Genomic DNA, 217061 nt, shown 5'->3' on the forward strand with positions numbered 1-217061 from the left:
GCGGAATCATTTTTGTTTGCCGCTTATCAACGTATGGTGGAATGTCACCCGCCTTGTTATCGGCGCGTCTTGTGCTGCACGCCGGTCCGGCGATAAACTGTTCTAGCTCCATGGGGGCAGGAACATGTCCTGCCCTTTGCGCATCTTTGCGACTGATTTGGTGCGCTGTTGAATACCCGAAACTCTGAAGCCTCAACTTCGGGACTTTTTTTGGGCAGTTACATTTGCAATATCGAGCGATTTCTTGGTGGATATGACTAAGTTCGCTGCGGGCTCTCAAATTCTGTAAAAAAAACGTTAGGTTGACTTGGGAAATTTTGGAGTTCAATTAAAGAAATTCAATTTATTTTAATTAAAATCAAATTAAAATATCTTTGCAAGATGGCAAATTCAGTTGCCACACAAGTACCCTTTACCCCGTATTTTTCCGTCGCCCCGTCTTTTTATAAAGTCCGAATGACACGTTTTTTGAAACACCCTGTATGTTCGCGTACATGCCCGACCATGGGCGGCGTTGTCGAACCCGTACCCGACGCGGGCCGGTGGCTGAGACCCCAGCCTGGCCCAGGCCCGCATAAAAACGCAAAGCCTTGGCTTTCGGGTAAGCCCGTGCCCCTGCAGTGCTCTAGTCTGGACACTTCTTAGATGCTCCTAATTAGAGTGGTGATCTGGAGGATGCTGATTACTGTGGGGGTTCCTAATTAGCTGTAATTGCTAATTTAATCGTGTCCAAACCCCCTGTGTGTTTCTGGATAATCGCGGTTATTTCCTACTACTGGCGGGTAGAGTTCAACTTTTCACCGATGCATCTACAATCGCAGCTGGCTCGTCATGTGCGTTTGTCATTCCTGAGATGGGTGTCGAAAGATCAGCGCGGCTGTCATACACCACCTTGGCTTCAGCTGAGCTCCACGGGATCCATCTTGCACTAAGCTTCACCACTTCGTAACAAACGTGTTCTCAATGGTCTGTGTACAGTGACTCAAGATGTGGCCTACACTCTTAAAAATGAACTTCACCGTATAGCACGCTCTTAGCCAACCATCATCTCGAATGATATCGTTATCTGCCCTGATTTGATGGAAACGGGAGGCGTACGCCTTTTTTGTGAAACTTATGCTGGTCATAATTGTCACAGAAAAGGCGTATGCCTCCCGTTTTCAACAAATCAGGTCAGATAACGATATCATTCGAGATTATGGTTGGCTAGGAGCGTGCTATGAGGTGAAGTTCATTTTTAAGAGTGTAGAAAAATTGGCCTCTATGCTTATCACAGGGTCTCGGACCCTAATTGATCATGATGTGCTACACCAATATGATGCCGCAGTATCGCAGGGACATGATATCATATTACAGTGGATTCCTGGTTACTGCGGCGTAGCTGGTAACGACAATGCGGCTGCTGCTGCGCGCCGAGCACTTCAACACGGTCACGTACAAACAAAGGCCATTTATTTCACCATAGGGGACGCAAGGGGAATGATACATGAACTGACACATCAAATGTGCAACTCTTCTTGGCTGCAGGATCTGCTCGATCATCGCTGTTGTACAGGGTCGACCCCGAGCTACGCTTCCAGGAACCTCCGTCGTTTCCTCGGCAAGAAGCGTGTCTCCTGCACAGGCTCCGGCTGAACGTCCCGTACAGAGGTCGGTTGCTCTACAAACTGGCCAAGTCTCCATCTCTCCATCTCCAAGTCTCCAAACCGCAGTGAGTGCGATGTTGTCGAGGACACAGAGCACATCCTCCAAGTATGCTGACAGTCGCAGGACACTAGAAATAAGTCTCGCTCGCCTGGACGCCCGGCCATTTGAACTTGTAAAGCTTCTGGTTCCTTAGCCATTCAATCACCAAGCGGCTGCATTGATAGAGCTCCCACGTTTCCTCGAAGAAACTCATCTGATTGACGTTTCGTTAGACTTTCTGGTCCCTCGTTTGTGTCAAGTGTTCCCACTAGTTCGGGATGTGTGCCACCCGCCCCCAACTACTGGTTTTCCTCGTTTTTATTTAATTCGACTAACTGCGGCTAAGTGGTTTGGGATAGCCAATCTGACCTTGTCGTGGATTAAATCCCCCCCTTTTTTTTCTTCTTCTTCTTCTATCACATCACCCTAGAGATGCTAGGTTTTACATAGCTCTTGACTCTGACCCCACTCCACTATTTTGTCTCACAATTACCCAAAAGATCAGAGCGCTAATATCTAACGATTCTATTCGACGCAACATCGCTAATTCACTACATCAAAAAATGCTACTCCACGTTGATTTTACCTATTGATTAAGGTACACAGGAAAAATAACGCCGGCAGGCCTATCATATCAAGAATAAACACACCCACTGAAAACATTTCTCTCCTTTTAGATCATTGTATTAAACAGGTTCCTCCGCTCCTCCGCTCTTATATAAAAAACACAAATGACTTGCTTCTCAAAGTCAATTCGATTAATAAGCAGAACAGTGAACAGTGATGATGAACGCTCCTAGCCAACCATCATTTGGAGTGATATCGTCATCTGCCCAGATTTGTTGAAAACGGGAGGCGTACTCCTTTTTTGTGACACTTATGCTGTTCATAATTGTCAAAAAAAAGGCGTACGCCTCCCGTTTTCAACAAATCAGGGCAGATAACGATATCATTCGAAATGTGACACGATCGGGGCCCAATCGCGAACATCAAACGACGGCTCCGGCGCGGAAAAGGAATGCGATACTATGTACCCCTATTTAGTGACTCTAGCGCCTCTGATACCCCTGCTTTTGTATTTATGCTCTTTTGATTTTTACCTGTATTTGCATCCTTTCGATCAGCCTGTTACCCCCTCATGCCAAAACTCCCCCGTCAGCTGTGTGCCTGTACCACGTTCATGTTTTTGTAACCTGAAGAAGTGCAATCTCGTGCACAAAAGTCTTGTTTACCATCTGTAGTGGCTCCTACCGTTTAATATGACTCCTTGATTAGCTCCAGTCTACACTAAAGAGTTGGTGTACACGACACTTGTCAGGCCTGAACTGGAATATGCTGCACCTATCTAGGACCCAGACAAAGCTTATCTCACGAATTCCCTCGAAAGCATTCAAAACCATGCCGCTCTACTTATCCCATTGTAGCATTAACGTAAATCAAGCACCAGCTGGGTTTACCCTGAGTGGCTCTACGCAGGAAATTATTACGCTTGAACCTCTTTCGTAAGATTTTAGTTTTGTTTTCATAATAACTTGTTACGTTCATCTATGCTCCGGCCCCCTATACTACTTATCCTAGCACATGGATCACGCTTCTAAAGTCAAGTCACTCAACCGTGCGGCTCATTACTTTTTCCGAATCCTTCATCCTGTGTACTTCAAGTCATTGAATGACCTTCGTACGTCAAGACATTGCGCTTATCATTGGCCACGTGCAGTTTGACGGAGCCGTTTCTGTAATCGATGTGATATCGTTTATGTGTGTGTGTATTCTTTATTCTTTTTTTAATCTGTAACTCTCTCGAATTTTCCCCTGCCTTGCCGTTTCTGTGTGTAGTAGATTACTCGGATCCATTTTTCGCTGTCTCATTTAGTTGTGTGCTAGTAGTATATAACCATATATAGTGTATTTGATATTACATTGTGTGCGTATTTAATTTGTTAATTGCTCGAGTATTGTTTTTGTATGGCTACACTGATGTTGACCCTCCGTTATGTAACACCCACTCAGTAGGACGTATGGACAATAAATAATTAAGTACATTGCAATGACACCATATTCGAATACCAGTTCACAGTGGAGAGCTTCGACGTTCCTTCTTCTACTGCATTCGATGGTGATCTACGCGTGAGATGGTATGGAAACGCAAGACACATATAACTACAGAGCGCAAAAATAATGCCTGAAAATATTTTATGCAAATTCAATTTTATTCAATATTTTACAAGCACACATAACTCTGGGTGCGATGTCCTTGTGCACAATGTTAGAGTGCTTTGGTGCGTTGTGGCTTCGACGAGCGACGCCTACTACTTGAAATCTGAGTACGTGCTCATCCCAGTGAACTGCAAGGCAACAGCAGCTATTCAGTAAATTCCATCACATCCACTGTACAGTATAGAAGATGAATGTATTACGTGAAATACCATTGATCACGACACACATCGTAATCGGCACAGATTTGGTCGACAACTCTAACATGGACTAACCGAACAGAAACCTCGACTGAAAGCCCGTGCAGCCGCAAGAATCTTAGATCTTACCAAATTCAATGTCCAACGACTACGATACTATCATGATCACATTGGAGGGGGACCCTCTATTGCAGTAGTTCATTTGTATACTCGCAACTACGAATGGGTAAAAAAAACAAACGAGAGGTGTGTGCTTATTACAGTTACATCTTAACAGCACCGACAAAAAATGAAATTCAAAGCGCCCCCCCCCCCCCCCACCATGTGGAGGATGCACAGGGAAGAAAGGAAAGTGCAGGGATGTCCGAAAAATTCACTGCTCTATTGCATCGTTGTAATAATTGGACGCGCTTTTGTATTGCCATCGGAAGTTGGCCTAACTCAGGTGCCTGTAGTACTCATCCAGCCATTGTATTGCCTATCCAAGTGGCATAAACCAGGTGGGCCTATGTCGACACTGTTCTTATTTCGCGCGCTAAACGCTGCAGGCAGACGTGACGTGTCCCATTGTTGTCAGCATAAAAAATACCGCAGCCAAATCTGGGCCGAAGACCTTTTTTGGATGCATTGCGCTCAGAAACAGGACTCCGGCCTACGGACCATTGCTTGCAGAAACCCGACCAGTAATTCCATTTATACGAAAGTGCCCAAATTTTGCTTCCAGTTAACCAGAACACTTTTGCATTCTACGAGTACAAGTCCTGACAATTCTGTGGCTATTGTTTCCTTTCAAGCAGCAATTTCGTTTCGGCACCTTCCACTTTGCGATTCCACTCTATTCGTTTAAGTTAAGTGCTCTTATTTGCTTTTTCTGTTTGTAACAGGCAATGAAATATTAGTTCCTATCTTCACTTAATACATATTAGCAAATCCTCTCTGATGTTTATTCAATGCACTGTCGAGATGGCGTAGATGCGGGCCAGCTGGTGAATTAATTCTCCATAATGTAAAAGCCTGACTCTGGACTCACGGAGGGACGACAAGAACGCACGACTCAAGTTATGTCAGGTAAAGCACGTGTCACACTGCGACGACGCGACACCGATTTTTGTCTAACATTGTCGGCGAAGTTGTTTTGGTGGCGTCGGTCGCGTACTCACACTACAGCGACACCAACAAGAGAATGACCCACACGAGGAATGATCGACCGATTCTGTTCTCCAGGACGCCGACAGTTCATCGACTCTGGCTCCTGTCACAGGGCACAGATAGACGACTCGTGAGCACGTGATTGCGAGGCGCGGCCATCCACCTGAAGCTCCCATAGACGCAATGCAACGGTCGAGGGAAAATGGCGGGCGTCAATACCACGTGATCCCCAGGAGCCACTCACAACGGCCCAGATCAGCAGCGCGGGAAAAATGCTGGGGTCAAGTGCTCATGCGCAGACGGACCTCTTTTCTCCACCTCCTTTCCCTTCTCTCCTCAGGTTTTTCGTCTGCCTCTTTTCGTCCTCCCTCCCCCAGTCTCAGCTTCGGCTCTTTCTCTTCCGCTCTTGCTGAGAGTAGCGTATGTGTTCATGCCATGTCCGTCTTTCCGCTGTTGTGATGATCAGCTGGATTTGCCATTCAGTTTTCACACTAACTGTTCGCTACAATCGAAATCCAAAGCACTCACGATGGAGTTCCATCGAAACTACCCGCTAGCGTTTGCAAATCCAAGAGAACACGCGTGACCAGACAGACATGATGTCTCCTCCGTCGTTTTTCTTTCTCCTCCATTCGACCGACCGCTCGGATCCTCGCGCTTCATTCAAATGACTCTCGCCCGATCAGCGCGAAGAAAAACTGACGTCAATTCTCGGAGACCAATGAGCATCCAAATAATTACTCATATATCACACTTTAGAGTCGGCGGCTGGCGTGGCCAACTACAGTCGCGCCTGCATAGTTTATCCTGTGTACGCGGAGTTTGTTTGGCGAGATGGCTGCCGCGGGAAACCGTAGACCAACACGAACTCTTCATGGATAGGATCTGCAGCGAGATGGGCATGATACTGAGTGAGACCACTTCAGCCCTTCCATATTAAATATATGTTTTATCTATTTTTGTGTCCCGTGTACTTCCTCTGAACGTGAACCCACGTGTCGGTGCGAGCCTTCACATGAGCATGGCATTTTCAAGGAGAAACTCTCGCCTCGCATCTTCTCCCACATCATCTCCCACAGACTCACCATAGTTCTGGCGTCTTTGGCTTTTGCCGCCTTTGTGCCATTAAACGCATAATCTCTCTCTCTCTCCAGTTGTTTTGTACGACATTTTTGTTACGCTGCAACTTGACGGAGTTGCGCTAGGATCCGTACATTGGGAGTTTCAGAGCTCGCTTTCTTGTTTTCATTAATAAAACTTTGAAAAACTCTAGAAATCTCGCAGCGGATCTTCATGTCGGCGAAGAAAATCGACCGGCCCTCAAACCTGCCACAACAGTCGGCCGACTCCTGCTTTCCCAGATTTTCTTGGCAGATTTATCGGTGTTGAGAATCAGGCTAGGCCGACATTTTGAGTTGTTTGTGTCAGCTATCCTTGTCGTCCTAGTGTGACTTTGGAATCGACCAACTTCGTGTCGGCCGACGGTCGTTGTGACGGCCGACACCCGTAACAAGAAGTATACTAATAAATAATTCCAGTGTTGTCAGTAGTCACATTGGCGCGTCTTAGTAACTGGGGAACATTTCTGTACATGGCATATCACATTTGTTAAAGTGACTATTGATATGCAAACGCACAGGGTGCTGGAACACAGGTGTCTCCTGAAATTGCTAAAATTATAGAACGACAACAACAATTCAATTATGAATGATGAATTCAATTATGAATGATGATGTCAACGTTCCACTTTCTCCTCAGGAATTTCAACATATATCGTAATATGTCCTACCTAAAGACAATATTGCTTGCCACCGCCAGTTTTTACGGAATTACGAGACACATTTTCCTAGTGGAGCATGGGGGCGAGTACACTGTAAACGTTTTCACACTTTTAGAGGTGTGCCGGCCATGCACATGCCTAACATTGTAGCTCCGGGATGATATTTTTCAAAATCCAGAAAGCATTACAAAACATCAGGTGTCAGTGCAAATATTGCTTTTATTACGTCTTGGATATCTTGGATATCGTAGATACGTGCTAATGCATATATCCATTCCTACCGATAATCGAGCACGTGCAAGTGTCTACAGTACTGTTCAACAATATTGAGACTTTGAAAAAACAGCGGATAATTTTTGGAGGACAGACAACCAGCGAGCAAAGAAAATTAGTTATAAATCGTAGTTCATTATGATGTTACCAAAATTACACCGAAAAGGGCGTTATTACACGTTTACGGGTGTGAAAACGGTTACAGTGTATCATTCCTCAGTTGGGTGTACAATGCCTCATTATAGGAATTATGGTGGGCTAGAAATACGTGTTTTTTAGGTACCCAAAAATGACGGATGCTCCAGGGACGCTGAGGTCCGCGATAGGGCCGCGCTCTGGCGGATTTTCCAAGTCACGTGATGTTCCACTAGAGTTTGCCCAAGAGCGCTGGTGTGCGAATACGGACAAACAAGGACACGAGTCACTCGTTATCAGTTGTTTTGTTGCGGGTATCACCGCGGCTGGTCTTCACTGCTTTTTTATTTGTTTGCTTTTGAACTGATAAGGTGACGAACGAACATCCACAGCATGGCATGTGTTGTCACATCGAGACGTTCAGGTGTGTGCCATTAGGCACACCCGTCTGCCGTTGTCACGCGACGACTTCGACGTACTGTCCCCTAATTGACAACCATAAATGCAAGCAGAAGGAACAGTTGCCGCTGAAGAAAGCTTCGACATCAAAAATGTTTTATTGCTTACACGGAGACACAGGCGGAGACTTAATTTTCTTTTGTAGTTCGTGGCGAATCCGCATGGTTCGCTGTGAGCGACGACTCGATCTATCCTTCATTTGAGTGACCCCCACTTCTTCATGCATTTTATAGGCCGATTGGCACACCCGTATTTCTAGCCCACCATATAGGAATGGACTCTTTTCTGCAGCAAGAAGCGAGCAGGGATAAAAAGAAGGGACCATTCCAGATAATAAAACAAAGCAACAAAAAAAAAAAAACAAAGGAAAACAGTAGACATTGAAAATACGGCAGACAATAAACAATTAAACGACTAAAATTGCAGTAAAACGGCTCTGAGCGCCGTCTGGTGGGAAATGATCCCCAACTTGTCATGCAGTAGTGATCTATGGCCACGACTCACTTGCTGCACATGATGACTAGGTAGCCGACATCTTTTGCATCAAACACAATGTTTTTAGCTCGCAATGTAGTCTAGCCGCCATAAGTGACTAGCAATGCACTGTTGATTAGGCCTTCAACACATTTTGCCCGTTATTTTCGTTTGCATTCTCTAAAAAACACTGTGTGAGCGCCGAGGGCTCGGGCTATCGAATTGGTAAATTTTCTGAGGTCGTAGCTCTACCGATTGCCGGCCGGTACCTTTAACATTTTGTTGAACAAATAGTACTCGCTGTCAGTCTATCCTCAGACATGGCTCTCTCGTACCCACCTGTCGGATGAGCTTGACCTCGAAGTTCTGGACCACGGAGATCGCGGTCGTGGTGTTCATGTCATAGTCTTCCAGTTTCCATTCTGCCTTGTTTCCCACCTGACAGATTAATCTAGTGGTCCTCCTTTCAAACACAATCGTCAGGTCGTCTTGCGATGGCTTCTTGATTGCGCAAATCTTGGCGGTTTCCTTCCATGTCTGCACTTTGAACTGGATGCTGCAATACGACATCAATAAAAAAAAAAAAAAACTGGTGTGACGTGTTTTGAAACATGCACCATTACATCGAGGATCAGAGCTGTATATAGTCACTTGGAAGAGGTAATAATTTGCAGTTGCAGCTACTTGATCTAGAAAGTAATTTCTTTTGACAGAAGCCGCCAGCACCGAAACGTAATTGAGTTACCGCTCAGCTCGTCCGAAGTGATAAGATGCTACACGTTCTCGCACAACATGTATATGCTTCTTCTCAAACGTTCACACACAACGAAGTATATAATAAAGTTTAAAGCCCTAAAAGTAGACAAAGAGGCGACGCACACAAATGGGATACTAACAACAACTTAATTACTCGCAGAGGACACGGTTAAAAACTTTGAGGGGAGGGTCGCCGTTGTTGGCCACATCGCCCGGAGTATAGCAAAAAAGACGAATGGAGTATGAAAGGTGGAGATGCTCAGAGGATGCGTGAGTCCGTGATGGAATGCAACGAGCTCCCCACTCTCTACCTTATGAAAATCTCGCCTTTATTTCGGAATTACAAAACCACACAACCACAGCGTGGCACGAGCTCAATCAGGGTTCCACACCTTGCCAGCCCAGTATACCGATCTTCCCGTAATTTTGCATTCACACAACGACCGGTCTGTCCCAGATAAACACAATCTCAAGGCCATAGATTTTCATAGACGGAATCAACACAATATTCTACGAGCTTATGCTCAAAGGAGCATGGAAATGATCGGAATAAAATATGACGGGAGTAGTAGAAATTTAGATTCTGAGCCCTGTGAATACGTATTCGCACAAAAAGTTGGAGGGTAACGCGCAATCCTGGGGCGCGACGGAGCTTTGAATCTCGCGGCAGAAATGCTCCCTCTCTCGGCTGCCTGCCGCTGACGTCATGTCGCAGCGCCGTCATTTCCTTTCTTTTTTTGCGATTTGTCCGGCGTCGCGGCGCCGGCAAGCCGACCGATCAGGAAGCGACGTTGTTCATCGGACGTCGTGGAAAGGCCAGGTGGTGGACTGAACGCTGTACACAGTCTGCTCTTCTTGGCAAAACATTTTATGGAGTTGGAGCCCAAGCTGCGCCAGCTTTGATTTCGAAACACGACCCGGAGACTCGTAAGTAGAGATGGGACGAATCCAGAATTTTGCGAACCCGAATCCGAGTCCGAATCGGTTCTGCGAATCCGCGAATCTTACGAATCTCGAATCTATAGGATCCTCTCTTTAAAGAGAGGTTTAAAAGCCAAGAAAAAAAAAACTTGTACTGAAAATTGTTTCGAAGCAGAATATGATACATTTGTTTGATGAAAAAATAAAAAAACAATAGTTCAGTTTCGGGAGAAAATATACCCATATTTATTTAATTTATTTAACATTTACGTAATTTATTGAACATATTGTTCATCAACTACAAGAAATACATAAATTCTCGAGTCTGAATTATTTCCACAAAGCTAAAGCAAGAATCGAAAGCAAAATCATATTACTTTTAAACGTGTAATGTAACAGTTCCTGCCTGAACTCTATTAGTCCAGAGCAATGTAAACAAACAAGAAAACACCCGTCGATCAATGAGGCTTTCGGCGGACTCCGGAGGCGCCAATTTGAAAAAGAAACGAATAAAAGTGGTTGGTGGATTCGAAAGATTCGATTCGTCGTCTTGAGCACTGAATCTCGAATCCCTGCCTAGGATTCCTGGATTCGAGGATTCGCGGATTCGGTTGCAACATCCCTACTCGTAAGTGATGCTGCTAAGTGTGAACAAACATTCGGATTGAAATACAGTGCTTCTTCTTGATTAGAAATGCATAGTCACGAAGACGCGGCGCAGTGACCAGTGTTTTCATTTGAAGAGGTCGTCGACCATCATGAATTCTCCCTGTTGTGGTCAACCCTATGGGCTCTGAACCGCATGGACACTGGCATCTCCGAGGCGAAAGAGCAGACCGATGAATGTATAGCTGTGTAACATTGTGCTTACCATATCTTACTGATACCAGGAGGGCCACAAGCACAACAACATTGATACCAAAGTAAAGTAGAAGAGTTCATCTGCTCGCGATCTGTGGGAAACCCCAAAACACATTGCCATATAAGCGTTTTCTTTTTTAATGGTCATATGCAGCATACAGCAGTGGCACATGGAATAAATCTCCAACTGACAGGAATGTATTTAGTCGTACCATATACAGGGTGTCCCTGAAAACGTGTCATTGAATTATAATAAAAAAACTACGCCACCTAGAATCATGCGGTCAACGGCATTTGTTCTTATTAGGCTTTTGCCACCTTGTAAAGTTAATGTCATGTACCCCAAGTTTAATTATGCAAATATTTGCGAACTGAACTCAGAAATTTGCCAAGGGAAGGTCACTTTTTTACCCCACCAATATGAAGAGCGTGCCGAATTCACTCAAATTCATGATAATTGGCACTGATATTCACATGCTATCCCATCGGAAAAAATAGCCGAATATCATGCTTTTCGGAGCACCGGACCATAACGCGCGATGTCTTTCTGAGCGCAATCGCTCGCAGTCCGACGAAAGGAGGTTCCGAAGCCAGCCCACAGAGTGATAGTAGAAAAAGTAACAGTTCCTAAAATTGGGAGAGGGAAAGCATTATCCCAGCGAAAGTCGGACGTGATAAGCCATGCCTGCGTTATCTCGTTCTGCGATGCCGGGGTGGGCTGGGTTTCCAACCTCCTTTCGTCGGACTGACAGATTGCGCTGAAAAATTCATCGTGCGCTATTCTGTGCGACCTCCGTAGAGATTGATGATGACTATTTTTTCCGATGGGATAGCTCCTGATTATCCCTGTCAATTATCATTAATTTGAGTAAATTAGACACGCTCTTCACATTGGTGGGGTAAAAAAGTGACCTTTACTAGGCAAATTTCCGACTTAAGCTCGCAAAAATTTACATAATTAAACTTACGTTACACGACATTCACATGAGGAGGTGGCAAAAACCCAGTAAGAACAAATACCGTTGACCGCATGACTCTAGGTGGTGTAGTTTTTTTATTATAATTCAATGACACGTTTTCTGGGACACCCTGTATATGCTACACACACAGCCAGAATTCTGTTCACTAATTAACGACATGTCAGCACAATCTCAGCGGAAACCGCAACCCGAGCAGTCACGGCAACACAGAGGCCTAGCCGTACCTTTTACACTGCCTGCAGTCTTGTTTTATGCAAAACGTACCAGACAAATCATGCAAGAACGCAAGTGAATGTCAAACGCAAATAAATAGCAACAGCGTCTCAGTCGGTACGTCACGATTCTCGAGCCAGTAGACGATTCTGGCGGGGAGCGGACGCTTCCGGCAGCCAATCATGTGCTCGGCCACATGACGACACCACACGCCAGACTCGACTTGGAGGAGACTGTTGCCGCGGAGTGCATTCTTGAAACTAATTTTCTCAGGAAATTCGCGCTTTTCGAAGGAAATATTTTGCACGACAGCTTACGAAGGTAGTATGTTCATATCAAGCGGTGAAAAATATATGTTCCAAATGATTTCCATGCTCCTTTAAGGCCTGTTCCGACCTACGCAGATTGTATAGCCCTAGAAAACACCGCAATATTTTTCCTCTCGCAGTGCTCCAAGCCCCTTCAAATTCGCATGTAAACTATGTTCCAGCAAAAGCTCTAAAAATGCTTCATTTTGTTTTTCCCAACATAAGGCAAGCTAATTTCGAGGCGAAAAGCGATTCTTATATTACAATGATCGGGCAGATTTGATAATATGCCTGTACAATATGTGACCCCCAGGAAGTTACATTGATTCAAAAACTTGAAAGGGTCCGAAACATTGCTGCAAGAATGGTATCTAACTGTATGGGTGCCCGAAATAGTGTGCCTGAATTAAAGGAAAACTTGGGATATCTTATCGTTGAGAAGGCAAGTTTTTGGACGATATCGCAAGTGATAGGACGGGTATTTCAAAGGATCTGTATCTGAGCCCTCCCACGTTTATCTCACCAAAATTAGACCACCACAGGAAGTTGAGGACCTACCTTTGCAGAACAGACGCTTTTAGGCATTCATTTTTTCCCAAGAGTACAGGGTTAGTCTAGCAAACGTTACGCATTTCGATCGCATTGTAAAAATAGAAGACGGGGTTTAGCCTATCCCAAACTTTGAAGTTTGATAGCCATTTTTCTTAAAGGGGCCGTAAACAGGCCACCAAACATTTCTGAAATAATGATACCCCATGAAAGAACGCAGCTCATAATACCTAAATATACATTTCGTTCGGCTCGTGCCAACTCATTGACCCATATAACTGCTTTCAAAGATGAGTAACCAGCGAGCCTCTCTCCATCACGCATACGTCACGTGGCTACGTAGCGTTTTGCCGTCCAATCGGGGGGCCGAGCTGCGCACATGACGTTTCAAATTACCAGCCAATAAACGTACTTCGTTATCAGCTGTGAGTCGGAGCGCTCAGTTTGTTTGTGTGAAACGACGTTTTGCGCTCCGTGGTTCCGAAATTCAACGTCATGACATCTTCAACATCTCCGGCTGGCGCAAACGTCAACAGTTGGGCTGCTATCACATGACGCGATTCGAACCCGGGTTCCTCCCAGTCACGACGTGATATGGCCAGCACGCTATCCACTGTGCCACGCGACCTGGTGACGCGATGCCGCGTGGCTAAAACCAGAGTACGGCAGCCCAGTTGTCGGAACCATTCGAAGATGACGAAGATGTTCCATCGCGCACCTACCAAAGATTCCGAAACTGTAGTCCCGGATATTCATTCGCGCTCGTGGTGTGCTGCGTGCTACTGCCCAGAAAACGTAGTGCGCGTATGATACCTAAATTAAACGCATTTCTTTTTCAGTTAGAGGCTGTTAACTGTTTAGATTTTGAATATAAGAGGATTCACATTCATCTAGCCCAATTCCTCATTTGAAATAAAATCATACGTGGAACACTCGATCGCAATTGGTGAGGAAAGTGCTACGTCAAAATGACGTAAAGTGGCGGAGCTTAAATGCGAAAGAGTGCAGTGAATATTTCATAAATATGCAAGCGCCTTTTGTTTTTCAGTGTTAGTAATTGCAAGGAGTTTTCACTGCATAAGTTTCAATAATATAACACAAAGAAATGTGCACCTTTTGTACCTGTTTACGACCCCTTTAAGTTTTATTGCAATTTTTTGTAAGCTCTATGGTCATGTAGAAAGAAAATTAAAAATCAAGTAAAAGCTCGCCCCATGCATTTTCAAAGGCCTATCTCACGCAAACAGCGCCATCTTTTCTTGTGTCTGCTTCACATTCACATCACCTCACACAGGCGGCACTGCCTTCAACGATGTGGCATGCCCATTCTGACTATTATTCTGAAGTTATGCAGTAATTCTCTTCTTCTGTGTGGTGGTGCCACCTGTGTGCGGTGAAATGAAAATGAGGCGCACACAAGAGAAAGTGGCGGCTCTTTAGTGAGATAGCCCATCGAAAACTGCAGAGAATGATATTTTGTTTGATTTTTAATTCTTCTTCTACAGGACCGTAACACTCACAAAAAAAATCCCACAAAACGTGTGACAAATGGCTACCAGTCTGCGAAGTTTGGGGTTGGCTAATCCACGTCTTCTATTTTTACGATCCAGTCCAAATGTGTAACGTTTGCTAGACTAACCTGTATATGCTACTGCGTGCAGTAAAGTTCATGGACTTAACCTCTCTCCTCCTTCATACTCTTGCAAGAAAGAGATTTTAGTTTCAATGATGTAACGGGTACTGATCGGGTTCGTGGAAACTGTATCGGCAGTGAAATTAATCGATTTTGTTTAGGTTTTCCAGCTTTGACGCGTATGATATACCTTCTCTCCTGTAACTAATTATAGTCTTTTATGGACAGTGATTGTTTCCATGATGGTTTAATGCAGTGATTGTCGTAATGCTACGTACACATTAATTCTTTGTTTTGTACCCCCCGCTACTGTATGCCGCAAGGCGATGTAGCGTAACAAGCATAAATAAATTGAAAAGAAACATTACTGCGTGCCCCAGTCGATGTCGTGTCAGCTGTTTGAGCACTAATATTATCGCTACATTCGTCTTGTTCAATGGGGAGACCATTGAGCGGTGACGTCACGGAAGTCGCGGAGCTGTTTTCCTACCGGGTTTCACTGCACGTCGACCTCATCGGAACCTGCGACTCTGTCGTCCAAAATGTTCGAAAATCGTTGGTTCACTCCGTTGAACGAATTTGTTCGTTCGCGTGTTGTCCAACTCCTTAGGCGCCATAATGGGAGAGACCGGAAACGACCGTCGATCTTCCGCTATAGATTAAAGCACTATAGCGCAGTCTTGCAAGTGTGAACCGTTCGACAATAGTGACCGCGCTGTTTCTACGCGTTGTTTTGTAGCGCTATCTTAGTGCGCCGCTATATGTCGGAACAGGGCTTTAATTACGTTTTATAGTACAGGTATGAGGCGGGGTTAACGACGGCAGGAAGGGCAGATAGCTTCCCACCCGCCATTAAAGACTATCCAATCCCCTTCCTTTCCGGCAATCTTTTTCATTAATAACTAAATTAATAACTAAAAAAATGAAAACTTGCCGGAAAGGAAGTTGATTAAGGTAGGCTGCGCCAGCCAGAAGGCATTTTAGAGCACAGAAAAATGATGTCCCATTTAATCTCATAAAAGGTTGACACGTAATATCACCCTGACTGGTGCTTACTAACTGCACATTCGAGGGTAGCTGCTACAATACTGCCAAGTGTCACCCAATGTTGCATTAGAAAAGAGGGATATAAATATTAGGAAAGGTGAAAAATAAATGCTTGCCATGAAAGGCAGTATGTGAGCGCGACACAGCCGAAGTAAGGATTTAGCAATGCGCCAAGGAAGGTGTGTCGCACACAGTCAGTGCCATGCCAGGATGGTGCACGATATTCCACACTATAAGGTCACTTTCTGCTTACTCGTCACTCTGGGAAGTAGTCCTCTTGTAGTTTCCAACGACAACCAGGCGTCCTCCTACTCTGATGTTTCCAGTATTGGTGACGTTGATGGGTTCTCCCTGTTACAAGTCGAGAAAAGGGAAGTATTTACTACATATACCAGAGATATCTATTCGAACGTTGCCCGAAGGTAACACTTATTATATCTTTCTTATTGTAGGGTAAAGTGGGGCAACTTGAAGACGGGAGGAAAGTTGAGTACAGTTTGGGTTTTTCGCCTGGCATTTTCTTAGCAATAATGTTTTCTCGTCTGTGACACCAGGGTGAGCACAGTTTAAAGTAACGTGTTGACATTCTGCGCGTGGCTTTTTAGAAAGACGTGAGACGCTGTTTTGCAAACGTGACCGTGGTAAGAGGAGCCTTTTCTTTCTCTCTTTTTTGTCCCAGCTGTAATCTTAGCGAGTATTGACTTCCAAGTTGCTCATTTCTGTTCCTCAGCTATTAAAATATGACCTCACCGTTATGACGCTGTGTCACTGCGCTGTGTTTCCATGTGCACTACTCGTGGCTGAGCGTTTCGACTGGCCCAAACAAAAGACAAAATTTAATTTCGGCATTAATTTTTTATGTCCTCAACTTCCCTATAAGGTGGGGTAAGTTGATGAAATTATGTAGCCCGTCATTTTCGGTTCGTAAGAATTAAATATCTCGTTTGGCACCACGGTAATTTGTGCATCATTTTTCAAAGTTTTGAGGATTAATTTACCGAATTATGGTACAACTTAGGCGATTATTCTGACTGCTATTAACAAAATAGTTCAACTGTCGTCAACATAGACCACCTTATCCCAGATTCCAAAGAAAAGATCCCACCAGATCCCAAAGAAAAAAATGGCGTTCCTTCACGAATTTTTTGCGGACGATCTACCGAACGGATTTTTGTTCTGAAGACGGTTTTGGCATCTGGTGACCGAAGAGATCAGATGTTCTCATTGGAGCAACTTGGTAGCTTTTATAATTAAAAAATTAATTATTGAAAGTTAATTTGAGACATTGCCTTAGGTCTGCTAATGCCCCCCTAGGGAGTGCCCCATCAGCATATGCTCTATTGCAATTGATTTCATCTCGGAAAAAGTGATTGATATATTTTTACAAAATCTGTTCACACTTAGCGAGGACACCCTGTATTCCTTGTGTGAACTTTTCCGGTCTTACTTTTATTATGGGATCCATCGCATCTAACGTGGTTCCTACATGAAGACCGACTCACTGTAGTCGAGTTCGAAGCGCGTGATGATAAGGGAGGAAGTTATTCCAGGACGGAACGCTCTGATTTGCACATGGTGGCACCAAAAGGAAGGCATGTCTCCAAAAGAAATACCCCAAAAATGTTCCCTGTTCCTGTCAGAATGTCGCCTGAGGAACATAGACTACGCATGAGACTTGCTGCGAAATCCAGTTGCGAAACGTCTTCAAGTCCTCGGACTCCTCGGAATAAATAACCTGAGTCACGACTTAAGGGGACGGCCTCGTACCCCCTTTCATAAAGTGTACCGTTCGTTTGCCCTTTGTTGAAAATCGAATACTGCTAATTTACCCGACAAAACACGCCACAGTTATTAAATAACCGAATTAAATTGATAAAGATTGTAGAGCATGCCGCGATCTGTGTTGGCAACAATAAGAGCGGCCACGTCGCCCTGCGGGTAAGTCCGTAATAGGATACAGAAATCGTCTGCTTTTGCGCGCGCTAGTGCATCGGCGTGAGCAGACGACTTTGAGAAGTTACTGCGAAACCGCGGCAACTCTCGTTCATTTTCTTTCAGTTCTCAGGTGAAAAACGCACATTCTAAGAAGTGGCAAGCATGGTGGTTTAAAACTACTATGTTAACCCTCAGAGACAAGTTAAAAGTCGCAGGACAACCCCATCCACAATCACAAATCTGAAGTCGCTGGCCATCGGCGCGCGCGGTCGCATTACAGCTGCGACCAAAAATATATTACGCGCGCTTCCATTACACTCCCCGTTGTACACTGATCATGCTTCGAAATGAAGTGTCGCTGACGACGTACATGAAGAAGGAGTGGGTGTTTATTTAAAAACCGCATTCAATACTCGCGGAAAGAAAACACGTGACCTAGCTTCCACGTATCCGATTATGCGCCACATTATCGGAGACCCCACAGTCAATGCTCGGACTACATTCTCCGCTCGCAGAGTCCCCATCAGTAGTGCCACATCTACAGATTTGTATGGAAATCTACAGATTTTCGGCAACATCTACAGATCTACAGATTATTTCCAAGATCTACAGATTTTCTGACTCCATGAAGAAACATGCCTGGGCATATAGGCTACACAAACTCCACGAACATACACAACGATCCTTGTGTATGTTCGTGTATGTCCCCGTGCTCGGGCTTGTTTCATTATGGATTTGATATTCCAGCAAGTCTGCATCAGTTACGCTATTTTGTCACAACTTGGACAGTGGTTAAAAAGTTGTGACGAGAAGTCCGACTCACGATGCGCCACTCTCGGGTGTAACATAACCAATTTTTAATTTCACAATTGCTTCGTGGTGCGCGTGTTAAAAAAGACTATCACTATAATCTTTGATATTTTGGGCACGGAAGTTGTTCAGACTTAATCACACGATGTAAATATATTTTGCTCACTATAGATTCCTCTATTTACTAATCACTGTGGTTAGATAGCGCTTATACATTGATTTGATTGATGATGGTGCTTGATTTTTCATTTATTCTTGCTGCATCCAGTGGAAGAAAATAGACCACGCGCAGTCGCCGGCGCACTGGCAGCAATGTACACGTGGCATTGGTGAGCTATTTCCGAGCGCTCTGCGTGGCTGGGCACGATACTTCAAAAAAGTACCTTCGATACCGATACTCGATACCCTCAAAAATTGTATTTCCGATACCGATACAAGATACGGAACAGAAATTGATTTTCGATACAGATACTCGATACTGTATCGTCGATAGTTCGATACATAACTGAAATTCTGAGTATAATACAGCTGGTAATATGATTAGGGAAGTAAAATAATTTCTCTGTTATTTCTGGAATCTTTAGTGTATTTTTATAGCGCACTCTTTCTGAAAGGGCTCCGACGGCACGGATTTAATGAAGCCGCATTGTCTGAGCAGCTAGCCTTGTTAGAACTTTAGATTGGACTGAACCCATAGGTACCTTGAAACGATCGCTTCCATAAGCAGCCTAGCAAAAACAATTCTTTCAGATAATGTTTTTCATGCGTGCCGGTTTGTGAGCAATTGACTATGCAGATGGCACACCAGAGTTCGTCAGCCATAGCTGATTTTCGTAGTCTGCCGTTGCGAATTGTGAGCTGTAGAACGGGTTATAGTGCTCAAGCTAAGGCGGCGGCTATCCTTCCGGCATGACAGACGTGGAATCCACACTTCAAGTTAAGTGGGCGTGCTCTTGCGCACTGAACAGGGGGACATCGGGCAGTGTAGTTCCCGAAGCCGTGAGGTTGGTGCTCTGTAAGTCCGCTATGGATCACCCCGAGAGTTTTCGGCGCACCCGCCGTAGAAAGAGACGGAAGAGATTTTTCTGGAACCAACTGGAACCCGCGCGCGCCCGCGTCCCAGAGCACGGCCCAGGGCCTGCTCTCCCGGCGATGGAGCGCTCGCGATTGCGGACGTAAGCTTCGAGCGAATGCCTACGTCGCTGCGGCCTGGCGTGCACTACTGCCTGAGCAAGCGCTGCCGATCCAAAGACTCACAACAGCCTCAATATTTGCGTCTTTTTTTTTTTAGTATCGGGTATCGTTAAAATACACAATACACTAAAAATGTATTTTCGATACCGATACTCCGATACTCCCATTTTTTTGCACGTGATACCTAATACCGATACACATAATGTATCGAGAGATAGTATCCAAGATACATGTATCCTCGATACTGTCCATGACTGCCGTGCCGGCATATAGACCTCTCTCTGTTTGTAAACAAATGACATCATAGTGTTCGACAGCGCCACCAGTTTGGCAGGGTTGAAATATACTCGAAACTAGGGGCGAACAAGTTCGCGCCCGAAAGCCACGGTCTTGAGGGGATTACGATGGTCTCTGAAAAGGACGCGACCTTCAGTAGGAGGCTGCGAACAAGTGCCCATTTGTGGAACCCAGCCCTCCCCTTCAGATTTGTGTCGGTTCAGTCTGTCTACCAAAGTCATGATGACGTTTCTCGGGTAGAGGTCTATTGCCCGCGGTGACCGTGAGCCCTGGACGAACTTCATAGGGAACTGTCGGCGCCCTGATTCGGCCGCCTCCCAGGATCGTCGTGAAACTCGCACGCGTCTATAGTCGGTGTAGTGCATAGTCTACGCCACCCAAATACACTGATCCCACAGGTGGTGGTGATGACGAACTGATTGCCGTAGTTGGCCATGCTTACGACGGCAAAGTCACGACTATCGCAGGTCGTGGGCCGACTTAACAAGAAGCTGTCCCGACGTTTGTCTGACATCCAGGGAAAACACCCAAACAAAACAGCCGGTGCCTGGATTCGGACCCAGGAAAGTCAAGCCAAGCCATCACATATCTGCGTTGTTTCGGAGCAAGAAGCGAAATACAAAGTGTCAAACGATGAAACGCATAAAATCCTGGCTTAAAACGATGTTCATTCGGCAAATTATATATTTTACGCCTATCTACAGATTTTTACAGAAATCTCCATACTTTTTAATAAGTGATCTCCATACTTCTCCTCTGACTGGTGTGGCAACACTGGTCCCCATTTCGAGAGCAAAGGGGATGACTCAACCCAAGGTGCTTCTGCAAGTTACAATTACCATGACAACGACGACATACCCGCAGGCCGACGTCATACGTGACGTATGCATGAGAGAAGCGCGGCTTTCGTCGTCTGCTATTACGGCACGTTTTGACAAATTCCTCGAAAACGACTTGGTTATTCGGAATGAAACTTTGACGGTTGTATGTGTACAGTACTCGTGAAGCTAGTTTTGGCTAAGTTTCAGAATCGCCACGGTTGTGTATTGGCATCGGAGCGGAAGACCAGCCACACAGACTGGCTCCCTCTAACGTTTCACACGGCTCTAGCGTCATTACGTTCTGGGATCTGTTCCCATTTAGATAGCCTATCCCACGGCAGTGGGTCCGGGTTGGGCACTTGGCTCCCTGCTGTCAAACATGAATGACTCTGACTCGGAAAGTAGACCAAGTCACATGTCCTTTATAGGGTTTATTCACATGACGTCATCCGCGGGAGACTGCCACTGTCGCTAGGCGCGCATATGTGCTGTATGCGGCCGCCATGTTGTAGATCCCATACAAGCCGTTACACATATCGTACTCACCGTATATTTGCTGTTTCAAAGTTATTGTGTTGTGTGATTTGTAGCATATCCAAGTAATTTCCATATTTCCGACGTTAATAGTCATCCAAAAAGCATATGGCAGCGAACGAAGACGGGAACATAACTTCGAGGGACCTACAGTATGGCGGCGAGGTGACGTCAGTGAATAAACCCTATTGTCCCTGGACGTCTGTCGAGCAGTTCCGCACTGTCTGCCGTCCGAAACACCGTCGTGAGCACCTTTCTTCCCGTCACAGCTCGCAGTGACCTTCCCCTCCCCGGGCCTTCGATGATGAGGGAACAATATCGGAGGAATGTGCCCGGGGACAAGGTCACGCCGAAATCTGCCGTCTGAGATCCCCACAACGTCCCGTTCACCATGTGATCCTCTCTAAAGTTTCGGTTTTGCGAGGCTTTGTTTCCCGCGCTGCGTCCCTGTGTGATTCTGCTTTTCGAAAGTCCTTCATTGTGAAAATGTGAGCACTATCGTAGAAACGACGTATGGTAATGTGCTCTCTTCCCGGCTGCGTGGCTCTCGTTGAACTCGAAAGCAGCTGTGCCACAGGAACATGTTTCATTCGTAAGTACAAGATCCGTTGTTCTAGTCGCCTGCGTGCGTCCGACTCATATCTTGAATCATTCGTTTTGGACCTGGCACTGGGCCACGGATTCATTTCATATCCTCTGTTGTTGTGGAAATCTGAATTAATGGTGTTCTGGGTAATGCATTCTTTTCCACTTAATCAAGAAACGTTCATACGTTGGAAGTCACCGTTGCCACAAATGATGTTTCCGGTCCCGCGTACTCCTTTTGCGTTCTGCACACTGTGATTGGTCTTCTACTGGAAGAATAAACATCGGAACATGCAGAAATAAAAGTGCGTTCAACAAAATACCGCCATCTCAACTGTGACATAACTACAGCTCGCGTCGTGTCCTTTGATGGCGCCGTGTTGTCTAGACGTTCACGTGAGCGGTCACGTGGTAGACAGATTGCAATGTGAAGGTGTCTACGCTCGGCCGCTGGAAACTGGCCGCGTTTTCTTCCTCTGCGATAAAAAGCGCTAAAATCTGGGCAAGAACGAAATACGGACGATGCACGCTACTCCAACACAATCATTAGCTAACCCCACCTTAACCCTATACCGAGTGTTTCGCGAAGATCTCTCGTTGAATAATTCGTAAACAGGTAGCACTGTCGAAAAATTTTCTTTTCCTCCCTCCCCCATCAGTTACGACGCGCGTGTGAGATATCTAAATTTGAGTGTTACATGTGTGTGTGTATGCCTCATCTTTTTCATCGTCATCCCACTCATATACTAACTCACATGCACAAGGTATGGCACCGCAATTGTTGTGGTGAATCACCTCATCCCACAATCATTCATGCAGTTCTTGTTGTTACCAGCTCCCGTGGTTATAAGATGATCGCTTTCCAGACTGGGAGGTGACACGGGTTCGAATCCTGTCGCCGGCTGTGCTGTCTCAGGTTTTCCCTGGGTTTTCCCCAAGACTTTCCAGACGGTTCCCCCTGAAGTCGGCCCAGGACGCGTACTAACCCCCCCACTCCTTCCTGCTGTCCTCTCTCCATCTGTACGCCACTCATAGCCACAGTTGCTTCGCGGCGCGGAATTAAAATAAAAAAAGTTGTCGTTGTTCCTTTTCCCTGAGATATCGTTCGAGAACTGAGCAGTGAGTGGCTCATTTGGATATTATCATTAATTGAATAAAAAATTTAATGTTTGCTTCAGACGTTTCATTACATATGTTTTACGAAGCGGAACCTTGAGCGGAAACGTTGAAAAAAACGCTGCAGAGGTTTTAGGGTAGTTGAGTTCTTGTTGCTCAGAGTTGCTCTTGTTAGGGTACTTATTGTGTTCGATATACGTGTACTAGGCAGTGCCACAAAACGTGTCGTTGAAATGTTATAAAAAACGACGTTATCTAGAATCACGTGGTCAACGCCATTTGTGGGTATATGCCACCTCCTCACGTGAAAGTCGTCCAACTTGAGTTTTATTATGCCAATTTTTGCGAACCCAACTGGAAAATTTGTCAAGTAAAGGTCGCTGTTTTACCCCACCAGCGTTCCGAATGTATTCATCTTCGTGATAATTGACTAATAAGGAGCTATCTCATCGGAAAAATATTGCCATATTGCCAGGATTTTCCAGATTTTGGCTCAAACTTGGCAACATGGGGCCCATATTGTCAAGTTTGAGCCAACATGGGAAAAATCCTAGCAAAGCATGTCCCATATTGTACTTGTATCGCCAATGGCCAGCCAATATGGGTACAATATTGTATGTTGCTTGGGCGTGCTTATTACACAGAAAAGATCGCCACACCAGCACTGGACAGCTCTTTCTGCCTTATTGGGTCATCGTCAGCAATGAGTAGGTGAGCGACGTTTCAGAGAGTGGTGTAGGAATGTCACTGGAACGCGATTTCCTCCCGTCAGGGTGAGAGTATTTCAAGTATTTATTATGAGAACAAAAGTAGCCTAAGCTCTTTTTCTGCACGCAGAACATGTATTTATAAGTCCCAAACTTGGCCACACCAGCACTGGACAGCCAAACGAAAACGACACGAAAAACGCTAAACATATCAGAGAATCCTTACGTTTCCGACAACGCATACTTGTCTAAGTTTCACAAGCCAAGACAAGTAAGAAGCCAGTCTGAACCACGCTTGGCAACAATATAGAGCAAACACTCTAGAGAGCGTACTTGGCGAACCGTCAATGGTACTCTCCTATCCCGAGCGTGACCGTCCGGCCATTCATTGGTCATGGACGGTGATAGCTGACAAATTTTCCCTTAACTTCTCCGGAGCGTTTTTTAACAAACCCTGCGCAGTCACGTGGGATAACAAACGGGGAAAACTGGTCCGACGGAGGCTTACGAATATGATGGAGAGAACGGCGTCCAGCCCGTCCAGCGAAAGAAGCGATGCAAGCCGCGCAGAGTTGTACGTAACGCGTTACTAGTAATCAATTACTTTTTTCAGTAATTTTTTAACGTAATCAATTAATTTTGTGAGCAAGTAATTTTCCAAGTAATCTGATTACAATTTTCGGTAATCAATTACTGAGTAATCGATTACTTTTTTAACCTTCTGTCAACAATGGCAACTCTTTTCGGCAAGCCAATCTGTTCTTCTGTTCCACCACGAGTAAGACTTTAGCAATGACGCACTGTGACGCCCGTCTCTAGTCCACGCGTGTTCCGTGCACGCCACGGTAATATATGATAATCCCTTATACCGCGACCTACTGGAACAACAGTAAAATAGGTGACTGGATTGATAAATTGTGCCGGCTGAACATAACAATAGTAACAAAACGAAGGGGATGTTTCGATGGTGCTTTAAATGTGTATATAAATCTGTAATAAACCCGTGTATGCGTTTTGTATTTTGCTTTCAAATGTATTTGTGAATTTCGCTTATCAAGTATGTTGGTGTCTCATATTAGAATTTGCAACAAGATCTGCATGGTTACATTCACTGCAGGCTTGTCGGCTTTGCTATGGTCCACAATTTAAAAGTAACGGGAAATGTAACGCGTTACATTTTTAATCGGTAACGTATTACATTTTCGATCAAGTAATTTGTAACGGCAAAGAATTACTTTTCGCGCAGTAGTAACAGTAATTGTAATCAATTACTTTTTTCGAGTAACGTGTACAACTCTGAAGCCGCGTAATTGGGTTGAGTACGTACGAACCTTTTTGGATGCGTGCAGAACTGAGTAGACCTATCGGTATCACAAGACAAACGTTGTGAAACTAACGTGAATCATACATTACTGACGAGGTGACCAGCTACAACCTTTCCACCGACACAGATTAACGTGTGCTGAAGTGCCGTTTGAATGCTTTGTGAGCGAAATCAGTATCTCGTAACCAATGTGGGCATGTATTTCCGAAGGCAGCAGTAATGTAAAGATGATTATACACAGTTACACTTAACCGTCATCTTCATGCTGTGCTGCGATCTGACGGGAACAGGAAATGGAAAAACCGAAACCATCGACCACTCGCCGCTCCACGCTTTGTCGAGTTTCGTGATAATAAAGCGACGATCGACGAACGAACGACAGCACTCGAGGAAGTACAGTGAGGTACTGGTAAAATGTTCACCACTTATTTGTTTAACAAATATGAGATACGTACGTAGTACGCCGAATTTAGATTGAAAGTGACTAACTTATGCAACTAACTAAAGTGACTAACTTAAGTGTAGTTGCGTGAAGCAGCCAACGGAAGGCGACGTCCCCCATGACCGACGGACGCAGCTTCCCTCCAGTTGGCCATGACAGCTTCGGGATCCCCAAACTTATTGCTTCCGGATGTTTTGTCAGACGCGTTGGAGGGACAGTACAAGTGTGCGTCCTCCGGGTAGACCCCTATGGCGGGACCAGGCATGGCATTTTCGGGCCGTTCGGACCGTTTATGGTAACCCGATGCCACGTGTTTTCGCCCAGAATTTTTTGGCCCCGAGACCTGTGAATTGTCTTTGCACCCTGACATTTGGAAATAAGTAAATTATTGTTGTTGTTTTTTTTACGTAAAGCGGCCACAGTAGGGTTTTGTGACAGTGGCGTCGACTCTGTCCTGCCCAAGTAAAAAGGGATGTTCCGTGGAGTGACTTGTGGGAGCCCCGTTTAACGATGTTTTATAAGGGATTGTTGGATGAGCTTGAGAGACTCGTCCCGTGGTTGTTCTGGAAGACGGAATAATGCAAACGCGAGGGGGATAGCAGCGGTTTTCCCGCCGGGAAAATTTGGGAATACTGGCGGCGGCAATAGTAGCGGTATGGCTCGACGATCGGTCTGAAGTGTCAAGTGCAGGTTGCTGCACAGTGCAGTTAGATTATTTTTGTGACGTGTGCAAGTGTTGTGTGCCACGGTGTGACGTCGAGGAAAATGTCAGAAGACACCCCGCCGACAACAAGACGTCTCAGCCCTCTTCGAATAATCTTCGGACTTCCCCACCCCTACAGCCAAGTGAAGTTGACGAGACTGACGTAAAAATTGTTTAGTTAGGTAGCCTGTGTGGCAGGTTTGAGTTTAAGGATATGTGAAACTTTTTGGGTAGCCTAGCGATTGTGATTTTAAGAAGCAGATATCACTTTTGTGCAATTTCTCGGGTAGCCTGTGTGGCGATTTTGATTGTGAGGAGCACTTTTGTGCATCTTGTCGAGAAGCCTGCGTGGCGAGGTGGATTTTAGGTTTCTTGAGCTTAGAGTGTCTTTAGGTAATTTGTCACACAGCCTGTATGGAATTTTAGTGATCGGTGAAGATTTGTCTAGCGTAAACGGAAGCCGTGTATTCATCGCGAGGCATCGCGAGGCCACTGCCCGTAACCCGCTTCACCCGCTGAGTCCGAATGTTGATTAGCACAGAGCTACAGACTTTACTCAGTATGGTCCCCACCGAGCCCGTGACAGGCACCTGTAGGCTCTTGCTGAGCCCCAGACCGCGCCAGGAAAGCCTGGTTTAACCGCAGAAGGCAAAAGGATTGAGGATCTGACGATATTAGCTTCCAGTCCCGGAGAATATAGTTCCAGATTTTCGTTGGAATTGGCGTCCTACAGTCGTACTGTGAGACTATTGGTAAGAGAATCTTTGTTCAGTGCCGCGGCTCCCATGTAGACATGCATTTCATGTTCCTTCTGTTGTGTCTTCCATTGTTGGGCCTGCCGCATCGGCAACAAGCTTACCAGACACAAATACCCTTGCCTGGAAAAGTGAAAACTGGAAACGTTTATCTTTCCTTGTTTGTAAATTATGTTTGTAATGACATTAACATTATCTTCTCACTGACATATTCATACACATTACTTCTGCAGTGTTAGTTTAGGTCTGCTGTACAAGTATGCACATGTCGTAATTTGCCTGGAGCACGTTTTCAAGTTGTGTACCACCCCTGTATTGCTTGCATGAGCCCTAAAAAAATAATTATGATGAGCACGATTATGTTTATGGTAGCATTTTTTTTTTTTCGCTCCCCCAGTGGAAAAATAGTTCCGACGCCACTGGCGACGAACGGACGACAGCACTCGAGGAAGTACAATGATGTACTGGTAAAATGTTCACCACTTATTTGTTTAACAAATACATATGAGATACGTACGTAGTACGCCGAATTTAGATAGAAAGTGACTAACTTAGGCAACGAGCGCGTCAAGTGTAGTTGCATGAAGCAGCCAACGGAAGGCGACGTCCCCCATGACCGACGGACGCAGCTTCCCTGGGCTAGTCCGACCACCCTGCTTAGCAGCGTGGTGACTGGGAACGAAGGTACTTTTCCGAAAAGCAATATTAACCTTTCCTTCGGTCAAAATTTATTAAACTCGCAATAAAATACTAGAACAGAACTGTTGGTCAATCTTTGATTTCTTCGAGCGGTTTATCGACGTTGTTTTTCGCTACATGATCTCTACTGCGACGCAGGGTGCTCTGTTGGTTCGAAACGGAAAAGCGAATGAGTCCTCCCAACTCGTTCGCGTGGATTCCATTTGCTTTCACCGTGTGACACCGAACAAATGTCATTCAGTTTGTGACATGGGTTACAAGACGCATTCTAACATGCTCCATGCCTACGTGGGCCATATAGTGTCTACTCCAAACGGCATAGGTTTTTACTAAGCACTGCCGCTCTCACGGACTTCGTATCCCACTGAGCCTAATTGTGTCAGAAAAGAACAGTGTTTTGTTGCTTTTCGAGTCATGAGGAACCACGTAGCCGAAAAGTTCATAGAAAATTTTAAGGGGCTCTAGCGGCACCTCTGGATCATGCCCAGTTATGACAATTGACACAAGGTTGGCCTTAGTTGGCTACCCTCAGACGGGTGTCGCAGGGTGGGGAAGGCGTCGTGCATCATGGACTAACTGTCTTGAAGCGTGCAGTGAAGATAAGGGGAAAGCACCCCGATGAGCGCAGCCGGATTCCATCCGGTGATAATTGAATCAAGAAGACACACTCCCCGCACTATCCACAGAGCAAGAGAAAGAATGGCATCCTGTGGGATTTGTTTTGTGCTGTCGTCGACAGGTGTCACGATAGACAGATGGCGCGTGTCGCTTGCGCGCAGCTTAGGGGGCGGATACCCGAGGAGCTTATCATTTTAGCTGTGTTCGCGGACCTGAGAAGGTCGCTCGCTCTTCTTGGGGGGAAAGCCTTGGCTTGTGCCGTTGGAAGGTATGAAATAAACCCTTTGTTAATTGTTCGAATTTGTGTCTGCGTTCCTTGCGCGGGTCGGATGAACGGGCGTGGTCCCGGTGGTGGGTTAACCGGAAGGTTTCCCACAGCTGGTGCCCAACGTTTTGGTTACGGACCGTTCGACCTGTGGCGTGGAACATGAGACCGGTATGCGTTATTGTAGTTTTTTTTTATTGCTATTTTAGGGACGTGAGAAACAGCCACGCGCTGTTGTCCCGGTGACGGGGCGGCCGACATGCTTGTCGTCAGGACAGCATAGCCGGAATCCCCCGGTATTTTTTGTATACGCAATGGCCTCATGGTTCCTCCCATGCTTGTAAGGACGTACAGTACCCCTAGTACTGGAGCCCGTCCGTGTGCCCGGCAGCGCGGGACACGCAGTAAATTAGCGCCTTGTCATCACGTTCTTGTTCCGAGTTTCGCAGTAGCCGTCGTAGGCTTTCTAGTCAGCAAACGCACAGGCCTAGGTAGGTATTTGCCCCCAAGGAAGATTGCCTCTCCAACCGCTTGCTTCGGTCGGATGGAGGCCTGACACTCGGTAACCCGTGTAGTCAGATTGATGGGGTTATGGTGTCTGCAGTGCCTTCCCCGCAGGACGTCTTAGCTGCGGTGCCTCCAGGGCCGTAGCCCGATGCTTCCTCAACGGCAGAGTTGTTAGCAACGTGCAACCAAGCTGTGCACGCTAATGACTGTGCGCTTTGATGCTAGGTTGGTTTCGCCGCCGTAGCATAGCTGCACGCCCCGTTGCGACATGCATTTCGGTGCCTTCCTTTCAGGAGGACGCGGACTGTAAGCCATTATCAGACTTCGTAACCAGACGGCCTATCAGACCAACATGGGAAATAACATTGATGCCATCCTGTAGGTTGCAGTGATATCTGATGTGTTGCACGAGCTATACCCGCCAGTGCCACACCCCTTACGCTTGTATTTCCGAGCATATCGCTTTGATATAGCTCCGATAGCGTGGGAAGATCGTACTTTCACGATATCTTCCTAGTAAATTTTGCTTCTATGCTTTTGAGGTGTTGTTCCTCCAAGCACCCAGACGGCCTATCAGACTGACATGCAAATCACGGATGATTTCATCATCACGTTGCTTTCTTAGCATATCTCAACTAAAGCCCCGCTTTGCCAAACTGGCGTTAGAACCGCATTACACGGATCAGCGGAAACAGACTCTGAGTACTGGCTTTCAGCTGGCGTGGACGAGCAAAACCGTATTTCTAATGTGTTGTCGTTCCCAGAGTATTTGATCCCTTTGTATTCCAACAGAAGGCGATCGCAGCAGTTAGGGACCCAGAAGGGCCCTTACAGCCTCAACTATGCCAGGATCCGACCGGACCTGCTTCTAGTTGCTACAGTATGCGTCTCCGCACGCAGCGCACGTAGCAGTCACTATTTCGGTCACCAGAACCTGGTGCTCGCGTTGTAGAGTTTTTGGTGTGATTTCCGTTACGCGGTCTTCCACTTGTGATGTGGGGAGTACCTTTCCAGGCGCTCGCAGTGTGGAGTTACCCTCTTACTGCTTTACCTTCTTACTGTTTTAATTCCAGCATGCAAAGACAGAGACAGCGCTCCAGTGTGCGTCGCACTTCCCGCCGAGGATATGTGCCCCCTCCTACATTTGATCAAGCACGATCTCGGTCCCCTGGTCCGAGAAAGAAGTCCGTGGCGACGTGGACCGTGGTCCACCTTGGGTACCCCGTATCATGGGCTTCTCATAATAAGTGGTCATCCCAGCCCCGCCCCCTCAGGAATGCCGACCCCGCTACCACTCCGTTGCCGTTCCGCGGCTTGACCCTGCGAGAGAGACACCCCGCCGACCCTCTTCAACCCCTCTCTGCAGACGAACAACGACTCCTGTGTCCGGTCTGCCAGGTGCCGGAACTGCACAGAGCCACCCATCGTCGAGGCGAGCTCCATCGTTCCCGTACCGAACAAGCACGCCCCGAGGTCGTGGATGTCGTTGCCGCCCTTGGCCACCTTACGTCGGCATCGCCCAGAGTTACTACGGGAAACTGAGAGAGAGCTGGCGGCACCCAACCCAGCAGAGGACGATATTCTCACCGGGCTGGACCACAATGAAGACCTGTAACTGCTTCCGCGTACTGTACAGTTTTGGGAGAGGGGAAGTGTGGGATTTGTTTTGTGCTGTCGTCGACAGGTGTCACGATAGACAGATGGCGCGTGTCGCTTGCGCGCAGCTTAGGGGGCGGATGCCCGAGGAGCTTATCATTTTAGCTGTGTTCGCGGACCTGAGAAGGTCGCTCGCTCTTCTTGTGGGGAAAGCCTTGGCTTGTGCCGTTGGAAGGTATGAAATAAACCCTTTGTTAATTGTTCGAATTTGTGTCTGCGTTCCTTGCGCGGGTCGGATGAACGGGCGTGGTCCCGGTGGTGGGTTAACCGGAAGGTTTCCCACAATCCTTAAACCTTGAGCGTTTTATGTGGCGAAGCTCTGTTGTAAGGGCGTCGCATCCCCCTGGGGCTCGGCAATTTTTTCTCTACGCGAATAAAAAAAAGTATACTCACCAAATGGAAGAAAGTCGAGGACGCTGAAGAGGGGTATGTCGCATGCACCTCTAAGATCGTTGCGTTGTTGAGCGTTGGAAAATGCCATGCGATGTAGCTATTGAGCTCGTCAAGCTGCAGTGTGTTGTGGAATAGGAGGGGGGTACCATTGTAACGGAACTGGAAACGAATCAATCCATTTATTTTACAGGTGCAGGCAAACATAAGAGGAAAATGCATCATATGTCACGGCCCACAAGCAGGAAAGGAACTCAGTCTAACAGTGAAAGAAGTGTCCGTCATACAATGCACTCTCACAAACATACTGTGAAGACGCTTCGGGAGAGCAGAGGGGAGTAGGTTTATTCCGGAGATGGCCGCTGAAAGCGTTCAATTCTTCTTCTTCTTCTTCCACCACTATAGGAACAGTGGCCACACAGGGGCCAGGGTTTCGTACAGAGTAATCTCTAAAGACTCATGAGACCCACGGCTTCACACGCGGGACAAGGAGGATGGTAGGATCGCATGATAGTAGAAGGAAGGAAGGAGGCGGAAGGTGCAAGATGTTTCAGAAGCGGCCGCAGATGGTAAGAAAGGCGGCGGCTCTCGACGCTATTTCAAACCGCCGTTTCTCGGTGTGGGAGGCTCCAAATGACGCCCAGGGAGAAGGGACCCCCTTGTCTAGCTAGCGGCTGGGCAAGGTAGCTTGAATGAACTTCCCGCGCGAGGCCGGCGATAACGGTGAGTCTTCCCCACAATACACTTAAAAAAAACACAATTTCACCGCATAGCACACTCGCAGTGGACCATCATCCCAGATGACATAAATTTTTGCGCGCCCTGATTTGTTAGAAACGAGTGGCGTACTCCTTTTTGTGGCACCTATAGTAGTTGTCACACAAAGCCCCACTCGCTCCACAAGTCAGGACTGATAATGGTATTATTCTGTGCAATGGTTGGTCTTCACCCTACCATGTGGTCAGGCTCTGTTTTAGGGGTGACCTACGAAGACACCAGAAAGATAAGAAAAGATTAATTCGCTAAGTCTGAGCTGTGAAGCACCGTATCTAGTAAAAATTCTTGGAACTGTGTAGTATTCCTATTTCCCAGGTTGTGGTTCCTTTCTGATTGTTTGTGGTCATCTGATTCGGAAAATGGAGGTATTACGACTGCTTCAGAATGCAGACAAACGTCATTACTAACGGGAATCACAGTGGAGATTTTAACGGAGCCCTACATAATGCGTTTAATACTTGAAATAAACTTGGATTATTTGATTTGATTCGAGCGAGCGTAGCTGCGTTGAGTTTAGGCAGCACAACGAAAGGTATACACCTTGGAGGTATGCAACGAATGGAGACAGAAGCGTGAAAGAGAGGGCGATTGTAGTACCGGAGAGGAAGAGTCCATCTTATTCTAGGAACCGAGTAGTCGCGAAGGACTACCAACCACTGAAAACACTAGCATCCCTCAAAAGCCTTCGTTGGGATGCTTTAAGTACCACGGTAATAGAAATCTACCCTGGAAATGTCATCGTGACGTTTGGAGACAGACTGAAACCGAAACAAATCGGAAGGGGAGGGCTGGGTTCCACGAATGGGCACTTGTTCGCTGCCTCCTATTGAAAGAAAAGTAGGACTGTAGATTGCGTCCCATTCAGGGACCATAGTAACCCCTTCAAGACTGTGGCTTTCCGAAGCGACCTTGTTCGCCTCTAGCTTCGAGCGTATATAGTTGAACTCTACGAAATTCGTGGTGCTGTTGAACCATATGACGTCATTTGTTTACAAACAGGTCAATTGCCTCGATGATTGGTGAAGTTATCCAACCAATGCGTGGTAGAGGTGGAGTACGAGGACCCTCGCTGTGCCAGCATACGAGATTATACATGAATCTCCTAAAGCCAAGATCAAAAGATTCCTTCTGGACAAACTCTTCAGTTACTCTGCATCACCTCACGTAGAAAACTTGAAGGTACACAACATGGCCGTTATTGTCACTGGAGAGTTCACAACGCCCAAAAACCGACAAACGCCCAAAAACCCAAAGCCCCAGAACAACTGGTTCGCGAAACGTCATGAAGGAACTCCTGGATTTGCATCCAGCCAGTGACGATGAAATCCCCACAGCATCCCTTACTAAAATTGTTGTTGCCTTTCTGTTTATAGTCAACAGACAAAAGTCAACACAATCTACCGACTTTCTACAGACTAGCTGTTGATCTTGTGTTGATACTACTAGTTTAGTTCCTGTTGACATATGGCCCATTACTTTCTGTAGACATTTGTCTGCAGAAAGTCTGTGTTTTTTCTGTTGACTTTCCACACAACTGTTGTGTCGCCATCATTTACTTCCTGTTGACTGCCCGTTACTTTCTGCAGACAAAAGAACGTACTTCTCTGTTGCCTTCTTGAATACTTTCCGTATACTTCTCGTTTACGGGAAGCGTTACAGACGGTGTCTTCGTCAGAGAGGCTAGGATTAGGTTAGTGGTTATGAAGCACTTCACATGTTCAGTCTTCACAGGCCTCTATACTGCCCATCGTCGGAGAATGCGAGTGATGACCTCATAAATGCTATCACATTTCAATCATAATCTGCACAGCGACTGGGGCTGACGTTTTCTCACCTGACTTTCAATATCCTTTGCGATACATTAGTGATATAGCATATACGGCCTGCGACCATTTTTTTCTTTCTATTTCTATTCTAACGGCTACTGATGCTACGTGAGGCCTACTCAGTCCATGGTCGATGTCCCTATGATCTTTACCGAAAAAAAATTTCTTCGATAGCGCCAGCTGTTCACGAATTATTCAGCCGAGGGAACACCCTGTATATGTGACGAAGGAACGGAGCGATCAGTGAATCGGAGAACGAACATATGTTTATTGCGCGCGCAGCACCTCCTCACACTCCCCCCTCCAGGCGAAAAACTAGCATGGGAACGGTAGAGACGTAATTTCCTAACGTGGACGATGCCGGTTTGCCGCCCAAGAGGCAAGACGAAGCGGCAATTTCATAATTAACGGGCGAAATCTTGCGAAGTATTGTGTAGGGTCTGTGGAAGACGACTGATCAGACCAGGGCGATAGGCAGAACTGACTGTTTATTCCAGAGCGCGAGGGGAGACCGCGCTTGGTGTCGCGCGGATATGGCCGCTACAGGGCTCCCCCCCAGAAACGACAAGGTCGCTCCAGGATACCCGTTTGCGGGGTTTGGGAGGTAGGTCTAGTTGACAGGTGGGGGTGGAGCCTGAAGCGGTAAGGAAGGGAGGCTGAGTGTCGGATTCGGTGAAGGCGGGTTTGAGCCGATCGATGGACACCGTTTCCCGACGACCACCGTGGTCGATGATGAAGTATTTGGGATGGTGTTCGATCACGTGGTGTGGACCAGAGTAGGGGGGCTGTAGAGACCGTCGGAGGGCGTCAGTCCGGAGGAAAACTTGAGATGCTGATCGGAGGTGGGGTGAAACGAAGGTCCGATGGGTACTAGGGACTCGAGGGGCAGTTGGTCGAACTCGGGAGAAGTGGTCGCGAAGGCGTCCGACATAGTCCGTTGCTGTCAACTGTAGGTTGTCAAGCGGCTGGGGGTCGAAGAACTGGCCTGGAAGGCGAAGGGAGGCCCCATAGACGAGGTCCGCTGGTGTACATTTCAGATCTTCTTTCCAGGCACTGCGAATGCCCAGCAGTATCAGGGGAAGATATTCGCTCCATTTTGGGCTGTCGTCGTAGGACATTATGGCGGCTTTGAGGTGACGATGAAAACGTTCAACAATGCCGTTAGCGCACGGGTGATAGGCTGTGGTGCGACATCGGGTGGTACCAAGAAGCCGAGTGAGGGCGGAAAAGAGTCGTGATTCAAACTGACTTCCCCTGTCAGTGATTAACTGAGATGGGACTCCGAAACGGGAGATGAATGCTTGCGCGACGGTCTCGGCTGTAGAATCGTGCATCGGGTGAAACGGTCGATGCACGTCAGGAGGTATCTGTAGTTATGAGACGGGGGACCGACGATGTCTATGTGGACGTGGGCGAACCTTGCGTCAGGCAAGGAGAAGGTCGAGAGGGGAGACGCGGTGTGCCTGTGAACCTTTGCCCGTTGACAGGCAAGGCAGGACCGCGTCCAGGTGCGAATGTCGGTGTTCATCGATGGCCAAACGTAATGGGTGGCTACCAAACGTTGCGTGGCTTTGACTCCAGGATGAGAAAGGCCATGAAGCGATGAGAAGATGGACCGCCTGAACGGTTTTGGTACAAATGGTCGGGGCGAACCGGTTGCCGTGTCACAAAAGATAGGCTGCTGGATACCCGTAAAGGGGATAGGCTGTAGGCGGAGGGACGAATTGCCGGATCGGATATGCCTAAGTTCTGGGTCCAGCTCTTGCTGCCTGGCAAGATCGCCGAGATTGATGGGGGTGTCATGGAGGGAAGAGATCCTACTGAGAGCATCGGCGGGGACGTTGTCGGTTCCTTTAACGTGCTGGAATTCAGCGTTGAACTCAGCTAGGAAGGCGAGGTGTCTGATTTCGCGTGGGGAATAGCGAGAGCTTCCAGATTGATACGCGTAGACCAGCGGCTTATGGTCTGTGAAGATGACGAATGACTTGTCTTCGAGGTAGTAGCGGAAATGTTTAACCGCTGTGAAAGCGGCGAGAAGTTCGCGACCAAAGGTGCTATATTTCTCTTCCGCAGCAGATAGTTTCTTCGAGAAAAAGGCCAGCGGCTTCCAGTGGCCGCCAATACGCTGCTGTAGCACCGCCCCCGTGGCTTGGTTGGATGCGTCCACCATGAGGGATGTAGGGGCGCCACTTACTGGGTGACTTAAGGAGGCTGCTGAAGCGAGGGCTTCCTTTGCTTGGCGGAAGGACTGCAGGGCTTGTGGAGGCCACGCGAGTCCAGCGGAGTTGGGCGTATGTGCCTTTAGGAGTTCTTCTAGCGGTCGCAGAATAGCGGCACAGTGGGGGACGAAACGACGATAGAAGTTAACCATGCCAAGGAAGCGGCGGAGCTGGCGGATGGTTGTGGGCAAGGGAAAATCCTGGACTTGCTTGACCTTGCTTTCCAGGGGAGAAATTCCGTGCGCGTTGACCTTATGGCCCAGAAACTCCAGCTCAGGCACGCCGAACTCGCATTTATCGACGTTGATGAGCAATCCATGGTCAGATAGACGTCGGAATAAGATGCGGAGGTGCTCCGTATGTTGGTCGGGAGAAGCACTAGCAACCAGCAAATCGTCGAGGTAGGCAAATACGAAAGGAAGGCCGCGCGTGATGTTGTCGATGAACCGTTGAAAGGACTGTGCTGCATTTCGTAGGCCGAAGGGCATACGGAGGAATTCAAAAAGCCCGAAGGGTGTTACAATCGCAGTTTTCGCGATGTCTTCCTCGGCCATGGGTATTTGATGGTATGCCTTGGTTAAATCGATTTTTGAAAACGTTGTTGCTCCTGAAAGGCCGGCGGTGAAGTCGGAGATGTTGGGAAGAGGGTAACGGTCGGGAAGTGTTGCCACGTTTAAGGCGCGATAGTCTCCGCATGGCCTCCAGTCGCCAGTTTTTTTGGGGACCATGTGAAGAGGTGACGACCAAGTGCTGGAAGACGGTCTGACGATACCAAGCGCGAGCATATGGTCGAATTCCTGTCGTGCAATGGCCAGCTTCTCGGGGCTCAGACGACGTGCTTTGGCGAAGACCGGCTGACCCCGCGTGACGATGCGGTGCACGACAGGGTGCTTGACGGGTTTCGTCCAGTCGCAGGGGGCAGTCAAGGATGGAAACTCGCGCAGGAGCTCCGCAGAGGCGGTGTCCTGGGGGCGGTGTTTAGTAAGACCTGCCGGTGGTGTGCACGTTGAAACGCCGTTCACAGAGAGGCCTGTAAGGTTGTCAAGCAACACACGCCTAGCGACATCGACCATAAGGTTATTGTGCGCTAGGACAACTTTCTCACCGGACACCCTGTATATATGCTGTTTCCTTTTATCCGCAACAAATTTTCAAAAAAAGGGGAGTTGCCTTAGGGCGGTTTTACTTTCGTCATTGGATCACTCGAGGAGAGGTGGCGACATATTTATTAGACGAAAAGGAAAAAACGGGGGAAAGGTTAGCCAAACGGGACGCCGGCTTGCTATTCCGGAAAGAAAGAAATATGAAATAAATAAGGAAAGAAAATTAAGACATAAGAAATAAATAAAAAGAAAAGGAATTAGGAAATAAAGGATAAACTAACGAAGGATGAAAGAAGGATGAGGTAGATTAAAGACAAAGATGACAACAAAAAAAAGATGCCTAACAAACGGTGAAAGAATGATGAGATGGATCACAGATGACTTTAAAAGGAAAGCATGAGGTTAATGCGTTGAGGGTAAGAAGATTGCCATTGCACGACTGGAGTTCACAGGTTGTTCATAAGACCTGAATTCCCCCGCTACTCTATGCCGCAACGCCATGTAGCGTAACAAGCATAAAGAAGTAAAGAAATAAAACAATGAACAATGGTCAATATGCTTTCTAATGTTTTTAGTAGAGACCAAACACTTATATTACATACCTCAGTCCCGTTAGTCCCGGAGAAGGAAAACTCAGCCCAAGCGTATTGACGTGGCCCAGGGAGCCCGAGAGATGATTTTGTCTGCTGAGTTTCAGTGGGTATTCGGGTCTTGCAAACGATGTTGTTCCGGATATCGACACCCTCGTCCTCGAAGATGCCCATTTCCACGAACTTGGCCTGTTGGACGTCTTTGCACACAGCCACTCGGAACCTATTCAAAGAATAAGGCAGGTTTTGTCTTATTTTGAACGTTTCGTAGACAAGTGAAATAAATATTCTATTCGGAAGAATGAGGCCATCAAGTCAGCTTGAAGTGTCTGACCATTACTGGCTGCAAGTGTGCTTGAGGGCAAATTTGCTCTCGCGCACCAAATATCAGGTGTTTTGATTTCTCTGCACATTCGATATGCGAACTTTATTGATATGTTGAACTTGATATAACTGAACCAGTTATTTGCTATTATACTTCTATGTTTGTGTCGTTTTACTCGAGTGTGCTCGAAAATGGATATTTCTAGCATGCAGGGCAGGGAACAAACGCTATCGATTCCGGTTTAGCAGTTAAAGTTGTCTTGAAGTCGGTGTATTTCTGAAACACACAATCTAAAGCTCGCCTCATTAGCTAATACAGAGACCAGTAGTACATGTCCCTGATGAATAATCGTGATGACGAAGGGAGAACAACATATATTGATCACCAGGCAGCGGACACACAGTAGGTTTTTTCGGCACAAGCGGTCGGTATGATATCCACATCATGTGTTACAATATTTTGCAATTCGAATTAAATACGGCAGTTTGAGTCATCGTGGTCGTATCTAACATGTAGCGTATAGAATCGGACAAGAAGCTGTGACTGTAAAGCATCTTCGAATCCGCTCTGTTTCAACTGTAGATAGCAGAAAAGGTGCAATAACATGTATTGGGATCGATAACGAGAGGATAGAGAGATAGCAAGCGAGCTGGTGGTATAGATCCATAACTTAAAAACCCGAGACTAGGGGACAAAAAAGGACTAGGGGACTAGAACTAGGGGACCTTGTCTGTGCTTGTCGTTTTTTTGTCCCCTAGTCTCGAGTTTTTAAGTTATGGATGTATAGGGATGTTCGTCATATGCAGACAGAAAAACATCGAAATGGCTTTACGCGTCACAACTTCATGGGTGTCAGAAATGATCGAGACATGCTGGACTTACAGGACGGGATCTCTTTCAAAGTAAGCCAGGTATGACACAGTGACGCCATCAAACATAGATGCCGGAAACAGTCCCTGGCAAAATCTGACTGGAGTCTGAAACGGAAGAATCCACTTTTCATTGCGAATGCTACAGAACACTGACGTTGAAAGGCATACTTTGCGTTCCAGCACTCTCGCTTCCCGGCACACGATTATTGCGCCTTGCTCAGGGTGGCGTATAAAACTGTCAGCGGAGGAACGACAACCAGTAATCCTTCAGGAAGGTTATTACATAGTACTAAATACCACTTTCCCCCTTTTTACCGTGAGAGTACTCGTGTGCGTGCACCCATGTTTGCATTTCTGTTTACGTGGAATAGTAGGGTAATTGAATTCTAAAAATAACAGCACTTGAACGCATTTATAACACGCTGAGCGCCAATAATTGTTACGAACGATGGGCCGATACCTGCATTTCTGCACCGCTTCCAGTTGGTTGCCAAAACCGCTCAGCGCCAACCACTATATGCCGATTGATGCAGTTATCGCTACCGATTTGAGGAGAGAGTGGGCCGCCTTTTTATGCCAATTGAAATTGCCACAAAGAGGTGTACTCAGTGCCAGATTTACAGTGGTGGGGGCCGCGGGGGACTGTGCTGTGGGGGCTCCCTCGTGTATTCCATGGCTATCCAATGTGGGGTTGATATGCGTTCACGAAGGAGAGATTTCTACCAAGTTTCCGTTTCAGATATATAAAACACATTTCCCTTGGACAAGACCTTTTCTGGTGCCCCCTAAATCCGGCACTCGGTGTACTCCTCCCATTTTCAACAAATTAGGAAAGTGAAAGATATCATTCTGCATGATGGCTGGTTCTTTAGTCGCGGAAGGAACGGAAGTCACCGGAAGCTGTGACAGGGGGCTTGTTTATGTTTACCTGAGAATTGCATGTATACGCCGGGGTTACAAACCCCACAGAAACTGTGTGTTCACACGAGCGACATCCTCATGGAAGATTCTAGTGGAAGAAAAAGCAAAAAAACTGCTCACAGAGACCAAGTTCCGTCCCGTGTTATGTTGAGCATTCACACGGTGCGGAATATCGGGAGTGACGTACGTATGACTTGTACGTATTTCGAGTATTGTATTTACAATACTGCATTTTAAATACAATTCGCGGTATTTTCGTACTCTACTCAATACTTTTTGTTGCGTGTACTAATACACTTTATGGTATTTTCTACTCAATACTCTAATTACATATTTTGGATCACCCTCTCAAACTTTCTGTGTCTCGTCTTTCAATTATCTTGCGTGTTCAGTGGAAATTTCCTGAGTCTCTCGGACTTGACCCGGATAGCGACTCTAGACCCGGACATTGGAAGTCCACTTATGCCCGGTTTCACCAACGCCGATTAACATTTGAACCGAGATCAACGATCCCTTAACTTGAATTTAACGCTTAACTGTGCTTCACTAAATGGAGTTAGCACATTCATCACGTCTCCAGCTAACGTTTGTAAAAAAGAATTGAGTTTTAGCAATGCTTGATCTCGGTTCGAAGTTAACCAGCGTTGGTGGGCCTTAGAGATCTTACCCCGTGTGTACTAACTACTAATCCTTGGCCAGTGAGGGTTCTATTACGTGTGCCCTGACGCGGTGACGCCGAATTCTGACCTCGCCGAGGAGGGACCTGCTCCAAGTTTGCTTTTTTCTGGGTCACATATACTTAGTGGAGTCATGTGGTATCCCTTTTTCATGTTTTTGGGACTTGCGTTTAGATGACTCCTATCACACAGCGGCGGCTAGCGTAGTCCACGGGGTTTAGGTGATTCATGTGACATAGCGGCGACTTGCCGCATTGACCAGTGACCGGTAACTTTTTGCGTTCAAGGATAAATAGTATCTTAATTGTATTTCAAATACTTTTTCAAGTATTTTGTATTCAATCTTAATTACTTTTCATGTATTTATACTCTATCTTAATTGCATTCTAACGTTAGTATTTATTATCTTATCTTAAATACATTTTTAAGTATCTCGTACATGCCTGCGTACTGCACACTTTCCAGACAACACTACGCAGACGACGCCGTCAGCGTCTTTCCTGTCGTCTGCTATACACTGTTAAAACAGAACTTCACCACATAGCACGCTCCTAGCCAACCATCATTCCGAATGATATCATTCTGTGCATTGATTTGTTGAAAATGGGAGGAGGCGCCTATCTGGGACAGATTATCTTGTCCCAGATAGGGGCCTCCCCCCTGTTTTGAACAAATCATGACACAGAATGATATCATTTGGTATGATGGTTGGTTAGGAGCGTGCTATGTGGTGAAGTTCTGTTTTAACAGTGTACGGAATATCTTGTGACCGTGTTGCAGGGTAATCCCCACTGTTGTAGCAGTGTAGGTGAACACTGGACATCGAGCGCTCGTGCTCAGAAGGCTATGACGTTTTTCGCGTCTTCCGCTTCTGCGGGTAATGTCGCTCGTGCACTCTTAAAAATGATGGTTGTGGTGGTGGTGATGGTGAAATGAACTTAATGAACTTCACCGCATAGCACGCTCATAGCCAACCACCATCTCGGATGATATCGTTATCTGCCCTGATTTGTTGAAAACGGGAGGCGTACGCCTCCCGTTCCCGCCTCCCGTTCTCAATGATAACGAAATCATTCGAGATAGTGGTTGGCTAGGAGCGTGCTATGCGGTGAAGTTCTTTTTTAAGTTAGAACCTGGGAGGTACCCGGGTTCGAATCCCGGTGCCGGCTGTGCTGTCTGTGGTTTTTCCTGGGTTTTCCTCAGACGCTTTCAGACATATGTCGGCACAGTTCCCCTAGAAGTCGGCCCAGGACGCACATTTCCCCAGGGCGTCAGTCGTGACGTTGCCCACATACGTGAGGCCGACAACGGCAAGTCCTTTCACCACCGCCACCACCACCACCATCATTTTTAAGAGTGTGTGAATACACGGAAACGGGCCGAGTTGACATTATCGCACCTCCTCACATCTACCCTCCCTACACTCTTAAAAATGAACTTCACCGCATAGCACGCTCCTGGCCAACCATCATCTCGAATGATATTGTTACCTGCCCTGGTTTGTTGAAAACGGGAGGCGTACGCCTTTTTTTGTGACAATTATGAACAGCATAAGTGTCACAAAAAGGCGTACGCCTCCCGTTTTCAACAAATCAGGGCAGATAACGATATCATTCGAGATTATGGTTGGCTAGAAGCGTGCTATGCGGTGAAGTTCATTTTTAAGAGTGTACACTGTTAAAACAAGCTTCACCACCTAGCACGCTCCTAGCCAACCGTCATTCCGAATGATATCGTTCTGCGTCCTCATTTGCCGAAAATGGCGGTGCCAATCTGAGACACATTATGCTTGTCCCAGATAGGCTCCTCCCCCTGTTTTGAACAAATCATGACCCAGAATGATATCATTCGGAATGATGGTTGGCTAAGAGCGTGCTACGTGGTGAAGTTCTGTTTCAACAGTGTAGAAGATTCCATGACACGGCCTGATGGGGGAGGATATGCTACGATAAACCAACTCGACCGGTTTCTAACCCTGTGTACATGAACTGGACGGGACCGGTTCGAGTTGGTTTGTTGCAGCAAATCCCCTACCACGGGGTCGTGTCAACCAATCTTCTACGGAGAATTGATGTGAGGAGGTGCGGCAACGACATGAGCAGTGAGTGGCTCATTCGAGTACGCTGATTCATTAAATAAAAAGCATAATTTCCAATTTTACTTCGGAGGATTTCAGAACCTCTATTTCATGTATCGTGACCTTCAGCTTAACATACTCTAAGAAAGAATAAAACCGCTTCGACACTTGGTGATTTCTTCGAGAATTGATTACGTTCGGTTGACATATTTCGGGGAAGAGTAATCATGCCCTCTTTCCCTCAACTATCCGGCACTAGATTATGCGTTGTTCGTCCGGTGGGTACGCAAGCAGGGGTGCAAGCACTTGTAACCGTCCGACATTGTAGACTATACGCACAAAAACAAGGACAAAGAAAGAGCACAACACCAGGGCACTGGTGTTGTCCGCTGAAAAGTGCGCAACTAAACCAGAATTTTCGGACGACTTTGCTGGACGTAATCGGCAGTAGTACTATGTAACGTGTTTTGGGGTCAGTTTGGCTAATTCCTCCGCGGTCTATCTGGTTTTGTGAGGAAAAAGCTATAATGACTAGGAAATCCGAGTTCAGTTTTTAAAAAAATCAATCTATTTCAATTAAAAGTCGCTGAAAGTAATTTTAGTAGGTGGCAAATTGAATGGCCGGAAGGTAGTCAATTATTCTATGTTTTTCTGTTGAGCTTTCTTTTTCTTTTTTTTTTTTTACAGCGGCCAACCGCCAGGTTACATGACGAACCCTGTATATTGGCTTCACTTCAGTAATCCTTTAAGGTGATATTTTTCTGATGACACCACGAAAAGTAATGAATTCAGTTCCTCCAAGAGCATATGACGTCACCATAGGCTCATCACTACCAGTCGGTCACAGCGAAGAAACCTCCCGGTCTGTATTTCGGTGTTCCACAACGAGAGATGGCGGGACGACACACTTTGCACGAACATCGTTGCTGGATGACGGGTAGATTATACCCTTCTTTCCATCACTATTATCAAAATGTAAATTTATTTTTATTCCGCTTCTTATTGTACACCAGATACCCAGACACAATGTTTTGCGAGACTGCCAGATATGTAGAGAGCGTCTGCTTTGCGAACGTCACAATTACAAATAAACTGCTTGCAGCGGCAAAATGCTTCGTCGAGACGGTTCCGGTTAATTGATAGGCCGCCGTTTCATCGAATCGTTGCTTACTTTACCGGAAGCATTTAGTTGGCGACAAATGAGTCAAGGGACAGTTGAAGCATATCATTTGCTGACATTCTCCCAAACTATATACACTGTTAAAACAGAACTTCACCACATAGCACGCTACTAGCCAACCATCATACCGAATGATATCATTTTGCGTCATGATTTGTTCAAAACAGGGGGGAGGCGCCTATCTGGGACAAGATAATCTGTCCCAGATAAGCGCCTCCCCCCTGTTTTGAACAAATCATGACACAAAATGATATCATTCGGTATGACAGTTGGCTAGTAGCGTGCTATGTGGTGAAGTTCTGTTTTAACAGTGTATGGTTGCAAGAGTTGGTCCAACGTTCGCTTTCCGGATGTCACGGCGACTCAGTACATGCCATTCTCAGGAAAAACAAGTACCCGTCACAACTTCCGGTGTCACGAAGACATCCGGTCCTTCCGCGACCAAGGACGCTCGGAAGCAGCCACCATGCAGAATGATATATTTCACTTTCCTGATTTGTTGAAAATGGGAGGCGTACGCTTCTCTATGGCAATTTGAATTGCTATAAAAAGGCGTATACGGGCCTCTCTCTCCTCCACTCAGAAGCGATAACTGTATGAATCGGCATAGTGACTGGTGTAGAGCGTGTTTTCTACGAAACCGGATGTCGTTTTGCCAACAAACCGGAAGCGGTGGAGAAAGGCATGTATAGGGAGTCGCTATCGCCTTTGCGAACGTAACGTATAGTGTAGTGGCCCCGCGCAAATGCGCGAAGCTCTCTATGTTTTCAGCGTGCGCAGAAGCACCAACTCTCTTCAATGTGACTTTCACGTCTCACTGGCGTTACCGCTTACAACATATTCACTGTCCAAGGTGGTGCCACGGCGATGAAATGGATGCTCTGGAGAAGTACTGCAGGCAGAAAAAATATTTCGCGAAAGGTCCCATGGGAACTTTACGTGGGGGAGGATTTCACCGTCGCACTACGCTATTCCAAATGCACTACGAAATGTATATAATGTCTCGGGGGTTCCAACCCCCCTCAAGCCCCCTCAAAACTCTTAAAAATGAACTTCACCGCATAGCACTCTCCTAGCCAAAGGAGCATTAAAGTGGTATCTAACATGGCCTAAAACTGCTGTCATCTTGTAAAGCAGTATGTGAAAAACATTCCCACAAAATATTTCTGTCCAAAGTTGTATCACCACGGTGCATTTAATTTGGAAAATCGCTGCCGCGGTGACAGGCCGGAGCGCTCCAACTGCAGACCACACCCACTCTAGTGTGACGTTCGTGGTAGAGAGCCCCTCATTCGTTCGTAGGAAAAACCGTCTGCTACGAACATTGCTAGCTGCTTCTTGTTGACTTCTATTATTTATATGATTTATATCACGTTTTCTTTAAAACAAGAAGCATATACGCAGCCTGAGAAAATAAGATTACGATCACAAGAGTAATATATCCGTGGCTTCTGTGCAATCTCAGAATTCACAGCAGCAGAAAGCTATTGCGAAGCGGTATTGTGGAAGCGGTATTGTGGCGCCACCTGTTAACCACTGAACCAACTGCGCGGTGAAAACTGTCGGACAGGCTGCACACTGTCGAGAAGCACGGGGTTTTTGCTGTACAAACGCAGTTAATTTCGGGCTGCACCACTCGTTCTTCCCGTGGTGCCTGCGGTCCCAAAAAATCGTGGTTGTGTCGTTGACAGCCTTCAAACCCTCCGTTTCGGACATCACGAAGCCGGAGAACGCATGGCGTCTCCCAAGCGGTAGCAGACGCTCCGGCCTTGGCGATGTTGCTCACCTCGATCATGTGATCCCAAGTCCAATGAGGAGCGTCCTCATCACTTGCGTCACATAGTGACGTGTGTGGTGGCGCTCATCACGTGCCTATCGTGAAGGCGAAGGAGGGTGTTTAGCGCGGGAGGTTCGGAGAGCTATTGCAGGCGTCCCAATTTAGCTACGGTTGCACTAATTGTGGGAAAACTGTTTTCGGCCGCCTAACATTCCATACTGACCAAAAACAGAAACAAAGTTGTGGGCCTCTAGACTGCTCCTAGCCAACCATCATCCCGAATAACAACGTTCTCGCCCCTGATTTGTTGAAAACGGGAGGTAGCATATTCTTTGCCATGCATAATAGACACAAAATAGGCTCCGCCTCCCATTTTCGACAAATCAGGGGCGAGAACGTTGTTATTCGGGATGATGGTTGGCTAGGAGCGTGCTATGTGGTGAAGTTCAGTTCTGAGAGTGTAAGGTTATCGCTTCTGGCTCGAGGAGAGGGCGAAGCGTACGCCTTATTGTGTATATTCGGAGACACGATAATTGACACAAAAAGCCGTACACGGCCCTCTCTCCTCGAATGGGAAGCGATAACCCTATCATTCCTGACAATGGTTGGCGCAGAGCGTGTTATGCGGTCAAGTTCAGCTTTTTAGAATGCACGCAGCCGCCATTTTACATCCTCTTCTGTTGCATGCACCTCACTTGCGGAGACTATTCACAAGAATTTAGGCTTCCCTTCTCTTAGGGTTCGGAAATTTCTATTGAAGTTAGATTTGTTGCATTATTATATGGCATTAAACGCTTCTGAATTTACTTGTGTTGAATAGCTCAATTTTAAGGCAACAAGCCATAGTGCGGGCATAGCCAATGCCTCCTGTATGTCTAGGTCTCTAATCTCTATGCCTGTCAAGTCAGCGAGCAACCCCGGCATCCCCCTTCTTCGCGTATGTCCTTGTTAGTTTGGGGGGCTGCCGTCAGGTGGGCTAAAGGCCTAGGTTACGAACCACGTGGTACGCACGCAGCAGCTATAGCTGCAGCAGCCGCTCGCAAGCAGAATTGGCATGGCGTTGGCTGGCGTTGCACTTCAATTCGGCAAATTTAGAAAACATTCGAAACTGTTCGAGAAATGACGGACCGATTGCAGACGACAGTTCTCGCGACCCCCGGGAACTAGCGCCACCAAGCGATACCGAGCGATATACCAATAATAAATGTCGTCGCCTATACCTGTATTCGCACAGGACCGTTGGTTTTCTTATTCTGCGCACCTGCTCGAGATGATACGGAATGAATTACAAACGTCTCGAGTTGCTCTCACACAGCACCCTAGACAGACCGCGGACAGACCGCGATTACTGATTAATTAGTGTTTCAATGGTGTTGAGCAATGGATCATAGAACTGCCCATCCCTTGATGAGGTATTTTGAATGCAGTTCCTCAATGTAGCGTGTTCATATCACGCGGCAAACACACACAAAAAAAAGGGTGTCAGCATGGCGTGGTGGATGCCCTTCAATAAATTTTCCCAGCGTTTCGAACATGCCTGATGCTTCAAGTGGCACTCAAGTAACGCAAACAAACAGTTCTTTGAATTGTCGGAATAACAGAATATAGAACAGATGATGACAAAATACTTAAATACGTACGTCATATATAACGTGTATGCCAGGTAGGTTTTCAATGTTTCGTCGTTTGGCGAAAATAGCGGCAGGCATAACGGGCAATCTCGAAGCCTGGGCCATGACTGTGCAGCAGGGATGCCTCTCACGGAGCGTTTGAGCAGATCCTTCCAGACCCAACCTATTTGACGGCACCCGCGCAAGTGTTTTGCAAAGGATGATTTAACGGCAGTGCAGGTGATCACGTAGTCGTCGACAGGACAGTGGAGCGGTTCTGGAACCTTCCTGATCGTCTGCGAATGATTTTGCTGCTCTGTTAAGCATCTGAAGCTTTCCAATCGTCGTGGGACGCTTCTACGACTACCAGAAAGAAGAACATAATGGAAAGAAGGTTAAGCAACAATCTGAAACGGATGTGCATCTGCCAGTTCTTGTTCTTAACCAACGCACATGGACGTAGGAACAAACGGGTTTCCGTATTGAATATTCACAATTCCGATCCGGGCGACTGGTCCAAGAACCTGGAATGCTTCTAGTTGAACGTAGATGGTCCCGGAATGTCTCGAGATAAATGTCCATGGTCTCAGCTCGATTCGCAAGCGGGGTGGTTGGTTCCACTTTCTTGAAATCAGTGGCACCATCTGGCTTCAGATGGCTCCTGAAGTTCCAGCCGGACCCTAATAGGTACCATCTTGTTACCGGAATGATCGTTTGAGATCCCAAGCTAGGACTTTTCAAGCTGGGATGATTTTTCAGTTTTAGTTTTGTGTTCTTCCTTTTCCTTTCCTTTTCTTCGTTGTCTTCTACTTTTCTTCTCTTCTTTTCATTCTCTTTTCTTGTCTTCTTTGTACTTTCCATGCTTTCTCTTTTGTATTTTTCCGTTATAATTTGTTCTCCTTTTCTTTTCTTCCTCATTTTTCCTATTTTTGGAATACCAAGCCTGGCTGACTTTTCGTATTTTTTTTCTTAGTATAAACGTCCTCCCCCCCCCCCCCCCTTCCAAGCTGGTCAGCTTCCCTGCTTCGAGACATCATGGCGGAAGAGTACACGCTTGGCATATGCTCTTCCGGTTTAGTTTGGTTTATTACTTCGACCTACTTTAGCGCATGCGTGATTTCTTGCACTCATCATTAGAAACGCTAAAATCTCATCAAAAACGACATGGCAACAACGCACAGAGAGCGCTACTGTCAACAATGTATTTACCAAACCAAGTGCGTTTAAACGGGCAGATATCTAATCTCCCTTTCAGCCAATGAAATATAACCTGTGCTCAGGCAGTGGTCCCCATCTTGCCCGATTAGCAAGGTTTTCTAAATTTCACTCTCTCTCTTTGCTGAGTTTATCTAGCCTTAATCACGATTTTGTCGAACTCACACTGGTGTTCGCAGGGCCGCACGTGTAAAATCGGTAACCGCATACGACGAATTCTCGACGGAAAATTGGCCACCGTCACCGTTTTTGCGGTGAGCCGACGCGAGCAATGGAAACTTCACCGATTTCTCGACGACAGCGCTGGGCAGTAAAATCCGGCGAAGAGCGGAAGCGGCCGCTGTACGGCAGCCAATAGGACTGCTCCACACGCTATCGTTCCACGAGCAGATGTAGCGGGCATTTCGGATGCCCGCATGACCAACCTGGGAACTGCAGGGGAGCATCCTGTCGCCTGCCCGCTGCTGCCTGAGGGCAATTTTGTAGCGCTTGCTTCGTGAATATGCTTTGACCGCAAGAACTTCTTCTGTCTGCCACTATAACCTTTCTCTGTGGAGCGAAAAATTGATCAGTTAGGTTAACACAGACTAACAAAACGCCCGCGAGGGCGCCACCGTCCGCCGCAATGGAAATCTGCATGTAGGTCATCCCGTCGTTTTTCCGTCGATTTGTCGTGCCTGTAGGAAAGTTGGCCCTTTTTCCGTGGCGATGCGGTTACCGCTTAAAGCTAAATTTTCGGATTTTTCCCCCCCAGCGAATACCTATGCCCCGTGGCACGCCTATCCACACAACGTTCTATGTGACCAAAATAGGTCTTTGCGTAAGAAAGCGCAATATTGCACATCACTCCCCGTTGCACACTTTACAGCAGCATCTTCATGTCGAACGTTGCATCCACGTTTCCCCGACTTTCCGCTTCCGTTTATCTTCAATCGTAGATTTTTTTTTTTTTTAATTTCGTGTTAGCGCCGCGAAGCAACTGTGGCTATGAACGGCGTACAGACGTGGGCAGATGGAGAGAGAACAGCAGGAAGGAGTGGGGGACAGGGGGGTTAGTGTGCGTCCTGGGCCGACTTCAGGGGGAACTGTGCCGACATTCGTCTGGAAAGTCTTCGGAAAACCCGGGGAAAACCTCAGACAGCACAGCCGGTGACAGGATTCGAACCCGTGTCACCTCCCGGTCTCGGCGTGGAAAGCGATCATCCTAACCACTGTGCCACGGGAGCTGGTTTCAATCGTAGAGAGCTTAAAATTTGTGTTGCCATCACATCCCAAGCCGCACACCATATTGGACCAGGGATTTCCCTACACTCCCTCCAAGGGGGTGTACACCCTCCCTGCATTTTTGCAATACCCCCCCGTGAAATTTCTCAGGTGACCCCACCCAGCTCGGCCACCACCATATTTCTGGTAGTGGGTCCGGCGCAGCGAATTACATCCTGTACTGTCAAACTTGGGCTGTTGGACCACAGTCATGCAGATGATCGTACCATGCATTTGTCCAAAATGATTTGAGAGTGGCTGCTGTTCGGTGCATATATTGCGCGCATATAAGAGCAAAAATGCGTGCATGCACGCAAACTCAATTACGATCATCGAGAGCCATTTGCGCCCAACTCAATCAGGCGAGGTATTCTGCTTTTTTTCGTCTAAGGTTTTCACCGTTGGTTGCTGGGTATTCATTGGGCTTCGTGAGACAATGTGGTAGACTTTTTGCTTGACAGTCGTGTGATTATGCACCTTAATCTTCAAATGCCGTTCATAATGAATCTGTACTCTAATGTACTGTGTTCTAACGTGATAACATGTACAAATAAGACGGGAAAGCTGTGCAGATATGTCACCATTGTGCCACGATTCTTTCCGTGTCTAAGAAAAATTCCGTAAGTGAAACCTTCACCAAGCATAAGCTCGGCTAAGCAAAAATCACTGTATTGGACTCATATGGGCTGTTCATTGGCGATACGTGTTCAATATAGAACCCGTTTTGCCAGGATTTCACGCACATTCGTTCAAACTCTGCAATATCGGCCCCATATTGCAAAGTTTGGGCCAATATGGGGAAATCCCTGGCAATATAAGTCCCATATTGCCCGTGTACACGCCATGTTGACTGAAAATACAGGAACTGGTACGTACATACCCGCGTTCTACAAATGCCCAAGCAGCACGGCAAGTTTGGACATTGAAGCGTGTGAAATGCCCAATTCAGTACGTCGTTACATCCAACAACTTCCCGCAGATGATACACATTGTTCGAAACAGTCAACATACGTGGCAATCCCATTGTCAGTGATGGCCACTAACTACTTCTACAGTAGTTTAACTATAACTACTAACTACTTTGTGATTGAATAGTTTAACTAGTAGTTCAACTACTTTTCAGGGAAGTAGTTAAAACTACTTTTTTAACTACTGCAATGTAGTTTAACTACATCTATAACTACTTAACGATGTCCACCAACACCAATCCCTTGTAGTGTTCTTGGACACCTAAATATGAATCAAAAGCAATAATAAACTTTGGCTCAAGCCATTGCTACGATCGTCAAATACAAAGCTTGCGGCGGGATTCTTTCTGTACCTACGTGATAAACTAAGTTGCAGAATTATTTCGCAGCAAATGAGGCTTCACTAGACAAGCATTAAAAGTGAAGATTTAGTACATATGCACGACACAATTGCTCTGCACCTCCGTTCTCATCAAACAAGTAGCTCAAGGTAAAAGTCGGAAGCACAATCGTGCCGTAAAGCTTACGGCACAATCGGAAGTAGTTTGCGCCTTCAGTAACCTAACTACTGTAGTTAACTACTTAAAATAGTAGTTTAACTAGTAGTTGCCACTAGATTTCTGCAAGTAGTTGATAACTACTTTTTAACTACAATCAGGTAGTTTAACTAGTAGTTTAACTACATGTAGTTAACTACTGGCCATCACTGCCCATTGTAACATTCACTGGAACTCGACAACTCAACTTAACCCGTTAATTTCTCTGGCAACTGTTAATTTGCTTGTCTGGCTTGCAACTGTGTTCTTCTCTCCCTTTTTTTGCCGTTTTCGAGAAATACGCTGTGAAGGAAACATGTGCTTTCTGATCCCTACTCCTATACTCCCAACAAACTCCCCATCACTAACTTGCAAGCTAAAGTCCAAAAACTGAATTGCACTTTGACGGGCCTCTTCAATTGTGAGTTGGATATCCTCGCCGTGGGTCTCAAACAATTCCTATACCGTGACCCGTCTGCCATTTCGTGGTGCAAAAACCAGGGAATGACCTACATGCCTCCATAGTCCTCTAACTCATGATAGGCTTGCTTATCATGGAATTTATCCACCAGCTTGCCTGCATTTACGCCATTCCTCTAACTCCTACGTTTCTGTTTTCTAAATACATTTTAACTCTACTCTCTACGTTGGCCATCAGAAGCGCGCTTGGAATCGCTGCGATCCACGACCCTATATACAAACACCGCTCTTCTGAATGAAAAATTTTCCCTTTATTTCCAACATGGTTGATTCCAAGTTGCTGTGAAGAACAACACGACAAATTCTGAAACCTCAGCACAACAAACTGATAGATGCTTTCTTCTACAATTTGCATTAGTACAATCACCAATCCTTGCGGAATATTATTAACAGTCATTAACGTCCAATGAAAAACGCTTCATTTCCCACCTACACATGACGCCGATACACCCCAGCTTTCACGGGCAACTTATGCTGAGGCTATACGAAGGCCTTGGAAATGCGCTACGCCGAAGCCAGTGGTTTCCCGACGATCGAAGCACGCACACACCGCAGTATCGAGTGACAGTACCACAATTTCTGTCCTCCTCCCTCTAGTTCTGGCCGCACTCAAAGCGATTGTGTCCTCTTTCCCTGCTGCTGCGTCCTTACCCGAAGTTCAGCACCTTCTTGCTGCGGAAGGAGTGCTAACATCCCTGCATGGACAGTCTTTATAGGAGAGCCACAGTGCTGCAGTGGAACGCGAGGGGCATTCGCAATAAGCTCCCCGACCTCAAGTTGTTTCTTCTAAAATATCCCATTCCCGTACTTGCCATAAGCGAAGCGTACATTAAGGACGACTTTAGACTCAGCGGGTACAACGTATTTACATCTGGCAGCCAAGGCGCATCAAGGACTGTGCTTTGTGTTCGGAAGGACCTAACGGCTGCCCAATTACAGGAGCCGCATATTTCTTCCGCTGACCAAGTGAGATGCAAGGTTCGACTGGGCAACATTGTACTTACTGTTGTAAGTTTGTACCTCCCGCCCTCTATTACCTTGTCGCAGCAGAGCATACGGGACATATTTCTTGGGCTACCACCGCCGTTCCTGGTAGTGGGGGACATCAATGCCCACCATCCACGGTGGGGAAGTGCACGTACAGACAGGAGGGGAATAAGATGGGTTGACGTCATCGACGAAATGGACCTGTGTCTGCTCAGTGATGGTTCACCAACGTTCCTGCGTAGAGATTTCTCAACTGACGTCCTGGACGTGTCCATCTGGTCAAAAGATGTTTCCAGGAGTCTCTCGTGGTCGACTGATGTCGATGGGAAAGGAAGTGACCATTTGCCCATCTACATTTCATGCGACAGGTATACTGGCCAACCCAGGACCAAATTTGTTAGGTTAATTAACTGGAAGGACTTTCGAACGTCTTGTTCAGAATTGGCGCAGCCGAACATGTCAGCAGAGCAGCTAACCGAAACGCTGACTACTTCTCTTCGATGCTGTTCGCGAACCGTAAAGGTCGCGACAGGACATATGGGAACAAATCCTCGCGTGGAACATCTACGAGCCCAAAGGCGGAGAGCTGAACGAAAGGCTAGACGATCGGGGCTGTTTCAAGACATCATAGAAGCCCGGCATGCTGCCAGGGTAGTACAGAAGGAACTAAAGAATGTTGACAGAGAGCGCTGGCGTCAATTCTGCGCAACGCTGTCGCCTTTTACTCGCGCTGCCAGAGTGTGGAGCGTGGCCCGGAGTCTGAGAGAGACCCTCCCGCCCAAAAATCCTTTGGGAGTGCTAGCGCTGTCTCTCATGCGGTCCGAGAACTCTGTTGCGCTGGACTTCTGCAAGATTATATCCGCAAATTCGCAAGCTTCAAACACTGACGTATTCCGCGCTTCTACTTCCGAGATACAGGAGGCGATCTCACGAAGAGAACCAGTGGTGAACGAAAAGATGGATATGGACTTCACATTGGGTGAATTCAGAGCCGCGGTGTGCCCCAGGCGAAAAAATGAACTGGGAAGTCAACTGGTACCAGTTCGTTCCCAGTTGCCTCCAACTGGTCATGAACTGGAACCAAGTGGGATCAAACTGGCGGCAAATGGAAACTAAAGTGGTACCAGTTCAAGCTGGGCTGGTGGCAACTGGAAAGTGAAGTGGTACCAGTTCAAGCTGGGCTGGTGGCAACTGGACATGAACTGGTACCAGTTCAAACTGGGCTGGTGGCAAGTGGACATGAGCTGGTACCAGTTCAAGCTGGGCAGGTGGCAACTGGAAAGTGAAGTGGTACCAGTTCAAACTGGGCTGGTGGCAACTGGACATGAACTGGTACCAGTTCAAACTGGGCTGGAGGCAACTGGACATGACCTGGTACCAGTTGAAGGTGGGGGTGGCAACTGGAAAGTGAAGTGGTGCGCCAGTTCAAACTGGGCTGGTGGCAACTGGACATGAACTGGTACCAGTTCAAACTGGGCTGGAGGCAACTGGACATGACCTGGTACCAGTTGAAGGTGGGGGTCGCAACTGGAAAGTGAAGTGGTGCGCCAGTTCAAACTGGGCTGGTGGCAACTGGACATAAACTGGTACCAGTTCAAACTGGGCTGGAGGCAACTGGACATGACCTGGTACCAGTTCAAGCTGGGCAGGTTGCAACTGGAAAGTGAAGTGGTGCCAGTTCAAGCTCGACCAGCTGACATGTTTGGGAGAAGTTTCGGTTTGGGGGTTCCGGGATAGGTTTGTAATAACATATATGAAGATTACGAAAGAAAGGTTGGGGGGACGATCGGAAAGCAACTTTATAGTAAAAAAATCATATTTCTATTTTTTTTTTTTTTGAAGGTGCGCTAATGTTAACAAAAGCTAATTTGGAATTATTATGTTTGCATATTTTGCGCGTTCCTGCTCCCCTGATGAATGACGCGTTTGAACAAGATGTAACGGTCGCTTGCTGCTTCAAGATGCAGCGTTCGCGCTTGTCTGCCGTGTTTTGACTTTTCGCGTTCGTCTCAGCATGTCCCAAGTGACATTTTTGCTCTTAATGTTATTAGCGTGACATGCGACAATATAAATTACAGTGAGCGTCATCGGCTTCAGTACGACCAGACAGGTGTCATGCGATTGCGGCTCTGTGGCAGCTGCGAAGACTGCTTCATCGTGAGTACTATGCTCAAGTGTTTTTTGATTCCTACGAATAAAGCAGAAATATAAATAATGGTACCGTCCTGCTGCACGTAAAGTTTGTCTCCCCAGTGTGTTGCAGGAGAACATATTGACGCGTTTCTTTCACGACCAACGCTCGGTTTATGTAAATGCAATGTTAACGTTAACAAAGCAACTTTTTGCACACCACACGCTGTGAAAAGTGTCTCTTGGTTTCTCGTTCTTTTATTCATCATGTGCCGTTAGTCTGCGTGTTCCCGCTTTTAATGCATGTCATTCTCGTGTTCAGATCCTTCACACGGAAAACACGGGTTGCTCTAGAATCCGCATAGCTCACCAGAGTACTCGTGGCGTGGATCGGAAAAGCATGTGAGTCTGTCTGAGTAGTTGTGCCTTTCAATTCATGTTTTGGTGATAATATTGTGCTTCACAGGACGACTGCGAAGCAATATGTCGGACTCCACAAGCGCCTTCTAAGGACACAAGGGGGATACACAGGAAAGTTGAGTGTCTGCGACATATGTGTGCATAGTGAACTAAATGAATTAGTAATGATAGCTCTTCTGCAGCTCTATACGTAGAAAACCAACTGATGACATGACTTCCACGGCTGCCCGGAATGCTTCCTGTTTTCCTCAACCGTTTCTGTAAAGTCAGTGAGAAACTGCATCGTGAAATACAAAATGTCTGTTTCAGAAGTGCACAATAAAATAATTCATGTTTATTTCAGTATCATGCATCTGTGGGTTTCATCATGGAGATCCAAATGAGCTCCCGAGTGGCTCAGTTCCGCTTGGAGGAGAAACGTTGCTACTTCGGCTGCGACCAGTTGCAAACTGGTATTTTGAACTGGGACCAGTTCAAGCTGGGACCAGCTGCCAACTGGTTTTGAACTGGTCCCAGTTCAAACTGGGACCAGCTCAAGCTGTGTTATTGAACTGGGACCAGTTCAAGCTGGGACCAGCTGCAAACTGGTTTTGAACTGGTCCCAGTTCAAGCTGGGACCAGCTCAAACTGTGTTATTGAACTGGGACCAGTTCAAGCTGGGACCAGCTGCAAACTGGTTTTGAACTGGTCCCAGTTCAAACTGGGACCAGCTCAAACTGTGTTATTGAACTGGGACCAGTTCAAGCTGGGACCAGCTGCAAACTGGTTTTGAACTGGCCCCAGTTTGAACTGGTCCCAGTTCAATAACACAGTTTGAACTGGTCCCAGTTGGAAAATTTTTCATCTGGGGCCTGTCACGAGTACAATCGACGCCAGGTGGAGACGGAATCTCCTATCTAGCCATCCGAAACCTTAGCGACGGCTGTGTTTCCTGTGTGATCCATGTCTTCAATACATCATGGAGAAGCGGTGAAGTGCCGCAGTCTTGGAAAGATGCCGTAGTAGTCCCGCTGTTAAAGCCTGGAAAGCACCCATCTGACCTGTCATCCTTTCGTCCAGTTAGCCTGACGAGTTGTCTTGGTAAAGTCTTGGAGCGAATGGTCTTGCATAGACTGGAGTGGTGGCTTGAGGGTCATCGTACCTTCCCCGAAGAGATGGCAGGCTTCCGTCGGAATCGTAGCTCCAGAGACTCTGTTCTCGATCTCGTCACCACCGTCGAGCAAGCGAGGAGCCAGAAGAAAATAGTCATGGCAGTGTTCCTGGACGTCAAGAGAGCCTACGACACCGTCAGTCATGCCAACGTTCTGCATCTTTTGTTGCAAGCAGGCGTTCCCGACAGAATGTTCTTGTGGCTTGCTGATTTTTTGCGCCACAGAACACTCTCTGTTCGCACAAAAGAAGGAGTCACTTCGAAAGTTGTCTTGACTCAGGGCGTACCACAAGGCAGCGTTTTAAGTCCTATCATTTTCAACCTTGTAATGGCAGGCCTAAAGTCCTGTATCGCCCCTAAAGTCAATATATCTATCTATGCTGATGACGTCTGCATTTGGACTGTTGGGAAATCGAGGCCTGCAATCCTACGCCGTCTTCAGCATTCCCTGGATAACATCTTGCGGTACCTAACGGAGGCAGGCATGGATATATCAACTGAGAAAACAGCAGTCATGGCTTTTACTCGGAAGCATATGCATCGGTATCAGCTCTTCCTTGGCAATACGCCTCTTAGGCTGCTAGCACACCATAGATTCCTGGGTGTCATCCTAGACTCCAACTTGTCCTGGAAGAAACACATCGATCACCTGGACACAAAGGCACACCGGTGGATTTCCGTCATTCGCCACTTTGCTGGGCCGAAGTGGGGAATGAATGAGAAGTCTCTTCTGGCCATCCACAAAGCCCTAGTCCGAGGGACTCTGCTATATAGCCTACCAGTCTTGCACGGAATTTCACAAACGCAAGAACAACGACTGCGGTGTATTCTAGCACGGAGCTTAAGGGTATGTCTTGGCGTCCCGAGAGCCGCGGAAACGCGGATGGTGATAGCAGAAGCCCGCGAAATACCCATTGAAGTCTTACGGCAGAGGGAGACCATTCGCCATTACTTGCGCCTCCGAGCACACCACCGCCGCCATCCACTAATAGCAAAAGTTTGTCGCCGGAAGCAATGTAACGCATACAACTGTTTCATGGAAGTGAAACCTAAGGTTCCCCCGTTTTCTGCAAGATCAGTGGTGCCCACGACGCCTCCGTGGTCGCTTACAGTACCATCGATCGCATTGTCAATTCCTGGTCTTAATGTCAAACGAAACCAAGTGCCTACATCAGTTCTGAAACAGCTTGCAGCGGATATGATGCACAATCGATATTCTGACCACACTGCAGTTTTCACTGACGGATCCTCCAGTCATGAATGTTCATCGTCTGCATTTGTTATTCCAACTGACGGTGTGTCACATGGATACCGTCTCTCACACCGCACATCATCAACGTCGCCTGAGTTATATGCTATCCTGTTGTTTCTACGTAAGACGCCCTGTGACGATCCGCGGGCCTGGGTCATCTACTCAGATTCAAAGGGGGGGGGGGGATATGTTTAATAGTGAAAAGGAAAACGGAAATGTCAGCCAGGCTATTGCCAGCTTGCTATTCCGAGAGAGAAAAGAAAAGAAAAGAAAAGAAAAAGGAACTGTGAAACAAAAGAAATAAAAGAAAGGAAAAGATGACAGAAAAACTGGCACGCAGTGCAGTGCAGCACAGGCACGAAGGAAAGTTCGAAGAACGTCCAGTCAGAGGGCAGACGCAAGGCCAGAGTCATTTAAGAAGCGGAGCAGGGCTGTGGTGATGGCCCACTGAGTAGGCCGAGGGACGGGACCGAGGAGGGTGGCCATGGACAGTGTGTTGTAGCCCAGCTGTATTAGACGGCGATGGAGGGCTTGCCGTTGCGGGATGTGCTGCTGGCAGTGCAGAAGACAATGAGCAATGTCGCCCACCTCGCCACAGCTGGAACACAAGGGGGAGCTGGATTGGCCCATTTTGTACAGGAGCAATGGGGTGCGGGCAACGTTGAGACGGAGGCGGTGCAGCAATGATTCGTCCTGACGACTGCAGCGACGAGATTCAAAGGCTGCTCTTCAATGTATAGCCAACATGGGAATACGTGGATCGCTCGCCCCAGTTGTCACTGATATCCTCCATCAGGTTCAGCGTCTAAGCGATCACGGTCATCATATATCCCTGCAGTGGGTCCCGGGTCACTGTGGTTTGAGCGGAAACGAAGAAGCCGACAGAGCGGCAACGGCTGCCCAACAGTCTCGGACTGTTGTACCAACGGTGTTATCAAGAGGAGACAGGCGATCACTTCTGAATGAGCTCATTCAGCCACTAGCTCGCCAGCAGTGGAGTCGGGACATCACTGACAGGTCTCTCATGTATTCGGTGGATCCCACTATGTCCTTCTCAGTTCCTGACCGTTTACCACGTTATTTTACGTCCCTCCTGTACAGGCTTTGTCTCAACGTTGCCTTCACTCCCCAATTCAAGTGCCGAATCGAATACTGTGACAGCTGCCTATGCTCCAAATGTGGCGTTGTAGCGAGCATTGAGCACGTCCTAATAGAATGTAAGCTCTACGAAACGGTGAGGCGGCAACTCTGTGCTCAGCTGAGTGGTGCTAGCCGACAGACGTTCAACCTGGCTGCAATTCTTGGCCCATGTCAGAGCCATGTCCAACACCGTCGAGGACTTCTGATGTTCTTGGAGTTCCTCTTGGCTACCGGCTTGCTCCAGACGCTGTAGGGTCCTCCCCTGCATCTGAAGGACCATTGGCGCTCCTTTCATGTGCTTCTTCCTTTTGTGCGACGTATAGCGTTGCGCAACCAGAGGACAGGAGTTCGAGTTGTACTTGCACATAACTTCATTTTCATATTTCACATCGCATGCTTCTCGTGTAATGGGGTAGGGTACTGCTCTCAAGCGGTGAATCACCCCAGGCCATAGTCATGATTTAGTTGTTGTTGTTGTTGTTCATTTCCCCTTCTTTAAAATCCTAAATTGCGCAATAACCCCTTCCGAATTTTTAATTTCGAACGGAACACCTACATTCAACAGTGCTATAGCTTCCCCTGTCGGTTCTCAGTCAGCGCTCTGTGTGTCTCGTTTTTTTTTTTTCGTTTTTTTTTTCTTCTTGTTTCATACCTTGTCCCTTGCACTGGGTTTTCTTTGCCGTTTTTAGAATGGATCACCAACCCAGTCGGATTTTAACTTTATTTCAATGAAAGAAGTAACGCCTCGATGTATTTGCGCTTCCCAGAAATGTTGGTTCAGGTGATCCTTCTAGACAGACTGTAGACAGACCAAGAGTGTGATTCCTGTAGTTATTGCCAGGTGCAGATGACTCAGTGTTTCAAAGCGTATTGAAAGCGACGACCCGTAAAATTATGCTGGCTTTCTGTTTAGTGTGGCTTTGTGAGTGCGTGGGAGAGGATTATATACTGCACATCTGCATGGCGGCTGTACGAGATATTGCTGAGAGACAGCCTCCAATTCGAGACGTCATAAGAAACGGAATTCAATAGAAATATTCGCTTCTTTCAACACATAGATTGCTGGAACGATACATAAGGATGTGAAGTATGGTTTCGTTGGATTTCCGCGCGTGAAGACTGAATCGGATTGAGACAGGTAGGTGTGAAATCATCCGAAGCATTCAGTATATAGAGCCACCACAATGTGATTGATGCGGCCGGTCACACAAACCCCACTGCTATTTCGAGCCTGCAACGACTTCTCGGCGCCAGCTTCGTCAGCTTCGAAGGGAATAATTCATTTAATGCAACGAGTTCCTTTTAGATAAAGGCGTTCCAGCTACGCTCCAAACGCGCGCGTTGCGTTGCGTTGAAATTCAAGTCACCGTTTTCATCGGAATAAATAAGAGAGAGTGTTTTTGCTGGTGCAGAGGAACAGCTTCAATGGCTTATAGGTTCACGTTCTGTCTAACTTGCACCAAATGAATGACGCATTATAGGCACAATGAATTCCAGCGATAGCACGTACGAGAGTATATTTAACGCAGACTAAGGGAGAATTGGCGTGGAACTTTATATTTGGGGAGGAATACTCAAATTTTTCGAATATCGAGGCAAACACATAAAATTTCGATTCCCAATCTGAACCGAATACGAATTTCGGTATTCGAATTGTCAACCGAATGCCTCTTTTTTATTTTTAGTTTTTCTAAATTCTGTCGTAATGCCGTCGCCATATTGATGCTTGTCGTTGTTTACTATGCAAGGAGTACATCGCCATTCGAAAACCCTTCGTCCTTGAATTCTTTCACTTCGGCAAGCAGATTCTGCATGGATTCACACTTTGTGGGCGTTGGAACGAGGACTTTGACATTATGATAGGCTCCACCCATGAGACGGCGAAAGATCAGAGACTGTCCAAACTCTCACTATAAATGGCCTTGGAGGACAGGCACGCCCTAGAACAATGTCTCACTCTCACTTGCCGTCACATATTAGAGCGTCGGCGTTGACCGCGTAGACATCGTCCGCATTAGCTTGTCCGGACAAAACTCTTACCGCATGTGCGCTCATCCGTAGCAGTGAGCAGGATCACCCCGCCAGCTTACAACCGATATCGTTGGAAAGTGAGATAACTTACTAATCACTTCAACTTCTACCACGGAAAGGCGAATATCGACAAAACTTTGCTGGACGAATTTCATCGACTGCAAAAGCACCGCACAATCACTACGCAGTCCGTGGAACAACCAGACAAACCCCACTCGTTGTCGATGCCTTGTGGTTGCGTAACCGTGCCTGTGATGTCACTTTTAGTTTTGCGTTCTTCCTTTTCTTTTCTTCTTTTCCTTTCCTTTTCTTCCCCGTTTCTCCTTTTTCATCAACCTCTCATTTCTTTCCTTTTCTCTCTTTTTCTTTTTTTCGGAATAGCAAGGCGACCTCCGTCTAGCTGACCTTTCCTTACTTTTTTCTTAATAAACATTTCTCCCCCTCAGCCGTTGACACTCGCAGCTACAAATGGACGCTCCGTACGGTTCCGCGCACAAGACATTACACACGACTAGGTGTCCTCCCCAAGACATCACTCCTATGTCTTTCCAGGACGTCCATCAAGAGGGAGAGACCGATACAAGTCTTCGGCTTCAGGTGCCGCTGTGGGGCGCGTCGCAGTGGCAAGGGCAACCAAGCGGCCGTAATTGCCATTTATTTGCGTGCCTGAGTACTGGCTACACCACGTGAACACACCCTTCTTCCTTGTGACGTCGTCGGAGAAATTTGTGCCGTGCATCTTCCCACAGCGCTCGTGGTGGGAGTGTGCTACCTTCTCGCCTCGCGCGGCGCAGGAACGCGTCCGCGACTTTATCGTGTGCGTACTCGCGCCTTACCACACGCACCAGCTTCTCGTAGTCGGAGACTTCAACGTGCACGTTTCACTGGCCAAGAACACCACCTTCCCAAGTTCGTATGTCCAAACAGCTGGACCTTCCGTTGTGCACCGACACTAGACGTGGCTGATGGATAGACTTGGTGTTCCAGAACAGCCCCCTCGTTCAGGACACCATTCACCTCGCTCCCCATTTCGACGACCCCGCAAATCAATATTGTCTACAAGCTTCCATCCGACCTAATTTCACCACACGTGCAGCTGAAGCTTGAATTTCGCGCTACGCGAGCCATAACCATCCTGTCATTTTATTTTATTTTAGTTTTTTATTCTGTGAATGAATGACGCTACGGATATTCGTGATACAGGTGTTCGAATGTTCCAGACAGATACTCTTTCCTGGGCTGCCTGGGAGCCGGGTTTCTTTTTCTTTTTTGTGTCTTTTTCATTTATTTATTTATTTATTTCTCTTTTTGTTTTATTTCCTTTTCTTTGAAAAGAGTAAGATATGCACTCATTTTGGAAGAGTAGTATTTATTGATATTGCGCAAAATCTATGGAATCAGACCGCGGTCCCGCTGACATCGCTCCATTATATATTTCGAGAAAATTTTGACTTTATTTCTCTCAGAAAATATGTTGTGCCGAAACAGGTACGACACCATCTTGAAGTGACGTGGTCGGTGACCCGTAACTGCTCATCTACGAGGAACACTGCAGGCGTTTTGAAAGCTGCAAAATATGGACCGCACCCAAGTGCTGCGGTGTACCAGGACCGATTGCGTTGGCGCACCGCTGCCTCCACCCTCATTTATAGTCACCTTAGTTTAGAGCTGCTGGCTGTAGAGTGTACCCCTCCTTGTACCCATCCCTTTGTTTTTGATTTCTGCCAAATCCATGGATGGCCTGAAAAGCCATCTTAGAATGAATATATATAAGATCACAGTGTCAGTATCACAGACGGTATACTTGGCTTTGTATTTCTGGCATATCTAGCGGGATGCCACGTAATTATTGCTTCCATGGGAACTTCATGGAGATCTTATTATTTTAGTCTTGATCTTGTGGGGGCAGTTCTTCCCACCGCTTGATGTGGTTTATCGGCTCCTCTGCTCGACAATGCCTGGTTGTTGGACAGTGCCTACCTTCTCCACGGTACAGAAGAAGATCATACGGAAGCACGTTCTCGCACAGCTAGCAGTGCACCAAACTGCTTCCTTCTCTGTTGTGGTCTCATTTACGTCACGTTAACAACGAGATTATATTGAAGATGAGGTTTGGGGAGTTTAATCGACAGGGGGCGATACCCTAACCCCACCGGTGGTGGTGGTGGTGAGGGCGGAAGCGTTGGTGGGCTGGACTTGGCCAGAGACCAAGCAAGTGTGATATAGAGAAGGGGCCAGAGTCCAGTTGACTTAACTCAACTCCAGCCATTTCTGTGACACTTATGCTGTTCATAATTGTCACAGAAAGGCGTACGCCCCGTGTTTTCAACAAGTCAGGGCAGATAACGATATCATTCGAGATAATGGTTGGCTAGGAGCGTGCTATGCGGTGAAGTTCATTTTTAAGAGTGTAGGTGTGTTAGGTTAGCTCAACTAGTAGAGCCCTGGACCGGTAATCCAGAAGATGTGGGTTCAAGTCCTATGGCTGGCCAACCTTTTCAGTGACTTCCATCTTTCATCATTACTTGATCTGTTTGATGGGAAAACAGTTTGGTATGGTTGCTTTGCCTGTGTGGTACACCGAAAGACCTCGGCGTTACCAAGTGAAACATCCACAAGGTACCCAAGAGGCCGTGTGACCTTCCTGCACAAATGTGATGTATTTCAAACACTGTTTTCAATCTTAGCGCATGTCCTCTGTGTTGGGTGCTCGTGAACCATCCAGCATATCTTGTGTGTGGGTGAATAACCACCTTAATGTGCAACGATGCTTAGGGCACCTAGCATTCTGCTTACTTACCGCCTACGCTTACTTGCGCTTATGTTAACCACTTACAAACTTTTCTACAAAGCAGGACATAGGCTCACTCTCCAATGGGTTGCCACCCATTGCGGTGTCGAAGGCAATGAACTGGCGGACAGCGCCGCCGAAGCAGCTCTCTCGTCTCGGACACGAACGCGTATTCCACTGCTGAGAGGCCATCGGCGGTCCATACTTGGAAGCCTTGTGACTCCTCTGGCTACCCGCCAACGGACCGCGGACATACTACCCCCCGCCATGCTGAGCAGAGTTGACCCAGCGCTCGCTTTCCGCATGCCAGCACATATCTCTCGTCAAGACGCTGCATGAGTTCATCGAATACGCCTAAACGTGGCCTTCACAGCACAGTGGCGCTACCGCTTGAGACAAGTTGAGACAACTCTCCCCACTGCAGTCACTGCGGTGCTGTTGAAGATCTCGAGCACATTCTTCTCCATTGCCCACACTACCACCCTTCCCGCTCCGTACTCTCCGCCTCCCTCAACGAGCTAGTCTCCAGTCCCCTCTCCCTCACAAAACTGCTTGGACTCTGGCCGCATCCAGCACACCAACGCTCTCCCTCAAGGCTCTCTTCGCCTTTTTGGACGCCACAGGACTTCGATCCTCATTGTAACAGGACCCATTTCTTCTTTCCCTGCTTCACCCCCGGCAATGTAACTCCCCACCCATCATCTTGAAATAAAGTTGTTGTTGTTGTTTTGCAGCGCAAAAAATCCACATTTCCGCAAAATGGGATTTACAAATTTGTGAAATTCTGAAAGAAAGGGTTGGCTACCGGAAACGAGAAATGGTAATTACAGAAATTCTGCAGGAAACAGAAATGGAAACGAAAACGAAACTGTTTTAGCTCGCACTGCCAGAAACCGAAACTGAAACGAAATTCAAGAGTGGTAACGTTAACAGAAACCAAATTCAGAGGATGTTTCCGTCAGTGTTTTCGCGTTAATATTAAAATTATACATATCCGCACTATTCTTCCAGTCATAATTCATTTATTCATTAATTCGTTCATTTATTTTCGGGACCTTCTTTCGTGTTGAGTCCACTGCGCAGCAAGATGAACGCCAAAGTTTTGAATGACGCGTTATTTTCGAGCACGGGCAGAGACTTTTGAAACTTAAAGGCATGTATTTCCAAAACCTAGAGTGGCATCTACTTGCGGTGTATAAGATTCGTGATGAACTTGTAGTGTTTGGTGTAGCTGTCCTTTTGTATCCCCTATATAGCTAGGATATCTGACATGAACAAGCCAAAACAAGACAGTAAGAGTTCCAGATGAGAAGCTGAAACCAGTACTGAAATTACCTTGGAAACGGAAACAAAATTCTTAAAAGGAAACGGAAACAGAAACCTCTACCAAAAATCGTCCAGAAACAGAAAAGGAAACGCAGCGCAGAGTTTTTCAGTTACCGGAAACGGAACCAGAAACAACAATATTTTCAGTAACCAACCCTGAAGACAACAAGCACAAAAAATGCAGCATTCTCCCAATATAGCATGACGGCTGGTCCCATTCACATTTCCAGTCTTTTCTAACTTTTCTGTGAACAAAGAAAACGAGACTCAACTGTGTCGATCTCCGTCCGGGCTGTCGTTTAATCTCCTTTCGTTGTGGTGCATTCAGCAGTGTAACTACTTCGAGCAGCGGTGGTCGTTACCAGTGGCGTCAGGCATTGTGGTCTCGACTGATTGGGCTTAACCCACAAAAATTTTGCTTGAAATCCGCACACAAGTCAGTAGAATTTTGCATGTTCCGCAAAAAGCGGACGATTCCGAGACAAATAGCAGTTTCTGTTACACGTGGCCATTTCTGCACAATTTCGCAGAATTACGGAAAGCTAGGGGCCCTAACGGAGCTTCAGTTTCCGTTGAGCAAACAACTCCTGCAGAATGTGACGACAAATCGAGAAAACGTTCGGCACAATTTCTTATTTCTTTGGCAGTAATAAAAATATATTCTTTACTATCTCTTACGTAACAAACCAAACGCCTAACATACAGTCAAGTCGCTGCATGGGCCTCAAACTCCTTGATCAATGTTCATTCGAGACCTTTCTGCAGCAGCAATGTCCCACTCTGCATTCGAGCAAAGGGGCGAGTGAACGTTCACCTGTGCGTGTCAACAAAGAAAATGAGAGGGAGTTTGCTGGGGAGTCACACTGGGGAGCCACGGCCACTCCTGGGCGTCTCCATGATGTCCGCACCACAATAAAGGCGCCTCAGCAAGACGGTATGACGGGCCAACGTCCCCTCACAACCCAACAGTGCACACCGTGAAGATCGCTGATGGTTTCTATGAGTCATATATCGGGAGTAGATGAGCTTCAGTGTTGTAGATAAACTTGTCGGGGGAATAGGCCTCCGTGGCCTCGTCGCTGAACAACAGGTACAGATATTTCAGCGTCTCCGCGAGGAAGAAGCTCTCCATCATGTCCCTCGGGCGTGGAAAGAGGGCGCTGCGCACGTTATTGATGGACGTGTAGCCACCGCTTTCCACCTGCAAAATGGCACGCAAAAGTAATTTACAATTTTCGTACGCAATGAGCACGTAACTTCCGTAGTGGTGACTGCTCACACGTACGGCACTAATCCAGATTAAGTCGTTCACCACTATTTTTTGCTTTCGAGTCCTTCACGGTTTGTACGGATACTTTGAGAAATGTTTAGAGGTTTTTCGTAAACCCGGGTGGACCTGTTAGGTAATGTCTCTAGGCTTGGAACTTGTTGTGTACACACTACTGCTGCAGGAAGCAAAATATCTGGGACAACTATTGGTATTGCACGCAATATCCAAGCCCTCGTGGGTTTGCCACGGTGCTAAGACGGTACTCTTTCGGAACATATTCACTCGCTTTAACTTGATAGGTGCTCTTCGCATCAATCCTGTCACTGCACCAGATCCAGCACATCACTGAAGGTGTAAAGAAGAGCTCTCTTAAGGACAAGGATATCGAACGGTGTCTCCCACGATGTGCTGTAACTAGAGCCCTGCGCGGATGAGATTTTTGGCATCTGCATCCGACCTGCATCTGCAGCATACACAACCGTTTATATCTGCATCCGATCCGCTGGCCAAAACGCAACATCCGCATCCGATCCACAAAATCCGCACGTTTCGAAGGACGTGTAAAGACCGCCGGAAGCATGTTGGTATAATTTTGGATGCCTCCATGCTGTCACGGAAGGACTCACGACGACAAGCAGAGGTAAACTTTTCAACAAACGCGATATGGAAAGACCTCTGGAACGTGTGGAACGCTACCTCGCTGGTGCTCGTGTGGTTCCAGACACCAGAATGCCTCCCCTCCAGTCTTGGTAGTCCATGGTCAAAGGTAAACCCGAGCATGCGCTCGCTGTCGGCGCGCAATACAAATAAATTGCTGCTAAAAAAATTACACTACGCGGTATATCCGTATCCGATCCTCTACCGGTCCGCTGCCTTCGCATCCGACCTCGAGCCATCCCCATCCGATCCACTACTGGTCCGCTGCCTTCGCATCCACATCCGACCTCGAGCCATCCGCATCCGATCCGCACACCGCGAATCCACAAGTATCTTGTGGATATCCGCAGATATCCGCTTCCATCCGCGGATGGTGCAGGGCTCTAGCTGTAACCCGTGCCCCAGGAATACTTTGCCCTGGTATATGTATTTGCTAGCTGTGTTCTCACACCTACCTCCGCAGGACAGGATTGATGTTGACAAAAATCCTCATACTTCCCAGTTACACAAATATACGGTGAATTGCAAAACTTGTCAGTCCACTTTCTCAGAGAACGCCATTATTTGTTTGTATGAAATTAATTTTCGCGAATCGTCGCAGATTTGTTTTGAAACTGCCCGCACGCCTGGATGCAGGAGTAACCCATCTGGTCACTGAGGGTCTAATTCACATACTTGCTAAAATCCTGTCTAAAAATCTGTCTCCTTTTCAGTGTTTCCCATACACGGTTGCTATAAGAAACTAAGTCAAATGTGAAGCCAATTGTAAAAACATGTCTTGACACACACACTTTTCTTTTGTATATTAAACCTCATTATTGGTGCACAAGGTTACCATAATTGAGTGCTGTATCGTACAAGATAACGCAGTGTAAACGCAGGCAAAATCGCGGACGGCCTACATAACAAGAAATGCCTGAGCAAGGAGACTTTTCAAAACGACAAGCTGTTTAGAATTCCTAGACAAAGGCCCTATTTTAAATGGCAGACAGTGATATGACATACGGAGCTACCCCAGTGGAGCTTTTTCTTTGTGGCCTTACGATTACGCTTATGAAAAAATGTTCCCCAACAAAACAAAGAACAGAAGCGTACCTTGCAATATTTGTTGAATCCTTGGAAGATGCGCCATCCCCAATCCTGATAGGTCTTATTCTGGGTGACATAGTAAAGGTACCATAGACTTTCCAGGGTCTCAGGACGGAGCAAGTTGTGAGCGTCGTTGGACTGTGCAAAAGAACGTTCATTTGAGATCTTTATGTGGTCTTGCGTCATGAATAGGCAATCTCCAGTTCCACAGTCTCTCCCAAGACAAAGCGCTACACTTTCCATAAAAAGTGGCGCAGAGGGTGTTGAAACTTTCGTCACTAATGCCAGAGGGTCCTCAGAATTCATGCAAAAGTTTTCAGCTTTCAGATTTGTCTCAATCAATTACAAAAACTTTAAAACTCTCATTCCTATACAATGCCAAAAACCTATTTGGTCCGAACAGGATCAAACCGGTTCAAATAGGGTCAGGCAAGTTAGTTTTGAGCAAATTGACACGGTTTAATGCCACCACATGCTTACAATTCTCACATGACAAAGATGTACTTTCGCTGTTGCTACTGCTGACACAGCGGTGGTTGAAACTGATAATTAAGACCGACAAAAACCCCAGTGCTGGACAGAATCAAGGTATGGATAACCGTACCTTGACGATTATGTCCTTATCTCCGTGTTCATCCATGTTGAAGTGGGATATCTCTGGAGCCAAGAACGTAGGGTTGACAGCATATGTCTTCAGGCACGTGTCCATCAAAGACTGTGCAAGGTCGAGGTGGTCCCTGGGAAGGCCATGGTGATATCCCAAAGCTAAAGTTCCAGGTAGGTAACACACCAAGTGATCCTGAAATGGCCCACATTTATAAATTCTATGTAATTGTCACCCAATGTGCTGTGAGGGTCGTGGGGGTAAAGGGAGCAAGAGGAGGAGTGGGAGAGAACAGCACCAGGAGAGGAAGACTGACTGATTAGGGTTAGGACAAGTTGGGATGCTCGGCCAGAGTGTGAGCGGGATATGGTGTATTCCTGTACGTGTTGAGTGCCTCTCCGAATGTAATATGTGTGCGACGGAATCAACCAAGTGTTAGCTTCCCTCGGACACAGAATGATAGAAACTGGTGGTTTAGGGATCACTAACTTTAATTAAAGAAAGCAACAAAAAGACCAACTACCGTAATTTCACACGTACTAGCCGCGGCTTATGCGCGATTTTTTTCTCTCACGGACGCTCCGCGGCTTATCCACCGGTGCGGCTTATCTGATGACTTATTTTTTCCTGGCATCTTCCCCATACGTCGGTTTTAACGAAAGGGCCGACAGTGCCTCTGGACCAGCACTGCCCCGCCGATGCATGAACAGTGCGTAACAGGGACAGGTCCACATTTGAGTAGATTGATCTTCCTGGTGCATTCCCCCAAGCAGCTTTAACGAAAGTGGTGACAGTGATTCGTATCTTCTGGAAGACCACTGACCCATCAATCCATGAAAAATGCCCAACAAGGGCACAATCCGATATTTGTAAAACTCTAGAGCTGACCTCCTTTGTTGTACGCTACGGACTACAGGGTTTATGGCCTTCGTTATGGTCTCATTTGTCGCACAAATCAATAGTCTCGTATTGCCCGCGGCTTATCTGTCAGTGCGGCTTATCCGCCAGAAAAATTTCAAAACGTTCCTAAAAACGCGTCCTGCGGCTTATACGCGTGAAATTACGGTATGTCCTGGAGAAACTGTACAGCTTGTCCTGCAGCTGTGCTCCGCACGGCCCGTAGGACGGTGTACTTTGTAAATCCATCCACGGCGACTATGATGTAGCTGTTCCTTCTCTTGCTACGAGGAAACGGTCCCAAATGATCCACGTGGATCATGTGGAAAGGTACGTCGACCTTTTCAATAGAATGGAGGTAGCCCGGGCTTCTTGCCAGAAGGCACTTTGTGGTAGAGGCATTCGAGACAGCAGCTCAAGTACCTCTTGACGTACCTCTTCAACCGCGGGAACCAGTACTTCTCCTTTAGCTTCTGCAGAGTCTTATCATGCCCAAAGTGCAACAAGTCATCATGGCATCTTTTTACGACCTACAATCGGGTGTGACTAGGTACCACCCATAGCAGTTTCTCTGGTTGATTCTTCTCATTCACCTTTCGGTAAACTCTATGTCCCTTCAGAGCATACTCAGAATGCACTGTAAGGTCACTTTTCGAGAGATTATCTCTCTTTTCTAACTGTGGTTTAAGGTCTCCGATTCTGGAGTCGGTCACCTGCGCGGCTACTAACCAGTTGTCCTCGGTTATCATTGTAGCCAGTATCATTCCATTTATGGGCTCCAACGTCTCTGGATCTCCGGTAGGCGATCCACTTAATGCGTCCGCATGGACCAAAGATGATCCCGGTCGGTGCTCCGTGTCAAACTTGAACTCCTGTAAGCGCAACCACAATCGTCCAATGCGTGGCAGCAAATTGCGCTTCGTCATGGTGCACCAGACTGCATTACAGTCAGTTACCACGGTGAACTTGATTCCAAGGACATAGACGCGAAACTTCTCTAGAGCCCAAATGATTGCCAAGGTTTCGAGTTCATGAGAATGGTATTTTCTCTCTTTTGTTGTGGGTTCGTCGGCTAGCGAAAGTCACAGGATGAAATCTCTCATCAGTTTGCTTTTGCATGAGAACTGCACCCAAGCCGTCCTGGTTTGCATCATTATGGACCACAGTCTCTGCATCGGGAGCGAAGTGTGCAAGAACTGGTTGTTCTGTGATGGCTAACTTCAATGCTTGGAATGATCTTTCCTGATCTTCAGTCCATTCCCAGGGTACATTTTTCACCCTCAGTTTGGTCAAAGGCGCAGCCACAGTAGCGAACCCCTTGTCTGAAATAGCTTGTGAGTCCAAGGAACTGTCTCACGCGGTGAACATCGTTTGGTCTCGGAAAGTCTAATATGCTCTCCAACTTCAGTCTTCCAGGCCGAATACCACTGGCGGCGACTTCGTAGCCAAGATAGTCTACTTGATCTTGAAGAAAGGAGTGCTCGTTTCCCCGAGAGGCACAATCCGTCCTGAGCCGTAGCCGTTGATCGTACATATGGCTTGTTAAGCTTCTCGTATTTCAGCTGCATGCGACTGGCGTCACTTTCACGAAGTGTCACGCACTGCCCAAATCAAGGTATGCTCTAACGCTGTTCCCATTTACCTCAGCTTCCATAAAGTACTTTGCGTTAGACATTTCACCGCCAGTTTCCATGACGTGCTGAGCAACATCTTTTCTCTTCACAACGCTAGCTTTCTCTGGGCACTCCTTACTTAGATGTCCAGATTTGTTGCCATTTCCACATCGTTGCTTCTTCGAAGGTTGTGGACATTTCAACGAAATATGGCCAAAATCATTGCAGTTGTAACGCCGTGGACCTTTCTTCGTATCGGAAGCCTGAGTTTGCGACGCTTCATCAGAGCCAGTCACATCTTGTCGCTTTTTCGTCGGCAGATTTCCCTGTTTTGAGCCATAAGTAGACTTCATACCATTTAGCCTTTCTTCGATGCGCTTCAAAGCACAAAGAAGGTCCTCTGGACGGTAAAACGTGCTCGCCCCCCGAGGCTCGGGTGGTGTCTTCTTCACCAAGTCCCGTTATAATGTATTCAACACAGGCGCTGTCATCAAGCTTGCAACGCAGTGCTTTTGTCAGTCTGTCGTAGTAGCACTCCTCGAGGGATTCAGTTTTCATCTTCCTTCGGGACTCCGTTTCTCGAAATCTGCACTGAGCATTCGCAGTATCGGGGAATGCTTTGCAAAGTTCTTCCTTCCATTCATCCCACGTGTTCAAGGGCTAAGGCACCCCATCGTACCAAGTTTTTGCGACACCTTGAAGTTTCAGAAGAGAGTAACAGCATTTCTGTTTGTCGTTCCAGTCGTACGCCCCTGCCAAGTCATCAACTCTCCGAATCCATTCCTCGGCTGTAAGCGAAGTTTCTTGTTGTTGGGTTGAATCCCGGTACGAGCTTCCCGCTTTTCGCAGCTAGGTGTCGGGTAACCGGATCACCCTGCGTAGTGCTCTCAGTTGCATTCACGCCGTTTACGACTTCTCTCACAGCAGCCTGAACTGCAGCTTGCACGGCTGCGACAAAATCAATAATTTGCAAGTTCATGTTGGATGATGTGAGTCCCGACTTTGCTGAAGGAGTTCTAACATCGTTGTGCACCTGTGAAACGTTCAAGGTCGGTCCTTCGGCGCCGCGTCTGCTGTCGGGTCAGAGTCCACATCCGTCTCTTGTGTGCGAGGTTTCCCTTTTGATGGCATAGTCCAAGATAATTGCAATCAATCGGAACGTAATACCTGCCAACCCGACGAACTCAAAATTCGGGAAACTGCCCTCTTCGCGGCGGCGGGGAGGGGAGGGGCAGGGGACGTATTAACTTTTTGCACTTGCAATACCATTGTCACGGGCAGTGTTGCAATTCCTTTACGATGTAGCGGCCGGTGGACAACGACGAAGATGGCCACGCGCCTGGAGCATCTGCCTCAGTTCCACCGTCACGGCCATGGAGATCGGCCACCGTCATCGCCTCTCCGTGGCATACCATCATCGCCGGTCGGGGCTCATGTAGAGGAAGACCATCGTCCTCAACATTTGGTGACTCGGACGAAGAACATCACGTCCGGAGCAATTCGACTATTCGTCTATTTGGGATGGTGAAGGGTCGAATTGCTCCGGACGTGATGTTCTTCGTCCGGGTCACCAAATGTTGAGGACGATGGTCTTCCTCTACAACGTCATATGCCGTCACTACCAGGTGGAGCTGCGACGCATTGCAGTTGCTTCCGTCAACCGCGATCGCGAAGACGCGCGGCCGCTTCAGATGGTGCCAATGGTCTTCGTCCATCCGCACCTGTAGCGCTCCGCTTCGTCACATTTTGGGTACATCTTCCGGAGCAGCAGCTACACGTTGTTGCTTACGCTCCGCGGCTGATCGTGCTCAATCAGAAAACCCATGAAGAGGCACTTGGCACGTATTAGGAACACGTGCAGACTGTGCAGGTATTTCTCCTCTTTGGTGAGTGCCATTGGAGGGAACGAAATTACTGTACGATACTGGACTCACGATAAGACGATAGCACGTGTTCCCGAGGAGCACGAATACATTGAGACATGCGATCTGCCGCGACCCCCAGCCATGGATGTTATGCCGTGAAACACGTGTTACGGGCTGTCTATTCATCTTCTTCAGGAATATGTTTGCGCAGCTTTGAAAGGAAAATCAGAGAAAAAAAGCACAAGGCCCAAATTTTCAGGGAAAATGAGGGTACGTCCGTACAACCGGGAGACCGAAAGAAATTCGGGTACGTACGTACGTACAGTTTAGTGACTTGTTGATCTCACTTCTGAAATGTTGGCTTTCCTCGAAGACAGAATGGCAGAGACTGGTCGATTAGGGATTACTAACTTTAATTAAAGAAAGGAACATCATACAGACACGTCCAGGGCACGTCTGTCCCATCCTGAGCTGTCTTTCAGTGTTGTTTGCCGCTCGTTTGCATCGCTTGTGCGTTCGTAGAACGAGTTTCCGTTTCGGTTTCGTTTGGTTCTATTACACAAGGCTGCCCCTAGACTTTGACAGGTGGGGGCTTGTGTGAAGGACAATGGTCTGAACGATGTCAAAGGATCAAGGATGTTACACACCGATGAATGATATCTCAGCAACCATTTCGCAAGACATCGCACCTCATGAGAATAATGTAGCATCGGCGGTCCCATGGAGGCTCGGCGGTGCCATACAACAGTGCCGAAGTTTGCAAGTTATGAGGGTAGTCAGACTGCCAATAAGGTCCTTCAACGGATTCGAGAATTCTGCACCGTATCAGGCATAACCGAGAGTCAGCGTCTTCGCCAAGTCATTCCGACTGCCTCTGAAGGCGGCACAAAGCGCTGGTGGTGCTTCGTAAGGGATTTCCGTGTGGAGTTGATGACCGCTGACTGACACCAGAGCCTGAAGGCGGAACTGCAACAGCGCACACAACACCCAAGTGAGGGCCGCAAACATTTCATCTACGTTACAGCCGAAGATTACGATCAAACTGGCGAGCTGGTCCCCGAGAAGGAAATGTTCAAAATGGTAAGGAGGCTGATGCACTTCCAATTCCAGAATTTTTGGGGGAAAATATGCAGTTCGACAGCCTACGGGAGATGGCGAAATCAGAGGGGATCGCCGATGGAGGAGGCCTACTGACGACTGAGATATTTGATACTTCTTTTGTCCTGCTTTTTACCGCTGGTTACCTTTCTCCAATACTATGTACCAAAAGGCTTAAACATTCACCCTTCTAATCAAATCATGTCAGACCTAGCCTTTGTCCATCGCCAAATGCCTTCCCCCCTTGGTGAACGGCAGGCCTAATTGGGGGCAGTGCAGCGGTCTATACGAATCCCCGGTCATTGCTTCCACCATCTATGCAGCAACCACTAGCACCTCAGGGTTAAAGCAGGATGTGGCACACTACATCTGCCCAGTGACCTCACAACACTTCACTTAGAGGTAACGGCAGTGACCACACACGAGCCCAGACAGACATGGGGGGGGGGAACAGTGTTGCCATCGACGTGGAGGAGCGACTCCGTGTTAGCGCCGCGAAGCAACTATGGCTATAAGTGCCTGGAGGAGTGAGACACTTCGCAAGTTACTGCTCAACTAGACCATCCAGAGGCTAACCTTGCTGCTGTGGATGCAATAGAGTTAGTCATATCAGAGCTGACTGCGTGGGAAACACTCGGGTGTAGATGCTGATCCGGCCGGCACCCACACCACGGTGCTGCAAGTAGCAGCAACATCCGGAAGTGAGGAGCTCTAACTGGACATTTTGACTGGAGATCACTGATTTCCAGTGGCTGCAGTGTCAGCCTGCTAAGTGATGCTGCAATAGCAGCAGCATAATCTATATGAGCCGTTAACAGGTTGGACCAGCAACAGGTTGGACTGACACAGCATAGCAAATTCGACGCAGGACACGGTGGCCTGGTGGAAGTCGTAGGCAACGCTTATTGCACATGCCTAAGGCCCTTCTTTTTCTGCTGCGGCAAATCCTGAATTCCGCAGCAGGGAACTATGAATTCTGAATTTTTCCGCGGTAAAAGGCAAATTTCCCCAGTTCAGACAGAAAATACCCTGTTAGCTCTTAGTGTGGAGGAACACTGTTACAACTCCAAAAGCTTTTGTGACTTAGCATAACAAGGTACATTGTACTTTCTTCTGAGAGGGAGTGACGTTTGTCACTGACTATCAAATTGTACTTGCTAAGTGACTTCTCTGCACGTACAGAATTTACTGTCACACAGAGGTACTTGACAGCTGTGGACACCAAAGCGGGGGTCAGCGTTTGCATTCCACTCCAGAATCCCAATACGTTAGAGGGTTGTTCCAGCACACAGATGGGGCCACATCACGGCCTGGTGACCTTATCCGGTTGGCACATCTACGCTGTAACGCACGCCGACCCGGTGCGAACAAAGTCCGTTCATCTCGAGCATAAACTGAGTTAAGCACGCAGTTTCTGCAAAATTGTGCGCAAAACCTCATATTCCGCGGCAGACCTACAGTTCCGCGAATTTTTGCAGAATCGCGGAATCGCAGAAAAGAAAGGGCCTTACACATGCCTGACTTTGTATAAGCTTATCCTTGGCAGATACTTTCTTGTAGCAATAGACACCTCAATCCATACAGGATGTGGCAACTGCGCTCTAGGAACTGAACCCCTAGTAACTGCAAAGTCTGTACGCCCACAAGTGAATAATGGCTCCCCTTCCGAGGCTCATCCGCACCGCTGGTGTTCTTTGCGTTAAGGGCTTACAACATTGTCTACGAAGCAGGCCACAGACTGGTTCTCCAATGAGTTCCAGCCCACTGCCTTGTCGCAGGGAACGAACAGGCCGATCGCGACACAGCAGCAGCTCCCTCGTCTCGGAGACGGACGCGTATTGCGCTGCTGAGAGGAGATCGGCGTTCCGTCCTTCGACGCCTCATGACTCCTCTGGATTTCCGCCAACAAACTCCTGACATTCTCCCCAGCCGTGCTGAGCAGAGTTGATCCTGCGCTCCCTTTCCGCATGCCTCGACACACCTCTTGTCAAGATGCTGCATTAGTCCTTCGAATGCACCTCAATGTGGCTTTTACAGCACAGTGGAGTTACCACTTGAGGCAAGTTCACTCTCCCCAATGCAGTCACTGTGGTGCTATAGAAGATCTACAGCACATTCTTCTCCATTGCTCACACTATCAACCTTCCCAAACCGTACTCTCTGGATCCCTTAGCCAGCTGGACTTTTGCCCCCCTCTCTTTCTCTCTCTCTCACAAAATTGCTTGGTCTCTGCCCATATCCAGCCCACCAACACTCTGCCCTGAAAGCTCTCTTCACCTTCCCGGAAACCAGAAAACTTTGCTCCATATTGCGAAGGGGTTCACTATTTCATTTCCCGCATCGCCACCAGCAATGGGGTGGGGTATCGCCCCTGGTGGTGAAACTCTCTATCCATCATCTCCAAATAAAGTTCTTGTTGTTGTTGTTGTTGATGGCTCTCCTTTGGTAGCAGTACATGATGAGTTCACACTGGATACTCTTTTTGAGGGGCCACAGACAGACCCTGCCTCTCAGGGTGGTGCTAATTGTGCGGATGAATACAAATTTTCCCAGCAAAACCCGGCCGTACAGACCATGCGAAGCACAGCACTGTGACCACACATGGCATACCAACAATGCTCCAAGCTTCACCCTGTGAATGAATTGCCATGGATTGATGTCTCACTGACTTGTTGGATGAAGGCCTGATTGAACCTAGCAGTAGCCCTTTGGCAAGTGCACCATTACTAGTTCCCAAAAAGACTGGCTGATTCTGAGTGACCATTGATAACTGGGCTTTCAATGCCGTATCACAGGTTCCAGCATACCCAATGCCAAGAACAAACTGGGTGCTGGCACAACGTGGTAGAGCTCAGTGCTTTACAAGTCTGTACATCTCACAAGGCTTCTTTCAAATTCCAGTGGCAGATGAGGACATGGCCAAGGCAGTATTTTTGTGCCCCCAGTGCACCTTTCAGTTCCAGCGGGTGCTAGTTGGCCAGGCTGGTCCACCTGCAACCTGCCAGAGGCTTATAAAAAGGCGATGCATGATGTTAAGCACAAGTTTTGCATGGCCTTCCTTGATGATGTCCTTATCTCTTCTGAGACCTCGAAGGACCACGTTAAAGGAGCCCAGAAAGCCATCCAAAAGATTTTGTTTCTCGCGTATTACGGAAGGATGCAACCTGACGTGACAACTAACACGAAAAAATTCTCTGTACGCAGTATTTCTCTGGGAATACAACGCCCCTAAACATCAACGCGCGTGTTCCTGCACGACTCACTCAGCAGGCCGAAACGAGGGGTAGGAAGACGATTGTAATGTCAGCAGGGTTACAAGAGAGGCTGCGCTCCAATCGGTTCCAGCGCTTTTCGCACTTTTTTTTTTTTTTCATTTGTACTACCAGTTCTCTCTCTGTGTAGCAGATGACGCCTCTCCAAACAAGCAAACCAGCTAGCATGTTGTACCAGGATGACATCAAAATGACTCTGGTGGCAAGTTGCAGGCATTGCTGTGCTGTTATAAGAGGAAGAGGACGCTGCATGGAACAACAGGATATGGTTTAGATCTCGTGATATGTATTGCTATTACTGAAAAAAGAGCTGCTGAGCATTCTTTTCGGTGAATCTTCTCGCGACGACCACCCGATGTTAGCCAGACAATGCATGCCAAGGCTTTAGTGACACGTCAACAAGGACATGCCGTGGGGTCAGCGTCCGTTGACCAACATACTCTGTTAGTGACATTGGCCCATACTTGTTTCAATCATTCTTGGCTGATGAAGTCTTTTGCCGACCGACTGCCGATGGCCTGCCGATCATCCGCAGTCGGCAAATTCCCGTTGTGTGAGGAGCTGCCTTCAATGCCCCCAAGCACCAATGCCTAGAGAATGCCGTTCTAGGCAAGCCATATCTCAACAGGCACCTCATTATTGAAATGACTGTACATAGTGGCACCAATCAGGTTGATACTGTGCGCAGCACACGTCATGTGAACCGAATGCCTGCACAATGGTTTAATGCACGCCTGGATTGCCTTCTTCATGGAGAATGCACTGTCTGTCACAAGTATGTCACACCATTCAACTTTACTGAATAGATGGTAAGCATTTTGATGACAATCTTGTCGATTACCACAGACTTTACTTCGTTCGTGGACACCACGTCCACAAGGACTGGTCGTAGTGAACTGCCCGTCGATGATCCTTTTACAAAGAGCACATTCACCACCGATTTTGCTCTGTAGTTTCCTCTAAAACTGCCGAGACAGTGACACCTTGAAACGTGTCCTTGGGCAATGAATGGTGCGTTGTGAACAATTTAGAGAACTTTCTCACGCAGTGCGCCCAACATCCCCTGTTCGTGACGCGCATTCTCAGGAAACTCCGGACCTTCGGGTTGCCTGCCTTTTCAATCGGTATATTGGAGGACACCAACATATAGAGGAACTCCAGAACGAAGTCATCCCTTGCCTCCTTTGCTGTCACGGCTGTCTCCAGAGTCTGCAGCCTGGCCAAGAGATGCCAAGCCCGGAAATTTTGGAGAAAAACAGTTTTAATTCTCGTTTTTTCTTCGTCTCCAGAAAAATAGCCATAAATTTCCAGGTGACAAAATTTTAAAAATTTAAATTTTCGTGCCTTCCATGCGTTCCAACCCGCCAACAGTGCCTTAGGTGCCTCTAATCCGCCAACAACCAGCGACTTAGAGCTCCGTCTGGCTGCTCCAAGCGATCGCCATCGCGTTCACATAATGACGTAGTTCTTCACATAATGATGGAATTCTGGTCGGAGTGGACGGGCTGTTCCAATTACCTATCGCTGAGTAGACAGGAGTCTCATGGGATGCTGCTCTGCATTTATGCCTAGAAGGTGAACACTATTGAAGTTTCTAGATCATTGTATGCTGCGGCTTGGCCAGCAATACTTCGACTCAGCAGTAACCACGTTTGTTTCCATTTTTTTCAATATTTCGAAAAAAACAAACAAAAAGAAACATATTCTTTTTTAGCGATTCAAAATTTCCGGAAATTTTGCATCTCTAGCTTGGCCTCCTTCTGGATCCCTGATCCAGATGCTGCGGGTTCTCCCTTTACTTTGTCAACGTTTTTCCGTTGACCGTAGCTCCTAATACGGCCATCTATTGTAATCTTTCGCTGGTGATGGATGGATTTGGCACACCAACGGCAAAGGAGAGGTCCACCGTCCTTGTAGAAGTCTTGTGTGCCGATTATGTCATCAAACGTAGGTTCGTTACGGTGAGGCATGGTTTGTAAATTTACAATGTTTTATATTATGGGTACACACGTTAAATCAATGAATAAGTCACACTTTTTCTGTCGATACACTGGAGTTGGCCTTGTGGAAACGTTCCGTCTGCAAAATGTTTAGTGTGGGAAGTCAGGGCCAAAGAAAAATCAGCAGGTGAATAAATAAGAGCTAAGACAACATAACCCAAAGAAGTCACCAGATGCAGACCACAAAGGAACAGAAAGAATGAATTTGCCTTCGCCGGGACCTCCTTCTTTCTTTCCTTCTTCATCTCTAGCTGAGTTGACCTTGGCAACCCAAACATGACGCGAGATTCCTGCATCTCAATAGACAAGGAGGTCACACGTGTTTATCCGACTACACAATCCCGCAGAGGAGTGAGCGACTTGTACCAAGGGTAACGGTTACAGCTTTCTCGAGGCTGAGACCCATATGTTTGTGTGGCGCCATCTACATGCGAAAAAAGTCGCGAATCGGAGATGCCGCTTCACTCGTATCCCCCCTTAACTCTATGGGGCCCGTGGCCGTTCCGCAAACGCGTCCGAATAATGGAGCACGCCCGAAAAATCGCAGTCCGAAAAATCAGTCGGCGACTGTATTCGGATTCAATTTGCGGTGTAAGTGGAATATTCCTGAACGATTCGCAATAGAAATTTTTCTATTCGCGCAGCTCAAGCAAAAATGGTGGAAGAATCTGCTTTAAATGTCTAGTTGGTAATTTTACCAAGCAGGCATACTGTGAGTGAGTGCATTTTCGCAGGTTGTTTGGTTTTGCATACCATGAGAAGCGCGGTGAGTAATCATGGCTGCCATGTGATGTGAATCATTCCCAGTGTTTCAGAGAGTCCAGGAACTTACCATCTTTGGAGAAAACGTCTGCCCGCGGATGAGTTCGCCGACGAAAAGGAGACCACCGGGCTTGGAGTGCCTGACCAAGTTTGACCTGATGCCTTCGACGGCAGTCAAATAATCTTCCTTCAGCCTAAATGTACAATGAGGGAAAGGAAGTATCATGAGAAGAAAAATACTCACTGCGGGAGCCATCATCAGCGCGTTTCCCGTGTGGGAGACGCAATATCTCGACAAACTGTTATTTTTATGTTACGTTAAGTCAATGATGCCATATTTCTTTCTCCTGCAATGGTGCCTATCTTGTGGGACATCTTCGCAGAGGAAAAGTTTTCCATGTGTGTCTCATCATGTGTGTATAGTACAGCTTCCAAAAACCGTTCCACCAGCTCCCGTCATAGTGGTTAGGATGAGCGCCTTCCACGCCAAGACTGGGAGGTGACACGGGTTCGAATCCTGTCACCGGCTGTGCTGTTTGAGGTTTTCCCTGAGTTTTCCCAAGGACTTTCCAGACAAATGTCCGCACACTTCCCCCTGAAGTCTGCCCAGGACGCACACCAACCCCCATGTCCCCCGCTCCTTCCTGCTGTCCTCTCTCCATCTGTCCACGTCTGTACGCCGCTGCGCTAATACGGAATTACAAAAAAAAAGAATTCCCTTTCCTCAGTTTTTTTCTTTTTTATTTCGTGTTAGCACTGCAATGCAACTGTGGCTATTAGCGGTCTACAGACGTGGACAGATAGAGAGAGGACAGCAGGAAGGAATGGGGGACAGGGGGGGTTAGTGTGCGTCCTGGGCCGACTTCAAGGGGAACTGTGCCGACATTCGTCTGGAAGGTCTTCGGAAAACCCAGGGAAAACCTCAGACAGCGCACAACCGGTGACAGGATCCAAACCTGTATCACTTCCCAGTCTTGGCGTAGAAAGCAGTCCTCCTAACCACTATCCCAGAGGAGCTGGTCCTTTTACTCAGTGGCGCAACATTCAAGAGAACACAATGCAGAGCATTCATAGTCTATTTTCCTATTACCATTTTTTTTTTTTTTACAGGTCAACTTAGGGTTACCACAACATGTATTGTGAATGTGACAGCCCATATGCAATGACAGCTTTGCTTTAATTGAGCCAAACCCCAATGCAGCTACCATATTTTCACAAATTTAAGACTTTTTTTTTCCCCCCAAAAGTCCCGCGTCCCAAAGTCGGGGCAGTCAAAGATTCGAATTTCTGTGTCACATCAACATCGGGGAAGAGGAAAGAGTCGGTGATGGGATTGGACCGATGGTGCGGCAAAATCCACACCACGTGCTGTGGCCGTCAGTGCGAGACAAGCAAGGCAATGTAAATATGGGCACGACGAGGACAGCGTCATCTGCAGTCACGGCGTCGACACTGTGCTCCGTTTAAGCCACTACCTACTAGACTATAACGACCATGTCATAATCGGCAACCCCCATGAGGAGTCCGTCCACACCCTCCGCTAAAGGCGCCACTCATCGGCCCACGAGATCTACATCGTGATTGGACGATGGAAGTTTTGAATTTTGAACGCGCAGAAGCGGACGGACGACTGCCGTAGCAGACGACAGCAGCAACTCTTATGAAAACGCGTAGAATGATGATGATGATGATCAACTTTAGAATGAAACATCTTCTGTGGAACTTCCACCGCTTGTGCAAAAATACTAACTAAACCTAAGCTGAAGTACAAAGTATTGCAGAAGTTGAGGAAGCAATAGCCGGGCTGATGAGTAGCGCCACCGCTAGCTTCCAAATGCGGTGCTGGGAAGCTCTGCCAACGACATGGTCGTTATTATAACCTAGACGATGTCCTAACCTAGACAACGTATAACCTAGTGGATCGTGGTGAAGGTCGTGCTTTCGCGTCTGAATACGGCAAGAAGTTAGGGGGGCCTCATAAAACAGATCATTTATTGAATAATCGAATATGGTATATTAAAAGCGATAACCTCCCCTCCCCCAGTGCGAGGGGACGACAAAAAAGGACAAAGGACAGACAAACACAGCACTGTCATTTATAAGTGACCATCCCGCGGGGATTTTACCTTTATTTCAGTAACTGGATACGGATAGAGCCTGAAGTTTTAGGGTTTTACCCTATTCTTCCCCGAAATTGCACCCCGAATTGAAGGTTCACCCTTTAGGGTGAAACCCGATTTTTACCCGGCAAATTCCCCTAACTGGGATGTCTGTAGGAATGCACTAACATACTTGGTTTGGCAGCAAATGCAGTTACATCACCGTTTGTACCAAACCACTACAATTAGTTTGAGTAACTGAGCCCGATTTATCCCCGAATTTAGCATACGGGGAGTTTTTTTCACCCGAATTCGCATGAATTTAGTGCACACATTTATTTACCCGATTTTTACCCCCCGAATTTAGAAAAAAATATTTCCCGAAAACTTCAGGCTCTAGATATGGACCTTGTTTTTAATTAAAACAAACAGAACACAAACATAATTCCTTCTTACCGTTTAAGAGAACCACGACGATTGAAACGATTGTACATACATAGGCAAAGGCATCGATGTGTCACCCTAGAAGGCAACGCCACCTAGATAGAGAAAGGCCTGCACGTTGCCTCCTCTCCCTCCTTCGCTACGTGGACACACATAGTCAGAATTCGTCTGCTACTGCGATTCACCGTTCTGCGAATTCGAGAACTCGCAAATGATTGCAGCTCACCTGGAACCTGCAGACCTAAGTATTTAGACAAAAAGGGGTGCGAGACACTTTCCCGAATATCACTTTTGTGAAAGAGTGACACCGTTTAGCCTTTTACTTCCAAGTTTTCCCATTTAAGTACGCGGGTACGTTCAATCACAACTCGCAGACGACGCAGATTCTTCTCCATAGCCACGACCACCGAAAGCACGTTCGTGATTGGCTAAACGGCCATCGAAAACACGATCCTGATTGGCTGACTCTCAACTGTTACGTCGAGTCCATGAGCGTGCAGGCTTTCTGTATCTAGGTGGTGTTGTACGAGGCCACTAAGTCGAACATTTAACAATTAAATCTGGCAATGTCCTCACCAGTCAATAGTCTTTCCCGTCTGTATCCACTGCTTCAGGAGGTACTCGTAGTAAGAGTCCGCTCGAGCACCCAGGGTGAGTGTAGAGGTTGTGGAGAACCTCCCACTGTCTGCATTCACAAACATCGGTACCAGGCCGTCTCGCTTTGGTAACTTGTGCAGGTGTTCCGATACTGCGAACGCCTTTTGCTGAACGAAGTGTGAATACGCCATTAGCACTTTCTGCGGCCCAATAACGTACGCGCACACAAACCTGCACTTTCAGTTAGCCCCCAAGCGTGGGAAGCAACACCCGTTACGGCTGTTCTAAAAAGATATGCAGCGTGGCTTTGGGCAAATAGGTTAACCGGTTACCCCGTGTCCAGTTTATCCAGAGGGCTAAAGTCCCTAGCATTCTGCGGCGAAAAATTAACGTTACTGCGAAGCGGAATTTACAAATCCGCGACACGGACGAGAGACAGCCAACATAAACGAAGATTTTTGTCGACGCCGTTGCCGTGTCATCATGCTCAGAAAAAAAATCTCAAACAGATGACCACATCAGCCGACAGTCTCTTCCATGCCTGTCGTGTTGCAGGCAATCGTTTTTGTTTCCGCTCATACTGAAACAGTGGCGTCTCTAGGGTACGCATCACCCGGTGCGGGGGCTCTTTGCATCACCCCCCCCCCCTCGTGCCCCCATTAGCGGATCCCTTTCCGTACCAGGCGATTCACATAAGTAAACATATTACTAGAGCCTGAAGTTTTAGGGTTTTACCCGATTCTTCCCCGAATTGAAGGTTGCCTCTTTAGGGTGAAACCCGACTTTTACCCGGCAAATTGCCCTCACTGGAATGTCTGTTGGAGTTCACTAACTTACTCGTTTGGCAGAAAAATGCCGTTACATCCCTGTTTGTACCAAACCGCCACAGTTAGTTGAATAACTGAGCCCGATTTCACCCCGAATTTAGCGTACTGCAAGTTTTTTCACCCGAATTTGCACGAATTTAGTGCACACGTTTATTTACCCAATTTTTACCCCCCGAATGTAGGAAAAAATATTTCCCAAAAACTTCAGGCTCTACATATTACGGTACACCCCGCTCAGAAAAAAACAAAAGTGCCTCGTAGAAGGCTCCTCGTGCCGCAGAGAACAGGAGGAAGCGGCGCGTCACCCGGTGTGGACCGCATCCCCTAGTGACGCCACTGTACTGAAAGCACTTGACGTGGACGTCACACCCTTCCCCACATCAAGATGTTAGAGGATTGATTGATTGATTATGTGTTTAATGGCACAAAGGCAACAAAGGCCATAGAGCGCCAAAACTATGCTGAGTGTGTCGGAGACCATTATGGGAGAGATGATGTGAGAGAGAGTGTGGTAGTTAAAACCTATCTACAGGTATGAGCGATGAGCGATGATTGATTGACCAGGATAAGAGAGAGGGGGATGACGATAGCAAGCGAGCATGGCAGTTAAAAGCTATCTACAAGTGTGACAATGAGATATTTACATGAGGAGTTCGGTGATAATGGATAAAAGCGGAGCAATGCTTATCATCTACATCTGACTAAGAAACCCACACGTGGTCAAAAATTTGATTACGTTATCAAACGGCACAAGAGGGGTGTCACCCAGTAGAAGGGCTGGGTGGAGTGGGACATGGTATCTGTAGAATGCGGTGAAATACTGTTGGCGTTGGTGTTCGAAGTGAGGGCAGGATGCCAGTACGTGCAAGACAGTCAAGCTGTCACCGCAGTGCGCACAAGCTGGCGGATCCTGACCTCTGAGTAGGTGGTGAGGATGTTAGAGGAGATCCATCTGCTGGCGGCTCTCGCTGTATCTTGCTATGGACTCCGACGACGAGTATCCGCTGCGTAAAACGTCTTACCCGACGTACATTTTGGCTTTCTACTTGCGGTAAAAACAGAAAGCGTGCAACATCTTGCTTCGGTATCGATCATGTTGGACAAGCCGCAGCTGGAATCACTTGAAAAGCGACGGAAAATTACAAAATTAAAGCTTCTCTTCCTCACTTATCGCGCGAAACTAAAAATTCACCCTGCAAAATATATCGTGCAACGAGAGTTTTTTTAGCCATCGGGATCATCACCGTAACCACAATACACAGTGTACTGCGCACTTGGGTGCGTTTAAAGACTCCTTTTTCCCAGATACCATTGATACTATGGAACGCCCTACCCCAGTCGATAATCGTGACGGTGGATGTAAATGTTTTCACTAATGCACTAGTTGACGTATATAGATCCCGAAAGTCGCTGGAGAGGCGTGTTAGCTTAGCTCAATTGGTAGAGCCCTGGACCAGTAATCCAGAAGATGTGGGTTCGAGTCCTACAGCTGGCTAACCTTTTCCGTGACTTTCATCTTTCATCGTTTTATGTAGTGTTGTTATTATCACTTGTATATTGCTTTCTTCCCACCCTCCTCCCAGGAACAGTAGATTAGGACTAACAATATACAGGGGGTCCCAGAAAACGTGTCATTGAATTCTAATTTTAAAAAAAACTACGCCACCTAGAATCATGCGGTCATCGGCATTTGTTCTTACTAGGTGTTTGCCACCTTCTCATGTGCATGTCATGTAACCTAAGTTTAAATATGTAAATTTTTGCTGACTGAACTCAGAAATTTGTCAAGTAAAGGTCACCTTTTACCCCACCACCAACGTGAAGAGCGTGCCGGATTTACTCAAATTGATTATAATTGACAGGAATACTGAGGAGCTAACCTATCGGAAAAACATGGCCGAAAATCATGCTCTACGGAGCACACAGAGGATAGTGCGCGACAAAGTTTTCAGCCACCAGTAACCATTGTCAGTCCGACGAAAGGAAGTTGGAAACCCAGCATGATTGAAAGAGATAACACAGACATAGCTTATCGTATCCGGATTCGGCTGGGACCATACCTTCCCTCAACAAATTTCAGGTGTCACTTTCTCTATTATCGCTCTGTGGGCTAGGTTTCCAACCTCCTTTCGTCAGACAGACAGATTACGCTCAAAAAGTCCTCGCCCCGAGAAGCACCGTGTTCAGCTATTTTTCCCGATAGGACAGATCCTGAATATCACTGTCAATTATCCTGCATTGAAGCAAATTGGGCACGCTCTTCATGTTGGTGGGGTAAAAAAGTGACCTTCACTTGGCAAATTTTCGAGTTCAGTTCGCAAAAATTTACAAAATTGAACTTATGTTACGACACATGCACATAAGGACGCGGCCAAAAAATAGTAAGAACAAAAGCTGTTGACTGCATGATTCTAGGTGGTGTAGTTTTTTTATTAGAATTCAATGACACGTTTTCTGGGACACCCTAAATGAACTAAATCTTTTACAAAGGGTGATAAAGTCCCTGTTATCCACGATTTTACGATAGCCTTTTTTTTAACGAAATATACATGAATGTTTGAGGCTCGGAAAAAATTTCATGCACCCCTGGATATGGACAACATGGATTATCTTTCTGTTCTGTCGAGCAAACTGTGCATCCTCTTCCCGCATCCAGGTTTCCGATCTTATGGCGTCGTCCGCATCCTCATTCAATCCGCAGCCTGCTATGACAACAGCGTTGACCTTGACATCTCAAGTTTCACGGTTTCCGGTTTTGATTTGCTCACACGATCATGTCTCCGAATTATCCGCAACACTGACGCAAGCGGAAGCGCTTTATGTGACTGTTTCTTGATGGACTTCATAAAGACACGTGTGGATATATGGAGAAGACACATGTGGAAGGCATGTGGAGATAAGCGTAACACCGTGCTGATGGATTGGATTGTGCTGGCCATTACCGGGTTGCCCGGTCATGGCCAGCGCAATCCAATGGTGCCTGGGTTGTGAGATGTGAATGGTAGTCTTCCATGCTCGCCGGCATCTCGGTACCACCACTTTGTTCTGTTTACCCGAGGTACACAAAACGAGCTGTTTCAATTACCTGAAGATTTTTATGACTGCATATACAGTTAAACCTCGATATAACGAAGAAGCATACGCGCATAATTTACTTCGTTATTTCGAGAAATTCGTCAAATCGAGTATACCAGAAAGTAGAGCTAATGAAATTACCACGCTGACGATATCATTTAAATGTGAAGCGCTCTGTCCCGCCAACCCTACATTGTCGTAAAATACGCGTGACACGATCGATTTACTTTACTTACAAAATTTTATTTCGTAAAATAATCTGTCATCTTCATCTGGTACTGCTGTTGCATAGCTGGTACCACAACCCGCTCATAAGATTAAATGGCCTCCACGGCCCGCTCCATATTCTGCTGCGCCAGTGCGTAGCGCCGCAAAATATCAATGGCGTCCAACACTTGTGTGGCACATCCCACCTTTCATCTTCCTGCTGCGCTTCATCACCGTCCTCCGTATCACTGCCGGCGCCATCTCTAACGGAACGCACGATTTCCGCGTCGTCCAGCTCTTCCGTGGCTATGACACATTGGCATCACTGTTCACATAGTCATCCAGCATCGTCCAGTCCGGGACAATGTCGGAAAATTCACTTGGGGACTGCAACAAGTTCCGGTGAAATGCTTTCGGCATTCTGGCTGTCGTCAAGCGATGCCAATGCACGGTTCGAGAACGAAGCGTGCTTTTCTAAAGCAGTTGCTGATTATGCTGGCGCTGGTAGCTACCCACGAGGCAGCTAGCATTTCAACAGCTTGGTACACGTCGACTTTCGTATTCCTGTTCAACCTGATATGCAACAGCATTTTGGACAACACGCGATGCGAGTACGCACACTTTACGCTGTTGATTACGCCTTGGCTAAGGCTCATCTTTTTCTGCTGTGGCAAATCCTGAATTCCGCAGCAGGGAACTATGACTTCTGCATGTTTGCCCTAGTTCAGACAGAAAACACACTCTGTTACCTCTTAGTGTGGAGGAATATGGTTACGACTTCAAAAACTTTTGTGACTTAGCATAACGAGGCACATTGTACTTTCATCTGAGAGGGAGTGACGTTTGTTGCTAACTATCAAATTGTACTTGCTAAGTGACCTCTCTGCATGTACAGAGTTTACTGTCACACAGAGGTACTTGACAGCTATGGACACCAAAGAAGGGGTCAGCGTTTGCATTCCACTCCAGAATCCCAGAGAGTTGAGGGTTAGAGAGAGGGGTTAGAGTGTTGTTCCAGCACACAGATGGGGCTATATCATGGCTTGGCGGCCATATCCAGTTGGCACATCTACGCTGTAACGCAAGCCAACCCGGTGCCAGCAAAGTCCGTTCATCTCGCGCATCGATTGAGTTAAGCGCGCGGCTTCTGCAAAAATCTGCGCAAAACCTCATATTCCGCGGCAGACCCACAATTCCGCAAATTTTTGCAGAAGCTCGCGGAATCGCAGAGAAAGAAGGGCCTTAGCCTTGGCCAAGTGGCTGGATGACCGAGGTGCAGTTTGCCGGAAAGTACTGCAGTCCTATGTTACTCGGAACAAGGTCTTCAACATGATGAGCCGTGCAGTTGTGCAAGAACAGGCAAATTTTCCTCTGCCTGCGCCGCATGTCCTCGTCGAAGTCCCGTAGCCACCGCGCGAAGATGTCTCGTGTCATCCATGCTTTCTTATTGGAGACATACTCGACTGGGAGACGTCTACCGTTGCTAAAGCTGCGAGGCTTCTTGCTGTAGCCTATCACAAGCGGCGCACGCTTGTCAATTCCATCCATATTCGTGCGCAAGAGAACAGTAATTCTGAGTTTGCTCTGCTTCCCTCCACGACAAGCTTCACCCTTCAGAGCAAGCGTCCTCTTCGGCAGCATTTGGAAAAAGAGACCACTCTCATCGGCGATGTAAATGTCGGCAGGATCAAGACTGCTTAACACGTGGGGGAGGCGCTCCTCCTTCCAAGATGCAGCGGCAGCCACATCTGCAAACGCAGACCCTCCGCTGATGATTTTGCCAACGATTTGGTGTCTGGTCTTGAAGTTCTGGAGCCATTCGTTACTGGCCTTGAAATCGTCACACCCTAACATCAATTCGAGACCCCTCACCTACATCTCTGAAGATCCAAGCGACTCCAAAGCGCTTTCACCTGCTCACTTCTTGGTGGGCAAAAGACTCACAGCCCTTCCAGCACCCCGGCCATTGGATGCGGGCAATTCCGCGTCGGGTAATCTCCGAAGACGCTGGGCCTGCAAAGAAAACCTGAATGCTGTTCTTTGGGCGAAATGGACCAGGGAAAACATTTTGTGCTTGCGATCGGCGAATGTCTGTCCGCCATGCCCTTCGACTGGCATCAAAGTTGGGCATATCGTACTCCTCGCTAAGAAAAATGTATCCCGAGTAGCATGGCCTCTGGGTCGAGTCGAAGAGGTATTCGTCAGCGCAGACGGCAGAGTACGGTCATGCCGTGTAAAGTTGGCGGACGGGAGGATGTTAACCCGACCAATTCATTTGCTTTACAGGCTGGAGGGCGATACTGCGTGAGCTTCGGAATTCTTTCACGGGGGAGTGTGTTGAGGAAGATGACACAATGACGTCACTACGCATCATCCTCGTGATCGCGCTTGAGCGAGGGTTTTTCATTCCACTTCAGTTTGTTGCATTAAACGGACATCTCTTCTGTCACCTCTGTGGCTCCCTGGCTTTATTCCACATACCCAAAATCTTTGGCTTTCTGGATGAGCATGGCGCCGTTCACTGGGACGTTCCTAGCCCTTACGTCCACGAACCAGGCGAAGAGGGCCTTTTCTATTTCTTCGTACGTCGGTCTCTTCACCTTTTTCCGTTGCGAGCTCGAACCACGCTCCACACTTGACATAACCTTCTCCTTTTCTTTCAAAATCGTGGACAGTGAACTCTGCGCGATCCCGAACGGCAAAGCAACGTCCTTCTTTTTCTCACCTCTAGAAACTGCGGCTATGATAGTGGCCTTGTCTTCCAAACATAGCACTTTTCCGCTTCATCGAATTCTGGCTTTCGTTCATCCTCACTGTCTCTGCTGTACGTACAAGACACGCGGTCGAGTGGGAGGTCGGAGCAGTCAAGTCGAGGTACGATGAGAGAATGATGGAGATGAGAAAGGCACAGGAAAGGAAGAAAGAGGGGGGGGGAAGAGAGAGGGGCGAGAGAGAGAGATTCTGAGAGAGGGCCGAGGGAGCGCGTTTCCTCTCGTGGCGTGGAATTTTCCGCGTTTGCCGTGCTTTCCGCACAGGTCGCTGAAATAACTTCTTGCCGAAGCTGGCGTTCACGGACGCGCAAGCTTCGCTATGTCGAGGTCTCATACCAAGTGGGAATTCACTATACCGAGGTAAAAAAATACATGGTTTTCAATGGAGAAGAAGCAAGGGGCAGGAAAAAACTTTGTTATGCCGAGGAATTCGCTAAATCGGGGTTCGTTATATCGAGGTTTAACTGTACCGGAAACCAACCAAAGGTGACCCTGTTCCGTTTATCCATAATTTCTGTTTACCTGAGTTTTCTTTAGTGGAAGTTCAATGTAATAAGTTGAATAGAGGATCTCATTAAATCAGCGTTTGCTATATCAAGGTTTAAAAGACATGTGCCGCATCTTTCATCACTGTAGTGTCGTCGACTGCGCAATATTTATTTATTATTCATTAATTTATCTATTTATGCTCGTTACGCTACATCGCCTTGCGACATCTAGTAGCGGCAGCACGAAACGAAGAAAGAAAATTAAAATGTACATAACATGACGACAATCACGGAAACAATCACTGTCCATGTGAGACTACAATTAGCAGTTACAGAGGAGAGAAGGCATATCACGCCCATCAAAGCTGGAAACGCTCACCAAAATCGATTAACATCACTGTCGAGACACTTTCCATGAACCCGATCGATACTTATCACATTACTGAAAGAAAGTAAAATCTCTCTTTTGTCCAAAAGTATCAAGGAGGAGAGAGTTTAAAGGGACACTAAAGTGCACAAACAAGTTCACTTCAAATTACATTGCACACTGTGTCAATTTCATGGTTGTTATCATAATTCAAAACTTTTGATTCCGTTACGGAGCTGCAATCGAAATTATACCGGAGCCTTTTTTGCTTCGGCGCTAAACAGTGAACGTTGTTTCAGCTCGTGTGCATCACGTGCATGTATGTGCTACCCCATGAAGCAGTCTCTGTGAAAAAACACTCTGTGCACGTTGCGAAGCGTACTAGTGTAACTGTCCGAAGGACTTGAAGATAAATGTTGTCAATGGGACATTCACAAGAACTGTTGTGAGCTACAATTCTGTGAATCGGTATTAAAAAATGCAGTAGTGCGCCTCATGCCACACATATACTGAACACTACAATCGGACCCGTTCCAGATTTACACGGCCACAATAGCTACGTGAGCACTTCTCCTGCTGTCTCACTGGGTGCCAGCAATCTTTTTCTCCTGGGGATGCCATTCGTTGCCGCCAAAGACGGCTTTGGTTTCATTGCGTTTTACTTCTAAACGTTAGTGCTGTCAATGAAAAAATGGCTAGGAAGCAAGCGAGCTGGTGAAGATGATGCATAATGTAAAAAACCTCGAGACTAGGGAACACGAAGGGACAGACACAAACACGAAGTCTCAAAAATAGTTAGTGCTTAGTGCTGTGTGGACTAATTTTGCTTGCATCGTACTAATTGAAACATGGACTTACATTTGAGAGGAAGTTGTTTTTGCATTTAGTGCCACTTTAAAGAGTAAAACTCACCTCGTAGACAGGGTTCTTGGCTGCTCGGCTGAGGGCTCTGAACTCCAACTGTATGGATGACACTTCCGAGACCGTGCTGTCCGGGGCCCAAATGGGTGCGTGCGCAGTTCCCGACTGCAGGTTCACATCCGAGTAGGGGATGCCAGAGTTGGAACTGAATCCCGGTAGCAGTCGCTCTCCCAGGTCACGCTACAAAACATACGGTGACAAAAGCACTAGGATTACCAGATTGCACCTTCAAATTCCCAGACTTTTCCAGGATTTCCGCGACTATTTCGAGCGAATTCCCTGACAAAAACAAAAGGGAACTTGGTGCCTGATCCTATGTGATGATGATAATGTGATAATGTGATGATGATGGTGATATGATACAAATTCCTTATAAAGCAGACCATTTATTAAGTATTAGTAGGGTTCTTCATGTTTTGGGTTAAACCCAATTTAAACCCGGGTTAAACCCGGAACAAATTTTCAAGAATTCGAATGAAACTCTACATTTACCCGAAGTATTTGCAGTCCTTCAACCTGTCGTTCCAGGTACAGCCAACCCTCGATTTATGAACACCCTCGGTTCCCCGAAAAATCGTTCATAAATCGAGGGATTCATAAATAGAAAATTCAGTTAACTGAGTACTATCGAGCAAATGGAACAGTATTTCCCAGTTGGGACTGTGTTTATAATGCCATATCTTGTGTAATTTTACTTTTGACCATGCCTTCTGCTGCATCAATCTCACAAAGAACAGACGTTATCGCATTCACACTCTGTTTATTATGCAATACTAAACCGTTTAATTTTGCTTTGGACCATGCCTTCCGCTGTGTCAATCTTGGAAAGAAGAGATGTCACCACATTCGAACTGGACTGGTCTCGGATTTCCTCCGGCATTTTTAACCTCCGTTTATTAAGAGAAGAGAGAGAGAGAACTGATGTTCTGAGGCTGGAACAACATAGAAGGGATGTCGTATGAATGTGTGTATGAGTGTGCAAAAATGTAAGAGTGAAAGGAGGATGAGTGAGAGAGAGTGACTGGTTTGTCCCTTCAGATGACGCACTCTGGAAGTCGCCGAGAAGGCGTGTTAGCTTAGCTCAATTGGTAGAGCCCTGGACCGGTAATCCAGAAGATGTGGGTTCGAGTCCTACAGCTGCCTAACCTTTTCAGTTACTTCCATCTTTCATCTTTCTCCGTTTATTAATCTCCGGGTGACAGCGACCACCTTATTCATCAACTGAGGTCAGGAACACTTGGTCGCACCTTGTGCGTGCGACCCCGGAAAACCCGTTTGTTGTTCGGATTTCGAGGGGTTAAGAACCGAGGGTGCAATACCTAGAAAACGTTTTGTCCGTTCAGGAGTCATTCATAAGACCACGGAATTATCCCCTCGAAAGTTTCTGTTGACCTCGGAACGATCCGTTCATAAATTGAGGGCAAAAACGCTGGGCAACTCCCAGTTGGTTCCCAGAAATTCCGTTGATTATTCGAATATCGAGGTTCATAAAACGAGAGAAAAATGAATGGAAAAAGTTTGGTTCCCCGCGCTCGTGTTCATAAAACGAGGGAATTCATAAATCGAAGGTTCATAAAACGAGGGTTGACTGTAAACCGTCGAAAAAGTGAATCATAATAGCAGCAAGTAAAGCTATTGCGACAACCTATTTGCCTTCCATTTACGAACCCCTCCTACAGGAGTCAAAGACGAGTTTTTATGGGGCTCGCACAAGTGTTCGAATACTACAGTTGTTCACTGCCCCAGTTCCGAGCAGAAATACAGGGTTCGCCAAGATAAACTTCGGGGTCTGTAACGAAGATAAAACAAATAAGAACAGTGTCGGGAAGCTAAAGTAGATGTTAGAGGACGCATTATGCCCCAAAATTTTATGTCGATACTGCCATTTGATCGGTTCCTCTGCGGACAAATCGTGAAAATTAGAAAACCGCCGCTGCCTAGTCGGCTATACCCGTATTTCAGCCCCTTTCCGTCAGATGGCGAAACGGTCGAACGCGGCGTTGCAGACGACATTCAAATCTGAACAAGTGTAACTGAATGCAGAATCGTACTTTGCAACGCCGCGTTCGACCGTTTCGCCATGTGACGGAAAGGACCTGAAACACAGGTATAGCCGTTTAGGCAGAGGCGATTTTTTAATTTTCACGATTTATCTGCAGAGAAACAGACCAAGCGGCATTATCGACATAAAATTTTGGGGCATAAATACGTCTTCTAACATCTACTTTGGCTTTCCGACACTGTTCTAATTTGTTTTATCTTCGTTACAAACCCCGAAGTTTATCTTGGCGAACCCTGTATAAAGACTGTTGTTTCTCGTCCCAGTGTCGCAGCAGTGGCTCGTTTCACATGCCTTTCGTTTCCCCCGAAAATTCCCCGGTGACACACGAGACAGAAATCATGGCGCCCGATTTCTTCCCGAATCCTCCCGTGTCAATAGCACCCATTTTTTCCCTCCCGAATTTGAAAAATCGTAAAACCCGAAAAAGAAGAACCCTAAGTATCAGAGAGGCTATCCTACTTTTCTGCCTCAGAGCTTGTCGTACGGACGAATAGCTACCGTATTTTCACGCGTATTAGCCGCGGCTTATGCGCGATTTTTTTTTTCTCACGGGCGCCCTGCGGCTTATCCACCGGTGCGGCTTATTTGATGACTATTTTTTTCTGGTATTTTCCCCATACGCCGATTTTAACGAAAGGGCCGACAGTGTCTCTGGAACAGCACTGCTCTGCCGATGCACGAACAGTGCGTAACAGGGACGGGTCCACATTCGAGTAGATTGATCTTCCTGGTGCATTCCCCCAAGCAGCTTTAAGGAAAGTGGTGACAGTGATTCACGTCTTCTGGAAGATCACTGACCCATCAGTCGACGAAAAACACCCGACAAGGGCACAATCCGATCTTGGTAGAACTCCAGAACTGACCTCCTCTCTTGTACACTGTGCCGATCCCGGAGTATGGACCACAGGGTTTATGGCCTTCTCTATGGTCTCCTTTGTCGCACAAATCAGTCGTCTCGTATTGCCCGCGGCTTATCTGCGGGTGCGGCTTATCTGCCAGAAAATTTTCAAAACGTCCCAAAAAACGCGTCCTGCGGCTTATCTGCGGTGCGGCCTATACGCATGAAATTACGGTACTTGCGGTAACGTTGCCGCGGCAACGCCACTCAACCACCCGTCGGCACTTGGGATTCGCCGCGCGTCGTCACGGCACTTGTCTGCGATTTTCTCCAGACTACAGCTGCTGTTTGGCCAAATTCCCCCGACTTTTCCGGTCGCATCGAAATTCCCTTTTCAATTCCCCGGTTTCAAGGTTGGTAGACACCCCGAATTACCTCAAAGTTACTGGTGTAAAGCGTATACCGTAATTTCACGCGTATAAGCCGCACGGCAGATAAGCCGCAGGACCGTGTTTTTTTTTTTGTGAACATTTTGAAATTTCTCCAGCAGATAAGCTGCGGGCAATACGACACGACTGATTTTTGCGATAAACCGGTGGTGCAGGTATAAAATCAATTCTGGGGTCGGCATGGTGTACGACCAGGGAGGGCAGTTCCAGCACGGTTGCAGTGTCCTACTAAGATCGGATTGTCCCCTTGTTACGTGCTTTTTTCTGGACCAACGGGTCAGTGGTCTTCCCGCCCGTTTCGTTAAAGCTGCGTGGGGAAGGTACCAGGAGGGTCAGTCTTGAACGTCAAGGCACTACTGTTACGCACTGTTCGGGCATTGATAGGGTGGTGCTGTTCCGGAGACACTGTCGGCACTTTCGTTAAAACCGGGTTATGGGGAAAATACCCCGGAAAAACAGCCATCAGATAAGCCGCAGAGCGCCTGGGAAGGAAAAAAATTTGTGAATAAGCCCCAGCTAATACGCACGAAATTACGGTACATGCTTGATCCACAACCCAGCAGGTTATAGAGACCATGTCGCAATCGGCAACTCCTACGCAAGGTCCCGTCCCCACTCCCCACTAGGGCAACATCGCCTAGAGACGAAGCCTGGTCACTTAGGCGACGTGACGTAACCATTTTGAAGTCTGCCAATCGCGATGTTGCTTTCAGGGGGCCACAGCCACGGCAACAAGCCGCCAGCAGCTGCATGGGTAGCCACTGGTACCTGTTAGATTCAAGTCTTTCATAGGAGGATACAATATGCAAAAGAAGGGCGAGTCGCCCGTGATACATGAGTTCACTCTGCCCAAGCAGCTTCGACTGAGGAAAAAGCGTCAGACGTAACGCGAGCTCCCTTTTGCTTCTCAGCCTTTAGGTACGTTGCACCCTCACGTGGAGAGCTTTGGATACAATTGCACGTGCGTACTTAGAGCACAGGGAACATCCATCATCGCCCTGCTTAACTCTGGTCGTACCCATAACGGGTTGGTGGCTTCCGTAACGTGACGTAGGTCCAGACTCTTCCGGTACTGTTTGTGGAGTTGTCCCATCGGATGAACTGAGAGAGGAGGGTTGCAGGGCAAACTGGAAACAGACAGCTGATCATCATCAATGCTGCTTCCTCGGTGGTCAAGCACTAAGTGCTCTGCATTTCGGCGAACGGTGCCCTGATCTGCGATATCATTCCGTGGCATTTGAGGTCAGTTACCCAGACCTTCTGCTGAGATTGGAACTCCTGACGTTCTCGGACAGAATGGAGCCTGTTGAATTTTTTTTCTCGACGCTTTCTTCTTTCGCGTTCAAATGTGCACAGCTGATCGGCATTGGGCACAGATGGTAGCAGCAGCTCTGATGCAATGGGTACATGTGTGCGTAACCGTCTGTTGAACAGCAGTTCAGCAGGGCCGAAATCATAGGTCAGGGGCGTTGCTCGATACGCTAGGAGTGCTCTGTAAGGGTCAGAAGATTTTGAGATCTTTGCTTTTGCGATTTTTACCGCTGCTTCAGCACAACCATTACTTTGTGGATATTTGGGGTGTTATAACTCTGGAGGCTCGGATGCAAGCAGATTGAAGGACACGTTTATTCCCTGATCATGGTGCGTAACACCAGAGAGCGACCGGCTCTCGCCATCATACTTTTACAGGTGCCTGAGAGGAAGACAGCAGGATTGGCTCCCATCTGGGAGCTGTATCCAAGACAAGACAAAAGAAGTAGAGGGCCCCACTGTACAACTCTACAACATGGGGCTCGAAGTGGCGTGGGCAAAGCCCCAATCCTTAGCAAAAATGGTGAACTCTGAGCGGAACTGTGGCCCGTTGTCCGTGACCACCGTCTCCGGAATCCCATGTCTCGCAAAAATCGACTTTGACTTAGAGTAGCACAGAAGTCATTTTTAACACCCAGATTTCTTCCTATAAAACTGTTAAGTTTGCCAGTAAGATGCACCATGTGAAGTAATTTACACCACACAGTCATAATTATCGCAGAAATTGAATTTAAAATACGCCGCAAAAAGAGACCGTGCGCAACGGTGGTGAAGAGCAGTACCAGCCTGTGATCTGCCTGGAACCTCGCGCTGACGCTATAAGGAGAACGCTCGCTGATTGGCCTAGAGAAATGTTGTCTGCTACTCCGCTGTCGTCTGCTACTCGGCTGTTCGGGGATCTGATAAAGCCTTTCTGCTTGCCTCGGTAATGCTTCGGCCGCTCCTTCTATCCCCAATTCTCTGGGGGAACTGGCAAAACAGGTTTACGGCGGCAAAGGGACAATGCGCTGACCCCGACTGACCGGCAAACCAGAACGAGTCTCCTTATGCCGTCATCGGTGACGTGCCATCATACCTCCTCATCCTTGTTATAGCTGGAGTGGCGAGTTAAGGGTGAACGCGCGGAGCTATGTTTATGTGAGTTTTTTTTCTGGGAAACAAATTGCACACATCAAAACCTTTCGCGCTATTCGGTATAATGACACACACACTTTCATCAGATGTCTTAATCTGAAATTTTTTTGGATGGCCCTCTGTACTCCTTTAAGGATGCAGCCTGACCTGATAAACCCCTGAATGCGCATCCAAGTGAGAAAAGTACTTGGCTTGTCCCAGTGTAGTGAGGAGCGGTTCTACGCTTGAAATTGGGTGATATTCTCATTGCACACATTTGTTGAGGTTTGTGTAGTCCACACATGTGCGCACATCCCCGTTCTTTTTAGGCACTACTACAATGGGAGAGCACCAGTCAGTTGGTTCATCAACTCCGGTAATAACGCCTTCACTTTCCATCTTCAGTAGCCGATTCTCAACAGCCTTAAACAAAGGAACCGGTACGCGCCGTGGTGATGTCACAGCAATGGGCTCAATTTCGAATTTCAATCGGATTTTGCATTCGTACAGTGTTTGTCCAAAGGCTTGAAACAGCTCTGGGTACTCGTTGACTGGATCCAGGAGAAGCCCCGTTCACTTGGCGCAGAATATCGAGGCTCTCGATAATGTCTAACCCAAGCAGTTGTTCATCCACGTCCTTTGTGACGTAGAGGTTTGCCTAAACACTTTTACCTTGAACTGCAACAGTTGCATGCAGAGTTCCCACGACATCCAGACGTTGTCTAGCTGGTCCGAGGATGGCCATGTCTGGCTTCACGAGGGTATATTCCATCTTTAGTTTCGACAGCAATTTAGTTGGCACGACAGTGACATCAGCACCTGTGTCCAGACGGAAAGTAACTTCCTGGTCATTAAAAGGGGACCGAGACTTTCCATGGCATTTTCTTCTGAGCAGTGGTGATTGCTCCAGCGAAGAACACTTTGTCCTCATTCTGTGTGCCTTGAGGCTGCTGAACAACCAGCCGTAGCCGCTTGGCTTTGCATACTGAGGCAAAATGACCCGGTTTGCCACACTTGTTGCATTGAGCTTTTGCAGCGGGGCATTGTGGCCTCGGATGTTTTCCTGGCTTCCCACACCAGTAGCATGATTGTGTCGTTTTAGTGTGTTCCTCCGTTGAACTTGAAACAGCCTTGGCTTGGGTCTTCTTTGTCTGCTGTGACTTCGCTTGTAGTCTGTCAACATGGACGGTTTGAGCCGACGTCGCCTTGGCGGAGTGTTTGAGATTCTCTTGCTGCCGCCCGATGGTTTCGGTTTGCTTGGTGAGCAGTACGGCTCGTTCCAAGGTCAGGTCGCTCTCCGTTTGCAACTTTGTGGACAGTTTTTTGTCTCCAACTCCGACCACGATTCCATCCCTTAGCCGGCGTTCACAGGCGGCAACTTTTCCCAGCAACTCAAACCAACGTCTTTTGAGCAATTTCGAGTCCGCATTCACACGCAGCAACTCGGTAGCTCCACCCACGAGCAACCTTATGGTGACCGGAGAATGTGGGTTCGAATTGAACTACTGGAATCTTTTCTTTAGCTGCTGTTTATCAAATTTTAGTCAGTTTCATTGCCCCAATAGATCATTATTACCTCCCAGAAATGACAACTGATATGTTTCCGTGAAGTTCGTAAAAAAAGAAAAAGTTATCTCTCAGCTGCACCTGCAGGATTTGAACCCATGAATCCACGAACGAAATCCCCAACGCCATTGGGAGTCGCGTGCCAATGCTCCCCTTGCTGATTGGCTGGTGCACGAGCAACATCTAAAGTTTTCGGTCAGCGAGCGATTCGCAGCAACTCTGAGCAACTCGAGTTGCTGGAGGTTGCCGGCTGACAGCAACTCCAAAGTTGCTCATACTTGCTGGAAAAACTGTCCCGTGTGGACGCTGCCTGAGAAGCTCGTCTTTGAGGTTGCTGTAATCACGGGTTTCGACCAACGCGTACAGCGCAGTGATGAAGTCCGCTGCTGGCTCACCCTCGCTTTGCGAACGGCTGTTGAACGCAGCCCGTTCATACCCTACGCTCCTCTTTTACGATGAAATACCCTTCGAATGCCGCGACAACATCGGCGTACGATTCCTTCTTTCCTGCAGGAATAGGTAGAGTGGCGATCCTATATCCTAGGCTATGGGACCCATGAGGTACACGAAGGAGTTCATTTGCTCGGCTTCCTTCTTGGCACGGAGACCTGAGGCGGTGCGGAACCGTTCCCATCGTCTTTTCCACGTTGTCTGGTGCTCCGGTACAAACGTAAACGGCTCTGGTGCAGCAAGCTGGTAGGTCGGAGGCGGGTGTTGCGAACACCCATCCATAGTTTCGGAATGTTAGGCCTACTTGTTGTATGCTCGTTGACGCACGACGTGAAACGATACTAAAAGTTTGCACCCGTGTCCAGCGATGGGTCGATCGGCTGATGCGTGAAACCGTATCCGCAGTCTTCTGACACCATGTTAGATTCAAGTTTTTAATAGGAGGATACAATATGCAAGGGAAGGGCGAGTCGCCCGTGATACGCGAGTTCGCTTTGCCAAAGCAGCTTTGACTGAGGAAAAAAGCGTCAGACGTAACGCGAGCTCCCTTTTGCTTCTCAGCCTTTATGTACGTTGCACCCTCACATGGAGAGCTTCGGATACAATTGCACGTGCGTACGGAGAGCGCAGGGAACATCCAACAGTAGCCACAAAAAATCTGTGTATCAAAATCGTCTGCAGCAACTGGCTGACATCTTGGTTGGCTGCTGCGACTGGCACACTTTATACGTAGAGCCTGAAGTTTTAGGGTTAAACCCGATTTTTCCCCGAATTTGCACCCCGAATTGAGGTTCACCTATCTAGGGTTAAACCCGATTTCTACCTGCAAAACTGCACCTAGGCTAGGCACCTCAAGGCATCGACATACTAGTTTCTCACAAAATATGCGACTGCCCCTTACTTCTGGCACTCTGGATAATAGGTACAGTTAACGTTTATTCTACAGTAATGCCCGATTTCTCCCCGAACTCAGTCTGATGGTAATTTTTCTGCCCGAATTTGCATGAATTTTCGACATCAATTTATTGACCCGATTTCAGCCCCCCCGAATTTGGAAAAACATAAAACCCGAAAACTTCAGGCTCTATTTACACGTCCCTGTGACAAAAAGGGGTGACAGTACGCATTAAGCAGGCTATCTACAGTGAAACCCGCGTATAACGATATTGACGGTAATCGCGAATTCCATCGTTATACGGGGTACATCGTTAAACGAAGGCTGACCTAAACAGCGCGTACCCAAAAAGTCGCGCGCCACCCCGCGTGTAGCAAAAGAAAAAGAAACAGATGCTAAAAAAAAAAAACGCGAAGCTGTGTGACATCGCACTGGCTTGGGAAAACAGCGATCAGAACTCGTGGAGGGAACCAGACGACATAGCAGGACAACTTCTGGCAACACTACACGTCACCATTCCGCAAGTCGGCTTCACCTAACGCCTGCGTGCTCTAGGAGAAGCTCGCTTTAGAACACTGTCAACTTGCGACTTGCGGGTCGAAAGCACGTGCTAGGCCTTTTGAATCATCTCGCGAATTGTATTGGAAAATGAACAGTCGTTGTCTGTTTTCTTGCCTCAATTTTTATTTTGGTTTAATTCTTTTGATGTGAATTTTGGATGATACGAATTTTTTCCGCTACCCCGTGAGATTCGTAGCATCGAGACTCTACTGTATCCTATCTCGCACGGGACAGCGTCCAACATCGTTATGCGAATACTCGGAACCGCGGTCTCCATCGCTATACGCGGGTCGTTTTCCCATAGAAGCAATGTATATTTTGACGGTAAAATCATGAACCATCGTTTTATGAGAGATATCGTTATACGCGATATCGCTATCCGCGGGTTTTACTGTATATCTAGAGGGTGCTAGCTAGGGTCACTGAATAGCTTCAGAGTACTGCAACGAATGCACAACTCCAAGTTCTACGCCAGGAGGCGACCTGTGCGGATGCCATGTTGACTCTCTTAACTTGTTAGTCCAGTGTCCACCATGTTAGTGACAGACCCTGTTCGTAGACATTCGTTCTTTCTTCTTTAGCGACCACGCGTTTGCGCCTTCCTGGACAAGAACGGATCAAGGCCCTCTAAAGAAAATTACAAATGCTGTTACGGTCGTTCTGCCTGGATTCCTGGATCGTGGATTCGTGTAACTCAGCGCTCCCCTTCCAATTTGTTTCTTGTTACAGTTTCTTGTTGTCAGCCAACGTCACGATGACGTTTCTCAGGTGGGGGTCTATTGACAGCTTCGACATTACTTTTAGGTACATACCTTTTGAGATACTTTTGAGGCTTCCTTTCATTCGCTGAGCCCCACTGCCGCAAGCTCACGTTGCCGTTTCTATCTGCCCCAATCTCCAGTGATGGCCACCAACTACTTCTACAGTAGTTTAACTATAACTACTAACTACTTCGCGATAGAGTAGTTTAACTAGTAGTTCAACTACTTTTCAAGGAAGCAGTTAAAACTACTTTAACTACTGCAATGTAGTTTAACTACATCTATAACTACTTAACGTTGTCCGCCAGCACCAATCCTTCTTGGACACCAAAATGTGAATCACAACCAATGATAAACTTTGGCTCAAGCCATAGCTACAATCGGCAAATACAAAGCTTGCGGCGGGATTCTTCCTGTGCCTACGCAATAAACTAAGTTGCAGAATTATTTCACAGCAAATGAGGCTTCACTAGACAAGTATTAAAAGTGAAGATTTAGTACACATGCATGACACAATCGCTCTGCACCTCCGTTCTCATCATACGAGTAGCTCACGGTAAAAGTCAGAAGCACAATCATGCCGTAAAGCTTGCGGCAAAATCGGAACTAGTTGGCGCCTTCAGTAACCTAACTACAGTAGTGAACTACTTAAAATAGTAGTTTAACTAGTAGTTGCCACTACATTTCTGCAAGTAGTTGCTAACTACTTTTTAACTACAATCAGGTAGTTTAACTACATGTAGTCAACTATTGGCCATCACTGCTAATCTCCACAGTGACTGCATTTCGTTTGACCTGAATTTGACCTGAATCCGTTTGACCAACCTGCAGTGATGGTCACTTTGACATCATGCGAACGTGAGACAGGAACTCTTCCTGCTTCTTTTTTTCTGGCCCCGTCTTACATTTGTTTGTAGTCAGCACGTACCAGCACGTACTACCAGCATCCTTGACCCTTGGCATCTAAAATCTAGCTAAGTAAGTGAAAGTTTCTTACAGCCTTGTCCAGGTAGAGAGAGTCCTTTGTAAGGTGAAACATGCTCAGGAGGCTCCCCATGACACGAATGGTGGTCTCAAAAAGGTTCACGTCCTTGGCAATGTCGAAGTGGAGGGACTTTGACACCCACGTCCGTGCTTCCTGCAATTCTGGGAGATACAGCCAGTATCAGTTCACCAAACTAGTTGACAGAGTAACATCCTCGGGGAAAATCGCTTGTACAGTCGCCGACCGATTTTTCGGACATGCTCGATTATTCGGACTCGTTCGCGGAACGGCCGCGGGTCCCATAGTGTTGATGTATAAGAGCGTCCAAAATTTCGGACGCGGTGCAGCTACGTCGCTCGATATTTCGGACTCTGCTTGACCAACCAGCGAATTTCTCTCTTGGAGTGACGGATAAATATTGGTATCGTCCGAAATTCGTATCGAAAGAAATCAACCAACTAAAATATTTAGGCAAAATAATAGGCAGTGATAATTGTTCATTTTCCATTCCTCTGAGTAGAAGAGGTCTGTCGTGGCGCCTTTGCGTCTTCGATTTGGCCAACGGCCAGCACGTGCTCTCCTCCCGCGAGTCGCGCGACAGCGCTGTAAAGCGAGCTTCACCTAAAGCACGCATGCGTTAGGTGAAGCCGACTTGCGGACTTGATGACGGCGGTGCCTCTGACAGTGTACATTGACGAAATGTCGCTTCGGGAAATAGAAGCTGATGTCATCAGGCAGAACTGGAAGCGCGTTACGAAAGCATCGACAAATTTACCAGCCTATTAGGGCGTAGTAAAGTTTATTTTGAAGCGAAATTTCGTTTTTTCGGACCGCTCGATTATTCGGACTTTTGCGCGATCCCCGCCGAGTCCGAAAAATCGGACGGCGACTGTATCTTCAGTTGAGACCCCCCCCCGAAACATGTGCATCGACACTCAAGCTTTACTGAAAGATGTCTGTGTGTCAGACTTGCAATGTGCCCTTTCCGTTTTGAACATCTTCGATGTAGGAGAGGGTAAATACAGTAGTGGCAATATATACAGTACAGTGGCAAATGCAGTCAATGGCAATTACGATGTGACTGAGCATCGCAGGTACATAATACGCCGCTGCCATCCTTGCACCGCAATGTGCACCCATTATCAGAACCCCTAGTCTTCCCCGATTCCGAGATTCCGCAAAATTTCGCAGGACTGGAACCTGCTGTTTCCCTCAGAATGCAAAATGTACGCAAGAATTTCAATCGAGATACAACGTTGTTTTTGCGGGTTAAGCCCGCACCACCCAGATACAGAAAGGCCGCGCGCTTGTCGACATAACGAACAATTATGAGTCAGCCAATCAGGATCGTGTTTTTAACGGCCGTAGCCAATCACGAACGTGCTTTCAGCGGTCGTGGCCATGGAGAAGCACCACCGTCGTCTGCGAGTTGCAACTGAACATCCACGCGTAGTAAATGAGAAAAAGTCGCAAACAAAGCGCAAAATGGCCTCAATCTTTCTCAAAACTGATTTTCTGGAAAGCGTCTTACACTTTTCGTCTAAGTATTTAGGTCTGCAGGTTCCAGGCGAGCAGCAATCATTTGCAGGTTCTCGAATTCGCAGAACGGCGAATCACAGCAGCGGACAAATTCTGACTACGTATGTCCATGTAGCGAAGCGGGGAGAGGAGGCAATGCGCAGGCTTTCCCTATCTAGCAGGTGTTGGCTAAACCCAACCAGCCGCGACTGCAAAGCCTGACATCACTGACAATGCTGGCACTCGCATGGTTGGACGTGCTACAACAAAAGGAAATTTAATGACAGCAAGACCCGGACAGAGGGACTGACAGGGTTGAGTCCAGTTTTCTTTGTGCGCCAAAAAGTTACAAAAACACTCAAAAAGCACAGTCTGCATGCAAGTCTGCATGGCATCAAGTGGTGTCGTGTACATCAAGTCTGTATGCAATCCTGGGTGAATGCTGATCTCTCCTTTCTTTTTTTTCAGGGTGTCTACACAACCGTGGCCTTCAAATTCCCTGACTTTTCCAGGTTTTCACTGACTCTTTCAAGCGAATTCCTTGACGAAAACAAGAGGGAACATGGTGGCTGCCGCTATGTTTCGATACGGATCCCTCACATCCCTCACTTATTGATAGGGCCTTACTTTTACGGGTTAAACCCGTATCCGCCCGATATTTACCTCCCGAACGAAATCTGTAAAATTCACGTCTAACCCGAATCTACCCGAAAACATCCGGGTCGCGTGGCACGCTCGTAAGCGCGCAATAAAATAAAGTTTGATAACATCGCCAAACATTAGTTCCACGTTAAGATAAATGTTCATTGAACAAAAAAAAAAAAAAATCACCCGAATACACCCGAATTCCTGACGACAGAATATGCCGTAACGGGATTTAACCCGAATACACCCGAATTTTCGAATGAAAAATATCACCCGATATTTACCCCCGAATTTGGCCAAAAATAAAACCCGAAAAAGTGAGGCCCTACTTATTGAGATTGCCGCACTTTTCCGCCTCGGAGCCTGTCGTGTCCGCGAGCCACTACGTCCCGCAACGTTTCTGCAGCATGGCTTCTCAACCACTCGTCGGCACCCGCTTACTTTGCAAGTTCCCAGACAATGCCCCGACTTATTACTCTCTGTCCCATAGTTATCTGTCTTATGCTCTGGAGGTATACTGTGTTACATATGATTAGAGCCTGAAGTTTTCGGGAAATATTTTTCTCCCAATTTGGGGGGTAAAAATCGGGAAAATCAACATGTGCTGTAAATTCATGCGAATTCGGGTGGAAAAACTCCCAGTACGCTAAATTCATGGAGAAATCGGGCTCTATTACTCACACGAACTGTGCTGGTTTGGTACAAACGGTGATGTAACTGCATTTGCTGCCAAACAAGTAAGTTGGTGCATTTCTACAGATGTCCCAGTGAGGGCAATTTGCCGGGTAAAAATCGGAATTCACCCTAAAGAGTGAACCTTCAATTCGGGGTGCAAATTCGGGGAAGAAACGGGTTAAACCCTAGAACTTCAGGCTCTACATATGATACATGTCTTTTTGACATTGATATGTTACAAAAGTATTATGTATTACATTACGTATTATGTTACATTTGTTATATTCCGAGTCGGTTACGTTTGGGTTTTCCCTTTTACACATTAGGACTGTTTATGAATTACGTGACTTCAGATGTCTAACGCTTCTTCATAAGATCCTTCGCGGTGTGGTAGCTTCTTCCATGATTAAGCCTCAATTCAGAAAAAGTGCGTACAGCCTACATACTGACAATTTAACCCTCTGTTTACCTCAGCCCCGTTCTAACTATGGATTGTCTTCCTTCACCTACTTTTCCGGTGAACTGTGGAACGCTCTCCCTAATGAATTGAGAGACTCCGTCTCTTTGAATGTATTTAAACGAGGTGTGACACATATGGACAGTTAAAATTGTCAATTGGTATTTACTGCTTTTTCACCATGTTCTTTCTTTCTCCTCTCTCTCCCTCTCTTTCTTTCTTTCTTTTCTTCCTTTCCTCCTGAGACCCTTTGTGATTTCAAATATGAACTCTTTTTATTATGTGAGCCCCTTCACGGGCACCGCCTCGCGGCTATTAATTGTACTATGGCGTAACTTATGTTGTAATAAAATGAGTTGAGCCGAGTTGAGTTTTCCAGTCGCACGAAAATTCCCTCACAATTCCCTGTTTTCCGGGTCGGTAGACACACTGTTGTTTCGCTTTTTTTCTCTTGCGCGTGGGATCCAGCTGATCTGCGAATCCCACTCCGCGGAAAGGTTTTTTCCTTCCTCCGCGGAGAGCCAGGGGCTTTACGCACGATGCGTACGTGCAACTTCGGCGTTCACACGTATTTCGTCTAACTAACCTTCGGAGAGCCCCATTATGAAGAGCGTGTCCATGGCATCCACAATGGTGAGCCCCAAGCCGAACCAGTCGTGGAAGTCCTTGGAGATCGGTCGAAGGTGATCGTGGCCCCAAGCATACCGTCTGTAGCCGCGCCAGGCATGCTGGAACGCCCGCACGACCGCTGCCTTGCGATCGACAGTTGCATCGTCAACCTGTAGCACAGAAGAACAACATTGCAGCTTCTACAGGGGCGTGTTCAAGGAACGAAAATAATGTGTGCACATTTTACGACGCCTGTACAGGGTGTCCCAGCTAAATGCGAATATATTTCTTAAAAATATATATAGCGCTTTTTCCAAGATGAAATCAATTGCAATATAGCGTACATTGAAGGGCATTCCTTAGGAGGGCATTAGCAAATTCCTAAGGCAATGTCTTGATTAACTTTCAATAATTAACTTTTTAATTATAAAAGCTACAAAGTTGTCCCAGTGGGAACATCTGGTCCCTTCGGCACCTGATACCAGACCCGTTTTCAGAACGAAAATCCGTTCGATAGATCATCCGCAAAAAATTCGTGAAGAAAAACCATGTTCTTCTTTATTTTGTTCGTCGCACATTTTCAGAGACGCGTATTTCCTTCACCCCCAATGAGAGAGGGTGAAGGAGCACAGTGCCGCCTCATGCGTCGAAGATGAGCTTTAACTTGCGGAAACAAAACAAAAACAAATGTATCTGGTGACTCTATCGGAACTGCCTTTATCTTGGGTTCCATTTTCTGTTTTCGTTTAATCTCCTTACAGGATGCCAGAGGCGATAGTGCGCTCTTTCATCCTCTCATATAAGGGGTGAAGGAAAGATGTGCCTTTAGAGATGCACAATGAACAAAATAAAAAAAAAAAGTTTTTTTTTTTCACAAATTTTTTTTCTGACAATCTATTGAACGGATTTTTGTTCTGAAAACGGCTCCGGTACCACATGACAGAAGAGATCAGATGTTCTCACTGGGACAACTTTGTAGCTTTTATAATTAAAACGTTAATTATTGAAAGTTACTTAAGACATTGCCTTAGGAGTTCGCTAATGTCCTCGTAAGGAGTACCCTTCAGCATACGCTCTATTACAACTCATTTAATCTCGGGAAAAGTGATACAGTCAAACTCCTTTATAGTGAACACCTTTTTAACGAAAATACCACTACAGCAAATTTTTTTTGCGGTCCCGCTGTAGCCTATAGGTCGAATAATGGACATCCTTTTTAACGAAAATACCTTTACTGCGAATTTTTTTTGCTGTCCCCTGAGTTTCGTTGTAAAGGAGTTTGACTGTATATATTTTTTTAAAAATATGTTCGCATTTAGCTGGGACACCCTGGATATCCCGGCTCATGCACTACAAGATCCCTGCATGGGAAGAGCATTTCACTTGGGGAGAGGGACATGGCAACACATACAAGGTAGCTAATAACTATGGTTCCGGCTTTTCGGATTTATCCGAAAACATCCAAACAACTTACTCCAGTAAAATTTAAAGCCCTTCAGATTAATCCAAAAGGCTCCGCTTGGCAGATCTTTTCCCAGATAACCAGGTTGCTCTTCTTGGCCTCCTTTCGTGTCCTGCGTTCCCTGTGACCTCGGATACTGGCCCCACCGCGACATAGGTAATGATGGTTTCCGTGTTTTTTTTTTTTTTTGGCTGGTCATCCCAACCACTTGAGGATACATCACCTGGGTTTTTTTCCCCAGTCCGTTTACAGATCCCTACACATGACCTAAGCACTAAAATAAGCATCGAACCGAGGTCACGCGGAGTGGTCTTTCTGAAAGGGCAACTAGTTGCAGTGCTTACGACAAGATGGGACACACAAGACAAAGCCGCCCTGCAACTACGTCAAGGAGTACCCTGATTTCGAGGAGTTCATATTGTCCCACAATTGCGATGCAGAGGCTATCGTATGCTGCATAACAGTGAGCACTGCACACGCTTAATTCCTAAGTTTCCTCCCGAATTTTGTTATCTTCAATCGGCAAGGTGACGGAGGACATTTTGCCACGATGACCTGCCATAAAGACCTTGTGCTTATTGCCTTGTTGACTTCCCTTTCCCAGCTGCCAATCCCGCGGCTCAACCTCCTCACGCTTCCTTGCCAGCCAGTGCTGCCATTACGGATTATTCAAACGCATCTTTTTGGCTCGCTACTGTTTTGTGCTTTTGTCTCCATCCGCTGGTGTAGTACGAGGTGGTGACGATTAAAGAAAAGTGGCGATCATCGCAGCCGCGAGGTCTGCAACGTGTTGCAAGCTCCTGACAGTGATGCAGGAATGGACAGGAATACTGATATCTTGTATTAGTATAATACGGGTGTAGTTCCGTATCGGGACCGCTCGTTTTTAAAAATTAATGAAAGCGTGAGGAAGGTAAATATTGCGCGGAAGTGGAGGAAGGTCATATACTGAATCTAAAAATGTAAGATTTATAAAATTCTGTGGACTAGGACATTTTTACATGCATTTCAACAATCCCATCTGATTCACTTTTAGCGCAGAAGAAACATGGGAATGCTAAGCTTAACGAAGTCCAAACTTGCTGCCTTGCAAGAGGTAGGGTCGTTGAATTGGGCAAAACCACCTCACTTTAGTGAGGTTAGTCTAGGTTGGGTTCTACAAATTGGGGGGAGGGTCTGGGGGGGGCGCCACTCCCCCATGCACGCACTAGGCGGTGCGGGTGTCAAGACTGTGCCTCAGGTTAGATCACAAGGCCCTCAGTAAAGATGGTGGATCGCCTTCCAGAAACAGCAATGTTGCCGCGGGCAATACAAGAAGACTGATTTGTGCGACAAAGGAGACCATACAGGAAGGCCATAAACCCTGTAGTCCATAGTGTACAACAAAGGAGGTCAGCTCTAGAGTTCTACGAAGATCGGATTGTGCCCTTGTTGGGTGTTTTTCGTGGATTGATGGGTCAGTGGTCTTCCAGAAAACGTGAATCACTGTCCCCACTTTCGTTAAAGCTGCTTAGGGGAATGCACCAGGAAGATCAATCTACTCGAATGTGGACCGGTCCCTGTTACGCACTGTTCGTGCATCGGCAGGGCAGTGCTGTTCCGGAGACAGTGTCGGCCCTTTCGTTGAGAATGGCATATGGGGAAAATACCGGAAAAAAATAGTCATCAGATAAGCCGCAGAGCGCCCGTGAGAAAAAAAAATCGCGCATAAGCCGCGGCTGATACGCGTGAAATTACGGCAATTTAAAATTTTTTTACCATCCAGACGTCTTCGAATTAACGAGGTTCTACTCTATACGGCTCTGTAAAGCAAAAGCAAAAGTTACCTCCGGTTCGTCACGTGAGGTGTGCGGCGCTTCTGGGTTCGCCGTGGGCGTGTACTGTCGTGCCAGCTCCGTGTGAGACCACGTCTGGTACAGGAGCCAACAGACGAGGAGCAGGGCTGCAGCCACGTAGAAGAGGTACCGCTGGAATCGGGACAGCTGCTTCCATAGCTGCTCAAAGCAAACGGGAAAACATGTAAGAACATTATGACGCTGAGATGGGCTTTCGGGCGCGACATTCTTCGCCCCCAGTTTCGTTCAACGTGCCCCAGTTCAACTCTAATAAATAAACCTCTACCCGACAAACGTCATCATGGCGTTGGCAGACAGACCGAAACCAAAACAGATCGGAAGGGGAGAGCTGGGTTCCACGAATGGGCAATTGTTCGTTGCCTCCTATTCAAAGAAAAGTCGGAGCGAAGGTCGCGTCCCTTTCAGAGACCATCGTAATCCCCTCAAGACCGTGGCTTACGGGAGCGACCTTCTTCGTCATTGGCTTTGAACGTAGTTCAACTCTACCAAACTCGTGGCGCTGTCGAACATTATGACGACATTTGTTTACAAACAGGTAGAGGTCTATTGGTGGCGCTGTCGAACATTATGACGTAATTTGTTCACAAACAGGTAGAGGTCTATTGGTGGCGCTGTCGAACATTATGACGTAATTTGTTCACAAACAGGTAGAGGTCTATTGGTGGCCCTGTCGAACATTATGACGTAATTTGTTCACAAACAGGTAGAGGTCTATTGGTGGCACTGTCGAACATTATGACGTAATTTGTTTACAAACAGGTAGAGGTCTATTGGTGGCGCTGTCGAACATTATGACTTAATTTGTTCACAAACAGGGATAGGTCTATCCGCCATGATATGATGTAAGAGGCTCCGGCGACCTCTACTATTTTTATTATTCCGACGTATTTAGGTGCTCGTTGTATATGTTGGCAACCGGTGGTAAGACTAAGGGTATGGGGCTGAATAACTGTTGTGCAAAAAATCTAGAAAATCTGGCAATGGTTCGAAGCGTTTTAATTTTCCATTTCTGTGCACCATGTCTCCCGAATATTAACGTATCTGCTTGCAACGCTCATTTATTCGCTGGTGTACACCCTAGCCAGCAGCCCACTTCCCGAATTTCACGTGCAGATACTGCAAATGTACAGGGTGTTTCACTTAAGAGTGACCCCTTATTACTTGTCGAATCTTTGTGGAAAGATCGTGGAAGATCCTGTAACTGTGACTGAAATAGAGTGTTGTGGCCATGGGCTTTCTAATTAGCGCAAAAAAACGTTGCCTTTCCTTGGGAATTTTTTTTAGTTCAATTAAGCTAATTAGAAAAATTAATGAGGTACATTGATGGAGACCACCTGTTTGGGCAGCAAAAACCTTCGCAAGTATGATGCAGAAGGTTTCTCATTTTTATTTCAAGCACCATTTTTTTAATAATTAGGGGTTACTCTTAAGTGAAACAGCCTGTATGACTGTAATCATGTGGTAGTGCACAATCTTTTTCCCTATGTGTCACAGTTTGTCACTGGTTGGGCTGTATTTGCCCCTTATTAGTGTGTCTAATACAAACTTACTCTGCCTCTACTGGACTTTCAGTTTAAATACAGAGTGTTCGTACTAACTGCGTTACGATTTTTTAAAACTAGAGAAACGCTTTTCCTCAATCCCTATAATGGATTGTGTATTCTCGTTAAAGCAGGCCAATTAATGGCTGCGCTAATGGTCTCCTGCAACATTGCCCTCATTAGTTTTTAAATTTTTTTTAGTTTAAAATTTGAACTTTTTAATGACAACACTCGTTCCCTCTGGTGCGCTGATGCATTTTTCAAAAAAGATAAATTATCGAGCCAATATAGTGAGCAGAAATGCCCCGGGGAAAACGGCACACTTGGAGGGCTTTTTTGTGTCGTGATTTCCTGGGAGACAAAAAAAACTGGCCTCCAAATCTACCGTTTTTCCGTGGCCATTTCCTCCATACCTCACCAGTGCACGATCTGGAATACATAAAAAAATGGTTTAGGTCCCAAATTGAATCGCTAGATTAATTGATACACACTGCACGCGACAAAAGCATACCAGCAGCTCTCCTGCCCTCTATCTTTCAAGCGTGTAACTTCCAGGGTTGACAGAAGTTCTAGGGTAAAAGAGGCACGTGTGAAGGCTGTGTAGCTATACAGCACATCATGGTTCCAACATGCAACCTTGTAAGTGTGCATCAATAAGCACAGGGTGGAAAAACATTCTGGAAAACATTGAAGAAAAATTGTACATGGAACCCGATAATCGACGAACTTTCTTTTTTACAAGTATCTGTGCGATACCACCTACAAGCTGCGCACAGTGTGAATGTGTGGGAGGTGCTCATTGTTTAAATAAAAATTCAAATGAGTTTCGTAAAAAAAAAAGACTTCTAAAGCACGTCATACCTTTCAGAGTTTTATAGTACCCTGCCATGTTTTGAACAGATCTCTACACGAGAAACGTCATCATGGCATTGGTAGACAGACTGAAACCGAAACAAATCGGAAGGGGAGGGCTGGGTTCCACAAATGGGCACTTGTTCGCTGCAGAAATGGTCACACATTCTGGAAGTGCATATGTTCATTTCTACACGTGGCGCAGTCTACAACATGAGTGGGTTCATGCTCACTTACAGGTAAATACGTTTCATCAGTCATGTCATAATGTAACACTTTTTCCCCCTTTAGCACTGTAGTTCTCTCTGAAGTTAAAAAAAAAAAACTTGAAGAATACTGTCAACATGTCAGCAGCTACAACTTTGAAAAAAAAAAAAAAAGACCAGGGTTCCATGTGTTTGAGCACCCTACCCGACATCACCTAGCTGGAAAAACCATGCTCACTCGTCGACGTGAGTCAGCCAATCACGATCGTGCTTTCATCGGCCGCGGCCAATCACGAACGTGCTTTCAGCGGTTGTAGCCATGGAAACGAACCACCGTCGTCTGCAAGTAGTGACTGATTGTACCCACCTACTAAATGGGAGGAAAACCGTAAAACAAAGCGCAAAACGGTCCGACAGCTTTTCTCAGAAGCTAGTTACACTTTTTGCCCACAGATTCGAATTTGCAATTTCAAAGTTGGGGGCAATCATTTGCGAGTCCTTGAATTTGCAGAACTGCGAATCGCAGCGGTAGCAGACGACTTCCGACTTCATATGTAACCACGTAGCGAAAGGAGGGAAAGGAGGCAATAAGCAGGCCTTCTGTATCGAGGTGGTGTTGGCCCCACGACCTACTGGATTATAACGACCGTGTCATAATCGGCAACCCCTATGAGGAGCCCGTCCGCACAATCCGCTAGGGGGCGCTACTCATCGGCACGCGAGATCTGCATCACGATTGGACGATGGAAATTTGAATTCTGAATGCGCAGAAGCGTACGTACGACTACTGTAGCAGACGACAGCAATAGCTCCTATGGAAACGCATAGAATGATCATCTTCCGCGGAATATCCGCCGCTTGTACCGAAATACCAAGGTAAGCTGAAGTACAAAGCATTGTAGAAGTTGAGGAAGCAATAACTGGGACGATGAGTAGCGCCACCGCTAGCTTCCAAATGCGGTGCTGGGAAGCAAGCAAGTTTCAAAATGACAATTCGAAGCAGGCGATTTCTACGTAATGAGGGTTTACTGTAGTTTGCTGTGCATAGAAAGGTTTTGAATGCTGCATGGTGCAAAGTCTTTGACTATTCCACCTCGGGTTTGTTTGTTGTGGTTTTCATTTCTCGCTCATTGCTAATGTAACAAATATTATTTTTCATTGAGCTATCCTTTAATCGTAATTGGAATGCATGTTCGATATCTAAAGAAATCCACGTTTCGCTGCGATGCTTCTCTTACACAGGGTTTCCAGCCTGGGGGAGCCCGTACTGATAACCAAGGACCCTGACCTCTTTCGAATTATACACCAATCAGCCTAATCAAAGGTTGGCTCCGCGTAGTGGTATATGTCGATGCCACGCCTGATCCGCATGAGAAATTTGAATGCTGTCAGCCAGGGAAGATAAAAGCGAACTAGCGCACATGATGAGCGTAGGTCCAGAAGCGTTCTACACCCGTCTCATCCATAAAACTGGCACAAAACTGAATCGATCACGCTTGCCACTGTGAAGAAAGTGAGAAGTCGTCGTCACGCACCCTCCAGAGGCTTCTCCGTTGACTTATCCGCCACGTAAACCTCTGTGACCAAGAAGGTGGTGCACCTGTAAGGTTTATGTGTCCAGCCTCAACGTCCCCATGCCAGACAGCATATGGAGAAGCAGATGACATTCTTATTCAGCTGTCGGTAGTACTAATCGCATCGTGAATATTTTGATAACTTGCGTGAAACAATGTGGCAAAACATCACGTGAGACAGGCTGAAAACCATGTCGAAAGCTTTCAACCTAAATTGCTGTTCTGCACATCACATCACCGAACTACCGACGTACCGATTGACGACAACGCGGCTTACGCCATTGACATTTTTCATATGCACTGGGAATATGCCGGTGGTGCGAGGCTATCAGAGGCCATCACCAAAACCGGAAGTTCCGGCGGCTAATCTTGGCGCGTTCCGATCGGTTCCGCAGCTGAGCTGAGCCATAGCCTCCTGGCTGAGCGGGAAGCTCGAAGTGGTTTCGCGCACTTCTGCCGGTCTTGGCCTCGCGAGTATTGATTTTATGATGAAACAAGGATTGGCGTCGTATGCAGAAGACCCAAGGTAAATATAAATGGTAGCGAAGGAGGGGAGAAATACGAAATCTGTTGCATAATGTAAAAACCCCTAGACTACGGAACACGAAGGGACAGGCACAACACGAAGTCTCAATTTGAGACTTCGTGTTGTGTCTGTCCCTTCGTGTTCCCTAGTCTCGGGGCTTTTACATTATGCACCACCTTCACCAGCTCGCTTGCTTCCTAGCCATTTTTTCATTGACGAAATCTGTGTTAGCGACCCTGCGCCCTTCATGATCGATACACCATAGAACTCTCAAAATATGAATAGAACTCTCCTTATGATTTCTATGTGATACACATGCGAGCGTCGTCGTTGAGGGGCAAACAAAAATAATTTAATCGGAGGTGCGAATAATATGTGTGTACAATGCAATATGCATGTTTTTAATCAGCAATTCGCGCGGTCTGCCAGTTCCGGTTCCTGTCCCTCTTGATGTTGTTAGCTACGAGTTTGCCGTATACGTTGACTGCGCACTTTGTGATTGTTCATAGCCCTTTTCGGGTGTAGTTCCGTAGACGGGCTTATGGCTTTTTCTAATTAGCCGGAGTGTTCAGAAGAGAAATAATGCACTGAAGAGAGAGAAGACCATATAGCGAATATAAAAAAAACAAGAATTTGTGGTCTAGAAGTTATTTTATATGCATCTGAACAACCCCATCTGATGCACTTGTAGCGCTGGAGAAACACGGGAGTGCTAAGCCTAACGGATTCGAAACTTGTCATCTTGCGAAAGGTAGGGGGCTAAATCACCCCACTTTAGTGAGGTTAGGTTAAGTTAGGTCCTACAGATTGGGGGGGGGAGTCTGGGGGGTGCCGCCCGCCCCCCAGGCACGTACTAGGCGGTGCGGGCGTCGAGACTGTGCCTCGGGTTAGGTCAGAAAGTCCTCATCCAAGATGGCGGATTGCCTCGAAGAAACGAGCGATAAAATTTAATTTTTGTATGTTTGGTAAATCATACGACGTTTATTTTTGTTTGATTTCATCCGTAATTTTCTCATCTTTCTAGTAAAATCATCCGTTATTTGATGTCTACTTCCGTTTGTTTAAAAAAGCCATAAGCCCGGCTACGGAACTACATCCCAGTTTTCTTCTTCGTCATCGTCTTTTCAATTTCAAACCACCCAGTCCAACATGGGACAGTAGCCAGTGTGAGGGTTAGGGGATGGGAATGGAGAGATAGGAAGTATAAAAGATGAGGCTACGGAGACTGGGAGGTACCCGGGTTCGAATCCCGGTGCCGGCTGTGCTGTCTGGGGTTTTTCCTGGGTTTTCCTCAGACGCTTTCAGACATATGTCGGCACAGTTCCCTTAGAAGTCGGCCCAGGACGCACATTCCCCCAGGGCGTCAGTCGTGACGTTGCCCACCTACGTGAGGCCGACAACGGCAAGCCCTTTCACCGCCCACCACCACCACCACCGCTACGGAGACTGGGTCAAACTGGGAATGAATTTACTGAAGACACGCAGAGAGTACATCCAACCACTGCCGCGCCCAGAGGCGATCTCGCGCGCGCTCTCCGAGGCAAGCTGAGAGGGAGGGTGCAGGGTCTGCGCGCATAGGCGCCCGAGAAGGAATGCGGTGGCCGGTGCGACGTTATACACTCACAATCCACCCAGCTGTAAAGACCAAGTCCTCTTGGTCGTAAATGCAAGTGAAATACAAAAAGGCAAAGGAAAATGGATACAAAATCATAAACAAAGACTCATACTAATAGCAAAAAGAAAAAAAAAACATCCCAGTAAACCACTAATATCCCTAAGACATCCTTACAAGGTCGTGAACGTCCTGAATATCTGGACATCCATGCAATATCTGTGGGATGTCCCAGAACGACATTCGCGTTTCTATTTTATCGAGTAAATCACAGATGTCCTAGGTACGTCTGCAGGATATCGCGCTTCGGACATTTGAATGGAGGAAAAGCCTGGAGATCCCTTGGATACCCATGAAAGATCCAGTACACGAGATTTTGGGCACTAATTGAACGTCACAGGAACGTCGCCAGGACGTTGACTGAAGATATGTGAATAAACGTGAAGTTTATGGAATCTTGTTCCGACAGCCACATTTTTGTTCTGCTGAGAGCAAGCAAAAACGTCCGTAAACGTTAACTGGATGGGGGGACAAGCAAAATCGTTATATATTTCTATCGTTCGCGTGCTGCTAGCCGTGAAAGTATTCATCTATATTCGTAACGATCATCAAGCCACAGTGGAATTTGATCACTTTTATAGCTCCACTCAGCAGCTAATCCCATTATAGAAAATAGCTCGAATTAAAAACACAGTATCGGACATGAAGGAATGTGAGAAACGTTACTGATTATACCATGTCTCTGCAGATTCACGGGTTAATTGCAGAGAAGCACCTCCTCACCGTTACAGGTGTATCACGGCCCAAATACGTAACAAACTTGTCCAAACTGCCTTTGTTTCAGTATAAGCTCTGGGCATTTTGTCAGCATAAACCGTTGTGAATGCTCCCTTCAAATTCGCGTACGCGGTGGAGGGGACAAAAAGGGAGCCTGCTCATTTTAGGGTGGAAGCACGTGGTAACATGGTCAGCCTTGGTGGACCGCGCGTCAGAGTTTGGTCGAACGCTGACGGGGCATACTACATTCCCTGAATTTTTGACCTGTTGTTGATGTTCGAGGCATTTATTTCTACACACACACGTAAAAATTGGGTGTTGTTTCCAATGCAGCCCCCAATAGACGGGGAGAGCCGTGTCATGGGATAGTTACGGTAGTGGCCACTGCAAGCGCCACATAGCATTATTGGGGAGAGGGAATGACACTGTAGTACTGTCGCTCTTGCCACAGTCTTTCGTGCTACACAGGCTGTTGCTAAGCACGCGCTACGCGTATTGCTTCGTCGTCGTCAATACAGCCTACCATATGTATTGCCGCGGTTTCGGCAAGTCACGTGATAACGAACAGTGCGAGCTAGCGCCAGTTCCCATAGCCAAGCGGCGATTGTCAGAACTACTACCCCGGTGTTGGGAGCTTTGCGGATGGCCAGATCTGTAGTATAGTAGTAGATCGTGCCCTAAACTACCGCACTAAAGCGTAGGACTAACATGTCAGCCGCTATGAACCGTGTAGCGAAGATTCGTCGTCGGCACCAACTGTATCTCGCAATACAGTACGCATTTTCTTCGCAATACTAACAACGTCTGATTTTTTTATGCTGTGGGTGCCGTACGTTTTGTGCTTTTCGTTAGCAACATCTCTCAAAATGATCGCCGCGCGAGGTGCCTCTCACCGGCACGGCCGGTGGAGATAATCTCTCCATCATCAAGCAATAAATCTCTACCCGACAAACCATTGGCAGACAGACCGAAACTGAAACAGATCGGAGGGGGAGAACTGGGTTCCACGAATATGCAATTGTTTGCTGCCTCCTATTGAAAGAAAAGTAGGACCGAAGGTCGCGTCCCTTTCAGAGACCATCGTAATCCCCTCGAGACCGTAGCTTTCGGGCGCGACCTTGTTCGCCACTAGCTTTGAACGTAGTTCAACTCAACCAAATTCGTGGCGCTGTCGAACACTATGACGTCATTTGTTTACAAACAGGTAGAGGTCTATTCGAGACATACTTTGGGCCACAGGCTTTATTTTATTTAACGAAAGTACGCAACAAGTGACATGCGTTCTTGCAGAGCTACAATGATATTACAATACCTTATTTTGATTCTACAAACTGTTCGCGTGCAACAGCAGAAGCAGACGACTTCCCACAATCCAAACATGTAGTGACGCACGACTTCCTGGGATGAACTCCGGAAGTTCTCTTTCTACCAATGAGAACCCTCCGAAGACTGCTACTGCTCGTCGAAGTGTTCGTACAAGCCACTTAACTGCAACCCTAAACCTAGTGCGCTAATGTATTAGTACAACACTTGTTAAGTGTTACACTTAAAAAGGTTTCGTGCAAGCGGGCCCTGTTGTCTATCCAGTGCTTTCAGTTGTAACCTAGATTACACATGATCTCTTGTAATTCTTTCATTCCTGTGTAGCGTACGATTTGTCAAAGTGCACTTGTGCACATAGCTCCTTACTGTGTCATTTGTATTTTGACAGCCATGCAGAGTTTAGTAGTCTGTGCCTACTATTTATATGTTTAGTGTGTGTACACCTGTGTACATATATACCTAGCATACATTTTCTATTTTGAATCTTCAGCAGCTTGCCTATTCTTTGATATGTATTAAGTGTATACCTGTGTACATAGACCCCTGACATGTAATTTTGTATTTTGAATCCTGCACTGAGTTCAGTAGTTGTGTGCACAACCGCCAGTATGTAGGCGCAGTTATGTGCAGGGCTAAGCACCTTGTGCAGCTTGAAAATCTACGCCACATGGCAAAATGTGCACAATATAGCAGAATCACAGAACATTGTCGATGCTTTGACATTCCTTTAATACAAAAATGCTGTTGTAATCAAAGTAGAAGTGGTCATCAGCAGGGTGTGTACACACCGAACAAGGTTGTCATTGCTGGAAGCTGATATTATTGTGTCTGTTTTGCAAGATAAAATATCACGGACTTCTAAACTGAGCTAATGGACTTGTGCCTTCTTTTTCCCCATAGCATTCGTTGTTCAAAACTGTGGGCAGACATAGCACAACACAGTATGCAAATATCATATAATGTGATCTTCAAGTGCAAATATGTTCACTTCCACGCTCTTTGTACGAGAGATATGTGGGAAGTTCCATATGTGCATGGGGACAGCTATTGCAGCACGCATTGTACATTAAGGTTTTGGACCCCACCTGTGTTTGCTGGAATTTGTACATTATTCTTTCATGCTTATTCAGTACATGGACTGTCATACTGGTTATTTTGCACATTATTCTGCCGTTGGTATTTATGATGAAAGATGGAAGTCACTGAAAAGTCACTATGTTCTAGCCTCAGAACATCACTTGTCTCGTGTGGTTACTTATACTGTTTACAACGGCATGGCGAATTTACCCGTGATAAAAGAAAGAAAGCCCCCACCTGGTCTCCTGTGTCGTTTGTTGCACGCATGTCGCTAGTGTTGATTCTTGGCTGTTTACAAATTGTTTATGAGTTTTCGCTCTTGAATTAGCTTTCAACAGCGATTGTTATACTCCGCGGCTGCACATCGCGATGGAAGGAACGCGCAGCGCGAGCGCCCGGCCCGCGCTATACGTAATGGTGACGTACCAGGTGACGTCATTATGACGGAGTTTGTAGTTTGCCACGCAACGGATGGATGGTGCTGACGGTCTTTATCATGGCCGCCCTTGAAGAAGTGGTGGCCAATGCAAGCTTCGCTACCATTTATATTTACCTTGGAAGACCTTCCCGACCGCCTTTCAAGAGGCGTCCTGCTGGACATATACCGGGTGTTTCACGAAAATCCCCCGGCTGGATAATTCAGGTGGCGCCATCGAAGAAATTTCTTTTTGGTAAAGATCCTTGGGACGTCGCCTATGAACTTAATATTGAGCGTCTCATTTGCATACGCTCACTAATTAAATAAACATCCTAACCTTTAAATTTCACTTCGCACGCTTACGGAACCTCTGTATTTACGCATCGGGAGCTTCAGCGAAAAATATAGAAAAAAACGCGTCGACACTTAGTGATTTTTCCGAGTAATAAATCTGTTTCGGTTGACACATTTCTTGCGCGGAGCAGTGCACCAATGAGCTCTTTGGATCAGCTATCCGGCCGTCAATTTCATGTTCATCCGGCTAGTTCACGCACGGGGGCGACGGAAAATTAGGAACAGCCGACAGGTAAACAACGCTGGCGGTTCTGTTGTTCCGTAGGTGAGATAGCGTGCCCTAATCATGGGTGATGACGAATGCGCCGCGAATGCTGTGAACTAGTGGGGGCTCTCTTAAAAATTAAGTACACCACATAGCACGCTCCTAGTCAACCGTGATCCCGAATGACAACGTTCTCGCCTAATTTGTTGAAAACGGGAGGCGGAGCCTGTAGAGAAGGAGAACGATCGCCAAAGCGTTGGAGTTGGAGTTGGACGGACTAAAAATAATACGGAGAGGTTGAACTTGTCACCTGAGAAGTTCTGCTACTCCGAGAAACAAAACAAAAAGCAAAAAGAAAAGAATAAAAAAGAGAGATGACTAGGCTCGGCTGTACGGCGCAGTGTTCACGGGCACATGACCGTCAGATGATCGCGCCACACAGGAACCAGGGCGTCACGTACAGATGAATTAGTACTGAGCATCAAGAGAACAACTTGAGATGAAGCCTACGAGAGCCTTGAATGCGGCGTCTCTCTGGTTGGCGTCCCACGTCCCCAAGACCTTCTTTATGGAGAAAGCTCTGTTGTCCAGACGAGTTAGTGCGACCAGCAATGTCTTGCGTTGGGACTGATGTCTTCTGCATTCCATAAAAATATGTTCAGTATTTTCTTCCATCCCACACACTGGGCAATCCGGGGAATCCGCCTTGCCCACCATATGCAGGAAATGCAGGCGTGCACGATGTAGAAATGTTGCGATACTTCTGGCAGTCGAGGGAAGGATGCTGAATTTTAGTTCCGGGTCTATTCTTCTGAGAAGAGATGACCCACCATCACCTTGTAGCCATTTGCGTTTGCACATGTCGTCTGTCATGGACCTTAGTAGAAGTTTAATGTCCGACCCTGTATACATCACGACGTATTTGGTGGAAGTCAGGTGTTGTAAAGGTGGTTCTTTTCTCCTCTCTCTTGAATCCCCGTGGCTTGCCAGTTGTCGGTGATGATGACGGTTGAGTTTCAGGTACTCGACAGCAGACGATATTCAATAGTTGGTAACAGGTTTATTTACAGCAATAGATTTTAAGTGGACAAAATTTACATGATATGGCAAAGTCACTCCGAGCCTCCGAGCAGGTCCGTTTGCTACGGAGTCCGCAGGCCAAGTCCCTCTAATTTCCCAAACTCCCCCGCTCTCTGGGTTGTTTTTCGTCCCCCAGATGTCCTCCTTTCGCGGTATTCAAACGAAACACTCAGCAAAAATATAACAAGACAACATCCCTCGCACAACCGTTAGCTCGACTGACACAACGTCTTCGAACTCAAAATTTATTACCTCTTCTCGTCGGCTACGGACATGTGCGAGGTGCGGCCCACAGAAACCCGATCCTGCGTGTCTTGGAGTCAGAATCTGGTGACTGCTTCCAGACCACGTGTGTGGGTGGAACAACGGTAAAACCTCACGGTGGCCGGTCGTTTTCCGCGAAGTGCGGGGAGCAGTAAACACAAAAATAATGAGCCATTCGGTCGCAGAGGAAGTTTCCACTTTACAGGTGTGGAATTCCAGCTAGCTCGTCTGCAGTTTCGTTACCGCGGATGTCAATGTGCCCCGGAATCCATTGGAAGATAACGTAATGTCCCAGGTTCGTACATCTCTTGTGTTCCGTTAGGATCTCCTTCACCATTGAAGCTGTCCAACTGTTCCCCAAGAAAGCCAACATGGCCTCCAGTCCAGCTTGTGAGTCGCTGTAGACAATCCAGTGCGCAGGTCGCGCGTGCGTGGCTATGTATCTCACGGCAAGGTGTATAGCTACCAGTTCCGCTGTCGTGGAAGAGGTCTTATGGGATAACCGCACTATGCCCTCCTTGCAGTGCTGCGGTACCACATATGCCGCTGCAGATCCGGATTTCGTCGTGGAGCCATCGGTGAACATAGCAATTATTGGCTGGTTGTTCTCCAACATGGACAGGCAATCGTCAAAGCGTCTCCTGCGGTCTTGCGGCTGTTCCTTATCTTCCGTCACCCCCATGTGTCAACCAGGCCGATGAACACGAAATTGACAACCGGATAGCTGATCCAAAGAGCGCATTGGTGCATTGCTCCGCGCAAGAAATATTTAGACCGAAACCAATTAATTACTCGGAAAAATCACTAAGTGTCAACGCGTTTTTTATATATATATATATATTTCGCTGAAGGTCCAGATGCGTAAAACAGAGGTTCCGTCAGCGCGCGAAGTACAATTTAAAAGTTATGATGTTTATTTAATTAGTTAACGTATGCAAATGAGCCGCTCACTACTCAGTTCATAGGCGATGTCCCAAGCATCTTTACCAAAAAGAAATCTCTTCGATGGCGCCACCTGTTCACGAATTATTCAGCCGGGGGATTTTCGTGAAACAGCCTGCATATCCTAATGCGTGACTAAGGCAACAAATAGAGAAAGGGCCAAGATCCGTTGCGTTGACCTACCACATATGGACAGACAACTATAGAAGGCGGACCTACATCACGTTCACATGTCACTTTATTGACGGTAATTTAGTTTTGACTCGATCAGCGTCATATATAGTGACCGGAAAGACGCATATTGCATAACTGATATCGCGCTGTCTGTGCTTTCTTTGTTTTCTAGAAAACTTCAGTCTTCAGGACATCACCCTCGCGACCAGAAATATGACGGAGAGACACACAGGAGGTGCGATCGCTCACGAGCTTTCGAAGTGCGTCGACGAGTTTGGACTTGAGGGGAAAGTAAGCCATTCTGTTACTGACGCCGGTTCTAACGTAACGCGAGCTGCCTCACTGCATTGGTCATGGTCTTCACAATCTGGTCCTCGTTGACGGCTTTTCAAAATTCCCTGAGCTATTCAACATGAAAGAACTGATGTTCTGAGGCTGGAGCCTCATCAGAACATCAGTTCTTTCATGTTGAACAGTTGCCGCCTGTGTCGATCCCGTCGTATGAATGTGTGTATGAGTGAGCAAAAATGTAAGAGTGAAAGGAGGATGAGTGAGAGAGAGCGGCTGGTTTGTCCCTTCAGATGACGCACCCTGGAAGTCGCTGAGGAGGCGGGTTAGCTTAGCTCAATTGGTAGAGCCCTGGACCGGTAATCCAGAAGATGTGGGTTCAAGTCCTACAGCTGGCTAACCTTTTCAGTGACTTTCATCTTTCATCCCTGAGCTACAGTCACTTCTTGTGAAGTGTAGGTCTCTACTTCGCGTCGCACACTACAAAGCTGACATGCTGGAAGGTTTGGTGGAAGCGGAAACGAGAAGTGTCATCGTCTCTCTGGGTGAAGTTGGTGACATACTTGAGAAAGATGAATGCTACCCGTTGGCCAATTACCATGAATATGCGGCCAGTCCAGCAGCGGGGACAAGGCACATCAGTATTAAGTCTGACATGCTCACACGTTGGCACAGCATATTCTTGGAATGTTCGAGAGCATTGCAAACCTTGTCTCCCTGAAAAAAATGCTGTGCATGGTGGGCGCCAACCTTTTGCCACGTCAGGAAAAAGGGCTTTGGGCTTTGATTAACGAGCTCCTCCAATTCCTCAAGATGTTCCGTACTTCTCTTATTGAGCTCTTGCCAGCTCAGAGGGAATTTACATTCAACCTTCTCGTCCTCCTGAGGAGTGGAATGCAATAATGCCTCACAGATTGTGAGGACAACGGCGAACTCCTCAGAATTACCACTCAAAAGGTTAATGGTGCTGCGGTTCGACCATCCGTTCCCTGTCAGTGACCTCGCTATCACAGCGTCCCTCTTAGATTCCAGAACCTGATGATAGTGGAGCACGTCCTGGCAGAAAAAGGGCGCAACTAAGGCAATCTTTCTGGCAGATCAGGTGGAAAAATACTGCGAGGAATCTGATTTGCCAACTTCTGCCTCTGGAGCTGAACCCCCACATGGGCTGTCTTGCCGACCTAGCCGAAACACACTCTACGTCCCAGTTTCTCGCTACTAGTTCCGTACGGGCTGAGTGCCACGCGCTACTTGGCTCCTTTGGTGTGCCCTCTCCTGAATCTTTTTTTTTTTTTTTTGATTGGGTGTTAGCGCCGCGAAGCAACTGTGGCTATGAGCGACGTACCGATGTGGACAGACGGAGAGAGGATAGCAGGGAGGAGTGGGGGACAGGGGGTTAGTATGCGTCCTGGGCCGACTTCAGGGGGAACTGTGCCGACATTCGTCTGGAAAGTCTTCGGAAAACCCAGGGAAAAGCTCAGACAGCACAGCCGGCGGTAGGATTCGAACCCACCACCTCCCAGTCTTCAGCACGACCTTTGTTACCACCAACGAGCGGACGCCTTAGCCCACTCGGCCATGCCGCTGGTCTCTCCTGAATCTGACGGACTGTTAGGGGCGATATAGGTTTATTGCAAAGAAACAACAAAGAAAGAGGGGAAAGGCTAGCCTGGCTCCAGAAGCCGACTTGCTATTCCCGCAAAAAAAAAAAAAAAAAGCGAAAAGAGCGAAAGAAAAGAGGCGCAGTCACAGGCTCAGCGCGAGCCCTGTGTCAGTCAGAAAGCGCACGACTTCCCTTCTGACGCGCCACTGAAGGGGGTGTTGCAGGGGGCCCAGTAGAGTTGCCAGGGAAACCTCCCTCAGCCCCAGGGCAGCTAGCCGCTCCATGGGAGTGGCACGGGGAGCGGCGAACAGGCGACAGTGGAGGAACAGGTGGGAAGTGTTGCCCTCGGTAGAGCAAGCTGCACATGTAGGGGTGTCAACCATGCTGATTTGGGAGAGCCGTGTTGGCGTTCGAGCCACGCTTAACCACAGACGGTGGATAACAGACGCCTATTCCCTCCTCGTGATGTTTCGGGGAGGGACGTATTGCATTTTTGGGTCGATGGAGTGCAGCAATGTATTGGGCGAGATCGCATATTCTATGAAATCTTGGACACAGTGAGCGCGCAAGTGACGTATTTGGAGCTGGCAAGCTGACATTGAGAGCGGGATGCTGGGACATAAGGCAGCCGTGGTGTGGGTACGTTTCGCAGCATTGTCGGCACGGGACTGTTAGGGTTCTGGAAAGGCAGACGACGTGAACTATGGCTATCGTGCCTTGCAAATAAAGTGCCGAGTATTCCCGCGACGAGCACCCCTAGCGAGCGTGTTTTCTCGATCGCTGGGCTATTTGTGCAAGCGAAGCGTGCAAGCTTGCACTCACTGACTCTCGACAAGTTGATCTTTGTGCGTGACAACTATGGCGTCTATAAAAATTCCCTCTGAGGGTACAACGCGTGTGGAACCATGTTACTGTGCACAGATTACGGGATTTCACGGCTTGTTCTAGTCAAAATGTGATCCAAGTAGATCTATTGTTTGTGATAAATTTCTTACAGTTAGTCCTTTCTATCTGAATAAAAGGTGGAACCTTTTTAGGATGTTTCGACTCTAGGTTCGTTTCGACTCTAGTCTAGGCACTTTAAACCACGCAGTTAGTAGGGTCCATCTGTCACCTTTCCACAGCACAATGGGTCATCGGAGACTCGTGGGCAGCCGTTGCTATACTCTGTCCGGCTCTCCATTACCTCTTAAACCGCTGTGACCTGGAATCCACTGCATAAATATATGATGGCCTTCATCATGTAGACACGGAACTTGGTGGGGAATGTCTACCACGATGGAGGCTAGCGACCCACGAACCCCCATGGTTGCCACACATTGCGGAGCAGCCTGTGAATCTGTGTAGACTGCCCAAGCACGCGGAGGAAGTTGGGATACCTGGATGTGAAACACTGGGATGCGTACGTATCTAACGGAGATGGGCTTCGCCACTCGTACGACGGAAAATAGGTCCATTGGGTACACTTCTACCTATTTCAGTTTTGGACGGGAAATGGCATTTCTACTCGGAAATACACTACGGACACTAAGGGAAAAGCCCCGTCGTCGGTATGTACGCTATGCGGAAGCCATTCGCAACAGTCTTAAAAAATCCAGTTTGTTGTGCACGTGAGAACCTTGAGGTCGCACGATCGTCGCAAGCATCCCAGTATACAGCAAGGGTCGACGCCAGGTAGCATACTGCGTAGGAGACTTATAGCCGTATTCTCACTCAGCCCTGAGGGATCCCTGCGCTTCGAGGGACCCTTTCAGTAGCTTCGGCAGCGCTTCCTGCACGCGCAGCGAGCGCGTGCCCAATGCAATGCCAAAGCTACTGGAAGAGTCCCTCGAAGCACAGGGATCCCTCAGAGCTGAGTGAGACTACGACGGTTAGTCCTGAGCACGTGGTCCTGAGGCGGACGCATCCACTTAGCGACGCGGCGAAGCGCTTTGCAGATTCTCTCGGGGCCAATGGGACGGGCCTTACCGAATGAGCGCGGAACTCACACCCGTTACTTATAAACTTGAAGGTTGTAGTACAAGCGAATAGTATAGCCCAGTCCACGTCATAGACGTCGTTCGCATCTTGGAGTAAGACGAAGTGCAATAGGACTCCGGCACAAGTTCGTCGCGATCCCAACTTTTCTCAGCCCTCTTCCTTGGCCTCCCCCAACTTCCCGACATTTGACTCAAGGGGGTTGGGGAGGGTGTGGAAGGCATTGATAACCTGGTAACATCCAGCTGAGGGTGATAAGACGGGTGATAGAAGAGCGAGCGCTCTGGGGGAGGGGATTCGTTCTTGCGGCAGTCACTGCCAAGCTGTCAGGCCGTATACGGCAAGCAGCCTTTGGTGTAAGCGATAAGCGAAACGATGTTCTTCCTTCCTTAGTTGCTGTGTTCGTGTCCTTTGGGGTTACGGTGGGCCGGATTCAGAACCATCCCGGGAATTATGAGCGGAGGACGCCACACCGGTGACACCGTTACCGGTGGCGAAGATGATGTGGAGACAGTCATTACTAGAAGACTGGTGGGTTGACGCCATCGTTTTTGGATGTTCTTCTGCAGCTGATTGGAGGAGGACTCGATGTAGATAAGCGGCTCGTGGAGGATGGTGCCTTGCCTTTCTCTGTTTCCAGGGGCCCTTGCACTCGTGGCATTACTGAACCGACGCCGATGAATTTGGGTCAAAAGGAACATTCAGGACGCTTGGATGCAAGTGCGAACAGAGTAGCAGCTGTAACATGGCGAGAAGATTGTAAGGAAACGTGGTACGGCTGCTGACGCCGTTCCCACTGGCGAAGAAGGTCTGGAGACAGTCTTTAGTAGAAAACGGGCTAGCTATTCCTAGGAAGTTCCGACGGGCGTTTGTCGGCGTCTGTATATTTATTAACTGTTAGGCTACATTAGATACTAATTGTCAAATACTGTAATTGTCTAGATTTGAAAACGTTTGCGTAAAAAAAAAAAAAAAGATTTGTAAAACACTTTTGCAATCTGTCCGAACCATAGAAACCTTAAGAAGTATGCTAGAAGGAAATCCAAGGAAAATATCCGAAACTGGGAGGTAACGGGTAAGGTTAGCTCCATATTGAATCAGCTACCGTTGCCGCGGCGTAAGCAAAAAAAAAAAAAAAAAGGAAAAGGAGCTGTGATATTCCCAAAAATTAACGCAAAAAAGGGATTGGGAGCAGTGACACACACTGGGGACACGGTATCCGACTCGACCAACCCTGCGCTAGACCTGGCGAGGGTTGCGGCGGACAGTGAGAAAACCGTAGGCAAGGGAAGCAGCGGAGCAAGCGTTGCCAACATTTTTTTAGGAATTCCGCCTCTTTCACGAGCCAAAAATACTCGACGTTTCCTCCGCTGATTCAATATGGCTGCCTCCGTGCGAGAGAGAGTGAAGAGCCCCGTTGAAGTTCTTCGCCCTCCCCTCCTTTGCCCTCCTCCTCGCCTTTCCTTTTAGCCTCTCTCAGCAAGATTTCTATGGTGCGAACGGAATGACGCTCGTGCCCAATTCCTTTACACCTCTTGATTGTGCTGCTGGCACCTTAAAATAGACTCCGAGAAATCGGCTCCTATAATCACTATAGTGACTGGAGGAGAGCAGTTCGGTATGAAGACATTGAGAATCCAGGAATTTGTGGGAGGGATCCATCTACACTTGAACCCTCTTGACTCCACACTCTCAGAAAAAAGGGTAGAGCAGTTACACCTTTCAGGAGGTAATAGTTGTCGCATATGTTGTGCCCAAAAGGTTGCAAAGTTCTACCTGCTGCCTCACTCTCTCCCACGAATGATAGGGTTACCACTCCTGATTCGGTGAGCGAGGGGGGCGTACGCCTCTTTGTAGCAATTTGGATGTATGATAATTGCTTTTACCACCCTTTTACATCCTCTATGAGACGCTATGTTGACCTAGGTGGTAACTATAGAAGTTATCACCGTTTCACACCTTTTTTTTTCTGAGAGTGCACTGATCTAAGGGGATTTTGTTCCCCTGAACTAGGCGCCAGCTGCTCCGACGGTGGTGTTCCTCGTATTCCACCTGGGAACTGGGCCAAGGAAAAAAATGAAAGACGAAGAAAAAAACAAACAAACGAAAATGTGACACCCCGGTCGAAGAAAAGTGCAATCCTCTTCTGGCATTCTCGGCGTGTATCACCATTCGGAAAAGTAAGTCGTTCCGAGTTTTTGGGACGATGCCGAATTAGTAAAAAAAAGAAAATAAAAAAGAATCAGCGGACATTTTTGTAGCATTTCCCGGCGCTTACCGAAAACGTGACAGTCTAAATTTGCTTTTTTGTTCCAGTTTCACACCGTGCGTCGAAATAACGTACTACGGTTTCACCATAGACGATGAGATGCATGATGCGTTTTGGCAAAATATGCTCTCGTTTGTCCTCGCTCGCTGTTCGCAAACTTCGGCGCCTCTGGTCTCTCTTTTCCCGACTGCTCTCAGTAACTCTTTCTGGTAAGTTATTTTCGCTGTACCTCAATCGCACTTTAAAGGTACTATAAAGCAGTCGAGGTCGAACCTATGTAATCAGCATGACGTGAGAGTGCTAGATTCAAAGGTTCAGCACAACAAGTAATATGCGCAGGAGTTTACTCTAAGTATTTTTAATTGGTAAATAAAAACGCAGTCAAGAATGTCGGGGCGACGCCTGGTGGGAAGAAGTCCTCAATTTGTCAAGCAACCCTGTAAACAAGGAGAGCGATAAACAGATGGCTCTCCTGTTGAGATTTGCAAATACTAACTTTTGAGAAAATGTAATTCGTGTGAAAGAAAATAAACAAAAGCCGAATCTTGCACTCAGTAGCTAAACGTCTATACGTGGGCCTTGTTTCAGCACCGTGGCGCTGCTATCGTACGTCGCTTTGTTTGGCCCAGAGTCGTGCGCATGAGACATTTTCGCCGCCGTACTTGGCGGAGTTGGCGTTTCGTCGGCCTGCTTCGCCACAGTGTTGCCAGTAGATTTAAATTTGCATTTTTTCGGGAGCTATAACGTCTATGTGAGAAACTTTTGCGGCATTTTACTCCTGATGACGTACACAATTCAGGGCACGCAAAACACGAGGTTGCACCTCGACTGATTTATAGTACCTTTAACCTAAATAGCGTGTTTACGTTTTTTACCGTTCTCTTGAAATGAAATGAAGTTCAGTATATGACAATATTTTCATTTCTTTTGCAGACATGAAGTTCGTCAACGTCGTCACCGTTGCTCTACGAGGGCTGTGCGCCGCCACCAGCGTCTTCTTCATGTGGCTGGCCCTCACCGAGGCCGACGAATGGCGCCGGATCGTCTACGGTCTATACTCCCTCGCAGCTTTATTGGTTTTCGTCGGAACAGATAAAGACTTCCTGGGCTCCTGCTGGCGTAAAGGCACAGAGGAGGACATGATCCCGGAGATCACGGTGGATCACACCGCCTCGGCAAACCCGCCTTCGGGCTGGTTCGGTGGCAGCACCACGACGACCACCTTCGAGTGAACAAGAGGGAACTGATGTTTGAGTCCTGCAGCTTGCTAACCTAATCAGTGATTTTCACCTTACACCTTCGAGTGACCTGGTGGTCATCTCGTTTGTCCTCGCTTCTTCTCTTTGTGGACTTCTCTTTTGTGTGTTTCTACGTAACGGCCATAACTGGAAAAAGCAAAAAAAAGCTACAAAATGTAAAAAAGCAAAAAAAACTACAAAACGAAAAAGCCAAAAAACTAGAAAACGAAAAAGCAAAAAGACTACAAAATGGGAAAATGAAAAAAACTACAAAACGAGAAAGAAAAAGAAAGCGGAAAAGCAAGCGCACCAACAGCTGCGGAACTGTATGCCATGCTTTTCTTTCTGCAGCACATCGTTGATTTTACTTTACAGATCTGCAATTGCAAACCATTGAAACTCATGGCGTACAAGTCACGGATGTGTTCCCGACATGTGAACGAAACAGGTCACGGGCGGGCTCTCCAGTGGGTTTCAGCGCATTGCAGTGTCGTGGGCAATGAGCAGGCGGACAGCACCGCACAAGCTGCTCACTCGATCGACACCCCTCTACACCCCGTGACACGCCTGACTTCAATAAAGAACCGCCATTTTTCCCCCAACCTATGCTGAGCAGAGCTGATCCCACGCTCGCCTTCCGCATGCCACGAAACAGCTCACGTCAAGTTGCTGCATGAATTCATCGAATGCGACTCCACGTGGCTTGATCGTTACCGCTTGAGACAAGTTGACTCTTGCAGGTGCTGTAACTGTGGTTCCCTAGAGGGTTTGGCACATTCTCTCTTCTTCATTGGCCACACTACTAACCTTCTGGAGCCGAACTCTCCAGGTCTCTAAGTCAACTGGACTCCCGCCCGTCACGAAATGTGGTAGGGTTCGTCACCAACTCCGAGGGGATGGCCTAGTAGGGACAGACCAGTCCACTCTTAGTTTAAGTTCCCGGGCAGTGGCGCCACATCGTGCAGGTAATTTGGACCTCGGCGAGAAGGAAATGGTGAGGCTAGCAAAGAGTAGACATTTGCAACATTTTACTGAGAGATATAACAAATGCTAACAACGATATCAGTGCAACCGTACTGGTGTGGTACATATCTGTCGGACTCCTGCGAAGGCGGGTGCTGGGTGCGTCTAGTGGAATGGTCGACAATGATGGGTCACGACACTCTTGCGCTGGTGGTTTCTTTGATGTCTGGAAAGTCCACAGCCGCACACGGCTCCCTTGCGATGTTTTCACTCAGTCCATCGCATCGTAGAGTCCTCACACACAAAGTCCGGAGTCGGCACCACGGCCTCAGCCGTCCTCACTTCGCGGCCACACCTTGCCAACTACTCTCTTAATCCCACTACGATCCCAGAGGTTTTGTTTTCTTTTCTTTCTCCCTCTTTGTTTTTGACACTTGTTCTATGTGTGGCGCCTTAACGTCTACAGGCCTATTATTACGTTCCTCGGAGGAGGAAGACATAGTGCGCGAAGATACGTTTCCCGTTACACAGCTCGGGAAGATATACGATACACACAGGCACAACGTGCTTTTCCTTTAAACAATCCCACGGTCGGCCGAAGTCAGCCTGAGTTAATGGTTAAAGATGAAAGTCACTGAAAAGGTTAGCCAGCTGTAGGGATCGAACCCACATCTTCTGGATTACCGGTCCAGGGCTCAACCAATTGAGCTAAGCTAACACGCCTCTCCAGCGACTTTCGGGGTGCGTCATCTGAAGGGACGACAAACCAGCCACTCACTCTCACTCACCCTCCTTTCACTCTTACATTTTTGCGCACTCATACACACGTTCATACGACGGAAATCGACGCAAGCGGCACCTGTTGAACAAGAGATAAACTGATGTTCTGAGGCTGGAACAACATAGAGGGGACAGACACAAACATGGTTCTAAATGGTTCTAACGACCATTCACAATGGTTCTAACGACCGCAAGCCCAAGACTCCGGATCACTTGTACAATGACCTCTATAAACAGAGTCCCCTCCCCACACACATACATTTTTCGCCAAACACTTCGGGGGAGCCAGACCACGGTCTGTTGTCCTATTTTTGGAGTGAGGTCGCAGACGATCATGACACCGCCCCTTCTCTATCTCACACTTGCTTGTTCTTTGGCCAAATCCAGCCCACCAACGCTTCCGCCCTCACCACCACCACCACCACCGGTGGGGTTAGGGTATCGCCCCCTGGCGATTAAACTCCCCAATCCTCATCTTCAATATAATCTCGTTGTTAACGTGACGTAAATGAAACCACAACAGAGAAAGAAGCAGTTTGGTGCACTGCTAGCTGTGCGAGAACGTGCTTCCGTATGGTCTTCTTCTGTACCGTGGAGAAGGTAGGCATTGTCCAACGGTACAGAAGAAGACCGTACCGTGTACCGCTTCCGTATGGTCTTCTTCTGTACCGTGGAGAAGGTAGGCATTGTCCAACACCAGCTCCCGTGGCTCAGTGGTTAGCGTGCTAGCCATGTCACGTCGAGACTGGGAGGTACCCGGGTTCGAATCCCGGTGCCGGCTGTGCTGTCTGGGGTTTTTCCTGGGTTTTCCTCAGACGCTTTCAGACATATGTCGGCACAGTTCCCCTAGAAGTCGGCCCAGGACGCACATTTCCCCAGGGCGTCAGTCGTGACGTTGCCCACACATGTGAGGCCGACAACGGCAAGCCCTTTCACTACCACCACCATTGTCCAACAACCAGGCATTATCGAGCAGAGGAACCGATAAACCGCATCAAGCGGTGGGAAGAACTGCCCCCACAAAACTTGGAGTCCCACATTGCCATTCTGGAGAATAAAATAATAAGATCTCCAGGAGGTTCCCACGGAAGCATATGAACAGTGATGGAAGCAATAACTACGTGGCATACCGCTAGATATGCAAGAAATACAAAGCCAATGCCGTCATGCAACGATCTTCTATATTCACTCGAAGATGGCTTTTCAGGCCATCCATGGGTTGTGCAGAAATCAAAAATAAAGGGAGGGGTACAACACTCTACACTAACTGGAGGCAGCGGTGCGCCAACGCAATCGGTCCTGGTACACTGCAGCACTTGGTGCGGTCCATATTTTGTAGCTTTCAAAACGCCTGCAGTGTTCCTCGTAGATGAGCAGTTACGGGTTACTGACCACGTCACTTCAAGATGGTGTCCTACCTGTTTCGGCACAACGTATTTTCTGAGAGAAATAAAGTCAAATTTTTTTCGAAATATATAATGGAGCGATGTCAGCGGGACGGCGGCCTGGTTCCATAGATTTTGCGCAATATCAATAAATACTGTTTACCAAAATGAGCGCATATCTTACTCTTTTCGTTGAGGACAAATAAAGATGCACAAATAAAACACAAGTAAATAAAAAGATACGGAAATAAAACAAAAAGACAAATAAATAAATAAAAAGAAAAGTAAATAGAACCGAAAGACCAACAAATAAATAAACGAAAAACACAGACAAAAAAGAAAAAGAAACCCGGCTCACAGTCAGCCCAGGAAAGGGTCTGGAACATTCTAACACCTGTATCACGAATATCCGTTGCGTCATTCATTCACGAAATAATAAATAAATAAATAAAATGACAGAAAGGTTACGGCTAACGTAGCGCGCAATTCAAGCTTCAGCTGTACGTGTGGTGAAATGAGGCCGGATGAAAGCTTGTAGACAATATTGGATTTGTGGGGTCGTTGAAATGGTGAGCGAGGTGAATGGTGTCCTGAACGAGAGGGCTGTTCTGGAACACCAAGTCTATCCATCAGCCACAGCGGAAGGTCCAGCGGTTCGGATATACGAACTTAGGAAAGTGAAACGTGCACGTTGAAGTCTCCGACGACGAGAAGCTGGTGCGTGCGGTAAGGTGCGAGTACGTACACGATAAAGTCGCGGACGCGTTCCTGCGCCGCGCGAGGCGAGAAGTTAGCACACTCCCACCACGAGCGCTGTGGGAAGATGCACGGCACAAATTTCTCCGACGACGTCACAAGGAAGAAGGGTGAGTTCACGTGATGTAGCCAGTACTCAGGCACGTAGGTAAATGGCAGTTCCGGCCGGTCGGTTGCCCTTGCTTGGGTGCCTAAATGCGCGCTCTCTCCTCCTCCTCAACGACAGAGGAGGAGTGTCGTTGGGAGGAACCCGAGAGGTCTGCCTGCCTGATTAGGCGGCATGTTTCTCGGGAAGGGAAAGGTGGTGGAGAGGAGGAGAGGAAAGGGTGAAGTGGAAAACCGAGCGGAATCCGCTCGGGGGGAGGATAGCTGCGTCCATGGGCCGACTTCAGGGGAACTGTGTCAGCATACGCCTATTACACATCTGAGGGAAACCCAGGAAAAACCCCAGACGGCCCAGACGGCCCACGGATTCGAACTGCGGACCTCCCAGTCTCCAAGCACCATTCAGGCACCTTAGCCCTTGCCACTGCGACGCGCCCCACAGCGGCACCTGAAGACGAAGACTTGTATCGGTCCCTGCCTCTTGGTGTACGTGCCGGAAAGACATTGAAGTCTTGAAAGAAGAAAAGGAAAGCAATGAAAGGAGGAGAAAGAGGAGAAACGGGGAAGAAAAGGAAAGGAAAAGAAGAGAAGAAAAGGAAGAACACAAAACTAAAACTGAAAATTCACAGGCACGGTTACGCAACCAATTCGCATCGACAACGAGTGGGGTTTGTCTGGTTGTTCCACGGACTGCGTAGTGATTGTGCGGTGCTTTCGCAGTCGATGAAATTCGTCCAGCAAAGTTGTGTCGATATTCGTCTTATCCATGATAAAAGTTGAAGTGATTGCCAGCTGAGTCAGTTATCTCACTTTCCATCGATAGCGGTTGTAAGCTGGCGGGATGATCCTCCTCACAGCTACGGATGAGTGCCCATGCGGTAAGAGTTTTGTCCGGACAAGCTAATGCGGACTACGCCGACGCGATCTACGCCGACGCTGTAGTTTTTCTGTTTCTAAAGTGTTTCTGTCCTTATGATCCTATTGTACGTTGCCGAACGTTGCTGAATTCAGATTCAATGGCATGTAACATCTTCTCTCCTTCCTTTGTGTCCTTTAAGAGAGATATTACCATGTGCCTATCGTAACAACTACTACCTTGATCATCTTTCATGTCTGTTTTTGGCTTTTTCATATAGTTTCTAGGTAGGCTTCCTTTTTATTGCTCGCATCTTCTTTAGTTTTGTTCAATTATCTTGCTTTCTTGTACAGTATTTTGTATCTCATTTTAACATGTGTGATGTTGTGTGCGGCAATACTAAGGCCTATGAGGCTGTTCTTGGCCACCAATAAAACAACAACAATAAAACAATAAAACGGAATATGTTACGGCATGTGAGACGTTGTCCTAGGGCATGTCTGTCCTTCCAGGCCATTTATAGGAAGAGTTTGGACATTCTCTGATCTTTCGCCGTGTCATGGGTGGAGCCTATTTTAAAGTCATAGTCCTCATTCCGCCACCCACAGAGCATGAATCCATGCAGAATCCGCTTATCAGCTATCTGGTGCGCGCCATTTTGAAGCTGTTCGCCAGGTGATGGGCGACAGCTTGGTTGTCGCACTGAATGTAATCTACAGGAATAACCGGTTTCTGACCGACAGCCGCCCGTGATAAGGGATGTTTTATTGCCAAACTGCAAGAGTTCAAGGACGAAGAGTTCACGTGTCTTCCCTCCTTGCATCGTAAACGATCAGCAACAATGTGGCGACGGCGACCGCATGACGACAGGAAACAATAGAGCACGGCGGGGGAGGTCTCATAGCCGTGATGTCGCATGACGGGCTTCAGCTTGGGCTCCTCCTAATGGTCTAACTCTCTCTATAAACGGCTCTGCTGTTCTCTATACAGTCGCGCCACGAAGTCAGTAAAATGACCAGTATAGGTGTGACTCCGTCAGGGCCGGCGCTTATTCTTAGACTCTGTTCTAAACTGGACTTTGCACGTGTTGGGGTTGAAATCAGGGTCGCTGGACCGGCTATACCCTATGTACTGTGTTCTAGGAAACAAAGGGCGGGTGCCCTGGAGGGCATTGGGAAGATGCTAAAAAGGACTGCTTTGTCCTGTTTTCAGAAGATTCGCGTCTCAGCTGCACTGTGCCACAAGGCAGTGGTCTTGGAGTTTGGTTTCCTATCGCTTCCTCGTTTATCTCCTAATACACCTTTGTACGTGAAATGTTTAAATAGAGGCACTGAATGCTCGGACCGAACAGCTCAAACATAACCTGATGCAACCTAAGCTCACAATTTATTTTTGTTAAAGGAAAATTTATTAAACCTAAGAACGGAATAAGAACTGCTACTTCGCACGTTAGTCAACATACACCTTATATACACATCACCATAGATACACATAACTTATACCCTAGTCAGATGGCCAAACCTAAGGCCGTTAACGGAATGGCGGTTACTTCACCTGTAATCCAACCATAATTTCGAATGACATCGTTCTCTGCCCTGATTTGTTGAAAATGGGAGGTGTACACCTTCTTTTGTGACAATTATGAAGTTCATAATTGCCACAAAAAAGGCGTATGCCTCCTGTTTTCAACTGACTACACTGTTAAAAATGAACTTCACCGCATAGCACGCTCCTGGCCAACCATCATCTCGAATGATATTGTTACCTGCCCTGATTTGTTGAAAACGGGAGGCGTACGCCTTTTTTGTGACAATTATGAACAGCATAAGTGTCACAAAAAAGGCGTACGCCTCCCGTTTTCAACAAATCAGGGCAGGTAACAATATCATTCGAGATGATGGTTGGCTAGGAGCGTGCTATGCGGTGAAGTTCATTTTTAAGAGTGTAGGGTATCACTCACCTACAGGGTGTTTCACTTAAAACTGACCCTTAATTATTAAAAACGATGTACTTGAGATAAAATTAGAAACCTTCTGCGTGATACGTGTGAAGGTTTTTGCCGCCCAAGCAGGTGGTTTCCATTACTGTACCCAATTAATTTGCCTAATTAGCTTAATTGAACTCAAAAAATTCCCAAGGAAACCTGACGTTTTTTTTCTTGCGCAACTTAGAGACCCCATGGCCACAACACTCCACTTTTTTTCCGCACTCCACACTCAACATTCCACAATAATTTTTGTGGAAAGATCGTGAAAGATCCTGAAATGGGCTTTGTAATTAGCACGAAAAAGTTACCTTTCCCTTGGGATTTTTTTAGTCCAATTACGCTAATTAGACAGATTCACGAGGTGCACTGATGGAAAGCAGCTGCTTGGGCGGTAAAAACCTTCACAGGTATCACGCAGAAGGTTTCTAATTTTTATTTCAACTACACATTTTTTTAATAATTACGGGTCACTGTTAAAGGTACTGTAAAGCAGCACCAATCAAATGTCATTTAGTGTGGTTATTCGATAGTCCAAGCCACCAGGACAAAAACTGTGCAAGTTTCATTCCAATCGACGGTGCAGTTAATTAGAAAATTACAATTAAAGATTACGGGCAACGCTGTACTAGGTATTCGAAATGAATCCGTACTTCTGACACATACGGCGGCAACCACATTGCATGCGTATAACACTGGGCCCAACATAACAATCCACCACAATCCACCATGAAATCCGCCCCTGCAATCCACACAACGATCCACATCAGAGGATAAACGGATAAGCGAACTGAAATGAAATGCTGAGCCGTTGAAAAAAATGTGTCAGACGTTCAAGAAGCCAGACAGCGTCGGGACTTGTTTGTTCACAGAGAGAGTTTGTTTGTTCGAAAGAGGCCGCGAACAAAAGGAGCGCGCAGGCGCAGCAGAGAAGTAGGGAAAGCCCCCATCGAACAGCGGCCAGCACTGGGTTACTTCGCAAAAACAGGGTTTAACAGGTTAAACTGTTAACAGGGGTTTCAGAATGCATAGGTAAACAGGAAAACTAATAATATAGTTACTAAAATAACGAAGTTCCGATTTCATAGTGTGTAATACCAATTTTCAGTGTTGCCCGCTGTACAGGGGGTTGTTTGACACCAGGCGTCGCACCGCTCCACTACGCCACATCTTTCATGACAAATTAAAAATATTTATACCGCGTTGTCGGTCGTATGGTTCCGCATGTGGTATTTAGAAGCAACAAAGTCTCTAGTCACATCACCGGCATATCATGCTTGTCTACTGCTTTACAGTACCTTTAAATGAAACACCTTGTATATACAGAGTGTTTCCTTTTATCTGCAACAAATTTTCATAAAACGGAAAGTTGACGCACGTAGACGATGCAGTACTAACACACACCCTGAAAACTAAATAAAATTAAATGAATTGAAGGGTTCGTTTACACGTTGAACGCGTGTTTTGAGCATTTCACGACCCCGCACATGGAGTGAGACAATGGCCAGTTACTTAGGCACGCTTTAGTTTTGCCAAGTCATTGACTGTGTCACGTAATATGACACAACATTCCGATTGCTCGTAGGAGTCTCAAACTTCTCACGAACGATGTGCTTCGAATACACGGCACATACGATACTGGTGGGCTTCACCCCACAGCTTCGGTGCAGCAAATAAAGCCTTCTTTACAGGTTCAAAGTATAGAACCTAAATGGAACCTTCAAGATCCCGATATTCACCCAAGTATATGGCATTAGAAGCTTCGCCGTACCACTGGCTACGTACCACTAGCGAACCAATGCACAGCGCTGTCAGCTGAATGTGTTGTATACGCGCTTTTAGATTCCGAAAACCTGGGATCTATTGGGAATATCAGCAGGTGAAACCTGCTTTATGTTTTGTCTCGAATTCTTGGGCACGTCAGTTGTTTGTTCTTGCCCTTTTTTTTGGGGGGGGGGGGGGGGTAACTATTCGAAGGTATTCCGTAAGAAAGAGGCATTCGATTCGCTATTCGGATACCGAACTTCGTATTCGGTTCAGATTTCGAATCGAAATTTTATGTGTTCGCCTCGATATTCGAAAAATTAGAATATTCCACCCCAAATATAAAGTTCCGCCCCAATTCTCCGTTAGTCTGCGTTAAATATACTTCGTGTACGTGCTATAGCTGAATTCCATTGTGCCGATAATGCGTCATTCATTTGGTGCAAGCTAGACAGAACGTGAAGCTATAAGCCATTGAAGCTGTTCCTCTGCAGGAACAAAAACACTCTCTCTTATTTATTCCGATGAAAACGATGGCGAGAATATCAACGCAACGCAACTCGCTTGTTTGGAGCGTAGCTGGAACACTTTTATCTAAAGGGAACTCGTTGCATTAAATGAATTATTCCCTTCGAAGCTGGCGCCGAGAAGTCGTTCCAGGCTCGAAATAGCAGTGGGGTTTGTGTGACCGTCCGCATCAATCACATTGTGGTGGCTCTATATACTGAATGCTTCGGGTGATTTCACACCTACCTGTCCCAATCCGATTCAGTCTTCGCGCGTGGAAATTCCACGAAACCATAGTTCACATCCTTATGTATCGTTCCAACAATCTATGTGTTGAAAGAAGCGAATATTTCTATTCAATTCCGTTTCTTATGACGTCTCCGATCGGAGGCTGCCTGTCAGCAATATCTCGTACAGCCTCCAGGCAGATGTGGAGAAGGAGGAGGAGGAGGAGGAATGTCGTTGGGAGGAACCCGAGAGGTCTGCCTGCCTGGTTAGGCGGCATGTTTCTCGGGAAGGGAAAGGTGGTGGAGAGGAGGAGAGGAAAGGGTGAAGTGGAAGACGTGACGGTGAAGGAAGAAGTGGAGGATAGCTGCGTCCATGGGCCGACTTCAGGGGAACTGTGCCGGCATACGCCTATTACACATCTGAGGGAAACCCAGGAAAAACCCCAGACGGCACAGCCGGCCCGCGGATTCGAACCGCGGACCTCCCAGTCTCCAAGCGCACGCGTTACCGCTGCGCCACCGGACCTGGTCAGATGTGGAGAATATAATCCTCTCCCACGCATTCACAAAGCCACAATAAACAGAAACCCAGCATAATTTTACGGGTCGTCGCTTTCAATACGCTTTGAAATACTGAGTCATCTCCACTTGGCAATAACTAGAGGAATCACGCTCTTGGTCTGTCTACAGTCTGTCTAGAAGGATCACCTGAACCGCCATTTCTGGCTAACGCAAATACATGGAGGCGTTAATTATTTCATCAAAATAAAGTTAAAATCCGGCTGGGTCGGTGTTGGTGATCCATTCTAAAAACGATAGCAGTCCCCAGTGCAAGGGGACGAGGTATGGGATAAACAATTAAAAAAAAATAAAAAATCCGAGACAAACAGAGCACTGACTGGCTACCGACAGGGCAGGCTATAGCACTGTTGAATGTAGGTGATCCGTTCGAAATTAAAAATTCGGAGGGGGTTATTGCGCAAATTAAGGATTTTAAAGAAGGGGAAATGAAGCGTTTTTCATTGGACGTAAATGACTGTTAATAATATTCCGCAAGCATTGGTGATAGCCCTAATGCAAACTGTAGAAGAAAGCATCGATCACTTTGTTGCGCTGAGGCCTAAGAATTTGTCTTGTTGCTCTTCACAGCAAAGTGGACTCAACCATGGTTGAAAAGTTTCATTCGGAAGAGCGGTATTTCTATTGGGTTGTGGGTCGCAGCGATTCTCAGCGCGCTTCTGGTGGCAACGTACACTCTTAAAAATGAACTTCACCGCACAGCATGCTCCTAGCCAACCATCATCTCGAATGATATCGTTATCTGCCCTGATTTGCTGAAAACGGGAGGCGTATGCCCTTTTGTGACAATTATGAACAGCATAAGTGTCACAGAAAAGGCGTACGCCTCCCGTTGTCAACAAATCAGGGCAGATAACGATATCATTCGAGATAATGGTTGGTGAGGGGCGTGCTATGCGGTGAAGTTCATTTTTAAGAGTGCAGGTGGTTTCCTAGTTTTTGCGGTAGGAAATTGGAGGCGTGCCCGGTAACGGTATTGTTTGAAACCCACGGCGGGGATATTAAACTCACAATTGAAGAGGCCCGAGAAAGAGCAATTCAGTTTTTGGACTTAACGTTACAAGATAGTGATTTTGGAGTTTGTTGGGAGTATAGGAGTAGGGATCAGAAACAACTGGGGCAACGACGTACTCAATTGGGCATTCCATGCACACTGTTCAATGTCCAATCTGGCCGTGCTGCTTGGACATTTGTACAACACGGACACGTACCACTTTCTGCATTTTCAGTCGATACGGCGTGTACACTTGCAATATGGGACCCATATTTCTAGGGAATTCCCCATATTGGCTGAAACTTGGCAATATAGGGCCGATGCTTCAGAGTTTGAGCCAATGTGCGTGAAATCCTGGCAAAACGGGTCCCGTATTGAACATGTATCGTCAATGAACAGCCCATATGAGTCCAATATGGCGCGCTAACAGGAATTCAAGCTCTCTAGGATTGATGAAAAACGGAAGCGGAAAGCCGGGGAAACATGGATGCAACGTTCGACATCAAGATGATGCCGTACAGTGTGCAACGAGAGTGGTGAGCAATATTCGCCTTTCTTACGCTAATACCTATATTGGCCAAACGGGAAGCTGTGTGAATACGCCTGCCATGGGGCACAAATATTCGGTAAAAACAAAAAACAAAAAAAAAACGAAAACGTATTTAAGCGGTAACCGCATTCTCGACGTGAAAAGAGCCAACTTTCCCACCGGTGCTCTAATTAGACGGAAAACGACGGGACGAACCGCATGCACAGATTTGCATGCATAAAGGATGCATCCTCGATGAGATTTTCAATCGTGAGTGGAAGAAATCACGCTCAAGTACAGGATGTTACCCTACAAAAGTCTACCCGTGCCGCCATCCTGTACTCGCCAATTACTCGATGCAGGTGGCACATTGTGCGATCTTCATATAAAGCTCATAAGGACATTTAATCTTGGTAAATTTCGAAGTGATTGAGCGCCGCAGCACGAAGTTATAACTCAAAACGTGCAATTCCCGTATAGTCAAAACAATCAAGATGGCGGCGTTGAGAAGAGCACTTGACACGCTGCTCCCCGTAGTTTTCATTTCGCTTTCGTGTAACTGTCGTATTTTGCTCGGAAGTAAGCAACGTGAGGAACAAAAAATGCTTACGTACTTAGCAGACAACACCCAATACGGATGTCGTCTGCTTACTGAGAGGCGCCATCTTGGCTGTTTTGACTACGGGTACTTCACGTTTTGCGCTATAACTTTGCGTTACGGTGCTCAATCACTTTGATATTTACCGTGATGGAATGTCCTTATGAGTCTTATACGTAGGCAACACATTGTACCGCTTGCATTGAGTAATTGGCGAGCACGGCATGCCGGCGCGGGTTTGCTTATATAGGGTAACACCCTGTAGATCAAAGTAATAAACCAAACTAAACCGGAAGAGTATATGCCAAGCGCATACTCTTCCGCCATGTCTCTAAGCAGCGAAGCTTTCCAGCTTTGGGAGGGAGGGGGGATATGCTTATTAAGAAAAAAAGAAAAGGAGATGTCAGCCAGACGAGGTCGGCTTGCTATTCAAAAATTGGAAAAATTAGGAAGAAAAGAAAAAGAAAAGAAAGAAGGAAAGGAAAAAAAGAACACAAAACTAAAACGGAAAGGTCATCTCAGCTTGAAAAGTCCCAGCTTGGGATCTCAAATGACCATCCTAGGAACAAAATGGTATCGGTTAGGCTCGGGTTGGGACTTCTGGAGCCATCTGAAGCCAGATGGCACGACTGATTTCAAGAAAGTCGAACAAACCACCCCGCTTGTGAATCCAGCTGGGACAATCCGCATTCATCTACATTCAACTGGAACCATTACAGATTGAAGTGGTACCATTCTGGGACCAGTTGAGGCTTTAGTTACGTTCAGGATTTGGAGAATTCTGTTGGTAAGCCGAGCGCGGGAACCTGTTTGTTTACATCGTCGTAGTGATTACCACATCATTGCTCTAACCACATCGTCATGTGGTTAGGAGCAAGGACTGGCAGATGCACAACCGTCTCAGATTGTTACTTAATCTTCTCTCCATTATGTTCCTCTTTCTGTTACTCGAAAAAGCGTCCCACGACGATTGGAAAACATCAGACGCTTAACCGAACAGCAAAATCATTCGCAAACGATCAGGAAGTTTCCAGATCTGCAGCACTCTCCTGTCGACGATTATTTGATCACCTGCACTGCCGTTAAATCATCCTTTGTAAAACACTTGCGCGGGTGCCGTCAAATAGGGTGGGTCTGGAAGCATCTCCTCACACGCTACGTGAGAGGCATCCCTGCTGCACAGTCATGGCCTACGCGTCGAGACTTCCCGTTATGCCTGCTGCTGTTTTCGCCAAACGACGAAACACTGAAAACCTACCTGGCATACACCTAATATATGACGTACGTATTTAAGTATTCTGTTATCATCTGTTCTATATTCTGTCTAATTTAATCTGGCAATCTAAAGAACTGTTTGTTTGCGTTACTTGAGTGCCATCTGAAGCAGCAGGCATGTCCGAAACACTGGGAAAATTTATTTATTAAGGGCATCCACCACGCCATGTTGACACACTTTGTGTGTGTGTGTGTGTGTGTGTGTGTTTACCGCGTGATGTGAACACGCTACATTGAGGAACTGCATTCAAAATACCTCATCAAGGGATGGGCTGTTCTATCATCCATCGCTCATCACATGAAATGCCAATTAATCAGTAATCGCGGTCCGTCCGCGGTCCGTCTAGGGTGCTGTGTGACAGCAACTCAAGACGTTTGTAATTCATTCCGCATCATCTCGAAACGCAGGTGTTAACTTGTCGGAGAATAAGAAAACCAACGGTTGTGTGCGAATACAGGTATAGGCGACGACATTTATGATTGGTATATCGCTCGGTATCGCTTGGTGGCGCTATAGTTCCCGGGGGTCGCGAGAACTGTCGTCTGCAATCGTTCCGTCGTTTCTCGAACTGTTTCGAATGTTTCCTAAATTTCCCGAATTGAAGTGCAACGCCAGGTTAAATTCTGCAGGCTTGCGGGCGGCTGCTGCAGCTATAGCTGCTGCGTGCGTACCACGTGGTGCGTATTCTAGGGATTTAGCCCCACCTGCCGGAAGCTCCCCAAACTAACAAAGACATACTCGAAGAAGAGGATGCCGGGGATGCTCGCTGACTTGACAGGCATAGATACACAGGAGGCATTGGCTATGCCAGCACTATGGCTTGTTGCTTTAAAATTGAGCTGTTCAGTACGAGTAAATTCAGAAGCGTTTAATGCCATACAATAATGCAACAAAACTTGGATAGAAATTTACGAACCCTACCAGAAGGGAAGCCTAAATTCTTGTCAATACGCTGCGCAAGTGGGGTACAGCACAAGAGGATGTGAAATGGCGTGTGCAGCTGGGCGCACTCCAAAAAACTGGACTTGACCGCATGAAACACTCTGCGTCAACCATTGTCAGGAATGATAGGGTTATCGCTTCCCATTCGAGGAGGGAGGTCGTTGTGCGATTTTTTGTGTCAATTATCGTGTATCCAAATATACACAAAAAGGCGTACGCTTCGCTCTCTCCTCGAGCCAGAAGCGATAACCCTACACTCTTATACCCCTGTCACACGGGCATTTTCGATCCTGCTCGACCGAACCTGCTTGAACCCAATGCAGATCGGATGGTGCTACACGGCCGCTTCCAAGCAGGATCGAACTTTGATCCTGCTTGACTCAAGACAGTTCCCATAACAGGATTGAGAATTTCAAGACTGCTCGACGGCCGCCATTTGCATCCTCGACCCCGGTGAACTGTCATAACTTAAGACGGACATGCGCGCGAAGCTACAAATGATGCTTACATCGGTATACGATAAATTACCACTAATATCGCTGTTATATAGGAAACGCGAAATTAATGAGTTCCGTTTATTCATTTGCACAGGTCAACCATTCAATGCGCATTGAAAGTGGCCGTGTAGCAGCGTCAAAACTCGAGCGTGCTCGGGAAGTTCGATGCAGATCGGATTCGAGAAGGATCGAAATGCCCGTGTGACAGGGGTATTATAAATGGTGGTGTGGGGGGGGGGGGGGTGAAAGGGCTTGCCGTTGTCGGCCTCACGTATGTGGGCAACGTCACGACTGACGCCCTGGGGAACTGTGCGTCCTGGGCCGACTTCTAGGGGAACTGTGCCGACATATGTCTGAAAGCATCTGAGGAAAACCCAGCAAAAACCCCAGACAGCACAGCCGGCACCGGGATTCGAACCCGGGTACCTCTTATAAATGAACTTCACTACATAGCACGCTCCTAGCCAACTATCATCCCGAATGACAACCTTCTTGCCCTAGATTTGTTGAAAATGGGAGGCGGAGCCTATTTTGTTCATTATGTACGGCACAGAATGGGCTCCGCCTCCCGTTTTCAACAAATCGGAGGCGAGAACGTTGTCATTCGGGTTTTAACAGTGTGTATACGTACTTTATTTAGCATGTAAAGGACTTTCTACAGTTAATCGCAGACAGATACATCATACATACACCACTTAGAGGCCGCATTCACATGTAGCAACTTGGTAGCTCCACCCACAAGCAACCTTACGGCGACCGCAGAGTGTGGGTTCGAATCCAACTGGTGGAGTCTTTTCCTTATAAGCCGTTTGTCACATTATAGTCTTTTTTTGTGCGAATAGATCATTATTACCTTTTAGAATGGCAATCAACTTATCTTCGTGACGGTCGTAAAAAAAGAAACAAGTTATTTCTGAGCTGCAGGTGCAGGATTTGAACCCGTGAATGCACGAAGGAAATCCTCCACGCCCCCGGGAGCCACGTGACAGTACTCCTCTCGCTGATTGGCCAGCGCGCGAGCAACTTTTCAAGTTTTCGTTCGAGGAGCGATTACGAGCAACTCGAGTTGCTGGAGGTTGCCGGTGTCGGCCGACTGCCAATAACTCCAAAGTTGCTCATACTTGCTGGAAAAACGTGTGAACGCTGCCTTAGTATCTGACGCGATCACTGGATCGCGATTACACGATTATTACAACTGTTGACATCCCTGGGAGCCAAATCAGCTCAAAAGCCCCAGTTGCACGAGCAATTTTCTTTCAGATTCTACCCATAAAGGCAATAAGTTCGTTGTTGGTGTCTACGGCAGACGCTTTCTTTTTACGGGGCTATTTCCCGGGCATCGTTGTCTGACGGAACGGCATCGCAGTTTCGGCGTGCTCAGATACGACGGCATCCGTCGAATATGCATCTTCTCGAAGCTTTTGACTTTCCACGCTTGTGCAGCACTTTATCGCCGTTGATGACGAATTCGTCGTGCCGTACGACATCGCTGTGGTCAAAGTGCTTCTCGCAGACACGTGTGTGTGGAGAGTCAAAACTGAGCTGCCCACCATCAATGCGATGGATGGCACGTTTCCACTTCTCACGCTTGTCAGAATACGCAGCAAAAGCGAACATGTATACCTTGCCATCCCCCGAATAAACAGAGCGACACTTGATAACACAGCATGTCTCTGGCATGCTGCTAGCACACGGTTATAATGCGAGAACAGCCGAAAAACGTGTACTGCAGTGGGAGACGTCTCTCTCCCGCGTTCCGATGGCAGCGCCACCACGCGGGCGCTCCGGTCCCTGGGCAAAGCTTCCCCATAGAGTTACGGAGAAGCTGCGTGACCAGGAAGCTATCAAGGGACCGTGGCACAAGACTTGGGCCGAAATTCGGAGTGCATTTCGGTAGCATGCGGCGATGCACTGAAAAAAGTTGGGTCCCGATTTCGGTCCGGCCAGTTTTCGGAGAGTTTCTCGTGCCACGAGGCTTAGCCTTTACCGTTTCCCTGTATTGCTACCCGTCTATTATTGCATTAAATTTCGTTTTTCTCCCGCCGATAAACCATGGTCACCTCGAACAGAAAGTGCGACTTCTAATACAGGAACCTGACCCGTTTAACCCTCCCGGGAGCTCTCTGTTGATCGACTGTTCCTTTGTGTACCTGCTTGAAGGGCGCGCATGGTTCCTACGGCCAATCAGGGGCGTCCTAGAAACGTCACCGTGACGTCATGGGCATCGATCTCGCTCACCTCTCCAACTACGTATAGAGGCGCTCGCGTCCTCTTCAAGATGGCGGAGAAAAGTATGATTGAAAGAATAAATCGCCCTGCTTCATGCCTTCTTCCATAAGACACGCTTCAAAAACTTGCACAAATATTATAATTAGAGCGCGTGGTTTGTAGCTGTCTTGGCTGTTTTCGTTCCCGCCGTTCCCGCGATAGTAAATTTTTCTGCTCCCCCTTCCCGACAATGAATAGTCTTCTCCGCAGTAGTTTTGCCCTGCGGAATTGAACAGTGCTGTCGCTGTTTGAGTTCTGTTCGCCGGAAAACTCCATCGCACAGGAAGGGAAGTTACGGCAGTTTCGGGTCAGCGCCAAATATGTAGCTGTTGTCTGCTGTACTATCGTTCATTGAGTGCTTCTGCTGGAGTCCGCTAGGTGGCGAGCAGCCAGCTGGAGGGAAGCGCAAGGTTGATTGTACCGCTTCATAGGAGCCGGGAGAAACTATCCGGGGAAGTCCTACACCCTTAGAAATGAACTTCACCGCATAGCACGCTCCCAGCCAACCATCATCTCGAATGATATGGTCATCTCTCCTGATTTGTTAAAAACGGGAGGCGTACGCCTCCCGTTTTCGACAAATCAGAGCAGATAACGATATCATTCGAGGCAGTTTTCGAAGTTCAATTTGAAAAAAATAAGCTTCCCGCAATGAAAAATTGCCTAAAGCCTTCCTCAATTGTGGCGAAAGTTTCCAGAAGATAACTGCCGAAAGTTCGACAATCCTCCGGCGAGTACGTAGCCAGATAAATTTTTTTATCACCTTAGTACGGCCCTTTCTCTCCTCAAATCGGCAGCGATAACTGCATGAAACGGCCTATTGGTTGGCTGAGAGCGTGTTTGCTGCCAAACCGAATGTGGTCTTGGCAACCGACCGGAAGCGGTGCAGAAAGGCCTGTATAGGACCATCGTTCGTAACAATTGAACCTCTGCACTCTTAAAAATCATGGTGGTGGTGGTGATGGTGCAAGGGCTTGCCTTTGTTAAAATTCTTAAAAATGAACTTCACCGCATAGCACGCTCCTAGCCAACCATCATCTCGAATGATAGCGTTATCTGCCCCGATTTGTTGGAAACGGGAGGCGTACGCCTTTTTTTATGACACTTCTGCTGTTCATAATTGTCACAAAAAAGGCGTACGACTCCCGTTCTCAAGAAATCAGGGCAGGCAACGATATTATTCGAGATGATGGTTGGCTAGGAGCGTGCTATGCGGTGGAGTTCATTTTTAAGAGTGTGTCTGCAATAAGGGGAGAAGTCGAAAAATCCCAAACCGAGAAAAGGGGTCTGATCTGATTATCCGTCCCATTGACACACATGCCCTTTCCTGTTTCTTACCCTCCTGTATAGCGTGCCAATAAACTGCAATACGGTCCTAAATTTTATTTGGCAGGTACATACTGGTATGCAGGTGTCATTGCACCAAAAATTGCAAAAAGGGGATAAATCGACTTATCCCCTCATTGAACACAGAGGTTCAATTGTTGGCGCACAGCGTGTTATAAATCCGTTCAAGTGCTGTTTTCATTATCCTACTATTCTACGTCAGCAGAAATGCAAACATGGGTAAACGCACATGAGTACTCTCACGGTAAAAAGGGGGAAAGTAGTACATCCTACTAGTAGTATACTTGTGTCCCTTTGTGTTTTCATCATCTCATCATCGGTTTGAACTTTCTGTATTAAGTGTACTGGGGTAGCCAGTTTGACTTCGTCGAAACTAACATCCCCATTTTTTTCTTTATTCACATCACATCACATCACATCACTAGTAGTACTTAGTACTTTGTAATAACCTTCCTGAACCTTTCCTTTCTTTTTTTTTTTTTTTTACTTTGGATTAAACATATCCCCCCTTCCTGAAGGATTACTGCCTGTCGTTCCGCCGCTGACAATTTTATACGTCAGCCTGAGCAAGGCACAATAATCGTGTGCCTGGAAGCGGGAGCGCTGGAACGCAAATTATGCCTTTCAACGGCAGTTTTCTGTAGCATTCGCAATGAAAAGTGGATTCTTCCGTTTCAGACTCCAGTCATATCTCACATGGGAATATTTCCGAGATCTGTGTTTGATGGCCTCACTGTAAGCATGCTGGCTTACACTGAAAGAGATCCAATCAGGTAAGTCCAGCATGTCTCGATCATTTCTGACACCCATCAAGCTGTGACGCGTAAAGCCATTTCGATGTTTTTCTGTCCGCGTACGATGAACATTCTCTATACATGCTATTGCACCTTTTCTGCTATCTACAGTTGAAACAGAACGGATTCGAAGATGGATTACAGTCACAGCTTCTTGTCCCGTTCTATACGCTACACGTGGAATCCGAGCACGGTGACTGAAAGTGCCGCACTTTATTCGGAGTGCAAAATCTTGTAACACATGATGTGGATATCATACCAGTAGTATATGACCAGCTCAAGAAGCCGGCAAATCACACAGTGATCTGGACGCGATTATTGAGCAATTACAGCAATTTGCCCCCCCCCCCCAGAGTAATTAGGGTCATTCAAGGAGTCTTTTGACTAATTGGGGAGCATCAAAGACGTGTCCAGACCACTGTGTTACTTGCCGTCTACTTGAGCTGATAAAAAATTAAAAAATGAAATAAATAGACAGAGATAGAATGAAGGGAAACAATTTATTCGAAAATCAACCATGACATGGCGAAAGAACCGCTCCGGGGTGACCAGCGGCCGCCATGTTTCTTGTCGTCGCCGGCTAGTTGCAGAGAGTTCATTCTGAATGCAAAATATTGTAACACATGATGTGGATATCACAGCGACCACTTGTGCCGAAAAGGAAAAAAGAAAACACTATTGTGTGCCCGCTGTCTGGTGAACAACATACATCGTCCTCCCTTCGTCATGGCGATTTTTCATCAGAGACGTGTACTACTGGGCTTCGTATTAGCTAATGAGGCGAGTCTTAGATTGTGTGTTTCAGAAATACAATCTTCAGGACAATTTTCACGGTTACCTAAAGGGGTCGGGAGCTTCGGTCTCCTACCCCGCATTCTCGAAAAATCCATTTTCCTGCTCATTCAAGTAAAACGACGCAAACATAAACGCGATAGCAAATAAATGGCTCAAATTATAATCTCTCAGACAGAGCTTGTATGTCGTATGGAATATGCAGAGAGATAAAAACACAAGCGCACTTACGTGTGCATGAACTCAGATTTCTTCTCCAATTCACTCGCGGCCAGTAATGGCCTGTGAACCTAATTTGTCGTGATGGCCTCATTCTTTGACTAGGTTTCGAATAGTTGTTGGGGCGGGCCTCGTATGGGACCACTTCGTGGAAATGGGCGTCTTCGATGACGCTCGTTATACAGGTTATGGGAACTGTCTTGCTTACAAGACCCAGCCGGAATACCAGAAAGGCGAAGTGATAGAAAAGTCAAATGTGGCGATCCCTCAGCCCCATCAATACGTTTGGGTTGAGTTCTCCTTCTCCGGGACTAAAACGACTCAGGTAAGTAATACATTTGTTGGGTCTGTATTAAGAACGTTAGAAAGCATATTGACCATCGTGGCATTGTTATATCTTCCTGATAAGTTGCTAAAAACACTTTGTGAAAGTATTTTAAAAATGCAGTTTTTGTCGTTTTTGATTCGTTTTGCAGAGAGAGGTTGTGCTTTCGTGCCCTTCCCACGTACTTGCCAAAACGAAAGTTGCCTCTTAAAGGAGCCTTAAAGTGGTATCTAACATGGTCAAAAACCGCTGTCATCTTGTAAAGCAGTATGTGAAGAGCAATTCCTACAAAATATTTCTGTCCAAAGTTGTTTCACCTCAACGCAATTAATTTGCAATATCGATGCTGTGGTGACAGGTCGGAGTGCTCCAATTGCAGACCCCACCCACTCTTGTGTGACGTTTGTGGCAGGGAGCCCCTTCATTCGTTGGTAGAACAAAAAACAGTCTGCTACAAATATTGCGAGCTGTTTCTTGTTGACCTCGCTCTCTTATGCGATTTATATCTCGCTTTTTGAAGAGCAAAGCATATGAAGCTTTATGAAGAGCAAAGGAGCCCGACAAAACAAGATTGTGATCACAAGAGTAATATTCGTGGCTTCTGCGCATTGTTGAAACCCAGAGTAGCAGAAAACAAGAGATGAGCACTAGAAAAACAACTTTGTTTGCTCTAATGACGGCGCCATTGTGACGGCACCTGTAGCACTGAGCCAACTGGTCAGACAGGCTGCATACTGTCGGGAAGCACCGGGGTATCGCTGTACAACACACAGTTAGACTCATGCAGGAATTTCCCTACACCCCTCCCTAGGGAGGTGTACACACTTCCTGTATTTTTACAACACCACCCTGAAATTTCTCAGGTGACCCCACCCAGCTCGGCCACCAATATGCTCTAGTAGTGAGTCCGGCGCAGCGAATTACATCCTGTGCTGTCAACCTTGGGTTGTAGGACCACAGCCATGCAGATGATCGTACCATGCATTTGTCGAAACCCATTTGAAAGTGACTGTTCAATGCATATATTGCGCGCATGTACGAGCAAAAATGCGTGCGGGCACACAAACTCAATGTGGATCATCAAGAGCCATTTACGCACAACTCAATTAAGCGAGGTATTCTGCTTTTTTCGTCTAAGGTTTTTGCCGAGGTGTTCATTGAGCTTCGACTTGAGGCAAGGTGCTAGTCCTTTTTCTTTGTCGGTCGTGTGATTATGCATCTTAACGTTGAAATGACGTTCATAATGAATCTGTATTCTACTGTACTGTGTTCTAACGTAATAACATGTACAAACAAAACGGGAAAGCTGCGCAGATATATCACAATCGTGCCACGATCCTTTCCGTGTCTAAGAAAAATCCCGTAAGTAGAACCTTCTTCCAAGCATCCCCCCCCCCCAGCAGTGAATATCTGGGGAAATCACTAGACTCGTGCTGCGCCACTCGTTCTTCCCTGAAGCCTACGACACGACCTCGATTTGTTGGGACCGCTGATACCACATCAGCGGTCCCAACAAATCGAGGTCGTGTCGTAGGCTTCAAATCCTCTGTTTCGGACATCACGCAGCCGGAGAGCGCATGTCGTCTCCGAAACGGTAGCAGACGCTCTGGCCTGCGCGGTGTTGCCAGGGAGATGAACGTGTATTATATTTCTGTTGTGGGGAAAGCTCACGTTACCTTGTGACGTTGATCGAGTTGAGTGGGCCAATCGTTGGACGACGGTTGAGTACCTTTTTTTGCTTTGCTTTTTTTGTGTGTGTGTGTCCCTGTGATGCTGGCGGTGCTTTCCCTTTCTCGTCTGTTTTCTCCCCCCCTTTGGCGGTTCTGGGTGGTTGTGGACTTTCGTTCGCTTCGAGTGAAATAAATAACAAAATGCGTTCGCCGTTTCTGTTACACAAAGTGCTTTATTTTTCGGGATCAGAGTCCCGTTTAGAGGTTTAGTTTCATTTAGGCGTACGCCTCCCGTTTTTTAACAAATCAGGGTGCGCAGTGATATGTTATTCGGGATGGTGGTTCAGTTCAGGATCATGGTGTGCGGTGAAGATCTGTTTCGAAACTGTATGTATATGACGTATATTTATGTTTCTTACAATGATGAAAGATCATTGTTAGACTCAAGTGAACCGAATTCGCTACGCAAACACCTTCGTTTACGTTTCTCGTTCCTACACTCTCAGAACTTGACGTGCGGTGCATTGTCCTGTTATGTTCGTATGCACCTGTGACATGATTTTCTGTCTTCGTTCCCAGTTCTATTGCAACGGCGCCCACCTCGGAACGCACTCAATACTGGAGTTTGACAACTTTAATAGCTGCATGCTATATCCAGATAAGACCATCAACAGCGTAACAGTCTTGGAGATTCACGCAACATATCACCCTTCAACGTCTTCGACTTTCTTCTCTCCGGTCAGTATGCTTTTTATTCGAGTACAGGAAGGACTGCCGAGCTCCAGACGCCAATTCGCTCAATCCGCCTTTTCATAGAGAGCTGGCGCGACTGCTCGGCTAATTTGCAAAGTAGTAACTGGTTGTCAATCATGGCGTCAATAAAACCAGAGTTCGAGGTACCTCATCACTGTAACTAAGTCCCTTTTTTTATTGGTAACTTGATACTTAACTCGGTGCTTTTCAGCTACTCATGCGCGCTGCACGGGGTGTAGTGCTATTTTTTGTCCAAAGAAGAGCGATTCTAGGGTTGTGCGGGTCCTGAGGCAGAGACACATCGCAGGGCCTGTGTCACACCAGCAGTAATGAAAAGATAAGAAATGATAAGATTTTCGCAGTGGAAGATTTTAGCAGCACGCGAAATAGGCAGCAGGAGAGAAGGGTGCGAAATCCTCAGCTTGCAGAGTTGGCGGATTTTTCTACAAAGTGGGACTTTTTTTCTCATCACATGACGAAGTGGCACACAACACATCCTTCTCCTGTTTCTGTTTTAGTTGGAGATTGCGCGTGAGATTAAGTGCATACTTGATATTCAAAAAAAAAAAAAAGAAAGGAGTAATCCCTGGTTTGGGGCGTCATGCCGGGGGCCTATGCAAGTGCGGGGACTGAGGCGGTCGCCTTACTCGCCTCCACCCCCTATCACCGGCCCTGGTCCGAGGTGACTTGGGAGTAATTAACTCGTTCTTTTTTAGGTAACTCTGTAACTGCGAGTTACATGTCAGGCTGAAGAACATCGTTATCAAATTAGTTACAATTTTCACACGGTAACTTAACTCGTAACGAGTTCTTTTTGATGGGCATCTTCTCAGTCCATGAATAAAACCATGTGGGTGCTGTCGTCGTTGGCCATAAAGGGTTGTGTTGTTGACTGATTCGATGAGTCACCTAACTAAAGTACATAACCTGAAGTTCATGAAGCGTCCGGGATGCAACATTGTACCTTGGAGGGTACTCACCTGTCATTACTGGTGTTCTGTGCTCCAGCAGCCAGTAAACAGCCTACTTGTTCTGCTCTGGGTTCAGTCGCTTGCAATGCAACCGAAAAAAGTCGAACTTGTTTCCCTTGCTGTACTTTGCTTTGCAACTGCTGAAGGAACAATGTTGCTCCCACCTTTATCAACTAATCTTTCGCTCCATAAGTTGACAAAATGCTGCCTCTCACACTAGAACCCGAAACTATATGGGTACGAATGGTAGACGACGATTGCGCCGAAGTCCCGATAGAATACTCTACCTTCTTGCGCATACTCCGTTAATATTTTATGAAATGGCCCATTGATGCGACACTAGTGAGTCTTAGTATGCCTTGGATAAGGTTATCGTGCCTATCAGAACCAATCGCAGTCGTGTGTAATTCAGAATCTTACGCACTGATTGGTTCCGGTCAGGGATTTCCCTACACCCCCCCCCCCTGCATTTTTGCAACACCCCCCTGAAATTTCTCAGGTTACTCCACGCAGCTCGGCCACCAACACGTTCTGGTAGTGAGTCCGGCGCAGCGAATTACATCCTGTGCTGTCAAACTTGGGCTGTAGGACCACAGTCATGCAGATGATCGTACCATGCGTTTGTCCAAAATCATTTGAAAGTGACTGTGCAATGCATATATTGCGCGTATGTACGAGCAAAAATGCGTGCGGGCACGCAAACTCAATGTGGATCATCAAGAGCCATTTGCGCCCAACTCAACCAAGCGAGGTATTCTAAGGTTTTCACCGTTGATTGCTAGGTGTTCGTTGACAAGATGGTAGTCTCTTATCTTTGTCGGTCGTGTGATTATGCATCTTAATGTTGAAATGTCGTTCACCGAATGAATCTCTATTCTAATGTACTGTGTTCTAAAGTAATAACATGTACAAATAAACCGGGAAAGCTGTGCAGATATGTCACCATTGTGCCACAATTCTTTCCGTGTCTAAGAAAAATTCCGTAAGTGGAACCATCACCAATCATGACCCCCCCCCCCCCTTGAAAGCTCGGCACCCCCCCCAGTTGTGAATTTCTGGGGAAATCACTGGTTCCGGTTGATACGGTTCGAGGCAAGCCAAGTTATCAACGGTCTGCTAAAGCTCTCTACTCTCAAAGCGGAGCTTCGCCACAAAATAGGCTGAAGGCCAGAATGGATCTGCGTACTACATCTTTTCCTGTCATTTATCGCGTGTTGGAATCCTCATTCTTAGAAATGAACTTCACCGCATAGCACGCTCGTAGCCAACCATCATCGCGATGATACTGTTGTCGACCACACCTGCCAAAAGGCTGACGTGGTTCCAGCACATCAAGGCCCTCTCTACCACGACAAAGAAATTCGTGAACGTGCACAGCGCATCTCTCGAGCGTCGTGGACCCTCGTGCAACTATCTCCGACACGTCCATAACGCACTTGTGCTGGGGCTGCTAGGGTACCACCTCTAAGCGCTCCACCGGATCAGTAGAACGGGTGAGCGGGATCTCCTCAACGGCCAAGCGCGCGGCCTCTGTGTATGCCTTAGACTGCCACGTACGGTTGAAACCTACACAGACTTGTGGAGGCACAAGAGACGCCCGTGCATATTCTACGGGACAGACAGACGCTGTGCATCTTTGCGGCGCTTCCTCACGCAGCACCCTTGCCACTACCTGCTGTCCATTGAGGATGCCCGCCTCGCATCGGCCTTTGGCGTCGGAGTCCGCCTGCTTAAGGCTATCCTCCCGGATGGCTCCTCAGCTGTATCATACGTTACTCCTTTATGGGCCATCCCCAAGCCCCAGGTATTTACGAGCGTCAATGGCCTAGGACGAAAGAGGGAGACGCCGTTAGCCGTTGCGCGCCAGCTCGTCCTCGAACACCTATCGGCACAGCATCAACAGCGTCAAGCGATCTATACAGATGGACGGATAACACTTGATGGGGCCACTGCAGCGATCTACGTCCTGCATGGTAACATCGAGCAAGTTTTCATGCTCTCCCACACCACCTCCTCCACCCAAGCCGAGCTCTTCGCAATCCACGTGACATTCAGGCGCATCACAACATCGCCCCCAGGAACCTGGACGATCCTGTCGGACAGCAAGGCGGCACAGGAGACACTCGACTCACACTGCACCAAAACAACCGACGACCTACTACAATGTCCCTAGCCAACACCGCCCTTGCTTCCGGGCACAACACTCGAGCAGCACAATGTACTGAAACTCGAGCGCAACAGGGGTGGGCGGTATGTGTCTTACCAATGTTCTTTAGCTTCACGAGTATGTTTAAAGGTCAGCTATGCCGATATCCCAAATAGTCAAAACGGTTGTGATATTCTGAAAGCCCACGTCCAGCTCTCCCCAAAATGCACCTTCATTCTCCCAGTTCGGTACAGTACCATGTCAAAAAAACAGATAATTCATTCCGAAACACACATGGGCGCAGCCATTATGACGTAGATGCACCCGAACGGGCATTGTGACGTATACGCGCCTTCGTACTTGTCAGTGGATTCCAGCTACGGCTTTTCGTGGCTTCCCGTATCTGTGCCCCTGTGCTTGAAGATGGCGAGCAGCCGGGTTCCGCTAGTTCCGCGATAAGTAAACAACGCAGCAGCTGAGCAGCTGCGAACTCATTCGTGAACCAAGCTCTGTGCGATGTTGTGACTGGAATTCGTGGTTTGTGTTTTGTGAGCACGAAGAATTTGTATCAAGTCGCGTCTGCATTAGCCCTTTTACAGCACTTGCATATTGTAGGGTCAATTATCTTAGGAAATTGACTGACGTTTCGACAGCCGTTCTAGCAAGAAAATGCCGACAGCGTGCTATTTTAGCAGGAGAAAATCGTGCAATGTACAGGGTGTGTGCAGAAAAACATGACCCGCATTTTTACATGTGACTCGTTGTCTACTTAGCCGAGGAACTTCCGGTGGCGCACAACGGCGTATTTATGCGTGCGAAAGCTACAAAAAAATCCTGGAAGCCATACTCAGTGTAAACAAAATAAACAGAGCGTGAAAACATGGGCTTCCATGTATTAGAATAGGGCGGTCATGACAGTGCATGGTAGTGGATTTCGGTCTCATGAGAGTTATGTGCAGGCACCGCTAGGGGTACTGCCGATGAGCATCCATGTGGGACATCGTTTCGATTTATGCACCGATAGCTCCCCTAGCGGTACTTGAACACAACTCTCCTACGTGCACCACGTTGCCCTTTCACATACACCCTATTGTTCACCATGTTGCCCTATTCTGATGCACGGAAGCCGACGTTTTCGTTGTTCCGTTATTTTTTAAGCTGGGTATGGCTTCCACAATTTTTCTACAGATTTCGCACGCATAAATGCGCCGTCGTGCGCCAGCGGAAGTTCCTCGGCTAAGTAGACAACGAGTTACATGTAAAAATGCGGGTCATGTTTTTCTGCACACACCCTGTATTTGAGAAACCGCATACTGCTATGGGACAAGTTTTACATACGATTTACAAATTTGCAACAACGTCGACGATGTTATGGAACGACGAGCGTAAAACGAAATACAAATTACATTTTAAACTTTTTGTGGGATTCTGTGCATTTTCCAGAAGGTTTCCTTGAATCACACATTCCCATGTCATGCTGCTTCGTGTGGCACGCCACAAACTACTGCATTTCATGTCTAGCATTTGGATATTGTTTGTAATGAGCACCGTAGCACAAAAACATTCACAGGGAAGTTCCAGAAGCATGTGGTTGCACACTATGTAGACCCAAAAGAAATACCATAGCACATATTGCCACTTATAGAAATGGTGTTTTTAGAAATGTGGGGTCTGAAGAGTTGGGGCATAGCTTAGATCCTAGAAATCAAATAAGTGGGTGCACCTTATCCCTCTGCAGAGTGCTGTTTCAATTCACAACTGAGCCTATGGGGTGTAAAAGTGGTAGAGGCAATTTATTTGGCTTGTCGTCCTGGGTGACATCACTGGCCAGCCCTCCGTACTCAGGAATTATTGCAGAAATCCTCTTGTATTTAATATTTATCACGTAGGACATGATAAGCGATATGTAAGTTGCAACCCTGTCAGCAGCATTCTCGACTGCCTCTTACCTGTACAGTTACAGACATTTTACCGAATTATTCACCAAGGGCAGTCTTACAGGGCCCATGTAACTTGTCTTTGTGGAAGTTATGCGTTAGCATACCCATTGCACATGAAGCAGAATTATATATGCTTAGACATCTATCATCTATCTAATCTTCTGAACCATATGTGTGGATGCAGACGAAATTATTTTTATGCTCATGCTGTACCTTCCTAGTACTATATGTGCACACGAATAACAGTGAATATATGTGAAGTGGCAAAAAACCATTGCTAGACTCTACCATCATTGTGCCCCTTTAACTTCTCTACATTTATGTCTGGGAATAGGGAATATCCCACTAGAAAAGACAACATCTGTGTATTGTTTTGCAGGCAAATAAATATATTTATTTACATTTTCCATCAATCAACAAATTGGGACCTAGTGCAAATATAAATGTCATCAAGGAAAGTACGTACAAATTATTCCTATGTATTCAAATGCAGATATGAATCTCTTTTTGTACCTCAGCACAGTAGAGTTTGAAAATTAACACAATGCACAGCATCAGCAATCTTAGTGTCTCAAAAGGGGAATCACATAAAGCTCCAATATTAGCCTCTGCAATCAAAGTTCCAAAAGACAAAGTAGTTAAAAAAAACTGAAAAATTGGTTGCCATTGTGATGTGTACTACTATGTGCAGTTCATGAATGAAACATGCTACCTCATTGTATTGCCTCCATGTAAGCACTAGAACAGGCAGCTTTCTAGGTTGCTGTTTTTGTGTTTTTCTATGCTCTTTTCGTTTTTGTTTTCTTGCAACAGCAAACATAGCCAGCCACACACAGGCAGCAAAGGACAATATGAGACAGCTACAATGCGACTGCTAGATCTCAACTGATATGTTTATTAGCAGACTCTGGAATATACACATATATATTGCTAAACAAATCACAATTTACCCAACAGAATAACAGACAAGAAAAATGGGTTACATATCTTCCCCTTCTCCTCATTCTATTTCACAGGCAGCCCTAGTATCATTCTGAGTGTGCCCGTGCGTCCCCGTTGAGATAATGCATCTCGGACAGAAGCAAATCCAACAGCGGACTCCTTACACATGCAACTCTCTTGAATTTCTCTAACCACTTGTTGTTTAAACGCTGCCTTGATCTCTGTGTTCTGGAAATTTAGGCAGCGTCCAGGGTCCCTGCAATGTGTTGCCAAGTTTCTCAAGGCCATCCAAAGTCTGTCCTTGGCTGCCTGTGATACAGACTACAAACTACAGATATAAATACAGATACAAACTATAGATACAAACTACACCATTTCAATGCAGTAGGAAACACAGATTTGTAAATAGCATCTGTAGATTGCACTGTACATAACCCCCCGTATAAAGGATCATAGTGGATACTACATCTTGTAGTATCCAGTTTACCAGTTCATCCTGTTCATCCAGTATCAGTTCCACATGTTCGATGCATGGTTCGATGTCGTCTGCAACACCGCGCTCGACTGCTTCGCCATCTGACGGAAAGGAGCTGAACCACAGTGAACCACAGTTTGTGTTTCAGCTCCTTTCCGTCAGATGGCGAAGCAGTCGAGCGCGGTATTGCAGACGACATCGAACGTGTCGAACTCAATGCAGACTAGTTCTCTGCGACGCCGCTTTCGACCGTGTCGCTATCTGAGGAAAGTAGCTGGAACACAGGTATAGCCGATTAGGCAGCGGCGGTTTTTTAATTTTCACGATTTATCCGCAGAGTAACAGACTAGGCGGTATTATGGACATAAAATTTGGGGGCATAATACGTCCTCTAACGTCTGCTTTAGCTTTCCGACACTGTTCTTATTTGTTTTATCTTCGTTACAAACCCCGAAGTTTATCTTGGCGAACCCTGTATATTTCCCCACCTACATCTGCCACACAGCGTCACACGTCTTATTGAAAAAGACACGTTACTTCAAAGTCAAGACGACGACTTGCGCTCACCCTGGTGTCGCAGACGAGAAAACATTATTGCTGAGAAATGTCACGCGAAAAACTTGCTCAGCTTGCCCCGTCTTCAAGTAGCCCCACTTTACCCTGCTAAGAAAGATACCCTAGGAGTTACTTTCAGGCAACGTTCGAATAGATATCTGTGGTAACAACAACAACTTTATTTTGACTTTGGAGAGTGGGGAGGTTCATCGCCAGATATACATACATACTCTACCCTATTGCTGGTGGGAATGTAGGGAATAAAATAACGAGCCCCTTCACAATAACGATCCAAGTCCGATGGTGTCCAGAAATGTCAAAAGAGCTCTGAGCGCAGAGCGTTGCTGAGCTGGATTGGGCCAGGGACCAAGCAGTTTCGATAGGGAGAAAGGGCGAGAGTCCAGCTGACGAAAAGACTCGGAGAGTGCGATTCGAGAAGGTTGCTAGTGGGGGCAATGAAGAAGAATATGCTCCAGATCCTCAAGAGCACAACAGTGGCAGCAGGTGGGGGAGTCAACTTATCTCAAGCGGTAACGCCACTGAGCTGTAAAGGCCACATCGAGTCGCCTTCGGTGGATTAATGCACCAATTTGACGAGAGGTGTTTCGTGGCATGCGGAAAGCGAGCGTTGGATCAACTCTGCTCAACATAGAGGGCGGGGGGGGGGGGGGATGTCGATTGCCCATTGGCGGGAAGCCAGGGGTGTCACGAGGCATCGCAGAATGTAACGGCGGTCTCCTCTCAGCAGAACAATACTGGTCCGAATCCGATACGAGAGTGCTGCTTCTGCGACGCTGTCGGCCTGCCCCACGACACCACGATGGGCTGGAACCCACTGAAGAACTAGCCTGTGTCCTGCTGCGTAGATAGTGTGGTAAGCCATTAACACATCTGTGACTAGGGATGTGGAGGGGCCTAGTATGCCAGAATTTTCAATTGCTTGAAGTGCAGATTTGGAGTCTGTAATGACTGCCCATTTCCGCGGTGTAAAATCAGCGATGTGTTGTAGAAAGAAAAGGATGGCATAGAGTTCCGCAGCTGTGGAGGAGGTTGGATATCTCCTGATACATGTAGTAAATACTTCCCTTTTCTCTACTTGTAACAGGGAAAAGCGATCAACATTACCAATAGTGCAAACATCAGAGCAGGAGGACGGCTGGTTATCGTAGGAAACTTCAAGAGGACTAGTTCCCAGAGTGACGAGTAAGCAGAAAGTGACCTTATAGTGTGGAATATCATACACTATCCTGACATGGCACTTCAATGTTGCAGACAGCGTGTGACACATCTTCCTTGGCTCATTGCTAAGTCCTTACTTCGGTTGTGTCGTGCTCACATGTTGCCTTTTATGGCAAGCATTTATTCCCCCTTTTTTTAATAATTATATCCCTCTATTCTAATGCAACATTGGGTGACATTACGTAATACCGTAGCAGGTACCTCCGAATGGGCAGTTAGTAAGCACCAGTCAAGGTGATATTACGTGTCAACTCTTTATGAGATTAATTGGGACATTATTGTTGGGTGTGTTCTAAAATGCCTTCAGGTTGCTGCAGTCGACCTTAATCCTCTTCCTTTCCGGCAAGTTTTCGTTTTTTAGTTATTTATTTTCCGAAAAATCTTGCCCGAAATGAAGGGGATTGGGTAGTGTTCCTGTTCCGACACATAGCAGCGCGCTACGATAGCGCTACGAAACAACCTGTTCAAAACGTAGGACACTGTTATCTAACGGTTCACACTTGCAAACTGGTGCTAGCGCTATGATCAACCGGAACTTGGGCGTTCGTTTCCGGTCTCACCCATCATGGCGCTTAGGAAGTTCGTTCAACGGGCGAACCGACAGTCTCGGAACATTTCGGATGACAAGACTCGCTAGTTCCAATGAGGTCGGCGTGCAGTGCAGAAACAAGGAACGATTACAGTTCCGTGGCTTCCACGACGTCATCGCTCAAGGGTCTCCCCATTGAACAACACGGGAGAGAGGTTTTAGTCCATGAACTTTACTGCACACTGTAGTTCCAGTACTATGCGGTTTGGGGGAAAAAACGATTGCCTGAAAGTGTCTGTTCTGCAAAGATAGGGCCTCAACCCCCTGTGGCTGAGCAACCAACTGTCTTTCCCCTTGCGCACTCTATGTGCCAGCTGAAAATCCGCCGCTTCACTGCCAACCGCACACAGCTCTTTCAGCAAGAAGCTATACGCACCAATGCCTTCCTCAAATCCATTGACCCTTTGATGACATATGTTGTGCCTGGCCGCATCCCGCGCATCGAGGAATCGCTGATTCATCGGCTGCGGCTGAATGTGGCCCGAACTCCTGTCCTCCTATTTAAGATGAATCAGCACCCATCACCTCTTTGCCCAACGTGCAACGTAGAAGCCGATGTGCCACACATTCTCATTGCCTGCCAGCGGTACGAAGTCCACCGATCGAGTCTCCGGCGCCGCCTTGCTCATCTAGGCTACCGAGAGCTTTCCCTCGCGGTGCTACTTGGCCCTACCCAGCACGCTGAAGTCACGTCTGCGCTGACACGATTCCTTCGGGAATCTAAACTCCTGGGCATTCTCTGATGCGCAACGATTAGTGAAGGAGCTGTTACTTCTGTATTCTTTGATAATTTTCTGTACCCCAGCTGTTTTCTTCTGTTTGCTTGAAAGCATTAGGGAATAGCAAGCCCACACCGTGGCTAACCTTTCCCTTTCCTTCTTACTTTGCATTAAACATATCCCCCCCCCCCCCCTGTGGTGGTCTGAAGTTCGAAGTGGCTTGGAGGATTGCTAGTGGATTGGAGGATAGCGCGGTGTTTTCTATAATCGCTGTAGTTCGGAACAGGCCTTAAGCGTAAGTTTGTTGAATGTTGTGTTGATTGCGTGTACGAAATTCTATGGCCTTGGGGCTGTGTTTATCTGGGACAGACCGGTAGTTGTGTGAATGCAAAATTACTTGAACACCGGTATAATGGTGTATAAGGTGTGAAGCACTGCCTGAGCTCGTGCCACGCTATGGTTTTGTAATTGCAAGATAAAGGCGATATTTTCAGAAGGTAGAGAGAGGGGAGCTCTTCGCACTCGCCTACTGACTCACGCATCTACTAAGCATCTCCACCCTTCATACTCCATTTGCCTTTTTTTTCTTTTTTTTTTTTTTGTAGGGATGCAGAAATCCACGAATCTTCGAGTCCTAGGCAGGGATTCGAGATTCGTGAATCCGAATCACAGTGTCCAAAACGGTGAATCGAATCTTTGGAGTCCACCAACCACGTTTGTTTGTTTTTGAAATTGGCGCCTCCGGAGTCCGCCGAAAGCCTCATTTGACCGACGGGTGTTTTCGTGTCCGTTTGTTTATATTGCTCTGAAACCGTTGTTCTGGAATTGTTCAGACAGCAACTGTTACATTACAAGTCTAAAAGTAAGCTGGTTTTGCTTTTGATTGTTGCTTTTGTTTTATGAAAATTTCAGTCTGAAGAATTTATGTACTTCTTGTAGTCGACGAACAACGTATATATGGGTATAGTATCTCCGGAAACTGAAGCACTACTTAATTCGTTTTTTTTTTTTTATTAAACAAATCTATCATATTCTGCTTCGAAACACTTTTCACTAGACGCGTTTTCTTTTCTTTTTTTCCGTGGCTCTTTAAACTCTTCTTAAAGAAAGAATTCGAAAGATTCGAGATTCGTGGATTCGCAGAACCTTCCTTGGATTCAAATCCGGATTCGGATTCGAAAAACTTTGGATTCGTTCCATGTATACTCTTTTGCTATACTCGTGACGATGTGGCCATCAACGGCGACCCCATTGAGTCATTAGCCTCCTCCTCGGAGCATTTAACCGTGTCCTCTGCGGGCAATTAAGTTGCTGTTAGTACACTATTTGTGTGTGTGTCCTCGTTTCTTTATCTGGCTTTAAGGCTTTAAATTTTATCATATACTTCGTTATGTGTGAACGTTTGAGAAGAAGCATATATAATCATTAGCATGTTGTGCGAGAACGTGTAGCATCTTATCACTTCGAACGAGCCGAGCTGTGACTCAATTACATTATGGTGCCGGCAACTTCTCTCGAAAGAAATTACTTTCTAAATCAAGTATCTGCAACCACAGATTATTACCTCTTCCGAGTGACTATATACGGATCTGATCCTCGATGTAATGGTGCATGTTTCAAAACACGTCACGCGAGCTTTTATTTATTGATTTATTTTCTTGATGTCGTATTGCAGCATTCAGTTCAAAGTGCAGACACCGAACAAAGACACCAAGATTTGCACAATCAAGAAGCCATCGCAAGACGACATGACGATTGTGTTTGAAAGGAGGGTCACTAGATTAATCTGTCAGGTGGGAAACAAGGCAGTATGGAAACTGGAAGACTATGAGATTGACACCACGACCGAGTTCATCGTGGCTCAGAACTTCGAGGTCAGGCTCATCCGACAGGTGGGTACGAGAAAGCCATGTCTGAGGATAGGCTGACAGCGAGTACTATTTGTTCAACAAAATGTTAAAGGCACTGACGACCGGTAGAGCTACGACCTCAGAAAATTTATCTATTCGATAGCCCATGCCCTCAGTGCTCAAACTTCAGATTGTCCGTTCCACTTGCGCTCACGCAGTATTTTTATGAGAATTCAAATGAAAATAACGGGCAACGTTGTTGAAGGCCTCACCAACAGTGCATTGCTTGTCACTTATGGCGGCAAAACTACATTCCAAGCTAAAAACACTGTGTTTAATGCAAAAGAAGTCGGCTACCCTAGTCATCATGTGCAGCAAGTCAGTGCCATAGATCACTACTGCGCATGACAAATTGGGAATCGTCTCCCACCAGACGGCAGCCAGAGCCGTTTTACTGCAATTTTAGTCGTTTAATTGTTTGCTGTCTGCCATACTTTCAATGACCCCTGTTTTTCTTTCTGTTTTTCTTTTCTTTTTCTTTTTCCCTGTTCTCCCTGGGGCGAGAGTCTCTCCTTGAAAATGCCATGCTCATGTGAAGGCTCGCACCCATACGTGGGTTTGCGTTCAGAGGAAGTACGCGGGACACAGAAATACATTTAACACACATTTAATATGTAAGGGCTGAAGTGGTCTCACTCAGTATCCTGCCCATCTCGCTGCGGGTCCTCTCTATGAAGAGTCCGTGTTGGTCTACGGTTTCCCGCGGCAACCATCGCGCCAAACAAAGTCCGCGTACACACGATAAACTACGCAGGTGCGATTGCTGTGTTCACGACTGTGGTTGGCCGCGCCAGCCGCCGACTCTAAAGCGAAACGCACCGCCTCCAAAATATTGTCGCCACAGACGCAGCTGACCTGAAGATCTCGAATTGGCTTCATGATCTATGAATAATTATTTGGATGCTCATTGGTCTACGAGAATTGATGTCAGTTTTTCTTCGCGTTGATTTGGCGAGAGTCATTTGAATGAAGCGCGAGGATCCGACCTGTCGGTCGAACGGAGGAGAAAGAAAAACGACAGAGGAGACATCATGTCTCTCTGGCCACGCGTGTTCTCCTGCAGTACAACCGTTGTGCTTGCAAACGCTAGGGGGTAGTTTCGATGAAGTTGTGAGTGCTTCGGATTTCGATTGTGGCGAACAGCTAGTGTGAAAACTGAATGGCAAATCCAGCTGATCATCACAACATCGGAAAGACGGACATGGCATGAACACACACGCTGCTCTCAGCAAGAGCGGAACAGAAAGCGACGAAGTTGAGACTGGGGGGAGGGGGGACGAGAAGAGGCAGACGGAAAACCCGTGGAGAGAAGGGGAAGGAGGTTGAGAAAGGAGATCCGTCTGCGCAAGCGCACTTGACCCCAGCTCTTTTCCCGCGCTGCTGATCTGGCCCGTCGTGAGTGGCTCACCATAGTGGCTCCTGGAGATCACTTGGTTTGGGCGCCCGACATTTTCCCTGGACTATAGCGTCATGGGAGCTGCCGCGCCTCACAATCAGTTACTTAGGAGTCGGCTATCTCTGCCGTGTGACAGGAGCCGGCATCGATGAACTGTCGTCGTCCTGGAGAACAGAATGGGCCGATCATTCATCGTGTCGGTGATTCTCTTGTTGGTGTCGCTGTAGAGCGAGTACGTGACCGACGCCACCAAAACAACTTCGCCGACAATGTTAGACAAAAATCGGTGTCGCGTCGTCGCAGTGTGACACATGTTTTCCCGGACATAACTTTCATCGTGCGTTCTTAACGTCCCTCCGTGAGTCCACAGTCGGGATTTTACATTTTTACATTATGGAGAATTAATTCACCAGTTGGCTCGCGTCTACGCCATCTCGTCAGCAACAAAAGTGCAGTGAATAAGACATCAGAAAGCATTTGCTAATATGTATTAAGTGAAGATAGGAACTAATATTCCATTGGCCTGTTACAAACAGAGAAAGAAAATAAGAACACTTAACTTAAACGAATAGAGTGGAATATCGCAAAGTGGAAGGTGCTGAAACGAAATTGCTGCTTGAAAGGAACAATAGCCACAGAACTGTGAGGACTAGGACCCGTAGAATGCAAAAGTGTCCTGGTTAAGTGGAAGCAAAATTTGGGCACTTTCGTATAAACGGAATTACTGGGCGGGTTTCTGCAAGCAATGGTCTGTAGGTCGGGGTCCTGTTTCTGAGCGCAATGCATCCAAAAAAGGTCTTCGGCCCAGATTTGGCTGCGGTATTTTTTATGCTGATAACAATGGGACACGTCACGTCCGCCTGCAGCGTTTAGCGCGCGAAATAAGAACAGTGTCGACATAGGCCTACCTGGTTTATTTCATATTTCATATTTTATTTATCCACACAACCATCATACAAACAAAAGAAAAAGTGCTAGACCGATGGGACGAACCCGTGAGGCGGTCTCTATAACATGATACATAGCAACATTGTGTGTTGTAAGGCACCACACGAACGTAACTAACACAGAAGTGGCTCAACTTCTGAACATAAAATTTTTACATAATTTTCTAAATACATGTACTACAGAAACATCCCTAATTTCATGCGGCAAGCTATTCCAAACCTTTGCACCAAAGTAGCTTATGCTATTTAATCCATAGTTGGTTCTCACCCTGGGCAACCGTAACTGCAACGAATCAGACCTGGTAAAATGCGGTGTCACCAATTTCGTTATATTAATAGAATCAATGTGTACATGCCCATGGACCACTTTATGAACAAGTAATACAGTTCGATATTTGATTAACTGAAAAATTGGCTGCACACGTAGGTGCGTAAATGCGAAAGTAACAGATTCTCTCTGAGGCAGATGCAATATAATCCTGAGGGCTCTTTTTTGCAACAAGTAGACAGGGTTCAGGGTTGTGCAATAAGCTAATCCATACACCTCAACAGCATACGTGAGGTGGGAATGAACTAGCGCATAATAAACAGAGAGTAATGTTTTTAGTGGCAATAAGTTCCTAACTTTGGTAAGCGCAAAAATTCCCAGTGACATCTTTTTCCTTACAGCAAGCACATGTAGATCCCACTTCAAGTGTTTGTCCAATACTAGACCAAGGAACTTGGTAGAATTTACCTGACGTAAAGTTACACCACAGAATACCAATTCCTCGTTTGGGATAACAAATCTTCGTTGTGCAGAGTGAAACACAATATAGGAGGACTTATTTATGTTTGGAATAAGCTTGTTGGATGCTAACCAGTTTCCAAGAATTCCAAGCCCCCGACTGGCCTTTATGTATAAATCAACCTCATTTGTTGCAGAAACAAATATGTTTATATCATCTGCATAAAGAATGCTTTTCCCAGACAAAGAATTGGCCAAATCATTTATAAATACTAAAAAAAGAAAAGGTCCCAACACAGAACCCTGTGGTACTCCGACTGTGTTCTGTTTTATACTAGAACATGAGCCACCAATAGAAACATACTGCTGCCTGTCAGTTAAATAGCTCCTAATTAACTTTAACGGTAGTCCTCTAACCCCATACCTTTCGATTTTACTCAATAAAATATCATGATCAACGATGTCAAATGCCTTCGACAGGTCAACAAAGATGCCCAGAGTTAAGATATTGCGTTCAATATTATTTCTTATTTGTTCAGATATATCAGCAAGGGCAAGTGCGGTAGACTTTCCCTTCGTATAACCATACTGAGCAGGCGAAAGTAGCCTAGATGAGTTAAAGAAATGTTCCAGTCTCTTTAATAAAAGCTTTTCAATAACCTTGCTAAAAACCGACAAAATTGCTATAGGTCGATAATTTTGTACTTCAAGCCTGTCCCCTTTTTTAAAAACAGGAACAATTTTTGTCATCTTCAGTTCCGCAGGAAACACACCATCTTCAAATATCGCATTAATAACACAATTAAGCGGGTGCGACAGAACGTTACTACATTTTTTAAGCAAAGACGTGGATATACCATCACATCCGTAACTATTCGAATTTTTTAAGCCGCGAATGATACCATCAATCTCCTCTGGACATGTAGGCGCTAGAAAAAAAGTACTGGAATTAAAAGGGGGCATTGCTACAGGTTCATCTACAGCAGCAAAACTACTGACACTTCGAGCAACCTCTGTATAGTAGTTGTTAAAGTTTTCGGCAATCCTGGACTTATCAGTTAAAATGTTACCCTGGGAGTCCCTCATGGCATCAATCCGATTTCCTTTACCCTTTTTGTTCAGAGCCATATCAACAACTTTCCACAGCTTTTGTGTATTGCCATTAGCAGCCAAAACTTGCTCCTCGTAATAATTAGCTTTGGCTTTGCGTAACAGGTCCTTCAAAATATTCTGATACTTGTTGTAGCGAGCTTTTAAAGCATAATTTTCTGGACTATGACGACACTTTTTGTAAAGATTCGCTTTATGTAATATACTCCTCAAAAGTTCTCTTGTAACCCAGGGTTGCTTTGCTGTATTCCTTCTGGTAACAACCTTAACTTGTCTAGAGCGCTCCAGGATCAGGTCTAACATATTTGAAAATAACGTGTACTTCTGTAGCGCACCATCTACTCTATCTAAACAAGACCAGTCTATCTCGGACAGAGCATGCTCAAATGTAACATCATCAATTCGCGACACTGTGGTGCAAGAAGGGCTGCTTTCCCTCAAATGTTTTTCAGCAATATATATAATATCATGGTCAGTCATATCACTAGGTATGGTACCACATAGAACTGACGAATCACAAAGATTCGTAATAACATGATCAAGAAGAGACTCATGGCCCTCCGCAATACGAGTAGGTTTCTCGACTAACTAGTAGGTTTCTCGACTAACTAATGCCACTTGGATAGGCAATACAATGGCTGGATGAGTACTACAGGTACCTGAGTTAGGCCAACCTCCGATGGCAATACAAAAGCGCGTCCAATTATTACAACGATTCAATAGAGCAATGATTTTTTCGGACATCCCTGCACTTTCCTTTCTTCCCTGTGCATCCTCCACATGGTGGGGGGGGGGGGGGGGGGGCGCTTTGAATTTCATTTTTTGTCGGTGCTGTTAAGATGTAACTGTAATAACCACACACCTCTTGTGTTTTTTTTAACCCATTCGTAGTTGCGAGTATACAAATGGACTACTGCAATAGAGGGTCCCCCTCCAATGTAGTCATGATAGTATCGTAGTCGTTGGACATTGAATTTGGTAAGATCTAAAATTCTTGCGGCTGCACGGGCTTTCAGTCGAGGTTTCTGTCCGGTTAGTCCATGTTAGAGTTGTCGACCAAATCTGTGCCGATTACGATGTGTGTCGTGATCAATGGTATTTCAAGTAATACACTCCTCTTCTATACTGCACAGTGCATGTGATGGAATTTACTGAATAGCTGCTGTTGCTTTGCAGTTCACTGGGATGAGCATAGCAGATGATTTCTAGTAGTAGGCGTCGCTCTTCGAAGCCACAACGCACCAAAGCACTCAAACATTGTGCACAAGGACATCGCGCCCAGAGTTATGTGTGCTTGTAAAATATTGAATAAAATTGAATTTGAATAAAATATTTTCAGGCATTATTTTTGCGCCCTGTAGTTATATGCGGCTTGCGTTTCCATACCATCTCACGCGTAGATGACAGTCGACGCTCTCCACTGTGTGAACTGGTATTCGAATATGTGTAGCCATCAGTGTAGCCATACAGAAACAATACTCGAGCAATTAACAAATTAAATACGCACACAATGTAATATCAAATACACTATATGATTGTATATATATACTACTAACACAAAACTAAATGAGACAGCGAAAAATGGATCCGAGTAATTCGCTACACACACAAACGGCAAGGCAAGGGGAAAATTCGAGAGAGTTCCAGAATAAAAAAAAATACATGCGCACATACATAAGAGATATTACACCGATTTCAGAAAGGGATTCCTCAAACTGCATGAGCCCAATGACAAGGGCAATAGCTTGACGTACGAAGGCCATTCAATGTCTTGAGGTACGGAGGATGAAGCCTAAGCCGCACAATTTACTGAAAGTCGAGTGCAATAGGGATGGACGGTATGTGTCTTATCAATATTCTTTAGTTGCACGGGTTTGTTCAAGGTCTTTCACCTACCCGTCCACCCCTATTGTATTCGACTTTCTGGACATTGTGCTGTTCGGGAGGACTCGAAAAAAGTAATGAGCCGCAGAGTTGAGTGACTTGACTTTAAAAGCATGATCCATGTGCTATGGGATAAGTAGTAAGGGGCTGGAACATAGATGAATGTAACAAGTCATTATGAAAACAAAACTAAAATCTTACGAAATAGATTCATGCGTAATAATTCCCTGCATGCAGTCACCGAGGGGGGGGGGGGGGGATATGTTTAATAGAGTGTAAGAAAAAAACGGAAATGTAAGCCAGGCTAGTGCCAGCTTGCTATTTTGAAAAAGAAACTGAAAAATTAAAATAAACAAAAAGAAAGAAACTGAGAATAAACAAAAGAAGAAAGGAAAGGAAAAAAATGAAAGAAATACAGACACGCAGTGCAGTGCAGTACAGGCACGAAAGAAAGTCCCAAGCATGTCCTGTAAGAGGGCAGACGCAAGGCCCGAGTCTCTTAAGAAGCGGAACAGGGCTGTGGTGATGACCCACTGGGTAATTGCCGAGGGAGGGGACCAAGGAGGGTGGCCTTGGACGATGTGTTGCACCCCAGCTGTATTGATCGGCGATGGGGGGCTTGCTATTGGGGAATGTGCAGAAGACAATGAGGAATGTCGCCCAACTCGCCACAGCTCGCCACAAGGGGGAGCTGGATTGGCCCATTTTGTAAAGAAGCAATGGGGTGCGGGCAACGTTGAGGTGGAGGCGGTGCAGCAATGATTCCTCCTGACGACTGCAGCGACACGCAATGAAAAAGGTAGCCGAGGGGTCGATGGATGTAAATGCTTGGGTATGCGCTGAACGAACACCGGGAGCGAATAGCTAGATGGCAAACCGAAAGTGTAAGTGGTGGACGTGCAGTGGAAGGAGTAGCAGCTGCGCGACTCGTCCTGCAGCTGCGTTTGCGGTCAGGCTCACATGACCGGGCACCGATTGAGGGACAAAGCTTGACCATTGGCACGGAGTCTATTGTACATCTGAATGATCATGCTGGGTATATCCTGTATGAGATTGGGGCGGGGAGGCATTAAGCGGAGGACGGATGCCTTGCTGTCGGTGAGGACGACCCATTTCCAGGTGGTAAGTGAGTAATGTATTGTAGGGTGGTAAGAATGGTGAACAGCTCAGCATCAGTGGACGACATGGGGTAGGGCAGTTTGTAGGCCTGTTCGTGGTCTGTATCTGGCCGTAAAAGGCCGCGCCCGATGCGTCATGCATTACGGATGCATCTATGAAGATTTGTCGGCAATGGGGAGAGTAGAGGTGAGGTGGGCTAAAGCGACTTGTTGGGCTACCACAGAGATGATGCCTGCTTTTAGGGAAGTTCTGGTATAGTGCGAGGCCGTGTTAAGGTCCACATTGCTGGCACGAAGGTAGTGGCAGGTGTCGAGGACGGGAGATAGTCTCGTAAGCGTGCAACTGCTTTGGCAAAAGCGGATGCAGGGCTGCTCAGAGCAATGTGACGAAGGGGATGAGGGGGTTGCGTCAGATAGTGGGCGTAGACGCGTAGGGTGGCTGAGTCCCGCAGAATGGGTATAGGCTGCTCACGAGCTTCGGCGAGTACGGAATATGTCTCTGTTGTTCGGGGGACACTAAGACAAGCACGGGGACTGTGACCTTGGAGGTTCAGGAGCTCCTGCTCTTGGGTACAGCTGAGGCCATGAAAGATCGGGAGGCTGTATGGCAGTGTGCCCAAACAAGAGCCGTATGAACTCGGTGGAGGTCCTGGCAACACAGGCCCCAGGACGCACATGGGATACGTTTGAGGACATTGACCTGGCTGGAGGCTTTCGTAACAAGCGTCTTCACGTAAGATGACCATGTGAGGCCTTCGTCAATTGTGAAGCCTAGGTAACGGCAGGTTTTGACAAAGGTTAGGGTCGAACCGTCGATGAAGAGTGGATATTTGTGGAACGATCTCCTTGAAAAGGCCATGGCGACAGTCGTGGCGGGTGAGATGGCTAGGCCGGGGTCGGCTAGATAGTAGGTGATTGTGTCCAAGGAGCGTTGTAGACGACGCTGGATCGCATCCCGACGAAGGTCAGAAGTCCAAATACAAATGTCATCTGCATATGTGGGTGTGGCTAGGAAATTGTGCAGTGAGGGAGGCCATAATGATGTTGGACAAAAGGGGGCTGAGTACGCTTCCCTACGGGACGCCTCGGAGAACGGGATACAAGGCGGTATATCCATCAGCATTGTGGACAAAAAGGGAACGGTCTGCGAGGAAATATCGGATCCATGACAAGGAGCACACCCTACGTTAGCGTCCTGGAGAGCCGTAAGGATTGCATTATGTTGGACACTGTCATAGGCTTTCTTGATATCCAGGAAAACAGCAGCGGTCAGGAAGCCGTCCGCGCGAGCCTGCCGCGTCTCATTAACCAGAGCAATGACACTATCGAGTGACGAACGGCCGGAGCGAAAGCCAAACAGTGTTTCTGGGAAGAAACGATCACTCTCAAGGTGCCAGATGAGACGGGTGAAAACCATTCGTTCCAGAGTTTTACCCAGCTTTTAAGGGCTATCGGGCGGAAAGAGTCGAGGTGATGTGGCGACTGGCCGGGTTTGAGCAAGGGGACAACCATCGCCAATTTCCATTCCTCGGGGATTCTCCCCTGCTGCCAACTGTCATTGGAGAGGTGTAAGAAATGCCGCCTTTCCATATGCGGAAGGTGCTGGAGCGCCTTGTACGAGATCTGGTCCGTACCTGGGGAGGTATGTTGGGGCGAGGCACATAGGGCAGACTCCTCGAGGGTAAAAGGTAAGTCCACGGCTGTATTGCTGGTGGAGGCATCGGATAGTGGCAGTCTGAGTTAAAGCAGGCAAGGTGGGGAGGTGGGCACAAAAGTCCTCCGCAATGTGAATTTCGGTGCGCGATGTGGCCAGAGACAAGGAGCGGAACAGGTGACGTTGTGCTACAGGTGTCAAAAGGCCCTTAAGAACGCCCGAAATAAGAGACAGAGATGTGCGGGGCGATAGGGACGATGCAAAGCCACGCCAACGGTCCCGTGTGAGTTTCTGGAGGCGTCCTAAACAGCCTTCTGAATCCGCTTTGCAGCCTGCCAGTTATGTGGTAGAAGGGTGCGCCGTGCTCGCCGTTCTGCGCGTCGCAGGAGTGCACGGACCCGCCCGTATTCCGCGTCTGTAGCGAAAAACTCAAGTGGGCCGCGGTGCACTGCGGTTGCTTCCTGGGTTGGAGAGGTCACAGCGCGACAGAAGTCTTGTGGATTGCTTAGCTTAGCTCTATATATTGAATGCTTCGGGTGATTTCACACCTACCTGTCTCAATCCGATTCAGTCTTCGCGAGTGGAAATTCCACGAAACCATATAGTTTCCATCCTTATGTATCGTTCGAACAATCTATGTGTTGAAAGAAGCGAATATTTCTATTCAATTCCGTTTCTTATGACGTCTCCGATCGGAGGCTGTCTGTCAGCAATATCTCGTACAGCCGCCAGGCAGATGTGGAGAATATAATCCTCTCCCACGAATTCACAAAGCCACAATAAACGGAAAGCCAGCATAATTTTACGTGTCGTCGCTTTCAATACGCTTTGAAACACTGAGTCATCTACACCTGGCAATAACTACAGGAATCACGCTCTTGGTCTGTCTAGAATCTGTCTCGAAGGATCACCTGAACCGCCATTTCTGGGTAACGCAAATACATGGAGGCGTTAATTATTTCATCAAAATAAAGTTAAAATCCGGCTGGGTCGGTGTTGGTGATCCGTTCGAAAAACGACGGCAGCCCCCACTGCAAGGGGACGAGGTATGGGACAAAAAATTATAAAAAAAAATCCGAGACAAACAGAGCACTGACTGGCAACCGACAGGGGAAGCTATAGCACTGTTGAATGTAGGTGGTCCGTTCGAGATTAAAAATTCGGAGGGGGTTATTGCGCAAATTAAGGGTTTTTAAGAAGGGGAAATGAAGCGTTTTACATTGGACGTAAAAGACTGTTAACAATATTCCGCAAGCATTGGTGATAGTACTAATGCAAATTGTAGAAGAAAGCATCGATCGCTTTGTTGCGCTTAGATTTAAGAATTTGTCATGTTGTTCTTCACAGCAACGTGGACTCAACCGTGGTTGAAAATTTTCATTCGGAAGAGTGGTATTTCTATTGGGTTGCGAGTCGTAGCTATTCTCAGCGCGCTTCTGATGGCAACGTAGGTCGTCGAGTTAAAATGGGTTTAGAAAGTAGAGTTAGAGGAATATGGAGGCATGTAGGGAATGTCCTGGTTTTTGCAGCAGGAAATTGGAGGCGTGCCCGGTAAAGGGATTGTTTGAAACCCACGGCGAGTGTATAGAACTCACAATTGAAGAGGCACGAAAAAGGGCAATTCAGTTTTTGGACTTAACGTTACAAGATAGTGATTTTGGAGTTTGTTGGGAGTATAGGAGTAGGGATCAGATACAGCTGGGACCATTTACGTCGGATATATCCCAAAGACGGCAAAAAAAAAAAAAGGAAAGAAAGGGAACGACATCGCGTTTAGTGTTCTTTGATGTTCCGTTAAGTGGTGAAGTTCCGTGCAGTGAATGAAAGCTTTGCCAGACAAATTAACGGGCCAGACAAACAAATTAACATCAGTCTCCAGACAGGTTGCCAGTTGCCATTGGTACACTCTTAAAAATGAACTTCACCGCATAGCACGCTCCTAGCCAACCATCTTCTCAGATGATATCGTTATCTTCCCTGATTTTCTGAAAACGGGAGGCGTACGCCTTTTTTGTGACAATTATGAACAGCATAAGTGCCACAAAAAGGCGTACGCCTCCCGTTTTCAGCAAATCAGGGCAGATAACGATATCATTCGAGATAATGGTTGGCTAGGAGGGTGCTATGCGGTGAAGTTCATTTTTAAGAGTGTACGCGAAGCAAGATGGCGGCTGTTTGCAGCAAGTGGAAAGTTGAGCTGTTGAGTTCTAGTGAATGTTACAATTGGATTGCCACGTATGTTGACTGTCTCGAACAATGTGTATCATCCGCGGGAAGTTGTTGGATGCAACGACGTACTCAATTGGGCATTCCGTGCACACTGTTCAATGTCCAATCTTACCATGCTGCTTGGGCATTTGTACAACAGGCACACGTCCCACTTTCTGCATTTTCAGTCGATATGGCGTGTACACTTGCAATATGGGACTTATATTTCTAGGGATTATCTCATATTGGCTCAAACATGGCAATATGGGGCCGATATTGCAGAGTTTGAGCCAATGTGCGTGAAATCCTGGCAAAACGGGTGTCCCATATTGGACACGTATCGCCAATGAACAGCCCATATGAGTCCAATATGGTGCGCTGCTTGGGATGTGATGGCAACGCGAGTTTAAGCCCCCTACTATGCAAGGCAAACGGAAAAGGAAAGCCTGGGAAACATGGATGCAACGTTCGACATGAAGGTGCATCTGTAAAGAGTGCAACGGGAGTGGTGTGCAATATTCTCCTTTCTTACGCTAATACCTATATTGGCCAAACGGGAAGTTGTGTGAAAACGCGTGCCATGGGGCACAGATATTCGGTGGAAAAAAAAAAAAAACACACACACACTACGAAAACTTACTTAAGCGGTACCCGCACACGACAATTTCTTGACGTGAAAAGACCCAACTTTCCCACCAGTGCTCTAACTAGACGGAAAACGGCGGGACGAACCGCATGCACAGATTTGCATGCACAAAGGATGCATCCTCGATGAGATTTTAGCGCATTTAATCATGAGTGGAAGAAATGACGCTCAAGTGGATCACAGTAATAGACTGAACTAAACCAGAAGAGTATATTCCAAGCGCATACTCTTCCGCCATGAGGTCTCGAAGCAACGAAGCTGCCCAGCTTTTCTGTTTTTTTTTTTTTTTTTTGAGGGAGGGGGAGGAATATGCTTAAGAAAAAAAGACAGCGAGAGGTCAGACGGACAGAGGTCGGCTTGCTATTCCAAAAATAGGAAAAATGAGGAAGAAAAGAAAAGGAGAAGGGGAAAGAAGAAAAGAAAAGGAAGGAAGAACACAAAAATAATACTGAATAATAAAACTGAAAGGTAATCTCAGCTTGAAAAGTCCCAGCTTGGGATCTCAAATGACCATCCTAGGAACAAAATGGTACCCATTAGGCTCCGGTTGGGACTTCTGGAGCCATCTGAAGCCAGATGGCACGACTGATTTCAAGAAAGTCGAACCAACCACACCGCCTGCGAATCCAGCTGAGACAATCCAGATTCATCTACATTCCACTGGAACCATTCCAGATTGAAGTGGAACCATTCTGGGACCAGTTGAGGTTTTAGTTACGTTCAGGATTTGAGAATTCTATTGGTAAGCCGAGCGCGGGAACCTGTTTGTTTACATCGTCGATGTGCGTTGGTTAGAAACAAGGACTGGCAGATGCACAACCGTCTCAGATCGTTGCTTAACCTTCTTTCCATTATGTTCATCTTTCTGTTACTCGTAGAAGCGTCCCACGACGACTGAAAAGCTCCAGATGCTTAACCGAGCAGCAAAATCATTCGCAGACGATCAGGAAGGTTCCAGATCCGCGGCACTGTCCTGTCGACGACTACGTGATCACCTGCACTGCCGTTAAATCATCCTTTGCAAAACACTTGTGCGGGTGCCGTCATATAGGTTGGGTCTGGAAGCATCTCCTCAAACGCTACGTGAGAACCATCCCTGCTGCACAGTCATGGCCCAGGCTTCGAGACTGCCCGTTATGCCTGCTGCTGTTTTCTACAAAAGACGAACGATTGAAAACCTACCTGGTATTCACGTTATATATGACGTACGTATTTAAGTATTCTGTTATCATCTGTTCTATATTCTGTTATTCCGGCAATCTAAAGAACTGTTTGTTTGCGTTACTTGAGCGCCATCTGAAGCATTGGGCATGTCCGAAACACTGGGAAAATTTATTGAAGGGCATCCACCACGCCATGTTGACACACTTTTTTTCTGTGTGTGTGTTTGCCGCACGATGTGAGCACGCTACATTGAGGAACTGCATTCAAAATACCTCATCAAGGGATGGGCTGTTCTATCATGCATCGCTCATCACAAGAAACGCCAATTAATCAGTAATCGCGGTCCGTCCGCGGTCCGTCTAGGGTGCTGTGTGACAGCAACTCAAGACGTTTGTAATTCATTCCGTGTCATCTCGAAACGCAGGTGTTAACTTGTCGGAGAATAAGAAAACCAACGGTCGTGTGCGAATACAGGTATAGGCATGGTCCCGTCCCCCAACTGCAGTCTGTGTGATGTAGTTGAGGACGTGGATCATATACTCCAAGACTGCCCGAGGTACAGTGCACACCGATGTACCCTTGTGTCGTCCCTGTCTCGCCTGGATAATCGGCCATACTCCACCGAAAAGTTTATTGGGTGCTGGCCAGCAAATCAGCTCATATCTGCCATGCGCGCCCTTGTGCAGTTTCTCGTCTCGACGGACCTCTTTGACACATTGTGACACTCTTTGTTTTTAGTGCCTTGAGACTTCGCTTTTGGTGCCAAGCTAGGTGATGATGTCCTCATTTATTCTTTCAAAGCGTTTCAAAGCGTCGAGATTAGTGTAGTTTCCCTCTCTTTTATTAATAACGCGTCCTGGAGTAGCCAGTCCCGAGTGGCTCGAGACTACCATCTCAATTTTTTTTCTTTTAAAATCAATCAATCAATCAATAGGTATAGGCGACGACATTTATTATTGGTATATCGCTCGGTATCGCTTGGTGGCGCTAGTTCCCGGGGGTCGCGAGAACTGTCGTCTGCAATCGGTCCGTCGTTTCTCGAACTGTTTCGATTGTTTTCTAAATTTGCCAAATCGAAGTGCAACGCCAGGCTAAATTCTGCTTGCGGGCGATTGCTGCAGCTATAGTTGCTGCGTGCGTACCACGTGGTGCGTATCCTATGCATTTAGCCCCACCTGACGGAAGCCCCCCAAACTAATGAGGACATACACTCTAAAAGCTGTACTTCACCTCATAGCACGCTGTGCGCCAACCATTGCCACAAATGATAGGTTTATCGCGTCTGATTCGAAGACAGAGGGGGGCGTACGCCTTTTTGTGTCAATTTGGATACATGGTAATTGACACAAAAAGACGTACGCCTCCCTCTCTCCTCGAATCAGAAGTGACAAGCCAATCATTCCCGACAATGGTTGGCGCAGAGCGTGCTATGAGGTGAAGTTCAGTTTTTAGAGTGTACGCGAAGAAGGGGGATGCCGGGGATGCTCGCGGACTTGACAGGCATAGAGATACAGAAGGCACTGGCTATATGCCCGCAGTATGGCTTCTTGCCTTAAAATTGAGCTATTCAATACGAGTAAGTCAGAAGCCTTTAATGCCATTTAATAATGCAACGAAACTAACTTCAATAGAAATATACGGGCCCTACCAGAAGGGAAGCCTAAATTCTTGTCAATAGTCTCCGCAAGTGAGGTGCATGCAGCAGAAGAGGATGTAAAATGGCGTGTGCGGCTGCGTGCACTCTAAAAAGCTGAACTTGACCGCATAACACGCTCTGCGCCAAACCATTGTCAGGAATGATAGGGTTATCGCTTCCCATTCGAGGAGACAGGGAGGTGTACGACTTTTTGTGTCAATTTATCGTGTATCCAAATATACACAAAAAGGCGTACGCTTCGCCCTCTCCTCGAGCCAGAAGCGATAACCCTACACTCTTAAAAATGAACTTCACCGCATAGCACGCTCCTAGCCAACCATCATCCCGAATGACAACGTTCTCGCCCCTGATTTGTTGAAAACGAGAGGAGGAGCCTATTTTGTGGCATTATGCACGGCACAGAATAGGCTCCGCCTCCCGTTTTCAACAAATGAAGGGCGAGAACGCTGTCATTCAGGATGATGGTTGGCTAGGAGCGTGCTATGTGGTCAAGTTCATTCTTAAGAATGTATATCATTCGTGGCACTCAGCAATCCATTTTGCTTTCTTTATGGCGTACCACAACTGTGTATTTCAAATATACCGGGTGTCTCAGTTAAATCCCCGGGCTAAATAATTCGCGAATGGGCGCACCAATCGAATGACTTTCTTTTTTACAAGTATCTGCCGGATACCACCTACAAGCCGCGCACCGTGTGAACGAGTGCGAGGGGCTCATTATTTAAATAAAAATTAAAATGAGTTTTGTGAAAAACATGACTTTTAAAGCAGGGCGCCGTCGGCATTAAAATGGGTACTACCCCTTTTGGGACCTTCGGTGGGCACATTTTAAAGAAAAATCTGCCATCGAAACAGGTAACTTGTTCCAGTGACTAATTGGTTTCGGTTTACAAATTTTTGTAGCGGCTCGTCGCGGTGAAGCGCAAAAGGACGCTCTTCCACTCCCTTATCCATAAATGAATTGCGTGTTCTTGAGCTTACTTCACTATGGGGAGTGCTGAAGAAAAACTGGAAAGCATGTGATACCAAGATACTATGTGGTTAACTGTGTTTCCTCCATGCGATCATAACTGAGAAAGGGCGCATATCAGTCAGATAAGCAGGCTGGGGGCCGGCGTAGCCTGTCTGACGCTGTTCCTTTTTCTTCAGCACTCCCCGTTGCGAAGTAAGCTCAAAAACACTTAATTCATTGGTGGATAAGGGAGTGGAAGAGCATCCTTTTGCGCTTCACCGCCACAAGCCGCGACAAAAATATGTAAACCGAAACGAATTAATTACTGCAACAAATGACCCGCTTCGGTGGCAGATTTTGCTCTAAAAGCTGTCCACTGAAGGTCCCAAAAGGGGTAGTATCCATTTTAATGCCGACGGCACCCTGCTTTAGACGTTATGTTTTTCACGAAACTCATTTGGATGAAAAAATGGCTAGGAAGCAAGCGAGCTGGTGAAGATGATGCATAATGTACAAACCCCGAGACTAGGGAACACGAAGGGACAGACACAACACGAAGTCTCAAACACAGCTGAAAATTTTACTTCACAAAACAAGAAATATATACAAACAGAAGGGAAAGGAACACCAGTGGAGAACAAAATAGAAGGTCATTTCGGGGGAACGAGCAGTCTGTTCAAGGCCGGACCGAGGATTACGGAAGGTTTGCTGGCACAGTTCCCACAATAAGTTATGAAAAGGGTCTCTCTCAACAGTCTTCTGTGAGGGTCCGCTTCGGATGCCTTTACAATTGTTTCATCCCATAGAGGGAAGCAATCTGAGCATTCTTCCAAATGTTTTGCAATTTCAGAGTTTGAGGCTTTATTTTTTACTTTTAAAGAATGCTCTCTCAAACGATCATTTAAGCAACGTTTTGTCTGGCCAATATAACAGAAACCACAAGCTAAGGGGATCTGGTAAACAACGTTTGAAGAACAGGGGACAAATTTATTCCGGTGATTCTTGCAAAAACCTTCAGGTTTGGCGAAAGGCGTGAGGCGGTCAAGACGGAAGTTGTTCTTGAAAACGATGTTGATTTGAAACTTCTTCGCAACGGCTAACAAGTTGTGAGACACTTTGTGAAAGAAGGGTAAAACCACCCGTTTGGGGACAGAGGGCTTAGTTTCGGGTGAACCGGGAAGCAAGGTGTTTAACAAAACATTTAAAGCACCAAGTAACCTGTGAGGTAGCAGATCGTATCCTCCAAACTCTCATTTCCACCGACGTCCCAATTCAACCAAAAGCTCATTTCCTCCAAAATAATATTCGGAGGTTCTGGGCTTTCGGTTGATCTGGGCATGCGGGTGGCAGTGACCCATATCCCCCAAGTGATCTTTTCATCCAAGCGCCCGGTTACATCCCATTTCGCCTATTCCCATTTTGCCTAACCCGGATTATCGGATTAAAGAGGCGGGAGGGGTAACAGCCGTTAGGCGAAATGGGACTGCCGTGCAATCTTATTAGGCAAAACGGGACTGTCGGCAAGTGGGCGTTACTTACACGCTCCGACCCGATGATCACGTGTGCAAGAAATGAATGTGCTCGTCGGACAACTACCTTACGTCGTCCGAAACAAAGACCCTTTAGGTTTGCAAATATAAGGTGTAAATATAATGTACAAATATAACAAAAACATTTTACAAACATTTTACATAGTGACTCCTGATGGACAGCATGACGATTGAAACAAGGCTTCGAGTCATGTTCAGTGTCACCTGAGCGATGTTAAATATGGAAACTGGTGTCACTATAGTCATGTTTAATTTAACTTTTTTTTTTAGTTTCGTGTTAGCGCCGCGAAGCTATGAGCGACGGCGAGGTGGCTATGAGCGAGATGTGGCTATTTGGAGATGAGAGGTGGCTATGAGCGACGTACAGATGAGGACAGATGGAGAGAGGACAGCAGGAAGGAGCGGGGGGATAGGGGGTTGATATGCGTCTTGGGCAGACTTCAGGGGGAACTGTGCGGGTATTCGTCTCGAAAGTCATCGGAAAACCCAGGGAAAACCTCAGACAGCACAACCGGTGGTAGGATTCGAACCCACCGCCTCCCAGTTAGCACGACACCACCGAGCGAGACGCCTTAACCCACGTTCAACCTAACTACCGTATTTTCCGGTGTATAACGCGCGCGTTATTCGGTAAAAAGGCGCTCTGAAGAGGGCCTGCGCATTATCTAACGGTGGGAGTTATACACGGAAATATTTTCCGACAGGAATTCCTTTTCTGGTCGGTGTCGTACAAATTCTAGTCTCCTCCAGGGTGTGCTGTGAATTTCTCCCAAATCACTTAGGGTCAGTTGAAAAAGCCGGCGTAGGGCGTTGGAATTAATAAAACGTTGTGATGCTACTTAAGAATGTCATTGAGCAGTCAATAATTCAGAATGGCGAACGGGACATGATGTCGTACCTCGATGCCGTGGGATATCTAATGCATATTGAGTAGAGCTGCAAATTTGGAAGAATTTTGAAGTGCAGAAAACAAAGCTGCCCTTTTAATTTAAAAAAATGTAAATAAAAACTACGTTTTCACTCTTGCACAGTCTATATTTGTGAACCAACAGATGAGGGAAGAAACCCTAGTGTAATATGAATTATAAATACAGACCTCATGCTTCAGTGAAACCAACAAGGTTGCATGTAAAGTTATATGAATACCCGAAATTGACTTTTGGCAGCATGCCAGAGGACCGCCTTCTTTCTTACGTAACACGGATTAGTAGGCGAAGTGGGACTGTCTGCAGCATACATTAGGCCAAATGGGACCCCCTGCAGTTCGAGGTCGGCGAACCTGCTAAGGGATGGCGAGATAATCTGCTAAGAAGCATTAGGCAAAATGGGAATAGGCGAAATGGGAAGACACGAAGCGCCCAGAACCACCGAAAGCGGGATATTTCAGCGGTGGACACGCGTCCACCGTTTAACAGGGAGAGGAGGAAGGGTGAGTGGTTCCCAAGTATGCGGGAATCTGATGTACAGCTCGAGGCAGAGTTAACTGGAAAGCCACTTCGACTGGCGGAGCTAAACTCGGGGAGAAAGCAACCCTAGCGGCTCTTACGAGAAATAAAGGCAAATAGTGTTCCGACTATCCCACTGTTGCTGTGTTGCTGTGGAGGTCTAAGCCTTGCCATGAGCTATTAGTGGGTTTTAGTATACCGTTGATAAAGTTATCGTGCCTATCGGAACCAATCGCGAATGTGCGTGACCCCGAATCTTGTCCACTGATTGGTTCCGGTTGATACGGTTCGACGCTGGCCACGTTATCAACGGTCTGTCTCTATTGACTCAGCATTGCCCTTAGCTGTGGTTATCGTCGCGATGTTTGTTTGTGTTTTCGGCGATTATGTGAAGGTGTATGCCGGCTGATATCGCACGGATACGATGCCCTTATCTCATTGATACACGCAAAAGTGGTCGCGTTCGCTCAGTGGGGCATTTTCAGATTTGTGATAAAACAAACGAGGATGCACGGGGTCTAGTGGACAATTTATTGGGGTTGCTGCTCACCTTTGCGTGTATCAATGAGATAACAGCATCGTATCCGCGTGATATCGGCCAGCATACACCTTTACATAATCGTCTCAAACCCAAACAAGCATCGCGACGATAACCACCCTTGAGAATAATGCCGGTGCCAAGGCGGACACCCTCGCAGCATCATGGCGAGTGGTGGTCATTTGGTGGCCACTTTTTTTCTTTTTTTGCCAGATCCCTAGCAGTCAAGCGGTTCGCGTGACACGTTCCGTGCGCCCGGAATTTCCCAGCTATTACCTTTTTCATCCGGTCTCGAAACGATCGAGCAGCGGGTTGCCCAACTATATCCGGTGTCGTCAAATCCGCACTGCAACGGTGGCGAGTGCTCTCATTGGACGGCACGTCGAAGTTCACGTTATTTAGCAGACGACGGAACCCGCAGACAGGCGACCGCGATGGCCCTAGCGTGATCCAAGTGTACGAACTCTGCCCTGATTCAAAAGAGATGAGGCGAGCCTGATCCTGATCCTAAAACCGCCAGATCCCTGGAACTCATGTTCGGGTGGCAACTGTCACATGATCCAGCTCCTGAGCCGACCTAGCATTTTCCGAGCGCCAGGCAGTGTTGTAATTAAATGACCACCCGAATTCGCCATAAGTAGGACAGTGGAAACATTATTTCCCTTTATATCTCCTAAGCGCCGCTAGGGTGATTCTCTTCCCGATTTAGCGGTCGAAGTGGCGTTCCAGTTAACTCTGCTTCGAGCTGTACTTCCTTCAACTCGTCAGAGAGGGTCACGTGGGTTCCTGACTGCTGCTCATCCGGTGCTCGAAATGTTCTGTAGCGTGAAATATGTGGTCCGTTGATTTGCACAGCTTCCTTTGTTCCCCTGCTTACTAATAATTCTCCTTAGAGATGTAACATGCATGACTAATAAAATATGAGAGCTGATGCACGAGATCTATATTAAAGTAGGTTGATCGTAGTTGGATTATGAACAGCATAATTGTCACAAAGAAGGCGTACGCCTCCCGTTTTCAACAAATCAGGGCAGATAATGATATCATTCAAGTTTATGGTTGGCTAAGAGCGTGCTATGCGGTGAAGTTCATTTCTAAGAGTGCAGACAGAATTTTTTATCACCGTAGTAGTTAGTAAGGCGCTTTCTCTCCTCAAATCGGCAGCGATAACTGCATGAAACGGCGTATAGTGTTTGGCGCAGAGCGGCGTATAGTGTTTGGCGCAGAGCTGCCAAACCGAATGTTGTCTTGGCAACCAACCGGAAGCGGTGCAGAAAGCAATGTATAGGCCCATCGTTCGTAACAATTATTGGCGCACAGCGTGTTATAAGTGCGTTCAAGCGCTGTTTTTAGAGTTCCATCACCATACTATTTTACGTCAACAGAAATGCAAACGCGGGTACACGCAGATGGCTACTCCCACGGTAAAAAGGGGGAAAGTAGTACTTAGTACTGTGTAATAACCTTCCTGAAGGACTACTGGCTGTCGTTCCGCCGCTGACAATTTTATACGCCAGCCTGAGCAGGGCGCAATAATCGTGTGCCTGGAAGCGAGAGTGCTGGAACGCAAATTATGCAAATTATTGTGTCAGTGTTCTGTAGCATTCGCAATGAAAAGTGGATTCTTCCGTTTCAGACTCCAGTCAGATTTTGCCAGGGAATGTTTCCGACATATGTGTTTGATGGCGTCACTGTGTCATTCCTGCTTTACACTGAAAGAGATCCAGTCCTGTAAGTCCAGCATGTCTCCATCATTTCTGACACGCATAAAGCTGTGACGCGTAAAGCCATTTCGGTGATTTTCTCTCCGCTTGCGACGAACATTCCCGTATACATGTTATGGCATGTATTTTTGCACTATCTATACAGTTGAAACAGAACGGATTCGAAGATGCTTTACAGTCACAGCTTCTTGTCCCGTTCTATATACGCTACATGTGGAATCCGAGCACGGTGACTGAAAGTGCGGCATTTTATTCGGAGTGCAAAATATTGTAACACGTGATGTGGATATCACAGCGACCACTTGTGCCGAAAAGAAAAAAATACAACACTATTGTGTGTCCGCTGTCTGGTGAACAACATATGTTGTCCTCCCTTCGTCATGATGATTTTTCTTCATGGACATGCACTACTGGTACTATAGTATTGATACTACTGTACTATTAGCTAATGAGGCGAGTTTTAGATTGTGTGTTTCAGAAATGCACAGACTTGAAAACAATTTTCACCGTTACCTATATTGGGATCGAGAGCTTCGGTCTCCTGCCCCGCATTCTCGAAAAATCCATTTGCGTGCTCATTCAAGTAAAACGACGCAAACGTAAACACGATAGCAAATAAATGGCTCAAATAATAATCTCTCAGACAGAGCTTGTATGTCGTATGGAATATGCAGAGAGATAAAAACACAAGCGCACTTACGTGTGCGCAAATTTCTTGTCCAATTCACTCGCAGCCAATAATGGCCAGTGAACTTAATTTGTCTTGATGGCCTCATTCTTTGTCTAGGTTTCGCTTGTATGTTGGGATGAACCTCGAAAAGTCGCACTTCATGGAAATGGGCGTCTTCAACGACGCCGGCTATACAGGTTATGGGAACTGTCTCGCTTACAAGACCCAGCCGAAACTCAAGGAAGGCGAAATAATAGAAAAGTCAAATGTGGCGATCCCTGAGCCCCATCAATACGTTTGGGTTGAGTTCTCCTTCTCCGGGACTAAAACGACTCAGGTAAATACAATTGTTGGGACTGTACTAAGAACGTTAGAAAGCTTATTGACCGTCGTGCATTGTTATATCTTCCTGATAAGTTGCTAAAAACACTTTGTGAAGGTATTTTAAAAATGCAGTTTTTGTCGTTTTTGATCCGTTTTGCGGAGAGAGTTCTGCTTTAGTGCCCTTCCCACGTACTTGACGGAACGAAAGTTGCGTCTTAAAGGAGCCTTAAAGTGGTTATCTAACATGGCAAAAAACCGCTGTCATCTTGTAGAGCAGTATGTGAAGAGCAATTCCTACAAAATATTTCTGTCCAAAGTTGTTTCACCTCAACGCAATAGGAGATATGCGAAATAGCGCCATCTGTCGAGTGCGCCGCTCCCGACCGCCATGGCTAAGGCAGATCTCTCACGAGCTGCAGCGCGGCTTGAGGGGATTCCGCTAAAGAGGAATCCACGACCGCAATTTTTGAAGCACGACTTCTCGGTGGAGTACAGAACATTTCGGCGGAATGTACGAATGACAAACTGTTCAGAACTCTAGTCTCAGCAGCAGAAATAGCCCTACAGTTTTGCGATCGATTCCATTTTCAGCGAGATCTCACACGGCATTTATCATCGACGTTCGGCATTTGCATTTACTTTGTTTTCTGCAATACTTCACTTTTTAGTTTTAGCTGATATTGTGATGGTAAAATTAAATGAGATACTGGTCTTATAAAAGGGAATATTTTGATGCAGGAGTTTTTCATACCATTTGCCGCACTGTGCCGAGCAATTTCTTCCTTAATGTTTTGAGATTCTGGTAACCACGCCACGGTTGTAGTGCTGCTGCATTTGGTAGTTGTGACATATAATTAGACGATATAGTACTAAGTTTCAGATTTAGATGTTGGAAGATATCTGGTTCTATCATTGCTGCTTGCTCTCCTTAAGCCACGACTTGACCCGTTTGTCGAGCATGTGACTTCATGACCAACATTTATTTGTTATTTAATAAATAAATATTTGATCAACATAAATGCCATGATTCTGAACCTGTAATAAGAGTGGTTTTATCCTACGTAGTTCAACTACAAGAAGTGATCTTCCTTAACACACACACAAACACAAATAAGATTTAAAAGCAAATATTCATAGATGATGTCCTATTCTCGCGTTCTGGCCTATTTAGTGGCTCGACTAATTTCTTTTCTTACTTTCCCTTGTGCACGAGAAACTGAAACGCAGTAGAGAACACATGTAGAGACCGCAAATTATTGTGCACATGCTTATTTGGAGTTAGGATGTACGTCAAGAGAGCGCACTAGGTACATATGCAAAACAATATTCCAATCTATCACATTTGACAATTCACCTGCGGGTTATGATATAATTCACCATAAGTTCAGTGATTTTACACAAAGAGTCAAATCAGGATCACTCATATCACATTATGGGTCTGCCTCTCAGGTTCTGCATCAGTGGTGCATAAACGAGCGGCAAATGTCTGATTCTAAAGTGACTGCATACTTGTATTAATTCTGAATGATCGAGAATGTTAAGCTTTACTCGTTAAGCTTTAGTCTGGTCCGATAGTAGCCTCAACTACAGGATACTATTTCAGGTTTTTTCTTCATGTCATTTTCTTCCTAGTGCTCAGTTACAGCGATTCATGAATACGCACCCTTTTGTCGTTTTATTCCTCTCTGCTAGTACAGCTTCGCGCAGCAGTGCGGTGACACCTTCATCATTACTAAATAACATTGTGTTTTGTTCTTCAGAGTTTCGACATACGCAGTCCTTTTCACGACAAAAAGTTGTGGTAATCAGACGATTCTTTACTAAGCAGAACGAAAAGCTTGCAGTGTTGTTTACACTATGCTGCCGGCTGCTGCCTTGCTGCACAACAAACTTTTACTAACGCACTGGTACATGAGGCGCTTACACATAGGGTGACAACAGAAGCCCTTTTCAGCTGCCACTATTCAGTCAAACTTACTCAGGGGCAACGCAAACCGTGTACACGGAAAAGCGGGGCCATGCTTTCCAAGCATCGCCTCGACGAAAATGGCGCGAGCGCGTTTCCGCTAACGGGCAAGAGAGGGCGCTTCATTTCGCATATCTCCTATTAATTTGCAATATCGATGCTGCGGTGACAGGTCGGAGTGCTCCAACTGCAGACCACGCCCACTCTTGTGTGACGTTTGTGGCAGAGAGCCCCCTCATTCGTTGATAAAAAAAAAAAGTCTGCTACGAATATTGCGAGCTGTTCCTTGTTGACCTCGATTCCTTATGCGATTTATATCACGCTTTTCGAAGAGCAAAGCATATATGCAGCCCGACAAAACAAGATTGTGATCACAAGAGTAACACCCGTGGCTTCTGCGCATTGTTGAAACCCAGAGTAGCAGAAAGGAAAAGATGACGGCTAGAGCACTAGAAAAACAAGTTTGTTTGCTCTAATGACGGCGCCATTGTGACATTACCTGTACCACTCAACCAGCTGGTCAGACAGTCTGCATACTGTCGGGAAGCACCGGGGTATCGCTGTACAACAGACAGTTAGACACGTGCAGGAAATTCCCTCCACTCCCCTCCCCCCAGGGTGGGTGGGTGTGTACACCCTCCCTGTATTTTTGCAACACCCTCCTGAAATTTCTCAGGTGACCCCACCCAGCTCGGCCACCAATACGTTCTGGTAGTGAGTCCGGCGCAGCGAATTACTTCCTGTGCTGTCAACCTTGGGCTGTAGGACCACAGCCATGCAGATGATCGTACCATGCATTTGTCCAAAACAATTTGAAAGTGACTGTTCAATGCATATATTGCGCGCATGTACGAGCAAAAATGCGTGCGGGCACGCAAACTGAATGTGGATCATCAAGAGCCATTTGTGGCCAACTCAATTAAGCGAGGTATTCTGCTTTTTTTCGTCTAAGGTTTTTACCGAGGTATTCATTGAGCTTCGACTTGAGACAAGCTAGTCTTTTTTTCTTTGTCGGTCGTGTGATTATGCATCCCAATGTCGAAATGACGTTCATAATGAATCTGTATTCTACTGTACTGTGTTCTAACGCAATAACATGCGCAAATAAAACCGGAACGCTGTGCAGATATGTCACCATTGTGCCACGATCCTTTCCGTGTCTAAGAAAAATCCCGTAACATGAAAAACGGTTAGGAGCAACTAAGACTTATTTGAACAAGAACTTTCGTGCAAGAGACTGCACTTCTTCAGGTAGTCGCTTAGACTGCACTTCTTCAGGTACTGGCTGTCTCTTGCACGAAAGTCCTTGTTCAAATAAATCTTAGTTGCTCCTAACCGTTTTTCATGTTACGTGCGTGACTCCCTCTTCGCGGGCTCCTTGACAGTGTTTCTCCTTTTTTTTCCCTTTTCGAAAAATCCCGTAAGTGGAATCTTCTTCCAAGCATCACCCCCCAGCAGTGAGTATCTGGCGAAATCACAAGACTCGTGCTGCACCACTCGTTCTTTCCGTGGTGTCAGCGGTCCCTACAAATCGAGGCCGTGTCGTAGGCTTCAAATCCTCCTTTTCGGACATCACGCAGCCGGAGAGCACATGTCGTCTCCGAAACGGTAGCAGACGCTCTGGTCTGCGCGGTGTTGCCAGGGAGATGAACGTGCAGTATATTTCTATTGTGGGGAAAACTCACGTTACCTCGTGACGTTGAGTTGAGTGGGCCAATCGTTGGACGACGGTTGAGTAGCCTTTTTGTCTCCCTGGGTGACCTGTGACGCTGGCGGTGCTTGCCCTTTTTCGTCTGTTTTTTTTTTCACTCTCCCCCGCTTTGGCGGTTCTGGGTGGTTGTGGATTTCCGTTCGCGTCGAGTGAAATAAATAACAAAAAGCGGAAGCGTTCGCCGTTCCTGTTACACAAAGTGCTTTATTTTTCGGGATCAGAGTTCCGTTTAGAGCTTTAGTTTCGTTTAGGCGTACGCCTCCCGTTTTTGTCCTGACGACAATAGCGACACGTCATTTTGACGTCGCGCGTCATCAGCCATTTAGAATGCCGGACGCTTATACATTAATTTTGTTGTAATATCGGGAAGTGAGGTCAACTCTAAACATATTCCCACTTGTCCAATCCAAGGCAGCCAGTTCAAACTGTATCAAAAACCCTCAATATTATATTTCACGTGCGCACTATGTTTTCTGTGCTGTATTGATCCGCGAGGTCACCGTGATGTTCCCGCAACCGGAGCCCTCGCGAGCTGCAGCTTGTCTCAGTGGGGTCCGTCATTGGCTAGGAGAGCGAAATCTCCCCACCTCCAGCGCCTAGAATTCGGTGTTGGTATACGCTGGAATATAGTGACGTGACCCGGTTCCAAAGATAAGGAGAGGCTCGCGCGGATTATGCTCTCTGAATGGCATTTTTTCGTATTAAGGACGCTCGCTAGAAGCAAAATAATTTCATATTTGGATATCGTGAGCTATGTTCTTTCATTGGGCATAATAATTGGAGAATGTTCGTCCACCTGTTTTGTGCCCCTTTAACAAATGAGGGTGCGCAGCGATATGTTATTCGGGATGGTGGTTCAGTAGACTCTTCAAAATGAACTTCACCACACGGCACGCTCCTAGCCAACCATCATCCCGCATGACAACGTTCTCGCCCCCGATTTGTTGAAAACGAGAGACGGAGCCTATTTTGTGGCCATTATGTACCGCACGAAATAGGCTCCGCCTCTCGTTTTCAACAAATCGGGGGCAAGAACGTTGTCATTCGGGATGATGGTTGGCTAGGAGCGTGCCATGTGCTGAAGTTCGCCAGCAGACATCCTCTACCCCGCTGGTTCTTCTGCCGAACGTCCCGCCAAAGCAAGAAACCTCATTCTCTTCCTGCTGAAGACTGGCCTTGCTGATCGACCCATCTAATACTGTACTCTCCCCGATGAACTCGTGCACCTCACCGCATCCCCATCCTTCAACCTCCTCTATCCTCCATCCGTCCGTCCTTCCTTTGTGTTTTCTTTTGCTATGCGTTTTCCTTTTCTTTTTTTGGCTATAGTCGTGACGACGCCCACTTCTGTGTGGCCAACAACGGCGAGCCTATCCTGCCATCACCCCCCCCCCCCCCCCATTTTTAAGAGTGTAAGATCGTGCTGTGCGGTGTAGTTCTGTTTCGAAACTGTATCTATATGACGTATATTTATTTTTCTTACGATGATGAAACATCACTGTTGGACTCAAGTGAACCGAATTCGCTACGCAAAAACCTTTTTTTTTTTACGTTTCTCATTCCTACACTCTCAGAACTTGACGTGCTGTGCATTGTCCTGTTATGTTCGTATGCACCTGTGACATGATTTTATGTCTTCGTTCCCAGTTCTATTGCAACAGCGCCCTCCTCGGAACGCACTCAAATCTGGAGATTGGCTACTTTAATAGCTACATGATCTGGCAAAATAAGGCCATCAACAACGTAACAGTCTTGGAGGTTCACGCAACATACTACCCTTCAGCGTCTTCGACTCTCTTCTCTCCGGTCAGTATGCTTTTTATTCGGCTACAGGAAGGACTGCCGAGCTCCAGACGCCAATTCGCTCAATCCGCCTCTTCAGAAAGAGCTGGCGCCACCGCTCGGCTAACTTGCAAAGTAGTAACTGCTTGTCAATCATGGCGTCAATAAAACCACACTCTTAGAAATGAACTTCACCACGTAGCACGCATCTATAGCCAACCATAATCTCGAATGTTATGAATCGTTGTCTGCCCTGATTTGTTCAAAACGGGAGGCGTCTTGCAGAAACGCCTGCCGCTTTCTGCAAATCAGTGCAGATAACGATATCATTCGAGGTGATGGTTGGCTAGGAGCGTGCTGTGTGGTGAAGTTCATTTTTAAGAGTGCAGAGTTCGAGGTACCTCGTTACTGTAACTTGTCCTTTTTTTTTTTTTTTTTTTGTAACTTGTTACTGAACTCGGTGCTTTTCAGCTACTCACGCGCGCTGCACGGGATAAAATACGTGCACGGCGCTCTTCGCGTGATACGTGAAGGCCGCGGTACACGTCACGCGCAATGTGTCACGTGCACACCTTTTTGAATTTCCCGCCACTCGTGAGGTCGTAACGACCGTAACGACGATGAAGGGAGGCGTACGCCTTTTTTGTGACTCTTAGGCTGTTCATAATTGTCACAACAAAGGCGTACGCCTCCCGTTTTCAACCAATCAGGGCAGGTAAAGATACTATTCGAGATGATGGTTGGCTAGGAGCGTGCTATGCGGTGAAGTTCGTTTTTAAGAGTGCGGAAACCGGCTGTGCTGTCCATGTGTTTTCTCCTGGTTTTCACCGGACGCTTCAAGACAAATGTCAGCACAGCTCCGTGCGAAGTTGGCCCACGACGCACAATCCCGCCCTACGGGACCCGCATCCTTGCGTCAATTATGATAACCGGGCCTTTCCGTCACAAATGATCCAGAAGTGCCGCTCGAACCACCCGGAACTATATGTGAATTTTCTGGTGGTTCCTCGTGAGTCGAAAAGCAGCGAGACATTGTTCATTTCTGACGTAATTAAACTTTATGGGATGCACAGCCCCTCAGAGCTGCAGTGCTTGGCCAAAAACCTATGCCGTTTTTGAGTAGACATGACGGCCCACGTAGGCACAGAGCACTGCATACACTCGCAGGAGAGAAGCAGCCAAAAACAACAATGATGATCCGCTGGAAGAAGTAAAAGATTACTGAAAAGTTGCGCTCCAATATTTTATCACGAATTTAATGACCTTTGGCACGACCGAAAGAAGGCCTAATACTGCTTTTCGAGCAAGTACCCTCATTCCCAGTCGCCACGTTGCAAAGTGCGGTGCAGTCAGGCTTATTACTTGTGTTGGCTTGTGAAACTTGGCCAGGTTGCTGGCATCCCCATGTTCAGTATTTGAGGGTGAAATCGCCTGCAACTCAAGGATGAATGCAGTACCCCAGTACGTGCAAATGCATCGCCTGGTCAATATATGGACCCTTACATTTGTACCTGAAGCAAGGTAGTAACTGAACCTCTGCACGCAATTAGTGGATAAGTAAAAAAAAAAAAAAAAAACCCCAAACCGAGAAGAGGATACTGATCTGATTGGCCTTCCCGTAGACACACATGCATTTCCCGTTCCCCCTTGCTTTCAGACATATGTCGGCACAGTTCCCTTAGAAGTCGGCCCAGGACGCACATTCCCCCAGGGCGTCAGTCGTTACGTTGCCCACATATGTGAGGCAGACAACAGCATGCCCTATCACCATCACCACCACCCGTTCCCCCTTTTATTCGTTTTCCTTCCTTTCTCTTTTTGACACCCCCTTTTTGTTTTTTTCTTTCTCCTTCCTTTTCTTTTTCGTTTTCCCCCTTCACCCTTTTTTTTTCGGAATAGCAAGCCGGCTCTTTGCCTGGCTAACCTTTACTTTCTTTCTTTTTCTTGATAAACATATACCCCCCCGTTTCTCACCCACCTCTAGCAGGCCAAGAAATTGCAATACGGTCTTAGATTTTCTTTGGCAGGTATATACTGGTATGTAGATGTCACTGCAACAAAAATAGTAAAAAGGGGGTAAGTTGACTTATCCCCTTATTGGATGTATATGTAGAGGTTCAATTACTTGAGCTTGCCATATGCTGTTGCATTCCCTCACATTACGTTCATGTCACGTAAGAGGCAATACAGGCATACTGCATATGTACAGTTCGCGTGGTGGGTGCGTGGCCACCTAGGGAGATGGGTTAGAGCAACGATCCCCAGTTGTGCCCTTACTGCGGTGAGAGCTCGATTCCCATCATACAGCACCTGTGGATTAAAGCCGGTGTAAACGAAAATCCTGACTTCTAGGACCTCAAGAGAGACTCCTTCGACACAGGGCTGTGCTGGCTACTCAGTGGTGGAAGTGGTGCAGGCTCCTCGTTATCTTCTTTAGCTCTTTTGTTTGTGGACAATTCACCGGTGTATCTAGTAAATACTTAGCTGCCCATGTGGATTTGTTTTTGCCCACGTTCTTGCGTGTTCTTGCCAAGATTTTGGTGTTTTTAATCATGGACGAAGGAAACACAGGAGCGGCCGCTCTCACAGTTTCCATCTGACGAGCGTAGCCGCCTTCGCATTGCATTCTGGGATGCTCCTGTCTACCACATGGCCGGTCACGTGACCCTCAAGACAGCACGGCGCCTACAAAGGAGACGACGCGAGCTGTAGTTGTGTAATAGTTGAGATGGCGGCATTTGTTTTTTGCACTTTTATTTCTGCATGTTCGGATGTTTACTCCTCCATTAGAAGACCAATCACAGTGTGCAGGACGCAAAAGGAATACGCGGGACCGGAAATATCACATATGACAACGGTGACTTCCAACGTATGAACGTTTCTTGATTAAGCGGAAAAGAATGCTGTACCCAGAACACCGTTAATCAGATCTGTACAACAACAGAGGATATGGAATGAATCTGCGGCACAGTGCCAGGTCCAAAACGAATGATTCAAGATGAGTCGGACACACATAGGGCGACTAGAACAACGGATCTCGTACTTACGAATGAAACGTGTTCCCGTGACAGAGCTGCTTTCCGTTCAACGAGGGCCGCAGCCGGGACAGGAACACGTTACCATACGTCGTTTCTACGATGGTGCATACACTATCACAATAAATGACTGTCGAAAAGCAGAATCACACGGAGGCAGCGCGAGAAACAAAGCCTCGCAAAACCGAAACTTTAGAGAGCATCACGTTGTGGACAGGCCCTTGTGGGGATCTCAGACCGCAGACTCCGGCTTGACCTCGTCCCCGGGCACATTCCTCCGATGTTGTTCCCTCATCCTCGAAGGCCTGGGGGCAGGGGGGGGGGAGGTAACTGCAATGTGTGACGGGAAGAAAGGTGCTGCCGACGGGATACCAGCGTTTCAGACAGAGGACTATGCGGATGTACTCGATAGAGGTCCTGGGACAATAAAGGACATGTCGGTTGGTCGTCAGAGTCATTCTTGTTTGACAAGAGGACCGAACTCCCAACGAGAGCCCACACCCGTGGGGTAGGCTACCTAGTAGGAGCAGATCCCACAACGTAATGGCGATTTGGACAAGAGCAACCGCTAGAGTGTGGCTACGTTAGTCTGGCGGCAAGAGACACTCCTTGTATTTACTTGCTCCATGTTTTTAGTCAAGGCACGGGTTATTTATTCCGAGGAGACAGAGGACTTAAGACGTTTCGCAACCGGAGATTTCGCAGCAAGTGCCACGCGTACCGAAAGTCTATGCTCCAGAGGCGACATTTTGACAGGAAGCTTTGTTCCGAGAACATGTTTTGGGGTATTTCTTTTGGGGACGTGCCTTTCGGTTTGTACCACCATGTGCAAATCAGGGCGTTCCGCCTGGAAGAAGTTCATTATCTTCCTCAATGAACGCCACGCGCTTCGAACTCATCTACAGTGAGTTGGTATTTATGTAGGAACCACATTAGATGAGACGGATCCCATAATACTAAGACCTCAAAAGATAAAGGAATTTCAAGGAAGCAAAGTTTCAAAACAAATAATACAAGGAGTATATACGGTTGTTCATGCAGCATGCTCTAGGCGCCTGGAATGCTCAATGTCTTTTCATGTCGTTCGTATAATTTGGGATAAGGTGGTCTGTGCTGCAGACAGTTGAACTATTTCGTTAATAGCAGTCATAATAATTGCTTAAATTGTATCATAATTCGTCAACTGAGTACACAAACCTTTGAGAAATGAGGCACTAATTACTGTGGTGCTAAACCGGATATTTATTTTGTACGAGCCAAAAATGACAGGCTACATATTTTCATCAACTTACAAGATATTTTGATCAAGAAACTGATCAAAAATTTAAAATTTGTCTTTTGGTTTGGCCATCCGGTACGGTCAGTCACGAGTAATGCACATGGAAACACAGGGCAGTGACACAGCATCATAACGGTGGGTCATATTTTATTAGCCGAGGAGCAGAAATTAGCAAATTGGAAGTCGATGCTCGCGAAAGTTACAGATGGGACAGGCCCCTCTTACCTCGACCACATCTGCCAAAAGGCTGACATGGTTCCAGCACATCAGGGCCCTCTCTACCACGACGAAGAAATTTGTGAACGTGCTACGGCGCATCTCTGGAGCGCCGTGGACCCTCTTGTAACAACCTCCGACACGTCCATAACGCACTTGTGCTGGGGCTGCTAGGCTACCACCTCCCAGCGCTCCACGGGATCAGTTGAACAGGTGAGCGGAACCTCCACAACTCACAAGCGCGCGGCCTCTGTGTATGCCTTGGACTGCCACGTACGGTTGAAAGCTACACGGACTTGCGGAGGCACAAGAGACGCCCGTGCATATTCTACGAGACAGACAGACGCTCTGCATCTTTGAGGCGCTTCCTCACGCAGCACCCTTGCCACTGCCTGCCGTCCATTGAGGATGCCCGCCTCGCATCGGCCTTTGGCGCCGCAGTCCGCCTGCTTAAGGCTGTCCTCCTGGATCGCTCCTCAGGTGTATCCTACGTCTCTCCTTTATGGGCCCTCGCCAAGCCCCAGGTATTACGTCCCTGGCCTAGGACGAAAGAGGGAGACACCGTTAGCCGTTGCGCGCCAGCCCGTCCTCGAACACTTATCGGCGCAGCATCAACAGCGTTAAGCGATCTATACAGATGGATCGGTAACACTTGATGGGGCCACTGCAGCAATCTACGTCCCGCATGGTAACATCGAGCAAGTTTTCAGGCTCTCCCACAGAGCTCTTCGCAATCCACGCGGCCCTCAGGCACATCTCAACATCGCCCCCAGGAACCTGGACGATCCTGTCGGACAGCAAGGCGGCACAGGAGACACTCGACTCACACTGCACCAAAACAACCGACGACCTACTACAATGTCCCTAGCCAACACCGCCCTTGCTTCCGGGCACAACACCCGAGCAGCACAATGTACTGAATGTCGAGCGCAACAGGGGTGGGCGGTATGTGTCTTATCAATGTTCTTTAGCTTCACGAGTATGTTCAAGGCCTTCCACCTACCCGTCCACCCCTATTGCACTCGACTTTCAGTACATTGCTCTGCTTGGGTATATGCCTCCAGTGGATACCCGGCCACACTGGCCACGGCGGAAACGATCGAGCAGGTCCTACGGCCAGGCGTGCACACGAACAACCCGACGCCGCGGCGCACATACCGCTCACTCCTTCGGCCTGCCGTATCCAAATCCACCGCTGGGCCGACCAAGAGGTGCGGTGCTTCATTCGCGAAACCGCCCGTTTCAACGAGTTTCTTCGCCCCATCGACCCGGCGGTGGAGTTCTCCCCCACCACGGCGTCTCCAACGGCCACAAGAGACACTCCTCCCCCTCAACTTCGCATACGCGCTATACCGCTCCAGCGCATGATGGTGAGGCAGATCTCGACCCTCTGTGACGTTTGCGAAGTGGTTGCGGACACGTCGCACCTCCTGCTGACCCGCACCAAGTACACTAACCATCGCGCCACCCTTTTCCGCTGCCTCGAAGGTTTCGGGCTCAACCAAATGACGCTGGCCGCACTTCTTGGCACTGTGTCTCAGCACCAGAGGTGGGGAGTAATGCATTACGAAGTAATGCATTACATGCATTACATTTCGACTGAGTAATGCAGGGTGGCATTACTCATTACTTTTGTCGAATGTTCATTGCGCCACGCGAAGGTTTGGAACATCCAAGTTTTTTTTTTCAACCCGCCTTTAACAATGAGCACAGGGCAACATGGAAAGAGAAAGGCGCGGCCTGGGGAATTCTGCAAGGGTTCAACAGTCGGCGGTGTGCGTCACAAGTGTCTACATGATGATATCACCGATTTTCTCCTGTGCGCATTTGGAGTAGAGGATAATTAGTGAAATAGAAACATAGCCTCTATGAAGGTAACACGTAATTATTGCTGTAGCGATTCACTGTTTTGGTATGGTACCGTGTTAGTTTCTCTTGTGCTGTCAGAGGTAGTTCTTCTGCCAGTTTTTCTGTAGGCTGGGCTTCATCCGCCGGCTCCATAATGCTAAAAAAGGGATCTGCAATAAATCTTATCTATAGTTCTTGCCTATCAGACTCGCTTCTGCGAGGATTTAGTGGCACCAATTTGGGTATACTCTGGTGGCTATTGCCTACAGAAAAAAAAAAAAAAAAAGAAAAGCAAGGGAAAAACTTATGCATAGCATCTTTGAGGCTTATGCCCTAAAATGTAAATGTAATGCTAGAGTAATGCCATTACTAATGCATTACTAATATCCAAAAAGTAATGAGTAATGTAGTGCATTAGTTTTTTATGCAAGTAATGAGTAATGGTAATGCACTACAAAATAAAAGTAATATCACCACCTCTGCTCAGCACCAACAATGGGCCGTCACAAGTGCTTTATGACACTTTCTGAAGTGCACCTGGCCTGGCCTCCCAAGTTCTGAGCTGCGCGCTCCAGGAGTCTCACCTTCTACTTTTTTTCTCTTTCTTCTTTCTTTCTGCTTCATTTTTCTCTATCTCTTCTTTCTTTTTTATTTTTGTTTTTGTTTTTAATGGAGTCTCAACTTTTCTCGCTCTTTTTTCTTTTCTTTCTATTTATTTTTCGTTTTTTTTAGTCGAATAGCATGCCAACTGGCAGACCTTTCCTTCGAATAAATATATATGCTCCTCCCCCCTACATCTGCCAAACAGCGTCGCACGTCTTATTAAAAAAGACACGTGAAGAACACGTTACTTCAAAGTCCAGACGACGACTTGCGCTCACCCTGGTGTCGCAGACGAGAAAACATTATTGCTGAGAAATGTCACGCGAAAAACTGTCCTCAACTTGACCCCCGTCTTCAAGTAGCCCCACTTTACCCTGCTAAGAAAGATACCCTAGGAGTTACTTTCAGGCAACGTTCGAATAGATATCTCTGGTATATGTAGTAAATACTTCCCTTTTCTCTACTTGTAACAGGGAAAACCGGTCAACGTTACCGATAATGGAAACATCAGAGTAGGAGGACGCCTGGTTGTGGTTGGAAACTTCAAGAGGACTAGTTCCCAGAGTGACGAGTAAGTAGAAAGTGACCTTATAGTGTGGAATATCGTACACTATCCTGACATGGCACTTCAATGTTGCAGACAGCGTGTGACACATCTTCCTTGGCGCATTGCTAAGTCCTTACTTCGGTTGTGTCGTGCTTACATGTTGCCTTTGATGGCAAGCATTTATTTCCCCCTTTCCTAATAATTATATCCCTCTATTTTAATGCAACATTGGGTGACATTACGTAATACCGTAGCAGGTACCCCCTGAATGTGCTGTTAGGAAGCACCAGTCAAGGTGATATTACGTGTCAACTCTTTCTGAGATTAAGTGGGACATGTTCTAAAATGCCTTCAGGTTGCTGCAGTCGACCTTAATCCACTTCCTTTCCGGCAAGTTTTCATTTTTTAGTTATTTATTTTCAAAGAGTGATATTAAACGGTAGGAACAACTTATTTATTTACACATGGTAAACAAGACTTTCGTGCATGAGACTGCACTTCTTCAGGTTACAAAAATGTAAACATGGTACAGGCACATATATACAGCTGAAGGGGGAGTTCTGGCATGAGAGGGTAACAGGTTGATGGAAAGGATGCAAACAACAGATAAAAATCACAAGAACATAAATACAAAAGCAGGGGTATCAGAAGCGAAACAACGCGAGCCCAAGGGCTTATACACAGGAAACGAGAACACTTGTTGGTGACATTCGAGGAATTAAGGATAAAAAGGGGGGGTTATGGCGACGGAATGAGGACACGGGTGCGGAGTACAAAGGTGACCAGTGGACCGTGAGAAAGTGAAGACGGAGGTGGTCTCAGGAGAGAGACAAACGAAGAAAAATGTGGAAGTTGGATTTATTTTCCGAAAAATCTTGCCCGAAATGAAGGGGATTGGGTAGTCTTTAATGCCGGTGTGGGAAGTTATTCCTGTTCCGACACATAGCAGCGCGCTACGATAGCGCTACGAAACAACCTGTTCAAAACGTGGGTCACTGTTATCTAATAGCGTCCTCGATAAACTGCACTGTTGCGCACTGAACGTCCTCGATTAAAGGAGTGCACCCGTTCAGTGCAGCACTGAGTTGCCCCCAACTCACACCGAGAAAATCGGCCGAGCGCCAGAGTGCAATCCCAAGAAGCATCGCGATTGCCGGAAGCACGGAGGAAGGCGGAAGCGGCAAGTAGCCAGGTGTAGCCGGGCAAGTAGCAGCAGGTAGTGATCGTCAGCATGGCATTCGATCGGTGCCGCTCGCCAGGTGCCTCTCGCTACGGGTCGCGCAGCCTACGAGCCACAACGAGCACAGATCTCTAGGTAGCGCATGCTAGTATCCATCAGATCCACCATTGCGGTGCAGTTTCATGTTCGATAATGCCTCCGCCCAGGGCACCGCCAGTGTAGAGCCCCACGCACCACTGTGGTTTCGGGGCAATTCCGGAGCAAGTTTATCCGAGGACGCTATAACCACTATAACGGTTCACACTTGCAAACTGGTGCTAGAGCTGCCATCTAGCGGAACTTGTGGACGGTCGTTTCCGGTCTCTCCCATCATGGCGCTTAGGAAGTTCGACAACATGCAGACGACCAAGTTCGTTCAACGGAGCGAACTGACAATCTTCGAACATTTCGGATGACAGACTCGCTGATTCCAATGAGGTCGGCGTGCAGTGCAGAAACAAGGAAGGATTACAGTTCCGCGACTTCCGCGACGTCATCGCTCAAGGGTCTCCCCATTGAACAACACGGATGTAGTGCTAATATTAGCCACGTCTAAACTGGGAGGTGCCCGTGTTCGAATCCTGTTGCCCGCTGTGCTGTCTGAGGTTTTTCCTGGGTTTTCCTCAGACGCCTTCAGACATATGTCCGCACAGTACCCTAGAAGTCGGCCCAGGACGCACATTCCACCAGGGCGTCAGTCGTGACGTTGCCAAGCTCTGTGAGGCCGACAACGGCAAGCCCTTTCATCATCAGCACCACCGCCAACAGCGCTCAAACAGCCGACACGAGATCAATTGCAGCAGGGGGTAGCACGAACAATGAACATGTACATAGCACTACAACAATCACTGCAGCAAACAATCATTGTCCATAAAAGGCAATAATTAGTTACAGGAGAGAAGGCATATCATACGCGTCAAAGCTGGAAAACCTAAACAAAACCGACGAACAGTTTCCATAAGCCCACTCAACACCCATTTTATGATTGAAAGTAAAATCTCGTTCTTGCAAGAGTATCAAAGAGGAGAGAGGCTTAGTCCATGAACTTTACTGCACACCGTAGTTCCAGTCCTACGTGGTTTTTGGGGAAAAAATGATTATATAGCTAAAAGTGTCTGTTCTGCAAAGATAGGGTCTCAACTCCCTGTAGTGGTCTGAAGTTTGAAGTGGCTTTGAGGATTGCTAGTGGATTGGAGGATATCGCGGTGTTTTCTATAATCGCTGTAGTTCGGAACAGGCCTTAAGCGTAAGTTTGTTGAATGTTGTGTTGATTGCGTGTACGAAATTCTATGGGCTTGGGGCATCTCCGCCCTTCATATTTCATTTGCCTTTTTTGTAGGGCTGTAGGAATCCACGAATCCACAATTCGCGAATCCGAATCGGATCTTTGGTATACACCAACCACGTTTTTTTTTCTCTTTTTTCTTTTTCAAATTGGCGCCTTTTGAGTCCGCCGAAAGCCTCATTGGCCGACAGGTGCTTTCTTGTTCCTTTGTTTATATTGCTCCGAAACCGTTGTGCTGGAATTGTTAAGACAGCAACTGCTACGTTACAAGTCTAAAAGTAACCTGGTTTTGCTTTTGATTGTTGCTTAGTTTTATGGAAATTTCAGTCTGAAGAATTTATGTATTTCTTGCAGTCAACGAACAACGTGTTTAATAAATTACATTTAAGAAGAACCATATATGGGTATATTTTCTCCCGAAACTGAAGCATTACTTAATTTTTTTTTTTTTTTCAAACAAAGGCATCATATTCTGCTTCAAAACACATTTCACCAGACGTGTTTTTTTTTTTCGTGGCTTTTTAAACTCTTCTTAAAGAAAGAATTCGAAAGATTCAAGATTCGTGGATTCGCAGAACCTTCCTTGGATTCAAATCCGGATTCGGATTCGAAAGACTTTGGATTCGTTCCATGTGTACTCTTTTGCTATACTCGTGACGATGTGGCCATCAACGGCGACCCCATTGAGTCATTAGCCTCCTGCTCGGAGGTTTTAAACGTGTCCTCTGCGAGCAATTAAGTTGTTTGTGAGTACACTATTTGTGTGTGTGTGTGTGTCTTCGTCCCTGTATCTGGCTTTAAGGCTTTAATCATATACTTCGTTGTGTGTGAACGTTTGAGAAGAAGCATATATATAATCATAAACATGTTGTGCGAGAACGTGTAGCATCTTATCGCTTGGGACGAGCTGAGCTGTAACTCGATTACATTTTGGTGCCGGCAACTTCTGTCAAAAGAAATTACTTTCTAGATCAAGTAACTGCAACTGCGAATTATTGCCTCTTCCGCGTGACTATATACGTCTCCGATCCTCGATGTAATGGCGCATGTTTCAAAACACGTCACACCAGCTTTTGTATTTTTCTTGATATCGTATTGCAGCATTCAGTTCCAAGTGCAGACACCGAACAAAACCGCCCAGATTTGCACAATCAAGAGACCATCGCAAGACGACATGACGATTGTGTTTGAAAGGAGGGCCACTAGATTGATCTGTCAGGTGGGAAACAAGGCAGAATGGAAACTGGAAGACTATGAGATGGACACCACGACCGCGATCTCTCTGGTCCAGAACTTCGAGGTCAGGCTCATCCGACAGGTGGGTACGAGAAAGCTATGTCTACGATAGACTGACAGCGAGTACTATTTGTTCAACAAAATGTTAAAGGTACTGGCAATCGGTAGAGCTACGACCTCAGAAAACGTATCTATTCGATAGCCCGAGCCCTCGGTACTCAAACTTCATACTTTTCTTTCCACTTGCGCTCATGCAGTAGTTTTTAATAGAATTCAAATGAAAATAACGGGTAACACTGTAGAAGCCATCACCAATCGGCCGATGTCTCAATACGGCCGATAATCCTTTAATCCCCAAGTGTCTCATTACGGCCAATGTCTCAATACGGCCGAAGGTAGTCTCATTACGGCCGAAGATGTCTCATAACGGCCGAAGATGTCTCATAACGGCCAAATGTCAAAATGTGTATTGTAACGTGCATTGACATGCAATGTTGCAGCCAGGTATGGATATCCATTCCAGAGTGTATAAGCCATGCGGTGTGCCCTTAGGGCCCTTATCATATATACAGTCAAACTCCTTTATAGCGGACACCTTTTTAACGAAAATACCACAACAGCAAATTTTTTTGCGGTCCCGCTGGAGCCCTATAGGTCCAATAATGGACATACTTTTTAACGAAAATACCTTTACTGCAAATTTTTTTTTGCTGTCCCCTGAGTTTCGTTGTAAAGGAGTTTGACTGTATACACATATTGTGAGACAATCAGTATGTTATCATACCGCAGCACAACGCAGCATATTGTGTAATGTGTACACCCCAAAGGTAGTGTTCATGTTGCTGTGAAGCAGCAGGCTACTAGGTGGAGTTAGCTGCTTGCGGAGAGCTGGATGAACATCGGCTTTGCTGTGACATTTTTTGGAGTCGTCCTATACAGTCACTGGCCAAGAAGGAACGTTTATCCCAGTCGACGTCAGTTTATTTCCACTCGCTTTACAATGGTACAATTCTTGCTTCTGGAATGAGTAGACCTGCAAGAAGCACGAGCAACCGTGAATATAGGCTAGAATATTTAAAAAAAAACAGACATTTGACTCTACATGGCTGGTTTTAATGTGCACAAGCTGCATACATGTAGATATGTATCTGTTATTTCATACAAGGCTAACATAAATCTTCATCTAGACAAAAAAAAAAAAAAAAAATAATGTGACTTCCAGGTAAACACAATGCATGACCATGAGATGAATTTAATTGCATTAGTTCATTCACTTAATGGAAACATGTGAATATGAAACAGTGATACATTACAATTCATGAAATGATGCATGCATGACTTTCCTTTTTTTCATTTCTTATAAAAGTAGTGCACGAATTAACACTCGTGCACTACTACACAATTTTTCACTTCACAACAGAACCGTACGGTACATTGGTAATCTTAACAGCTCACCTCTTCAGCCAAGACTCCCTGGGCAGCAACATCCTATTAGCCATGTTGTTGTTGTTTTTCTTTTTCGGAATCCTTCGCGTAGCCACATAACATGACTGGAATGGAAAATAGCTATAAATAACAATGTACTTAAATGACTTCCCCTTGAAATATTTATTCTAATCAGATATGCTTTTGCGCTTAGTACGGTGCAAAAGCCTGCGCAACATTTCCAGATGTTCGCGGTAAGCAATTCGAGGAGATCAATTCAAGTATGCCGACTTGTGCTTTTATTTTTGAACAAATATGACGACAAATTTTAACAAATGAAATGTGGCTCACAATGATAAATCTGCTGTACGGTGCGGCATTATCGGTATCTTAACTTCGAATGAATTTGTTGTTCCTAAACGCGCAACGAACTACAAACGGTTCATACCTACTAACACATACCGAGCTACATCTATTACAGGCACTTCGGCTGTTTTGACTCAGTCAAATTACTCGTATGAGAATGCAACTGTGTGTGGATAACACACTGCTAAGCCAGACAGTCTACGAAAGCATAACTCACCAGAATTCTTGGTTCTCGGCCTTGGTCAACACTGCGCGATATACGTTGGGACTGTGACGATTCATTCAACTCAATTTTCACTGGAACGACACGCGCTTCCCGAAAGACAACGACGGAAAATAAAGAGCCGCTTAAGTCCACTAATTTGCACATTACAGCACTACAAATCGATAGATATAAACACGTCGTAAAGTATGTACAACGGCTCGCTAACACAAGAAACGACGAGATACCGGACGTTGCTAGACACCATCCGAAGTTGAGAGCGTGAGAGTATAGCAAAATAATAAGATATCAATACACGAAAGGAAGAGTATTGACCCCCCCCCCTCCTTCTATAGCATGTAAAACGGATTAGCGCTGAGATGAACATACATGTTCATGACGCGAGTTATTTTCACTGATCAAAAAGAGGTCACGTGGGATTGCGTGACGCTTGCGAAATGTGCAGCAATGTGCAGTATGGCGAAACGAAACTTGTAAATCGTGCATTGCACTTCATGGTAGCTGCCAGAAACGAAGCAAAGTTATGAGACAATGGATTACAGGTATGTTGGCATCTTTTTGATTCCTGCGTATCGTTTCACATTACACTGTGACACTGAATACATGCGTGTCGTGTCTCACGATGCTGGGGAAGTAGTTGCATGGGAAGTGTGCATGGTAGACATGGTTCATTTTTGATCGCGTGATCGGAATATCGGCACCTCTCGCGTTGTGGCATGCATGTGACCAACCAAGTGCTGTTCCCTTACTAGCGCTACTTACAAACGACAAAACGAAACATGTGGGAAGGTATATTTTTGATCACTCATATATAACGAGAAAATGTATCGTTTTCAGGTTGCTGCCACTACTCCAGGTGCCCGCGATTGTCCTGCGTGTATGATTACACTAACGACGTCGCCCTCCACGGCGGAAGTCGTTTGCGCACACGTGTTTCAGCATGAAGCCTGCAGGTAACATATGATGCTTACCCTTCGGATATACTGATTCTGAATTTACATATTGTAGCTTAGAGGAATTCCGAATGCCCAGAGTGACACACGCTTATAACATTGTGACATCAGCGCAGTGGCATAAGCACTAATGTAGTGCCCCACGAAAATGAACGAGGGGCAGTAGTTTATCCAGAATCCCAAGCACGAGAGGGGTGTTGGAAAAAATTGGGGAGGGGGATCATCATCATAGTTACATCATTACAGCTTAACATATCATTACAGACGTGTCTGAAGCTGAAATTCCAAGGGCACCCCCTGTAGGAGGTGCACAGTCAAAAAAGTTAGGGGGGTGTCACTGAACATTTGGGGGTTGTAGGGGGTCTGGATAAAGCACTGACGAGGGGGACTCCTCCACCCCTTGTAAAGTCTCATAGAACACCTCCTGAAATATTTTCCTGGCTATGCAGCTGCATCATTATGACGTAATTGTCATTGTTGTCCATAATTCTTGAATATGTTTTGAATATATGAAAAAAAAAAGTCTGCTTGACAGCATATGTCTTGTGGTCATCATCAAACAAGAGCATATGTCGTTTTGTTCAGCATCTTATATACTTTTTTTAAAATTTCAGGTGGACGTAAATTGTAGAAGGCAGCTAGTGGCGGAAAAGATCATGGTCATAGGTCATGTGGCTCCTGGAGCTCTCAGTGGGCTCCCTTGTGGAGTAACTTTTCAGAACATAGACACACAGTTTGCCACTCATATTAGACCCCTAGCTATGGGGTAGCGTTCCACTCCTAGAGTGGAAAACCTCCCCACTTCATCATCACAATATATATGTTGTTGTTGCTCACAGGACAAACGAGTAGGATGTTGCTCGAATGCTGAGACAAAATGGCGTAACACATACAAATATCATGTCACCACAGTATGACAATAAAAACATTTTTCACGAGGGATGCATGAAACACTGTCGCAATATTGTGTGCATGAACCATTGTGTGTGACACAAGTCGTGGGTCACACCGCCTCGGACACACTTTGGGAAGCATTGCTAATATGGTTGATGCTTCTTTTTTCTTTTTGGCCGTGATGAAACATCTTCGGCCGAAATGAGACTACCTTCGGCCGTAATGAGACACTTGGGGATTAAAGGATTTTCAGCCGTAATGAGACTTTGGCCGTAATGAGACTTCGGCCGTAATGAGATGTTACCGGCTAGCTAGTCATCATGGGCAGCAAGTGAGTCGTCGCCATAGATTGTAGGATTCTGCCCCCTTGAATCCCACGTGGGGTTGAGTACAACCCGTCTTTTGCCAAACCGCCACACCGGAAGACACCGACAGAAGTGGAACGAACAGACGCTCTTTGTTACCTGATAAAGAATTCAACAAATTGGAAAAACAGGAACTCACATCGTGTACAATCTCAGGTCCCTGGCCCAACAGCAATTCCGTGTTGCCTCCCCTTGCGTTTCCCGCGAAATGCCTCTTATCTTCCTCTTATCGCGGTAATCCTTCCGCGGATCCGCCCTCCACCCCGGTGCAGCCTGTCCGTCTCTGCAGTAGCGCCACCCCACAAGATCACTACTGCATGACAAGTTGGGGATCGTTTCCCACCAGACGGCGCTCAGAGCCGTTTTACTGCAATTTTAGTCGTTTAATTGCTTACTGTCTGCCGTACTTTCAACGTCTACTGTTTTTCTCCTTCTTTTTTTTTTTCTTTCTTTCTTTCTTTGTTTTATCAGCTGGAGGTCGTGCCTAGTTTTTATCCCTCTTGTCTTCTTGCTGCAGCTGCAGAAAAGAGTCAGTTCCTATAATGAGGCATAGCATCTGACCCAATCCTGCAGCATTCGTCTTACGTCATTATTTCCGAATCCCTGACTCACGACAACGCTTCAGTACACTTGTACCAAAAGAAGTTCCTCCAGCATTTCCTACCCCCTCACGCACACATCAAAAAGCTGCACTATTTCTCGGACGGCGCTGCTTCTCAATATCAGAAAAAAAAGAATTTTGTGAACCTTTGTTTTCATGTAGAGGATTTTGGAATATCGGCAACATGGAACTTTTTTGGTACGTCCCACGGGAAAGGTGCATGCGATGGGATTGGTGGAACTGTTAAGCGGCAAAGGCGAGTCTGCAGAGGACTTTTTGGTCATCAGATATTAAATCCACGGGATTTATTCCTTTGGGCTGAAGAAAGCCTTCAGAACATATTGCCCATATGGGTGTCCTTTGGAGATGTATCGGCGGAGCAGGCTGCGTTGCAGGATCGCTATGAAATGGCTCGAGCCATTCCTGGAACACGAGAACTTCGTTACTTTGAAGCTGTCTCAACTAACACAGTGAGGGTACGCGTGATATCAGCATCCACCGAAGAAAAACTTCACACTTCACTACGGCAAGTACAAGGCAGCGCACCTTAGCATCTCAGGAAAGACTATATCACACGTGCTGGTTGACCATTAAATCGAGTGATGCTCCTCCATGCAGTGGACCTGTCATTATCATTTAGGATGCCAGGTGGCTTCCCTCGCAGCTTTACGACACTCCTGCGGCGTCTACGACTCAACGTCGCCTTCACCCCTGCGTTCCGTGCTAAGCTGGGTTACAGTAACACGGCGCTGTGCCTAGCTTGCCGCACCCCAGCTACGATCCCCCATATCATCGAGGACTGTGAGCGGTACACGTGTGAACGCCGGGTACTCCGACGCCAACTTGAACTCCTCGACCATAGACCATTCAGCTTGTCCAAAGTACTTGGCCCATGGAGCTCCCCTGAACATCATGCCGGGCTCTTCGCTCCCTTTTCGTTTTCATGCAGGCCACTGGACTCCTTGAAGAGCTCTAAACAGAACTCCGACCTGTCGTTGCTCCATTCTCACCATAATTTATCCTCTCATATTAACCACTGTGAAATGGGGTAGTGTCCTGTGGCTACCACGGGGAAACATCCCATGTCATCATCACTTCTTCATTTATTGTTGTTGTTGTTGACCATTAAATGTGTATATGCAAATGTAAATGTTTTCTGTGTATTTTGTGTGTGACATAACACTGTGCATGTTCTGTGTCCCATATTATATCAAGATTACTTTGAATATGTCAGTGTTTGCGTGCTTATTCTGAGAGAGAGAGAGGCAGCGCAAAAGCGTACCTGATTTTATTACCCTTTTGCTGCTTTATGGCTGGGAGGCAATTTCGTGTCGCGTTAAGAATTTCTACACACATGCTCCGACAATATCAAAATCAGCGCGTCTCGGACAAATAAACAAGCGCCGGTAGCGTTTGAAGTATTACAAGCTGAAGAGGGCTTCATCTGGGACAGAGATTCGAAAAATTATTACAAAAAATACAAAAAAGTACCCTGGAGATCTTTTATACTTTGAAGTGGACAGGCTGAGCTTCATTTTAGCATTGACGGCATGTCGGTATCACGATGGCAACTTCACCTTTTATGCCTTCCAATATTGGAAATTTTCTCAAATTTGCATATTGCCCACCATATTTCGCAGCCTTCTCCTTTAACTGAAGGAATGAAATTTTTTCTACGTCTTAACCATGTCCACATCTATCAGGACACCAAATTTCATACCTGTGCGTGCTTCCAGTGAACGGGTAAAAAATGCCAAACATGTGACAAAAACGCAACAGTTATAGCCTGTTGCGCGCCTTAAATACACGTTGCCATCCGAATTTTTTCACTTAGAACTAAGGGGAAGTGCTTCGTGATCAGTCTGGAAGTGACAAATCTCAAATAGTTGGAGCCGTGCCCTGCGGAGAAGCCATTAAACGAACCCTACTTTTTGGCCCTCCCGCAAACTATGGCGCCGCCTCGCGTGAAAGCCGGAAGTGGAATTCCACTGAAATATTTTTCTGACATTCATAATTCAATAATGCGAAGTAGTGAAAAAAAAAATTGTCAAAGTCCCTGGGTGTCTAGCCACGATTTTGGGACGGTTTTTGTGGTAATGACCCAGCACTGATAACAATGAGACACGTTACGTCTGCCCGCAGCGTTTAGCGCGCGAGATAAGATGAGTGTCGACACAGGGCTAACCTCGTTAATGCCACTTGGATAGGCAATACAGTGGCTGGATGAGTACTATATAGGCACCTAGGTTAGATCTATTATGGCGGCACAAAAGCGCGTCCATTTATTGCAACGATACAATAGAGCAGTGATTTTTTCGAACACCCTTACACTTGCCCTTCTTTGCTGTGCACCCTCCACCATGGGGGCCGTCCATTTTCATTTTTTGTCGGTGCTGTTAACATGTAACTGTTTTTTTCTTTTTTCAAAACCCCTCGGTGCTTGCGAGTCCAGGTGAACCACTGCAATAGAGGGTTCCCCTCCGATGTAAATCACAACAGTATCGTAGTCGTTGGACATTGAACTTGGTCCAGTCTGTCGGTCCAAGATTCTTGCGGCTGCACGGGCTTTCAGTCGAGGTTTCTGTCTGGTTAGTCCATGTTAGAGTTGTCGACCAAATCTGTGCCGATTACGATGTGTGTGATGATCGGTGGTATTTCAAGTAATCCACTCTTCTTCTATACTGCACAGTCGATGTGATGGGATTTACTGAATAGCTGCTGTTGCTTTGCAGTTCACTGGGATGAGCATGAAAAAAGATTTCGTGAAGTAGGCGTCGCTCTTCGAAGCCTCAAAGCACCAAAGCACGTAAACATCGCACACAAGGACATCGCACACACCGTTATTTGTGTTGTTAAAATATTGAATAAAATTGAGTTTGAATAAAAAATTTTCTGGCATTATTTTTGTGCTCTGTGGTTATATGCGGCTTGCGTTTCCATACCATTTCACGCGTAGATGATCGTCGAGGCTCTCCACTATGAATTGGAATTCGAATATGGTGTCTTTGGAAAGTACTCAATTATTTATTGTCCATAAGTTAAGGACCTGCTGAGTGGGTGCTACATAACGGAGGGTGAACATCAGTGTAGCCATACAGAAACAATACTCGAGCAATTAACAAATTAAATACGTACACAATGTAATATAAAAATGCACTTTATATGATTGTATATATATATATATAAAGAAAATTTATTACATTAACCTGATGATATGTACAGTGCAAGCAGTAAATAACAGTGGTATATACAGTGAAGCCGCTTAATAACATGCAACGGATGACAGTGGTATATACAGAGAAACCAGTCGATAACATAGAATGAATAACAGCAGTATATACAGAGTAACCAGTTAATAACATACAATGAATAAACAGTGGTAGATAAAAAGAGACAGCGAAGAACAGCGCATACAATGAACCAGTGAAGAACATTACATTACATTACATACATTATGTACATTGCATTACATTACATGCAATGAACCACTGAAACTATGAGGAAGAAATCCTATACAGTGCTAAATTAGTGAAGAGAGAGGACTAAGAAGGAAAGATACGACCAGCTTTCATTTGATGTTTTAACACTGTATGAAGGAGAGTGGTAAGGTGACTCAACAGTGCGTGAAAAATATTAAGGAATTTTTCACAGCTACTAGCACAGAACTAAATGAGACAGCGAAAAATTGATCCGAGTAATTCGCTACACACACAAACGGCAAGACAAGGGAAAAATTCGAGAGAGTTTAAGAACAAGAAAAAAATACATGCGCACAGGGATTCATCAAACTGCACGTGGCCAATGATAAGGGCAATGGCTTGACGTACGAAGGCCGTTCAGTGTCTTGAGGTACGGAGGATGAAGGATTCGAAAAAAGTAATGCGCCGCGAGTTGAGTGACAAAAGTGAGTCTTACGAAATAGGTTCAAGCGTAATAATTTCCTGCGTATAGTCAATGATGGGGGAGGGGGTTGGATATGTTTAATAGACTGTAAGAAAAAAAAAAAACGGAAATGTCAGCCAGGCTATTGCCGGCTTGCTGTTCCGAAAAAGAAACTGAAAAGTAAACAAAGAGAAAGAAAGAAAGGAAAGAAAAAAATGATAGAAATACTGACACGCAGTGCAGTGCAATACAGACACGAAAGAAAGTCCCAAGAATGTCTAGTCAGAGGGCAGACGCAGGGCTCGAGTCTTTTAAGAAGCGGAACAGGGCTGTGGTTATGGCCCACTGGGTAATTGCCGAGGGAGGGGACCAAGGAGGGTGGCAATGGACAATGTGTTGCAGCCCAGCTGTATTAAACGGCGATGGAGGGCTTGCCATTGGGGAATGTGCAGAAGACAATGAGGAACGTCGGCCAACTCGCCACACGTCGCCACAAGGGGGAGCCGGATTGGCCCATTTTGTAAAGAAGCAATGGGGAGCGGGCAACGTCGAGACGGAGGCGGTGCAGCAATGATTCCTCCTGACGACTGCAGCGACACGCAATGAAAAAGGTAGCCGAGGGGTCGATGGACTGCACGTGACTGTAGTAGGCGACGGCCTGAGTTCTAAATGCTTGGGCACGGGCTGAACACGGGCGACGAATAGCTAGATGGCAAGCCGAAAGTGTAAGTGGTGGACGTGCAGTGGCAGGAGTAGCAGCTCGTCCTGCAGCCGCGTCTGCGCGTGCGTTACCAGTCAGGCCCACATGACCGGGCACCGATTGAAGGGACAAAGCATGACCATTGGCACGGAGTCTATTGTACATCTGAATGATCATGCTGGATATATCCTGTATGAGGATGGGGCGGGCCGGCATCATGCGGAGGAGGGACGCCTTGCTGTCGGTGAGGACGACCCATTTCCCAGGTGGCAAGTCAGTAATGTATTCTAGGGTGGTAAAAATGGTGAACAGTTCAGCCTCGGTGGACGAGATGGGGTAGGGCAGTTTGTTGGCCTGTTCGTGGTCTGTATCGGTAACGTAAAAGGCCGCACCCGATGCGTCATGCATTACGGAAGCATCGGTGAAGATTTGTCGGCAATGGGGAAAGTAGAGGTGAGGCTGGCCAAAGCGAGTGGTGGGATGTATAGTGAGATTATTGTGACGTCAAGTGAGCCCACACTAGCCGAGCAGCAGACGTAGTCGCCGATCCCAACTGTTCGCAGGTCGCGCTGGATCACCGGGAGGTCGGCACGGATGAAGAGCGCAGCACGGCTGGTCCGTCCACGGGGCTCCGAGACAAAGGTCACGTAATTCAAGAGGCGAAAGTATCCTTAGTGCCGCTTTCCGAGATGCACAACACAGGGCATTTGTGGCGCCACACAAACTGACGGAAGTCAGACAACGTCCATTGCAGGCTGCGTGCATTAAAAGATCGTGGCTGACTGATAATGAACCATTGAGGCGCGAGGCCGACCATTATTCATTGCCGGGCGTGAGGGAGGAGCCAGTACGGAGGCGAGGTTCCAGTGCAAGTATAGCTTGAACTGCAGGTAAATCTGCTGTCGTTGGAAGCTGCTGGACAGTGGTGCGTAAGGGAGCGAAGAGCATTGCGACTACAGTACCAGATGTAGTGCTTTGTCCGTCCAACAAACGGGGTCTTGTGAATTTTACGGTCGAATGTCCGCTGTCCACTGGCCTAGGCCACGAAGCGCGCGACATGTGGCACTTGCTTGACGGCAGAGGCAAAAGACTCGGAAGGGCCGTGATCAGCGTGTGCGGGTGCCTCGGAACAGCCAGATAGGCGCGGGAAGTGGGCAGTGTGGAGATTAGTGGGGCGAAGTGGAGAGGCACGCGATTTTCCACTGAGCATGCGCCGATGGTGTGCAGCTGTTGCTGCCCTTGCAACCGTACACGCACGGTAAGTTGCAGCGTGGTGACCGCCACAGTTTGCGCATGTGGGCTCACATCGTAGATACATTGCTTATGATTAGAGCCTGAAGTTTTCGGGAAATATTTTTTTCTAAATTCGGGGGGTAAAAATCGGGTAAATGTGCACTAAATTCATGCGAATTCGGGTGAAAAGACTTCCAGTATGCTAAATTCGGGGTGAAATCGGGCTCAGTTACTCAACTAACTGTAGTGGTACAAATGGTGATGTAACTGAATTTTTCTGCCAAACAAGTAAATTAATGCATTTTTACAGAGATCCCAGTGAGGGCAATTTGACGGGTAAAAATCGGGTTTCACCCTAAAGAGGCAACCTTCAATTCGGGGAAGAATCAAGTGCAGCATTCCTGGGCACCCCCTCTGAAAGCCGGCTTGACCTGATAGCAGAGGACTACGCAAGGAAGCTAAGTTTACAGGGTGGTGCGTGAGTATACGTGAGGAGGAACAGATTTGGGCAGCGAGAGGAGGACATATCTGAGGTGAACAATTCCCATCTAGCGCCCCGACCTGATAACAAAACCGATAACACGCCCGGAAACTTTCGCGTAAGATAAAGAATAAGACATGATGTATAACTGTGAGAACGAGAATGAGCCTTCCCAGATATCGGGAGATTGCCGGATGAAATTGGCAGATTGGCGCCCGTGATAGCCTTCTGGACGACAAATCGACTAAATGCGAGTTCTTAGGGTGCAGCAAGGGCAACAGCTGCGGTCCGCAGACGATATACAGACTGCGTAATTATATGATGATACCGTCAATATCAAGTTGGTATCAAGAGTTATTACGAGCTAAAATAGAGAAAATTGACAATTTGGCGACAGTGAGTGCCACTTGGGCGACGATTTGACAAAATGTCTGAAGTGTATAGATTGGGCTGGTTGGTGTAAATCCACAAGCGACCAAAGAACAAACACGAAACAACAACAGAGCGACTTGTGTGTGATCTTGTCTCCTGTTTGTTCTTTGGTCGCTTGAAAATGAACGATTTGACCAAACGCTACTTCGCACGCTGTAGCAAGGGAAACAGTTATGGGCAGCGGACTAGCTATTAGGCATGGATATACAGACTACGTAAAATGATGACATCTTCGATATCACGTTTATATCAAGAGTTATTACGAAATGGACAATTCGGCGTCTGCGAGTGCTATCTTGGCAATGATTTGATCAAACGCGACTTCGTTGGACCAGAAATATTGGTGCAGATCTAAATACATGCAGAATCGAAGGCGTGTATATTCCCAAATCCCAGCAGTGGGTAGGAATACAGAAGGTCGCCGACACAGGAGGCGGTGAAGAAGTAGAGAACACTGAGTGAATTTTATTTTAGTGTATTTACAATACTGTTTACCCATACCTGTGCGTATAGTCGCAGGTGCATAGGTCACAAGGCAATTTACAACAATACAAGAACAGAGAATTACAACAGATGTTGCAGTTTCTAACTTAAGGCCCCATGTCAGATTTTGCCTTCCGGAGGTAGGAAAATTTGATTGGCTGAAGTGTGGGAACGGAAAATCAGTGACAAAATCGAAAGAACATGAAAATGAGCTTTTTTTTCTGGGGGTTCATTTTGAAACGCGTTCGGTGGTGTGTTATCGCATCTCTGAATGACAATGCACGTCTGCCGCCCCCCGCCTGGAAAGGAAACATTTCCGTCACGTGATCCAGCGTACGAAGCTTGTTGTCTTCAATTTTTTGTTTTTTTTATTGCGTGTTAGCGTCGCGAAGTAACTGTGCCTATGAGCGGCGTTACGGATATAGACAGATGTCTGTTGTATTCACTAGTATAGTTATGCGTGGAAAATATAAGGTGCTCCAAAACTAAATTGCATAGCAATCAGCGCGTTTAGATAAACGAAACAACACTAACGCGGTTTGATTGTGCGACCCCTTCCTTCAATTCCAGCCTATATACCCAAGCAGCACAATGTACTGAAAGTTGAGTGCAATTGGGGTGGACGGTATATGTCTTATCAATGTTCTTTAGTTTCACGAGTCTCTTCAAGGCCTTGCACCTCTACCCGTCCACCCCTATTGCACTCGACTTTCAGTGCATTGTGCTGCTTGGGTAACAACTTGATCTCCAATGTTTATTGTATGTATAACCATTTGTATGGATCCATCGTATCAAGACTGGCATCGGATTGAGTATAGGGTAGTAGAGACTGGAACAGGGCAGAATACAGCCGGTGGCGATTAGACATCCAACGTCAAAATAAAGGTGTTCTTGAGTAGATGTGGAGACAGCGATAAACAAGTGCCACGCGCCCTCGAGTACATTATTTATTTCTGGATGAAGATGAATCAACGCTTACATCAGGCTAACCAGGGGCCTCACACACGCGGGCCGCATGTGCGTTGCTTGCAGTCAGCTACTCTGTGCCCCTTGGGCTCTTGACCACTAAATAGAATAAAGCTGACCCCCCCCCCTCCCTCCAATAATGAAGAATTCGGAAAGAAACCAGGTTTTCAGGCCTTGTTTTTACTCTTACTCGATGCAGTGCTGCTCCTGACGATCTTAGGAAGTACATACACATTCGAGCAGTTCTTGTGACCCACGAACCACAACAAGTAGTTATAGCGACCTGGTCTGAACGTGCATTTTGATAAACTACACAGTAAGTAATCTGATAATTAAGAAGTAATAGTGAAGACAAGTCCAGAGAATGGCATCATCTTAATTATTACACTGAGTTTATGGGCTTGCAGCATAGCAGCAGACCCTCCGGATATTATGCGCGAGAAACTATATCATACGAAGCACAGAGAGGCGCAGAGAGAAAAAAAAAAAAAAAAAAAAGAGAGAGAGAGAGAGAGAGAGAGAGAGTAGTTATGCACGTGGGTCATTGTGTGAAAATTTTGAATTATTTCTCTTTCGCTTATTATTTTTTTTTCGCGTTGCAAATATAAGCATAATCTACAATGCATTGTGTAAACCGACAATTTCAGTGCTCCTGAACGTTGGGATAGTCATTCGTGGAGAACTATGTACGAAGAACTTGAAACGCGTTTCAAATTTTCAGTGCCTCATTTGGAAAGGCAGTTCATTTGTTTCTGTTGGTGTGTCAAGTGAAGTTTTTCATTGATGAATTGTATATGCGAATGCCTAATAGCTATACTGCTCAGCTGATTATTTTCAATATTTTTTACGCTAAGGAACTTTGATATAATATTCCAATAGTTTCATTACCCCCTCCCCCAGGAAAGTGTAACTCCCCCTGAATTTTTCCAGCCCCAGCGAAATTCATGAGATTGCCTAATACAGCTTGGCCACCAATGAATATACCCATAGATATGTATCCACAAACATATACCCCCTATGGTTCGCTCCACTCGAAATCACGCAGACATCTTATCACGCCGGGTCCCGCATCTATTCTATGCGCATTGATGATAGTGCCAGCCGCAACAACAATGCCACAGAAAAAATTGTCGTTGCTCTTCGCT

The 217061-nt window shown here is 46.8% G+C and overlaps 4 protein-coding genes and 3 long non-coding RNA genes across 8 annotated transcripts; 5 read left to right on the forward strand and 2 right to left on the reverse strand.

Moving 5' to 3' along the window:
• Positions 1-3875: 3875 nt before the first annotated feature.
• LOC135370935 (uncharacterized) lies at positions 3876-47117 on the reverse strand. The gene is made up of 7 exons (XM_064604864.1): positions 46981-47117; positions 38719-38813; positions 37524-37734; positions 31000-31158; positions 15892-15989; positions 8710-8926; positions 3876-4031 (listed from the first exon to the last, which is right to left on the reverse strand). The coding sequence occupies exons 1-7, from the start codon at positions 47074-47076 to the stop codon at positions 3996-3998; spliced, it is 912 nt and encodes a 303-aa protein (XP_064460934.1). The 5' UTR covers positions 47077-47117; the 3' UTR covers positions 3876-3995.
• Positions 28371-30809, forward strand: LOC135370997 (uncharacterized). Its single transcript, XR_010415485.1, has 2 exons — positions 28371-28446; positions 30024-30809. It is a non-coding gene; the product is annotated as an uncharacterized LOC135370997 (long non-coding RNA).
• Positions 47118-54235: 7118 nt separating the features above from the next.
• On the forward strand, positions 54236-55286 carry LOC135370788 (uncharacterized). Its single transcript, XR_010415455.1, has 3 exons — positions 54236-54556; positions 54852-54931; positions 54996-55286. It is a non-coding gene; the product is annotated as an uncharacterized LOC135370788 (long non-coding RNA).
• A 4048-nt stretch (positions 55287-59334) lies between these two features.
• On the forward strand, positions 59335-62302 carry LOC135370670 (uncharacterized). The gene is made up of 2 exons (XR_010415422.1): positions 59335-59629; positions 60969-62302. It is a non-coding gene; the product is annotated as an uncharacterized LOC135370670 (long non-coding RNA).
• A 2969-nt stretch (positions 62303-65271) lies between these two features.
• LOC135370291 (endoplasmic reticulum mannosyl-oligosaccharide 1,2-alpha-mannosidase-like) lies at positions 65272-119657 on the reverse strand. Of its 2 annotated transcripts, none has more exons than XM_064603998.1 (10): positions 119501-119657; positions 109746-109913; positions 106435-106627; positions 102566-102714; positions 91554-91742; positions 82886-83073; positions 79837-79960; positions 68260-68454; positions 67662-67793; positions 65272-65840 (listed from the first exon to the last, which is right to left on the reverse strand). In XM_064603998.1, exons 1-10 carry the CDS (start codon positions 119528-119530, stop codon positions 65637-65639), a joined length of 1572 nt encoding a protein of 523 aa, XP_064460068.1. In that variant the 5' UTR covers positions 119531-119657; the 3' UTR covers positions 65272-65636. The 2 variants fall into 2 exon arrangements, with proteins under 2 accessions (XP_064460068.1, XP_064460067.1); XM_064603997.1 differs by lacking the exon at positions 119501-119657 and adding an exon at positions 113910-114253.
• A 23600-nt stretch (positions 119658-143257) lies between these two features.
• LOC135370494 (uncharacterized) lies at positions 143258-169996 on the forward strand. Its single transcript, XM_064604255.1, has 7 exons — positions 143258-143383; positions 149111-149205; positions 150343-150562; positions 152812-152970; positions 161120-161217; positions 164237-164453; positions 169828-169996. The coding sequence occupies exons 1-7, from the start codon at positions 143288-143290 to the stop codon at positions 169858-169860; spliced, it is 918 nt and encodes a 305-aa protein (XP_064460325.1). The 5' UTR covers positions 143258-143287; the 3' UTR covers positions 169861-169996.
• A 7103-nt stretch (positions 169997-177099) lies between these two features.
• LOC135370745 (uncharacterized) lies at positions 177100-210640 on the forward strand. The gene is made up of 7 exons (XM_064604566.1): positions 177100-177366; positions 185104-185198; positions 185979-186198; positions 191510-191668; positions 199099-199196; positions 202778-202994; positions 210472-210640. Exons 1-7 carry the CDS (start codon positions 177271-177273, stop codon positions 210508-210510), a joined length of 924 nt encoding a protein of 307 aa, XP_064460636.1. The 5' UTR covers positions 177100-177270; the 3' UTR covers positions 210511-210640.
• The last annotated feature ends 6421 nt before the right edge of the window (positions 210641-217061 follow it).

Source organism: Ornithodoros turicata, chromosome 10 (assembly GCF_037126465.1).
Source record: "Ornithodoros turicata isolate Travis chromosome 10, ASM3712646v1, whole genome shotgun sequence".
NCBI lineage: Eukaryota > Metazoa > Arthropoda > Arachnida > Ixodida > Argasidae > Ornithodoros > Ornithodoros turicata.

Excerpts from the sequence above, each read along its gene's own strand:
- LOC135370935 (XM_064604864.1), bottom strand. The coding sequence starts at position 47,076 with ATGGCCCAGGCTTCGAGATTGCCCGTTATGCCTGCCGCTATTTTCGCC. Across the intron at positions 8,927-15,891 it reads ACTACTTCCCAGAGTGACGA|CATCCAGTTCAAAGTGCAGA; the intron begins GTAAGCAGAAAG and ends GTCGTATTGCAG. Across the intron at positions 4,032-8,709 it reads AGGTCAAGCTCATCCGACAG|TTCACTGGGATGAGCACGTA; the intron begins GTGGGTACGAGA and ends GTTGCCTTGCAG.
- LOC135370291 (XM_064603997.1), bottom strand. The coding sequence starts at position 114,041 with ATGTCATCTGCTTCTCCATATGCTGTCTGGCATGGGGACGTTGAGGCT. Across the intron at positions 106,628-109,745 it reads CCTCACGTGACGAACCGGAG|GTTGACGATGCAACTGTCGA; the intron begins GTAACTTTTGCT and ends TCTGTGCTACAG. Across the intron at positions 79,961-82,885 it reads ACGGGAAAGACTATTGACTG|GCTGAAGGAAGATTATTTGA; the intron begins GTGAGGACATTG and ends TTGTACATTTAG.
- LOC135370494 (XM_064604255.1), top strand. The coding sequence starts at position 143,288 with ATGGCCTACGCGTCGAGACTTCCCGTTATGCCTGCTGCTGTTTTCGCC. Across the intron at positions 149,206-150,342 it reads ACTGAAAGAGATCCAATCAG|GTTTCGAATAGTTGTTGGGG; the intron begins GTAAGTCCAGCA and ends TTCTTTGACTAG. Across the intron at positions 164,454-169,827 it reads AGGTCAGGCTCATCCGACAG|TTCACTGGGATGAGCATAGC; the intron begins GTGGGTACGAGA and ends GTTGCTTTGCAG.
- LOC135370745 (XM_064604566.1), top strand. The coding sequence starts at position 177,271 with ATGGCCCAGGCTTCGAGACTGCCCGTTATGCCTGCTGCTGTTTTCTAC. Across the intron at positions 177,367-185,103 it reads GTATTCACGTTATATATGAC|ACTCCAGTCAGATTTTGCCA; the intron begins GTACGTATTTAA and ends CTTCCGTTTCAG. Across the intron at positions 185,199-185,978 it reads ACTGAAAGAGATCCAGTCCT|GTTTCGCTTGTATGTTGGGA; the intron begins GTAAGTCCAGCA and ends TTCTTTGTCTAG.